General features: G+C 48.7%; 2 protein-coding genes and 1 long non-coding RNA gene across 7 annotated transcripts; 2 read left to right on the top strand and 1 right to left on the bottom strand.

Moving 5' to 3' along the window:
- Positions 1-3,630: 3,630 nt before the first annotated feature.
- On the top strand, positions 3,631-30,565 carry SMAD7 (SMAD family member 7). 2 transcript variants are annotated; one of them, XM_085041786.1, is made up of 4 exons: positions 3,631-4,334; positions 5,087-5,140; positions 10,122-10,193; positions 28,670-30,565. In XM_085041786.1, the coding sequence occupies exons 1-4, from the start codon at positions 3,824-3,826 to the stop codon at positions 29,206-29,208; spliced, it is 1,176 nt and encodes a 391-aa protein (XP_084897912.1). In that variant the 5' UTR covers positions 3,631-3,823; the 3' UTR covers positions 29,209-30,565. The 2 variants fall into 2 exon arrangements, with proteins under 2 accessions (XP_084897912.1, XP_084897911.1); XM_085041785.1 differs by having other exon boundaries at positions 10,119-10,193.
- Positions 30,566-52,528: 21,963 nt separating this feature from the next.
- CTIF (cap binding complex dependent translation initiation factor) lies at positions 52,529-199,978 on the bottom strand. 4 transcript variants are annotated; one of them, XM_085043830.1, is made up of 13 exons: positions 199,862-199,978; positions 171,179-171,391; positions 168,042-168,125; positions 157,322-157,426; positions 153,242-153,315; positions 152,287-152,391; positions 148,414-148,489; positions 120,462-120,538; positions 96,129-96,570; positions 94,081-94,410; positions 73,407-73,562; positions 58,901-58,954; positions 52,529-57,029 (listed from the first exon to the last, which is right to left on the bottom strand). In XM_085043830.1, the coding sequence occupies exons 2-13, from the start codon at positions 171,356-171,358 to the stop codon at positions 56,814-56,816; spliced, it is 1,899 nt and encodes a 632-aa protein (XP_084899956.1). In that variant the 5' UTR covers positions 171,359-171,391; positions 199,862-199,978; the 3' UTR covers positions 52,529-56,813. The 4 variants fall into 4 exon arrangements, with proteins under 4 accessions (XP_084899956.1, XP_084899957.1, XP_084899958.1 ...); XM_085043831.1 differs by having other exon boundaries at positions 94,081-94,380; XM_085043832.1 differs by lacking the exon at positions 157,322-157,426.
- On the top strand, positions 131,982-137,321 carry LOC146425225 (uncharacterized). The gene is made up of 2 exons (XR_014846866.1): positions 131,982-132,062; positions 137,078-137,321. It is a non-coding gene; the product is annotated as an uncharacterized LOC146425225 (long non-coding RNA).
- Positions 199,979-247,211: the final 47,233 nt, after the last annotated feature.

Here is a 247,211-nt window from a genome sequence, read left to right as displayed (position 1 = left end):
TGGAACGAAAGGAGCTTTAAGGTCCTTTCCAGTCTAAACAATTCTTGAATTCTATGACTCAAACATATTTTATTTCTCCTCAGGGATTAACAGTGCCCTTCATGCATTTCAGGACAGGTTTCTGGCCCAGGCTGACACTTGAGCAATACATCCAGAGCAGGGCAGGCTGTGGGCATCACCCCCCCTTTCCAAATGTCCCCTCAGCCCAGGTCCTGTGCCCATACTTATCAGCTTCATTATGCTTATTTCTGTATTTTCCATATGGGCACATACATATGGTCTGCTTAAACAAGTTTGCAGGGTTAATTGGAAAGCAGTTCTTTATCGGATATTTAATATTTAGCACTTCTGGGGCAATTTTCACCAGCAGAGATCACAAAACCAGGCAAGTGCTGTGGCAAGTGCCCAGCTGTGCCGATGGGCAAGCAGAGGTGCCAAAGCCCAGGTCCCTATTCACAGGGAAAGGCAGGTGCCCAAGGACACCTGGAAAACCTACAGCAGGGCCAAAAATTATATTAACTCCTGGACCCTGTTCCTGTTTTCCACCTCTTCACAGCATACACCACACTGTACTTTTTGTCACTTCCTTCATGACAATAAAGTAATCACAGTTGTCAGTGCCGAGGCAAGAGAAGCCACAAAGGGGAAAATAAAAAAAAGGAGATTTTAATTTCATTCGTAACAGACTGGCAAGTTCTGAAAAATTAAAAAGCATAACGTATGGATTAATGGACGTGTCCAACATGTCTTTTACCAGCAAATATTGGAAGGAGAAGGAACTCTTTTTTTTTTTTTTCCCACTCAATTTACCATATGCATCACAGGGAAAAGGGATTGAGGTTCTCTGAGGAAGCGAGGAAATCAGCCTCAGTGTGTGTGAGGTCAGTCTGGAGGCTGTCGGACAAGATGTTGAACTAAAAATATTATCCAAATTCCATTTTTCAGGGTGCAGAAGGGATCATTTTAAAAGCAATGGGATTTTTTTTTGCACGTGCAGAACCAAATGCTGATGCTTTTCTGCTTTGGCCCCTGCTATCACCCCAAGACTGCAGGGCTGTGCCCTGCGCTCCCCTCCTGTCTTTAATTATTTGGAGGTGAAATGAGAAGTCAATTGCCCTCCTCAGACTCCAGTTTTGTAAGGAGCCTTCCTAAGTTATTCTTTCTGATGCCAGCAAATAATGTTCTTCCCCTCCCCAGTGTTTTTCCAACTATTTATCTGGATTTTGAACAGATTTTGTACCTGGGTGGGTATAGTCTGTTTAACATTTAATAAACCTGCCCCCAAATTTAGCCACTTTCTGACTAATTTAGATCGAGTTTCTGCAAATGCCAGGCCTGTTTGTAGCATCCCTGACCTGCTCACATGAATATTTGCACAACTTGGCACCTAAATTACCCCTGCCCTCCTGCCTACACCAAATCCAGGGATCCAGGACAGGCACCCCGGGGATGTCCTGCCTGCACGGGGCGTTAGTTTTATGTGCTCTCTATCTGGTGTCGTGTTTAGCTGGGTGCATTACTTTGGATTTGGATTCGAACTGGACTTGCTAATAGCAGCCATGATTTAAGAGTCCTGGCTCCTACTTCCGACACGATAACTGCCTTAGAGAGTGACCTTAAAGCAACTCATCCGCCCGCAGTTATTCTGTGAAAAAGGAGCTGCTCCTCCGTGGGAGTGCGTGCAGGACAGGGACCCCTGGGGAGTTCTGCTGCCCTGCCAAGCCTGGCGCTAGGAAGTCTGGCCGGACTTCCCAGCTCGGCCGCCGAGCTCACCAAGGCTGGACGAGAGCGCAGCCTCTTGGTGGCTCAGTTTTCCTCACCCTCTGCAGGTCCAGAATTGGAAAGGGGGAATCTGCGGAGTACCCAGGGTGCCAGGGATTGTCACCGTTAGTAGTAGCCGTAACGAGAATATCAGAGCGCTACGCGCTCATCATTTCTGCTTCGTGTTTGGTGATAATCGGAGTGTACCGAGCCTCCGTGGTGTATTTTCCCGTCTTTTGGTGACAGGTGCTGTTAAACCACATAATTATTATTATCATTATTGTTACTGTTACTGCTTTTTGCGATGTGCCCTCACACTTGATAGCCAGAACCATACCGAGTTTTAAAATTTTAACGGTTGATTTGGTTTAATATCCCAATATTCACAGTGAGAAGCGGCACACCCCACCCCGGGAGCACCCCACCCCGTGCCCCGCGGGGTGCGGGAAGGGGGGACACCCCCTTCCCCCCGCACCCCCATCCAGCAGCAGGTAAGCAGGGGGACATCGGGAGGGGGGCGCGGCACTGGGGGGACACACACACACACGCACGGACCCACAACCTCTCCGCAACCCGAGCCGCCTCTTGCGCAAGGCGGTTGGAGATAAATATAATATATAGATATATTTATTTATTTCTTTTCCCCCGGAGCGACACGGTGTCTAGACGCCCACGTGACGGGGCCGGGGCCGGGCCGGGCCGGGCCGCTGCGCACTGCGAGCCGCCGCCGGTGCGGGGGGGCCGGGGGAGGGCTCAGGCACCGCGCCGGCTCCGCTCCAGCCGCGCCCCGCGCCGCCGCCGCCGCTCCCCCCGCACGCACCCGGGGGAAGGCGGAGGTGCGGGGAGGGCGGCTGACTGCGGAGAGCGGGGAGAGGAGGGGGGGAAAAAGGGGGAGGGAGGGGAAAAAAAAAAAAACCACGAAAGGAGGAGGAGAAGTAGGAGGAGGAGGAGGAGGGGAAGGAAGGCAGGAAGGAGGAGTGAAGAGCAAAAAAAAGGCACCGCGGCAGAGGCGCCGGCAGCAGGGAGAGGGGTCGGCGGCCGGCGGGCACCCCCGCACCCATGTAAGCTCCGCCGGGAGCGGCGGGCCCGGCTCGGCCCGGCGCGGCTGCTGGGGAAGGCAGGAAGGAAGGGACACAGCCCCACTTTTCTCCTTTTTTTTATTCTCTTTTTTTTTTTTCTTTTTTTTTTTTTTTTCCTTTCTCTTCGTAGCAGCCGGATCAAGACTCCGTGTGGATTAAACCTTTGGAAAGAAGGAGGGGAAAAAAAAAAAAAAAATAAAAGCCCACCCCGAAACCCCCACAGCAGGACGACCTGGGCTTTTAAAAAGGGATACAACACTGGATGCGCTCGTTCGCCTCTTTTGTGGCAGATGCTTCATCCGACGTCCAAACCTTAGGGTTGGTGTTTTTCGGCTTTTCATTTTTTAATATTTTTCCTTTTTCATAGACACCTTTTTGGGTCTCTCTTTTTGGTTTTGCCTGCCGGCTCTGCCCTGCGCCGCATCCCTACCGCCGCGCCCGCCGCCCGGCGCGGCGGGTTGATGGGCGCCGCGGCTCCGGGGCGGCCGAGGCTCCCCCGCGGCTCGGGCCGCGCTCCGCACCCGCGCACGGCGGCGCGGCGCCGGCAGCCCCCGCCCGCTTGCCCTCGCTACGGGCGCCGCGGGCTCTAGACGGGGATTTTTTTCGTTTTTCTTCGCTTTTTTGGGCAAAGCCGGAGCGAGCGGCGGCTCTTTCCCTTCCCTTCCCCCGCCTTTATTTTTTCCTTTTTCCTTTTTCTTTTTTTCCCCCGGTTTTTAATTTTCTTTTCTAATTCGATTTTTCTTTAAATTTTCTCGCAGCGGGCGGAGGCGCGGCCGGCGCGGTCGGCGCGGTCGGCGCATCCCCCGCCGGAGGCGGCGGGACCCGCGGCCCCGGCGCGGAGACTGGCGCATGCCACAGCCCGCCTCGGCTCCGCTGCCCCCCGCCGCTGCCCCCCGCTGCCGCCGCATCCCGCCTGCCGGCCCCTTCATGCTCGGCGGACGACATGCCCGTTTTGTAGCCGGGGGCCCCTCCTCTCGTCCCGCATGTTCAGGACCAAACGCTCGGTGCTCGTCCGGCGGCTCTGGCGGAGCCGCGCGCCCGGCGGCGAGGAGGAGGAGGAGGCGGCGGCGAGCGAGCCCGGCGCGGCGGCGGCGGTGGCCGAGCCCCGGGCGCACTTGGGCGGGGGGCGCGGGTGCTGCCCGGGCAAGGCGGGCCGCGGCGGGCGGGCGGCGGCGGGCGCGGAGGCGGAACTGAAGGCGCTGACCCACGCCGTGCTGAAGCGGCTGAAGGAGCGGCAGCTGGAGTGCCTGCTGCACGCCGTGGAGTCCCGCGGCGGGGCGCGGACCCCCTGCCTGCTGCTGCCCGCCAAGGCCGACTCGCGGCTGGGACAGCACTGGTACCCGCTGCCCGTGCTGTTCTGCAAGGTGTTCCGCTGGCCCGACCTCCGCCACTGCTCCGAATTGAAGCGGTTATGTTGCTGTGAATCCTACGGCAAGGCTCACTCCGAGCTCGTCTGCTGCAACCCGCACCACCTCAGCCGGCTCTGCGAGCTAGGTACGGCGGCGGGGATGGAGGGGTGCGGGAATTCAGGGGACGCGGGGATGGAGGGGACGGACGGGGTTCAGGGGTGCGGGGCTTAGATGTGTGCAGGGGCTGCAGGGAGTACAAGAGATGGAGGCAATAGGGGTGCAGGGGCTAGAGGGGGTCCAGGGGCTAGAGATATGCAGGGCTTGGAGGGGATGCATGTACGGAGGGCACCCAGGGGTACGTGGATGCAGCCCCACTCACCTCCCAGCCCGCAAAACTTTTCTTCCCTTCTGGAGAAGGAAAAAACCAAAACAAAACCAACCCACAACAAGCCACGCAACCCAGAACATGCACGGAACCTTTCCACTGCCGTGGTTTCTGTACTTTTTTTAGTATTTAGGGGAGGGGGCGACCCCCCCACCTGCGGGACCCCCTCCCGCCCCGGCGCTGCCTCCCCGCCGTCCCGCGCGGTGCCGGGGGATTAAGGGCCGGGCAGCCCCGGCGCTGCCGCGGCTCCGCCGAGCCAAGGAGGCCCCGATCAGACAGCCCGAGCGGCAGATAGCAGGGAGACTGGCGCCAGACGGCCCCTTTTGTTTATCTGACAGCTAAATATCAAGGCAATCACCGCCTCGCTGCCCTGCCTCCAACCCCCAGAGCTAAGACAAACAGTTTTGCTAAAAGAATGCCACTGTTATCATAAGTTCCTATCTTTTTTCTTTTTTTTTTTTTTTCTTTCTCATGGCTCTGCCTTTATTTTCTCCGTACTTCTCTAATTCCAGAGTCTCCCCCTCCACCCTACTCCAGATATCCAATGGATTTTCTCAAACCAACTGGTAAGTGGACTTTTTTCAATGCAGGGTAAGAGATAAAAAATGGGGAAACAGCTTCTTTATCAGGGAAAACAGTCCCCTGCCTTTGTCATGCAATTTGCTTTTGGGTTGCTTGGGTGCTTCTGTTCCTCCTGCTACCCTTGTAAGAATTACCATATAATTTATCTAAGCCACCCTGTGCACAAAGTCGGATTTTAAAACTGGCAGGAAACTTCAGAAGGGATTGCAGTGCAGTGCAGGCCTGTGCTGCTTGAGTCAGCCAGGAAAACCATAGGCTCCAGTTGGAAATGGCAGTGCTCCCGCAGCCCTGGGTGAATTTTTAGGGATTTAGGTTGGGATCCAGCACAGCATCTCCCTGATGCCTGGGATTCCCAACGAACCTTGACAGATGGACTTGTTAGAAGTCTCTCTGAGTTTTATAGGAACCTTATCCTGCCTCATCAGGCTGGGGGAAAAGAGGTTGAAAAGTTATTTTTATGTTACTTTTTTTAGATTTAAATTTCTTAGCATCACTATGCATGCCTGTTGCTTGTAATTGAATGTCAGGGTGCCAGGGGAGAAGCCCATTTGAGGCTGGCACCAGCTCTTTTGCGGTTGTCTGCATAAACTCTTGGTTGGCAGCGAGCTCGCCGGGTGTGAGATAAATGAGGCTGGGAGAAGGAGGAGAGGTGGGGGGAATCGGAAACGGGGGGAGCTCGGGAGGAGTAGCTCCTGGCTTCCTGAGGATTAGTGGCTCTGGAGTGCTGGCTGGAGCACGGTGGTCTCTGTGGTTGTGTCCCGCGGTCGTGGCAGACAGGGGAGGCACGGCGCTGCAGGGAGGCAGAGGTAGATATGTATTCCTGAAGACCAATATCGGGTTGTTTGGTTGGGTTTTTTTGGCCAAAGGAACAGTGTCTGTAAAATTACCTCTCTTCAGTGTCACAGGGCAAAAAGAACCCCCAGCCCTGAGGCTGCTCTGGTGCTGTGGTGGGGTCTCATCCTGCCTACTGCTTCCTCAGAGGCTGGAGTGTTGTTTTCCCTTCTCTGAACTTTTTGGGAACATTAATAAGTTTTTTTTGCCTTGCGGAAATAAACAAAGCTGTTTAACAAACAGTTGGGTTGCAAAGTGTGAGCTATCTTGCCTTGGTGTAAAAGAAACAGGAGATAAGGGTTCATGAATGAAAGAGGGACATTGAGAGCAGGTTCAGCATCCTGAGCATGTGCTGGGATGCAGAAGGGTTGTTCTGTAATAGACTCTAGGGGTCTGCTGGGTCATGAAGTTTTGTGGGTTTCACATAATTTTGCCTGCATCCCTGCAGTGCTCCCTCAAAAGTTCCTATTTTTGCCTTTGCGGCTTTTCTTTCCAGGCATTGATGATGATGGCATGGGATGCAAAGGGGTTCAGAGCTGTGGGAGAGAAGGGTTAAAGCTTGGTTTTGGTTTCCTATAAAGATGTTAGGATAAATCTATTAGCAAGATTTAAACATCCAGTCTGCCTCTGTCAGGATCTCATTTTCAGTTAGCCGAATGATATATTTATTCATTAGCAAGTGTTGACATAAGGTAGCAAAATGTGTGTAAACAGAAAAGCCGCAGAACATGAATGTGCCATTTCGAAAGGAAAAGTTATTCCTATCGGCCAATAGGAAGTTATTAACGCTGCCCATCGGAAGCACAGAAACAACTGGGTTACTCACCAAAAAGTCCTCCTTTTTTTTCCTTTTTGAAAGAAAAATCCACTTGGCAGCTGAGCTCTGGCTAGCGGGGCTGTGACAGGCACCGGTGGAGCCTGGAAGTCTGTGGTGGCAGGTGGGTTTTGCAAGCTCAGGGTTTCTCAGCACTTCCTCTGCAGAGGGGACTGAGGGTTTCCCGTCCCAGCCTTGGTGACATCTCCTGTGGCAGTTTCCCAGATGTGTGTTGAGAGCTATGGGAAGGTGTGAAGATTTTCTTACCTGGCTGATGCACATCAGTCGTCTTCTCACCTGGGAGCTTTGGAGGGGACAGTCCCTATGCTTAGACTCTGCCAGTGGAGCTGGAAACGTGCAGGAAACTTGTGTTTTCCCATCAAGCATATTGGTGATAAAAGTTTTTAAGTGTTTAGTGCTATGTCTTGTAAGTGCTTCATATGGACAGAAAGGCAGGTAATAAACCTGGACTGGTGTGGTCTCTGGCAGAGGTCACCAGGTGATAGAATCAAAAAGTGGTTTGTATTGGAAGGGACCCTAAAGGTGTTCTAGTCCAACCCTCCTGCAATGAGCAGGAACATCTTCAACTAGACCAGGTTGCTCTGAGTCCCATCAGCCTGACCCTGAGTGTTTCTGGTGAGAGGGATATATCACCTCTGGGCAGCCTGTGCCAGTGCCTCACCATCCTCATCATTAACAATTTCTCCCCTCAATCTCATCTAAATCTCTCTTTTAGTTTAAAGTCCTTGCCATGGGGATTAAATGTTTTTTTCTGGAGGTGGTGGAGGTTAAGGCAGGCTGGAGGAAAGCAGGGATGGACAGGGAGCTGGGAATCTGCTGCAGGCAGTGAAATGCCATGTAAGGCTGTGTGTTGGATAGATTTGGTATTTGTGTGCTTGTCTTACAACAGAAAGATTTGCCCTTGATGGCTGAGTTACCTGAGGGGAGGCTGTGGGTCAGGCTGGCTTGCTCAGTCATAGAATCCCAGAGCAGTTTGGGTTGGAATGACCTTAAAGCTCATCTCATTCCCTGCCTTGTGCCCCTTCCACTATCCCAGGCTGCTCCAAGCCCCATCCAACCTGCACTTCGACACTTCCAGGGATGGGGAGGACTTTCCTCAAGGAGAGGACATTCCCTTTTCCTCAGGTGGGATGTTGGCAGGAATGGATGTGGTGTGGGCGCCCAGCATTCCTGATGTCCCTGCTGGAGCTGCCACTTGCAGCTGTGCTGAAAATGAGGTGGATGGTAGAGCCCTCCAATAGTTCAGGCAGATTTTTGGCTCAGCTTCAGGTGGGACAAGGGGCTGCAAGTGGCTCCATTGTGCTCCTGCATGACTGGTCTTGGTGGTGCTGGAGTATGAGAGTGCAGGAGACTCACTGAGGTGTTGCTTCAGGGCCAAATGCCCTCCTGTGGCATCAACTTTCAGGGGAGCTGGAGGTCTGGCAGCTTCCAGGAGCTATTTGACACCTTGCAAGGTTGGGCTGGTGGCCACAGGGAATAATTGTGTGTCTCCGCAATGGTTTGATGCTGTGGGGAGGCAGCCTTGGGAGGAGATTGATGTGCACCAGGCTTGGACAAATGTCTAATCCTGCGACCTCTTTGGTGCTGAAGGTAAAATGAGCCCCAGTGCCTGCTACTAACGAGAGCCCTGGGCAGCTCTGTGCATGGTCAGAATAGTGTAAGGCTGAGTCCAGCCACACCCGGGGCAGAGACCCCCTGAGGGCTCTGCCTTGGGGCTCATCCCACACCTGTCTGCCAGGGTTGGTCTAGAGTTGAGCTGCACCAGCTCTGCATTTTGTGAAGGGACTTCAGGGGGTGATGCATGGGTGGGGGGAACTGTCTGTTGGGTGATGTGACACAGGAAAGGAGCTGAGGAAGGAGTTGTGGAAGCACATCCCGCCATTGCTAGGGTTGTACATTTGAAGTTTGGATAGGATTCTGTCCTGCCTGATGTGGTAACAGAGAACCTGGTCACGTAAGATCCCTACAGCAAGACAACATGGAAAGGACCAATTATGTCCCTAACCCGCAGGAACTCCTCAGGGAGCTGTAGCTGCAGGCACAGGGAGCCCAGGGCAGGGCACAGTGGTCCAGGCTGTTTTCAGAAAGCATCTGTAGCTCAAGCAGTTGAAGTGATTACAAGGGAAAGGTGGGGGAATCTTCTGTCTGGACTAGAAGGGGTTAAAAAAAGTAAAAACCCTATTTCTTTAAAGCATAGAAAGCACGACAAGGCATTTAGAGAGCATATCATATACAGTATTTCACAAGTAAGTCTATTTCCTGTCTCCTCTATTGTTTTCAGTTTGATTAAGTATATCCTGTTAAACTGTATATTCCTGTTAGGGCTTTTACTTTACTCTGATAAAATGAGGTTATGCAGACAGGAATTTCTTATTCACTGGTATTTCAGGGGTGGGATCTGGAAGAATTGCTTTATCAGTAGGGAGAAAATCATCTTGTCTGTCCTGGTGGTGGGCTTTGCTTTGAGATACAGGTGTGAGTGAAATAATGTCATAGGGAGCACAAATTTGGTGAAACCCAAAGACCCTGAGGACCAGAAGGTTGTATGAACTTCACAGGTTTTCTCAGGCTTGTCCTGTAACTTACGGTCCCACGTGGTAGTGACCAAAAAGCTGAAGTTGGTCTGTAGGACCAGAGGATCAGTGTTGTCTTCTGACTGTTGTCACCTGGAGGAGCTGGCTTAGGATAGAACGGTCCAAACCTTGAGCTCCAGCACCTCCATGCAGAGGGAGAAACCTCTAGTGGAGCAGCCAGTCTTACCCTGCCCTTCGCTGGTGCACAGAGGGGAAGGTCCAGTTGCCCAGGAGGTGGCAATAAGATCTGCCAGCAGCTGGTGGTGACAAAAATTGAGCGGGGGATCACAAACTGAGCCAGTTTGCTGCAAAAGGGCAACAATGAGACGTTTCCCTTTCAGTTCCCATTTCGGTGAGTTACAGGTGTTGACTAAATCGGGTGTATAAAGCCACGATTTAAGCATTTTTGGAAGCTCGCTTACATCAGAACGGCGACAACCTTGATCTCCTTAGCCAGTGACTTGTCCGGAGAGGTGGCAGCCAGCCTGTAATTTCTGCCGGTCTATAATCAGCGCTGGCTGGCGATGAAGCGCAGCCTTGACTGAGACAACGAGTTAGGGTGGATGCTTCTTGATGAACTACCGTCTCTGCACGGACAATTAGTAATCGCTTCCTGCTAAGCCCTTTGGAATGTGTGTTCTGCTTGGGGCGATGCTGGGAGCCTGCGAAGAACCACCTATATACTGACTTTTTTTTTTTCTTTTTCCTTTTCCTCTGCTCCAGCAGATTGTCCAGACTCTGTGCCTTCCTCCACTGAAACAGGGGGAACTAATTGTCTAGCCCCCGGGGGGCCCTCAGGTAAGCCATCTCTTGTTGCCCTTGGTTTTGGCTGTGGGTGGGTCGCGTTGGCTGAAGGTCCTGGCAAAAAGGCAAAGTTTGGTTTTGGTTTCTGGGGAGTTTTGGGAATGCATATCACTGAGAAAAGTGTGCTTGGAGGGGGAGTTGGGTTTCATTTCAGTAGCAGCTGGGGTACCTCTCGTGCAGAGGATGTGTTGAAATCCCAGACAAGGTTCTCCATCCCCAAACGCCTGTACTTCCTTTGGATTCCGGCCTTATGCTCCATTCATTTTTGGGCTGAGGCAGCAGGACTGAGGCAGGGGAAGGCTAAGCAATGTTGGTTGAACATTCATTCAAATGTGCGGATTTATGGGAGCAGGTGCAGTTGTACCTTAAAGAAGGATTTGGTGCCAAGGTCTCCTTGAGTTGGTGGTGGGAACATCTCTTGTGTCTGGCATGAGAACCCTGCTCAGATTTTGTTCCTGATAAGGTCTAATGCGTCTAATGCACAAGGCTCATGGTGCCCAGGGAGAAAAGGTGGCCTGTTTTTTTGCAGAGGATGTTGCAGAGGGAGTTGATAATCCTTATGTGTCCCTTCCAACCTGAGAATATTCTATGATTTTCTTTGTTTTCCTGTTTGCCATCTCCTTCAGTCTCTAGTTGCTGTTACAGGATGGAGGCTTGGACGGTGGTTTCTCCACCCCTCTTGGGGCTTGCTTAGAGGCATATAGAGTGGTTTGGGTTGGAAAGGACCTTTGAAGGTCATCTAGTGCAACTCCCAACCCCATTTCCAAGGTATGATGTCTCCAGCACCTCATGTCCCACCCCGGACTGGCCACCTCAGTGTCTCTACCAGGATTAAAGTGTCTGAAACCATGTACCTGCAGGTACTGGCTGATGTTTGAAGGTGCTTGCCTTTGTGGGGATGTCTCCTTGATTTATGATTTATTCATCAGCCTGAAACTGGAATTCAGAATTAGGTCAGCGGCGGCTGCATGCATCTGCCCCTGCCTCTCTCCAGGAATTGCGTTTGGTGTGGATGTGATGTCTTTAAGTGAGCCTTGTTTGTTTTTCTTTGGGTGTAATATATACCCTGGCTGTTATTTGAGAGGGGAGCATATTGTTTGTTCAAAGGCCCTAATGAGAATTAATCAAACGAAAAGGGAGAGGGAACAGGGAAACTTGTTGCTGTTTGGGGCTTTTTTTTAAGGCAGAAGGCTTTGGGGTTTTTTTTTGGTTTTTGCTATTGGAGCCTGGTAGCTTCAGGGAGAGAGACTGTGGAAAGGAAAAGACAAGAAGCAAAACAACACAATAAGGATGTTGTTAGATCTTCTTTTTTTTCTTTTTTTCCTTTTTCCTCCTGAAATACACCCGTTGTAGAGGGGAGGAGAGAGTTCAGTTCCACAGGATACCACATGAAATAAGCAGAGGAAGTACTCGCTTTTAAAAGGGGGCTTTCTGTAAGGTTCAGCCTATTGATAACATCTCGTCTGGCAGCTCTGCTCCCGAAGGGAAGGCGGGAGGTGGGGGCTTGGGCTGCAGGAAATAACATGGCTCGTTCCTGGTGCCTCCCAAAGGGCCACGGGAAGGGGACCCCTAGCTCTTTAATTGAGCTTCTTCCCCAAATGAGAGCACATTTCCACCTGAAAATACTTTTTAAACTAACTTTATTCTATTGTTATTTTTTCACTGGATTGGATTTTTTTTTTTTTGCCTCCCTTATCAAAGGTCTCCCCCCTCCCCAAGCCTGGAAACAGAACCTTTTACGATCATTAACCACTCTTTTTTCCTCCCCAAATGTAATTGTAGCCATTTAGTTTAATGAGGAGCTGATAGGAGAGTTGACTCTTGAAGGGATATGGTTAGCTACCCAAGCCCTGAAACAAAGCCGAGTGCCTCCACATGAAAGAGCATTTGTTTTGAATTTGCTCTGATTTACTGGCATCTCCCTTCCGCGCGCAGAAGTGCAGCGCTGAAAATTCCCAACTGGAGAGACCCAGTCAAGAAAGGAAAATAAACGCACTTTGCAGCACTCCTCCAAAGCTCACTTACTCCTCCTTTCTTTTCCTACCCCCTCCTGCATACTTTTGTTAGCAGAAGAGTGTGTTTGAAGAGGGTTTTAGTGAGTTATTGGCAGGGTACATGGCCAGTGCTTTGGCTTGGTCTTATCTGTGTTTGGGCAGATGGGGATGGGTGATGCTGGGTGGAGAACCCAACATCCCTCATCCCCTCCAGACCTGTACGTGTTGGATTTGTGGCTTCTAGATGAAAGGATGGCTTAAGAAAAGGGGAAAAAAAGTAATTATTTTGGTGATTTGGAAACTGGAGTGGGTGTGTGAGGAAAAAGACATCCCAGGTGGATGGTGGTGGTGATGGGTTCCTGCAGCACTGCAGCCTTTGGTCATCGGTGATGCTGGTGGATACTGGTATAGTCACAGGGTCAGTAGACCTGCTCTGATGTCTCAAAGAGCAGGATTTGGCAAGGAAGGTCACTCTCAGCGCTGAGAATCTGGGAATGGGGCCAGCCTGGGGTTCACAGCAGCTCCGGCAGGGGAGTGCATGGAGGGGTTGAGAGGATGGTGGCATGGGGAGCACTGAAGGGGCTCAAAGCTTGCGCCCTTGCAGCTCCTCCCTGAAGAGCCTTTGATGGGGAGGAGTGTCAGATCAGCCACTGCTGGGGCCTGTCTCTTGCTGGGGACTGCAGGCAGTTGTGCTGATGGATACCAGAGGCTCTGGAGGATGTGTGGCAGGGGAAGCAGCACAGCCTGCGGGATGTACGGGGAGTGTTTCCCCCTTACGATAACTAATCTGAGCTGCTCTTGCCCTCCCTCCTTCTTTCTGTTCTCCTTCCTGACCCAGGAATGCAGTACTGAGTAATCCTTCACACTGTGCTGGTGTCCTCTTCTCTGCCATCCAATTCTCTGGCTGATGTACTCCTTGCTTCCCCCAAGTCACTGGCTCTCACTTCTGTGTTCTTGCCTTTATTTATTTTCTTATATCATCTTTATTTTTATCGGTGGTCAGCCTGTGGGTAGGTCAGGACTCCTCACTCACGTTTTCTCCCACTAACATGGTTGTGCTCAGGTATTACTAGCTAGATCCTTTCTGTCCTCAGTGTGGTTAAAGAGCAAAAATATCCCATTGGAGATAAAAATAATTCCCGTAAATAGGAGACAGAGGGTGGTTTTCCTGTATTTTGAGCTGACTTGTTCTCAGCAGATGTGTTTGGTTATGACTTCTTTCAAACAATCAGAGCCACACTTGGAAGAGCCTGGAGGTGGCTGGCCCATGGTCTGGTGGCATCAGATTGGTGGTAGCCAAATTCCTGTATGACCCATGGAGAAGTTCTGCTCCAAGGGTAGAAGTGAGCTGGTGGTGTGTGGTGGTGGTACTGCTGCTGTGTCTCCATAGAATGTGATCCACCAGCCCTGGACATCTCTGTCCTGACCTGTGTGTGGCGTGGGGAAGGTTGTTGTGTCCATGGCAGGTGAGGAGGTGGCTCTCCAGCAGGACAGGTGAATAGTGCTGGATCTGCTGGCAGAGCAAAGCTCTCCAGGAGCCCAGAGGTTGTCATCAGAAAGGAAAGGAAGTTGAGCTGGCTTGTGTCCTCGCCACATCCACTGCTTTTTTTATAGAGGTTGTTCCTAAAATACCAAACCTGAGAGTTTATCCAGATTTTGGCCCAGTCCTGTTGATTTGCCCAAACTCTGGAAGCACCTCATGGTCTCCAAGAGCAAGTGGATGTTGAGTGATGATGCTTGGTGGGTGCTCTATCAAAGTTCTGCAAGCCTTGAGGCTGGGAAAACCACAAGGCTCTTCTGCAGCAGGCACAGACTCAGTTTGTCCCTCCCAGCTCCACACCAAAAACATGGGAAAAGGACTTCCCCAGGCTGGAAGAGCATTAGCATCATTCCCTGCTCTGGCTCTCTGTGCTGTGGGACCTTGTCTGGTTTAAGGGACCTCTTGGCTGATTGACATTTCATTCCAAAATTGCGGACAGGCCGGGAATGTTTCACTATGCCTCTGATCCCTGCTGGTATCTGCTCGATGGGGAAGAAGCACCTTGTCCAAATCCAGAGATATTTGCCCCGCAAAGCGGCTCCCCTTCTCTCTCCCCCCACCCATGTAAACAGGATCCTGTGCTGTTTCTCCGCCAGAGTCCTGCCTGTGTTTTCCCGTTCCCCCTACTTCCACCTCCCTCCCCTGTGGAGTTTATAACCTCCTGTGAAATGCCTTTATTTACAAATTGGCATCCTATTATAATCTGAAATTGAGACATCTTCCTGTGGAACTGGGATTGTATATTTGTCCCAGGGATAAACAATTGCTTGGGAATTTTTTTTTTCTTTAAGTCACTTATTTTTGGTTTATTTTTGAGCTTACGTCGTTTTAATATTTTTTTAATTCTCTGTGAGCATCGCAGGGTGTTGCACCCTTTCCTCCCCAGCCTCGCTGGGAGACATGACCCCCTTGCTCCTTGCTTCCCTAAAAGCCACGGTCCCGTCCTGGAAAGGACAAGGTTATCAGGGGTTAACGCCAGGATGACAGCACTGGAGCCTCTGGAGCAGAGCAGGCTGCCTGCCAGACTAGGAGCCTCCCGGCTTGCCTCGCACATCATCTGACCGTGGCCGACTGGGAGGAGGGAGCTGGTGCTTGGCACCGACCCCGGGCTCTTGGCTTGGCCACCCGCTCCGGTTCCTTCAAGCCCCGTGAGGGCTTTTTTTTGTTTTTTTTAAGGGGGTTCTCACCCTGTGGGGACCCCCCTGGGACACAGCTGGGATCCTCCTCCCAGCCCCGGGCGTTTAGCCGATTAAAATCCTTCCAAAGCAAATAGAATCCATTTAATAATTACTTTTAAGTGCTCTAGAGCCTCTTGAGCCTTTCCTAGATACTCCTCTACAATGTGTTTTAAAAAAGGAATGATAGCAGAGGTGCTGCCCCCATTAGATACGGTTTCAATCCATACTTGTACAGCTTCATTAAACCCATTTTTCCAGACGCCAGTAGATTTTCCCAGCCAAAAGGTGCCTTTGGAGCAGCTGATGATAAAATGCAGAGATCTCAGAACCAGCAGGTCCATCATAGTGGGGATGATGGTGGGAGCAATGTTGGGGGACCATGATGGGGACTATCTGTGTTTTAAACCCACAGCCTGGCACTTTTTAGGGAAGAATGAGGCTAGAAAGGTGAATTTTGGAGTTTGGGTGTCAGTTCAAACCGCACTGTGCTCGCGGTAGCTGTCCCAGTGAGCACCGGCAACTTGATCACTGGGGACATTTAAAACTCGATGGGACAAAAACACTCGTAGAGGAGCAGCCCCGGGCTGGCAGGGATGCAGGCTGCATCGTTTCCATCCCCACTGTCTGCCAGTGGGTATCGCTTACACTAAAGGAACCAGTAACACTAGCCACATGCATTTCCCTGCCACGGGCATGGGGGGATGCCTGTTTCCAGCCACGGTGGCCAACACCGTAAACCTCCCTGCTGGCTTATAGCAGGGGGCAGCCCGTTTGAGGGTGCCCAGGAGAACACGGTGTGCAGGGACCCTGTCCCCAGCGCCAGCTGTGCCCCAGCAGGGTGACAGGCTGGGCAGTGGTGGGTGGGTGCCAAGCCCCACTGCCGTCCCCCGCCGGCGTGAATGACCCACGCCGCAGCCTGGCCGCCTGCCTACTGTCACAAAGGAGCTTCCTTCCCAGTTTATTTTCAGCTCTGGGATATTATTAACCGCTGAGGCACAGTCTCTGTTCTAGCCACCCTCGCTTTTTGCCTAAATCGCTTTGTTTTCTCCCGCCGTCGGCGTGGCTGCGGTGCCGCCGGGGTACCGAGTGCGTCACGCTGCTGTTGAGGAACAGAGGGCACGGAGGAGCTGATCCTGCACGGGGCTGAGGGCGGGCAAGGGAAGGAGCTCAGCGCCTCACAGGATTTCCGCCTGCTGTCTTTGGATTAGCCCCTGGGTTTTCTTTCCTTTTCTTTCTCTCTCTTGGGGTTTTTTTTTTTTTCCCCTATTCTTCAACTTCTTTTAATAAAAGCAGCATCTTGCATGTTGCTGTCTGACTATTTCTCCACAAGTTTCCTTACTTTATTTTCTCTTCTTTTGTATTTTTTTGCTTTTTTCCTTCTATTTTCCTTTTCTGTTTTTCCCTTCTCCTTCTTTTTCTCCTTCTCCTTCTTATACTCCTTCTTATCTATTTTTCTTCTTTCCTCCTTCTTTTTCTCTTTCTACTTGTTTTCTTTCGTCTTCCTGTTTTCCATCTCCTTGTTTTCCTCCTTCTTTTATTTTCCTTCTTAATGCAAGAAAAGAGCTTTTCTGGGCAAGCATTGCAGGGATTTTCCATCCCCATCCAGGGGAGGGTGGGGGCTTGGATCCCCTGTGCACAGACCTGCTGCCACCCTTGGGGGGGTCTTTGCCCATGGGCTCAAGTCATTGGTTCCAAAAAGCTTTTTCCAGGGTGTTCTGTGCTGCTGGGGATGTGATGTGTTTGCTGACAGACAGCCCTTTTCTCTCCTTTCTTTTTTATTTTCTTTTTTATTTTTCAGCTCTGTTTTTCCCCTCCCCTCTTTTGGGTTACCATTTAAATGCATGATGATAACTTTCACCCTGTTAATTAACAGGAAACATTGGGACAAGACAGGAAATTACATCAGTCTTTTATGAGGAAAGAGCCAAGAAAAAAAAATGCAAGAAAACATTAGTGAAAGGAAAGAAAGTGCCAGGGGAGGGAAAAGAAAGAAAAGGAGAAAAAAGGAGGAAAAAACCACCATCTCATGGGCCCTGCTTTTCTGAGGGAGGCTGCTCCAGTACTTGATTTTATTTTTATTATGTTGAAAAATATTTGACTAGCAGGGTCACCTTTGCTTGAGCGCGACGGTCCAGCTTCCCGAGGAATTTTTTTTTTTTTTATTTTCATGCTTTTTCTCAGCTTCCTTCCCCAAACTGTGAGGCCTAGGAAGCTCTTGGCCGGGAGACTAATTTTGGTTTGGCTGCTCAGCCCTTCAAATTGGTCCCCACCCAGTGTCATTATCTTGGTTTTAACTTGCAAGGGGAAAAAAAAAAAACCACCCTGTAAGAGCTGGCTCAGCCCTTCTCTACCCTTTTAACCTCGCTACATAAAAAACCTACTGGCTTCAGCCTCCCTCTTGGGCTGTGCTGGCAGTGCTGAAGCACCGTGGGCTGGTTGCAGGAGGTCCTGGTGATGCTCTTGGTGATGCTTCTCAGTGTGTGATGACCTTTTCCTGGCTCTGTGGTCCTTCCTCATCCTCCTTCAGGGGTGAAGTGGGATCCCTGTTGGGGTGCTGGGGTTTGTCAAGCCAGCTTTGGGGTGAAGTCCTGGCTCCTGTGGCTTTCCTGGCTTTACCTTGAGCATGTGGGAAGGCTAATTTTGCCGTTAAAGGAATAATTCAGAAATGCTGGGGCTCTTAACTCTAGTTGTAAATATGTACTTTATAGATGAATATAGTAAGTGAGACTGTAGATGGTTAAATAGTGAGTAGAATCTATTCAAACTCTATGTATGGAGATGATTTATTCAGTATATTATACATATAATTGTATAGGATATAGTCAATATATAGTGTATATATTCTATATATAAATAGGTTGAATATATTCGGTATGTTCATTGTATATTGAATATGTTCCATATTTGTACAGGATATAGTTGATATATAATGTATATATTCTACAGATATATAGGTTGAATATATTCAGTATATTCATTTTATATTGAATATGTCCAACACTTCTATGTAATTCTATATAATACTTGTATAGATTGAAGAGATTTTGTTCACAGAACCAGAACTGCATCAGTACAAGGTGGCTTTGTGGTGGAGAAACTCAGCATTTAGGAAGGTGGTGGAAATTCAGATATCTGTCACTTTTGCAAGTGGTGAAGTTGGCTGTGGATCCAGGGATTTTTGGTGATAGAAGGCTCTAGGTTAAATTTGTGGATGATAAAAATTGCCAGGTGTCACTGCTGAGGAAGATCCCCCGCCATGGTGGGTAGTGCAAAATAATACCGGAGGAGCTGAGTGTCTGTTTGCACACTGGTGTGCAAGGTGAGGTTTTGAGTAGAAAAGCAGGGAAAATGGCAAAATAGTCAAGAAACTAGACCTTGAGATGAGGTCCTGCTTGCCCACGCCAGGATGGCTGTCAGTGACCCCATGGCTGGGCTCAGGCAGCACCTTCCCAGGCAGAGTGAATGGAGTCAATAACTCCATAAAATCATTCTTCAAGCAGGAATCAAGTAACAGGAGTTTTATTTGGAAAAGGAGCTGGGAGCCTGAAGTTACATCACTGCATTTGAACTGATGAATTCATTTTCTTTGGAAGCCAGTCTGAGACTTTTTAGCTCACGATAAGGAACAAGCCCATAAATCATAGGCAGAGGCCTGTAGTTTTCCTGTTCTTTGTCACAGCCAAGCATGGAAAATGTATCCTGGGTGTCAAGAGCATCAAGCCTTGGCTCACCTGAGAGTTGCACTGCAGTTATTTTCTGGAGAAGCTGGTGTGGTGCTGGGCTTGCCAAGCCCCAGTTCCCCATGGCTTTATCCCTGCGTGAGGATGCTCCTGGGTGTTAGTGATGCCCAAATCCCTTGTGTTTCATCCCCATGGGAGGATGCTGCTGCATCTCAGTGATGCCCAGCTCTCCTGAGCTTTGTCCCCAGGGGAGGATGCTGCTGGGTGTTGGTGACACCTCAAATCCCTGGAGTTTTGTCCCCATGGGAGGATACTGCTGGGTGTTGGTGATGACACCCCAGTACAGGTCCACTCCTGGGACATGGCTCTGCTGTTGCCACCCTAAGTGGGGTGAGATGAGCCACAGGGAGCTTTTTGGTTTTCTGTTTAACCCGGGTGCTGCCGACCTGCCCCTTTTATAGCCTGGGGCAAACCTCTGCTGGCCTCTGTCTGCGAGAAGGGGGTGCCAGCTCCGCCGGAGCGCCAGGAGGGTTAATTACTTAATGAATATAATATTCTCTGTAATTGCTACGCGTTATTAATCCAGAGCAAAGTGAGAGGCGAGGGGAGGGGTGTGTGTGCATGGCCAGGCTTGTGAACTTCCCAACGCCATCCATCCTGTCTGTTCATCCCTTGATTGCCCCCTGCCCTGGCCGGGTGCTGTCCGTGTGTCCATTTGTCCATCCCTGAGCAGTGACCCTGCCCATACGCCAGCGTGCTCTGCCGCCTGCTCTTAGGAATAGGCGTGATTAGATTATGAAGGCAGACAGAAGTAATGATTAACTTTTTCAGTCTGCCTGCTGTCTCCAGTCTGGCGCTGGGTGTTTTTTTTTCCCCCTAAGTAGGCCCTGGCCCCGCGTCGACAGGGTATTAGGTTGTAAAGAAAGCCAGGAGGAATGAAGGCAAGGGAGGGAGGGGAAAAGGGAGGGAGGCAGCCTTTTCCATCGGATCCGGGACTGGAATTTATTGGCAGGAATGTAGTAAATGCTCCAAATGCCAGCCCAGCTAAACAGTTTTCATAATTGTTATGGAGCGGGGCACAACGAACGTGAAAAGGACTTTTGTTCCTACTCTGCTTTTTCCATGCGTTTACATCCCTGTGAGGGAGATGCTGCTCTGGGAAAAACTGCTGGGGAAAGTGGCTTTTTTGTTTTTTTGGTGTGGGGAGAAACATACATTTACTTCTGTTTTCAGGCTTTAGGGGAGAATTCTGGGTCAGTGTGCTGCAGGGAGTGGGTTTTTTTCAGTGCTGGAATGAGAACAGCAGTGATGCCGTGGGGTGTGTGTGTGTAATGCAGTGAGGGGGGAAAAATCCTAACACACATCTGTGTATTGGGTATCCATTTGGAAATCCTAGACTGCTCTACTTCAGCTTTAATTAAGGTCTTAACAAGGTTTTTAATGCATAAGCCACACAGCTCCATGTTGTCAGTGGGGAGCTGTGGCTTTCCTGGGGGCTGCATCCCTGCCCTCCCTAGGGCATCCCTGGGTTCTGGACAACCTTCCCTGCCTTGCAACAGTGAAGCTTTATTTTTTATTGTAAGATTTTTAAGGTCATCCTCTAACAATCCCAGATGGTCACCTGCATTGAAGGGGGCTGTGACCCCACGGCTGGCACGGCCCAGTGGCCTCTGGTGGCCTCAGCATCTGCAGCATGATTTACCCCAGAAAGGTGATGGGCAGGATGCTGCCACAGCAGCCTCCAGCACAGCCCGAGCCAAGGGAGACAGATTTTTGGCAAGCTCATCCTCACGTCTGATTTGCATCGCAGTAAGTCAGGAGCCCTTTGTGTGCTGGTTTCTCTTTCTCAGAAGGTTTCTGGCTGCGATCTGGGTTGGGTATGGGTGGGGAAGAGGTGTGTCCTGCTGAGGCTGGAGCATGGAGGTGGTTGCTGCTCTCTGGAGCTGGTAGCAGCCCTGAGTCACCTGGGGCTCCCAGGGCAGCAGCTCATGAGCTGGCTGTGCTTTCCAGACGAGGCTCTTGGCTGATTGGGTACAGAAGTGGGATTATTCTGGTTGCCCTCAAGGAAGGGGAGAAGGTTGGAGGCTGCACAGGGCAGTGGAGCACCTGCACCACCTCCTCGCCAGCACAGAACAGCAATGGGGACACACGCAGCAAAAATAGGATTTCTAGGGGTTTTCCACAGGGATCTGCGTGCCTTTGTGCCCCTTTGGATGTCCTGGGAGTCTTAAAAACCCCATGGATTTTGGCAGGGCCATTCTGGAAGGGTCTCACCTCTTGCAGCATCCCTTTGTCCCACCCAGCTCTTGAGTTGGAGCTTGGGGAAGGGATTCCCGTCCTACTGCTTTTTTGAAACAAGGGAAAAGTTTTCCCACACCTTTGAGGGGTGCAGAAGGAGAGGCAGATAAAGAAGGTTCTTTAAATTAAAACTTCAAAAATAATTAGGCTGACTGTATACTAAACAACAGCAAAGAGGCCCATTTACTGTAAATATTATGAATGGATTTGGCTGGCTTCTTCATCCCCACCCTTCCTCTAAGGCTTTTCTCTGAGCTGAGTCGAAATTCGGCCTTCAGACAGCACGGTACTCTATAATTTGCATGGCTGATGAGGCCTGAAGCCTGGTACGGAGGAAACTGGAGTCAGCTGGCTCCTCTAACCACTGGAGACAGGCAGACAGGCATTTTTGGTGTGTGCCTGCATATTTTCCCCCCCGCCCCACCGCCTTGTAGCTCCAGCCTTGCTTGGCTTTTAAAGAGAATGGTCACAAGAAAAGGGTTCTTCTCTGCTAGAGTAGTTTTTAGCCGTGGTAATTGATTAATCACCGTAATTAGACAGTAGCAGTGACTAATAGGATGTTTATGAATCAAATTTCTGGTTTGGTGGACTCCATGAACTTGGCAGTTTCACTTGGGCTCTTTCTTTGCTGTCCTGCAATGCAGGGGACATGGATCACCCTATATTTTTTAATGTATTTTTTAGTATTTTTGGATATCCCTCCTGGTCCAGCCGTGGCATCTGCCATAGTGGTGTTTGCTCTTCAGTCTCTGTAGGTCTGCAGCAACATGCTTGGAGGGCATCTTGCTTTCTCACTTTTACCTTCTTGCTGAATTAACCCTCGGAAAGGTCAGTTTGGGTTCCACATTGGGGGAAGGCTGACTCAGGGCACCACCACGCTGGGAGACTGATGGGGTGTCCTCAGGGGTGAATCATCCCTACCCACCATCTCACCTCATCAGGACCTCATTTTTGTCCTGATTCCCAAGGGGGTTTCCCAGCTGTGGTGCAGGAGATGGCAGTTTTTGGTTGGGTCTCCTGGGGACCAGGTAAAACCCTCCCAAACCTGCAGGTCACTGTTAACACAAACCTGAACCAAAGCCCTAGAAAAATGGGGAAACACGTGACTTCTTCCCCTGATGGCTTCTGCCATATTTTATCCTGCTTGACCTCATCAGGCTCAATCTTAGTAAACATCAGCAAATTGAAATCTAGCAGTGAAACTCAACATTTATTTTCGTGCAAGGTTGACTGATTTTGCAAGGAACAAGGAGCCATTTGAGTGATTGATTGGACAACTTGCTAATAAATTAAAAAAGTAATCTTAAGGCTCTTTAGTCTGCATGACTACCATATATGCTGAGTAATAAGAGCCGTCTAATTAGACATAGATAGAAATTTATGGTCTAGCCTGTCAATCCACGGATTAAGGGCTGCATAAGTACCTACTGACACGATGGGCTGTAATGGCTCCTAAAGAGATGTTATGGTCTATCATGTCAATAATCCACAGATTAAAGGCTCCCTAAGTAGGTGTTGACGTGACTGACTGTCTCAGCTCTTGGGGGCTCCTGTTCTGGGGAGCTGCAGAGACCCCATGGGACCCCAGGGCGGTGGCATCCCTGCGGTAGGTGAGGCTTTATTTTCTCTGCAAACAGCAAGGGCTTAAGCCAGGACCATCCTCAAAATTAGGCTTTCAGAAACCATCCCAGCCATCAAAAGCAGGGCCTTGTGGGGAAGCTGAAGCTGTCTAGCTCTTGTGTGCTGGGAGATGTGAAAGGTTTGGGGCAAACATTGCTATGGGTGGAGTCTCTAGGCTGCCCACAAACTTTGGTAAAGGCACAAAGCCCCTTTTTTGCAGCAGGGTATATCCTTTAATGTGGATTTATCCTTTAATTTGGGATTTTTTTCTTTTGCTTTTGCTAAGTGTACCTGGAAATCTGGCTTTTAAGGTATTTTTCTTTGTTTTGTTTTTGGTTTTTTGTTTATTTATTTGGTTGGTTTTTGTTTTGTTCTGTTCTTCCACCCTGTAAGTCACCTGAGAGACTAGAAAGGAAGTAGAATTTCCATTTTGGGGGCCCACTTTTCTTTGTTTTGATGAACACACCATGCTCTGTGTTCTCACCTTGATGTAATGCCTTTCACTTCCCAACTAAGGGTTCAGAGGGGTGTTTTTCCTGAGATCCTACAAAATCAGCACTTGGCAGTAACAGGATAGGCTTGACTGCGACTGGGGAAGTCCTGAGGACCGTCCAGAAGAGCATTTAAAGCCGCATGAAAGCCTCTAGGTTTTGTGTCTCCATCTGTTGGATCTCAAAGAGTAGGAGAAGATGAGGGTCACAGCTCTGTCCTGGACACACAAATGCCACTTAAGGTCAGCCAAGGGAGATTATCGGGCGCGAGACATGCTGAGCTTGGTCTCAGCCCTGGCCCCAGCCAGACACGTTGTGCTGACACCAGTCCAGACAATTTTTTTTTTTTTTTTAAGCACAAATGCCCTCGGTGTGTGCTGATGGATAAAAGGAGGAAGGACTGTAATATGTTCATCTGCTCCCTGGCAGTGCCCATGGGACTTGTTTTCCAGCAGAAAGCTCTGTTCTGGAAAGCCAGGCAGGGTTCTCTCCAGGTCTTTGGGGCCATCAGTAGCAGAAGGATGTGGAGGTGCTGGAGTGAATCCAGTGGAGCCACAGAGGTGCTGCCAGGGCTGGAGCAACTCTGCTCTGGAGCCAGGCTGGGAGAGCTGGGGGTGTTCAGCTGGACAAGAGAAGCTGCAGGGAGAGCTCAGAGCTCCTGCCAGGGCCTAAAGGGGCTCCAGGAGAGCTGCAGAGGGACTGGGGACAAGGCATGGAGGGACAGGACACAGGGAATGGCTTCCCATTGCCAGAGGACAGGGAGAGATGGGATCTTGGGAAGGAATTGCTGGCTGTGAGGGTGGTGAGGCCCTGGCACAAGTTTCCCAGAGAAGCTGTGGCTGTCCCTGGATCCCTGGCAGTGTCCAAGGCCAGGCTGGACAGAGCTTGTAGCAGCCTGGGATAGTGGAAGGTGTCCCTGCCCATGGCATGGGGTTGGACTGGATGAGCTTTAAAGGCCCCCACTCCTAACCCAAATCATTCTGTGATTCTATGAAAATGAGGAGACTTTTGTTAGCAGTTCAGGGTAAATGCTCCCATGGTGAGTGTTGTGTCAGGGGTGATGTTTGGTGGGAAATCCAAACCCAGGAATCACAGAGGAATGAGTGGAGAGGAGGGGCTGAGATGGTGAGAAGCTTAGGAAGAGCATGAGAATGTTCTCTTTGAAAAAATAAATATATATGTTTATTAGAATAATATATTAGAAGCATATATTAGAAAAAGTTCAGAACATGCATAGTTCGAAACACCTCTAATGTTGGATGGTTTAATGTACCTCTAATCCTGATATCCTTGATGAAAGATCCAATTATAGGCATTTAAAGTCTTCATCAGGAAGGCCATTTTATTCCCATTTTCAGCAGTGAGTTGTTGTCACAGATACTGGTGATAATTTTGACAGCTCTTGACATGGTCAGCTGGGAGCACTCCTGGTGGGGTAGATAGCTCAGTGTGTGCTAAACTTGCTCTTTTTTTTCAAGGTTGGTTGGCTACAGGAAAACCTTTAGCTAAAAAAAAACAGAACAAAACCAAAAGATCCCCAGCCTAGCTCCCCTCTACATTCATGAACCTGGCACTGGGACAAGGCTGAGATCTGAAGGACAACAGAGATCTAAAACAACCTCAGGACAGGAGCTGTGTTGTTTTAGTTCATTATTACTATTTTTTAAATTAAATTTTGCTAAAGTGCTTTGGTTCTCAGTGAATTAAAAAAAAAGAGAACTTTTTCTTCCCAAACTCCTAATAAAACTGCTGGAGCTTGGAAAGAAAAAATATGGATGACGTGCTTTCATCAACTTTAAACTCATCATGTGATGGAGAGAAAAGCCACACCAGAAATTTCCTGCCACTTCCAAATAATGGGAGATTTGAGTCCCTCCTGCCATTGGTTGTAAGAACCAAGTGTGGGATTTGATAAATTTGGGTGTTTCTGTGGTGTGCATCTCCCACTGTTGTCTCTTGACCTTTTTGGTTTCAGCAGCTGTCAGGTTTTTGGGGTTACTGCTTTGGTGTCCTCCAGGATTTCTGTATGGACAAAGTTTTTTCAGCAGCATCCCTGCCTGGAGCAGGATCCTACTGAGCCCGCAGACAGCATGTGCAATCCTGGTGTGGAGAAATCCTGACTGTGGTCTTTTATTGAGCCATTTCAGGCAGGACTTGATGTTTCTGAGGGTCGAGGCAAGTGGTGGGGAACCTCACAGCCTCTTGTGCTGATTGGTGTGTTGGGAGTTAGCTGGGATGATGCTTTTATGGAGGACAGTGGATGCATTGACAAAGTCAGTGCAGCCCCTCAGGAAATTCCAGAAAGGTGTAAAGATATGGAAAAAAAAAGAAAAAAATAGTTGTCCAGTGGGAATGAAATATTGTGTAATATGGTTGTGCTGGGGCATCACTGGTGATGAACTATCTGCACCAAAATTACAAAAAACGTTACCACAGGGGCTTTGGGGTATTGCCTTGATTTCTCCCCTCTGTGAGGAGCTGATGTGAGTGGCTGTTCTCTGCAGACCTGACAATGAGTGATCAATACAACTAATTCCCTAAATTCCTGAGGTCAAACTCACTTTATTTTCAGTTATTTCTATACTATTATTTTTTCACAATGAGCTTGCACAACGCACCGGGGGGAGCCTGCGGGAGCCTCAAGGCAGGCTGTAATGGAAACCATGGAAAATCCTAATAACCCAGTGATAGCAGCAAATGGAGGGATCCTTAATAACAAAATAACAGCGCGGATGTTTATAGCATTAAACATCATCATTGTTTGCTGGGATATGGGAGCGCTCCCAGTTTGCTGGGAGTTTTCCAGGCATTTAGAAAGGGATGTGTTTGCTCCGAGGAGGTCGTAAAAAACATGCTTTTAACTCAAAACAGAGATCCCAAAGGGTTTGCAGCAGTCTACGGGCTGTCGCGCACGGGGATGTGTTGGGGAGGATATGGCTGTGAATTTTCCTGGGATCTGGGTTTTTGTGTGAGTTCGCAGCAGGCAGAGATGGGAGCTGGAATTGTGGGTGCCTGCCATGACCCCAGGTTGCACAGGGTGAGCCCAGCGGGGTGTTTTTGAGCATAATACTTCTGTTTGCTTCATTTGCGCAGATCCGTGGTTATTGCTACCAAAAAAAGCCTTTTGGGGGGAAAAAAAAGTCTGTCACTGTAGGAAGCATCTCTTGAGTCACTTTTTCCTTCTCTCCTGCCACCTCCTCTCCTGCCTGAGTGATGCCACTGCCTTTTTTCCCACCCCTTTTCCTGGAGGATGCCAGAGCCAGGGAGGTGTGTGGGAGCAAGGGGGCTCTGCTGGGGTCCCAACAACTGCAAAAAGCATCTTTGGTGGTGGCTGGCCAGGAGACCTGAGCCTTTTTACCTGAGCTCAGCCCTTGTATTCTCATGGCTTTTTGACTAGACATGCAGTCAACAGCCGAAGCCCACAAACGGAAGAGGCTCTGGCACATTTATACTGTGTGCTGGCATCAGCTCCTTAAAAGAAAAACCAAACATCCCGGATTACCTAAGATTCGTCCTTGAGGTCTGGTCACCCCATGTCATTCAAAAACCTAGTGGGATTCATTCATGAACTTCCAGCCCTCCATAAAGGTCTGTTCATTCATCGCCAAGGCAGTTTTCTATTTTTTCTTTTTTTTTTTTTATTATTGGTAGGTGGTTTTTTTTTTCCCCTTAAATGCTCTGGCAATTAAATAGCTCTCTGTAAGCAGCAGCGAGCTTGTTGTTAGATGGACTTCATGGACTTCAGTAATGCAAGCACAAATACCAGGGGAAAAAGTCCTTTTTTCCCCCCTGCCATGTCCTGAAAGGGATGCTTTTATGTTTAAATAGGTAAAAACCTATAGGAATTTCATTAGGAGTCCAGTGGTGTCAAAACTCCCTCAACTGCTGTAAAACAAAATCCAAAAGTTTCTGAACATCATTGGCAGGCCAACAGGGGGGAGGGAGGTGGTGGGGTGGTCAACAGAGATCCATCCCTCTGTGGATCCAGGAGCATCTTTCCCCTGGGTCCAGAAGCATCCCTCCCAAATTACTCTGCTGCCCAGGCAGGTGGTGGAAGCTCCATCCTCAGGGTGTTTCTTGCCCCTCTGGATGCACCTTTGCATGGAGGGTGGGTACCCCACTGGGGTTAGTGGGGAGGTCACCCAAACTGCCCACCCTGTCCCTCCTCAGAACCACATTTCAGCAGGATATAAAGTTATAAATGAGGTTATCCACAACAAAGTCTTGTGGGGCACCAAAAAAGGGAGGTGGAATGACAAACTGGGGTGCACCTTTACAGTTGCTGTCCCAGGGACCACCCCAGTATGACCAGAAACCCAATCCCTGGTTTAACCTGGGAACGAGGGTCCCTATTTTGAGGCATACACAGTCAGGCCCATTTTTAGTAGCTGCCTCCAGCAACTGGAGAAATATTTTCCTCGCTGGCATAGAAATGAGGAAATTAAAAGTGTGTGGCTGGGCTTTTTTTTTTTTTTTTCTACTTTCTTTCTTTTTTTTTTTTTTTTTCTCTCTTAAAAGCACAGTGCAGGGCTTGAATGAGATGGGAAGAAAATGCCTGCACTGGGAAAATGGGTTTATTATTGGCAAAAAGTAGAGCAGGGCAAGCCAGCATGTTGCCCTGGGAAGGGGGAATTGGGAGGCTGCAGGAAGAGCTTTGGGTTGCTGTGTCACCCACCATCACAGCTCCAGTAGTTTCTCCCATAGTTCAGGGGATTATTTTGGTAGTGCTCACTAACTTGCATTCCCAGCTTGACTTTTTTTAATTTTTTTTTTTTTAAATACTATTATAGAGATGAATAGTTCCCAGGTCTTAACATGCCTCCTGAGGCTGGAAGGAATTACCCGCTGAGCAGCGCCAGGCTGCTCGGGATCCTCCGTCAGGAAAAGGGGCTTTCTCACATTTTTTCCCTCCTCCTGCCTTGCTTTTTCCTCCCACATCATACCCATGCCACATGGGGTAACTATGGGAAAGGGAGTGGAGAGAAGGGCTACAGGAATGAATTTCTACAATTTTTTGGAAGGTTTTAGGCCATTTCTGTTAACAAGTGTGAGATTTTTTTGTTCCCTCTGTCTCTTTAGGGTGACATCCGATGTCCCCACACTCCATCACCCAGGCCCTGCAGGCAGGGAGAAGCCCCATGAACCAGAGCAGTCAAGTTCTCATCTCCTCTGGTCCCATGGGGTGACTTTCAATGTGGTTTTCTTAGCAGCCCCTCATTGTTTTTCAGTGTCTGTGCATGGTAGATTGTTATTTATGGAAATTAATCCATCCTTTGGTGGGTGAAAATAAGGAGTCTTGGGGTGTTTGGTTGTGCAGGTGCTGCTGGCTGGAGCATCTCACCTCTCCTGTTGATGCTGGAGGTGGTGCTGGTTTGGGTGAGGGTGACTGTGCCACTGGGGCTGCTGGTGCATCTGGAGCCACTTCCAGAAGTGGACCTGGTGATTCAGGACCCAAAATCTAACTAGGACTAGGCACTGAACATAGGAGTGCCCAAAGCTGGCAGTGTTCTTTTGGATGCAGGGTGCACTGTGGACATTAATGTGTGCGTGGAGATGATCATGAAGACATGGGCAGACAAGGTCCTGCCAGTTCCACCTCGTTTTTGGTTTGTATTGATTCCCCTGATGCTAAACCTCTCCTTTTTTTTCTTCTTCCTGTTGTCTTGCAGATTCTCAAGTTCTTCAGGAGCCAGGGGATAGGTCACACTGGTGTGTGGTGGCATACTGGGAAGAGAAGACACGCGTGGGTCGGCTGTACTCTGTCCAAGAGCCCTCCCTGGATATCTTCTATGATCTACCTCAGGGGAATGGTTTCTGCCTCGGACAGCTCAACTCAGACAACAAAAGCCAACTGGTGCAGAAGGTGCGCAGCAAGATCGGCTACGGCATCCAGCTGACCAAGGAAGTGGACGGCGTGTGGGTGTACAACCGCAGCAGTTACCCCATCTTCATCAAGTCGGCCACACTGGACAACCCCGACTCCAGGACGTTGCTGGTTCACAAAGTGTTCCCAGGGTTTTCCATCAAGGCTTTTGACTACGAGAAGGCATACACCTTGCAGAGACCCAACGACCACGAGTTCACGCAGCAGCCATGGACCGGATTTACCGTGCAGATCAGCTTTGTGAAAGGCTGGGGCCAGTGCTACACCAGACAGTTCATCAGCAGTTGCCCCTGCTGGTTGGAGGTTATTTTCAACAACCGGTGACTCGGGACAGAGTTGAATTTCATGACATCTATACTACTTTGCTGCTATTACTTCCTTCTGAGTGCTTGCTTTTCATGCAGACTTATTGTTTTTTGTTTTGTTTCGTTTGTTCACCCTTCTTCGTTTTTGAGAAATAGCTTATAGAAGATATTTTGTTGTTGGTTTTGTTGTTGTTGTTGTTGTTGTTTTTGCCTTTGGGGTATTTTGATAAATATATCTATTTTTTAAAAGTGTGAATGACCAATAACTCTCACAAGGCGAGAGAAGGGTGCAGTGGGGATAGATCACATGCGATAATTACTTCACGCCTCTCGAAAGGATTATCTTATGGGGATCGATGGATTTGAAAGCCACTTGCTCTGTGTTACAGCTCCTTCTCTTGGACAACACAACGAGATGACTGTATTTTTGTGCGCACCACCTTCCCAGTGACGGTGACACCAAGACCCCTTCCCCAGCAGTGCTAACCCCGCGTTGCCGCCGAAGGATGGTGCAAAACCTTCCCAGACAGGTCTTTTACCAGCCCTTTCTGTTTCTCTTGTTGCTGGGTTCATGTCTTGTCACTGTGTTCATTGTTCCACTGCTTTTTCTGTGTTTTTTATGATTGTGATTGATATAAGGGGAGAAGACAACATTGGGGGATCTTTGGGCATATGGCCCGTGTTCAATAATTTGAGCTGAGAAGTGAGGTGACAGAATTCTAAGCCTAAAAAAAAAATAAATAAACCAAACCCAAAACTAAAGAAAAACAAGTGGGAAAAACAAGAGAAAAAGTGTTCACAATAGTTGGTGTGTTGTAACCTGCTTAGATCAGGTTATCCAGGTACCATCTTATCTGGAAATGCAGTTGTGCTTTCATTTCTTCTTGAATTCATACACAAGTATGATACTTTTACACTGTTCTTAGCTCAATGAGCATGTTTAGACCTTAACATAAGCTATTTTTCTAAATATAAAGGTTTAATTGAACAAGAGAGCATTCTTCTTGGAACTTTAGCATTGTAGTGCTTTGGAAAAACACCCACAAAAAAAGAAAGGACTCCTTAAAAAACCCTGAGATTTATTAAAGAAAAAAAATGTATTTTATGTTATATATAAATATATTATTACTTGTAAATATAAAGACGTTTTATAAGCATCATTATTTATGTATTGTGCAATGTGTATAAACGAGAAAAAAGTAAGAAAGATGCACTTTGCTTTAATATAAATGCAGATAACAAATGCCAAATTTAAAAAAAAAAAAGAGAACACAAGATTGGTGTTTTTCTATGGGTGTTATCATCCAGCTGAATGTTTCTTTTTCTAAAGGAGTCTATGTTCCATTAAAAAATAAAAATGTACACTTGATCCCAAACTGTGCCAAGTGGCTTTTTTTGTGGTATGGATGAGGCAGACTGGAGAGATGCTGCTGTGAGTGAGTGCTGCGTGGGGTCAGTGGTGGGAGCACCCACCCCAGCCCTGTGTGGGGCTTCTCAAGGGTGGGTGACACCTGGGTGGGATTGTCCTGAGCCTTGGGCTCTGCTGGCCTGGTTTGGTCTGGGTGCACCCTGTCAGCTCAAGGCTGGAAGGACTGGCTGCCCAAAATCTGCTGGGTTATTTTTGTTGTTGTTCCTTTTTCTCTTAACTTCAGCCTGAAAGAACCGCAGCTCTGGGGACACACAGCTCACATTTGACCCTGTCCCTGTCAGAAATACTGGGCCAAGCTTGTGCTCTCTGCTGTGCCACCAGGTGAGGGGGAAAATTTGAGGGGTAAGCCAGTTTTTGGGTTTTCCTTGACTATTTCCTGCCCCTTTCATCTCCCACGCCTCTGGAAATAAAGGTGATTGTTCCTTTTGCCCTCCTCACCCTGCCTTCATGCATTCCCTGCTCACATCCTCCTTCCACATGTGCTCTGCCAGGGACAAATCCCCATAGCTTGTTCTGCCTTTGGTGGAGCAGGACCTTGGGGGGAAACCAGCAGAGTTCTGGAGGCAGAAGAATGGGGACAAGAATATTCAGATTGTGATCTCCCACCCTACAAAGTGCTGGGACCCTTCAGCCCCTGCTGTCCTTCAGGGGGTGGGTGGCATATCAGCAGGTCAGACTGTGAACATCAGCTCAGTGCTGTGCCTTCTGCTGAGCACAGCTGTGCCCTTCCCAGGGGCATTTATACTGATGCATTTGGTTGTCTCCAAATGGACTGTGCCTCCAGCTGGATTCATGGTACTGAGCCCAGCAACCAGCTTCAAAATGGCTTTTGATCATGTACTCATTGCAGTTTCCAGGCTCTCCCCTCATACTCCAGGTGGGAATCAGCATGGAAAGCTGAGGTAGGATGGATGCAGCCATCCTGCCTTGCTTGCTGTGCACTGAGAGACACCTGGGAGGACAAGTGTTAAGACAATGTCATCTGTGCATCATTTCCTTTCCATTCTGAGCCACCAGACTTGAAATGCCCAATAATCACGATACCTGTGTGGTCCAGTGGCCAAGCTAGCCATGATGATGTGCACCAGAAGCTAAGGAACATCATCAAAGGCACTCAAGTGAAGGATGAAACTGACAACTTCCTCACAAAACCCACTGCTGACTCCTCTTGAGGTTTGATCAGAATGAACAAGTCTGTGTGGGTAGCAGGGACCTGGGATTAGAAAGATCACCCCAGGTCTAGGTGTATGACCAGGTAGAGGATTGGGCTGGGGTTACAGTTAGCTGAGAACCACAGAAATCAGAAAAATAGAACGAGTTACTTTGGAAGGGACCTTTAATATCAGCTACATCCAACCCCCTGCCCTGGGCAGGGTCACCTTCCAGTATCCCAGATTGTTCCAAGCCCTGTCCAACCTGGCCTTGGACTTTTCCAGCAGTGGGGCAGCCACAGCTGGGTGGGTTTTACTCTGGATTAACCAAAATACAGGGAATATTGGGTTCACTTCTGGTCTTAACCCAGAACATATGGTAATTTTGAACCTGATGTATGGCACCAGTTGAGCCACATGGACACACCAGAGAACCCTGCATTGCAGAGATGTTTTCATGTTTTCACCTTCTTCCATGAGGTACATACTGTTGGTTACATCCCTGAAGCCAAATTGTAGTGTAGATAGCTCCCTTGAATTAAGATCAGGTTCTTGTCCCCATGCATTAGTCCATGAGATGTGACCAAATCATTAAACCTTCCTGTTTTTCAGGATTTCCACTTGTGAGGTACCACAGGTTACAAAATGTTGCTCATCCTGAGGGCTGAAAGCAAAGGATGGAAGTATACTGTATCCCTAAACAAACTCTTCACAGCAGCTTTCCAAAATACATTGTGTCACAAAAATGCTCTGGAGCCAGGCTGGGAGAGCTGGGGATGTTCAGCTGGACAAGAGAAGCTCCAGGGAGAGCTCAGAGCTCCTGCCAGGGCCTAAAGGGGCTCCAGGAGAGCTGCAGAGGGACTGGGGACAAGGCATGGAGGGACAGGACACAGGGAATGGCTTCCCAGTGCCAGAGGGCAGGGAGAGATGGGATCTTGGGAAGGAATTTGTGGCTGTGAGGGTGGTGAGGCCCTGGCACAGGGTGCCCAGAGAAGCTGTGGCTGTTCCTGGATCCCTGGCAGTGTCCAAGGCCAGGCTGGATATTGGGGTTTGGTGTGATATGGGATAGTGGAGGATGTCCCTATGCATGGCAGGAGTTGGAATGGGATGAGCTTTAAACTGTTCTGTTGTTCTGTTACAATGCAAAGAGGAGAAATGATCCAGGGAAGCCCAGTCTGGCTGTGGAGATGTGCCCATGAATGGTGCAGGGCTGGTGGGCTCTTGCATCATTTGCAGGGTGTTGTGAGGGTCTGGGATATCCTCCACAACCCCCACTTTACCCTTTGCCCTCTGTGACTCCACAGCCATGGCTGTGACACACTGAGCTGGCTGGACCTTCAACTAGACATGCCTTTCCAGGTCAAGTGTTAAAGCATCTGGAGAATGACCTGAAAAGCCACTTAGTTCTATCAGATCTTTGCTTGCATTCATCTATCAAAATAAAAAGCCAGGCAATGCTGTTCACAGTAAGAAAGCTGAGAAATAATCAGCAAAACTATAGCTTTTCAATACTATGACAGTTTTAGCTAAAATGTACCAGCCCTCACCTCCTGCTGAGCTAATTTTAGCCCTCATTCAGTGCAACAAAACAACAAAAAAGAACACGACAGAAGGATGCTGATCACCAGTTCATATGTGTCCCCATTTGGGGCTGGTGGATGTGGGGCGAGTGGGAGGTTAAAAGAAAATCTGGAGGTTAAGAAAGGAAGAATTTCCCCTTGTCAAGAGCTTGCCAACACTGTAATTCCATCTTCAGGGCTCAGTAAAGCTGCAGCCACACAAAGCAAAGTGCTGACCTGGGTATCAACCTGGTCTGAGCAGCAGCACAGATGAAGGAGCTGTGGATGAGGACGAAGCCAGCTCCTTCCCAAATGAAAATGCTGATGTCCAGCTGACAGATCATTCCTGGACAGCAACATTATGTCCTTCTTGCTTCAAGCCCACAGCACCTAGATTCAGGCACCTGCCAGCTCCATGGACATCTTCCAGCAGGGCAGTGGTGGCCCTGGGACCTCACCTATCATTGTGCTCTGCACAGCTTATCTGTGGATCCCACTTCCCTCCTTGGAAATCACCTTAGGGAAATCTCATCTGCTTAAGAGGCTCAGACATGAGGTGGTTGAGACAGTCTGAAGCCCAGATTTCCCAGTGGATGGCAAGATGTCTCCCTCTTCTCCTTCTTGGAAAATAATTTTTCTGAAAATTTAGGATGACTGAAATCAGGCTGTTCTGGTTAGCTGTGCTTTTGCTTCGCACCATGGCTCTAGAATCATAAGTGCTAAATCTTCTAATGATACACTGCAACAGGGTAAATTACAGCACAGTGGGGCCTTTTTTTCCCAGAGTTGCTGAGCAGTAATTGAAGAGTGCAATAAAGAAGGGTCAAACGATGCAATTTTTGTTCTAAATCATACGTGAAATATTGTCAAAGTGTCAACTGCTGATGTACTGCAAGGGAAGGTGGTAAAATTCCACTCTTCAGATCATGGTTTTCCACATAGAAAAACCATTTGCAGGCAGTGCAGAGCCATGATCCCAGTCTCAGGTGATTCCCAGCACCTGGCTCACTCTCACCCTCCCCAAGGCATCTGTGGGCTGTCAGCAAGCCTGTGAGGTGAATGGGTCCTTCTGCCCATGCAGCCCTCAGGATGATGTGGTAGCTGTGTGCTGACTTCTCCAGACAGTTCAAATCAGGAATCCTTGGAAAAGTTGATCCTTTATGCTGGTTGTGCTTTTACTGGTGTAAAGTTGCCCTAGTGGGTTTTAAATCAGCTTGCAAATGGTAGCTCAGCTGGGTATATGTGTATATGTATATGTATATGTATATGTATATGTATATGTATATGTATATGTATCTCTATATCATCTATATCTATATCATCATCTATATCTATATCATCATCTATATCTATATAATCTATATCTATATCTATACCTATATCTATCATCTATATCTGTGTATGTGTGCCTTGGTCTGAAAGGCCTTGTGGAGGAAACTTGGCATAAAATTGGCTTAAGAGGAATCGATAAAACACAGCCACACAAGGAAACAGCATTTTCTTTGTGTTGTCTACATTCATTTGAAAATTCAACCTGGTCTACTGGGCACACATTGGAGAGAAGATGTCAGGGTGGGGGCACATCTCTGGTGGTTTAAGGGAGGAGATTAAAATGGGCTGGCACAGCCTGTTGTGAGAAATATTCAGAGCAGGAAGTGAAGATGGAGCTTCTCCCATGTGATTTATCTGTGCTCTATCAAGGACTCACATGGGCATTTTTGGACCAGGCATTTTTATAGACCTTGCGCCAAGCAGCAATGAGAAGTGATGTGCTGGGGGGAAAAGCCAGGATTGGACCTGAACCACCATGGCTCAACACCCAACTTATGGCTGGGGAGGTCTGTCCCCCGTGACCTGACTGTGTCACCAGACTTTGGCAGGAGCCCTGCTCAGCCTTGCACAGAGGAGGCAGAGGAACATTCCCAGCCTCCCCAGCAGCTCATTGTATATATTTTTGTGTGGCTTAAAGATGAAATGACAAAAGCCCTGAAATGCTTGAGAGGCTCTGGTGGCTGTTGTGGTTAACAGGGAAGTGGCTGCTGTGTAATGTTTACCAGCCAAGGTCCCTGTCATCAGCTCCAGTGGAAAAGCCCAGGATGTTTCCTCTTGTCACGCTACTGGATCACCATCATAAACTGCCAAAATGCTCCTGGTGATGAATTTGGCCATCCTCTTGGGGTTTTTATAGGACACTCTGGTTTCTAAGAGCCAAGAAGCTCTAAGCTCACACATTATATCTGGCTGTCAGCTGCACACATGGCTGGACTTGGTGATCTTGGAGGTCTTTTCCAACCTTGACAATTCTATGGTTCTGTGATTCTAAATGTCTCCTGAACCGTGTGACAAGGTTCACCAAGTCTGAAAGTGTGGTGGAAATCTGAGAGTGAATTCAATTCCCACTTCCAAAAATGACTGGGTGGAGGGAGAAGACCTGAATGAGCAGCTGTCCTGCAGCAGAGGCAGCTTGGGCTGTGCTGTGACTCATCCTCCTTGAGGGATCCTGTGGTGGGAGCAAGGGCATGCTTTGTCTGGGCTGTGACACGGTGCTTTGGTGTCTGGGATTTTGGGATGCTCACTGGACTGGGGAGCTGTGGAAAAGCTGTGCTGAATAGGAGCACAAATCTGCTTCAGTGGTGAAGACACCCTGTGCAGAGGGACGTTGGTGCTCCTGTCCCCAGCCTGTGTGTGCCTGGTGCTCTCTGCAGTAGTGACATATTGACATTTGGGATGAAAGAAGAGGTTGAGGATCCCCTTGCACCCTCCACACACAGCTCAGCCTGGAGGCACCACCGGGAGGCTGTGGGGACTCTCAACTCCTTCAGCCAAGAGGTGTTGAGCCCCTTTGAGCTCAGCTGAGCCCGAGGCTGGGACTGCTGCTCAAAGCTCTTGGCTCCATCCCTTGCAACGCAGCAGGGTCAGGACTGAAGGGAGAGAGACTGAGGCCCGCTGGGTTTCAGATCAGCTCTGACAGTCAGATCTGGGTGGTTTCATTAGCTTTCAGTGTGGTGAAGTGTTTGCAGCCTTTTTTCGTACCAGACGGGAACAAAGCAGTGCGAGTCAGACGTCGGTGTGGGTGCTGTCGGTTACCAGGGTTACAACACGCATGGGAAAAAGGGAAAAAAATCCCACATATTGAAAGGAACTAAGTACTAATTTTGCTGTCGAGGCGATACATAGGACTGGCATTACCATGGATGTATTTATATCCTCTGCCCTGTAGCAAATATGTAAGTTATTCTGAGGCATGTCCGTGCTCTGGTTTGGAGCTGGACCACCAAGGACCTCCGGGGAGTTGTTGTGTGGGAGCTGAGGGGGTCTCTTGTCATTCCCTGCAGCTGCCCAGATGAAAATGTCAGCATGAATATGCTTAAAATAGGAAAAAAACACATTCTAACCCCAAAGATATGTGTTTTGCACAAGGCATGTTGCAAAGAAAGGAATAGGACAGCTCAGGCTCCCAACCGTCAGTCAGTGAACAGACATATCTGGGCCCCAGTATCACACCTACCAGAGCTTGTTAGCTCAGTTTAGAGCCAATCTCCAGTGCAAAATGGGTCAGAAAACAAGTTTTTCCTCTCATCAGCAAGGTAAGCCAAGGCTGGGAGGAGGAAACTAGAAAATGATGTAAAAGAAGTCCAGTGAAAGAAAGTGGAAAGCAGATCTGACAAAGGTGAAAGAAGGGAAACCGATGTCCTGAAGGGAGCTGGGTGGTGGGATCCTGCAGAGCAGTGGGTGGGCAGGTTGCTCAGCTGGGGTGGCTGCAGAAGCCATGGGAGAACATTAGCACAAACAAAACCCAACCCCTGGAGATGGTCCAGCACCCCAAAATGATGGAGGTGGTATTCACTCCTTCCCTGGAAGCTCAGGCCCTGTGGTTTGGTTCTTCCAGCCCAGCACGCCATGGGGAAGCTGGGATGAATTTCATGGTTGGAGAATTTTCTGGTTTTAATAATTGATCAAGAGCGAGCAGTGGGATGGAGAGGCCTCGTGCAGCGATGTGCTGCTTGTGGGCTCACCAGCAGAACCACTTCCAGCCAGGAGACAGCGTGGAGTGGGGCTGGAGGCAGGGAATTGCCTCCATCAGAGGGGCTGTTCAGGGCTTACAGCCTCCACAACCGGGCGGAAGGGTTTGCTTTCATCTCCCTGCCTACAACATCTGCAGCCTGGACTCGTAAAACTTTCAGTGCTACTTTAACCCTTCAGGCTCTTTTTCCTTTTAGGGATTTTTCTGGGGACAAAAGGCTGCAGTGGAGGCATTAAAAACCCCATGCTGCAACACCCCTAGTTGGAGGAGCTGCCAGCTCTGTCTGCTGCCCAGGGAGAGAAGGACAGTGGGACCTCAGCCCACAACTGGGATCATTCCCTGCAGGCCTCTAGCTTGAGAGAGACTGCTGGACTGGGACAACACCGGTGTTTCAGTGTGTATACTATAAAAATAACATTTATTGGGACTTTTTTTACAGAGATGCATCACCACTCTTGGCAGCAGTGAGGCTCCAGGGTTGGATTGATTTTCAGCACAGTCAAGCTCAATGCTCCTAATCCAAAGCCTTTCAGCTCTTGGAGGTCACACTGAGTTCAGGAGGCAAATTTCTCACCTGGGGCATATTTTTGTTGCAGGAAAACAGATCCCTAGATAGGGACTGGCTTTGTTAGAGGAAACTGATCTCAGATACAGAGCTGCTCGTAGCTTGGGAAACTCCAGGGAGATGGAGCCAGAGTGATTTTGGTGCTCAGAGCTCGGCAGCTTCAAATACACCCATGTCCTTCCAGGGGAGACTAACAGTCCAGTAAAACAACCTCTGCTGGAACAGTAAGGGGCACCAGATAATGATAAAACAGAATCTGAGGAATGTCTAAAATGGACTTGAATGTGGAGGTGGTCAACATGAGCATCAGGAAACACCAAGGAACCGCAGCAGATCTTGGTTATACATTTCTGTCCCAAATCTCATCTGCTTTTTGAAGCTTCAAGCAAGGTTCCCACTTGTGGACTCTGCTTGGTTCTCCTGAGCATCTGTGAACTCCAGGAGTCCTGTAGGGATAACAAAGTGGAAAACACAACTCTCCTGCCTTCCAAATGCAGGAGGACTTTGACAAGTGCAGGATGAAGACTCAGAGCCTGGATGGGTGAGGGAAAGAAAAAAGGTTATTAGGAGTTATCATGACTTTTAAGTCAGCTGGGAATGTGGGTGGATTGTGTTTTTTTCTTAAATAGTTGGGTTGGCAGGGCTTGGCTGGGCTCTGGGACCCTGGCTGGGGGTAGTTGAGGGACAGCCCCAGGTTTGACATGCCCAGGGGTGTGCAAATCTCCTCCATCAGGCACTGAAACATCCAAACCTGAACGATGTGAGAAATTCAGCTGCTCCAAGTAGGCTGTGTGGGGCTCAGTGTTGAGGGAGGAGGAAAAATGGGGAATCTTGCACAGAGACAAGAAGCTGTGGTGGAAACTGATGTATTTCCTCACATATCCATCATTCCCTGAATTAGCAAATCTCTGCCCCTCTTTGGTTTTGCTTTAAGCAATCTCAGGGTCTGACCCAGAACCCTAAAAGCAGGACTCTAAGCTTGTCTTTTGGGATCTGGCCCAGGGATGTGATTTCTTTCTCATCTCGTGGTTTCACAGTGGTCCACAGCCCATGGTGGCCTCAGACTGCCAGTTTTCCTGCTGCTGGAGCCTTCCAGGTGCATCCCTGAGCTTGACACATCATAGAGCCACTCTTAACCACCTTGGGCAAACGGCTTCTGCCTCAGTTTCCCCTTCCTCCCAGTTATCAGCCCCTGTGCCTTTGGTGGCATCGGGAGTGACTTTCCCCTACCAGCAGAATTTGTTTATTTTGGAGGCTGGGGATGGCTTCTCTATTTACACACCCGAGTGAGTGCTGGAGATGAAAGCTGACGGAGAGCACGGGGAGGGGAGCTGCAGCTGGGACACGAGTGCTGGTGTTTGCAGCACCTCCACGCCAGGAGACATCAAAGAGGGCATGGCACCCTCAGCTCCCAGGCAGCGGGGAGCTGAAATGCCCTTCCAGTTCAGGCATGCCTCACAGTTTGCTAAAAAAACCCCACTTCTTATTAATCTGCGATTGAAACTGTAATTATGTCATCGCTCTGAACAGCCCCATCGACAAGTTGGGGCACGGAGGAGGCTGAGCTGCTGAGGCTGGCGTGCCTCATGCAGCCCTGGCCGCCTCACCAGGCTGGCACATCCAGGGTGTCCTCTGCGCTGGGGACAAAACCTCTGCCACCCTCCTGGGTGGGCAAAGCTGCTCGCGGTGGACGCATGGCGTGTGGTCACTGCCCTCCTGCACTGCTGCTGCAGGTCTGTGGCTGTCCCCAGCCTTGTGTCACAAACCTGGGTGGCTTCGCCAGGGTCAGACTTTTCCATTCCATGCCTGACAGAGCATCCCGTTGGGAATGCAGGGCTCAGCTGCTTCTGTAAGGTGTTTAATCCAGACACAGCCCCTGAATGCACCCGGTGCCTTGGCTGGGGGGTTCCTAGGTCCCCAGAGAGCCTCAGTTTCTGATGCTGCTGGTTTTCCAGCTCCCTAAATGTCACCTGGGATGGCTGGTGCTGCCCCTGCACTGTGCACAGTGCCAGGAGCCTCTCCCACCCCAGGGAGGCTCAGCTCTCCTCCACCCAGGGGCGTTTGACCCTGCAATTTCCCCAAAACCACTTTTCTTTCCCCAGAATCTTCCACCTCTTCAGGTGCCCCTCATCCCCCAGGAAGCCAGCCCTGCTCCCCCAGCCCCACACTCGCCTCTGCTGGCTCAGAAAATGCTGGTTTCAGCTTTCATTGCTCTCAAATGTTTTTTTGGACCCTATTAAATAACATTACAAACGTTGATGTTAATTAAAATTCCTCCTAACCACTCCCTGCTCACCCTCCTCTTGTAACCCCTCCTTAAAACCTCAGTCATTTCTGGGACCTTCCCAAACAGAGGCTCTCCAGACCCAGCTTTTTTTTGGGGTGTTTCTCCGTGCCACATCCCTCCTCTGTAAATAAGCTCTGAGGTGCAAAGCACTGTCTGCTTTTTCTTCATTGCCATCTTCCTGTCGTGTTGTCTGTCCTCGGAGCTGAGGCGTGAGTGACTTCAAAAGGATTTATCATGTTTAGGCTGGTTTTTGTGCCAGGAATGGTATCAGCAGACACACAGCATCTCACAGGAACAAATCTTGTCAAGGTTGGTGCATCTCTTCAAAAGATGATAATTTAGGAAGTGAGCTCCCACCTGTCCAGCGCTGGACCTTGAATATCTGGAACAATGTCTACCACATCCCTGGGGTTTGCTGTCAGTAATCCCTGTTCCTGGTTTATTGCCTCCCTTTGGATATTTTTTGTCCTTGCTGGGGGAGAAGATATCTTCCTTTCAGGAGGACTTGTCTGCAGACAATGAGAAAATGAAAATACCTCCAAAGTGAGGTATTTCTTTGAACTTCAAAACACAACCCAGCCGAGGAAGAAAAATAAACTAAATTTATAGAAAGTGGTGTTGGAAGAGAGCACTTAAAATCAACTAACCCCCTGCGAATCCCAAGGGCAATTCAGACACCCTTAAACTCCCTGCAATTGGTGTTTTTCCAGCCTGTTTTTAAAAATCTTAAGTGAGCGATACCGTGTTTTTTCAGGCAATTTTTTTCCAGCCCTCTATCATCTGTCTGTAACCCAGGCTGTATCTTCCTTCCTGCAGGTTAAGCCCACAACTTCTGAGCCCTTCTTTTGTGATAATGAAGGGTTTATTTCCTTTCTCTCGGAGGCTGTATTTTACTATTTACAATATCCCTTCGTCTTTTTTTTTCTTCTTTAGACTAAACAGCCCCAGGTCCTTCAAGCTTCCTTTTTGGCGATATCTTTTGATTTTCTAAGCAATTTGCACACCATCCTCTAGACTGCCTCTATTGCTAGTTTAACACCTTTATTAGTAAATCATTATCCAGGGTTCACTAGGCATCACTTATTCGGGTAAATGCTGTTTATAATGATATCCTTTTTGTTCTCATTATTGTAGAATGTGAAAGTTGTCACCCAGCCATCTTCATGGCTTTGCAGAGGTGAGGGATGGGTGTGTAAGGTCTGTTCTCAGCACCAGACTGCATGAGGACCACAGGGAGCTTGCAGGGGATTGACAAGGGCAGCTCAGTGGTTCCCAGCTTTCCAACCACGTCTTGGATGGCTGTGAGGACTCTGTTCCCAAAGAGATATAAACACCCACCAGAAATCTGGGGTTCCTCTGAGATCTGCAAGGATTTGAAACCCTGGACTAGTGCAGCTCCAACTCGCAGGATCCTGTGGAAATTCAGGGTGAAGTCCCCAGATTTGTGCTGGGCAGGGAACAGAACTTGCCAGGCATTAAATAAAAATGGGTCAAGTACACCACATTTTTATCCATTCTGAAATGATGGGTTTTTCCACAAAGACATTTTAATAAGGAAAGCGTTTTGTGCTATTTATTGCAACTATCTCTGAGGATACAGTTGACTCTGAAGATAAGAAGGACCTTGGAATTCCAGGAACATCATCACCAGTGGGATAAGCCTCAGCCACAAGTGCAAAGTGAATTTCCCTTTCAGAGAGGACCTCAGACCCCCAGGTAGAGTAAAAACCTCCAGCCCTACACAAGCACAGCTAGGAATGTCTTTTCCAGTTGAAGACCTGATCTGGGATCTGTGTGGCAAAGCAGTGAATGGTCGTGCATGAACTGCATGTCTGCTGAGAGTGTTTTAAATGTTTTAAGGAACAACACAGTGCACTTATCTTCTGCCTGAAAAGTCTGCACATATTGCAGAGGTTTTGGTCAAAGAGCTCCATTTACTCTCCTGCATATTTTAATTCAGGCCATTTGAGAATAAAACACACAGAAATATATTTAACTGCATTTTCAAGAGCATTTAATGATGTCTGCTTCCTCAAGGGTGATGATCAGAGAACAACAGGGTGTTTTGGGTTGGAAGGAACCTTAAAGACCCCCTTGTTCCACCCCATGCCATGGGCAGGGACACCTTCCACTGTCCCAAGCTGCTCCAAAACCCATCCAGCCTGGCCTTGGACTCTGCCAGGGATCCAGGGGCAGCCACAGCTTCTCTGGGCAACCTGGGCATCCCCACCCTCACAGCCACGTATTCCCAGTTTCTGATCTAAATTCTAAATGTTCCTGAATCCAGCTTTCTGAGGCTCAGTTTCAAGCCCACCATTGCTTCAAACGCTGGCAGAAGGGAAGTTGTGCAGGGAATTGATACCATGCTGGAGTCAAAGACAGCTCCACTGATGATGGGCAAGGTAGGGAGTTTCCCACAAAGTCCTGCTCTCTGGAGCAAACATGTTGGCTCTAGGAAGGTTTTGTGGCCCTCAGGGGAGTTTGGATATCTGTGGTGCTTCATTGTGTCCTGTGGCTCCATTCCTTGAGAGGGAGAAGATGCTGTGGCACTAAGGAAATGGAGGGGGAGCATGGGCAGCAGAGGACCCTGAGGGAGGCATGAATTTCCCTGCAGGATCCTGGTGGTGCTGTCACTCCTTGCTTCACCTTCCATCTCTTTTTTTCCCTCTCTTCCTTCCTCCCTCAGGCCAGGACAAGATCTTTTCTTTTATAAGCTGCAGACACCTTTGTGAAGTGACCCTTAGACTAGGTTGTTTGAGGTGAGCAAAGCCCCTGCCAGCCACTGTCGATTAATTATTACTTCCAACCTCCTGCTTCTCAACCTTGGGAAACTGCTCTGTATTGGGTAATTCCTCATTTTTCTCCACCCCCCCTCAAATGGGCAACAGTCAAATTGCAACTTGCCCCAGGTTTTTTAAAAAATATTTCCTGTCAAAACTGCAGGTCAGAGACAAGAGACACTTGGAAAGGGGTCCCTGGGTGGAAGGATGTCCATGGGGATGTTCCCCCTCTGAGGCACAGGTTCAACACAAGTTCAGCACAAGGCCAGCAGCATTTGGGAGAGATTCTGTGGCAATGTCAGTGCCCTGGCACAGAGACAAGGTGGAGTCTGGCTGTTTCGACACCGAGCACTTCAGCCCTCGGCACGATTTCCATTGGCACCTGAGCCAGGAGCCAAGCAAAGGGAGACCTTTGCTCAGCTGCCTATTAATGATTTAGTTTTAATTAAAGGCATTCACCAGTCAGTTGGTGAATTCACTGACCAGCTGGGGGGATAAAGGGGTGGTCCCTAACCATCATGTCTCTCTACTTCTGTCACTAATCTGGCCGGTTTTGGTATTGCAAGGAGGGGAGGAGATGGGTGCAACGGGGGCACTTAGGAGGAGTGAGATTGTGCTTTCAGGGAGCAAAGTGAGGAAACCCCCACCCTGCAGGGTGCACAGGGATGACAACTGAGTGATGCAAAGCCCCCCTTTGTCCTGTGCTTGTCCCCTCTCTCTGTATATTGTGAATGCCCAGTTTTGGCTCTGCACACCCCAGAAGGAGTGAATTCACCACCTCCATCCACCCCAAGTGCTTCATTCCTGGTGCCACCCAGCTGTCCCAGCAGGCTAGGGAGCCCTGGCTGCCCTTGCCATGCCCACCCAGCAGTGTCAGGGCTGCTGTGACAGTGTCCCCGCTGTGCTGACACCATTGCCCTGTGAGTCAGGGTGACCAGCCTGCTGGCTGGCCCTTATCTCCTTTCTCTGTCTTATCTCCCTCCAGTAGAAATTGGATTGGGATCGGGCGCCCGGGGGCAAGGCGGGGAGCTCCAAGGGGATATGATAATGGCATTTCCCGGAGGCAGAGCTCTTGGGCAAGGGCTCCTAGGAACAGCTCACAGGGACGGCAGTGCTGAGGTGGGTGACATTAAAAAACCTCTCTGCAGAGCTGGATTCCTCATCGGCCTGCAAAACAGCTGGCACTGAGGTAATGTTGGACACCTTGGAGGCAAAAAAGAGTGATGAGAGACCCTGGGGGCTCAGAGTGACCCAGCGAGGCTGAGGATGATGGACAATGCTGGTGTCCATCAGCTGCAGCTCATGCAGCAGCTTATGTGAACTGCAGCTTATGTGAACTGGGAGTGAACAGAACATCTCCTGCATCTGGATCAGCACAGGGAAGTGACTCATGGCTGGAGATCCAGACTTGTCCCAGAAAACACCCACCCCAAGGCAGTGAGGCACGGGGTGAGCCTGGTGAACACCCCTGGGAGGCAAGCACAGGGACGATCCCTTGGGATTGGCGATGCAGACCTAGCAGGGATTCATCCTCTGCAGGGCTGCTGGGTTCACAGCCCCCATGGTGGGCTCCACGCACCCCCAGCAAGACTTTGGGGTGATGTGGGGTTGGGGTTTGCACGCACAAGGGTGACAGTAAGGGACAAAGGCCACCAGCTGTCCTCCAGAGACCCTGGCTGGGCGTCCTGGGTGGAAAGCACGGCGGTGCCCTGCCGTCTGGGCTCCTTTCCAGGCTCATCATGGGACTCCCAGCAAATCCCCTGGGGCAATCCGATCTCCTGGACGCCAGGCACCTATCCCTGCCTCTGGCACGTCGGGTTTGCCACGGTTTAAGGTGCCAAAGTTCGTTGACAGTGGTGGCGGCTCAGGCACACCCACAACCCGTGCCACCCTCCGTGGGACAAGGCAGGTCACCCTGCCAGGAGGAAAGAAAACAAGGTGCAATAGGGATAAAGTCACTTTGCACCCAGGTATAAAACCTTGGAGGGGGAAAAAAAATCACCCCATGATACGTCCTACGTAAACCCTGGAAGCTGTAGGGCTGCTGGTAGACATTAGCTGGTTTTATTTCACAGAACATTTGGAACTGATGATGAAACTCTGTCTGAAGCCTCACAGAGACAAATGACACGTTTCCCAGTAGTCCTTGAATGGCTATCAAATGTGTCATAGTTAGGAGCCAGTCTGGAGGGACTTTTCCTCCAGTAGGTCCTCTCCCAGGAAGTTAGTCTGCCCTGTGCATTCCCTAGATTTGTCAGTGATCTAGGAGGCAACCCTGTTAAAAGAATTGGTGAAGTTTCTACAAACCCTTGAGTAATTTAGGAGGCAAAATAACCTTGCAGTAGAAGTCTCCCATCTGTTCTGGGAAGGGATGGTTGTCTCGTTGGGAAACACAACTGGCCCTGGAGGGACGCAATGCCACTTGTCCCTTTGTGGCTCTGGACGGTTCAGTGTGAAACCCCCACGACCACATCCTCGTGCTGCTGCTGCTTTCACCATCTCCCCTGGCCAGGAGGGGACTACAATGTCCCCAGAGAGAGGCACAGAGTGCTGTACGTGCTCCCTGGGCCACCCACACACCTCTGCACGGGGCCAGCAGCTTGCACAACCCGCGGGGTCAGGGACGGCCAGCACAGCTCCGGCTCGTGTGTGTCCAGGTGGGCAAATTCATCTCCATTGTGGGGTGGCCACATGACAAATGAGCATTAGGAGAAGTGTTGGCAATGCTGGAGGGTTGTCTGGAAGCCCAGCTGGTTGGCATGGGACAAAAACCTGCCAAAAATCCCTTGAAGCACCTCCAGTGCAGACTGTGGTCCTTCTGCACTCCAAATCCACTCCCAGTTTTCCCCTTTGTCTTCCCATCCTGGGCTGGGCTGGGGCAGACCAGACCCAGGGCTGGGCTAGGGCAAGGCTTGGTCAGCCATGCTCTATCCCAGCCATGAATACCTGAAAAGGAATAAATCCCATGGCAGCATTTGAGCTACTATCTCAGACTGGGAATGCCATGAGAAGAGCCTGTCCAAGCTGAGGAAGCAGTCAAACTACAGTGAAATCACAGAAAGACCAAGTTAAAATAAAATAATCTGGTGCCCCCCACTCGCCTCCCTCCCTGTGAACTCCACTGAACTTTGAAAAACCAAAACAAAACAGGGCTGAGTTCAGCCTCAGTTCAAGTCGTAGATAAAGTTCAACCTCCTTCTAATTTTATTCTGACAATTCCCACCAGAAAATAGGCTCCAGCAGGGCACCCTGGGGGTAATCCAGCCCTTCCCTCACCCTCACCAGCCCCCCTGGTTGTCCCCAAACCTCCTGCTCACCTGCAGGTGGGACAAGGAGCACGAGGCATGAGGAACATCCCCTTGGGGTGGCCATGGTGCATCACCTTGCCGTGGGGCTGGCTGTCCCCTTCTGGGGAAGGGCCACACCAGGCTGGGATAGATCTCCAAGGGACAACTTGTAGTTGTCCAACAGCCTGTTGGACTGTTTGGGTTTTTTTTTCCCCATTGCTTCCTTTAGAAGCATCACTTTGATCCAGCACCAGCAAATAGAGTTGGAGAAGAGAGTAATTAGGGGAGGAATTGGGATGACAAGGAATTGTGCATGGAGAAGTGGGAAGAACAGGAGATGGTGCTCCCTGCAACCTCCTCCTGGCATTTACAGGGAACATGGTGGGTGGTGGTGATTCCATGGTGGGTTTTTGGGATGCAAATCCAGTGCACACCAGGGAACATGGAGAAACTTTGGACTCCCCGTCCCTGGAAGTGTCCAAGGCCAGGCTGGACATAGCTTGGAGCAACCTGGGATAGTGGAAGGTGTCCCTGCCATGGCAAGGGGTGGCATGGGATGATCTTTAAGGTCTCTTGCAATCCAAATTATATGGGGATTCTATGATTCTAAAGGGCTTCCAGAAAATGTTAACAAAGGGAGAAAACCCTTGTGTGAGGTTCTGGGGACATAAATCTGAGCTGCAGGGACCCAGGATGGTCACCTGTCCCCAAAAAGGTGAGTGAGGGTGGCGACTGGCACAAGGACAATTCATCTTTCCCGAGGAGGAGACACCCTCAGCTGTGAAAAAGGAGCTGAGGTGGCCAATTGTACAGCACAGAGTGCCTGCAAATGCAGAGGGAGCAAAGGGAAATATAAATTACAGGACAGAGAGCAAATGGAGGGAAAAAAAAAAAGTGTAAAATGAGCTGAAAAACAGAACCCAGGCAGCAGCACTGGGTTATTTGCATTTAGCCCCCTTAGGAGAGCAGTGATCCCCTGAAACACCCTCTTGGAGTGCTCAGAAAAGCAATGGAAATGCAATTTTATATAAAGAATATATACAGGAGGATGTGTCCATGCGATGATTGTAAAAACTAATTGCAGTCACTACATGCAACACAATCCCTCTCCCAAACACTTCATTGCCCTCCCCCCCCCAAACAATTCTGCATTTATCTCTAAGAAATCAGCACAAACCCATGGTTTCTAACAAATACCCTGCATTTTTTGTGCTTGAAGAGAGGAGCAGAGCAGCCCTGCTAACTGGGGGTTGGTTTCATATGGGAGTTGTAAAATCCAGCCCTGGGGAGAGAAGTTACCTTCGCTGTAAAACAATCTGCCGACTGGATTTCACAATCTTCGTCATCTTTCTCTCCCCACAGCAATATTTTTACAGTGTTTGCCCTCAAACCAGTTTTTCATCAGCCGACGTGTGTAATTACCACCAGACAGGTTTGGGATAACCCATCCCCTGGTGCAGTGTTTCCTCCCACCCTAATCTACCCAATCTTACAGACTTGCTTTGAAAGCTGACCTCTTTTGGACCTCAAGATTTTACATTATTAAAAAAAAAAAAATCAATTTAAAATTGCTTTCTGAGTTTGAAGGTTGCTAATCCCTGGCAGTGTCCAAGGCCAGGCTGGACAGGGTTTGGAGCAGCCTGGGACAGTGGAAGGTGTCCCTGCCAGGGCAGGGGGTGGCACTGGATGAGCTTTAAGGTCCCTTCCAACCCAAACCACCCTAGGATTCCTTGATTCTATGATTAAGGCAGGGAGTCATAAATGCAGACCAAGACTCATTTTGGATTTTATTCCAGGGAGAAAACAAAGTGCCAATGACAGATAATTGTCTGTGGTTGACAGATAGGACCTGGGGAAGCCCCAGCTCAGCTGATACCTGGCCATGTCCTGCCAGGCTGCTGCTGCTCAGATCCCACCTGTGTGGCCCCCTGGCTCTGGCTCCTGCACAGGGCTGCAAGTCTGATGCCAGAGCACAGGATTCTGTGCCAGGAAAGCCCAGAGCTCCCTGGTGTTAGCTTTAAAGGTAAAAGAGCACTGCCTGTTGCCCACCTCCACCCACAGGACAGCAGCCAGAAGGAACTCCTCCCTGGCGCCTGTGTGAAGCACGAGCAGGTAGGATTTGTCCCTTGGCTTGGGAAACCTGGGTGCTCCGTCTGTACCTTCAAGCACCCCCAAATAAAAACCCGTGGAGGTGTGGAAATGGCCCTCACAACCACCCACTTGGACTTTGCACAGATCCTAGAAGCCAGGGAATCTCATGGGCAACTGTCTTGGCCTGCTCAGGGCAGGGAGATGGAATTAGATGATTTTTAAGGTCCCTTCCAACCCAAACCATGCTGGGATTCTGTGATTCCATGACCTCTCCTGCCCGTGCAGACCCTCACTGCAGTCCAGCTCATCGGACAGCTGCACACACCACACCTCCACCAGCTGCAGGATCAACTCCAAGACCTGGTTTCTGCTCACAGCTCCACCACCAGCGACTGCTGTGGGGTCACCAGCAGCACCAGCAGGGTCTGTGCAGTCCTACCCCATCTTCACAGCATCACTGAGGTTGGAAGAGCCTTCCAGGATTATTGAGTCCAACTTGTGACCAATCCCCACCTTGTCACCTAGCCAAAAGTGCCACATCCTGTCATTCCTTGGACACCTCCAGGGACGGGGACTCCAAACCTCCCTGGGCAGCCCCTGCCAATGCCTGACCATTTCTTCTTTCCATGAAGAAATTCTTCCTGATGTTCAGCTTGAAGTCTTGGCTGCAAAGCCACATGTGTCATGCATTTGGACATCAAGAATGATACACGTGAGGGGCAGAAATGCTGATGCATTTCCCTCTGGCAGGGCTGGGAGAAGAGGAGCAGAGGCTGAAGAAAGCTCAGGACCACGTAGCACACGGCAAAGGTGATTTCTCCCATCAGACCTTTGCCATCTCCTGGCATCACTTCCTCAAAGTGGAAACTTCTGATGGGAAAGCTCTGTGGGAAGTTATTGAAAAGGTCTGAGCTAATAAAACCCAATTTGTTTAAATGTTATTGCTACAGCAACATAAAACACATTGAAACAAAATGCTTTGTTTGATGAAAAACTGGGACAATTTAGGACAGAATGCAATTCTGAAGTCTCGAGAAGGCGTTTCTCTTGAGAGGGACTTTGCATTTTTTCCCATTGACTCTGTGGCATGACCATCCATGACTGGTGGGAAATGGCTTTGATCTGGCACAGGGTGAGGCATCAGCTTAGCATCATATCCACCACGGTTTTGCCCTTTGTGAGGTTGATAGAGCCCCTCAGAGGTTGATAGAGCCTCTCAAAGGCTGATACAGCCCCTCAAAGGATGATACAAACCTTTAAAGGTTGATACAGCCCCTCAAAGGATGATACAGCCCCTCAGAGGCTGATACAGCCCCTCAAAGGATGATACAGCCCCTCAGAAGCTGATACAGCCCCTCAGAGGATGACACACCCTCTTAAAGGCTGATACAGATCTTCAAAGACTGATACAGACCTTCAAAGACTGATACAGCCCCTCAAAGGCTGCAGCTCCGAGGGGATCAATGCCTTGGCACAGGGCAGACAAAGCCACACCTCCGTTTCTGGGACCATCCATCCATCCATCCATCCTTGAGACCCCATGCTCACCTGTATCAGCAAGGATAACTACAGTGACCCTCCAAGAGGCACAGGCAAAGTCTGCATTCCTGAAAATTCTTAATTCAACAAATTACAGCCCAAGGATGAAGTACTTCTTGCAGAAGTCTTTCTCTAGGAGTTCAAAGAAGTCCTGGAGAGCAAGATAGACATCAAGCTAGGCTCAGAAGTCACATTTATGTAGCCACACAAGACTCCAGCTTTATAATTGGGGATTGCAGTGTAGGATACAAAAGGAAGAGGCCACATAGCCTTGTAATGTGCATGTTTGTTTCAATACCACTGCTTTTCTTGCATCCCAAGCAATAATCACATAAGATACAGTTCAGCTGGCAAACAGAGCACCAGTGTTATTACATTAAGGTTACTTGTATTTCTTGCCCATTTTGCCACCAGCAGGAGCATTTAAAAACTCCCCTTAACACCCAACACAGATGTGGAGCTGCTGGAAGAGGAGAACATCTTTTATCCCAGCTCTTTGCAGGTTTGCCATGTTTTAGGGAAGCCAAGCAATCTTACTCTGATCCATGGAGTCTTTATTTGCTGCTGTCTGGGTTTTTGGCAGACATGAGGAATTCACAGAAATATCCCTGCATCTTGAAAGCTTCAGCTCTGTAGCGATGCCCATCCATCTGCTCCAAATCTTGTGTTACTGCAGGTTATTTTCACATTTAATGTATCTTGGTGGTCCCAGGAGTCCAGGGATTGTCTCTGCTCTTGGCTTGTCTGCTACCAGCCCAACTCCAGGGCTGATAAACTCTTCCCAGAGCTGGTCCAGATGCTCAAACCCTTGATTAGGAACAGGCCAAGCTCCAGCTCCAGCACATGCCAGAGCTGTGGGGGCTGGCTGCAGGTTGGAGCTCATGATGGGGATGTTTAGGGGTAGATCCTTGGAAAGGGTGGCACATAGCCATGGATGGATTTCATAGAATCACAGCATAGTCTGGGTTGGAAGGGGCCTTAAAGACCCCCTTGTTCCACCCCATGCCACGGGCAGGGACACCTTCCACTATCCCAGGCTGCTCCAAGCTCTGTCCAGCCTGGCCTTGGACACTGCCAGGGATCCAGGGGCAGCCACAGCTTCTCTGGGCACCCTGTGCCAGGGCCTCACCACCCTCACAGACAGCAATTCCTTCCCAGTTTCTGATCTAAATTCTACATGTTCCTGAATCCAGCTTTCTGAGGCTCAGTTTCAAGCCCACCATTGCTTCAAACACTGGCAGAAGGGAAGTTGTGCAGGGAATTGATACCATGCTGGAGTCAGACAGCTCCACTGATGATGGGCAAGGTAGGGAGTTTCCCACAAAGTCCTGCTCTCTGGAGCAAACATGTTGGCTCTGGGAAGGTTTTGTGGCCCTCAGGGGAGTTTGGATATCTGTGGTGCTTCATTGTGTCCTGTGGCTCCATTCCTTGAGAGGGAGAAGATGCTGTGGCATTAAGGAAATGGAGGGGGAGCATGGGGAGCAGAGGACCCAGAGGGAGGCATGAATTTCCCTGCAGGATCCTGGTGGTGCTGTCACTCCTTGCTTCACCTTCCATCTCCTTTTTCCCTCTCTTCCTTCCTCCCTCAGGCCAGGACAAGATGTATGCATTTCAGTTAGCAAAAAATTAATTGTGTTGGGCTTGTGAAACATTTTCCAGAGGAGACCTCTGAGTAAACCTGTTTTTTCTGAGATTGGTTCGGTTAGTCAGAGCATGGCACTGATAACACCAACGTTGTGGCTTTAATCCCTGTATGGGCCACTCCCCTAAGAGTTGAGCTTGATGATCCTTGTGGGTCCCTTCCAACTCAGAATATTCTGCGATAAACATCTTGAGTATCATTTTCAAAGACTGTTTTTAACAGGCAGCAGTGACTGAAGAGCCCTTGTTGCTGTAGAATTGGGTGGAAAGATGTGATCCATCAGGAGGTCTTCTAACAGACCCCATGGCCCATCCTCCATGAGCTCTGAGCCCTTTGCCTTGATCCCACAGCCTTCATCTCAACCCATCCTCCATGAGCTCTGAGCCTCCAATCCTGCTTCCATGGCCTTCATCCCAACCCATCCTCCATGAGCTCTGAGCCCTTTGCCTTGATCCCACAGCCTTCATCCCAACCCATCCTCCATGAGCTCTGAGCCCTCTGCCTGCTCCCTCAGCCTTCATCCCAACCCATCATCCATGGAGCTCTGAGCTCTCTGCCCTGATCCCATGGCCTTCATCCCAACCCATCATCCATGGAGCTCTGAGCCTCCAACCCTGCTCCCTCAGCCTTCATCCCAACCCATCATCCATGGAGCTCTGAGCTCTCTGCCTGCTCCCTCAGCCTTCATCCCAACCCATCCTCCATGGAGCTCTGAGCCCTCTGCCTGCTCCCATGGCCTTCATCCTCACCCTCATGAGAAGGGATGGGGAGAAGGACCAACTCCATATGGAGGAGGAGCAGGATGTGGCCCAGCACCAGGAGCACAGAGCCATCCACATGGAGTCCTCCTGAGCTGCATTCCCACCATGAGGGACACTCTGCTGCCACCACCCACTTATTCCTTTTCTCCCACCCAGAACAAAAGGATGGTCCTTCCCAGAGCAGGAGAAGCGATACTGTGTAACCACAAAGAGATGGGGAAATGTCAAGCTTTAAACATTTATTACTCAGATGATGCATTTTATAGCATACAGTGGATCTGGATGTTCTATAAACAAAGACTGAATTGCCACAAAGAGTTATGAGCTCCCTTGTTTTAACAGTCTCTGAAATGCTGAAAACGATGACTTTGTGATTTCTCTAAGTATGAATATCTAGTCTTTACTCTCCCCAAAACCTTTTTCCTTTTTTTTTTAATTTTAATTTTTTTTAAAGCGCTTAGTTTAACAAATATGATTAAATTAAAAATGTTGCGTTTTCAAATGCAAATAAATACATTAAAAAAAAAAAAAGAATTGCTAGCATTAACTCAGTGTTCTGAAGGACACCACAGCTCCCTTGGCTATCAACAGTGGACTTTGCAACCCTTAGTATTATTTCTTCTGAAAAAATACTGAAAATATCACCAGGACTGCCTATAGCTATCACCAAGAAGAGCAAAATTAGTGTAAAGCCATAAAATACCCAGCAGGGAAATTAAAAAAAAAAAAAATCATATTTAAGATTTTGAGAGATCTCCAAGTGAGGGGTGTTATAAAAATAAGCATGAAAATAAATCATAAGTTATTCTGACAAGTTTTCTTCCAAAGCCATCAATCATGCCAAGAATAGATACTAATTAATCTCCTTCAGGGGAAGAGGGGAACCAAGCAAATCACTTACTTTTCCTTCTTTTTCCCCCGTTTTTGTTTCACCTCCATATGCACGAGACTTCTCCAAACCACAGTGAAATCCCTCGTGGGGAAACCAAGAAAGTCACTTCCTGTGTAGCAAAACCCATCAGTTTGGAAAGATTTTTACCAGGAATGAGGTGAATTAGACTCTGGGGAGCCTGGCAGGCAGTCAGCAAACCTGCTCTGCATCCAGAGAAATGGGCACAGAGGTGATGCTGCTGCCACTCACCTTCACACCACCCCGAGGTTTGGCCCCACACACATTTGGCCCGAGGGGGTTGTTTTCCCCTTTGCTGATGTAGTTGTATGGGGACAATGCAGTAAAACCCCACACAGGTACTTTTATTGAGCAGCAAAGATGGAATCTGGCTCATTTGGGGAGATGTAGCTGGTGGCTTCGCACCTAAAAACACACGTTGGAGAATTCCGCTCTTTGGCGATCGTCTCTAAAGTAAGCCAAAAGAAAAATAAAACAAAAAAGAGAAGAAAACGCTCCAGGATCCCCAGGTGCTCTCACCCAAAAAAATTCCCCAATGTTGTTCCCCATCCTGCCCATCAAATGTCCTTGTGGTGCCTCTTTTCCCAACACGGTACCCTGGTGAATGATGCCATGTGCCTGCTGGCTTCCTATGAATGGACTTCAGAAAGATACCATTGGCAAGATGTAATTTTTGGGAAAAAACCCCATTTTTGGTCAACATTCTCGGACATCAACAGAGTGACTGATGTATCAAAGCAGTTAATGGCTGGATGAACTTATGTTAATAGCGGAGATAAACAGCAAGACATTAAAAAATTATGGATTTCACATAGAAGTTCTTCATTTCCAGTGCTGGAAGGGAAAGTCATGGGCCAAGCCTGGTCAGTGGGGGTTGCAGGATTGCCCCACAATGAGAAATTGAACAAATCCTCACAGCAGGTAGGGGTAGGGAAATGCTTTAGGACAAATACTGCCCTGTGGCTTACACTTTGACTCCAAGTGCCTCCTGATGCACTGATGGGTGAAAATTCAAGTTTTTAGAAATAAAATCCCCAATTCTTTGTGTTTTTCTTTCTTTTTTTCTTCTTTCACTACGTCCCGAGAAAAATTCTGTGGGAAGTGAGAAGCTGCAGGGGTCAGAGTGGCAGTCTGGATCACTGCTGGCAGGATCCCTGGCACCCCAACCCATCAGGTTGCTGTCCCTGCTATAGGACTTTTCTGTTATTAAAAAAAAGAATAAAAATATCAAGACAAAACTGTTTTTCAGGCCTTCTCCCGAAGACTGACACTGTGCCTGAGAGCACTGTGATGGGTGTTATATCCCCTTCTCCTCCACTCCTTGAGAACTCAGGGAGCAGAAAAAACAAAGAGCAATGGGCACAACCCTGAGCCTTGTAATACTGATGGGCTTTGCCGCCTTAATGAAGTTCATCTGCTCATTAATACTATCAAACCACGTTGCTACTAACGAAGCTGACCCAACGCAAGGCGCCGTGCGAAGTTCCTGGGCTTGAATAAGTGAAGCAAAAGTCAATTTCTCCAGACAATTCCCGTGCACTCAGCAATCATTTAGCTGCTTTCTGGGTAGACAGGAAAAATGAAACTCCTGTTTCCAGCTTGCTCCTCTTGCTCCAGGCACAGAATGAAAACTGGATCAGCAGATAACCAGATGGAAATTCAGGTAATATTGAACTGCAGCATCACGGCTCTCACCCCCTGCAATGCATTTTCTGCAGAAAATTTCTGCCCTTCACATTTTGCAGCAAAAGCTTCCTCCCCATCGCAGACAGACCAACACATTCATAAGGCACCCGAGAACATACTGCACATCCAAGGAGGTCGGGGTGAAATCTCTCTTCTCTACAAGCCACCAGAAATGCAACATTTTGCTTGGAAAAATGGGTTTGAGCTGCTGAGTTCAAGCCCAGCCTGCTTGGTCCAGGGTCCATGTGCGGCGCCATCACCACAGCGTAAATTCTCGTATCACCATAGAGGAAATAAATTGAATAGTGAGAAGAAACCAGGATGGGCTGCTGGCATCATGCCTTCCTTAGCCCCTGCAGGCAGGATGGGGCAGCCTGCATCCTCACTAGGCTTCACTAGAAAAAGTACCTGGAGGGATTTCCTAAGTCAAAGTGTTGCTAGATCAGCAACAAGGAGCCCACCGAGTTTTCTTCACGATTCAGGAGCGATGCAATGGCGTGGTGTTCCCTTGAACCAGCCTCTCCCACGCTGGTGGCACCTCACTGCTGTCCCCCAAGCTGTCCTCTCCTTTGGGAAGCTCCAGCACAGAGGCAGGAGGGGATCCTGGAGCAACCTGGGGATCCCCAAGCACACTCTGCCTCCCTGAAGATGTCCCCCATCCCTCGATGACACTGCCACTTACACCGAGCATGGGACAGAGCTGGTCCTGCACACTGCACACCTAGGAACGCTGGGTAGCATACTCAGCTAGTTAGAAGCCAGGCTCAAAACTTCTATTTTTGGCTTTTTCTATTTTTCCCTCTTCTTTTTTCCTCTTTTTTTGCTATACACTGCTTGTCTTCTCTTTACCAGTCTCCAAAGAACATCAAACCTTCATTTCTCCCTTGCCCTGTACATTATTAGGCCCAACTATAACAGGCCTGGATTTAAATGTATAATTACAACCATGACAGTAATAACAATAAAGCACTCCTTCAATGGAAACAAAAAAATTATTACAAAAAAAATTAAATGGTTATAGTGGCTGAGGAATAACGGCGACTTGAATAGCAAGAGCCACAGAATCCCCTGTTTTTAGAGCCCCCAGCTCAAAGGACACATTTCTCAATCCACTAAGGAGGTTACTGGCAAGATGAAGGTGGCTAGGTAACTTCTGTAGTGGCTTTAGGACTCCTTTAAAACACTCCTTCTGCTTCAGCATCTTCACATAAACCGTAACCCAGCTCGAGGGAAGGCGCTGCTCTCCCCATCCCCGAGCTGCTCACAACTGTCCACCCGACAATACAAGATAAGAAGAAACTACAAATGCTCGAGAAAAAGAAAACCCAGTGCAAATAAGAAATTCATCCCGCTCTCCAATCTGCCTCCTAAGTGGTGGCGGGTAGGTGGGGGAACACACAGAAAGTCGAAAACAAGAGAAGGAGGGGGGGAACCTAACGCAAGCCCCGCTTGACAAAAGCCATCAATTATGAGCGTCTGGTGTAGTGTGTGCCTGGCTTTGTCCTCTCGAGACATCTGCTGCCTGCTGTCTCCTGCCAGTTGGCCAGGGCAAGGCAGGAGGATGGCGTGAAAACAATACTAGCCCCCACTTACATTTTTTTTTTTTTTCCTTTTCCAAATTCTCTGTCTTCTTTCGAAAGCCAAACAATAACCCGGCGGGATGCGCTGCTGCTGCTTGAGCAATGAGTTCAGAAAAAGAAACCCCTAAAACAAAACCACGGCAGGGAGGAGGGGTGGCACTTGGCGACGCGGCCGAAAAAGAAACATGCTGCTCCCTCCCCACCCCACAAACATATTCTCGAGCATGCTGGGACTTGGTCTGCTGGGGGATTTAAATCAGAAAAGCTCTTGCCGGGTCCCTTCAAGGCGCAGGTCTTCTTCTCGTCCCTTACCACCCCACCTTGCCCTGCCCCTCAAGCTGTCAGTTTTTGGATGGTCTTGTTGTAGTACTGCGTGATGGTGGGCGTCAGGGGGTTCCAGTTGTTGGCGTGCAGCTCGATGACCTCCAGCAGCAGGGACCTGGTCAGCATGGACTCGGAAGGACACAGCATCTTGTCGCGCGCTATCGCCAGCAGCTCCGTCATCATCTCGGGCAGCTGCTCCTCCAGCAGCCGGCCAGTGCTCTGCAGCTGTCGGGAGAAGAAAGGGTCAACCATGGATTATTGATCCTTGTGGGTCCCTTGCAGCTTGAGACAGTCTATGGTTCTATCACTCTGTGATATTAAAACATCCCCCTGGCTTTTTACAGACACCTCCCGTCCCTTTGGTTCTCCTCTGCCTGGTGCAGGCAAGGTTAAAGGCGTCGTGGCTTTTGAAAACCAAAACCACCCAGCAGCAGCTCCAAGAGCTGAACACAAAGGGCGAGGTTTTCAAAAGCATCCGCACCAGGCTGCTGGAGGAGTGAATGGTTCAGCTCCCACTGACTTCAAAGGCGGCAGCGACGGATTGCTTTTGAAAAAAAAGAAAAAAATCCCACCTAAAAATCATGCTATTGTCAAAACAAAGTGCAGGCTGTGATGTGGTATTCCTGCCTTCTACCTGGCCCTTCATTTACTCGCTGATTCAGAGCTCCCAGTGACTCCCAGTCATTAGTTGGAATAAGCAGAACGCTCCTGTGTGCATAACAAATCCTGCCCTGCCGAGATCTGCATTTATACCTGTTGTGCTGCTTTGCTGAAGACAGCCAAGGGCTTTTTCTAAAACAATTACTCCTTGAAGAGCCTCCATCAAGCAGCATAAGCCCTAGGTGGTTCCACAGAGAAGGTCCAAGCTTGGGGTGAACAGCAACAAGTCCACCATCACGGGAGGCTCCCCAAAGTAGAGCTCCCCAAAGTCCTCTCCTTAAAAATTGAACCCTCCTGCTCATCTGCTTTGCTCAATTTTAACTATTCAGGCTTCAATTTCAACTGCTCTCTGCAAAGAAAGCATCTATTCCCATGGGTCAATTACTTCCCAAAAAAGTAACCAGTAAAACTCTGCTATATTTCACAGAATCACAGAATCAATCAGGTTGGAAAAGACATCCAAGATCATTGAGTCCAGCATGTGACTGATCACCACCTTGTCAACCAGACCAGAGTACTGGGTCCAGTCATTTATTTCTCTGCAAAACTGCTGTTGAGCACAACAAACCTCTCTGTGTGAGTCACAGGGCAGCTTTTCCTTCAATACAACTGTTTCTGTGCTTAAGAAGTTAATGGAGGGTGAGATTTGAAGGACCCAGGAAGATACAATTTTGGGATAGGACCCCAGCTACCAAACTTCTTGCATGCATTTACATGCATCAGGAGTCCAGTGAGAGTCTCAAGGGCCATCTCTTATCTCACAGTGGTCTTCTACCTACAGTGCTCCTGTGAGACTCCACCTGGAGTCCTGAATCCAGTGCTGGGGCCCTGAGAACAGGAAGGACATTGACCTGCAGGAGTGAGGCTAAAGAAGGCCATGGAGAAGGCTGGAGTCCCTCTGCTCTGGAGCCAGAGTGGGAGAGCTGGGAGTGTTCAGCTGGACAAGAGAAGCTCCAAGGAGAGCTCAGAGCTCCTGCCAGGGCCTAAAGGGGCTCCAGGAGAGCTGCAGAGGGACTGGGGACAAGGCATAGAGGGACAGGACACAGGGAATGGCTTCCCAGTGCCAGAGGGCAGGGAGAGATGGGATACTGGGAAGGAATTGCTGGCTGTGAGGGTGGTGAGGCCCTGGCACAGGGTGCCCAGAGAAGCTGTGGCTGCCCCTGGATCCCTGGCAGAGTCCAAGGCCAGGCTGGACAGGGCTTGGAACAACCTGGGATAGTGGAAGGTGTGCATGATCAATTACTGCAGAGGGGTGTTGGATTAAATGATCTTGAAAGGTCCCTTCCAACCCAAACCGTGTTATCATTCCCTAATGCAAAGAGACAGCAGAGATATTTGGGTCTGGAAACATCTGACAGCTGCTGGGCACATGCATGGCCAAGCACAGAAGGGGAAGAGCAGTGAGGATCAGGGCAGATGTAGAGGTGCTTCCCTACCTCCATGGAGCAGCAAAGCACAGCATCTTCCTTCACATCCTGAGACTGCAACAACTGCAAAAGACAGAAGAGAGAAACAGTGAGAAATGCATGACCTCCTCCTCTTCTTCCTCCTCCTCATGACCTTCCTTCTGTCTCTTTGTCCAGCTTGGCTTTTGACACTTCTATGAGGAAATGACACAAAATCAGAACAAATGGAGAAAAGAGATTATCCACACAAAAACTTAAGGTAAGCAGTGACAAAACAAGGGGTAAATTTCGATTAACAACTTTCATAATAAATTTTGTTTAGGTTACACTGCTTTTTTTGTCCCATGGCAGGCAGTGAGAAAACACACTCATTTCACACACACACAGGGAATAAATGCAGCTGTCAGTTGACAATGGTGAAGCAGCACAGCCCTGGCAGAGGCTGTTTGGAAGGGATGGGCTCTGCCACCCACCCCTGCACCTCTCCATCCCTGTGGGGACACTTCTGACAGCCACAAAACTGCCTGATGGGAAAGGGTTACATCCAATACATTGTAAATAATATGACTCCTTCTAGGCTGATTGTACACTGGTGCAAGGCCAAGGGGTGCCAGCGAAACTGGAGAGTCTTGGGTGCAGCAATTCCAACCCTGCTCTGCTCTACATGAACTCTGTGTTACCAACATAAGCTTGCAAGCAGCAGCAGCTTTCAGGAAAGACCCAAAATGTTGCTGTGCATGGCATGGGATGGTGCAGGAAGATGCTCATCTCTCTTGGTTCAGACTCAGTGAGGGTCAACAGCTCCACCTGACAATGACAAAGTGTAGGAGCTCAGCATGTCTCACCCCACAAACACTGAAACCATGTGCAAGGACCCCTGAAACAGGACCAAAAATACACATTTTTCTTTGTTTTCATCTTTATGACAATTACAGGTATTGGCAACACTTGTAGCTACAGCCACTTCCATCCATCATTTTGGGATGAACAAGTCCTGATGGCCCTGAGCTAAACCCTGTGTGCAGTAATCACTGAGCAAAAGGAGAAAAAATGGGAAAACTGGATTCACTAGTATCTGAAATTCATTAGAGAAAAGCAGACTTTTTAAAAGCTATTAGAACTCATTAAAACTGCCCATATAAAAATTGCACAGCATAACTAAATGTTACTCCGAAGTCAAATCCGTTATTTTAAATCAGAATTTTGACTTTCAGCCTTATCATCTCTCCTTCCCACTCTTGTTTTTCCATGTTTCCTTTCATCTACAAATAAAAGCCTGTTTGTTTACCAGCTCCACAATGGCTGGAAAATAGATAGGGGGAGAAAAGAAGTAACACCAGGAATTATCACTGCTCTCAGAGTTTTGTCTTCACCATTTTCTGTTTTTGGCGGATGGCAGATTGTTCACTTTGAAGATGGTGTTTACAGCACTTTGATGAGCACGTTGTCCATCGGTTTCATCTCTCGTTAGCCAAAGCTTCAGCCAGGGTTTTCAAATCATGCAGGTTTTATTTTCTTCCCCCCTACCCGTTTATCTTTCTGCTGAGTTGTTTGGAAAATGTTAGTTAAGCCCAAGCCGCGTGCTCTGAGATAAGTTCTCACAAACAGTTCACAGATTCTTCACAAGAAAACATGAGATTATTTTAAACCCAACACCACCAACGAAAAGAAAAATATCAGTTAAGGAAAATATAAACAGGCAATAGTCCAGATATTCCCTCCTGGGATATTTAGCTCATGAGCATGGCACGAAGCAGGGCTGCAAATAAAATAACAGATCATACCTTTTAACACCACCTTTCTTAATTTTGCTGTTCTTTAGTAAAGAACATAACATGAAAACTAAAGCATGAAAGTAGAGCTAGGATTGACTAAGAGGAACCTAAGTGGCCCAACTCCAGCCCTTCCTGTGCCGTGGTCTCCTCAGTGATCCTGCTCCCTGCCCAGGATATGTGGTCATAGAAAGGCTGCAACTTCACTAGCCCCATCTTCCCACACACAGGGTTGGGACATGCCTCCCTACCTCAAGAGGTGTTTGTGAGGATGAACATGTCCCTGTCAAGTGCTCAGACACTTGGCTAATGAGGGACAGTCTCACCTACTTATGATGAAACAGAGAACACATCCTACCCCCAGCCTTGGGCAGGCACCCTCCAACTTCACACTGCCCTCATGGACACCATCTGACGTGCCCTGGCTGAACAAGGAGAATGTGTGTGCTCCAATGTGTCCATCACAGTGCCATGTGCTCCACCTTGTCCACAGAGACACCATGTGCACCACCTTGTCCATCCAAGTACCATGCACTGCACCTCATCCATCCAGGATCCACCAGCTCCATTGCTCCAGAAGCACCATGTGCTCCACTTCATCCATCCATCCAGAGGCACCATGTGCCCCACCTTGTCCACCTGAGTACCACATGCTCCACCAGGGCACCAGGAGATACCAGATTGAAACACTACAGGTGAACCTCTGCCTGAGACATGTAGGCTGGGGAGGCCCACAGCCTGCCCACCAAGCCCAGGCACATCCCTGTGCATCAGGGGACATCCCAGCAGGCAGAGCTGATGGTGCTCGGGGAGCCAGAGTCCAAATCCATGGCCACAGAAGACTGCCAGCCACCTGCATCAGTGTAATGGACTGAAGCCTGGAGGATCAGAACATCAGAGTTTCTCTGCATGTTGCTGATCACGTTGGTAGCATGCCAGGTGTAGGCACTATCTGCTTCTGACACCCCCATGATGGGGCAGGAGGAGATCAGGGAGCCTGGCACAGGCCCTGGACCTTGCTGACTGCAAGGACTGTGCTGCCTGGGGTCCCTTACCCATCCATGACAACTGGAATGTATTTCTCAAAGGGTATTTAATCCCCACTGATGGTGTTCCATGTGAGCACCAGGCACTCAAAGCACTGGGGTGGTTCCTTCAGCCAGAGCACAGCGTTTCCCAAAGCTCTGTGACCCCTGAGTCAGACCTGACCAGGGCTGCAAGGAAAAATGGTGAAAATGCTTTGAGAGCTCCAGGGAAATCACAGCCCCAAAGTCGTGGCACTTGTGTGACCACCCAGCCAATTGCATTCACTGTTTGCAATCTAATTCATATTTACTTAAAATATTTTAAGGTAAACACTCTATACCCATTAAATTAGCACTCCCACATTGGAATTATTATTTATTTAACTATTTATAGCTGCTCCTCCCTGCTGCGTGCCTCTGCCCAACTCCCACTGTGGGCACCATCCCATCCCTCTGCACCAGTTTCCCACAGGGCTCAAACCAGCTGGTGGACATGGATGAGGGATCTGAAAAAGGAGCATGAGGCAGACAGCAGGGCAGGTGAGCTGGGACTCACACGCTCCTCAGTTTAACCTGTAATCATCCCCCGGAGGCTGGGGCTGTCTGCGAGAAAAACTTCCCTTTGCTCTCCAGCCGGTTTCCCCCGTATCAGGCGAAGCCGGGCAATGAAAGCAGCAGTTCCTGCTGGAAAGCAGACAAAGAGTCTGCCTGATTTCCTAAGAGACGAGGCTGCATGCCAGAATCTGCCCGGCCAGTCATATAATACCCAGCCTGGGTTGCGAAAGGCTTCTCACTTTTGTTTCTGGTGCTGGACTTGCTGCCTTGCAGACTGGTGGAAGGGATCAGGCACCTTTGCTTTCCAATTTCTATGTCCTGCTAAGAGATGAGCACCAGGCCAGGCCCTCTGCAGGGCCAGTGTGCCCAGGTGAGGTCCAGGTGCTAAATATTTGCACAAGCAACCCCAAGAAAGTTTTAGGGTCTGCTGCTGGAAGTGGTGTGTGTTGTGGGGAGTTGCAGTGCCTTGCAGGGTGGCTCTGGAGCACAACAGGATTCTGTGGCATGCTACTGGGACCCATCTCCCCTGGCCTCCATGGCCCCAGAACCTTCTCCTTACATCTTTAAGGAGATAAGCATCACAAGCCACGTGGGGTGGACATGCAGCCATAGGTGAAGGACCAAAGGAACCCCAAAACTGCAGCTGTGCCTCACCATGGACAGAAGCAGCTTGGTCCTCCTGAACAGCAATGGATGCAGACCACCACAAGCAACGCAAAAAGTGAAGGCAATCGGACTCACCCCAAATATTTGGCTTTATTATCTGCTTTCTGAGATCACCTGGCCTGCTGAGAAGCTGAAGTGCTTACTTGGAATTCTCAGGGGTGCCCACACCACGAGGAGGACAAGAGAACCCGCCCCACTGCCCCTTATCACCAAACCACACAGGTTTAATTGTGTTCTTCAGCAATTTTCTCCAGGAGAAGGGGTGGGAGCAGCCCAACGCACACATCACCCTGTCCAGATGCAATGATACTTCTCCTGCAAAGCACAGTGCTAATTACTGTGTACGATATCGCTTGCAAAACAACACATAAGCAACGCTGGCCACTAACTACTCCTTAGCATGCAGTGTTTTATGATGCTTTGCTCATGACTCCAGCGTGAAAGCGCAAGAAACCTGGAAAATATCCACCTGGGGCCACGGAGAGGCTGGGGTGAGACCCAGGGAAAGCTGGGCTGACCGCAGCCCACGTGCTGCTCGCCCTGGTTCCCGACGGGCACCTCGGGTTCATCCATCCAGCAGCAACACGCATGGACACCCAGCAGCCTCGGGCCTCAGGCTGCCCACAGGTATGCTTTTCATCTGCACCTGGGTCACGAGGAGCTGCCTCCCAGTATTCCCCCGTCCCAGGGACTGTGGAGCAAAGCCATGGGGAAAATGGAGATGTATTTCCAGGAGGAAATGAAAAATCTGTTATTTGTGCCACTTGGAGCTTAAGCAAAATAGGACATACTGTAGTGGAAGTGAGGGAGAGATGGTGCTTCCCAGTCCTGTTTTTAACCAGAAAGGGTCTTGGGAAGGGCCACGATGGACTTTGTCCTCTGACAGATGGATCTGTTCCAGCTCTGTGGTCGGGACCATCAGGGAGACCTCCTTAAGAGGGGGGCTTACAAGAAAGATAAGGACACAGGTTTTAATAGGGCCTGTAGTGAGAGGATAAGGGGTGATAGTTTTTAACTAAAAAAGGGGAGAATAGCATCTATTCATGCTAAATAGATGGAAGAACTTGTTTCTGATGAGGGTGGTGAGGCCCTGGCACAGGTTGCCCAGAGAAGCTGTGGCTGCCCCTGGATCCCTGGAAGTGTTCCAGGACAGGCTGAACAGGGTTTGGAGCAACGTGGGATAGTGGAAGGTATCCCTGCCCATGGCAGGAGGTGGAGTGGGATGAGCATTAAAGGTTCCTTCCACCCCAAACCATTCTATGGTTCTGTGATCATCCCTACAACCAACAGTGCAGTTTAGGAGCTAACACAGCTCTGCAGGCACTCTTAGTGCTCTAATGGACCACAGATGGGGAACTCTTACTCCCAAAACCTCCTGGAATCCCCACAGCCTGCTGGGTGGGTCCTCCTTGGAGCACAGGCCAATTCTGCTTCACGGGCTCTCTGCAGACAGACATCAGTAGCAATTTTGTGCCTTTCCAGCAACCCCTTATTGACCTACTGTCACAAGTCTTTAAGGAAGATGCCTGAGGTAAGATCCATGGGACTGCATGGCTCTGTGTGGTGAGAGTCACGCACTTCTCTGAGACACAGGCAGTGGTACAGCTCCACTTTCCTTCTTGTCACAGGGCACAGACTGGTGAAAACAGCCAGGACTGGGGAAAACGCGAAGTACAAACAAGGGTGTGGGGATGAGTGATTGCAAAACACTCCACCGCAGGGTCAGTTTCAGGATTTCTACAATTTGCTACCATCAGATGTATCAGCTCCTTGACACAGGACATCAGAAGGTCAGCTGAGCTCATCCTGTGCCCACCAACAACCTGTGCCAGTGCCACACTCTCTAAAGGGGTACTAAATCCCTATCTGGGCGCAAGGGAAGTCAGATGAAACTGACTTTCTCCAGAGCAGAAACAAGTGAGCACACAGAAACAGACCTTTAGAAGTTCACAGGCATGTGACATCTTTTCTGCTCACCCATTTGATGCTGAGGTTGCCCAAACACAAAGTTTTGGTGAAAACCTTTCCCTTATGGAGCCACCTGTGCTGCTCTCTGCACAAGGCACAGGCTCTGCCATGCTCCAAAATGTGATTTGTTGGGATTTGAAAACACAGCTGAGCTTGGAGAAGCAGTCTCTGTCAGCTGCTTCCACTAGCAGAGGTGCTTCTATCCCCATTCCCTTCTTCTCACACCTCCCTGGGGATGTGGGAAGTCTTCAAGTTTGCAGAAGATGCCCAAAGTGCCACCAGATCATGTGCCTCATGGAGGGAACCCTCTTCCCAGATGCCTGACTGCTGTGTTGTGGTCTTAGCCTGGTGGAAATGTGCTGACAGCAATTCCTGCTGCTCCATTTGGAAGAGGCCACCAGCACGGGCCACTGCTGATCCCACAAGCAGCTGCCCAGACGAGGGACACAGCGGGGAAGGAGCTCTGTGCTGGAGCTGCCTGTGCTGCATGGCTGCATCAGAGCCACGTCCATAGCAGCCACTTTCTCTGACACATTCTGGACAACCTGAATGAATTTTGGTGGCACCAATTCCTTTCAAACTGATGTGCTCCTCTCAGCTCAGGAGGAGATTTCTCCTGTTACACAACCAGGACTCACTGGGAGGATGGTAAGAAGAGATTAGTTTGTTTATTGTGTGGAGTAAACCAAAATGTTGGTTATCCTCCTCGTCAGGCTCCTGAGGAACTCAGATACTTAAAACCAAACTGAATTAAGGTCAGAGGAACAAAATCCTACACCCAGTCGTGGGGAGCTCCTCCTATTCCTTTCCACTGTAGACAAGAGAAACCATGAAACACGACACTCTCTCTCCCCGGATCTGGAACAGCAGAAGGAATTCCTGCGACGAGGGAAACCATTAAGAGGCAATTACTGGAGACAATAATGAAGAAAATCTGGTCACTCATCAACCCAGACGCTGCAATCCAACAGTAGCCTGGTTGTTACACATGCCCTGGCTGAAGGTGGACCTCCAAGACCCGAAGGTGAGCAGAAGAGACAACCAGAGCCACCCGGTCTGGGTGCACAGGGAGTTCAAGCCACCCAGACGACTGGCTTCATCCTGCCCGTCCAAAGACATAATAACCCTGGGAGAGGAGGATGTGATCTCATCCCAAGGGTCCCGGGGAAACACAAAACATGGAAAGAAACAGTGGCGAGACCATGGTGCTTGATTGCAGCGGGCTCCACCCTGGCTGGCCGGAGGCTCTGCGCTTTCCTGGCTCTGCAGAGGCAGCGAGCACACGGCGGCAGACACAAATAGTTGTGTTTACATCCCATTGAAAGGGTTTTTGGGAACTAACAATGCCTGGTACGGAGGGCGAGGGAGAAAAACAAAGCCACGCGAGGAGGAGGGACCATCCTGTGAGATGGTATCTGGCTTCACTTCTTTATCTGTGCAAATTGCTTCCTCTGCCTTCTCCACGGGTCCCAGGGAAATGAGGGTGGCATTTTCCCCTCTCCTATTTAAGATATGCCATCACGGTTTTAATGCCGGGACTAAACGAGTCCTGTGGCTTTCCAAGAATATGTTCCTGCACACAAAATACTCAACAGGGCAGCTGGGCTTAAAGGCATCAGCTAGCCCTCCTTGGTTTGGCCTGCCCTCATCTGCTCCCAAATAACACCTGACCTCCTCCACCTTATCTGTGCCCTTTGATCAAAATGACCAGGATTAAAGGAAATTAGTTTTTTCCCAAACAAGCTGCATTCAAAGGAGTACTTTTGCCAGCACAGCTATGGGGGTCTGGGGGCTTGGGAGCTTTTTGCATGGTTAATTATTTATTTACATATAAAGGAGGTACAGGAGGTATGTATTTATGGAGGTACAGGGACATCCACCCCTGCCCTGCGTGGTCCTACAGACAGGCACCCACCCCTGCTCTTTGCAGACCCTGCTCCTGCACTCTGCCTCCTGTCATGGCTCTGAAAGTCCACATCCCCTTCATAACCCAATGCCCCACTTGTTCCACATCCCAGACTTTCCTCGCAGCTTTTCCACATCTTCAACCTGCATCTCCCGGACTGCCAAAACAATTCCTCACTTGTTGCTCTCCTCATTTCTTCTTCCTCGCTGTGTCCCTGACCCCCAGTCCCTCTTTTTCACTCCTCTGAAATCCCTTCCCTCCTATGCCTACAGCCCTCATTCCTCCTCCATCCTTTCCCAGACAAAACACTTCTCAGTTTGTCCCAGTCCCACCGGACTGGAGAACAAACCTTTGATTTTTTGCAGAACCAGACAGGGATGACCAGAAGGGGACTTCTGTGAGGATGTAAGTCCCCTTCTTCATAAAGGACATATTTTGTCTGTTCAGATTTGGCCTTATGGAGCTTCCTGAGTGGAAGTGTGGTCTGGGGTCAAGATCCAACCCCCTTGGTGCCTTTGCTCATTTGATAAAGCAAAAACTCTGTTTCATTCTCTGACTCGGAGAATAATATTAAAAATCCTAGCATCTCATTATACTGTCAAAGACCCTTTTTTCGACTCAAAAGGCTGATGCTTTTCAAAAGTGAGAGTGATTAACAAAACCCAACACAACCCACGTTAAAAGATACAATTTTCTTTTCCAAAGAGCACCACCCTCCCCGCTCATCCGACTGCAGCCGGGAAGGCTTTCCTTTTTCTTCCTCTGAAGGAGACAGTGAAAAGGCAGTGCCCTCTTGAAGTTCAGACGTTAATTACCGTGTTAGAATATTTTGCTAAATTACGCAGCATGGCCCCAGGAGATAACAGGCACTAAGAGAAGGGAGGGGAGTGGATACCCGTCTACACGCTGCACCGCAGACTCAGACGTGGGGGGAAGGCAATTAGACGGGGAGTATTTATCCTCCCTGCACCACTACCCCGAGGCTTTCAGTTAGCAGCGTGTACCAAGGCAGGGAAGCGATGGGAGCGTGCCAAGATTTTAAACGATGCTGAAATGGGACTGTCTCTGCCAACCAGACTGGAGGTAGGAGACAACTCCTGCAGAGAAGCAACTGTCCTGCCTGCTGCCAGCCTGCCGGGTCTGATCCCTGCTGACTCACAGCGCCTGGGAGCTGCCCTCGGTCCCCAGGGGTGGTATTAAGACCCTAAAAGCATCTGTCTTGGGTCAGGCCAATGACCACATCCCTCTTATGGGGATACCCCCGGGGTACCCACCCAGCCTCAGCAGCAATAACCTTCCGGAGCTGGAGGGATCTCCGCGAATGGTCCTGCAGCCTCCTGCACGAAGGAGTTTTGCAGTTTAATTAGTCTTTCGGTGATGAGCTGCTTCCTGGGGTTTGCTCTGAACCTTCCCCAACAGCCCTGTCACCCCTGATATCCAGTCCCTTTGTATCCCAGCCAGGACAAACAGATGGGTATAAAAACGAGTTGGATGGTTGGGACCAGAAGGTTGTAGCCATTGGGTTCCAGCCCAACTCTGCCTGAAGGCCAGGGATGAGGACTACCAAGTTGTTATCCCCAGACCTGCCCTATTTAGCATCCTTATCCATGGCCTGGAGGAGGTGAGGAGCACAGTCTTGTGAAGTTTGGAGATGACACCAAGTTTGGGATGTACTGACATGTGTTCAAGGAGCTGTCAATCAGCAGGATCTCAGCGGGGTGAAGGAAAGTGCCAAGAGGAAACCTAAAACTTTCAACAAAAAATCAGCCCTGCTCAGGAGAAGAGCACAGGGACATGGGTGAGGGGTGGGACAGGGTTATTATGGGGTGTGAGAGGGGACAGAGCCCTCCCTGTGTCGCCTGCCTGTGTGGGACACCAGTTGGTGAGGTACCTCGAGGGCCCACAGTGGCATTACTGCCACATGGCATCACCTTGAGCTCGAGTTCCTTGAGCCAGATTTTCCACCTTCCTGCTCTGCTGCCATAGGCAACTGCTCAGGTTACCTGGCTGCTAAATGGCATTGTAAGAACAAACAAATGTATCCAGAGCAGCACTTGGCACCAACCAGCTGTACTGGAAGTGGCTGCTCCTGGCAGGGAGCTGGCAGGATTGTGGCAGCTCCTGTGATGGTGTCCCAACAAAATCTGCGGAGGATGAAACTGAGATACCAGAGGAGGCAAACCTTCCAACAGCACTCATCAAAAGCCACACTGACTATGATCCCTCCTTCCCTGCAGACCTCAGATGTCACCTAGAACTGGGCTGGGCCCCTCAGGATCCAGTCCTAATGCTCCCTGTCCCCAGCAGCACCAGGGGATGAAACAGGGAGGCCACCAAGCTGGGGTGGCCCATGGCCACCCCACAGGCTCACACACAGACGTGGCAGCCCAGAGCTGGATGAGGAACAGCTCCAACCACGCTTAGGAAAGAGCTAGGGAAGGCAAAAGTGGTGACAATCAGTGAACAATAGATGGCAAATAATATTATTTATTATCTCTACATCTTCAGTTGCCACAGGGCACTTCTTGCACATGCACAAGGCTCTGGTGGTTCAACTGACATTTGCTGCTCCCTCGCCTTAACCACCTCTTTTCTACATTTTGTGGACTATGTTGAAGGCCACAGAAAAGAAGAAATATGGCCAGGCTGCAAGAACCAAAGTCCCTTGGTTATTCTCCTGGCTTAAGTTGGTTTTGGGGAACATGAACCATGAAGTATTGTTAGAACACTGCTCAGCATGGTCCTTGGTGTGTGGACATGGGGCAGAGCCTTTGGAGCAGAAAGGATGTCAGCATGTTCACTCCTCACCATCCTGGAAGCGCAGAAGGAGATGTTCAGGGACAAATTTAGAGTGTTTTTGTGAAATAAAGTGAGGCCAGAGTCAAGAAGGCTATAGGGCTGGAAGGAGAAAGTTGGACATCCCTCTTGCTTAAGACCATCATGCATGGGAAACAGGAAAACATCCTAATACTGATAAATGCATTTTCATCAGATAAAAGGCTCATGGAAGAACGTGGTCCTGCAAGATGCCACCACTGGTCCCAAGTCAGAACAGCCAGGTCTGGAAGTAGGCAAGAGTCAAACCCACAGTGCCCTGGCTGCAGCATAACCATCCCTGGGGAAAGCCTTTATCCCAGGAACAATGCCCTCCTCCAGTTCGCCCTCGATTCCCCGAAGCTCTGAGGGAAGAATAGGAGGAAAGCACTTTTATTTCCATTTAACATCTCTGCTTTGTTATTCTTTTCCCAGGCTTCCCAGATCTGATGGCTGCAATAGTCCTCTTGTTCTCATCTGCAAAGGGCTCTCCTCCTTTCCCCAGCTGTCTCCTGGCCTGACCTTTGGGCTGACCTTGGGCATCCATTGCTCTTCTCCAACCTAAAATATGCACTTTTCCAAGCAGAAAAACATCTTCTGCTCCAAACCACCGTCCAAAAGCACTGTGCTCCATTAAACCACTTTAACGAGAGCTGGACCCACCTTTTACTTCCCTTGGCATCTCTTTGCCTAAAATCCCAACGCTGACCTCATCAGACCATGCTGTGAGGACACACTCTCAGCCTGCACAACCCTCAGAATAGTTATGGAAATTAAACTTTTCATTTTCTAGAGATTCTGCTCCTGGGAGATGCCGTCAGTGTTGGATGTGGTGGCAGACCCTTCCTTCCCCCCCCATTCCAAGCTCAGGTGATGGAGGAGGATGCAGCAGAGTCCCCCGGGATGCAGACTTGGTGTGGACTGTGTTTATGCCAAAGGGTTCCCAAAACACCGCCTGGGTGAGGTGGCAGCTCTGAGCCAAACCTCCTTTTCCCTGGTTAAACACCCACTGCAGTGTCTGACACAGAGCTCTGCCTGCTTCCCCGAGGACAGCGATGGGCGCCGGATCGATCAGCCAGCAAACCCCAGCATTTATCATCCAGCCTCGCCTCAAATGAACTTGTCTTTTCTTTTTTTTTCCTCCCAGCCCACAAAAACCAACCCATCCACACCGCTCGATAAATAGCGCTGGCATTGTCACCCAGTGCCCCAGCCATGTCCCCAGCTCCTCCCCAGCCAGCACCGATGTCCTCACGGCCACCCTCACTCCCTCCTCCCCAGCTAATGACGGTGTGAATAAGCTTTTATTTGGGGGGAAAGGAGCTGGAGAGAGGAAGCTTTGCAGGGGGAAGGGAAGAGACATTCCTGCCTCAGTCATCAGGCAATTTTCCCCTTCCTCTTGCTCACTGCCTTGCTGACCTTTGGCTGAGTCTGCCAGAGCTATAAAGGAAAAGGAAAAAAAGAGAAAAAAAAAGAGAAAAAAAAGAGAAACTAAAACGCAAGAGGAGCTGAAAGGACAGGCAGAGGGAGAGATGTTATCTCACCTCTGCTAATGATTTATGGTCAAAGGATGGGTGGATGGAGGCAAAGAGAGCTATGCAGGATTGTGGGCAGCACAGAGGGAGTTTGCTGGGGGATGCCCAGTGGGGAAGGAGTTAGGGGTGAGGGGCTGAGGCTGTACATGGGGATGCATGCTCTGATCAGCAGAAGGGGAAAAAAAACATGGTGAGTGCTGCTACACCTTATGAACCTGTCCTGAGACATGTGGGAGTCCCAAACTGTATAGGCCATGGTGACACCCTCCCCTCAGCTGGAACACCAGCCCATGTGGCTCATGGGGATCACCAAGGGATGAACACTCTGCACAACCAGGGAGTTCCCACAGAGCATCCAGCAGGGCCAGTCTGTGCAGATGTCCTTGTCCTCTCCTGGGTGCAGCTGGAAGAGCCCACCAAGGCCTCTGGCTGTGTCTACAGTCTGGCTTTGGCCCTGCAACCATCTCAGAGCCTGACACTGTTGATAAATAGGTGATCCTGCTCCCCTGGGCTGGTGCCAGGCAGCAGGACTAGCTGAGAGTGGCAAAAAAAGGCAGCGAAACGAAAACCCACTCCAGAGCCATGGAAGGGGGATGGCGTGAGTCAAGGTCAGAGCACTGCAGAGAGAACAGTCAGACCAACCATTCTGGGACAGGGGAGCCAGCAGAGTCAGGCTCACCCAGATCAGCTAAGACAAGAGTCTTCTTAGAATCACAGACTGGCTTGGGTTGGAAGGGACCTAAAGATCATCTCGCTATTAAAGATCACCTAGTAAAGTCATCTGTGACAAACAACACCACAGGGACAGACCTGTCCTGCTAAGGAACAGAGATGTATTTTTAAGAGCAAATTTACGCATGACATCTTGATATAATTAGTAAATCTTTTTATGGAGCTGCCCTGTAGCAAAAAATATCCCTGATATATGAAATTCACGTCCTTCCGCACACCTCTAGATCACCACCATGTCCCCACAGAGCAGAAAGGTGACAAGAGGGACAGTGACAGCACGGTGAGGGCAGACAGGAGTGGGCAGGGAAAAGCTCTGGCAGAATCAGGGCTGTGTTGTGTCACGATTACGATGGGAAGCGGATGGGCACAGGGGCTTTGCTAGACGTCAAGATCTTCCCCAGAAGGTGACACATACCTCTGTGGGCAGAGATTTTGGGGAAGTTCGGCTATTTTTAGCATCCCTCTCCCACCTCCTCCTCTGGATATGTGTGCCTCCTCATGAGGCCTGCACTCCTCACTACTCCAGTCACCATCTGTGAACCCTGCCCACAGTATTACCACCCAGACAAAATGTTTATGGTGTTTGCATTCAGAGGAAACTTCTCATGCACGTAAAAAAAGCCATCACCAGCACTTTCTTTATCCTTCCCTTGCCTGAGGTCTAGCGGAGAACTTATTTTACAGTGAGTTATTTATGGCCTGACAGAAGCACTACTGACAATTTGAGATTCACAGCTCCAACCCTGGGCAACAAGGCGGGTTTTTCTGAGAAAGTCTTCTACAGGCACCAGCAGGAGACAAAACTGTCTTTAAAACAGGATGGAGGGAAGCCCTTTCCTCCTCTTTGAAACATTAACACTTGAGCTGTCTTTTCTGTAGGTACTCATCAAGGCTTCTGCCACCACCCTGAGCCATGGGGAAGTGGACAATGAGCTCATCAGGAAATCAAGTTCTGAAAAATCCCCAACCCTGGTGGCAGGGCTGAGTTTGTGCCGCACTGGGTGGGGTCTGAGGACATTATGAACTCAATTTCTCTCCCTCTTTCCTCCCCTCAGTCTGTCTCATCAATTGAGTTGGCTTCAGCTGCTTTAAGAATCTGTTTAAACTTCTTAGGTGGGGATTTTCGCAACACTGTGATTTGCAAAGTCCAGCGCTGCGTTTGCCATTTCAGCTGCTGGTCCTTGGACAAAGGGAGTGTGTTTCAATTATTGTGCTTTAATGAGCAGAAAGACAATAGGCAGGAATGGCCAAGCATCCCTGCAGATGCAGCCACTTTTGAGGTGAGAACTGTTGCCAGAGCAAACCTCTAGGAATTATAAAGCAAATATGGAATCCTGGAATGGTTTGGGCTGGAAAGGCCTTAAAAATCCTTTATCTCCTTCCACCCCATGCCATGGACAGGGACACCTTCCACTATCCCAGGCTGCTCCAAGCCCCATCCACCCAGGGATCCAGGGGCAGCCACAGCCTTCCAAGTGTCATCCACAGACCATGGGCATCTCCACAGAGCAACGCAACAGCCTGGCCTGCTGGTGGGGAAGGACAAAGTGGGACGGCATTTACCTCCCTGAGGCAGGTGTAGATGGGGCAGACGAGGACTCGGAAAGGCTCCCCAGTGCTGCTCCTCATGGTGCCGAAGACCTCGCAGAGGAAGGTGATGAACCCCAGCCAGCGCTCCACGTCCCGCTGCTGCAGCTCCTCCCGCATGGAGAAATCCTTCTGCAAGAGGCACACAGACAAGAGGAGGCATCAGCAACCCTGCACCACCATGGGAGAGGCAACGGCTGTCTAGAGAGGGAATTAGGAGGAAATTGAAACTCGGGGTGGAGGGAGGACAGACAGACAGACTGACTCTTTAGTAACAGCGTGGAGATTACTCAATGTGCACGGAGTGGCTGGAATTTCAACACAGCAAAGCCACCAAAAGGCAGGTATTGTAGAAATATCACCAACTTCTGCAATAACTGCCACAGCTTGCGCTAGAAACAGTGTCCCCTGCGCGCTACTCTTCCCCCTGTCTTTTCCACATACACCACCAGGACTGAATAAAAGCAGCAATGAAGATGTTAAATAAAATGCAGGGGAAATGCTGGTGGCCATGCTGGGCTTGGTGGTCCAGCTTGACCTGCCCAGCCCATTCATTCCAGTATCTTCAGCAGACCCAGTGTCTGGCCAGGAGCATCCTAATGGTCTGGCTGCTCTCTGGCGTCTCACAAAATAATGGCAGAGACTGGCTCCCTGCCCGACCAGAAGATCAGGGCAGCCTGGGCTTGGCATTAAAAGGTCACCCTGCGCCTGAGCTGATGGTTGTCATGACTAAGGATTATCCCAGTGACGTGATTTATGGATCAACATCAGGAGGAAGCACACAGGGGGGTAGCTGCCTCTCCATCAGACCTCCGGATGGGGAGGAAAAAGGGGCTTGTCCAAAGGCAGGGTATGAAAAGGGATGTATGTGATGGAAGCGTGTGGCAAAGAGCACAAGACAACACAGACAAGCCAATAAAAACCCATCTCAAGGATGGCACAAGGGACTGCATCAGGCTCAGAGTCAAGAAGGCTTCCTTGGGCTCTAAGAGATGCTGCAGAGGTTCTTGCATGACATCCCACACGACTTTGCTTGTCTGTCTCCACAGTGACCTTTCCTTCATACTAAAATTTAGTAGACACTATCAGAGGAATAGTGAAGAAGAGGACAAGTTTGTTCTCCACACCGCGTGCTCCCAGTGTGGGTTGCACAACCTTTGAAATCCAGCAACTAAATAAATTACCTTTTATCTTTTTCATCTCAGTTTATTCCTACTGCCTGAGACAAAGAGCTTTGCTGCTGCAAATGCTCTGACCTGCAGCTGCTCTCTGCAACACCAGGGAGATATAAAAGCCACCACACCAAAGTTTGCTCTCTTGCCCTGGACAACACACAGGAGATCTTCCTTTTAGAACAAAGGTAAGTGAAGCAGCTGATAAAGAGAGCCAGGCAAAAGCATGATGATTATTTTCATGACACAACTGTGTGCACAGAAGATCCAAGGCAGAAGCTATTTATATGTTCCATTACAAAAGGAAAAATAAAATACATATTTGCATATGCAGGAAAAAAGACTTGTAAAATAGCCAAGGCACTTATTAACCAAACAGTGATGACTAATTCCTCTCTACACCCATTTCCATAAGTCAGTTGCCCAACTGTGTCTGCGACTTCGAAGTCAACCTGCAGCCAAATCCTGTTGGGTCTCCCCAGACTCTACGGGGGAGTTTGCAGAGTTCATCCTTTCATTATCCAGCCAGTCCCTGGGCAGTGATGGAGGAGTTATTTGCCAGCTCAGGCTACCACCCCAGGGTTACCAAATTACTCATTCTGGAGTTTTCAATTGAACTTAATGCAAAAAAAAAAGTCAAAGAGAGATGGTATCCTGATCAGTAAGAAATTAAAGACCCAGGCAAGAGCATCCCATGTCCCTCATCTGCCTCATCCACACCCATAGTGCACAAAATGCTCCCTTTGAACCCTGGAGCTTTTCCTTGATTCTTCTCCATCTCATGCAGCATCCCAGCCAGCTCCAGCCCTGAACCCATCCTGCCTCTCCCAGCCTGGATGCCCTCCAGCACCTCCTGCTCTGCCTGGGCCTGGAAGGTCCACACTCATGTACCTGGGCAGCTGTGCTGTATTTTGGGATCCCTGGGGCATGCTGTGAAATTCCTAGCAGTTTGGGATAACTGCATGGACTCTGCAGTCCCAGATTACTGGGAAAGAATAAGAACCACTGCAGGAAACTCTGCTCCTTCCTGTTCCTGCTTCAGGCACACCCTGCTCTGCACCCTTGCAGGAGAGAAAACTGACTCTTCAACATTATATTTTAAAAAAGATATTTTCTGTAAAAAAAACCCCAAACCAACCAACCCCCCAAAATTCTATAAACTGACCAGCAAACCAAACCAAACTCATCAGGCCTGGGACAGGAGCTGGGCAGGAAAGGATTCCACCACACATCACCCTCCTTTTTTCATCCTGTAGCACCTGGTGGGTGATGCAGGGACATCAATGAACACTGAAGCAGATCCTTGTAAAAGAAAAGGGACTATGGTCCCCCCTCCTCCAGTCACAGAAAAGCTTGTGCAGACTTTGAGGGACCCCCACAAGGCATGGGAGAGGGGGATGGAATATAGGATGGATGCAGAAGTCACCGTGAACATTTCCACCCAGAATGTGATGCCGCAGTGGGAATAATTTTGCTCCATTTGCAGACTCAGGTTGGGCTAAACTTCGCAAAAGGAGGTGATTTGCATGTACTCTGCAAAAGGAGGGCAGTGATATTGATTCCTCTGACAAAGTAGGAAGAGCATCTCGCTAGTGGGAAGAATTTTTCAGGACCATGCTTGCCAACAGACCAGAGTTGGGCTTGGCAGGAACCTCCATGGCAGCTGGACAGGCAGTGCCAGGGGTATCCTGAAGCATCCTGAGAAACCCATCTCCCTCAGAGTGGTGCTACACCTGTGTCACAGCATGCACAAGGTAGGTGGCCCAGGGAGTTCTGTGCTTAAATTTGACCTGCACCATGGTGTGCACTGAGTGCCACCCACACAGAGGTGTCCCATCTGCCCTGGGGTGCTTGAGGAGACCACTGCTGTCACCGAGGCTCAGCTGGACTGTTTGGTTAATGGAGTTACACGTGCGACTCACCTGCTGCAGGTCAGCTGTGCCCACAGCAGGCCCTGTGACCCTTGGAGAACACAGAGAGAAGCTCCAAGGGCTGTGCAACCCAAGCGGATGAGCCAGAGGCAGCGTGTGGGAGAGGCGAGGAGCTGGCGGGCAGAGAACAAACCCCACGTCCTGTGTGCCCAGGGCACATCCCAGGGAGCTGTGCCCTGACCCACAGACCTCCACACACCGATGACGAGCCTTGAGGGGGCTGAAAAGCTCTGGAACCAGACAGCCGGGTCACTGCCCTGCCCACTGAACTTTATTTGCTCTGGAAATGCCTCACGGAGTTATATAAAAATAACCTGTGGATTGGCTTGCCCCATGCTTAGGTGGTGATGTCAGGGCAGTAAGCAAATTATCTTTCATCAGTTTGGCTGTATTTTTAAACACGAATTGTATTACTAATTTGGGGGTGCTCTGGCCTGTAGATAATCTGGGTGTGTTTACTGGATGACCTTCCTTCAGTGCCTATAGTTTAAAATAAAATGTATTTATACCAGGTAGCAGGGTTGGCCTCCTTTCTCTGCCTGGTTTGGGAGAAGAATTCATTGGGAAACCATGTGGCAAGTGGGGGGATACCTAAGAGACCTCTAAAAAACTCTCATACAGGACAAGTTTGGGGCATAAATCTGAAGGCCAAGCAGGTTCATCATGTTGGGCCCCACCATGTGTGATGGGTAGGTCAGGGTGTCCTGTGTTCACACACAACAGAGAAGGCCCAGGGCTCAGCAAATTCTCTGACAATCCCTGCTGGACTCTTTGTAAGCTTGGCTGAGGTTCCTGTCAGCAATGGAAATTAAAAATGCCTTTATCCTGGGGGGTTTCCACTCTCACACCCAAGTTAAAGCCCACTCCTCATACCAGAGTAGATGCAAGACCGGCACAGACATGAGACCTCTCCAACACCAGGACCATGCTAGAAGAGCCAAGAGGAAAGGCCACTCCATGGGAGAGGTGGCAAATCCATCCTCTAACATTTTTGGTGGGCAGTAGAGTCAAGTGGGATGAGAAGCAGCATTTTGCCATCAGATCTAAGCCCTCACTGCAGCTCAGACAGCTGCAGCCGAAAATTCTTCCGTTGGGGAGTCCGCCACACTTTTTTTAAGACAAGTTCCAAATAACTTTTCCCCAGATCTGGGCCCACCAACCCATGGCTGACTCTGACAGCAGCAAGTTCGAGGGCAAAAGTTTAGCGAGGGATAAAAATGAGGGTTAATTTAAGCATTGCCACCTTCTGATGGAAAAAAAAAAAGGCACATTTGGGCTTGTTGCTCTGTAAACACAGGGCTCTTCCTCTGGCAGCTCTGCTGTTTACTCAGTCATTGTCAAGGAGGCAGGAAATACTGAGTCAGAAATACTGCACAAAAAAGAAATATATGATGCTTAGATATACGTGCTAAGAGCTATATAAAAAGCTGAGATAGGCTGTGCTAAATAGTCGATCTTACTGGCAATGTTCTGCAAAATTCTGTAGCCCTAAATGGCTCTTTGGAAAGGGCTAAGGCAAATCCAGTGCGTTGGAGAAGGGAGCTGGTCAGTAGAGGTTGGACAGCCTCTGTCCCTTATTGCTGTCCTGGAGAAGTACAGCCTCTGTCTGCTCCCTCCCCAGACCTTCCTAGAAAGAGCTCCATAAACTACATTTTGCACAGTTAACCTCACTGCATTATTCCCTGCTTAGAATTTAAATATTGCTCGTACTTAGGTCCTGGCCTGAAGGAGATCCTGGTATGCAGGTTTGCTTCCTGAGGAGTATGAGATGAGTGGTTTACAGCACTGGCATTTGGAAGGAGCTCAGGAGGTGCTGGAGAAACCTGTGACAGCACCAGGGACAAGTCAAACCCCTCTGCCCATGGATTCTTGGGGTCCCACTGAGATCCTCTGTACCACCCACAGCTCCACTGGGCATGTCTCACTTCACAGACACCACTACAAAAACTCCTTTGCTGGAGGTGGTAGGACATCAAATGGGACCATCAGGTCTTTCATGGGCTCTGCTCTTCCTCCAGCTGCCCACTCTTGGCCTCTCTGCCTGCAGCCAAGGACAGAAGCCCACTGAGATTCCACCACATCCCCGCCCACGCTACTGCCAGCAGAGAGACAAGACAAAGCAGAGTAAGATGACGACAGAAAACTTGCTTTGAGCCTGCAGCTTCCATGCAGAACTTGGAGAACAGCAGCACAGGAGACTGAACCTATTTCCAGCCCTGCGTGGGCTCCCATCACCTCTGCACCCTGATTTCCCATCCGGCAACAAACGGGAATGATTTGCTCATCTCCCTCTGCGAAGCACTCAGGGGTGTGTGACCGAGACATGCGAATCATGGCAATTATTTTGACTCCAACAAAGGAGCTGTTGACATTTAAAGCAGATAAAGCTTTTAAATTACAGATGACACCCTGTGCCCAGCCTCGCAGAGGTCCTGGCTTCACCCAGCCATGAGGCATTTCACTCCCACAGGCTTTCATCACGTCATTTCCTGCAGGCTGGATCTCCACCATTCGAATGCACAGCAGCTTCTTCTCAGGATGTTTTGGCCATTTTGGGAAAAGCTGGAAATCCTACCAGTGGCCTTCAGCGTGGACCTGACTTCATGATGGCCACAGCTCTGTGAATGGTTTTAATCACAGAGGGCTTCAAAATGCACCACGTGGTGGAAGTCCAGGCTACCAGGACTGTGACCACCACCCCACAGACACCTACCACACATCATCCCACCACCAGATGATTTGTAACTTGCATTTGGTCACTGACCACCTCACAGAATCACAGGATGTTTGGATTGCAAGGGGCCTTAAAGCTCATCTTGTTTCATTCCCTGACATGGGCAGGGACACCTTCCACTAGACCAGGTTGCTCCAAGCCCCATCCAACCTGCCTTGAATGATTCCAGGGATATGGAATTCTTCCAGTTCAACAAGAACAACTCCACAAAATTACTGCAACCATCAGGCACACACACACTGCTTATTTCTCTCAAAGGCATTTGGGCATGAAGGGGAAAATAAGGGCAGAAACCTGTTCTTTCTAAAGTAGAGGCTAGGCAAACTCCCAGGACAAGAAACATAATCAGTTTTACATTCCCAGGTTTGGGTAACTGAGGCAGCTGATGAGCAGAGCCAACAGGAGCTGTGGGTACTTCCCGTGTCCAAAAAACACCCTGAGGTGACCAGGTTGGTCACTTGAACCTTCTGCCCTGGTCTCACACCCTGACCTCTCTGTCTGGCTCCAAATCTGCTATCAGCAGCAATTACCCACCCAATGTGGGTGTCTCATGGCCTCATCCAGTGATGCCTGTGAGGTCCTTGAGGGGCTGCAGGAGGTACAAGTAGTTAATTATTGATTCAGCTGAGGTTTGAATCACTCTGGTGGGAGCATACTGATTGATGTGCAAGCAAAAGTTTTGCTGTTAACCTCACAGTTGTTAGAGATCTTGGAGCACTGGTTGGAAGCTCTGAGAGGGTGGATTCAGTAGCCTGGTCTGCACACAATCAACAGCAATCCCCATTTTGTCCTGGATGTTTGCCAGTGCCTCCTTCAGCACTACCCAGGCGACAGAGTTGTCTTCCCCATCACTTAGTTTTTATTGCTGTCCTTCCTATCTCACACCTTTCTGGATTCCCAAACACGTGCCAGGGTGTCAGCTCAGCTGGGTATCAGCAGTTTATCATCACCTTAAAGACCTGTTATCCCACAAACCCAGTCACAGCAAAACACCATTACCAGCCTCAGCCAGACCTTGCAGAGAGCAGAGGGACAGGGACAGACCTGCCATCTGCAGGACACACAGACATGGGGAACTAATCGTATGTCTGAGAATCAGAAGCCAATCTCTCAGTTCCATGGAGAGGGACTGGAGGGGAGACAGGGAATCACAAGGAAATACAAATCAATTTCCTTGTTGGGTTGCCATAAGAGCAGCTGGGGCATCTGTCTGACCCAGCCCTGCAGACACCCCATGTCATGCCCAGAAGAGGTAGTTTCCTCTCAGCAGCCTTGCTCCTCTGCAGCAGTGCAGGAGATCCTTGTTATATTCATTTTATTCCTGTAAGTCCCAGTACTCTGGGAATCTTGGAGCAGTGATGTGCCCTTTGCCTTTATGAATGTGTGCAGGAAACCTTGGGCTATCTCTGGAATTTTGGGGACACTGGAAGTCCTCCTGCTGAAACAAAGAATCCATGCCCTCTAGAGCATCCCATCCCTAGGCCAGCAATCCCCTCCTTGCTACATGGAGCTGGTGGGAAGAGAGAGGATCAAACACAGTGAATCCTTGCTCATCCCAGCATCCACAGCAGTGCTGATACCCCCACTCCATGGAAAAATGTATTAACATAAATATCCCATCTGCTGGGCTGCATTCCCTATAGCACAAGCTCAGTGTAAAAGCATAATAGTTTCAAGAAATCTCACAAAATCCTATTCTGGGGCTCCTTCATATGGGTGGGATGGTTTGGTAGGCAGTTTGTAAACCCTTGTCCATCCGACATTAAAGCTGGGTTTGAACCCCAGCACCATTCCCTCATCTGCTCAGATGTTTTCTGTGCCTGAGAAAATGCTCATCTCACTCCCAGCACCAGGTTGAGGTGATGACTGGGACACCAGTTGTGGCTGATAGATGGATCCTGCTTGCAAATGCCATGTCTGGAGATGTCCAGCCTTCCAGCCCAGGAGGATGCAGCAGGGACCATCTGGGTTTTGCAAGCAGGATGCATTCTTATTTTAAATTCTGCACGTGCAACCTGTCCTCTTTATAAGGTGGAGGTGACGAGGGATCTGTGGGGACAGGCCAAATTTGGAAAGAGGGATATGAGAGCAGGAAAATTGGCTGTGGAGGCAGGTGCCCCTTTGTCCAGGCACCAGGCCTGGAGGAATTCCACTTGCACTGGAAATGAAGCTGTGTCCATTGAAAGGCCAGCTTGCCTGTGAATGAATGAAACTGGGCAGGAAAAGCAGGCAGCTAATCCTGTTTGACATCAGGAGCTTTACTGCACACACACTCCTGGCTCACATCAGTTTGATCCAAGGAGGGATTTTCCTGGGTGCCTGGTAGCTGGCAGCAGGGTGTTTTCCTGTGGGATGCTAAGACCTTCCTAAGAAGTGCCCTCTTAGTGGTCACCATGAGGTGGGACTGGGAGCACCCATCTGCTGAGCTGGGAAGACACTGAGGCTTGGCCTCTGCTTTTCTGCAAGCCAGAACAACGGAAGAATGAAGCCTCAGGGGCTTCTTCCACCCCCAAAACCTGTCCCACAAGTGGAAGTCCCTGAGCTCAGTGCACAGGGAAGTGGACAACCTTTGGATAAATATCAGCGCACAAAAGGGGCTACAAACAGGTCCAACAGGCATGAGGCACTATGGAATTGGGGCTGGAAAGGACTTTCAAAGGTTATCTAGTTCCAACCCCCTGCCACCTTCCACTATCCCAGGTTGCTCCAAGCCTTGTCCAGCCTGGCCTTCGACACAGCCAGGGATCCAGGGGCAGCCACAGCTTCTCTGGGCACCCTGTGCCAGGGCCTCACCACCCTCACAGACAGCAATTCCTTCCCAAGATCCCATCTCTCCCTGCCCTCTGGCACTGGGAAGCCATTCCCTGTGTCCTGTCCCTCTATGCCTTGTCCCCAGTCCCTCTGCAGCTCTCCTGGAGCCTCTTTAGGCCCTGGCAGGAGCTCTGAGCTCTCCCTGGAGCTTCTCTTGTCCAGCTGAACACCTCCAGCTCTCCCAGCCTGGCTTCACAGTAGAGTTGCTCCAGCCCTGGCAGCATCCGTCTCTGGACTGGCTCTAACAGGTCCATGTCTTTCCTGAACTGGAGGACTCCAGAGCTCCATAAGAATCAGAGTTCCTGGCTCTCTCCTTTAAAATAAAGCAAAAAAACCCTGGAAAGATGGATGCACAAAAACTCGGTGGGTGGGAGAGCCCGGGGGGTCCTGCAGGCATCTGGCCAGATCCCTGGTGGGATGGATCTTCCTTTCATCTGCCCTGGGACTGAACTGCACGGATGATCAAGGAACTGGAGGAGTTAACAGACTCCCAGCCAGAGATATTCGTGGCACCCAGAGTTCGTGTAAAGTTTCATACCGGGACCCTTTACTAAATTCTTTCGGTCATGGGAGAGAAAACACTGCAACTGTTTAGTCTGCAGGGAGGTGGTGGCTCTGGCCCAGCACTCAGCATTGCTGAGCAAACACGCTGGAGAGCAAAGGGGCTGTCACCCCTCTTATCTCCTCTGTCTGCTTTTCTCCACGTCTCTCCCACCACCAGGCAGCTGATGGGCATCATGTGCCAGGCTGGATCTCCTTGCTGGAAATGCAGCCCTGGGATGAGAGGACAAGCAACCACTTGAAAATCGAGAAATCTGGAGGTGAAGTGCCAGTCTGCTAAAAAAATGTTATTTACACAAACGAGCTCAGAAAATCTTTCTCAGAGGCTAATATTTACAAATTCTATGTAGCCAGGGAGCTTTTGCTATAAGAAATGTTGCGTTTGGCTGGTTTATATATTTTCTTTCTAATGGAGGTAAAAGATGAGTTAATCTTTTCTGCTCATCCCCTGAAGCATGCAGGTATGGAGCACCCTACAATGCCTCTGAAGCTGCCTATCCATGCTGGGAAAGCTAAGATTACAGAAAAGTAGAACAAAAAAAGTAGAAAAAAGCAGACAATAACATCAACCTGCAAAAGCCCTCAATTCCTCCATCCTTTGTATCTCTAAAGAGATGACCATGATTACCACGGTGTATTTTGCCACATGTTACCAGGCTTTGAGCATCACTGCTTAAAACTACTTCATGGCACAGGCTGGAATATTAATGAGATGCAAGGAAACATACCTTACTTTTCTGAACAAAGCAGAAATAGAAAGTTTTTGTTTTTCCAGCCTGAAACTGTCTCCTTAACTGGTGGACACTTTCAGTGTCCTCACTTTCAATTCCTGTTGCTCCTGGACTGCAAGCGTTATCACAGAATCACAGGATTGTTTGGGTTGGAAAGGGCCTTGAAGACAATCTTGTTCCAACCTTCCTGCCTTTCATCAGAGCAGGTTGCTCCAGGCCCTGTCCAGCCTGGCTTTATCACTGGGTTTGGATTCCCAGCAGTGCCACAGATGCTTCTTTTAGCCTCTCTTTAATAAAAAATTAGTAATTAGAGAAATAGTAATTTTAAAAAAAGCAAGGAAAGTGGAGGAATTTATCACTGGAAGGGGAAAAGAAAGCACTAGTTTGGGATGCTCTTTAAAGGACGAGAGCACAGGGGGGACACCCCATGGTTGGCAGCACTGCTGATGAGACCAGAGGATGTGCCAAGGGCAGCATCCTCCAGCCAAGGATTGTTTACTCCTGGTCCCCAAAACTTGGATGCTGTGTTTTCCATCAGTATTAGTCCTGGCAAACTGCAGGACAAGGACCTGAAATAATTCTGAAGTCGCATTCCTGACCCCACAAGTGTCCTGTGACTCTTCTGCTCCCAGGACCCACCAAAGCCACTTCCCACCACAACTTTGCATTTTCTTGTTTAAAACAGGCACAGCAGGAAAGGATGAGGCTGTGCAAAACGATCCCTTGCAGGGGAGGCAAAGGGGATGTGGAAGCATTGGTTCTCCAAACCCAGATTTTGACAGATAGCTACATACCAAAATACCCACCAATAAAAAACTCTGAGCCTAAGCATGCCCGGGGGATGCTGAGGGTGCCCAAGATGCAGGTCCCACAGGATCATCCCTCTGGGTGCCACCACAGCAGTCAGGCTCACTTGGCTGGAAACTGAATCTGGTACAGAAACTTGTGACTCAGATAGAAAACCTTAAAACAAGAGATTTCTTTCTGGTGAGCACAACAGCATCCTCAGTATGCCATGGGCCTGTGTCCAAGTAAAGCCAGGGATGGGCAAAGCACGTGTAATCTCATTTTCCCCCTTCCCAGGGAAGAAAAAGAGATGCTTCCCTCCTCAACGTCCTTCTACCCAAACCCCTTCTTTGTGCTGATGTTGGCACATGCATCTGCCCTGCCCTTGGCTCAGGAGGTGATGTCCCTGGATCCACAGGGTGCTCCTGTGTCAGCAGGATCCTCCATTCCCTAACAAAGCGACCGGGGGCTGTGCTGTTTGTGGGATGACTCCCAGGCAGGGTGATGCATCACGGGGTCCCAATGAGCCTCCAAAACTCCTGTCCCCAGGTGAGGTGGAGAGAATCAGCTAAGCAGAGCTGGGCACAGCAGGGTGTCTCTGCAGGTACAGGGAGCAGGGATCCTCCAACCCCTCAGTATCCCGAAACCCCCATGTTGGGGTGGCTGCAGCAGCCTGAGCTGGATTTGTGCTGGAGCAGGCAAGAGCAGATGGTCTGTAAGGAGAGTGCCTTGGGCCAGCTGAGCCCCTGGGCTGGCAGGAACATACTCCCACATCCCGTGGATTTGAGCCTTTCGGGAGCAAACAAGACAGTAGGAGCTGATGGCAGCTCAGCCCAGTCTGGAGGGGTCTCACCACTGAAGTGTCCCCCTGCCTTTCCTCACCTCTCATCAATGCATAAATGGATTTTGTCACTTTTTGGGGTTTTTTCTGCTTTTTCTACCAGGACCCCCAGCATCCTCGCCCACCAGCAATGGCTGGGGGCAGCCAGGAGCCCACCCCAGCAGAAGGCTGCTGTCTGGCTCTGTCTCAGGGCTGCAGGCAGGATGCAGGCAGGATGCAGACAGGCTGAGCAGTCTGCAGTCTCCACCTAGAGCCCAGAACAGCCTCTGCTCCACAGCTGAGCCCATGCACGGGGATGTGCACTGGTCCCACCACCCCTGCTCTGAACTCAGCTGTGCTTTTAGCAGGCAGCAGCAGTTCTGCCAGGGGTGCTCCTGACACTCTTCATCACCAACCTGTGTGAGTAAGAGGAGCCTCTGCTGGGTCCCACCATCACTGGGAGATGCCCAGGGCATCCACTGCCCAGCAGAGACAATGAGACACCAAGTACCATCTCTGTGGTCCCACCATGTGCTGGAGCAGGGGCTAGTCCCCTCTGTGGCCTTGAAATCTTGGCCCTTCCAAGGTGAAAAGGAGCCAGGAGAAACCACACACTGATTTATGAAGTAAAGGTGATGGTTATTTTTTCACAACACACCTGAGCATTGCAAAGATATAAGGTATAAAACCTTACCAGCACATTGAATTAAAGTCCAATATGCCAGTCTTAAAGGGATTTTTTTTAGAATCGTAGTTCTGCTTCCCATCAAACTCTCAACTGCATGATGCACTGCTAAATAAAATGGGTTAATAAACTAAAATAGGTTTAGAGCAGAGCTGAGTGTGGCTGCCTTGGGCAGACTGGAGACCCCAGTGACCTGCAGAACAGTGGGGACAATGCCCTTGGCATCCCATGTGATGTGCCCTGTTACATCAGTGGCTCTGCGGCCACCTCCAGCTACAATTCAATGTGATCCCCAAAACCTACCCTGCGCTCAGACCGAGGACAGATGTGCAGTGCAATCCCACAGCTGGTTCAATTTAGGGTCTGGCTCAGCTATTCCCAGCTCAGACAGCTCCTAGTGCTTGTGGGGAACAGCTCCTGAGGGGAATCCCCTCCTTCCTATCAGTGCAAAACTGCCGGTTTTTTGGCACTCCGTTAAAACCTGAGATCTTGGGCTCCATTAACCCGTCCAGCACCTCACCACCACTCTCCAAGGAGGTGCTGCCTGGCTCTCCCTGGCCCCCACTATGCTCCCTTGCCATGCAGCCTAAGATCTCAGGTTTTAACCAGGGGCTGTGTGGTTTGTGAGATGGCTCCCAGGCAGGGTGATGCATCACGGGGTCCCAATGAGCCCCCAAAACTCCTGTCCTCAGGTGAGGTGAAAATCAGCTAACAGCAGAGCTGAGCACTGCGGGTATGGGGAGCAGGGATCCTCCAACCCCACAGCATCCTGAAATCCCCAGTCACAGAGGAGCCGGGTGCTTCCTACAGCCACCATTCCACTCGGGAAAAGCGGCAAGTTCAAAGCACGCAGCCAGACATTTAATCCAGGGCTCTCCAGTAACTCCAGCCCCGCACGAGACCTGAGCGACAGCAGCTCCCGGAGCCTCCCGAGGCCAAGCCCAGCGCTGTCCCTGCGGGAGCAGCTCGGCTTGGCTGGCTCGGGGTAACGGCAGGGCCAGCTGTAATTGATGCCCAGCCCTGCCCTTCACCTGCCGGCGCAGGCAGCCTGCCAGCCTGCTCCCCGGGCTCCCTCTCCTGCCTGCTGCTGACACTTGCACGGGGTGTGTGTGGCCCTGGATGACTATGCAAAAGAAGAAGAGAAAAAATTAAAGAATTTGTAAGAATGTAAAAAAAAATTACTAATTTTTTAAGTTATGTAAGGCTAATATATGTAATAAGCAAATGTAGATATAATTATTATATATGTGTATAATTACTATATATGTGCAATAAGCATATATACTTCTTATTTTGCTCATATATTAATATATGAGCAAAATAAGAAGTAATTGAATACAAGAATAAAGTGATAGAAATGATACAATAGTAAATAATAAAAATAAAATAATAAATAGACTGCAAAGAATTAGAGAATGTTTCCAGAGACGTAAGTGCAGGAATGTGTCTCCCTTCCACTATTTTTCTCCATGCTTGAGAGCAGGAGGATGCAGCTGGGGATGCTCCTCAGAGCCACCCACAGGGCTGCATTCCCCATGTCCCTTCAAGCACTACATAGATATATGTGTGTGCATGAATTTAGAACAGCCTTTGAATTCTCTGGGAGTATAGAAAATAAATCTCTTCAAAGCTGCACAAAGCTTTTGCTGGGGGAGTCCCACAGTGATTTACAAAAGCAAGGACAGCTTGATGTTTATCAATATCAGAAATGTAAGGAAAAAAGGGTTTCCAAGCTCTACAAGTTTCTGCAAACCCCTAAGTGAAGGTGTCTACAGAAGGGCAGCATATTTGCTATTTCTCTGCTTGTGCTGGGTTCCTAAGGAGCTGGCACAGCTCACATCCACTCTGAGGTTCACCACCAAGATGCTCCACATCCCCACAGAAGAGCTATACAGAGCAGCTCGAGCCAAGGAAGAGGCTTTTCCCACTGAATCTCCATCTCACTGTGGGAAGAGCTCATCAAACTCTTCTGGAGGAGAAGCCAAAGGCTGCAATGTTGGCTCAAGCACAGATCTGAGAGATGATGTGGTGCTGTGAGCTCACCACTGTGGCACATGGCACACACACCTGTATGGCTTCAGGCTCTGCTCCAGGGGCCTGGGGATCTTTTTTCCCCTGTCTCTCAGTGAAGCAACCTCTCTGATGTTTGCTGGGTGATGCCATTTCAGAGACAAGTGGTACCGCTCTGTTTTATGTGCACAAATTGGACCACCTGTAATTAAACTACTTTTTTTAAAAAAAACAGCCTCAGAAAGAGGACTGATAGGTTTTTGCAGTCAGTGCTGGATATGGTGTACAGGTCAGATGCTCTCCAGCCACACTTGGATCCTCCTGCCTCCACCTCTGCCAAACCACAAACTGTTCCTCACCAATAATCATGTTGAGAATGGAAAAAAAATCCGCCTTTCAGCATTAACCATTAGTGTATTACTTAGAATAATACAGAACATCACAGAACCATCAGGGTTGGGAAAGGCTTCTAAGATCATGGAATGCAACCAACTTCCATGTCCCAATTGCCACAGTATCCACCCAGTGTCTGTCATTACAACTTAGAGCTCCCACAATGCTGAAAGGGCTGCTATCATTGGGAGGATGTTTGCTCAGATTAAAAATGCTACAGGACAGGAATAATTTCAGCCCATTCCTCCCAAAACCTCATGCTCAGCTTGGCAAACACTTCACATTGCATCCACTTTTACTAAAGGGAATTGATCAATTCTGCAGTACCTTGTGCCAAAATGTCTACATCCCAAGAAAAGCCAAAATGTCTACATCCCAATATTCTCCTCTTCCATCCCCCACCTGGGATGAAAACAATGTTTTTTTGGCCACCTTCCTGGTTGAGCCCCTCCATAAATGGTCACACCAATCATCTCAAACCCAACTAAGGCCACCGAAACCCAAGTGTAACCTCTGCCAAAACCCACATGATTCATTTCAAGGGACTAGAGGGGAAAGGTCTGGAGGGAAAGCCATTCAAGGAGGGGCTAAGGTCACTTGTTCAGCCTGGAGAAGAGACTGAGGGGAGACTCACTGCAGTCACAACTTCCTTGTGAGGTGCAGAGGAAGGGCAGGCACTGATCTCTGCTCCACGTGTCAGGGACAGGACCCGAGGGAAGGGCTGGAGCTGTGTCAGGGGAGGGTCAGGCTGGATATCAGGAAAAGGTTATTCCCTCAGAGGAAGAACCACTGAACAGGCTCCCCAGGGAATGGGCACAGCTCCAAGGATGCCAGAGCTTCAGAAGAGTTTGGACAATGCTCCCAAGGATCATTGGGGTGCTGGTGCAAGGCCAGGGGTTGGACTCTATGATCCTTGTGGGTCCTTTCTGGCTCAGGATCTTCTATGTTTTCATGAAGTTCCTACAACCAGAGCCAAGAACAGCACTGGACCAAGGAATGGTCATTTCTGGGACATCAAGAGGTTGCAGTAAAATGATGAAGAAACCCTGTGTTGGTGGGTTTGCCATTGGGAATGTATCAGGATGTGCAGCAGCATATGCAATTACAGTAGGCTAGGCAATAGGGTAAGCCATAGGGTATGCATTTGGGTGTGCAACAGAGCAGGCATTAGGGTGTGCAACAGGGTATTCATTAGGGTATGCCATAAGCTATCAGGGTATGCCATCAGGATATACAGTAAGGTAAACATAAGGTATCCATTTGGGTGTGCAACAGGATGCACATTACGTTGGATGTGTATTAGGGAGTGCTTTAGGATATCCTATAGGGTACACCACAGGGTATGCCATAGGGAATACATTATGGTATGTAATAGGGTGGCATTAGGTTATACCATAGGATATGCCACAGGAAGTGCATTAGGGTATGTAATAGGGTGTGAATTAAAATGCACCATAGGGTATGTGATAGGAAATGCATTAGGATATGCTACAGGGTATGCACTAGGGTGTACCACAGGGTATGCCATAGGAAGTGCATAAGGGTATGTAATAGGGTGTGGATTAGGATATACCATAGGGTATGTCACAGGGAATGCATTAGGCTGTACCACAAGACATTCACCAGGGAATGTCACAGGGTATCCAGTAGGATATATGCTAGGGTACACCACTGAGTATGCATTAGGGTATAAATTTTGGGATACATTAGGGTGTGCAATAGGGTATGCCACAGAGTACCCTAAGAGCTATCAAATGCAGTGTGCCTTAGGGTATCCACTGGGGTGTGAAATGGGGTATTCATTAGGGTATGCCACAGGGTTTGCCACGGGGTATATCCAACAGGGCATCCAGCAGAACCAGCTCTTCTCCACTGGCACCAAGGCGATTCCAAGTGCAGGGATGCACCAGGCACTGGCTCTGGCTGCACGCCAGCAGGCTCTGCTGCTCTGTGTCGGGATGTTCATTGCGTGATTTTGGCTTTTTTTTATTATTATTATTAAAAGAAGGTATCAGCCTTCTGTTTGATGTGCTGTTGGCCGTGGTTGCCAAGGGGAGCAGTGTACAATTACAGCCCCAGTGATGTCCACTCTAATAATACCCTTGGCTCTGCATAGCTCAGATGCAGACACAGCTCTGCTATAAAGAGCACGGTTGTTCCAGCAGAGGAGTACTCTAACTTATGTTACATGTGAAGGGTTTGTGGCACATTGCTTAACATCCCCACTGAAAAAAATAATAAAAGCCTGGGCATGCCAGTGAGTGAAACTATGACAAGCAAAAACCTCTTGCGGGAGACTTACTTTCAATGTAATTAAGAAGGTATCTCTAGAGACATGAAGAATCTATGTATGGGTCCCCTAAGATGTTCTTTCATGTCCCCAGCTATCCAAGCTCCCTGGGCCCTGCTCACCCAGGTCCATCCCAAAGGCTCACACAACTCAAAATCACTCTTGCTACCAAACAACTAAACCAAACCCAATGAGGAGAAAATCAAACCCAAATCACAGAATCACAGATTTGTTTAGGTTGGAAAGGCTTCTAAGATCATCAAGTCCAACCATTCCTTCAGCACCACCCAGACCACCAGTGACCCATGTCCCCAGGTGACACATCCACACAGTTTTGAAATCCCTGCAGGAATGGTGCCTCCACCACTTCTGTGCCAGGGCTGGACAACCCAGATGCCAAATGATCACCCCAGAGCCAAGCTCCCACATGAAAGCTCTACCAGCTGTCCACTCCATGACTTCCCTTTCCACATCTCTTTTCCTGGAAGGTTGGCAGTCCTGAAATTCAAGATTCAGCCAAGATTTTGGACCAAAACACCAAGTGAGGGATAAATTGAAAGCAGAGTTTTCATGGTGGATCCCCTTAGAACATGAAGTGGACCAAGCTGGCTGCAGGGAAGCTCTTCAGAGGAGCTGCTGGCAGGGAGGGGGATGACGTGACAACACTCCTGTGCTGCAGCACTGGCATTTCTTTTGGGATCAAAACAAGTGCCCTGAGATAAGCTGTGAACATGTGCAACCCTTGAGCATGAGCACCTTGTCAACAGCTGAAATAGAAGAGAAGCCAGCTTAGAAAGACAGTTCACTGCCTCTTCTCCAGGAAAAAAACCCCTTGCAGCTTGTTTTAAGGTCCAGCAGGGTACAGGGACGCCGTCTATAGGTATAGGGTTGCTGTCTACAGGTACCAGCAAGCTGGCAGGGCAGTTCAGCGGGTTCACGCACTAATTCCTGAGGTCCTCTGGTGGGGTGAGCTGTTGCCATCGCAGTCCTGAGGGAAAGGGACAAACAAGCCCCTACAAAACAGGAGCATCTGCTGGGAGCAGATGGGGGGTGAGCAGTGCAGCCCCAGGCGCCAGCAGCACGGGGAGGGATCACACTGATCCCGATTTATCACACCCCGGCACAGTAATTCCCCAGCTCGCCGGTGCCCAGCAAGCCGAGCTCCTTACGTCCGGGGATCAGATTAGTCTGAAAGGTGCTAGAGAGACACAAATCCTGCTCTGCAGCAAGCGTTTTATTAAAGGTTTATTTTTCTCTTTTAATTAATGGTAAATTATCTAGAAATGGCTGATGGAAAATATCTGATGGTGGAGGGGCTGGGACTGGAGCTGGGTAATGTTATATCATCAATCACATAAAAATGTGATTATAAAATGGATTATATGTGTATATATACATATATATGTATATGTATACACACACATGGATATATAATAATTGGTATCAATATTTTAATATCTCATATATCTATAGGATATTTCATATTATTCTGTAACATGATATAATATCCAATATGTCTTATTGAAACTGATAATATCTCATATATCAATTCCAATATACCGTATTGATATTGATAATCAACCTCCTTATTTCACAGCAAAGCAACTTTAATGACTCTTCTGTGCCTCACACCTGGCTTTGTCTCCACCCAGGGCTACCAGGCCTGAATGCCTCAAAAATTCCTGGTTTAGGGTTTGACCGAAGCATTTATAATCTGTGTGAGTGCATTTGATTATTTTTTTTTGAAAAAGAAACAGTTCTTGGAGAAAGTCAAAATCCTTTACTATCAGAAAGGAAATGTTAAATTATTTAATTTCACACAGCACTTTGCTTTTGAACTGTAGTGATCTGTCACCTTTCGCCCCATCAAGACATTTATAAAAGATGTGCAGTTTGAGGCTGAACAAATCCCTTTGGCATATTTCTCTGTGCTTCAGCATATGAACTCGGTCACCCGCACACCCTGCTTGCTCTTTGCACTTCATTCCTCCCCAGCTCTCCACAATGCTTCCATCACACTGTGACTGGCTGCATGTTCCTGAGAAGCACTTTGAGTCTCTCTGGAGATGGAAGATACATTATTTATCCTACATGCATGCTGCAAAGAGCTGAATGTGAAGCCACTTACTCTTGCACAGGATGCTGCAGTATAAATCAGTTTACTGTGTCTGTTTGCATGGGTGGAAATGCTGGGGCAAGAGAAGAAAGCAAACTGGAAGAGTCCTCCCAGACCTGGGACTGCCATCAGCATCAATTGTGGGCTAACACCCTGCTGATCCCTGGCCATCTTTCCTGGACTTTATTTTGGATTCCTCAGATCACTCAGCCTACAACAGGGGAAGATGCAAGAGTGACCTGGTATGGGAAGAATGGGATGCACAGCAGGTTTAGAGCTCCCTCCAGCCCCTTGCTGCTAATTCTGAGACTGATTCTGACTGCAATTTGTCTCATTCTGGTTTATAATCCCTTTGGAAATACTCATCTGGAAAAAACTCACCACCTGGCATGGGCAATGGGCAGATGTGTATGCTGCCTGAGCGCCTTGCAGAGGACACTGGGCACAGGCAGAGATGCTGGGTTTAATATGCACCCAGAACAATGAGAGAAGCAAAGCTGTGTCTGTGCAGAATTATCTGATATTGATTTTCACTACTTTATTTTACTTCTTATTTCCCTGCTTGCTGTGTTGCCCCAAAGGCAACTCAAGGTCCAGGAAGCCAGGCACAGCATCCAAGAGAGGATCTCCAACAACACCAAGAAGAACAAGAAGTTGAGTGATGCTGAGCAACAGGCTTGTGTGGAGAGCAGAGAAGTGAACTGTGAGTTCTGCATGTCTCACAGACGTGTGTGTGTGAGGGAACAGCCAAATGGGAATGCACACGAAATTACAGATGGAAAATCATGGTTTCAACTCTGTCTCCAGAGGCTGAAAATTGGAGGTGCATGTGACACCCTCCCAGAAAGTGACTCCTCTCTGATGGTGGCACTGCAGTAAAACACACTCCTCTCAGCAGACAATTGGGCAGTAGAGGACAGACATTTTTTCTCATCTTCCAACATGATTTAGAATCATCTAGAATGGAAAAGATCTCCAAGACCACCAAGTTCACCCATTAACCCATGGACCAGTTATCACAGCTGTTGCTTTTTTCTCCCCTCTGCAACTTTGCTGTCACTGATGGTTTTGGAGCAGACCAACCAGCCAGTTCTCTGTATATAGATCAATCGGCATAATGAGAAAATACACAATTATTTCAGTTTTGTTTGCAATCAGGAACCAGGAGTGAGTCTTTCAGCCAAGTGATACAGTCAAAAGCCTGCATCTTGGCGTCTAAGACCACCAGGGACTTGTCTTGGTGTCGCTGGTGCTGAGATGGACCCTCCGCTCTAACTGCCTGCACTTGAAGACCCTCCCAGTACACTTCTTTCCATGCCATGGGGATGCTGCCTCAGGCAACTGACTCATTTCACAGACAGACCCTGGTGTGAGATGCCAAAATCCTACATAGAGTTCATGAAATGGGAACGAAGAGTACCTTGATAATGCCCTCAGTGTCACATTATCTGTGGTAACCATTAAAGATGTGCACAGACAAAGCAGCAGGTGCAATTTGAACTCCTCAACTGTGTTCAAAAGGAAGCTGGGAACAGCTCAGTTCCAAACACATGGTAAAACCAGGTGAGGTGATGCTACCAGCATCTGAACAGCTAACTGTATCTCATTACCTGCAACATGTTGAGGAGCAGACTCCGGAATTTGGTTCCTTCCACCATGAAAAGGGCCATTTTATCACACAGCTTGGCTGCTGTGGAAGCAAAGCTGCGGTCTGTCACCGCTTTCTGGTAGATGGTCTTGACTATCTCCCCCAGCATCTCCTCCGAGTTGGTGGAGTTCTGGGCCTCCTCCATGAAGGTGGTGAGCTTGGAATCAACATCACTGCTGTTGTTTCTCATGCTGTTGAGAATTTCAATTAATTTGTCCATTTTATTCTTTTCAGGGTCGGTGGTTTCCACCGTGACTTCGTCCTGGTCCGTGAAAAGGGAAAGACAAGGCGTCTGTTACACAAGGAAAAAACAGATATATCAGCCCATGTCCTTGCACAAACAGCAAAGGGGGAAGGGGATTGGGAAGACATACAGAGAGAGAAAAGACAAAGCATTTTTTAGTGGCACAATGATATAAGCTCAGCATTGGAAAACACAAGCGCATGCATCCTGCCCCAGAAATGTCCCCTTTCCCCACTTCCCACACCACTCAATCCCAAAATCCTACCCCTCAGCTCAGGGAGATGAGTCCTTGTGGTTCCTGAGCAAGGATGCCAAAGTCTGACCACCCCTGACTGCCTCTGGCATCATGGACCAGTTTCTGGTGTGTGCAACATCACGATAATGGACATTTTTTTGCCTCTATTTAGCAAGTGTACTGATGTTTGCAAAATGCTCAGACAGCAATCCCACAAAAATATCTACTTTTTAATATATATTTAATGATATAAATTGAGCTCAAAGAAGTCACATGATCTCAGCATTCAAAAGACTCTCAACTTTTTCATCTCTTGGCTGCTACACTTTTCACTTCATGTCTTCATCACAGAAATAATTGTTCTTTTCAACATTTTATTATGCATTTGCCCCTTCTTCCCCAGTGTCAGGCATGCATCCTGCTTCTTCTAGTCTGCTCTCTTCTACCCCTCTAGCTCAATCTTATAATGTACTATACAATACAAGCCTGTAGCAGTTTTTTGGACAAACTCAACCCCAAACAGCAGTTGGGATTTGTCCAAACCTCCCATCAGGAGGCTGGTTGTGTTGACAACACCCACCCAAAAGTGGGTGCTGATGTGATTTTTTTTCTTATGAGACTCTAAATTCTTGAGAAGAGCATTAAAATGGATACTCTGAAAGTCTCTACTATACTCCCATTGCTTTAAAGAACATAAAAATAACTAACAAAATTTCCTACACCCCCTCGTGCCACCTCCAGAAATAGTAAATGCTCATGCATTCAAAGGTATACATTTCCACCATGCACTCCCATGGAATTGTATATGTTCAGGTTATTTTTGCTCCATATTTTGGAAATCTCATTAGAGATAACCCCATGGATGCTTTTTACAGTCTGACAAAAGAATCTCAAGAGAAAGAATCTGAGTTTCACAGGGGGCAAATGGAGATATCATCTCCAAATTCCTCAGAAATCTGTGGCTGAATATTGTTTCCAGAAAGGATTTCTCCTCCGTCACTTGCATGCAGTACTTTTGTTATTGTTGGGTTGTTGGAAGGAAGGGGGGAGATAAGGGCACTTCAATTCATTGCAGAGATAAATGGATATCAGCTTTAAAGCAGCAGAGTCCAGCTGCTTTATTCAGCACTCAAAAGTCAAAGTTTGGGATTTGGCTCTGTAATTGCAGAGAGACAAATTGCCTTTTTAAGACTTTTTTTGCAAAATGAATGAGCTCTTCAGACCAGGAGGGAGCTCATGTGTGCACTAGCCTTCCCCCATGGATACAGGGAGAGTTCCCAGTCCCTGGAGAACTCAAGCTGATAGCAACCTCAACCAAGAAGTCAAGCTCAAAGCTTTAATTCTGCCAATAAAAGGCCTCCTGAAGAAGCACAATGACACCTCAAGAGAATTGCTGACATTGGGGGATTAAGATAAGTTGGGAACATTGATGGAAAGGTCCCTTGAGCCCACCCCACCCTTTGTATGGAGAATGGCCAACGGCCAGACTCTCAGAAAAAGAAAAACTCAACATTCCCCTAAGAAATAATACCTTTTCTTTTAGTCTCCTCCTCAGCCTGTCTTTCGAAGACTGAAGCAAATTGATCTTGGGTCTGTCCCCAGCGCGCTCGTGGACACTGTCTTTCCGCTTGGTCTCGGGCTCGGGGATGTACTGCTGGGACTGCTTCTCCAGGGCCTCGGGGCCCCGGGGTGCCTCCACGGGGGTGTGCACCGTGCAGGCTGAGCTGTCCTCGATTTTCAAATTCTCAGTCTCTTTGGCGTTTCTGTGCGTTTCTTTGTCGTTGGGTGAGTGCTTCTGGTTGTGGTGCCATCTCCGGTTCTGGCTGTAGCCGTGGTGGCCCGTCCTGCCCGAGGAGTGGGGGGCCTGGCCTCCTTGGTAGAGCTTCTGGTGGTCCCTGTTGTGTTTGGTGCCACCCTGCTGATGATCCGCGTGCTGCTGAGACTTGTTCCCGCTGGGAAGTCTCTGCTGTCGCCTGGAAAGTCAAAGAAAGTCATTGAAAAGCCAGTTGGCCTCAGAAAATAGGTTTTAATTTCTATTAGTTGGAAACCAAATAGATTTTTTGCTTTTATTGTTGATTTTTTTAAAAATTATTTTTTAATTTATTTTGCAAACTGCGTGGCAGGGCATTACAAAAAAGAAGTCAAAGAAAGTAAAGAAATTTCACCCATTGCTTTGTGGTTCTGTTGGGCAAACAGATCTGTCCCACCAAACAGCCTGGCCCCTGGCAGAGGAGCACAAAAGGGGAGGCAATTTCTTCTCACCTAACAACCTAGTACCAAGTCATGCCTCTAAATCTCTTTCCATGACAGTCATATTTCAGATTAAAGCTTTTGTGAAGTTGGATAACACGACTTTGGTTCCCAGGAAAAATTCTCCCAGGTTTCTGTGTTACTTCCACACCAGTCAGGGAGACAGCAGCAGGAAGTCAGGTAGGCAAGCAACACCAGGAGATATTTTTTTCTGAAGGCTTTAGGAGCTTCTGATACACCTGGCTTACAGCATCACCTTCTCCTCTTGCCTGCCGACATGGCACACTGCTGCATGGGTTTGCAATGAGTCGTTTTAAGTGCATCAGGAATTTCTAAGTAGAGAAAAAATTAACTAAAAACCAAGTTACCAAGCACACTGGTAATTTGCCCACACCAAATGATTTTGTTTGGCCTTATTTTATGCACCTCCTTCAGCACTGCTACACCAGGACAGGACACATGCATGGATGAATAGGAGGATCATACTTGGCTCTGGCAGCACGGGAAACCAGGACCACAACCTCCAGAGAGAGGACTATGTGTGGAGAGATCCAAATGGATAACATGGAAATCCAACAGCCACAAAGAGGAGGAATTGCCCCCAAAGGGTTTACTCGAGAGACTACAACATCTCAGAAAGAGCAAGCCCCTGAGTGCTGGCCGTAACCGGTAGCCGAGATGGCAAATCCCCAAAGAAATGACAGTTGAATGGAAGAAATGCTCTGGCAGTCTCAGGCATCTCAGATTTCCAAACAGGCTGCAGTGTGGCTGTCCCCAGCGGAGAAGGATAGTTGGAATGCCATCATCCAGGATGCAAATAAGATGGAGATGGTCCTGGCACTGGCTGCCTTCACCAGAGCTGAGTCTTCACCAGGGTTACCCTAAGCAGCTGCTCCCTGCCTGCCCACTGCCTCTTTAACATTGGTCTTGGCTCCGAGAGCCCACAGGATGTTTTAATGCCTGCTCCTTACAAGACTGCTGTGAGCAGTGGTTGAAGATGACACAGAACACCTCTCCAGTATCAGCCCCAAAAACAGGGAAACAGCTGTGAGCACTGCGGTGACCACAGTGGCTTGCATCCATACTGGTTTTGTAGTCATAATAAAACCCCTGCTCAGCCTCACCCCTTATTCCAAACGCCCACCCCAATTCAGATAAACAGCAGGGTTTACTTTAAACCCATCCCACAGCAATTAGTTTTATTTTCATCATGGGCACTGCTCAGCTAAGGGTGCTTGGACAAAGGAAGCAACCATTCACAAATACATTTCAATGGTCAGCAGTCTCTAACCCTGCCTGCCAAAGCCATCTGCCCATGGAATCTGTATTCCTTGGCATCCCCAGGAGTCAAAACCTATTTTCCAAGGCCAACTGGCTTTTAACCATACAGAGTGAGGGCTCGTGTTTAGCAAATGCAGGATGAAGAGGCTTGTTCGTGGCACTGGAAGGAATTAGTATTTACTCTCAGACCACCAGATCCGGTTTTCTGAGATATTCAGTGTGTGGTTTTTTGGGTTTGGCTTTTTTTTTTTTCTTTTTTCAAACTGAATGGCAGGGAATTAAAAAAAAAGGGGAAAAAAAAAAAAAGGAGATGGGAAAAGCTTTCCTGTTTGCTGGAGCCTACAAGCATTTTATGAGTACAGATTCTCCACATCAAGTTTTCCTGGCATTTCTTTGTTTCCTCTCAGTAACGCAATCACATAAACCACTTTGTAAAGAGCAATGCTTATTAAAAGGGGAATGTCAAAATAAAAGTTAGTTTAAAACTTTATCTGGTACTAAGCCCTCACAAATCTAAGTGTGCAAGAGTTTTGCTTTCTGTGGTTTTGCTCTTCCCTCAGATATCTGAGTTTAACTGTTTGGTTGCTCTTCAAATCTTGCATTATAAACCAGTCAGTCTGCTAATTTATTTGATTTGTAAATATTTAACAAAAATTACAAAAGTTTCACAAAGATATGGCTGTAATTTCAGAAGCAAGAGAAAATGCCTGGAAATGAGCTGGGAACCAAACTTGGCCATAAATTCCTGCAAGAAAGACATGCAAGGACAGTTTTTTTCCTGAAGACATAATGATATTATAAACCAAACTCTTTATGTTTAAGGGCTATGAATGAAAAAAAAAAGTTTAAGATTAAAAACCCAGCCAGTTAAGCCAATGTGGAATGTGCAAGATTGTTCACTTTGGGGCTGTTGCAACAAGGTGGGGGAGAGCAGGCAGCTCTGTCCCTCTACAGGACAGTGAAAAGGTGATGTCCCCATGGCAAGGGGCAGACCAAAGCTCTGCAGTCACTGACCAAAGGGTGGAAAACATCAGAGTTAAAAAAGTTTCTGGGAAAAAACTGCAAGGAATAAAAGAAAAAGGAAGGAGAATGGCAAACAAGGAGCAATGTCTGTGACTTGGCAGCAATCAGGGGTCTAGACAATCATCCAGCATTCAGGCAAAGACTCGTGTGCTTTTATCTTTCCAATACCCCAGCAAAGAAGAAAAGCCATGAAGAAATAGTATCTGCAGGGAGGAAGAGCCAAAGCAGGGAGAATGGAGCTCAGATCTTAAAACTTACTTGGCTGCACAGCATCTCAAAGCCTGGGAGGTTGGGATGACCCACCCATGCTCTCAGGTGTTACCAAGGAGCTGGGGACACAGAGAGCCCCAGGAAGGGACAAGGTGGGGACCTGGGCATTGCCACACTCCCATTGGGGGTTGTTGGTGGAAAAAACCACAAGGTTGTTGTTGTTCAAGGGCAGCACTGCAGGTGCTCAGATGCCAGCTTGGGGTGCTGTCCCAAGATGGTGCCTTGGGGTGATGTGACAAGCCTGGGGAACCAGGCCAGGGGAGGACCCAGAGGCACTTCCCAACCCAGGCTTTTAGGTCTGAGATGCTGAAGGGAGGAACAGCTGAAGCTTGAATCACACAATGACATCTCTAAGAAAAGCAAGAATTCACCCCAGAAAAATGCTGCAGTTACTAGGAAATCATTCCTCTGTCCCCCTCTGCTCATCCTTAGCTGTAAGGATGCAGTGTCTTGCAGGGAACCATAATTCAGCTACAAGAAAAAGTATCTAGACAGCACAATGGTTTCTTATCTCTTGACTCCATTTAACATTAAATAACTATTTTCACTTCAAAGCCAAATTCCAATTCAGTTCAAAACTCCCCCTGACTTCAGTGGGATTTGGCCACTGGACACCATGGAAACTAAAGAGACATTGAGAGTCACAAAGAAATTGCAAAAGTACTAAAAACCAAAGGGAGACAAGTCAAGGCTGCCAAGCTGGAAATAGGATGGTATTGCTTCTGCTATTGTTTCTCCACCCATTTTTTTATTTAATTAACTAAATGAGGTACCTTTCAACAGAATTTAGATCTGACAAATGTCTGTTCTGTCAGAGAAGCCTACGCAAACAAATCTAAGGCTTCAGCTGTCTCGGTGATTAGCAGCCTACGTGCTCAGAAATACGTGATTCCTGCAAGTTTTTACTACATCGTTTGCTCCCAGGGAAAGGAGCTGCAAGGCACAAGGCTGGGGAAAATAACTCTAGACACGTGGACAGCTGTGGTCTAAAACACAGTTGCTCTGTCCTGTCAGCCTTGCCCATATCCCCACGAGATGGGTCCTCTCAGAGCCCCCACCATTTGTCTGGCATGTGGGAAGCTGGAGGACAACGTGGGGCTGCATTCTCCCAGTGGCTACGTGGAGATTTGGGTAAGCAATTCCTACAAATTCCTACTGAGAGTCACATTAGAGCACTGGTCCCATGAGGGGCAGCTGAGGGAGCTCAGGTGGCTCAGCCTGGAGAAAAGGAGGCTCAGGAGGCACCTTCTGGCTCTGACAGGAGGATGTAGCCACGTGGGAGTTGGGCTCCTTTTTAAGGGAACAGTGACAGGACAAGAGGAAATGGTCTTGAGCTGTGCCAGGTGAGGTTTAGATTGAATATTGGGAAAATTCCTTAATTGAAAGAGATGTCACGCCCTGGAGGGGTGTGGAGTCCCCACCCATGGAGAGATTTAACAGTCCCGTGGATAAGGCATGTGGGGACATGGGCTAGTGGTAGCCTTGGCAGTGCTGGAGAATGGTTGGACTTGGTGGTATAGGAGGCCTTTTCCCACCTAAACAATTCTGAGATTCTGTGCATCCCCAGTGGCACTTGAGACATTTCCCCCACGATGCAGAGCACCCTGTATGGGCAAACAGATGGAAATACCATCCTGGCACTTGGGGACTGGGTCTCTGCATGTGTGGGTTCCTGCCTGAAGAACCTGCCTGGATGCTTGCCCTCAGTGCCAGCCAATTTCCCCACAGCATGAACCCTCCAGGACATGCTGAGCTCCTTGCAGAGCAGAAATTCTGATTTAGTCCTGCTTTTGTGCAGAGCAGAATACCTGGTGGGCATAGCCAGGGCCACCCAGTAATTAACAACTAGTATGGACATGCAGACACTCAGGCAAGAGGTTGAAAATGAAGAGTGGTACCAAGGTCAAACCTTCTCCATCCCCTGCATCCTTCTGGTGCTTGAATGAAAACCTTTCTCACGGCATTTGACAGACATTAAGTTTCTCTGCACCCTTTTGTCTGCTTGGGCAGGGTCTCATCTCTGTGTGAGGATCAGGAATATGATGCTAAGTCTTGGAAGTATCTCATTATCAGCTTTGCTATTAACATTCCTGCAATTGATCAGCAACTGTTGTTGCAAGGAATGGATTAAGAGCACCGAACCACAGAACGGTTTGGTTTGGAAGAGACTTTAAAGATCATTCAATTCCACCTCCCTGGAGTGGCAGAGACATCTTCCACTCCAACAAAGTGCTCCAAGCCCCATCCAACCTGGCCTGAAACACTTGCAGGATCTGCTGCAGAAATGGACTCTGTGAGACCTTCCATTCCCATGCAGACCCCAGATCCCTATAATGTGTAACACCCCTCAAACCTGGGGAACAGAGCATCCCCAAGGAACTCAGCAGCTGCTCCTGCAAATGGAGGACTGGTGGGGCTGGCTCTACGGGATGACAGGCCACCTCTCACCCTCTTTCTGAGAATCCCAACACAATTTTCCATTGACAAAGAAGGGAAATTAAAAAGAAACACTCTTAAGAGTCACCACCAAAAGAGTGAAATTCACAATTTAGCATGTGGGTTTTCCTGGCTGTACTAGCTAGCTGCCCAGGAAACTCAGTTGAAGAGGGAAAGGGCAGGAAGAAGCAAAGTCCTCTGAAACAACCCCTGAACAAACCCATTTTTCCAGGCCAGTCTTTCTGAGCCAAGCATACTCCAGCCAGACCACAAACAACTGGACTGGTACCCCAAAGCAGGCACTGCTGAAGGGATTTGGGTATGGCAGTACTGCTGTGGTCAGAAACAACAATCATGACTGGCTTTGAGGATTTAAGAGGTATTGTGATTCAAACTGCAGGGACTGAAGGATCCCAGTTAGGACCTGGTGGAATTTTAAAACATCTAAAACCAGTCCTAAGAGGTCTGGAGAATATTGTTATTAAATGAGGGAAAAGGTCTGAATTTCTGTTCTAGAGGTCTGACTTCTCCCAGAAGTATTCTTCAGCAAGCGTACTTCCATCAAAGGCACTCTGATGTTTCACGTGCATGGATAATGGTAACTCAGTGTTGCTTTGATGCAGGGAGCATCACAGACCAGTCCCTGGCTAATTTCTATCCTTGCTATGGCTGATAGTGAGAAACACTCAAATAAGCCTAACAGTTCCACACAATTTAATCAAGAACCTCAAAAACCCACAGAAAGCAACAACCACCAGCTCCAAGGACGAAGAACACAGGATTTGTGTTGTGTTTTCCCTTTGGCTTTCTCTCTCAAACTGGTTTCACTTGGCTCCAGTTTCATTTTTGTTTGCATTTTTCTCAGATGAGAAGGGAACAAGATGTCATGTTCACTCTTGAAAACAAAAATGAAATTATTCACACTTCTTTCATGCCTTTCTGTCACTACGGGTAAAGACCACCCCAACTGCTAGACTGAGCCCACGTCATCTGGACAGACACTGCATTTTGCATGTGCAGGAAGTCCACCTGTCAAAATGGGGGTGATCAAGATTTAAAACCATCTTTGAACAGCTGACATGAAGTGCTTGCTTTATGTCTTACATGTATGCATCTTTGCAAACATACAATGAACGCCAGAAGACAAGCACAGCCAACCAAAACAACACTAGGAGGGGAGAGATGTTTGTGATGAGGCTCAGAGCCTCTGGCTGCTGGGAAAAGCATTATGAAACCTTCAAGTGAGCTGCCTATATGGGCACAACTCTCTTTGTCACCACCTTGGTCCTGAGGTAAATCCACTGCTGACAATGCTTCCTTTGGGCCTGGACACCACATCTACATTTGTTTGTTAGAGATGATTTCGTTTGGTCCTCTAGGGCACGATTAGACTCACTATAAACCAAGATGGTAGCACTGATTTTCACAGTGAGGGTTATAAAACACTGGCACACGTTGCTCAGAGAGGTGGTAGATGCCCTACCCTGAGAAATATTCAAAGCCAGGCTGGACAGGGCTCTGAACAACACTGGTCTAGTGGAAGCTGTCCCTGCCCATGGCAGGGGATGGGACTGGATGAGCTTTAAAGGTCCCTTTGAACCCCAACTATTCTATTAGTGTGACTCTCAGTCTTCACATCCAAAATTCCCACTGAATCACAAGCCAATGGATGAATGATGAATTTCTCCCACCCCATTCACAGACCACCAGATGAGTGCCCAGCCTCCAGAGACACTGCTGCTGGGGTGAAAGAACATGGCACAACACCCCTGAGGATGGAATAAAAGCACTGAAAAGCAAACCTGACTCCTGCTGAAGCCCAGAGACAGCCCTCACACTCTGCAATGCTTGGCCGCACAGGCTGCCTGAGTCAGCTATTTCCTTCTAAGCTTCATGGAAATGAATCTTCAGGAGGAATTTAAGGAGCTGTTTTGCAACACCAGCTTGGGAAAGACATCCCAAGTGCAGATGGCATGTGAGATAGCTCCGAAAGAGCTCTTTTAATGCTTTGCTGGATCTCCCACAAATCATGAGGGATGTCGAGATAGAGGCCCTTGTTATACAGAGCGGGCAACCAGCGAGGAAGGCACCCCCTGGACTTCAAGGCTGACTGCCCAGACTGGTGTAGAAATCACTGCTGTGATTTCATGTAGAAATTGCTTGGAAATGGTCCTCTTCGTAAACTACATTACTTGGAATTATGTTGCTGGATTCTCAGCATACTGTAAACAAGATTGCAAAAATTACATTAAAAGCATCGGAAAACACAATGACACGGAACTGAATCCAGTTTAGATGAAATAGTTTAAATTAAAGACATGACCACAGTATACAATGTTTCCCAAACACAAACGGATCCTGGACTACCGGTAAGAATGTGGTTTGAATGAATTTGGAATCATCTTTTACTACTTTGCAATAAAAGAGCTTATACTTCAGACTCCAGGCTGCCTCCTTTAAAAATACACCCAGGCTGATCAGTTAACCCGAGATCTGATAATCCTCTAAGAGATATAAACTTTAAACCCATGCCAAGATGCACAGACACAGCCCACCACCATCCCTCCATGGTCCTGTCCCCCAAGACACATCCTAAATAGTACAATGAGCCCCCACCTGCTGCCTTTGTGTTCAGCTGTCTTCCTTTAGACCCCTGTGCCTCTTTGACCTGCAGCAAGGAGACATCCTAGGGCTTTTTTTTTCCATATCCTATTTATACCAGTGCTTTCTAGTGAAGAAATAAATGTCTTTCCTGTAGGAGCTAAGGCAAGATTTGACAGGATCTCCTGACAGCTGTCCAGACATATGAGATGACCCAAAGTCAATGGCAAGCAATAACTTCCGACACAGGGATCCAGTAAAACCCCAACCCAAGCTGCAGAGATACTTTGGACTTAGGTGTGCCAGTAGCCTGAATCAAACACATAAAATACAATTCTTAGAAAAGGTGCAGTAGGCTATTGCACTTAGTGTAGAGGATTGGGAGCCAGGATTGATCTGGAAATCAATTTATTTTGACCCAGTGACAATCCTAAGCTGTTTCCTGAATGTTTACTTAACTCTGTCCCACTGTCAAAAGAACAGTTCATAGAATTATAGATCGTTTGAGTTGGAAGGGGCCTTTTACAGGTCATTTAGCCAACCCCTCTGCAATGAGCAGGGTCATCTTCAATAAGAGGAGCTGTCTGCTCCTGACCCCGCTGCTGCCTCCCCTCTCATGCTACCCCTAACACTCCCACAGAATTGCTGAGCCGTGCCAGGGTCTGATTCACTCCCAAAATTTAATTTCTCTTGGATGAGCTTTCACTTGTCAGTTTGGATGGGAACACACTGCCTGGGGGGAGGCACAGAGCTGGGCCACCTTCTGCAGCTCCACTGTCACGTAGCTGCTGGCCCTTGCTGCTTGGGGACTCACACCCCCAGCTCTAATCAGGAAATTAGGAGGATCCATAGCATCTGCACAATGCTGGGAATGGCTGCAGCAATGTTAGTTTAAACGAAAGAAAGAAGCCTGTTGTCCACTCGTGCCCTGGAGGCTGTCACGCTAAATAAAGACATTATCAGAGAAAGAGCAGAGACTCAGCGTCTTCATGCCTGTTAATGACCCTGACACCTTCTGAATCAATCTAGGGACTCTCTTTCCCACAGATGGTCCCTTGGAGACAGACTGCTGTGGCTGTAGTAGAAATAAATGGAAACAAAACAGTTAACAAATACCCCAAAATAGAGCACAGTTAACTTTTTTTTTTTAATATGGAGATGAAAAATCCCGTGGTGATTTATGTGCCAGCAGAGATATTAGCTGCATATAATAGATGCAATATTTTTAATACTAATATTTTGGGCTGAGACAAGAGCCGGAATGGAAAGTATTTCCAGTGCCTTGACTTCTTTATTTTGCAAACATCAGTTGCTAACTGGGGTCAGACAGAAATATTGTTTCTGCAATAAGAGACCAAACAAGTTAAGCTGGCAACTTGTTCACACACTAACCATGCCAGAAGGCCCTGCAGAGCTTCAGCTTGTTGCTCCCTCCCAGGTCTCCAGGGCCAATGTCCCCAACTTGGGCTTGCAGGGAGGAGTGGGTGGAAGACACTCTTTTGCTGAGAGGATGGCTATTTGTTGCGGCCAAAAACTGAAAGTCACCACCCAAACCGAGCAATCACATCACTGAAATGCTGTTGGGCTTCTTCAAATGGGCCAGGTCTCATGGAATGACATCGTGTGAGACAGCAGGTTCCATAAAGCCTTTTATTTGTACCCATTGAAAGCACCAACCTGTGCTTGTCTTCATCTCTGAGTCTAACTGCCAGACACTTTGGGGAACAATTTGGCAGCAGGAAGCCCTGGGTGCTCACTCCAAGGCAGTGGCACATTTATATTTCAGGATGAAAAGCACGAGAAAGAAACAAGTTATTTCACTTCATATTCACCCCAGCAACCAACTGCTGACAACACCTCCATGAATTCATGCTGGAAAACAAGGTGTAGATGGATAAAGCCATTTCCAGTGCCGAGGAGCCGTGCCGGAAACACTCCACCAAAGAGAAAGCCATTTCAATAACAGATCGGTTTCCTAGTGCAGAGGAACCTGCTGCTATATTTCCTTCCCTCAATTCTGGCTGGCTGAAATAGCATCACGTAGTCAGCCGTGTTTTGCACTGTGTGACACTGAGAGAGCAGCCCTGAAGGGTGGCAGGGCTCACACACAGGAGGATCTGGTGGCTACAGATTCACTGCAAGGTCTGTGGTGGGGGAAGGTCCAACCACAGACTCTCTCCACCTTTCTGCCTCAGTTTCCTCACAGCCAAAGGAGAGATGCTGAGAGCAGTCCTCTGCCAAAAAGCACTTTGAGGTTGGTGAAACACTGCTGGGGTGTTTTGTTGTCCATCTCTCTGGCTGTCTGCCCTGGGGAAGGCTCTTGCATTCTCTCCCTGTGACCCATCCTACACCTGACTGACCCAACAGCACTGCATGCTTGCACACACTGTGAAGACTTTCCTCACATGGTTGGTAAAAATAAATAAATCACACCATCAGCTACCAAAGCAATGCCAATACAAGCAACACCAAAGACACGGACCTGCTGGAGCAAGGCCAGAAGAGGCCATGAAGATGCTCCAAGGACTGGAGCCTCTCTGCTCTGGAGCCAGGCTGGGAGAGCTGGGGGTGTTTGCCTGAAGAAGAGAAAGCTCCATGGATACCTTACCGCGGCCTCCCAGTTAATGAGGGCTTATAGAAACTAGAGAAAGTGCCTTTTTACACAGCCAGATAGTGATAGGACAAGAGGGAATGGTTTTAAATTTAAAAAGGGGAGATTTAGATTAGATATTAGGAAGAAAGTCTTCCTGTGAGGGTGGTGAGGCCCTGGCACAGGGTGCCCAGAGAAGCTGTGGCTGCCCCTGGATCCCTGGCAGTGTCCCAGGCCAGGCTGGACAGGGCTTGGAGCAACCTGGGGTAATGGAGGGTGTCCCTGTCTATGGCAGGGGGTGGAACAGGATGATCTTTAAGGTCCCTCCCAACCCAAACCATTCTGTGACTCCGTGAAGATGACCACGGTGTCCCAGGTGGAGGGCAAAAAATTGCTCAGAGAAGCAAAAAATTGCTCTGGAGCATCTCTACCACGAGCAAAGGCTGAGAGAGTTGAGGTTGTTCAGTCTAGGGAAGGCTCTGTAAATACTGCAGCCATTCAGTACTTACAGTGGAAAGAAAGGTCACATGTCCAACCATTAAGAAGGGGACAGCACTGCTGGGAAGCAGCACTGCATCCATACTGCATTCCTCTCACCCTCTTCCTGCTGTCCACTGCTGGTCGCCAAGCTAGGTAGCCTTGTGTGACACATCACACCTCTCTTTTCTCTTGCTCTTATGGCCCTTCTGTCCAGCTCAGCCACCAACAGCATATCTAACTGCAAGTTAAAAACTGCTGATGCAGGAGGCATGGCAACCACAAGATAAGGGGAATGATGACCCAGCTGGGAAGGGTGGCAGGCACAGCCAGAGGCACACATGGGCAATTACATCCTCCCTGCTCACGCCGTAATTCATTAGGCTGTGCTAACGCAATCACCCAGCTGAGCCCTGCTAGGAACAAACAGCCAGGTTGGAATTGTCCTCTGGGGACCTGCAGCCTGGAGAATTAATTTAGTGTAATAACTCCCAGTGACACTGCAGAGAATCAAACCAAAATGATGATCTGTCTCTAAAGTGTCTGCTACCAACCCCTTGGCTGGAGCCCAGTGACAGCCAGCTCTGCTTGGGCAGGCAGAGCAAGCAGCCACTGCTGGGATTGTCATGCCTATGAACACTTGGTCCTTGTGAAGGTGCATCATGAAGGACCAGCACTGCAATAAGGAGCTCTTCATCTTGTTCTCAAGGAGGCTCAGCTTCACCTGGTGCAGCTTTCATAGTCATTTGGTATAGTTTTTTTAGGTAGTCCTGCGAGAAGCAGGGAGTTGGACTTGATGATCCTTATTGGTCCTTCCATTTTGACATATTCTATGATTAGGACAAGAGGAATAATTTTAAACTAAAGGAGAAAACATTTAAATTAGGTATTACGATGAAATCATTGACTGTGAGGGTGGGGAGGCCCTGGCACAGGGTGCCCAGAGAAGCTGTGGCTGCTCCTGCCCAAGGCAGGGGGTTGGAATGAGGCGATTTTCAAGTTTCCTTCCAGCCCAAACCCTTTTGTGATTCCTGTGTGAGATGCATCCTTAGAGCAGTTATTCCTGAAAACATGACCTACCCTTCATCACTGGTCCAACGTTTCTCAATATGAGGCAGAACTGCACCTCTTATTTTAACATGTCTGCTTAGGTGCTTTCAGCTGCTTAGAAGAATTTCTTTCATTGTAACATTCTAAACACTATGATTTATCTAGATGCTAGTATTGCTGTTTGCCTCTACAGGCAAGTACACCACCAGACTTACTTTTGTCCTTAAAAAGAAAAAAAATTATCAGTCCTGCATTTGCTCCTCTTGGAGAAGAGGCAGTTTTTCACAGACACACTATGCTGGCTCACCTCCTCCACACCCAGCTCAGCATGGATGGCTGTGATTTCCCTGTTGGGTTTGGGGTGCTCCCTCTGCACCCTCAAAGACAGCCCCACCAGTAAGCCTCATCAGCTCCTGGGAGGGCATGGAGAAGACAGCAGCATAAGGATGAGGATAAACCCCTGACTTCCAGATGCTGCTTCAAGGGTTCAGACCCATGTGCTGTTAAACCCAATTAATTTGATTTGGAAATCCTACTGAGAAGGGGTGTTTCAACTTCTTCAATTCCTTCCCTTCCTCTCTCTTTCTTCTGCTCCAACAGAAGTTCAGCAGTATGCTGCAAATTATTTAGCTCAGTGCTAATTTTCAGTGAGTATACAGTCCATCTCAAACATCCCATTTTGTTCCAGCTAGGAATGGCCCTTTGGCCCTAAAATAACGTCTTGATATTGTTGCATTTTTTAATAAACATCCTCTCCTCTCACTGCAAAGCCCTCAGCAAATGGCCCTGGAAGAACAAAAGACATTTCTGTATTGTTTTAAGTTCCCTTCCTTTCTGAAAAATCTCAATTAAAATGGTGAAAAAGCTACTATAGTCTGTAATTATGAACTCATTTCTATTCACTCGCTCAGCAGGAGAGCTTTGTCCTGTTGACCTCTGGGAATGGATTTCTAAGGCTTTTCCAAAATTTCACAGCCTTAAAACTGACACATTCATGACAGCCATAAAACACGTTCACCTTCGCCTTCACCCAAAATAACTTGCAATCCTCAAATCCAGGGTGAGGGCTGCTCCTGTGACTATTTTTATTTGTGAGAGGAGCCTTAGTGCTGGCCATGAATGGACTGGCTCCGGAAATAGTGCAACCTCTTCAAGAAAGCATGAAAACTGCATGAATACAGGCTGTCAGCTGATTGTAAAGGGTTTTCAAATAAATACCTGCCATGTCAGGCACCTGAGTGATGGCTGGGATTCTCTTAATCTTTCCAGTACAAGGACTACCTGGCCAGAAGAGGAGGCATCCCGATATCTTAGCTTGCCAACGGGATGTTTGTGGGGAAAAAGTGTGGAGATTTCTTTTGGTAAAGTTTCATTGAGAAAAAAAATCTTGTGAGACAAAATGCTGTGACAGCTTTGTTATGTGTGTCTTTAAGTACTCAGTGCAAAGTTAAGGAAGGTAAACAAGAAGAAAAGCAATTTTTTGCTTTTCTTAAGAAATTAAACAGTGGAGAAGATGATGCCTAAAGACACAGAATTAGGTAATAATGAATGCAGAGAAGCAGATTTTCACATAAAATAAATAAAAAATGTCATTCAAACACAAGCTAGAAAAGTAGCTTTAAAATTCACACATAGGACAACAAATCACACTGCTGTAGGGCCACTTACTGATCCTCCCATGATTTCATGTAACCATAACACACCTCAGCACATATATTTATTTCCTCTTTACACTTAGGACCAAATCTAAGGGCACACATGAACATCCACAACACAGTTTAGACACAGCTGAGGACTCTACAGCTCATCAACCAATTTCCCAAAATCCCACTCAACTCCAAGGGCATTGGTCAGCTCATGTTTTACCTGAAATGTGCAAAAGGCACCACAGCCATGCATGTCCTGATACCATTTTGTCCTCAGACCCCTCCAGTTAAGCCAGCTTCTATCTTAGGACGTATCAGACTGGCCATCAACTGGACATCCACCCACCAACCTTCTACCAGAAGAAAAGTTCTGGAAGGAGATGAAAACTGGTAATTGACGTGACAATGAGCTAGGGCTCATTGCCTTTATAGGGCTCAGGGCTAAACCCTTCCACCTGCGATGACAACAGTTCTGCTGACACCTGGTTATGTAAAAAAACAAGGGTAAAAAAAGGCTACTACACACCTCCTGCAGGCTGCTGAGTTAACTCCTGTTCTTCAGCAGTGGATAAACCCTGGAAGGGTCACCACTGCCTCTCTCTCCTATCTCACCTTTCTCTTTTTAATTAACTGTATTACTTTGTGATTCATGTGTTGAGTTATATTTGGTTTCAAAAAAAGGAAAGAAAAAGAACAAGGGTGCAGGTACTTCACCATATGCCTTAGGGCTTAGGTTGTGAGGGACCTTACAGATCATCCCATTGCACCCCTCTGCCATGGGCAGGGACATCTTCCACTGTCCCAGGCTGCTCCAAGCCCTGTCCAGCCTGGCCTTGGACACTGCCAGGGATCCAGGGGCAGCCACAGCTTCTCTGGGCACCCTGTGCCAGAGCCTCACCACCCTCACAGCCAGGAATTCCTTCCCAATATCCCATCTATCCCTAACCTCTGCCAGTGTAAACTCATTCCTCTTTGTCCTGTCCAATGAAAGTCTCAATCCCAGCTGAGACTGGGATGCCCAGTCTCAAGTGTCTGTTCTTGCTGAAGAGAGCCCAGAAACAAATCCTTGTTCCAGCACTCCTTCCAGTGTGAGATGTTTTGGCTCAACTCCTCCCACAGCTCTTTGTTTTTCAGACTTCCTTGGTTCTGGTCAACATGGGAAGGCAAAATAAAGCAAGGAAATCTGTTCTCTACAAGATGAACAGGCTAGTTTTTCTTATGTGGGGTGAAGCATCCTCCAAACTTCATTGAACACATCCCCTCTGAGCATAATGGGAAGTTGGGCCTCCAGTCCATAACTGGTCAATGTTGTTACAGACATATGCAGTGGGATTCAGATGGTAGTGACACTGGAGATGCCTTAGAGCTTCTTGTTTGTGTTAAAGCCATTTTGGTGGTGGTGTCATAAGGACTGGTGTCTGACAGCTCCTTGCATGGAGTTCAAGACACCTGAAATAGCACCTGTGATCATGGAAGTGAAGCCCAGCAGTCCCTGATAAAGGGCAGCACTGAAATGAGGTCTCCCATGCTCCTCCCTAAAGCCTGGGACTTAAGAGTGGCTGCCCTCCTAACCTTCTCCACCATGAGCTCCTGTTCCCCACTACAAGATGCTCACAAAAATTACAGAATCACACAGAGGTTTGGGTTGGAAAAGACTTTCAGGATTACCTTGTTCCACCTCTTCCGTGGGCAGAGACACTTTCCACCAGACCAGGCTGCTCCAAGCCCTGTTCAAGGTGGCCTGGAACACTTATGAAGAGCCATCTCACTGACCCCTAGAACAGCCCCTGAGGCCACACAGGACAAAGATACCTAAAAAATACTGAGTTTTGATGAAATCAGGTATCTCTCCTTCACAGCCAGATGCTGAAGTTCTGGCTTTTTTTTGCTGCAGCAATTATTTTGCTTTCTGTGAAGCAACATCATAAGGCCCTGAGCCTATCCAGCAGGCCACTATATTTCTATGGAGGTTTTGTAACAGTGACATGTTTTGCCCATGGTACATAAAGTCTTTCAGTCTGTGGCAGAGACGGAGAAAAACAACCTGCAAAAGTCTCCTGATGCCATAAAGTCTACTGGTGGCTTGGCAATTTGGGTTAAATTTAGTCTGCAGGACAGGAGTCACTTCAGTCACCAAGACTATGAAATAAAAAAGGAATAAAAAGTCTTGTGTTGTAGAGTTTTTATGTAAGGACAAAGCCTCCCTCAACAGAGAGGTGGCAACCCTGCAGCTGGGAAATGCACCCAGCTTGCTCCTGCCACTGCCTCCTGGCATTAGGAAAAAAGGAACAATGAAAGGAAAGGATTAAATTTGCTTAGATGAGTATCTTTTAACCCTTCTGCACCATGTCTTTAGCTAGACACACAAGGAGCATGGAGCAGATATGGAGAACAGTGAGGTTAATGCATCTCCTGACACCCTGCTCATGAGGACCATCGAACTCCCAAAGGTTTATCTTTCCCTTTGCATTAGTCTTGAGCCCACAGAGCTCTCCAGCATTTCCACAAGTGGTTTTTCCTTGCACATACATAAAATGGAGAATCCTTTTGGCTGTTGCCAGCATCAGGGAAGAAGCTGTGAGCACAGCACCCCTGTCACCATGTGCTCTGCCGGCGGGATCGTGGCTGCACCACCTGCCCTGGGGGTGATGTGTGGCTGGGCACTATTTTCACTGACACCCTCAAGTACTGCAAGGCCTCAGTGCTGCTCACAAGGGCAGAAATGAGAGCAGCTGGGTGGAAAACCTCTACTCACCCCACCACAGCTTGAGACATGGGAGACGAGCAAAACAAACTCAATGGTGGGTGCTAAATACCAACTGCTCCACCTCACTGCTCCTGGTGTTTCACATGGACCACTCGGATGATGGGAAGACCCTACGTGTGCAGCCCTGGGAATGGGGCAGGAGACTCTCCCTTAGATAAGCTGGTGCAGGACTGATGCTAGATATAAATATGGCTGCACTTCAGATGGCTTCTGCAGAGCTATTGAATCATCTGAGCCCTGTAGGTACCAGGGCTTGGATTACTGCACAGGAATATCACAGAATCCTAGAGCGGTTTGGGTTGGAAGGGACCTTAGAGATCATCCTGTTCCACCCCCTGCTGTGGGCAGGGACACCTTCCACTATCCCAGGTTGCTCCAAGCTCCATTTAACCTGGCCTTGGACACTGCCAGGGATCGAGGGGCAGCCACAGCTTCTCTGGGCACCCTGTGCCAGGGCCTCAGCACCTTCACAGGCAAGAATTCCTTCCCAATACCTAATCTAATCCTGTCCTCTGGCCCTTTAAAGCCATTGTCCCTTGCCATGCTGTGTCCTGTTCACTGAGCCATGGTACAAAGGCAGCAAAAGGTGTTGATGGAGCCAAAGAACCTCCAGACCTCACCTCCAAGAGTTCCCTCCTGACCAGAAGCTGCAGTGCTGCCCAGCAGCTCCACCCATGGCTGAGTCACACCAGCTGCATATCCATAGTGTTTCAGGAGGTAGCTTTTGGATCATTTGAGGACTGCTCCTTCACTGGGGAGCCCAGTGCCGGCTTTGTTCTCAACAACCACCTCCCAGGAGTGGAGTCCCCATGGTGTGACCCCTGGCAGAGCCTTCTGCTCGACGCCTGGAAGGAAGGGCAGTGGGGCAGGGCGATGCCAGCACGTCTGGCCAGCGTGGCTCTGCAGGTCAAAAGGGCTCCTTCTTGATCCTTCCTGATACCATCTCTCCCCTGCTCCATCATCACCTTACCCAGAGAGCAGCTGATGGACCAAACTGACAACAGGTCCTACCCAATAACCTCATGGGTAGGCACGGCAGTAACGACAAACACAGGGAGGAACAACTTTGTGCCGCTGCAACTCCCTCCAATTCCCTCTCTCAGTTACTCGCTTGGTGTCAAACAGACATTCCTCTGACTTCCAGTCTCAATTAAACAGCCAGTTTTATCCACTTGCTGCTCACAGCACTGCTTCTTCAGCAGGAACTGCCCTTCTGCCCCTGCACCTATTAACCCCAGGTACCTTGAGAGCATCTGCCCCCAGCCTCTGCCAGGCAAGGCTGAACCAGCTGACATGTGTGAAGCAGCATTTCCTTCTCTGTGCTCTCAAGTTTATTTATGCTTCACTTCCCTGGGTGACCCTGGATCCTCTCACTAACTAACAGAAAAAAAAAAAGAAAAAAAAAAGAAAGAAAAAAATAAGAAAACCTTTTCTTTTGTTCTTATCTCTTCTCAAATCCCCCTTGGTCATGGCTCCATCTCACTCCAGCACCACATGGTCCAGCAACTCCCACCCAACTCTGTATCTTGTCCCTGAATGTGGAGATCTTGCCCTTGAAGGAGCAAGCTGGGTCAAGCTGATTCCTGTGGTGTTTTACGACAGAGTGAAGCGGTAGAGTGCCCTTTATGGTGTTTTGAAAGGAAATTGTACAGGAACAATGTCCCGAGCAGTGTGGCTATTGAAAACCCTTCACAAAAGGAGTTTGTCACAAGAGGAAAAGCAGCTTAATCAGTCGAACTAATCACTGTAGGTGGTTGAGTGTCCCCGAGGGTCTGTGAAATTAAATATAATGGGAAAAGAAATATATCACAGCTTGCCTACGCTCCTCAGTGGAGCCGCCAGCGGATATGGACGTTCCCTGCCTGGCCCTGAGCCCATCGTGACTGTCCTTTGGGCTGTCCCTTAGGCAGAACCACCTCCTTGAAAGACCCAGGCCAGGGCCACATGGCTGGGCTGGGATGAGCCCCAGGAGGTTTCTCAGCAGCGTAGGCTCTGACTGGGGAGCCAGGACAGGGATGCCCACTCCGTGCGCTCACCCCAGATAACCCAGAGAGCGGCGTGGGCGTCAGCAGGAGGGTCAGTGGTGCTTACACAACCCTCCTGCTTCAGGAAGAGGAAACCGTCCCTGACAGCCACCCGGGGCTCTCCGGGGAAGGAGGATATTTCTGCCTCCCCCAGCTCTGAATCTAATTAAGTCCAGAAAACAACATACACACACACACAAACACACAAAAAAAAATCCAGACTGTTTTTTCCTGATCATTTAAGTGCAAAGCCAAGTTAACACTAGGAACTAAATAAATTCAGACAATGCAAGAAAAAACTTGTGGACATTTCTGTAATTCTGTTCTTGAAAGCTGTAAGTATTTGGGGCATGCTGGAAGGAGATGGGGTGAGCTCCAGAGCCTCTTTGCTCCTAACCCTTCCCTCCATGTATGAGCCTGGAGGACCCATGCAGCCTTCTGCTGCAGCTCCCCATGCAAGGGCTTTACACAGGATTTCCCAAGTGCACAAGCATCCTTGTTAAAATCTCATCCAACAGGAGAAGGAGGAGATGACATGAAGCTCAGCCACAGCTAAAGGTGATGGTCCTTCAGCTGAGGCTGCCTGTGATCCCCAACAATCCTGACCCAGTCCCAGACAGGCAGGGCAGCCCCTCACAGCTCTGGCCACCCCAAAGCCTGAAGACACACCAGATGCACAGAGGAAGCACAGGAGATTCTCACTTTTTCTCCTGAAAAGAGGCATTCAGACACCTTTGGCAAAGAGGGGACTGATTAACTGTTAGGCTTTTATTCCATCCTTTGTTCTTTCTGCCATTTTCTCCTGTTCTTGTCCACTGACAAGGACCACCAAAAGCCCTGTGAGGTACCAGCCAGCATCTGTGCACACCCAAGGATTTGAGTTTGGTAAGGTATTCAGCCTGATTAGCCTTTTGAATCCAGCAAGATGTTGGATCAACATGTTTTCAATGGTGAAAAACTTTTAAGACTTTCCCCACAACCTTCTCTTGATCCTCAGAACTGTCCCCTTCCTCAGAACTATTTCAGTACTGTCAACTAGAAGACCAAGAAGTAGGTAAAAACCCACCCATCTTAACCCATTGCAACTCCATATATACCCTGTAAAGCCTCTCGGAACTGGCAATATTTTTTATTATTCCTACAAGACTGGGGCAAGCCTCTGTGCATGCATTTCCATGCATTTCCAGGCCAAAGGACTTGGCCAGCTGGTCCCTCCGTCCCAAATACATCACACCAGCAGGCCATGGGACCTGGAAGAACCCTGTGCAACACCAAGTCAACTTGCGATGCTTAAAAAAATGGGGGTTTTTGGAACTTTTTGAAAAAATAAGAAGCCAAACTCAGAGCCCACCTGCCCAAGCACAGCTTGTGCTCTGCCAGCAGAGAGGTACTGGGTTGGGAAAGGCTGGAGAAGAGGACTTGAGAAATGGGTCTGCTGTGCCCCATATCCCACAGTATTTTTCTTCTTGCAGGAGAGGTCCTGCCATCAGCCAGGAAATCTCTCTCCTTGCCTAGATGTGGCTGCCTTTGGGAGGTCAAACTAAGTGGCCTTGGACACGGTATGACAACACCTGTCTGTGCTGCTCTCCTTGCATGATTCCAGCAAGCAGTGATGCCCTCCAGCATCCCCATCAGGAGGTGGCAGTCACACTTCCTGACTCTCAGCCAACAGGGAAAACACTGTCTGCAGGATTTCTGCCAGGAGAGGTGCGGAGGGCAATACCTTTCCTGCTCTGGATGTAAGCTCTTTGCAGGAAGGACCTCACCACCTCCTGTAGGCTTTTACAACACCCTGTGCAACCAAACCCTCCAGCAGATGTGGCTCTGATGTTGGTTGCTGTTATGGACAATGTGTCCAGTATTTTTAATGACATCGAATTCGCTCTTCATACCTATCTTATGCAACAAATGAAGCATGCATCTATGGAAAAATCATAGGATCCCTGAATGATCTGGCTTGGAAGGGACCTTGAAGAACATTCAGCTTTAGAAGCAGGGACAACTTCCACTAGGCCAGGTTACTCAGAGCCCCACTTAATCTGGCTTTGAACATTTCCAAGGATGAAGCATCCACAGCTCCTCTGGGAAAAAAAAATTACTTGGGGAACATAAAAACATAGCACATATGCAAGGAGAGAGTTATGGGGCACTCCCATGGGGTTGCTTCTCCCTAAGGGAGTGAAAGGTGTGTGGCAGAGACCTCAGGGTAGGTGAGCTGTGCTCCTCCACGACACAGGGATGGCATTTCCCGAGGAAAGGTGACGTGAAGGAAGCAGGGACAGCCCTATTTATAGCAGGGCCGGACATCAGCATGTGAAACAAAAGGTGCTTCGCTAGCCCAAGACATGTCCCCATCTGAATGTCACTGTCAGGGAGGCCACAGAAGCCCACATATGCTCTGGAAGGGAATTAGTATAATTTTTAAGACCAGCTGGAAAAAACAAGGCAGATTTCTGGGCACCAATGTGCTTTATCAGCTTTTTTTCTGGTAGTAACTGTGTTACATAAAGCTCCAGCCAACTCGAAGGTCAGTGGCCAGGCAAGGCCAGCTGGACCTGTGCACCAAGCAGAGGTCAAATGGGACTGACACCTTGACCCAAGCTGGATGACCACGCGTGAGAGTGACTCCTGCACCTGGCAGGAGGATGCCCATGATGGCCACTGGGAATTTGTCAGCCTTGGATGAGGCAAGTCCTGGGCAGTAAGTGCTCCTCACTTACAGACATTGCCTGTGGGGCCAGGGTGCTGCTCAGGGCCAAGTGCTCACCAGCTTCGGGAAAAGAGGAAAAGTTGCCCCATGAAAACCAGACCCAGGTGTACCCAGGACTTTGGGGCCACACCTGCTTCTAACCAACTTAGCAGAACAACCTCTTCTCTTCCTACAAATCCACTCTGTGCCAAACTTACTCCCATCCTTGGCTGATACCAATACCCTTCTAGGACCCCTCTTCCCTTGGGTCCACACAGCCAGAGCTGCTTCCCATCCTCTTCCCCATCCCTGCACCACCAAATGGCCCTGCTAGGCTTCTCCCAAGCCTCTCTGCCTCTGATGCCCCATCCACATTCTTGCAATTTTGAATTTCTCTGTATCCATATGAGGTTTTAAACAAAAACCCTGTAACTCATGACTGTTTTGCCTGACACAAAATCTCACCCTGAGGAATTTTTATATTACCTGTGTGGCTCCACCAACTCTGAAATGGAGCTTTTCTCCCCCAAGGATGATGCCTGGGACATTAAGATAATAGCACTGCAATAAAGTGTGAACAGCTTTGTAGTCTGTTTGTGCTCTGATACAATCTGGGTTTTTTCTTATTCCCTTTTCCCTCTATTTGTGCCCTCCCCCCCCCACCCCCCCGCTACTTCTAGCATGTTTTCCACATAAAATAAACATTCTGAGAGCTAACTCACTGCTAGAAATCAATTTTAAGGAGCAAGTGCTCTCTTGAAGCAACTCAAGTGACACTAAAAGGACTAAACCTCCCCTCCTATGCACCACAAAGGGACCCTGAAAACCCTCAGCATCAAAACATGTGGCATGGGGAGAGAGAGCCCGCTGAGGTTTCGAGCTGAAGGAAGGGGATGGGAGCCATGCCTTGTCCTTTTAAATAATTACTTAAAAGACTGCTTTTTCACTCCGGCTCCCTCTACTCAGGATTCTTAGCTTTTTGAAATTGAAATAAATGTGTTTTTCTGGCTAAGCTTTGACAGAACTGTGGAGGACTTCGGCAGGAGTGCATACCCTCTGCTCTTTCCATTTTATTTCATTTGTGACTGCTGAGGGCTGAAATGACCCCATGCTTCCTCCAGAATGATGCCAGATCAGTTGGATTTTAAGGCTTTTTTCTCTTCTCCTGGGACATTATCCCAGTGCTACTTGGTCAGGGCTGTGATCTTCCAACCCCAGCCTAAGGCAGTTTCTTTTGCTATCTCTCCTTGCCATCTGTGCAGGAGGCAGGGATGCCTTGGGGGGCTGAATGCTTCTGTCTACTGATGGCTTATCTGAAGGGACCAGAAAGAAAAAGAAACAGAAATGCACATCTGGCATGTTCCCTCCCACCCCTCCAGCTGGCAGGTTTTTTGGATGTGAGGGAAGAACCAACACACAGCTCCACGGTTCATCAGATCCTTGGGCATGGGGCTTCAGGCAGAAGACCCCTTGGCTCTGAAGGTCTCCTCTCCCAAAGCATCAAACACTTTTATGGCAGAGGAAGACCTGAGATGGGAACAGGATGCTCCAATCTCCACTGTCATTCCTTTGAGGAGCCCAGCCCAGCACTCCAGTTGAGCCCACCCACCTCAGTCTTGCACCACAAGAGAGTTCATCTTGGGTTTAACCATGTTTTGGGGATCACAGGGCTGAAATGAGACCTTCCCCCCTTCCCCCCACCCCAAATCATAAGGCTAGATTAGCTTCTGAATTGCATATAGCTAAAAAGGAGGGAGCCCCAAAAAGGAGAGGAAACAGAATTTGCTGCTGACAAACTGCCCTGCACACAGAAGAATGTCTCCAGGTTGCCTAAGAAAACTCTTTTTTAGCTGTGTTTTGGTAAATCAGTGAAGCTTAGGAAAATCAAACCACGCAGAGTGAACTATATCATAGCTGTTCCTGAGAAGTGATGGGGAGATTTGAGGTGTCTGTAGGACTTCACCAAAATCCCCTCCTGTGACAGCTCAGGCACAGACTTCAGTTCACTCTAGCAGAAAGCATTGGCCATTTTTTCTCCTGTTCAGTTGCCTTGCAAAGTTGTGGGTTTAGAACTGTTTTATTGCCCTGGGTGTGTTTCTCAGCCACAGCAGAACAAGTCATCAGAAATAAAGCTGCATGTACAGCTAACTCCATTATTCCTCGCTTCTTTTCACATTTAACCACAGTCACGATTCCTATCAAGGACTTTAGATGTCCTCATATAATTGAATATGCATTTTACACAATTAAATATCCAATCAACCCAATTAAATTAACTCAGTGGATTGAAATCACCGATGCCACAGGAATTCAGCTGCCTATACAGCACATCTCCTTCCCACAGACAGACATCTAAGGCTGCCTGTGACCCTCTCTTAACCAAACCATGCCCACTTTCCAGTTTCCATGAAACTCACCAAATTTTGCTTTTCAACAGAAAAAGAGGAAGCAAATCCCAAGGACTCAAGCTTTTACAGACAGTAGCTTGCCAACTGTCTCTTCAAGTACAAGTGGGGAGATCAGGCTATGCTGGAATAAGTGCAAGGGGAACAGAAGGTCCTTAAGGTACTCCTGGAGCAATACAGGACCCATCCCAAAATATTTTCAGGATGTTAGCCTCAGATAAGGGTTTATGCACTAACCCAACGCTGGCAGCTACTGAACAGCAGTAATGTCCAAAGACTCACCACGAGCCAGTGAGGACGATGTGCAACGAAGAACAGAAGATTAGACAAACAGCACTAAAGAGGTTTCACCTACCTCCGGTCGTTTCTCCTCCTTCTGAACAGTTTTTTGGTGTGTGCGATTTCAGCTTCATGAGGCAACGGATGGTAACCCTGTAAAACAGAGGGAAAAGCAGACATCAGCTCCAGGAGGTGTCAGCATGGAACAGGTCAGAGTGGGACAGAGCTGTACACCCAGCACGTGAGTGTGGTAAAAGGAACATCCTTGCAACATCCCAGACCCTACAAAAGCAGGTCTGAAAATCCACAGAAGTGTTGTGCCCTCTCAGGGCTGTTGCAAGGAGTAGGAAATGAAGTTATCTGCGATTTCGGTATGGGAGAAACCACACAGGGCAAATAACTGGATCACGTAAATATAAATCCCATATACATCACAGGCAGGGCATTCACCCACTTCACACATGACACTGGTGCACCCAAGCCATCCACCTTCCTTGGGCTTCTTCTTTTGTATATTTATCCAAAATCCAGCTGAAAAAATGTCTGGAAAGGAGAATGCTCGGCATCATTTTGAGGGTACTGGGGGAAGCCAACAGGAGCCACAGCTGGCAGGTCTTTGGGGCTGTGCCTTCACACCAGTGAGACAGGAACCACCACACCAGGAGCACCTCACTGAGGCTGCCCACCACGAACCAGTCAGCCCATGCAACCCCTGAGAGAAGGACAGGTGGGATGCACCTTACAGGAAACAACCGAGAGGACAAGGATGGTAAATCCTGTGCCCAAGCCCAAGATGAACGAGGGTAGATTTAACTGTGATACTAAGAAGAAATTTTCTACTAGTAGTTAGGAAGAAAGTCTTTACTATAATGGTGGTGAGGCCCTGGCTCAGGGTGCCCAGAGAAGCTGTGGCTGCCCCTGGATCCCTGGCAGTGTCCAAGGGCAGGCTGGACAGGGTTTGGAGCAACCTGGGATAGTGGAAGATGTCCCTGCCATGGCAGGGGGTGGAACTGGATGAGCTTTAAGTCCCTTCCAACCCAAACCATTCTAGGACTCTATGATTCTAAGCCAAGGCAGTAGAAGAGCTGTGTGTAACTCCAGCTGCTGCCTTCCCAGTGCCCTCTTTCCAGTGAAGGTGCTGGCTCTGACGTAGTCTGCTCATCTGATAGGGGGGATGCTGTGTTTACCATCCTACTATGGGCATGATGAGGCTTCATTAATGCTCACACAGAACTCTGAGGTTCCTGGATGAAAGGCCCTACGTAAGTGCAAAGTATTATTTATTTTCCAGGGACCACAGAGCTGTCATAACTATAATGAATTTTATTTATGCAGTATTGTCCTTCCCAGGCTGGCAATAAAAGCCCTGTAAAAGCTGCTCCTTTTATTTCCATCACAATCTATCTCAGCCTGGAGTTCCAGCCACTGCTGGGAATCACCCCATGTGAGGGGCCATGAGGGAGCAGCCTGGGCAAGGGCAAGGGCTGGGTGGGAATGTGCCTCATCCAGCAGTAGCTTTGTGACACTGGCATGACAACGTAACACACTGACTTCAGAAAAAAGTCCCTTTCTCTTTGTGTGAAGAGCCTTTGGGAATGACAGTTGATTTTGGTAGCAGTTACTGAGTTAATAGTATTTTGAGTTTCTTCGGTGGAAGATGTAATGGAGGAGGAAGGTTGCTGGTGATGATCAATTTAGGCCAGAGAAGGCACACCAAGATGAAGATAGACAGGGTTTACTGCTACCATCCATCCTGACCATTGTGAAGAACCTGGAGAAATTCCTGCTGCAGCAACCCTACAGTTTCCATGGCAGGTGGAGCCTTCCTCTTCGGAAAGCTTAGCTCCTCCAGACTTCAAGGCATAGGAACTCACTGAGCCAAAATATAAAGCTATTAGAAAATGCCCAAAGGACAGCTACAACGATGGTGAAAGGTCTGGAGGGGCCACACGAGAAAGTGTCTGAGGTCACTGGGCTTGTTCAGCTTCAAGGAGATTGAGGTCAGACCTCACTGGGGGCTGCAGCTCTTCCCAAGCTCTGACCTCTGCTCCCTGTGACAGGGACAGGACCCAAGAAGAGGCTGAAGCTGTGCCAGAGAGGGTTAGGTTGGATATCAGAAAGGTTCTTCCCCCAGAGGGTGCTGGGCACTGCCCAGGCTCCCCAGGGAATGGGCACAGCCTGAGGCTGCCAGAGCTCCAGGAGAGTTTGGACAATGCTCTCAGGGATGCAGCACAGGGTGGGATTGTTGGGGTGTCTGTGCAGGGCCAGGACTGGATGATCCTTGTGGGTCCTTTCCAACTCAGGGTATTCTAGAATTTCATGATTCTATAATAGCTTAAAATTACATAATGCCAGAATGGTTTGGGTTGGAAGGAACCTTAAAGATTATCCAGTTCCAACTCACCTGCTAGCTGACACCTACTACACCAGAGTGCTCATACAAACCTTCTTCATTACTGAGGCCTGTGGTTTCAGTGCTCCTCATCACTCACTTTCCCAATCATTTATTTTCACTGAATGCACAGGAGGAGCTGAATATCTCTGAGATCTCTGCTTCTCTGAAAAATTACTTGAAATTGGCCAACAGATACCAAACTGAATGAGAAAAGGAAGGGAAGGAGGAGACACACACACAGCCCAATCCCATCAGCACTGCTAGTTTAGGAAATGAGGCTAAAAATAGTACAATAATCAGTGAGGCTGTTTCTAAATGTTACACTTCCACAGCAGGCTAACGCTTGGGGTGTTTTTAAGAGTTCAAGCTGCAATGCAGACACATGTGCAAATACAATTACCTAGGAAAAATGAAACTATCTCCACTCTGCACAAGGACCAATTTCCTCTAGTGAAGCCCTCATTAAAGCCTCAGGAGCTCCTTCCAACTAGAAACCATACGTACAATGGTGCATTCCTGCATGTCCTCCCTGCAGAGAATCCCTGTGCTTCCTCAGACCTCTACCCACCAGGAGCTGATGTCAACGGGATAAGAGATGAATTAATTACATGGGAATAAATTCCTAATCCAAGGAGAACTCCTGGACACCGCCTGTGCCTGAACAGAGGAGAACGTCATGTCCCCATTTATAAAAATCAAACATCTCCCTTCTCCAGCCGAGCAGTTCCCTTCCTCAGTCCTCGTCATGAGACAATGTTTTGGAAAAAAACAGTCACCGATCCCTACTCTTGTCTATTTTGGTGCCTAAACAAGCTAAATTTGGAAGGGAGAAAAGTTGACTTTTTTTTTTTTTTTTTTTTTTTTTTTTTTTTTGTGCAGCAAGTTGATGTAAAAGGAAATATCAGCAACTTGCAAGTAGGGCGGAGTGGCTGGAGAAGACCAAAGGTGATGGGTGGGTGGGGACAGAATCCCAAGGGCATGGTGAGAGCTTTGATAACACAGCTCTTGTCTCGAGGCTGCTGCCCACCACAGGCATGCAGGACAGCAGTGAAAGCACCTTCAGTAGAGCCAGCTTGCTGGGGACACTGTGGATCTGAAATGCAGCTCTTCCATCTTTCAGCAAACATGCTCCTTATGAAGCCAAAACCCCTGAGCAAGAGCCAAAGGGAAACTTCTCTCAAGGCAGAATACCACCCTCTGCTTGGCAGTGGGTCTACAAGAGGGATGGAATTTTCTCCTGCTTTGGCCAGAAACACCATCCAACTCAGGTGCTCATGGTTTTCTTAAGCAGGTTTGCAACTCTTCAGTGGGCAGCAAAATCACATTTGGTCTCTTTCCCACACAGGTTTTATTTTGATATTTATTCACAAGTGGCTGGAGAAGGTAACAAACCAGTATTTCAGTGCTGCCAGTTCTGAAAGAGACGGGTGTGGGAAAAGCAAAGCACAAGGAGCCCATGGTCACAGGAAGGATTGCTAATAGGGCTAATTTTCAGTTTTGGAGCTAAACACTCTGTGGTTTGCATGGTGGGAAGCTTGGAGCAGAACCTGAGACACCCATGGGACTTCTAATGCACATACATTCCAATTTAAATCATAAACATACATGCTCTAACAAGAAGGGCCAAAAGCTCTGGAAAAGTTGCTCAGGAATGGTCTGCTCTCTGGGCCAGTCCCCAGGAGATCAGCTGTGTTGTGACGTGCATACACAGTTTTAGATTTTTTAAGGAAAACAACTCTTGGAGAAGGTGATGTCTGGCAAGCTCAGGTGACTGTCATATGGCCAGCCAGGGAAATCTGTCATCCACTGGAATTGCTGCAAGCAGAGGTCACAGGGAGCAGATTTGAAGGCCATGTGCTCTCTTTTTGTGCTTCACCTTCCTAATGAAGGTGTCTGTCCAACCTTCAGCCCTGTCCATCCGCCTGTGGGAATCCAAAAAACTGCCCCCCAGACACATTTACCTAAGAGTTTAATTACAGAACAGATAAAAAGCTTTCAGATCTCACTGGAAGTCTGCAGTAACCCCAGAGCCTCCACCTCTGCCCCTACTGATAGCTGCTCCCACCCTACACCCCAGCCCAGTAACCTGTGGGATACTGGTGTGGGAGGCACACAAGAAAGAGGGGCAGAAACAGAGGAGGGAAATGGTTAGGTTTAGTGCTACCCTGCTACAAGGAAGGCTTTGCTATCCTTGTTCTCATGCCTCCTTTGCAGCAGGGCCATCTGAAGAAGTTGGAGGAATGTACCAGCTTTGCCTTACTGGAGATGGTAAATTGGTAGAACCTTAGAATGATTTGGCTTGGAAGGGACCTTAAAGACCATCTAGTTCCACCCCTCTGCCATGAATGGGGCAGACACAGCTGCTCTGGGCACCCTGTGCCAGGGCCTCACCACCCTCACAGACAGCAATTCCTGCCCAAGATCCTATCTCTCCCTGCCCTCTGGCACTGGGAAGCCATTCCCTGTGTCCTGTCCCTCCATGCCTTGTCCCCAGTCCCTCTGCAGCTCTCCTGGAGCCCCTTTAGGCCCTGGCAGGAGCTCTGAGCTCTCCCTGGAGCTTCTCTTGTCCAGCTGAACACCTCCAGCTCTGCCAGCCTGGCTCCAGAGCAGAGTTGCTCCAGCCCTGGCAGCATCTCCGTGCCTCCTCTGGCCTGGCTGCAGCAGCTCCAGCTCCTTGTGCTGTTGTTCCCAGGGCTGGGGCAGCTCTGCAGCTGAGCTCTCACCTGAGCATAGGGCAGAGGGGCAGAATCCTCCCCTCCCTGCTGCCCACACTGGGGGCTCAGCCCAGGGCACAGGGGGTTCAGGGCCAGGGCAGGTCCAGCCTCTCTTCCATGAACACTCCCATATCACAATTTGATAAGCAGGAATGAGGAATTTTGCTGCCACTGGTTCTTCTGTGACGACCCTGAGGCAGCAAATCACAGCAACTCCTTTGGCATCTGACAACTACAGCCTTACAAAAGAGATAGTCCTATCAGGTACCAACCTGCACCCTCCCTCCTCCTCCACCACTGCTGCACTTCCCAAGTGCAGCTGTTGCCTGAGGTGGCTGAACTCGTGGGTGTTTCACAAAGACTCTAGAGGCTTCTAGGGTTTTGGGTTCATTGCTTCACCCCGGTGGTTTTACAGCCTGACTGTCAGATGTGAAACCTCACCCCACAAAGCAACTGTCTTCACTCATAACAACTTATTCAGCCTCTTTCACAGACATTCCCCATGCAACAACACCCCTGGCCTGTGATCACCAAGCAGGTGAAGACATCTGAATAGGAAACAGCAACACTGAAACCCTGAGTGTGAACAGAAGGCTGAGAAAAACACTGGACTGATGGAAAAAAGCAACGCTCAGGTGATGAGAGAAGGAAATGATCCAGCCACAGTGCAGGATCAGTCCCACAGGAGCTTTATCTCAAGAGCCTTTTGTGCCCTCAAGAAACATCCGCCCTTGCTTATCTTAAACAAATGGTTGCAGAAGGCCTGAACTGAACAAACAGGTTATTAGGCCTGAGGTAGGAACTGGGAGTTTCACTCGCTTTTATTGCACACAAAGTTCAGGGTGGGATTTATTTTCTGGGGGAGTGGGAAGGGTGAGGAGGGGCTGGAAGCACTAAGAACACCCCACCTGCCTGTGCAAAGGGAACAACAGAAACACCGAGGCTGGAGGGAGTGTAAAAAGATAAACGTTGTGGTTCCAGAAATGATCAGCAGAAACCCACCCAGTGAATTGTAACACCCTGCAATAAGGCTTTCATCTGCCTATAGAATGGATTGTCCAAGGCAGGGGAGTCCAGGACAGCACACAGCTGCAGTTATATTTAACTTTTATTGTGCCAGTTTCATAATCATGGTGCCTATGGGGTTGAATGTGCTATTATATTCAGTACAACAACCCCAAGCAGCCCCTTGCACATGAAAAGCATGGCAAAGGTGCCACCGGCAGCACCCCCATCACCTTTATCCATCCAAGGTCAGCATTTCTGCTGGAGGTGATTGTTAAAGGTGTCCAAGCCTATGGCAGGGGTTGCAACGAGAGGAGCTTTACAGCCCCTTCCAACCCAAACCATTCTGGGATTCCATGATTCAGTGATACATGAACACCTCTAAGTCCTGTGAGCATTTCCAGCAGAAATTTTCCCTCTCCTCAGAGGCCACTTGCCTCTTCCCCTTCCAGGAATTCCCACAGCTCTGGTCTGTCACCCACAAGGGGAATTTTTTACATCTTGAAAGGAGAGAGCTGAGGCACAAACCAAAGCCTTGACCTGGTCTGGAGGCCATGGAAGGACACCAAACACTGTCAGGAAGCCTCACGGAAATTATTTCCTCTCTGTTAAAATGTAACTGATAAATCTGTTCCTTTAAATTGCAAGCTATTCATATTTTCCTGTAAGGTGCTTACAATAAGAGTTGCTTCTGAATAAGCAACCAGTTGGTGCTCAACATCTGAGGAATAGAAAGAGCAACAATTTTACAAAATATTCCCCACACAAGATAAAAGGCAGGTAAAGCATTTGATGGCTGTGGCTCTACCATCCTTCCTCACCCACAACACAGCACACGTGGGTCCTGGCAACCTCTGAGGACACCTTCTGCAACCTCAACCATTGGAGTCAGGGCTAAATTAAACTATAGGCCTGACAAATTAATTTCTAGCGATCTAGGAGCTGGGAAAGGAGCAAAACTCTTGGTTTTGCCACACTGATCCAACAATCTGTTGTGGAGAGGAGATGCTCTGTGTGACCTTGGCAGTAGGACACACTGGCTGAATCATGGCACAGTGCAACATGCCCAGAGAGGAGCTCCAGGAGTGTTTGGACAATACTCTCAGGCCCAGAGTCGGATTCTTAGACTTGTCCTTTGCAGGGCCAGGAGTTGGACTTTGATGATCCTTGTGGGTCCCTTCCAGCTCAGGTCATTCTGTGATTCTAAGTAATTCCATGGGAGATGTCCCAGTTTGGAGGATTTCCTGGTTAACAGCAACTTTGGGGCGAACACCATAATCACAGATTGCCTGCAAAGGTTGAACATGTAGCTGCAGCATGCATGCTTCAGTGATGAGCACCTTGGAGGAGACTTCTTCAGAAAAAGGGTGGGATAGCTGTGACTGTGATCAGGACTGTCACAGCTCAACCTGATTCTTTAGCAATCATTAAAAACACCAGCACTAACACCTCGAGGGCTCTGCCCTCCCCTGTTGCCCCAAGGGCACAACACTTGCTGAGTGTGAATGCTCAGAATAACTTCTCACAGAATAATGGGTGTTTTCACCAACCACAGACTCTACACATGCAATCCCAGACCCAAAGAAGCATCATTCAGACACCTATTTTCCCATCACCTCTCCTTGGTGTTTGTTACTGGCTCCTGACAGAGAGCAGACACACAGCTAGGAGCAAGACAACATTGAAAATTGCATTAAATACTTGGTGGCAGCTAAGCTGTCCCACCTCATCCCTCTGCAGCCAGCCCAGGGATGACACAGAACATACAGAGAACAGCAGAACAACCCGGCATGAAACTCCCTGTGTGGGGTGAAGGATGCAAATGCAATTAAAGCATTAGAATAATTAGGCAAAGCATCCCAATTAAAACATGGCCTGAACCTTCCTTGACGCCTTCTGCTGATTACTGACAGCGCGTTTTCCGGGGTCTATTTTTAACTCCTGGCCCCTGAGCTCCTGAATTATACATAATTCAGAGATAATAAAACTTTAAAAACCAGGACAAAGTCTCCTAGGAGGAACTGCCTCTGCAAACACACACGTTCAGAGCAGCAGAACCAGGATGGGGAGGAGGAGAAGCCCAGCCAAGGCATGGAGATGGGGACAGGCTGGAGACACTGCTGCACTGAGACAGGGTGCTCCAGACAAGCCAGCACGGACACACGGTGCCATAGGAAGAGTATAAATAACAGACAAAAGAAATCCCCTTTTGTTACCAGAATCCGCAAATCCCAAATCAGTTACAAGCTGACTTAGGAAATGGAGCTTTTTCCCATGTTATAGCAAAATGGGAACAATACTTTGCGAGTGGAAGTAACTCTAATTGTTTTAACTGATGTTATTTTAGTGTTGTTTAGGTTTATTGTTTATTTGTATGTATTTCCTCTACCCTGGTGAGGCTTAAAAACAAACTGTACTGTCAGCAGTAAAGCATCCCATCCATAAATAAATATATTTATCCAGTAAGTATGGATATAACCACACCATTGCTTGGAGTCCTTAAATGCAGAATATTTAAAGAATCACCAAAATAAATCACATTGATGACCTGGGTTTGCTTCTCCCTGGAAAAAGAAGTCTTTTTCAGCTACTTTTGGGAATAAAGACAGCCCAGATCACTTGCGACCAGGAGGCACCACACACTGTTTGGTTTGCAGTCTGTCCAGGTAGCCCAAGCTCATCCTGAGAAAGAGCTGCACTACTCTGAAAAGCTTTTCCCACATTTCCCTTGGCTTACACCAGCTAAGGAGTGAGGGAGAAACTGCTTTAGCTGGGACTTAAGAGTGTTATGAGGTTGCTATTGGAATATTTATAATTCGAGCTATTTCAGTCCCTCTGGGACCTCACTTTTCTTCAAAATATATATTTCCTCTATATTTGTCATGTTCCCCAGTCTGGCTTTTCCCATCCCTTGTGCTCTTCAGAGCCTACCACCCCCATTTGTGCACTTTGGCGTGCTGTATGACATGGTCTCTCCAGCTGGGATGAAGTGAGGTCAAATGGCAGGAGCTCCTCAACACCTCCCACCGTTCCATTGTGGTGGGTGGTGTCACAACGAGGAGACTTACAGGCAGAACTGGGATAAATTTTTAAGGTGATCCATAAACAGACCTGATAGGACTTCAAGGAGTTTAGGAACCTCTAAGCTGGAACCTTTCTCTGCTATCCCCAGTGCTGGTACAGCCTACTCTGGCCAGGTATGCTTGAACCTCAGCATTGCTCCCAGGTGATAAGGGCTGCACCAAGAATATTCTTGTTTCATTGCTACTATTAAAAAAATATGTGCTTTCCATGCCCATCTGTGCAATCTCTCAGAACCAAGCCTCCAGTCACCTTTTGGGCAAACCAGCCTGAAGAAACTTAACATCATGCAGGCTCCTGGGATTTGGGACAGCCCAACAGTAATGACACCCCTTATTTACAGAGTGACAATTTCACAGCCTTACACACAACAGGTGACTTCTCTTTTTTTTTGCCACAGGTAGATCCAGAGTCACTAGGAGAACCTCCTCAGTGCTCAGTCCTTGGCACTTCCCACTGGACACCTTCCAAGTGTATGAAGTTTTTCCACACCGTAAGATTGCAAGCAATAGTTTATAATTAAACAAGTTCTTTTTTTGTTTGTTTGTTTGTTTTTTGTTTGTTTGTTTTTTTCCCCCATGATCCATCCACTGCACTATCAAAGCAAAAGGGAATTTTGGCATCAACTTGAATATGGTCATGGTGGTGGCAGCCCCTCTTGGCTCACCAGCAGATGTTTCTCACAGACCTTCATGGCTAAAGCATGGTCCTTTCCTTTTCCAAGTCCCTTGTTTTGTGCTGGAAACATTCTCACACAACAAATATTCCTGTCTGCAGCTGGCTGAAGACAGAGCCAATGCACTTTCCTCAATGCACTGTGCCAAAAAGAGATGTCTTTTCTCCTCTCTGAAGTTGCTGCTTAGTCTAGATCAGCCCAGAGAGATCAAGTGAGGATCCCATGTCTCAGTCACCCTAGTTTGGAAAACGTTCCAAGGTGCACATACCAATTTAACCCTGTAAAAGCCTTACTCTTCCCTTTGAAAAGTCCCAGTCCTTCATGGGAGTGTGAGTTGTGCAACACAAGTGTTTGACCTGCTCCTTGCCATTTTACTGGAAGTTTGTACCTAGGTAGAAGAAACTGCACCTTGAGCATCTGTCTGATCCCTCCCAGGATTTTCCCTTTATGCATTGAGGATCTAAGATTCCTCCTGCTGTAATAGGCTTTAATGCAGGGAAAAGCTCAGAAAACATGATGCACTTGCCACAGAGTATCAATCACATCACAGCATGTATTAATTACGCTGATGGTTTCTCACTGATGTTCTGCAGACCTCAGGGAGCCACACACTACTTTGAACAGTAAAACAGGGATGAGTAAGAAAGGCATATTTGTACCTGCTTTACAGCAGTGTCCAAATGTGACACTGGAAATGGATCTGGCATCTCCACCAGAAAAATAAACCTGGAAAACTGTTTTTTATCTGAAGCTGCTAGAGGACAGGCAGCAGGATGGCCATATCCATTACATCCACTCTCCTATGTCTTGCAAAGTCTGAACCTCAACCATGACAACTCCAAATACCATGGCAAAACACCAGCTTTTCTGCCAGAGAAAGTACAAGTTACAGGTGCTTTTGTAATGACTACCAGGTGCTGGGTGAAGCCTCTTCAATTAATGTCATGTTGGTCACAAGGACACACCTTCAGGTGTTTCATCAGATCCAAAGTGGGGACAAAAAAGATTAGATGGAGATAGGGTATTAGGAAAAATTTCTCCATGGAGAGGGTTGCCCAGCCCTGGCACAGCTGCCTCAGGCAGTGCTGGTGTCCCCATCCCTGGTGGGATTTAAAAGCCATGTGGATGTAGCATTTGGAGACATGGGTCAGTGGTCACTTTGTCTATGCTGGGGTTGGACTCGATGATCTTAGAAATCTTTTCCAACCTAAACAATTCTATGATTCCATAAGAATCTGCACCAAAGCTCAAGAAACCATTCGACTCCTGGATACATTTTCATGTGTCAAGAGGCCAACAACAAAGACTTTGCTTCCTGGGATGTCTTGGGTCACACTGCCCCTCCTCACCACAGCTTTTTCAGTTGCTTTCTAATCTCCTTGACACCCTTGAAGTTGGTAGAATTTGGCCTGTGATGGGCTCAGCTCCAGAAGCTGGAAAGGGTCTGAGATAGTGACCACCAAGACTGGAATGGGCAATGAGCTGAACAGGGCACAACAGGAAAACTGCAGATGCACTCTCTTACTAGCAGCTTGGAAAGAGACATAACACTGCTTGCTACCAGAAATAAGGCAATTTTGGCAACCAGCACATCCCCCATGTCCATTCAGTCAGCTCTCTTCTCTGCCCAGGACTTCCTGCCCACCACCATCAGCACCACAGCTACAGGCACCCTACAGATGCTCTGCCTCCAAAGTGGCTCTGAAGTCACAGAGGGACCCTGTAAGAACCGTAGGACGCAAAATGAGCTAACCCAAGCTACACCTCCATGCTCACCTTGGTAGATCTCCTGTGGCCTTAAATTAGGTAGACAAGTATTTCACGGAAAGTAGTTTTAGACATCCTCACTGGCATTCTCACATAGCTGAAGGAGGGTGGATTTAGATAGGATATCAGGAAGGAATTCCTGGCTGTGAGGGTGGTGAGGCCCTGGCACAGGTTGTCCAGAGCAGCTGTGGCTGCCCTGGATCCCTGGCAGTGTCCCAGGCCAGGTTGGACAGGGCTTGGAGCAGCCCGGGATAGTGGGAGGTGTCCCTGCTCACAGCAGGGGGTTGGAATGAGATGGTCTCTGAAGTCCCTTCCACCCCAAGCTATTCTATGACTCTGTGATGTTGCTGTTTAACCACTTCATTTACATCCATGTGGCAAGATGCTAAAAGCACATGAGGTCCTTCCTCCTGCCTGCATCTCTGCTGCGATTGCAGACAACCCAGAGAGCCAGGATCTCTCAAGCCTGCCCTCCCCAAAACCAAGTCATCAGACATCTGTGACTCTGTGCTTGGCAGCCTCAACCTTTCTCTCCTTATCACTGCCAGAAATTATTCATTTAACATCCCTGGCCTTCCGCCAGCAAAAGAGCAGCACGAGGAGCAGAACCATCCCCTCCGCTCCTCCTGTGAACCAAAGCAACAAAAGTGAGGCTCTTACTCAATCAAATTAAAAAAAAAAACAACTCCCACCAGCTACGAAAAGCTGGAGGTTAATATAAATTCCATGGGTTTGAGGGGGAAACGGAGCTGCATTCAAAGACTCGATGGCTAACCACGCTTCCTCAGTCTGGCAACTGCCCGCTCCCCCGGCAGAGTTATTGAGGAAGTTAGACGAGTGCTGTATTTGTTCCAGCTGCAGATTTCCCTTAACCCCTGGTAGTGGTGTTTTCAAAAAACACAGATCTTGTTTTCTTGACAGCGGTTTTTCATTTTTGTGCGTGCCATGGCTACAGTTATTAGCTTTAAGTGCTGTCATTTGTAGATTAAAACTGAAGGAAAAAAACCCTGTTGCCATTCTAAGAAGCCCAGGCTGGATGAGCAAAACGAGGGATTAGAAAAAGGCTTTCAGGAATTAGCTTGGAACAGGAATGAAGAAGATAAAGCCATTATAAAAGCTTGTGCTAATACAGGAGTACTTTTTGTTGTGCTAATGCAGCCACACAAATTCCTATGAAGATTTATTAGTCAGGTCATAGAATCTACTCTCCTTCCTTCTTTGATGATAAAATCAAGAATATTTTCCTCCACTAACATGGCTCGTTTCTCTCAACTGAGAGGAAAAAAATTATATACTTTTCCAAGACTGTGTTTGTGATATACAGAAGGCTACAGGTGAGGCTGATGCCTTTAGAACAGAGAAACACAAATGCTGAAATTCAGGTACCTGTTTAGAGGCTGCACTCTTCGGATGCTCCCTGCAAGGTGAGCACAGCCCCAGGTCTCTGGTGCCCAATATGGAATAACTTGATGGAGCTGGGATATGCAGCACTGTCCCCTGCCAGCATCCCAGACCTGCCACAGCACCCGCTGTCCCACGGAACTTCAGTCCAGTAAAGCACTTACTTTATGTGATTCTGCTCCTAAGTCTACTATTTGCCTTGGCCTGCAGCCAGCCAAGCACTTAGGCACATGCTTAAACTTAAGCACAAGAGTAAACAGATTGAAGTCAGGGGGACTTAAAATTAAGCACATATTTCAAGGATTTGCTGGATAAGGGCCTTAACCCCAGTGTGCAGCATTTAACTGGGATGATTCCCAGCTGATTAGCTCCCCCTTTTCCCCAGCCTCCCCTCCACTGGACCAGGAAACAAACGGTTTCTGTTTTGCCACCACACTGAAGGCCTGGCTTTAAAGAAACCTTGTCAAGCCTCCAGGCAAAGCATGTCTTTCTTTAATTATACCTGCCTGTGAAATACCTTCCAGAAATCCCCACCCAAACAAAGCCTCAGGAAAGGAAATAACGGAAATTCTTGATGGTTTCCACGGGGGAAGCGATCCTAACCAGTGAGACGAGGCGCACGTAAGATCAGGCTGATGACTGTTCCTACTGTACGCAGCTCACAACACGGGGACACTCCTTAAAACTCCAGCAGAAACTCCCAGCTACCTCAGCCCTCACCTCCCAGGGCAGGATACTCCCTGAATGCAGCCCCTGGACGTGTCTTCCTGCATGTGTTGAGATCTGAAGAGACACTTGGTGGGCACACAGGGGAAGAAGAGAGATGTGGCAACACAAAATCCATGAAACCACCTCATAGCAAACTGCAGCACCCAATGGGGAATCTTTCAAGATGCCAAATAGCTTCCAAAGGGCTGGAGATCACTTGCAGGACTGGGGTATTTTTTGTCATTCAGTGCCTTTTCATATAAGCTTTTAAACTTTATTTCACTTGCATCCACCCACGCTAGGACCTTGGTGGCTCTGGGTAGGTGGCCAGGTCTGGCAGAGTGAAAGCCCTCTTGGCAAAGAGGCAGCCACTCCAATCAGGGATCCCAGGCAAGTCTTATTCAAAACAGACAAGAAGAAGGTCAGAAACCTGGACACAGAAGATGGAGATTACTGCGGATTTCTGCAGGAACAGGACAGTGCTCAACAAGGAACAGCAACTTGCCTGGACTTGACAGTGGACTAAGGGACCACCACACCAAATCCACTCCCATTTCTTACCTATCCCCATATCACTCACATCTAACCACCCTCTGCTGCATCACCCTCTGCTCCGGAACAGTCAGTCCTTCCAACCAGGGCTTTAACTTCTGATTTACCTGTGCTTAACATAGCAAAGGCACCAAATAACCAAGTGTCTTTGGAAAAGCACCTGAGAAAGATGCCTGGATTCCTCCATCCAAACTGCAAATCACTCCAGGTGACCACTAAATCATCAGTTTTCACATGCAGAAAGATGTTTGTGCTGTCAAAACACCTTGTCTTTTAATCCAACCTCATGTCAGGAAAATTGCCTTAGATCTGCCAGAAGAGCACAGCTACCAGGTGCTTCACTACAGCCTTGCCCTTCCTGAACCAACAACTCTCAGAAGTTGAAGACTGGCAGAATAAATTCAAGTCCTGCCTCATAAGCAAATCATGCCATGAAAAGATGCAGCAAGCAGAAGCCAAACAAGGCAGTTTTTTTCTCCTTCAGACAGGAATGTCAGGATGCTCAAGTAGTCACAGTGCTCCACCTCTAACTCAGCAGGTTCCCAGCCTCAGGTACTCCTGCAACCCTTGAAGCTACTTTAACTATTTTTGTGGCCTCACTGCCCACGGGCAGCTGGGCACTGGAATACCACTGGTTCTCTGGAATACCAGCAAAATGTACCTTGGAATTGTGTCACACTTCATCTGTCCTCCACCAAGGTGAGCACAGGCAATGTAACCATCATTTATACTTGGAAACACCACCAAAATCCTGGAGCTAGACATGTGTGCAGGGATCAGAGAACTGCTCCAGCACCAGGAGGAAACACTGAAAGAAGTACCTGCAACTTGCCTTTTACCTTCAAACATAGGCATTTGTAAAAAAAGAAAAGAGTTTTAAATAACAAATCTGTTTACCTAAGCACTTAAAAAATTGAACTAAAAATAGCTTTCCTTCCAACTAAAAGAAAGTGTGCAGCACATGTAGTCCCAACACTGTGGCACTGGAAGAGGGGTGGAGGGGAGACCCTGAATTCCACCCTGGCCGTAAGTTCTCAATGTTCCCTCATGATTCCGGGCATGACATGGGACAACTCTCCCCCACCTCTGACAGGTTTTCATAACCATGTTTGGTCTCGCTTCAGCTCCCGGAGCACTTGCAGGAGAAGAGGAGTTTCCACCCTCCCTGATGAGGGGAAAGAGGAGCCGGCGCGGTGCTCCTCGGATCATGTCGGGTCGCACGTACGTTTGAAGTCAGCCACCTCATTCTCAGCAGCCAGGAGCAATCTCTCAGTGGCTGCTTCCTCTGCTGCTCGCAGAGCTGATCCTCAGGAAAGCTCTGTAGTGCGAGGAAATCCTGGCTATCGCCAGCGAAGCGTTATCGACACGGCGAGGAGATAATAACGGCAGGAACTGCCTTACGGCGAGATCGCCACCGTGATGATCCACGTGGCCGAGCAGTGCCAAGGGCCAGTGAGCCGGGATGTGGCCAGGCTAGGTCACACATGCTGTTAGATGGTTAATTGTGTCCAAAAAAAAAAAAAAGGGTGGGTTCCTACAACTTGATGAGCATCATACGCTCTTCCTCTGGCAAATACATCAGGTTTTCAGTGTACAATGTGGCTTCTTGCCTGGAACTCCGCTACTCTTAGAAGGCCACAGGTCCCACCTTCTCCTCTGGGAGGAGATACCATCTAGCCTGGCAGAAACCACCTGGAAAGAGAATCACCATTCATCATGCCAGAACCTGGCATAGGCTGCAGGTTTTGTGACTGCTCTGGATTCACCAGAAATATCACAAACCACAGCAGCCCTCTGACCTATGTACAACTTCCTTCCCAGAGAGATGCAGATGGCCTTAATGACAGATAGGACTGGTGGGCACATTGTTGTGGCCTCATAGCACTTCTCAAAGGCCTTGAACCCCAGGGCCTGCTGGCCCAGACCTTCTTGGTCTGTGACACACATATGAGGAGTAGCAGGCATGTCATTAGAAGTGCTGCCAGGTGGTGGTGAATCCCTAGAAGCACAACATGTCAAGCAGCTGTGCCTCCTTCAACCTTCCTCCATCCTTGCTGGAGACTGCACACCTACAGCACAGACTTTGCATCTGCACTATGGGAGCAGCAGAAATTCCCCCCTTGGACAAGCCAAGAAAGAGAGGAGGTTCAGGGCTGGTGAGACATGAGGGTTCGCCTTCCCTGGGTGTGGATTTGGCCAGTCGTTGAGCAGGGCTGGGGAAGATGCTCTGGTGGCCTTGTGAAGGAGCACCTAGGCAGGCCAAGGGGACGGATTTCCCCCCACCATGAGAAACACCCATTGGTACCTTCTCCAGGCGTAACACTACACCAGAAATAGAGCTCCGCTGAGACTTCGTTTTGTTTTTTCTTTCTTCTTTTTTTTCTTTTTCGCAGGATTACTGAGTTCGCAGAGTCTCTCTTTAATGTCACATGTGCAGCTCAGGTCCCTCAGGCCCCAGCAGAAGCAGCCTGGGATATTTGCACAGACCCCTCACAATGGAAGGAAGAGGGTGTAGGAGGGAGGATCAGGCTGCTGACCCCTTTATTGTTCTTGGGCCAGAAGAAAGCTTCCTCCTGGCTTAAGAACCACGGCGCTGAAAAAGTTTTCCAGCCAAAAAGAGTCAGATGGAGTCACTGGGTGGTGGTTTTTATTATTTTTTTTTTTCTTTCTCCTTCCCCTGCCTCCCCCTTCGGTCAAGCGACGGGGAGTCACAGGGTTGTGCTCCATTCACAAAATACCTGCTGCACATCACGTAGTCCTTCCCCCCGACGGCGGGGAAAGGCGCTGTAACCCAAGCAAACGAAAATAAACCTTTTTTTTCCTTTCTCTGCAGATTTCAAAAAAAAAAAAAAAAAGAAAAAGGAAAAAAAAAAGAAGGGAAGAAAGGACCCTGCTCCCAGACTGACGCCTCCAGTGCGCGCCCGCCGGGGAAGGGGTAGGCGGAGGGGGGAAACAAGACTACGATATGAAAGAAAACAAAAACAGCAAATTCTGCTCCGAAAGGATTAAATGGAGGTTTTCCAAAAAAACACCCCGCCATTATATAACGAGGCTTAGCTCGGAGTCACTGGGGTCACACGATGCAGCAGACTGGAAAAACCAAAGTGCAGTGTAGCCTTTTAATTGTTAAGCCAACCATAAAAAAAAAAAAAATAGAAAACCGATATTGTGATCGCACGACACAAAGGTGGCCACTCACATACTGATGGTCAGGGTATTTTTTTACCCCCTTGGCTCTTTCTGGCTGAAATACCATTTCAGTGTGAGGCTGACTCCTTGCCTTTGTGTTTATGGGGTGGTGACCTGTTGTGCTGGGACACTGCTGGCTCAGGGAGTGCAGGGACTGCACCGCCTCCCAAAGCCTTGAGGCACACGGGGCTGGCTTCATTCTGACAGCAAAATAGAGCACAAGTGGAAATCTCACCACAGCAATCCAGGTATCAAAACACACCACCGGGCTTCCAGATCAAAATTTGCATGCAAGGAGATGATCTTTTAGCACATTGGTTGCACCTTGGAGTCCAGCCATCATCCATAGTCATGTGCCTGGTCTCCAGGTTCTCCAAAACCTTCAGGCTGAGTTGGCTGTACAACCACAGGCAAACCTGATGCTCCTTCATCCCTGATGTTTCCCAGCACTGTCTACACCAGAGACAGACTCATACAATTATAGAATCACTTCAGTTGGAAAAGTCCTCAATGATCCTCAAGTCCAATCATTCCCCCAGCACTGCCAAGCCCACCACTGACCCATGTCCCCAAGTGCCACATACACATGGCTTTTAAACCTCTCCAGGGATGACTACTCCACCACTGCCCTGGGCAGCCCATTTCCATGTTTGACAACCCTTTCCATAAAGACATTTTCCCCTAATATCCAATTTAAACCTTCCTTGGTACAACTTGAGGCTGTTTCCTCCTGTCCTGTTGCTCATAACCTGGGAGAACAGACTTGACTCTTCCCAGCAACACCCTCCTGTCAGGCAGTTGTAAGATCCTAGATGCAGGGCTGAACAAGCTCCATGGGCAAGAGGGATGAGAACAGCCCAAACAAGAAAAAAATTTTGGAAAACTAAGCTTTCACTGGCCACAGGCCCAAAGGCTGGAGCAGAGCAGCCACTGTGGTCATTCTGTGGTATGCCCAGGGTGTCCAGCAGCAGCAGTGGGATGGTACCATCAGGCTGGAAACCTGGAGATCATCCTGACCCATGCTTTATTTTGAATTACAACAGAGGCAAATCTGTGCTTCACACTTGAGTCTTAAAAACTGCCTTTAGTCTGGACTACTGTTGTGGAATAATCATGAAACAAGACACGGTGTTTCATCTCTCCTGCTGATCTTTCAAACTATGTGCATGCAACTACTGACCCCAAATCTTCCCAGTCTTATCTAGAAAATGTGCAGCAACCTAAACTTAAGGAATATATATTTTTATATTTTATTTGTGCAGAGCACCAAGAGGAAGGCTGGCAGGTGAAGGCGCACACAGCCCACCAGCTTTAGGAAATAGTGCTGCTCACAGACTCATGATGGAGCAAGTGTCAGCAGTTCCTTCTCCAGAACTAACAAGCAGAAACAATCCATATCTTCTTCTGATACCTGCTTATTTTGCCCAGCCAAGGGGTCTTATTTTTCCCAGCCAAAGGGAAACAAACAGCTCCTATAAGCACACATATTTTCTTTCCGTTTGCACAGGGCGCCTCAGAAGAATACACAATGAGAAATGAAATAATGAAACGGGTCACAAAAGCAGGAAGAAATGAAGCTTTATCATTCTCCAGTGGTTTCTCTGCTCATACATTACGAGAATTATTTTAAAAGGGAAAAAATAATGAAAAAGAAAGCAAGCCAACAATGAGGAGTTTCTCCACAGTGTATGAACAGGAGAAGGATAAAGAGGAATAACCCTGGGAAACATGGACACAGGGGCAGTATCGTGTGGCTAAAGGTGTAGAGACTGCATTCTGCTCACTATTCCTATTTAGCCCCAACGAAATCATTCAAGCACACCATCCAGCAAAGGCATTTTGGGGATGCCACAGTTTTCTTTCACTGACCACGCCAGCACGTGTACATCTCCAGAGCCAGCAGAGAAGTGAATGGAGTATCCCTGCAAGTGTCCCAAGGCTACACTAGATGGGCCTCTGGGCAATCTGGTCTAGGGGAAGTTGTCCCTGCCCATGCCAGAGGAGCTGCAACAACACAATCTTTAGAGTCCCTTCCAACCCAAACCATTTTATGATTCCATAAGCTTCGAAAAACCAACCACCCAAAGTACTTTTAAAATGGTAAAATGAGGGACAATACAAACATAGGACTAAAAGGACCTCCAGGTTACAGAGTCTGGTCTGCTACCACAGTGAGGACATCATTTAATCCCTTCATAAACAGTCTTTATTCTCCCCGTGGAAGAGACATCCAGGCGTCGTGTGCAGCAATAAATTTCCCACTTAAATGACAATCTTTGACCAAACCACCCTGCATTGCAATAAACACTTACCCTGCCACTAAATACCTATATTTACACCCATAGCTATATATACATCTCTCCAAGCTGAACGGGATTCACTTACCTGCTGCCTCCGGGCAGGAAATTCTCATTTTAAGAACTTCTGGTCTCATTTATTGTATTGCTTTCTATTCCCACAACATCAGAGGAAAGGCAGCAGAAAAGGGTGGGGGAACATCTTCTGGTTAAGAAGAAATTTATAAATGTGACAGGAAACATTAACCTCCTATTTTGTCAGGCCAGGGACAAGGACATCCCCCATTAGCAGGATTTTTAGAGAGCGAGGTGTTTCTAGGCTCTCCAGGTCCCTCCAACAACGGGGATGTATGCACGTCTCCCTTCTCTGGTCCTGTGGTATGCCTGCTTTTTTTTGCAAGAAAATTTCTTCCTTCCCTTTATTTTATTAAAAATTCATCTCTTTCACAGAGAGCAGGGAAGGGGATTAGGATGTGGAAATAGCCAAGCCAGCAGAAATGCTTGACCAAAGAGACACTGAGTTTCTATTTGGGATCTTTAGAAATCTGGAAATTTTTTTTGGACTACTTTTAATAACATTTTTTTAAATTTAATCATTCCTCCATATTACTTCCACGTTGCAGGAAAATATTCAGCAAATTCAAGGGAGTGCAGCAAAAACCCTCTCAGTTTTCTAATGAATCCCCTGAGAAAACAAGGGAGAAGAAAATGTAACATTATTCAGAAGTTAAAACTCAGGCGGGATTTGAGGGGTGTGTTTTGGAGTCTATAGAAAGGACTGGGAAAAACCAAAACAGGTTTGCTTTGGATATTATATAGCTGCATAAAAGCAAACATTGCTGAAAGGGAAGTCAGCTGTAAAGCTGGGAAAAATCCAAGTAGCTCCCTGGTGTGTTTAAGCCAGAGCATAATGTGGTGACATTTTGCAGCCTGAAATGCCTATTGAGCTGTTATTTATACCCCAGTACAACTCCCCTTGCCCAAACCACTTAATTCCCCAGAAAACTGCAGTTCATGGGTCTAAAACTACTTGTGGCCTCCTTAAAAATAAAACAGAGGATCTTTCTTCATCATCCTCCCAGAAACAGCTCTCTCATCCTCCTATTTTTGTGGTCCCTGGTCATGAACCCAAACCCCACCACTTCCTATTGCTAAGCCCAGCCTAGTCCTGACATCTCTGTGTCCACTGCTCCACCATCCCAGCCTGAAGAAAAGCTGCAATGCAGCCCACATCCCATTATTAACCTTATTTTGTGGTACAATGCCTGGCAAACTGGGGTCTAAGGAACAGAGATGATAAAGCAGTGGGCAACCCATGGTGCCCACATCCCTCCTCCTAAGGGTGGCATTTCCTTAACGTGGGGTGGAGGGGGACAGAACAAATGAAATGTAGGTATTCAGGGGAACATCCTACCCCTGATGGGCAGCAGCACTTTCCAGAGAAAGGGAGAACCCCTCAGCACATCTGGAACCACTCCTTGGTGCAAGGAGCATTGCTTCAGACTGAGCCTTACCAAGGCATCCCACAGGAAATACATGGAGTTGAGGATTATGTTTCCAAAGGTGGGATTTTCATGAGATGGGACATCTAACCCCTAAGCACCAGCTCCTCTCAGGGCTGTGGTGCCTGTTAAAACCTTCAGTTTTAACCCTATTCTGCTCAGGCCCAACATGCAGCTCACACCCAAATGCAGCCCCAGGTACAGAGAAACACCTTCAGGTTTCCCCACGATGGACACACACTCAGAGCCTCAGGTGTACACAGCAGGATGGCCAGCAGCATGACTTGGCACTGGAGGGTGAGAGACACTGCAGAGTGGAGTTTGTGCTTGGAGAAAGCCTTTGGAAATGCCTCGTTTCCCCTGCCCAAGCTGTGCTGCAGAGCCATGCAGCGAGGCCGCAGTGCCCTCTAGTGCTGCAGGGCTCCTCTCTGTCACCAGCCCTGTCCCCTCCGCCACCAAACACTCTGCCAGACTTCAGAGCTGCAGCATGAACTGCCCTTGTCCCTTCTACCTTCCCTCCCTGCTCATCCCAAACCCAAATCCCTGACCAGTCAATCCAGCTGGGGTGTGAGTGCATCCCAGTGCCTCCTATCCTGGCAGCAGGGCAGCCTGGCCCTAATTCTGACCAGCTGACCAGCGCCAGCTCCAGAAGCCACTACAAAACAGCTCTGTGCCCACCAGGTTGGGAAGACACCCCCAGGAATCATGAGTCAACATTGCTACATCTGCCTGATGGCCAGAAGAGTAACACCAGCCCTGAGAAGGGAGAGCCTATCTCATTTTCCACAATCAGGAACCCACTTGGAACCATAATAATAACAATGATAATAATAACAACAACAACAGCATCAACAAGAACCATAATAAAGATGATAACAACAACAATAAAAATTCTAATAATGATAATGATAATAATAATAATGATAATGAGAAAAATAATAATGATAATAACAAAAATAATAATGGAAACACCAATGTTCCTGATCATTCCTCTAGTGTTTCATTCATACACTGAATAAGACTATCATACAACATTAGGAAATCAGATATTAGGGAAAAATTTCTTTGTGGAAAGGGCTCTCAGACCCTGGCACAGCTGTCCTGGGCAGTAGTGGAATCCCCATCCCTGGAGGGGTTTAAAAACCATGTGGATATGGCACTTGGGGACATGTGTTAGTGGTGGCCTTGGCAGTTCTGGGGGCATGGCTGCACTCAGTCACCTTTGGGGTCTTTTCTAACCTTAATGTTTCTCTGATTCTGTGGTATGAAAGACCATCATAATCTGAAAAAGCCACTGTAAGATCTTCCCTTTCCTGCAGCTCTAGTAAAACCCTCTGGGTTTGTAAGGTGTTTCGGGGCTCACAGGGACTGTGTTCTACGACCAGAGCCCAGGCTATAGGAGGAATCTGTGAGGTGCATAGGACATTAGACAGTCTTGGTCTAGGTCCAGACCTCACCTCTCCAGTGCTCTGGAGATGTCAATGGCCTCGTTTGCCTTCCTTGGCAATGGTGGCCTTAACTCTGACATGGGAGTGATGCTGGAGGGGTTACAGGTGACCACATCAGTTTGCCCTCTCTGCTCCAGGTGATGGGCACTGTCAGTTGAGTTAAATGCAATGAAAAATAGGCCACAGAAAGACTGTGTCTCACTGGAAGTCATGGCAAACGAACAGCTTTTTACTCAGGAGCAGAGCTCTGACTCCCAATATATTGTGACCTATACTCAAGTAAGCCTTGGCTCTTTGACAGGGACTTTCCACAGTGGTTTTAGCTGTTACGGTATTGGAAAGACCCTTGGGATATGGGCTTGTCAGACAAGAAACCTTCTCTGAAGGCAGTGCCGTGCCTACACACTCTGGACAGACTCCAGCAGGAACTGGGGGCAGGGAGAAGTAATCCCCCCGTTTTGGGGCTCCTAGGGAGGCACCCCAACCTTTTCATAGGTGTTTGGTGGACACATAAAGGACCTCAGGGCCAGACATGGTGAGTGACAGCAGGGACAGCAAGGGGCACATGCCACACTGACCAGGGCACTCCCAGTGGGAGGGCATGCCAGGCAGAAGGGTAAGCCCAACCCAGGTCCACCAGTACAGAACTGCCTGCTAGGAGAGGCACATTGCTATGGCCAAGGCTGTGAAAGAGGAGGAATTTGGGCTGCCTAATGAGCTGGGTAAAATGAGAACTGCCCAGCCTTGCAGTGCAGAAAGAGCAGGCAAAAGAGGAGGTGGGGAGGATAACTCCATATGATGATAGTAAATAACACTACCCCACCAAAGACCTGTCTGTGAGCTCCAAAGAGACCTGTTCTTCTGCTACCACCTCCCTGGAAGGATCAGTGATCTGCAGGGTCCAGGAGCTAGCCCTCACACCAGTGCAAGACACCAATCTTCCCCCCTCACACAGAGTGACTGCAGAGGGTATGCTCACCCATCTCCCCCTGGACAGCTGGGCTGACTTCATCTCTCTTCAGGAACCTTCCATATCTGACCAAATCCTCATGTGAGCTGGTCAATCTCTGCACCCTACAGAGCTGACAAGGCAAGGGCACGGGTATCCTCCGATGGCAATCATCCAGCCCTTCCCAGACCTCTACACTGAGGTACAACAAACCACATCCCAGTGTGTCCATTCCCCGCCTGCAGCAGGAACCCCAAGTGACCAGCCCATGCACAGGTCCAACCTTTACTCACAGGATTTCCTTACTGAACTGTAAGGTCTGACCTGAAAATACTTGTCAGTGAGGAGGGGTCCCAAGGAAAATGGGCAGAGATGCCTGTGGGTGCCTCAATTCAGGTGGCTTTCCAGCACCAGGAGAAAAGCAGCTTAACAACCAGGCTGAAAGAAGAACCTGCAGCTTGCTTACTTTTGCTTTCAGACATGGGCATGTGTAAAAAAGAAAATAGTTTAAATAACAAATTGTTTCCCTAGGCACCTATAAACTCAACTACAAACCAAATCAGGAATCCCGGTGATTCTGGGACTCTCTTTGGACAAAATCATGAATACAGTGGTGCTAAGAGGAACACAACAACTTACAGAGCCTGCCTTTCTCCTAAGGAGCTTCTCCCTTGTTTCTCTTCCAACAAGGAAGCTGGATGACGACCGCAGCCAGAAGAGAAACAAGCAGTTTATTGTAACTGCGAGCATATGACAAAAAGGGTCAAAAATCAGTAAGGAAACGGAAGGAGATGAGCTGAAGGCAGCAAGATGCCAAACCAAATTATATCAATGCCATCTTCCAAGTTTATCCCATTACAACAATAATACCCAATATGGCTTTCTGAAGTGCCACATTTCTACCTCCTAAACACAGGACAAGGAGCAACTGGGCAGTGAAAGCACATTCCCAGCGAAGGAGGGCAAGCCCATCCCAAAGGCATGAGTCCAGCAAACTGAAAGCCAAACACTACAATACAGGAGTCCAGAAACCACCTGGGACATGCTCCAAAATTCTCTGCTTGTGACCAGCAGTGCTCACACCACGCCCCTGTGACATGCAGATGCCTGTGTCCTTTGTGAGCTACAGCAGTTCCACAGGAAGGAGGGGGGTGGATCTTGCCCAGAGAAGCTGTGGCTGCCTCATCCCTGGAAGTGTTCCAGGCCAGGTTGGAGGGGGCTTGGAGCAACCTGAGATAGTAGAAGGTGTCCCTGCCCATGGCAGAGGGGTTGGCAGGGAATGAGACTTAAGGTCCCCTCTAACCCAAGCCATTCCATGATCCTGTGATCTTGCAGAACATGATCCCTTGGGTTTTTTTCTCTGGTAAGTGCAGAGTTTGCCAAGGGCTTGCTTGCCAAGGGCTCTGAAGACTAAATCTGGGACTGGGGCACTCGGATGTGACACATTCAAGCCTGAAAGACTTCCCAAGCCTTTGCCAAAGGGAGCAAAAGCAAAAGGCACTGACTCAGCCCTCCCTGTGACATCTTCATGACGTCAAGGTGGTTATGTGCTCTCCTTCAACAGAACAGCTGAGGTGAAAATGGAGAGGATACGAGGACTCTCTCGACACCTGAGTTGTGCCTCCTTATGCAGCAGATGCTCCCTGGTGTGCAGTAAAAATCAGATCTCATGAATGGAGAATACTTATCTTCAAAAGAGTCATTTTTGGCAGCACTTTAGTGAATTAGTGCCCAAATTGTACTGCAGATTCTTATGAATAAGGAGAGATGAAGAGGTTATGGCTCAGGAGCTGAGCCAAGGCAATGACCTCATGAGCTCCTAGCCATGAAGCTTTCAGAAATAAAACCTACTCACCAGTAAAAACAAGCACCTCAGATGGATTTTGAAAGGATGGGGCACGAGAAAGCTTCAAATTACAAGTTGTGGTGAAAGAACTGTGGAGCCTGTGCATGTCCACGAGATGGCAGAGCACGCCGTGCTGTGGGAGCATCCCCAAGGACTGGGATGCATGAACTCCAAACAAAAGAAGAGGATCTGAGGGAGGTCATTTGGGCTTGTTTTGTTTTGCTTTCTTTATTTTTCCACCTTTTAATTGCCAAATAGTCATAGGCTTTCCTTGCAATATTTTGTTAAAATACTATTGATAGATTCCAGCACAAAAGCTCATGTATAGGGATATTAACATCCAGATATCCAGAACAGTCTGGTTAACCCCCATATAACCAGAATATTCTGCTTAATCAGGGACATCACTGCATCCCTCTGCAGACACATGCATCCACACCTGGATGTACACTGGAGATCCATTCTGGATTCATGTGCTATGCATACCACACCTTAACACCAAAGGCACACAAATCTCCAAGCAGCCTGCAAGCAAGAATCCCTACCTCTCTCAAATGTGGTGCTTTTAACCTTTCCATAGCTGCAGAAGCACACCCAGCAGCAAAACACTTGCATTTGAGCCATGCTGGAGGACGCTGGACCACCCCAGTTGTGCTGGAGGATGCTTGGACTGGTTCAGTGTCACTGGAGGATGCTCAGACCACCCCAGTTGTGCTGGAGGATGCTCAGATTGGCTCCTCCACCTGTGCACGCCTGCTGTAAGCATCCCATGAGCTCTCAAACACAAACAGAACAGGAGTTTATACACCTCCAACGTGAAAACTCTCTTCTTCAGCATGTGACAGAAATGTAACAGTGTGGGACAGCCCTACAGGGTGAAGGATTTTCCTCTCCTAAGCTCTCAGGAGTATCTTCCCTTCTGCCCCACCACACTGCTCCACAGAGCCCTTTAAAACAAGGGATAAAGAGCAGTAAAATCACTGTCAGCATTGCACGGTTGCATGCAAATCCTGTTAACAATGATATGTCAGGATTAAACCAGCTGTCTGCAAGTATTTCACTTGTCCATGTTGAAAAAGATAAACCCTCACCCACAGCCACCTGGGTCCTAGCTCCCACAGACACACATGACTGACTGTACATGCCAAGGTAAGCACGTCTCCTAATTAATGCAGTGTTGCATGAGTCTGCCCCAAGGCACAAACAAAACATCAAATCCAGCATTCCCACTAGTCTTCCATCTCAGAGATGTCACACTACCAATTAATGGTAGATATTAATGTATATATTGGTGTTAATTTGTTGTGGTCAATGGGCTCTTAGGACATGATGAAATGACAACCAGACCAGGAGGACCTGGCTTATTTAACAGCTGTTGATTAAAACCTTCTTGAAGGAAATCAGCTCCTTGCACCAAAGATGGTTTGATTCTTCATTTCCAATTATTCCCCAGGGAAAATAACCTTATTTTGCAGAGTTAATGGGGTTTGTATCAGCTGAACCTGCTGTTTTCTCCCAGTGACCTAAAGTCCAGACATACCAAACATGGAAGAGACTGAGCAGGAAGCAGCTGCAGGCAGCGCTCCTCCCTGCCAAAGTCAGCTGCCCTTCTCCACTCCTTCATGGATTCAGTGCCAAATAGCTCACCCAAAAGAAACAGTAAGGCAGATTGTCACATGGTCTGCAGGATGAGAAAAGCTCTTCCTCACATGATCTGTGAGCAAGAAGCCCAGTGAGCTCTTGGCTCAGCACTGAGTAGGGTAAAACTACCATAGCACACGAGATGTTTTCATCCTCGCCTCTGGAGGCAAAGAGACTTCGGCAAAAACACATTGAGCATCCTCAAAAACTCGCCTAGCTCAGGGTACTCAGCTTCTTTGAGGACTAGGACTCAGTGAAATGGAAAATTACATGATGCTGACAAATGGACTTATTCAACCTGACTTCTGAACTGTGGGGTCTCATCCTGCCATTCCCCAACACCCAGCCATCAGAGGGCATTTAACAAGAACTGCCAAAACTGGGTTGTGAAGCGAGATTTGGGGAAGGAATAAGCTGGAGAAAACACACACACGGATTATAACTGTATATAAACATGGGCATGTCCCAAAGGGGAAATACCTGGGTCAGCACACAGGCACTGCTAGCTTCCTGACAACAATTTAATTTGGAGCTGTCAGGAGGGGTCGATGCTTTTCAGAATCTCCTTTTCTCAAACATATGAGCCCTGTGTATATGTACATATGTCCATACATACACACATACATATATAGGTATACACTGCCCTCAGAGTATCACCTCCCCAAGTCTCTGTGCTAAGTGCCCTTGCCCAGCACTAACACCCAAAACCACGGGCACAAATCTCCCTCCCAACCCCAAAAGGAGCATAGCCCAGCAGCTCTCCCACTCCTGAGGAGGGTTTCCTAGGGGAACACGAGGCAGGGAAGGTGCTGCTGCTGGTCTCCACCGTGGCAGGGGCAGATGTCCTCATCACCTACCTGCCACACTGGAAGGACTTTCTCTATGTCATTCAAGTTGATGCTGTCACCATCCTCGTACTTCCCTTTTCCAAGCCTGTGGCAAGAGGAAAACAAAATAAAACCATGTGAAAACTCACTGGAGACACAGTTTATTTTCTATTACGGCACAAGGGGAAGATCAGTTCTTACTGCAAAGGCCCCTCATGGAAACAAAGAGGCTCTCTCTGGAGCAAGTGTGCTGTGCCTCCAAAACACTCCCACACAGGCGTAAAGCTGTTAATACAAAATTAAATGCTTTGCTCAGTCCTCTCCACCTGCACCATCTGCCACAGCATGCAAACACTTCGGGTAGTAGCAGCAGTGACAAAACCAAAGGCAGTCCTGAGCATAGGGTGACTCGGTTTCCAGACAAAGTAAAACTGAAAGCACAGCCCACCTGGACAGCAGAAATGACAGCACAAAAAAAGCAATGAAAAACATTTTTTTTTAAGCACTGCTCGTTTGTTGGCCTCCACAGGAGCTCCAGCTCCCCTGCTGAGAAAGGTGTGGAAAATCAGTACAAACACACATCTCAGACAGGAAGCAGCAATCGATATAAATATAAACAGACAATTTGAAAGACAAAGAAACTGGGGTGAGAAGTCAAGCATTCACACACCATACATAGAACTGGCAGCTGAAGGACTTTCTTGGATCCAGAAAGGAAAAAACCAATCCAAAGATAATTACTAGCTAGATGCAGAGAGTTTGTGATGATACAGAAGAAGAAAAAGTGGTCAGTAAGTATCATCCTTCTATGTTTATAAACATCAGAGATGACCTTTTTTTATTATGCAAGAATTATAAAGTATTTTTCTGTCAGTTAGAAGCAAGAAATAAGACACCGTGGAGACTTTGGTAGCAGTACACCCAGATAACCAGTGCCTAGAAGTCAGAGAAAAACATATATTGGAATTAGAGAAAATGGGAGGAAAAAACCAGAAAAACTGCACATGCTGAAGTAGCAGGCTCAAAAACAGCGAGGTGAAGGGAAGCAATTTAATTAAGCTTAATCAACTTGAGCACCCTGGTTTAGTAAAAGGTGTCTCTGCCCATGGCAGGTGGGTTGGATTAGGTGATCTTGAAGGTCCCTTCCAACCCAAACCATTCTGTGATTCCGTATTTGCAGGAAATCAGAGGAGTTTAACAATTGACTTGGCATCACAGATAAAATCCTGACTTTGATTTACAAAGGGAAAAATATAGTATGCGTACACATACAAAAAAATATTGATATATATGAATTTATATAGATGAGAAAAATCACGTCAAACATCGGAGGCAAATGATGCCAGCTGCAGGTGCAGAACACAAGTGTATTGTAGGAAAAGCTCATCTGAAAAGGTTGGGGACTGTCCCAGGCTAAATTTCTGACGCTGAACTGTGCAGGGGATGAGGAGGAGGCAGGGATTAGGGGGATGAAGGCAGCTTTCCTCTAGAGACAGCATGGCTGAGCCCCAGCTGCAGGACCACAGGCAGTCCCGGCAGTCCTATTTCAAAGAGGAGGTAGAGAAATTTCTTAGAGTACCTGAAAAACCAAAGTGATACATGTGCTTGGGAGATACCTAGAATGAAGAGAAAATACCAACTACAAAAGGTTGTTTGATCTGGAAGAGTAGAAGCAGAGCAAGAGCTAGCCCTGGAAATTAAAGCCAGACAAATTCAGGTCAGAAACGTGGTACAGTTCCCTGTTTTTTTTTAACTGCTCCACTTTTGATTATTCAGCACACCACCAAACAACATCTTCCAATAAAATCAGATGTCTTCCTGGAGGAAAACACTTCACCCAAGCAAAAGTCACTTGAGGTTACACAACTGGATGCAACTACATGGCCAGCCTTGGGCAAGTGATCAGACTAAGGAATAAAATGGCTCTTTTAGTGCTGAAAACACACACTGAACAGCATATTCTTTTCTTTTTCCCCCTGTTTTTTTCACTGCACAGCTAGATTGTTAAAAAAAGCCTCCCATTGAAGCAAGAGGGAAAATGCCTAGCTAGCAGGTGGAGATTCATGGAGGCTCAGCAAACTGAATCTTGGCACAGATTCACCACGGAGAGCTGATGAATGCACAGCAGTCAGATTTAAAAGTTAAAAGGTAAGAAGAATTTTGTCTTTCTTTGTGCTTCCTCTGTTCTAGCCAGGTTACTTACATGGCATGCATTTTGGGAGATGCATTGCTTGTGCTGATAGCATCTGCCTAACTTTTCTGCAGATACACTAATTCTTACTCCCCTTTTACAGCTGTAATATTTAGGAGTGATTAAATATCACACCTCCACAGTCCTTCTCTACCTGTTTGCAATGTGGCACTCACAATACAGCAGGAACTGGAGGAAAACCACAACACCAACCCTGTTCCATCCTCCCTGCACACAGAGGTGTCAGGACCACCTGGGAAGTGCCATCAACCATGGAGAACATTATATCTTATTTCACAGAGGAAACACATTATGTCTTATTTTACAAAGGGCCCCTTCATCTCATTCCAAACCCATCTGAAAAAACGGGAGTCAATTTGCATAAGGGACATTGTGACTTAGAAATTTAGTGTAATGTTGCTCCAAATGTTCTCAAAATTGCTCTTTATAAACCTGCAGTACCTGTTATTTATAGTGCAGGAAAAAAGGGTTATGTGAGTATTCCTATCATTGTACAGTACAGGAGCCTCCTGCAGATGCTGAGCCTGGGCTGGTGTGGGACTGCTGGTCTGGTTGGATGTTTCTAATTTTTTCCAATCAACTGTTCTAATAACAATTCTAATCTTGTCTTCTAAACAACATGTGCAGACCAGGCATATGGCACTGTCCAGTAGTTTGGCAAAACCCACTTATCAGCAGAAGAAATGTCTCCAAGAAAAGATTTCCATCCCTGCACACAATGTGGCTGTGAGACATCAGCTGCAATCTTCTAAACCCCATCTTTTATACCTGTTCTGATTTTTTCCTTCCTCCATGCTGTGAATGATAGGGAGAGGAGAACCCAACCTATAGAGTCATAGAACTATTATGGCTGGAAAAGACTGCTAAGATCACCAAATCCAACATTCCCCTGGCATTGCCAAAGCCATCACTAATCCATGTCCCCAAGTACCACATCCACATGGCTTCTAAATCCCTCCACCACTACTCTGGGCAGCTGGACAGCCCCCCTGTGACAGAAACTGTTCCTAATACCCAATCTAAACCTCCCCTCGTGCAACTCTAGGCTTTACCTCTTGTCCTGTCATTAGTTACATGGGAGAAGAGCCCAACTCCCACCTAGCTGCATGCTCCTGTAAGGGAGCGATTGCTTTTCCATCTGCAGACAATCTGCAGAAAAATGGTGACATCCATCTAAGCAGCACTGCTGAGCCACTTAATGCCAGCACACATTTATTTGGTTTGACCAACCAACAACCACTGAGGAATCCAGAAATAACAGGAAAGCCCGTGGAGGCTGTCACCACCAAAAGGACTTCACACTGGTGCTCTCTCCTTCCCTGAAATATTGCTGGGGAGAACAATGGAAGCCCTGTCACCCCCAGGAACTTTAACCAGGTCAGCACTACACCACGATCTTTCCTCCACCATCTAGACATGTTTAAATCTAGGACAGCTGGATCTAGGAGACTTGGATCCAGAGTGATTTAAACACAGAAATATATCAAGCAATGCAAAAATACAGCTGCAGCCCAGAACTGGATGACAGAGGAGCCAGTCAGACTGATCGTGGCACCCTCAAAACCTGTAAATGGTCCAGTGCCTCTTTCCATGTCCTCCATGTGAGGTGTGTCACCAAGCCAGAGTTCCTAGAGCAAGGGACAAGTTAGAGACTTTCCTGGAGACCACAGTATTGCAGACACAGCACTCACCCTTCTCTGTCTATGTGAGGCAATGGGTGTTTGGAGGTGTTTCGCAGCTTTCTGTGAAATTGGGTGAAATCTAGTTTTTCAGGCTGCAAGTCCCACGTTGCACCACTAGGAGAGAAAAACAGGAAAAAACAGAGGAAGAAAGTCCACTACTAATTAAACACCACCAAGCTGAAGAACAAAGGACACATTGGAGCCTGCAGACAAGGAAAGCTGGCATTTATGGGAGGACCCCTCCCTGCTGCAGAGCACGTGGATGTGAGCCTCCTATCTGCACGCTGATGCACCTCTTTTAATTTCATTTTTTCTTGTTTTTTAGGTATGCTGAGCTCTTGTGGCTTCATCTAAGCCTCTAATTTTGATACAGCACACACCCTGCAAGATATATTTGCTCTCTGTATCAAGGGGGTACCACAACAGGTACTGGCCTGGTCAATGCAAGGACGTTCTCTCTGGTCCTGCACAACCTCTCTGCTCCAGTGACTCAATCCCTGCAGATCATGCATCAAACTGGGCAGAAAGCATATTTCACTGCTTTTCCCACACTGAGGCAGCAGCTGAAGAGCTCTTCCCAGCAGCTAAGAAGCCAACACATGATGGTACCTCAAATTAATGGGAGAGTAAAATCTGGGAGCAGCAGCTTAGAGCTGACTCAAGCCTTGCCTGTGCAGCTCTGGGGTGACTACAAGTAATTGTATTGCTACCAGTTCCAGGTGTTTGGACTGCAAACCCACCCTGGAGTGGCGTCTCCAAAGCAAACAGGATGCTTTCAATAGGTTGTGCTTGGTGCCACAGGCTAAATGGGAATGGGGAGATGGAGGAGCAGCAATATCAGTACCACCAGGGTACTCTCTGGTGCCTGGGTACCAGCAGGATGGACACACTGGTGGAGGCTAAGAAAAGGCAGAGTCCATCTAAGAGTCCATCTTTCTCTTAAAGCATTTTAACACCAGCTTACCTGAAGGAGTCAAAGGTGTTGGCAGCCCAGATGTCTGTGCCCAGCATGTCAAGGTTGCTCTCCTTGTTGCCATTCTAGGAGAGAGGGAAAGGTGGTTACTTGCCAGGAGGCACATGGAGCTATCCCGAGCAGGGCACAGCCTCTCTCACCACCAGACATGGAGGTGTCTTGGCGCTGCACAAGGGACCCTGTGCTGCTGTGTGAATCCATGCTCAGTGCCATGTAGAGAGCCTTCATCTGCTGCAAAAGTGCACTGTGAAGGCAAGGAGTGGCAGTTTCAGCCCTAGGGACACAGAGCTGGGCACAACACAGAGCAGACAATGCACAAGCTCAGCTCTGACTCCAGCCCTCTCCTCCTGCCCCACTGTCCACAACCACCACAACCCACCAAGGTCCAGTGGGCAGGCTGAGATTCACAAAATGACAGATCATTTAGGTTGGAAAAGACCTACAAGATCATCGAGTCCAACCTGTGCCTGATGCCCACTTTGTCACCCAGCCCACAGCACTGAGTGCCACATCCTGGTGTTCCATGGACACCTCCAGGGATGGGGACTCCAGCATCTCCCTGGACAGCCTGTTCCAATGCTTAACAATCCTTTCTGTGACAAAATTCCTCCTGATGTCCGCCCTGCCCCTCCCCTGGCCCAGCCTGAGGCTGTTCCCTCTCCTCCTGTCCCTGTTCTCTGGGAACACAGCCTGACCCCCTGGCTGTCCCCTCCTGTCAGCAGTTGTGCAGAGCCACAAGGTCTCCCTGAGCCTCCTTTGCTCCAGGCTGAGCTCCTTTCCCAGCTCCCTCAGCCTCTCCTGGTGCTCCAGACCCTTCCCAGCTCCATTCCCTTCCCTGGACACTCTGCAGCCCCTCAGTGTCTCTCTTGTCCTGAGGGGCTCAGAGCTGTCCCCAGGGCTGGAGGTGCCTCAGCAGAGCCAGCACAGGGGACAGGCACTGCCCTGGGGCTGTGGTCACACCACAGCTGGGACAGCCTACGGGCCATTGGCCTCTTGCCCACCTGGGCACCCCTGGGCTCATGTGCAGCCACTAACACCCGCACCTGCAGGACCTTTCCCCACAGCTATTATGAGAAACCTCCAGCCAACTGCAGAACACCTTGCATTTTCCTGTGCAGCTGCATTTGGACAACTCAGACCATGAGCATCTAAAGCAAAGACCTCATATATGTTATTCAAAGCCCCTTTAGATTCATCATCCCTCACACATCCTCCCTGCACAGAGGGCTGCCCTCTCCATCTTTACAGGTGAAGTAAAGCAGGTTGTATTTTGTCATTCAAGACCATTCAAGAAATCAGACTTGTCTCAGTCTGGATGGATTCAATGCACAGCAAATAGGAAATCCCATATTATTACAATTTTCCCCATCAGCATTTCTTATTCAGATTACTCATAATCTTGCACATATTCATATTATTTAAGCATTTCAGCCCAAATGGTCCCACTCTGGCAAAACACATGCTAGAGAAGGTGGATAACAGCCATTCCCTATCATACAATGTCTGTAATTTTCAAATATTATGAATATTAACCAAGGCACTAAAAACTCATAAAAAATGTGACCATTTCTTAATGAAGTCCCAGAGCTCACAATCTGTTCACAAAGTGAGCAACACTTTCCCAACCCATGTCAGGACACATGTCCTCAGTGAACAGATGGTTACACTTTGCAGTCATTCCCAGCACAACAACCAATTTAGACACCAGAAACTCCAAACACAAACACATTGCTCCCTTTTTCATCTCCTCCAAGGGGTTTATGGACTATGATTTTAACCCCTGAAATCTGCAAGTTGACATGTCTCTGCTCAGAAACAAACTACCAGAAATACATAACTCCTGTGATCAATTATAGAAGCTGAGCTTTTTATTTTAGGCAAACGTAAGCATGATTTTCTCCCAGCAAGGAAAGGAATTAGCTTTTTAAACCCTTACAAGCAATCAAATGCAGTATTATGGAAGTGCCCATGTGCAGGTTATCATAGCTGTCACACACAGAAGAGGGACCTCTTCTTGCAGACAAATCCATTCCAGGTGGTGAGGAGGTCAGGCAGGTCCGAGGCAGGAGTTGGATGCTCTCACCCAAACCTGGTCCTCCTAGAAGACATCCCCATAAGGTCTTGGAGACACTCCAAGCATCAGCCAGACTCCACAGAGATGGCGCCAGGGCCCAACGATAACACACCTTGTCATTAAGTCATGAGTCACTGTGGCCATTTCAAGACACCTTTTTGGTCTTCCGTGACCTGTCTTTAGAACCAGTTTCTGTCTCAGGTCACAGGACAGGGAGCAGACTTGCAGCCCTGTGCTGCAGGGCACTTACTAAAATGCTCACAGCACAGTGCCAAGACTTAATAATAAGACTTCAAAAAGCCAATTCTCAAATCCAGGTACAAAAAAAAAGATTAAAAATTGCATGTATTTAAGAAAAGCAGTGACTTGCTGTCAGTCCCCCCAGGACTGCAATTATAACCATCAGCAATTTTAACATGAAGCTCCCAGTGACCCAACCCTCAGCTTTAGATAATCTCTTTCACTGAGAAGGAGTTAGTACTGCTGAAAATTAATTAATTAACTAGGAATAATGATTGAGAGACACGCTTTCAAGAGTAACACCAATACTCTGAGAGATGAGAGACTCAGTAAAGCAGATGCTACACACAGAGTGGCTTAAATGCACGTCCACAACCTCTGTCCTCCAGCCCTGGGGAGCACAAATGACCTCCTCCACTGCTGCCCAGCGCCTGTAGCTGCCCACACAAACAGGGATGGACCCACGTGGGCTCTGGCTGTTCACCATGCATGCAGCTTCAGCAAATTCCCCACAAAGTCAGCATTTGCATGCATGCAGCAGCTTTCCAAAGCCCAGCTCAGCATCCCACCTCTTGCCGCTCCTCATTATCATCCTCCAGAAAACAAATACAAAATCATACCCTTTGTTGCACAACTGCAACCCTGTTAGATCATAACTCCACACAGAACAACACCAAGTGGCCACCTTGGTCCCTGCTATAAATTCAGGGGTTGTCCTGTGCCATGTGATACTTAAGCATTTTTCAGTTCTGAGCTTGAGGAGCTTCCCCCACTTTTCCTCCTTCTCAGCTGCCTACAACCCCTGGCTGCACTTTGGTAGAAAATAAAAAAAGATGAGATAGATACTGAATGGTGTGAAAAGGCTCCAATTAAGGGCTTCCTTGTTGAAAACGGCAAGTTTTCATAAGAAAAATACAGATAAAAATATAGACATTTTGAGGAAGACAGTATTACCCCTGCTCAAAGAAGGAAGGATATGTTGAGTCTCATTCTCACCAGAAAGGACCATCACTTTCTAGACACAACCTGGTTCTGAGGGTCCTCTCCCACCACAGCACAGGTCAGCAGGAAAAGCTATTTCCTCAAACTATTCAGGAGGATGAAATGGATGAATGGACCAGGACTTTGACCACTGGTACTGAACCTTAGAGCTGCCCTCTGCTTCTGGCACAACCCATGCTCATGTGTGCACAAGGAGAGCAACTCCAAGAGAAGAGAGGACAGAGGCTGAAATTAACAAGAATGACCTAGTCTGAGTTCATGGAGGGACCTAAAACCATATAAAAAGTGAATTCTTACAATCTCTTGCAAGGTAGGAAGGTAACTCCCCATCTAGCCCTGCAGACAGCTCACACAGAAAGCAGCTGGACTCAAGGTCACCATTTAACACCATTTATGTGCTATCCCCTCATTTTTAACTTCTAATGAAGACCTGCCAGAAAATAATTACAGCCATCTCCTGACTTTCCAAAAATTGAAATACTCCAAGACTTAAAATACAGAAAAACCCCCTGATTTCCTTTGCACTCAACCAGCTGACTAGGGGCTTCTTTCCCAATATTAAGGCACAGCACACCTCAGCGGGTCACACATCATGAGTGAATTAAATAGGTCCTTGAACCTATTTAAAGTGTCCTTCACAGCTGACATGCACCCACACCTCTGTGTGACACACACCACAAACATGTCGTGAGGAGGATGCCTCCAGTAAGCAGCAAGCACAGGACACAGCTCCAGCAAATCACTACCAGATATACCTTGGTCAATTGCCTGAACTGGCTGCTTCTCCTGTGGCTGCCAGACCTGGATCCAGAGCCCTGCCTGGATCCTGTGCTCCCACTGCTGCTGTGATCCCACTCTTCCTGAAAACAACAGACAAGTCGCTTTAGTCAAGGGCAACCCCGTCCCACACGCTCCAAAACCACTGACCTGGTGGAACAGGAAAGCTCCAGCTCCCAGGCCACACGTGCAGCACCTACAAAACCACACCTGTGACCAGCATCCTGACTGTGGGGCTTCCTCTGAGTCCTTTAATAGGTTCTATTTACACATTGCAAAGGGATGACACTGTGGGAGGCTCTGAGGAAGATAAGATTTGGCCCTAGTGCTCTAGTGTACGCGTGGGGAAAAATAATACTTACCTTCTCTATTTTCATGAGGATTAATTATGTATATTCATCAACCCCACATCCTCTAAAGCTGCTCAAGGGTATTCAGACAATGTCCTTAATAACATGCTTTAACTTTTGGTCAGCCTTGAACTGAGCAGGCAGTTGGACAGGATGATTGTTGTAGGTACCTTCCAACTGAAACATTCTGTTCCATTCCACTCCATTCCATTCCATTCCATTCCATTCCATTCCAGACATCTCAGAGAATCACAGAATATTCTGAGTTGGAAGAGATCCACAAGGACCATCAAGTCCAACTCTTATGTGGATGGCCCATACAGAGACCAAACCCATGATCTTGGTGATCTTGGTATTTTTAGCACTGTGCTCTGACCAACTGAGCTAATCTCAGGGTCAATTCCATTCCATGCCATTCCATTTCCTTAATTCCCCTGCCAGGCCCAAATCAACTTCTCAGACAGCTTTTCCCGCTCCTCAGCCCTCTGCTGAAGTCCAGTTACTCATACAGCTGAGAACTCTTGTAGAGAACCAGGAGACACATTACACAAATAACTATTTGTGTCTCTTAAGGAGTTGTGCCTAATGTTCTCCTTTATTCTCTGACTTGTTGTGCTGTCAAGAAACCTGCACGTTTCTTGTTCAGCCCTCAGGGTATAATGACTCATGTGAAAACCAGAATAACTCACCTGACCAGCTCTATCCAAACACCCCACAAGGTGCTTGGGGAGAAAGGTGGATATTGTCAAGGTAATTGTTCCAAAAGCTTTGCTCAGAGGCTTGGGAAAGGCTTTTGAAGTGACCTAAAATGATTAAACCCCTGTGATTTCACAGAGTGCAGAATATTCAACTTTTTCAAGTACTCTGAAAATCTGGAAAATACAAATGCAAACCTGTGTTTCAGGAGTGATGTGAGAGCTGACATTTCTAGAGGGTTTCTCACGTCCCAGACATCTTCATGGGGCTACATGAGGTCCTGCAGACACTGCCATGGGCTAACCTTGGCTTTCACATGCCAGTAGGATTCACCACTCAAACCGCTTTTGAACACAACAGCCAAGTCCAGACCACCAATTTGAGGGCATAGACCAGGGCCCAGCTCCACCACTGCCACCTGACTTGGATGAGGCAGGAAGACAACTGCCCAGCAGAACCCAAACTACCTAAGGCGATGCTACCCAGTGGTCCTTGATGCACGTGAAATATACAAGTATTCACCCAACACAAGGGATTGGAAGCAAAACATTCCAGTGCTGGTCCATCCTCCAATGCAGTACGTTTCAAGCAAGTTCAAATACACTGCGGTGTTGACTTCAAAAGAGGATAACATCTGGTTTTCAGGTTGTATATAAATGAAATCTGAAAGGTTGTGGTTATTCCCACTGACAGTTAAAGCATGTTCTTCCCTTCTCATCACATCCTGATGCTCCCAATGGCTGAGAAATACCGAAAGGTACAAAGTTAAGGGAGTTGTTCAACTGGCATGGAGGGAAAAAAAACTTGGTGGATGTCAGGCAGGCCACTTTAAGAAACCTTGGGGAAGAGCTAACCTTGCAGGCATCCTGCGAAGTGAGAAATACCTCCTTTGACATGGGAAAGATGTGCACTGGCTGAAAAGGTGGCTGGGGGAAATACACCTTCACTGCTTGATATTTGAAGGATTAGTTGTATCCTACACACTGAACATCTTGTTCACCCACATGTACAAGGACCAGGGCAGCACACGCACCCTTTGCTTTGAAAGACACACTGAGAATAAACACTATTCACTCATATTCAGTTGACCCAACTTTTGGTGTGGCTGTCTGCAGACAACCCAAGGTGTTGCAAAGTCCAGAAATGCAGCTCACAATAAAACCCTTGTGAGAAATGAGGATATTGGTAACACTACACATCATGTCCACTGAGAAAAGCCACTAGATACAGGACAAACCAGTTAGAACCCAATAATGGGTGATTATACTAAATCAGCTTGTCTCAGCTCTAACTCATGGCCTGGGGCTTTTGCCCCATTTACCTTCCTTATCTTTAACAAGCACTGGTATTAATACTGAAAACTGAATAGTTTTTAAAATAGAATTGCTAAACTAAAAACTGTTGAAACTCCTGTTGAAGCCAACACAGTCCAAACGAGTATGGCCTGAATACACTCAGGTTCAAACTCACCAGTACAGCCAAAGTCAGTATTTCCCCCAAATTTCTGACTAATTGCTGTAGATGAACAACTTTTGACTGGTACCTTACTGACAAGGATTCAAACCTCCAGAATGAAAATAGACCTCTCAGAAACAATCCCAGACATTTCTGGTGGCTTTGTGTCCAGTAATAAAGCCGCTCCATGCTAAAATGGGATGCTCACAACAACCTCCTGGGTGATGCTCAAGGAGCAGGTGGGAGCATGCAGGTAAAGACTGTTCCTTAAAAAACCAACCAAGTAACAAAACCCCTTCAACAGCATCTTGGCAAATCCACAAATCCATTCCCAAGCCCACAGAGGCAGCTGGAGTCCAGCAGCAAGCCACGGCTTGGCACTGCTCCCTCCTGCACCATCACCTGTGTGTTCCACACAGGGCTCCTGCTCAACAAACCCAGCGTGCTGCAGAACAGAATTGTCTGCCACAGCTGACAAATACTGAACAAACAGCAGTAATGGCACAAAGCTCTCCATCCCTGGCCTCCTGCTGGCCCAAGCCCACATCACCTGGCCCTGTTACTCCGACGTGCCCTCAAAAGACCAAGACTCTCCAAAACTCTTCCCAAACAGTCCTTGAACTCTTGCTCCTGGCTCTTATTTGGGCTCCTCCACCTACCATTCGTGGTCTACACTCACCAGCAGGATATGGGACCTCTGAGCCACACTTTGGGACTGGGAGGGAAAACGCCATGCCTCCAGAGACTGATTCCCAGCAGCTGCTCAAATCTATGCCAATCCTTCTGGCCAGGCTCTGCACCTTCTCAGGAACATCCAGGCTCATGCACATTACCACTGCCAGCAGCCCTCCTTTGGAAACTAGCTGTCAAATCTAACATTTGCATTTTAATTAGCAATAATCATATGTTTCACTTACACTGCAATTTTCACCTTTGTAGCGAGCTCTTTGAGGCATGAACTAATTAATTCTGCTGCCTTTGCCACCTCAAGAGTTAATACTTTCTGCTGCTTCAGTGAAAGTTTGAAAATCCTATTTGCAGAAAAAGGAGGTAAGTTTCCCCAGAGCAGAAACCATAAATGGAAACACAGTGATCACCTACGTGGTTGCTCTCAGTGATGATAACTATGGGTGAAGTGGGCTGTGCTGGTAGAGATATAGATCAACCCTGGCAACCGCACAAGTGTGTCCTGGAGATATCAGTGGATTCTTGATGGGATTCATGCTCAATTGTATGTAAAAATTTCAATATTCAATGTACAGCATTCACAGGTGGGCCAGAGGATAAACAACATCTCAGGCCCCAAAAGCCTCTGAGATATTCCCCAGCATAACAATAATCTCACCTCTGCACCTAGGAGATCCCTAGATCAAGTTGTGGGGTGGCCTCCAAATGACTTCTCAACTTGGATCTTAACCCTGGTCAGAACAGAAAACAGCTGTGGTAAAAGGTCCTTTTTGAGGTTTTTCTGCAATGGAGCTTTTCACACACCCCATTTGTGCTGCTGCTAAATCTTCCTGTTATGCAGAATTTTTTAACTGCACTCCAAGTATCTCCCCAGACCTATTCCAGAACAACCACTCCAATTTTTCTATGGAAAACCAAAGACTTAATTAGTTTAGAAATTTAAAATGCAACTTAAAAAAAAAAAAACCAACCCAAAACAACAAACCAACCATAAGATTACTCTAAATATTTTAGTAGAGAAAACTTCCAAGCTTCTTTCTCCTCGAAGTATTACATAAACCTGTAAGAACTTCAGAAACTGTTATAAAAGTGTCATGCAGAAACCCCAACCACTTTGGCTCTGTTCATTCCCACCCCAGGTTTATATTCACCTTCCCCAGCCCTGTACAATCTGCAGAAGGGACACCAAACATCACTTTGGGCTCTTCTTCCACCAGGAAAAATAAGGTTCTATCTATACCTGTGTCACAATACAGGGCCAGAGGACCTGATGGACTTGGAAGTAGAAGGCTGAGCTTACAAGATCTTTCTGGGCTACCTGGGAAAGGACCAAGCCTATGTGGTAATGTCTTTTGGACAACATTGGAAGAGCCATGCTAGCCAAGGACCTGCCACATAGCTCATTTACACACAAGGATGAAGGGGAGGAGCACTGAGGGCTCTCAGAATGGCACTGAGAACTCCAGATGTGCTATGGAAACCATCAGCAAGGTCCTGTCCCAGACTCAGAGGAAATAGCTCAGGTCATCCCTTCCCTGCCAAGAGCTTCAGCAACGACTGACCTGTTCATCCAAACCTGGAAAAATGAAGACCTCAAAACGTAAATCAGCTACCACAAGTTTCACAAAAATGGAGCATGGGAAGCTCTGCAATGGGCAGACAGGCATCACCCTGTCTGCTCTACCCAAATGGAAACTGGGGGTGACAAGATGTCCTCTCATGTGTGTCACTGGTGACACTAGGCCCAGAAGACACCTCCCTCCATCCTCAGTAAGCAGCAACAGTCCCACAAAGCAGGTAGCAAAGCAGTGAAGCATCTCCCTCCCAGACCTCCTGGCACCTGAGCAAGTGTCTGCTTCACAAGAGGCACTGCTGCTTTGTGAGGCCAATCCTCAAAAGAAGTCCCAGAGAAAGTTACACCCATACATTAGCTAAAGAACTTGATTTCTTTCTCAGCAGCTCTCTCCAGCCATAATTGAATATGACTGCATTCATTAAACGAGGAAGTGTTGCCCAGCAATTACAGGCAGAAGAGTGACTGGTTTTCTCAGAGCTGCTCTTTGATCACAGGCAGGTCACCCCACTAAAAGTTCTAATTTCTTCCTAAAAGTTCTAATTTCTTCCTCCACGGGACAAACCAACCTTTATTCATTGGCAAAGCCAGTGTCTCTCTTTCACTTTCTCTGTTTCATTCAGAAACCAGAAAACAGTGTCTACAGCATCAGCCAGCACCCACCTGTCCCAACAGGTCTCCACTGTGGTGGCCAACTGCAGCCAAATTCAGTGTACAAACTGGCCCTGGGCTATGACACAAGCAGGGCAATGAAATGGAGAATCCCAAACATGTTCCCCAAACATGCTGGAGCAAGTCCAGAGGAGGCCATGAGGCTGATAAGAGGACGGAGCACCTCCCCTATGAAGACAGGCTGAGAAAGTTGGGGCTGTCCAGCCTGGAGAACAAACAGAAGGTTGTGTGGAGACCTCACAACACCTTCCAGTGTCTGAAGGAGCTACAGGAAAGCTGGAGAGGGACTCTGCATCAAGAACTGTAGTGACAGGACAGGGAGTAATAGGTAGAAATTGAAAGAGGGGAAATTCAGGCTGGATATTAGGAAGAAATTTTTTACTGTGAAGGTGGTGAGAGGTTGCCAGGCGAGTGGTCCAGGTTGCCCAGGAAGGTGTGGATACCCCAGCTTCGGCAGTGTTTAAAGCCAGGTTGGTTAAGGCCCTGAACAGCCTATTCTGGTGGGAGGTGTCCCTGCCCATGGCCAGGGCTTGATCTTCAAGGCTCATTCCAATCCCTTAACGTTCTGTAATTCCATAAAAGTCCTTCCAGAGTCATCTCTCCTGTTTTGTTTCAGATCTGGACCCAAGGATGGACAACTCAAGTGAAACACAGGCTGTCCACCAGCACAGGGAAAATGAATCACAAATTTGGTTAAGAGATCCTGCCAGTCCACTGTCTCCCCAGCCCTGATCTGGTTAGCCAAGGATGCTGTCTGCTAATGTCACTGGACTTAACCCAGCAAGACAATTTCACTGCTAACTTCAGTTATTTGGAACCAGTGACATGGCCCCTGTCCAAGACCATGATCCCTTCCCACCTGCCTCTGCAGCATCCACCAGGGAGGATCTCCTGATGTTTCATCACAGGAAGTCAAGCAGCTCTGATGCCTGCAAAAAAAAATTCTCTGGAATTGCAAAAGAAATCTGCACAGCTAATTTGATTTTTCCATTAAAACTGAGTTCCACTGTGCATTGAAATCTGCTGTTTCCCAAGAGATAGCCTTCACACATCCCCCCACTCCTCCTATTCCCTTTGCTTTGGCAACATGGCAGCTTTTCCAGCCAGGACTAAAAGCCACAGGCATGGAATGATAGGACCTTACAGCTCATCTCTTTCCACCCCCTGCCATGGGCAGGGACACCTTCCACTGTCCCAGGCTGCTCCAAGCCCTGTCCAGCCTGGCCTTGGACACTGCCAGGGATCCAGGGGCAGCCACAGCTTCTCTGGGCACCCTGTGCCAGGGCCTCACCACCCTCACAGCCAGGAATTCCTTCCCAAGATGCCATCTCTCCCTGCCCTCTGGCACTGGGAAGCCATTCCCTGTGTCCTGTCCCTCCATGCATTGACAGAACTCTTACATTAGTGCAGTTTGGGATGCTCTTCACTCCTGGCAGTATCATCTCCAGCCAAGGCCCAAGGTGGAAACCCACCACCCCACCCTGCTGCTGTTTCTGCTGGTTTAACAGGAGGGCAAACCAAGTCATCCCCTCAGGGAGGACAGGAGAAGGGTGCTACAAGCCAGGTGTAGGATCACCCAGGTGTGATCCACATACCCTGCCTGCTCCTTCACTGCTCAGTAGATTGGCAACAACTACTGTCAACTGGAGAAGTCTCTGAAGGCCCAAATCCTGTACCAAGTTCCTGCTGCACCTGGTGGGACATGGACACAAGCAATAGAATAAAAGTAAATCCCATTTACTGCCAACAACACAGGTTTTGCTTGGTGATGATGGGTGACAGGCAGTCACCATGGGGGAAGGGAGTGACTTGGCCAAGAAGGAGGATTTTCAGCTTTCCCTCTCCCACTGCCTGGAGAAATGGCACAAACCCGCAGAGTTGTTCTGTTTTCTGTTAATGTCCTTTACATAAGGGGAGCCTGGGATGGAGCTCCTGCCAGGCCTTTCATGTACGAAGAGCTCTGCTGGCTCCCTAAATATGCACCATACCAGAAGTCTTTTACTTAATGAATTGCTCTCAGAAATATATCAAAGAGCTTCCTACTCGCCAGAGCCTCACAAGGGGAATGCAAATAAAGTATTATATAAAAACTTCCCACTGGCTCTTTTTGGAGAAAAAAAATCCAAACATAAAAGGGTTTAAAATTATTCCATTATCTAAAGCTTCCTCATTTATAGAGGCAGTAAGGTGCTCAAATAATATTTTGAGTACCTGGTCTTCACTCCAGAAACTCACATAGGGTGAGACCTAGCAAACCTTCTGGGGGTTTAGTGGAGCATGGCCATGCCATGCAGCAAATAGAGAGTTCCCAGCAGGAAACAAGAATTACAGATGAGCTGAATGTAATTGTGAGACCAGGATTTTCTCAGCACATGAGTTCACAAAATGTATGTCAGGAGATTCCCCATGAGCAGACCATCTTCTCACAGCCACCTGCCCAGAGTACTGGAGAGACCAGGAGTTTCCAGGCAGAATTTTCTCCATTTTAAAGTCACTGCTTTGTATTGGATGCCTATCTGCCAGCCTATGGGAACTTACATCCATCTAGTCTCACACAGCTGCTAATGCATGCCTCATTAAGTAGTGCAAGAGCAGGACAAGTCTGGGGTGCTCTATCCCAGAGATCACCAACAACATCAGAAACCAGCAATTTAGGAATATCTCAGACTGCAGGTTGCATCAAGACACCTCTTTTTTACCCTTATTTTATTCAGAAATTGCTCTCAGCCCCACACTTACACAAAAACCACTAGCTGCTTATATACACAAATACTATAAATAAATACATAACATAGTTACATATACAAAACAAAAATCCTTCTTTTATTTTTCTTAACCTGGCTGGATCGTACAGCCCTGAATTTCCAAGGCATCAGGTACTTAGGGATGCATAGGGGGATTTTCAGGCATGAGAAAGTCAGCTTCTCTATAGGCTTCCCAATGACCTTTAGGAAGCCAATTACTTCTGAAAATGCAAGTCTGGACTACTCTCTTCACAGAAAATAAACCACATGCTGAATATATTTCCAGGACTAACCTAGATTTCCATATAAATGCCCTTTCTGATGGCCAGGTTAGAACCACGTGAGGCATACCATGGGCTCTGACACATAACCCACATTTTCACACTAGCTGAAGCCAGCAGAAATCTCACATCCAAGTATTTTTCAACTAAGACTGGCAATGCAGAGATCTCAGCTGCAAACACAATAGAAAAACTAGGAGTTCAATTTTCCGTCCAAACCCATCAAATACATAAATAACTGCAAAAAAAAACCAACCTGCCACTAAAACAAAACAAAACCCAAAGAACCAAAACCAAACCAAACCAAACCAAACAAATCCTAAACAAAACAAACAAAAAAACCCCAACAAAACAAAACCCCAACCCCTACATCCATAGGGAAATAATTAGCTGGCTTCTTCCTTAGCAGGTTTGAAAAGTGATTGGTAATTTTAACTCAAGACAAACATCTTACTAATGATTTTTTTTTAATGTTGAAATATACTAGTGAAAACTCAACAGCCAGAAATCAACTGCACCTGGTCCTCACCAGCAGCATTTCACTCATACATCAGTGACAGTGAGAGAAATGCTTGCCTGGATGGAGGAACAATAGCTTGCAGCTCCTCTTTGGTGCCAAGGAAAATTTGTTACTCACAGTTAAAGGAAGCCAAACATGGAGAGAGATAATTGCTAGCTGTGCTGCAGGCTGGGAAGGAGCCCAAACACAGGGTAAGCAGCTTGGGCATCAGCAAATGGTGTTTGTGTGTAGGAAAGGAGCTCCCTGTAGGAGGAGATCAAATATGTTTAGTTCCCAGGGGGGAAAAAAAACCAGCAGAAAACCAAAAAACCCCATGTAAGCTGAAATAAAAGAGTGCATGGCATCAGGCAGATGGAGGATGTCAGAAAAGTAACACCTATGCATGACTCCTGCATCTTCCTGTGGTCCCCACCAGCCACTGGCACATCAGCAGAGCCCTTGGGTGAGGAACCAGGGACTTTCTTCCCCAGGGAAAGCCCCTGATCCACCCAAGAAAGCTCGATGGAAATGGCCACCCTCCCAGCTGAACATCCAGCAGCTGTCTGCAGTGCTGCGAGAAAACCTGCATGAGGTTTTCCTGCTGAATATTTCGGAGCAGATGAAAGCTGTAATAAATTAAATGTACAATTCCGTCTGGCACCTTCAGGAGCTCACCCAAAGCAGCACCTCTGTTCAGCACACACCTTCCTTCCCACACAGCAGCACCTTGCCTCTGTTGGGTGCAGGTGTTGGTAGAGGTGCTCCCAGCATCCCTGCATCCAGGGCCACGGCAGGGAGAGGATGACTGAGCCAAGAAGCTCCAGCATGGCTCCATGTGGGAGCAAGCTGTGCCCAAAACAGGCACTGCAACACCCTGCTCAGACTGCCATGGCCTCTTGGACACCCTGCAAGGCTCCCATGGACCTCCTCATGGACCCCACACACAGGACTGAATCTGGAGGACATCAAGCAGGGCAAGAGCACGAAAGCCACCAGCTTGAACCTGGGACATCCATCAGCTACAGCAACTGGAAATGCTGTTTCCCCCTCCCTCAGAGTCTTAGTCTCAAATCTCCTCAGGCAAGTGCTGGTCTCACCATGATGGTCTCATGGTGACACAGCAGCTCTTCAACCAGATGACAGCATTCAAACACCAGCCCCCTCCCTACCCAGTCTTCTTCCATGGGGTACCTCCAGTAGTGCTTGGTAAATACTCCTTACTTGTGTTCACACCACATCTAAGCACCAAAAACAACTCACACCTGGCTTCTGTCACTGCACAACCAACACTGGCTCTCAGCACATGCAACTTTGCTTCTTCTGCCAGCACACCTTCTCAGCTTTTAATGCTCTTCCCTGTAACACCATCCTCAGGCTGCAGCACGTAACAGAGAAGCCCAGCTACACAAAGATCCCTCATCCCAGCCACATCTTATACTTCCAAGACAGCTCTGATGCTGCACACAGGTCGCTCACATAGGTGGCAATAAGAAAATCTTCAGGAATAAATGGGACATTCCATACTTTTGCCCCTTTAAGCTCCTGATCAAAGCATCCAACCACACATCAGGATGTTGCCCACCTCCCGTGGTTTCGGCAGGAATGAGCTTTCAGATGCTGAGCAGAGGGACAGGTCTCTCCTTCCACAGGAGAGGGAAGGCTGGCAGCACCTCCCAGGTGAGGCAGTGCACAAGAAATAAAGGCAAAAGTCTGAAGAGGAGGAACTAAACACAAAGCCTACCTGGTTATGTTCGTGAGACGACGAGCCCTTCCCTCGGGATGGGGAACAGCTGCCATCAAGCTGCTCGCTGCAATCTGCCGTCCACTGCAAAAGGGATAAAAAAAGGGATTGTGTAAAATAATAGCTGGGCTGGGCAAATCTGCTGTGTCAGTCCACAGCGCATAGAAAACACCATCCAGCCGCGGGCATCGCTGTACACGTGTGGCACCCCCTCCTTTTTGAGGATGATCCCAAAGGCTTTGGCTTGGAAATGCTCCACCCGCTGACAGTGGGTAGAGGGAAGATGCAGGAACAACTGCAGGAAAGCACTTGCTATGGTGCTCTGCAATAAAATCCAGCCCCAATACTTCTTTGCAGACTCTGACAGTGTTTGGAATTTCAGGTGTGTGGTATGCACCAGGGTGGCTTGACTTTGTCACTATTCTCCATTGAATTCTTCCATGGAAAGTTGGGAAATTTCTGCTTTTCCCAAGTCTGTTTGCTTCAGGAGCTGCCAACACCCTGTGTTTTCATTTTAAACAAAACATAAAATGGGGAGGGAAGCTGTATGTTTGGCCATTGCCATATGTGGCCATAGGGGATCAGCAGATGCTTAAGCCAGCTAGTCCCAAGGTTTGGCAGCAAGGTGCCTCCACCTAAATAATTGAATTTGGGGTCATCTGTTGCCTTTTTTTTTTCCCTAAAGAAATGAAAAGCTGCATCATGCTGGCGAAAAAAACCCCAAACTATTTTCACTAGACAAATATGAAAGATGCTGCTTAATCCTAATGTCATTTTGTCGCTCCTTCAACAAAGTGGAGACTAACCAGACCTGCTTCTGACATCTTTCATGCTGGAAGCACTTGGCTGCTCCAGAGACACTCACCACTTGGTGCCATCACCAAGGACAATGTGACAAGAAAATGGAAAGTCAATTCCATACAAACAACCACCCAAGAGCTCCCTGACAGGGATGGATAAGACCACAAAGTAAGTCTTCACTACAGCTGCCCACGATCCCTGCCCTCATCACAGAGCCCATTCTAGCTCACAGACAGGGGGAATCTCAGTCTCCCCTCGATTAGGAGCTGCCTATCACTCTCCTGCCACCTCTAACCCACCCAGACAAGATCATGATGCCATCACTCTTGAGAGCCTTTTGCCAGGCCTATTCAAACCCCCTTCAACAATTTTGAGTGCAACCACATGCCTAGAAAGCTCTCTCAAGGTACAAACTCATTCATTACTGTGTTCACAGCAAAATAAAATTGCATTTTCTCTCTGACTTGCCTCTTTTTTTTCTGCTGGGATCAAGGTTGAGGACATCCCCATCATGGGAACATCCACATTTTGGGTTTCTCTGAAGTGGTGATGATTCAGCTCCCCTGGGAGAGGGGTGGAGGATGTGCCTTTCCTTCCCTCCCCCAGCAAGGAGAGCAGCTGTCTGGGATGTGGTACCACCCAAGCAACTCACACACTTGTGAGTGAATGGATTTATCCACTCTCAGGCAGGGAAAACATTATCCCAGCCATAAAGAAACAAACTGCAGAGAGATTAAGTAACTTGCCCGGCATTAAAGATTTAGTTGCCAGCAGAACCTCACAGTTAAAAACAATTTCCTTGGTCTCAGCCGAGTGCCTTTCCCCTAAATCCATCCTTCTCCCTCTAGCTCTCATTAAGAGGGAACGTGACACCTTCCATCAGGCTGGCTTCCACCAGGGTTACTCCAGACAGCTGCAGGATATGTGCTTGTTTATTCCTTGCTTTGCTAAGAAGCAATCAGGAAGAGAAAACAAGAAATAAAAGTTCCTGATAATTTCTTATAGACGGAAGAACAAAAAGCTTTGAGAAACAAGATGTAATTCCTTCTCAGTGCATCCATTAAGACATGACTTGATAAATGCAGGTGACCTATGTAAAAGCCCATCCTCACTTTTTGTCCAATACACAGCCCTAGAAATACAAAAGGCTACATTTTGATGGAGTTTCACAATAAATCCTAATTAAACTACTGCATCAATGGTCTGGGGTACAACCATGTTTAGCTGCTTCATTTGAGGTGCCTCTAACACTGGTTTAATTAAAAGGTTCAATGTTTAGATCTTTCTTTATTATGGATTTTTCTTTTAAAATAAAACCCAGCACTCTTGAAAGAGAACACTCTCAGAACTGACATTAAAAACCCAGCAGCTCCTTTTTCCCAGGGCAGGCCAGGATGAAAAGCTAAAACCATCTTCCACAACTGGAAGATGGATTTGGTTGTTGCAATCAAGGATCTTGATGCATAAATTGTACATGGGCTGCTATGAGAATTAGGAATTTTTGTCCTTAAGATGCAGAGAAAGCCCGGGCTTTTTGGCAGAGTAGTGAACAGGCTGGAAGAGGTTGTAAAACTTTGTCTGTTAATTTATTTCTAATTCAATGCTACTTCTGAACTTAACACATTAATAAGCAGAACTTGTCTGACCTGAAGCCCCTCCAAAGCATCACTTCAAACAGACATTTTCTAGCCTTAGGTTAAAAAAATACACTTTGGACCACTAGATTTTAAAATATATTTTCTCCCACTGCTAAAGGCTTTGATGCTTAAATTGTAAAAGACCTCTTCACCAAAATCTGTTCTTGAAAAGGTTCCTTTGTTTGGTAATTTCTTTACATTGAAATGATATAAAACAAGTCCAGAGTGCTGGGTCAAATCCTCGGCTCCAACAAACCTGCAGAGCTCAGACAGATCAGATCAAACACTGCTGATATCAGATAAAGATGGGATCCCTCATGTATAGAAACAAGGAATGGTTTAGGTTAGAAAGGGCCTTAAAGTCCATCTCATTCCAGTCCCTGCCTTCAGCAGGGCACCTTCCACCATCCCATGCTGTTCCAAGCCCTGTCCAGCCTGGCCTGGAACACTTTCAGTGATGCACCTTGAGACCATAAAAAACCAAACCCAGCATGAGCAGACTGCTACCAGCAGCTTGGAGACCTCAAATATATCCCCAAACAAGCCAGCTGCCCCAAACCCAGGATTTTAAAACATCCTGCTTCATATCCAAACCCTGGAAAAGCTCCTTCACCTGGGCACATGCACCCCCAGCGCAGCCTACAAGCCACCAGCATGCCCCCAGCCCCTCTCCCACCCTACAGCAAGCCTTTCACCCACCTGTGAGATGTGGGACTGAGTCTTCTCGCTCTCACCATCCCCCTCAGTTTTGTCTGTGAGCAGCCCCTGGACCTGGTACTCCAGGACATAGCTGTCGATGAAGCGCTCCAGCTCCTCGATCTCCTGGGAGCGGCTGCTCCCTGCCTCCGAGGAGGCTGATGCCACCGAGGAGCTCTCCATCCCTTCAGGGAACACACCAGCAACACAGGGGGCCTGGGAAAGCAGGACAAAAAGGCAGCAAGGAATTATTTCACAGTGATTACAAAAAAGGTTAAAAACCCAGCAGACAAAGCCTATTGGTTACCACAGGCAGGGTATTTTTTGCTGTATGTCTGCATTTCCAATAATATTTATAATAATCCTAGGTGGTTGCATTTAGGGTTTCCAGGCGTGGAAAAGTTGTTCCATTTCTGTAATATTCCTGCATTTAAGGACTACAGACATATTTCCTGTCCTCATGCTTAAAACCCGAGCTACTGAAAACCTCCAGATATATGCACAAGTGAAAAAAACCCCACTAAAATGCTAAATTTAATAAATCCACAGCACTAGTTGGCTGGATATGGGTGAGAAGCTGGGGATGATGGACAAGGGTGAAAAAGATGATGATAACTGAAAAGCTCTTCTAGGGCAGTGGTAATAAATAATGCTGAGCCTATGGTCCAACTGTAAATGGTCCAGTGCAGAAGTGAAACAGAGATCATAACAGAATTCACTTTTAAAACCTCTTGCTGTAGAAAATTGGCTCTATAGAAGATGTAGGGGATTTATAATGCTCTCCTCCTTCCTATTTCTCCAGGCCTTAGTGCCAGAAACACTGTAAAGAAAAGAAACCCCCAGCTCCTGGACCTGGGCTGGGCATGGCACTGAACTCTGCTCCCTGTGACCAGGACAGGACCCAAGGAAATAACTTGGATTATATTGGTTGGATATCAGGAGAAGGTTTTTCCCCCAGAGGGTGCTGGCACTGCCCAGGCTCCCCAGGGAATGGGCACAGCTGAGGCTGCCAGAGCTCCAGGAGAGTTTGGACAGCACTGCCAGGGATGCACAGGGTGGGATTGTTGGGGTGTCTGTGCAGAGCCAGGAGCTGCACTCCATGATTCTAGGGTGTCCCTTCCAACTCAAAATATTTTATAAAGCTATGTTTGGAAAGAACTATGCCTTGGCCCAGTGTGTTGTGGTAAAACTCATATTCCTCCTTCCCTGCAGCTGGGACTGAGAAGACACAGGAGCTCCCAGCACACTGCAGGACACAACAACTTCATCCCTCACCCTCTCCTTCACCAGAACAGGTATTTACAGCCTGCTTTGAGACAAATATAAAATTGCTAAGCAAACTCTGAGTTGCATGCCATCCGGAAGGGAAAGGGGGGAAAAGAAATATCTGTTCCCAGCTCATGTAATTTCCAGCTCCTGTACTATTTTCTCCTCTGTCACTTCTGAACAATTGTGGCTTCATTTGGAAACTGCCAAGAATGAGGAGTTCTGGCCTAAGGATTTCATCTGCTCAAGGAATTATTCCCCAATGTGCCCAGACTGTCAAAAAGGCTCATTATGTAGATCAATATCACACATTAGCTCCTGAACAAAAATCATGTGGCATATTAAAAAGGACAAAGAAAAAAGAAAAACTTCAAGGAAGGAAAAAGGAGGAGCCCCAGAGAGTTTGGAGCCCTGGAGGAGGGCATGCTTCTTCCCTTTTCACTAATTAGTGCCAATTACCAAATGGAAAGCACCAATTATTAAACAGAAAGTGCTAAAGAAAGAGCTGGGAGAATAGGAGGCTCCCATGAGTCCTGGAGGGGTGTGATGGCATGGGGAGATGGCATGAGGTAAGGGACAGCTTGCAGATACAGGTGGCATCACTCAGGATGGAGCAAGCAGGGTCAGAGGTTATCCTCCATCCCCTTGGGCCACACATTAGAAAGCCCAAAGTTTTTTTGTCTGCTTTAGGTTTTTTGAGGGTGGCACTGGAGGAAATCAAGCCCAGGGCACTGCCCTGGGGATGATCCCCCTTGAACATCCATGATAAAACATGAAGTAGAGGAAGGACTAATACGTGCTTTTGGTGCTCTCACCACTGTGCCCAACCAGCATTTTGTCAAATAGCAACAGAAGGATGGAAAACTGAAAGGAAACAGGTTTGTCAGAAGTCACCAGGTCCAGCAAACAAACACAAACGACATACTTGAGGTATTTGTGGATCTCTAGAGGGAAACTCTAAAGCCAAGTTATCTTGTGGTACCTTCACCTCTCTTGGAAGGAAACCATCACTCAACAGCAAGAAAACTCCTGCTTTTCCTGGAGTTTTTCCAGGATCTGTGCCTGGAGCTGGTTTCCCACCTCACCTCACCCTCAAAACACGTACAAAAAAGATGTTTTCAAAGAAAAACCCAAACCCATACTTGAGCATCAAAGCAGTTGGTATCTTCCCACACTGAGCAAACAAATGTTCATGAGAACTCTTCATGAAGTGGTGACCCCCTTGGCTCTGTGTTGGCTCAGCACCCACCACAAAGGATTCCCAGACCCCAAGTACATTCCTTAATCGTAATTAATAGAGATCAACCTCAAATTTGCAATTTTTTTCCTAGTTCCCCCTTCCCTCCCCTCTACTTTGTTCAAGCACAAAGTCAGTAGGTTTTGAGAGTCTGAAAATTACCTTCCAAATCTTTCCTATCCCTGACAGTGTTAAAGGCCAGGTTGGATAGCACTTGGAGCAACCTGATGCAGTGGAAGGTGCCTCTGCCTATGGCAAGAGATTAGAACTAGAGGACCTTGAAGGTCTCTTCCAACTTAAATCACTGTAGAATTCTATGATTTTACAGAGCCCATGTTGTGCTCATTACTATGACCATTAAAGAAGAAATCATCAGCAGAAAAAGTCAATAGATGTGCAAACTGCTTATTATAACTTAGTAATTATCAGCATTATTGTAATGTATAATTATTATTAATAGCTGTTATTAAGAGTGATGTAAATGGCGTTCTTGCTCCAGCAAGATTATACAGTTTTTATGACAATTATATAGTTTTACCCGTCACCAGAAAATAACAGGAACAAGCATTTTTTTATGACACTTTTAAATTCATTCCCTTTCTCCCAAAGGTGCTCCAGGCTTGTTGAACTTGTGGAAACAAGTGGTGCTTTTGATAGGTGAGTATCAGCAATAGAGAAGGAACCCACTTTGGGTTGGAAGGCAACAAGAAGAGTGGAACTTGCAACCAAAATGATGTAAGAACCTGTGAGACCATGATGAGAAGACCACAGACATGCAGGACAGTGATGTGTTTCCATCAGCATCAGGCCTGGTGAGAGGATCCCAAATGTACACCCTGCCCCAGGGAGGAAGCTCCAGCCATTCCCCTCCCCACCAAAAGCTCTCCAAAACCTGGAGTGCAGCAGCCTGGCAGTGCCAAGGCAGCACTGCAGGGCAGCCTCTCACAGCTCCTCCCCTCGGGTCAGACCCACCCGTGTCCCAGCCATCCCAAAGGACTTCAGCTTCCCCAAACAAACACAGCTCCCTGAAGAGTTGGGGCTTCTGGGCAAAATCATGCTGACTTCAGCAACATTACAGCAAAACTGCTACCCATGAAGAGATCTTCCTGAAATTCTTACAGAATCACTGAATCACAGAATTGTTTTGGTTAGAAAAGCCCTCCAAGACCATCAAGGCCAACCATTCCCCAGCAGTGTCAAGGCCACCACTGACTCATGTCTCCCTTGTGCCACATCCACCCAGCTTTTAAATCCCTCCAGGGACTGGGACTCCATCAGTGCCCTGGGTAGCTCTGCCAGGGCTGGACAACACTTTCCAGAATATCCAACCTGAACCTGCCCTGGCACAACTCAAGGCCATTTCCTCTCCTCCTGTCCCTGTTCCCTGGAGCACAGCCTGACCCCCTGGCTGTCCCCTCCTGTCAGCAGTTGTGCAGAGCCACAAGGTCCCCCTGAGCCTCCTTTGCTCCAGGCTGAGCTCCTTTCCCAGCTCCCTCAGCCTCTCCTGATGCTCCAGACCCTTCCCAGCTCCGTTCCCTTCCCTGGACACTTCGCAGCCCCTCAGTGTCTCTCTTGTCCTGAGGGGCCCAGAGCTGTCCCCAGGGCTGGAGGTGCCTCAGCAGACCAGTACCCCAGGGCCTTTCCCAGCTTTCCAGTCCCTCTGCCCCAGCCTAGAGTTGCAGGGGGTTGGGGTAACCCAACTGCAACTGCTCCAGTTCATCCAGACAAACTTGCATCCTGACCTGACACTAAGACAACAATAGCACATCTTACTCCTATGCAAGGTCCAACATGGTTGAGCATCAGGAAAGAAAACAAAAAAAAGGGATTTCTTTTCCCAGTGTTTTGCTTCCATTAGACAGATGCTGAAAAATACAGTGCTTCTGGATACGACAAGTTTCTTTGAAGGCTGTGGCTTCCAAAGGCAAGAGATACAGGAACACCACACTGTCACACACACCCAAACGGTGAAAACTGAAAGTGGATTTACCTGACAACCATACAGCCAAGAGTTACTACCTGATGCCAACACATAGGTAAAGATCATTGGGAAAGAACTCTAAAATACAGAGTTCAGGCAGAACTACTTCATGCATCAGGCTTCTTCACACCTGAATTGAACTTCAATTATTGAAAGCTCTAACCTCCACCAAATCCCAATAAAGGCCAAGTGCCCAGCCCATCTTTTCAACAACATGCGCTCAGCTGTTTAGGCTTCAATAACTGACTCAGGGCATTTAATTGGAAAACCCATGGCTCTTCCTTACTTATTGTCCAGTTAAACACTGAAAAAATCTCACGCAAATCCTCCGTTCCTCTGTGACTCCAAAGTGAACCAGGAGGAATGCAGAGCATCCTTTATATACAGCAGATTTATTCCTCAGAAATGCCATCACAGGCCAGCTGCTGCAGAGACAGGCTGTGATGGGCTACAGAGCTATCCTGACATATCTCTGAAAGCCTTTGTCTTGCCACATGGGATTTATCATCCCAGGGTTTTCTAGGAACAAGAGATGCTTCCTATAAAAGGCAGCTGCAGTGCAAATTCTTCACGTACCAATGCAGCCACCTGCTTTCAGAATGTTCTATTGACAAGACATCCAGCAGACAACCCTTTTCTGTTAGTACTCACTTGGGAGTCAATAACAGGGTGTGATCCAGCAGGTCCCTTCTGCTCTGAGACATCTGGGACACGAACTGAGGAACAGCTCAGCAGCCCAGTCCATGCCTGAATAGGATGATGGTAAAACCAAACCAAACTGATCCCAGGGAGACACAAGGAGATGCTCCAGCCCAGTCCCAGACATCCCATCCTCTCTCACGAGCAACCAACACCAATCTTCAGGCCTCTCGTTCAGGCTCCAAAACCCACCCCATTGTTCTCTGCTCCCTACAGTGATGCTGGACATCATCACCTTGAACACGTGGAGATGGACATCCAGGGTGAGGTGACACCCTCCTCTGCTCAGTGACTCTCTGGGGATGGGCAGGGAGGAACAGCACATGGTCAAACCCTCCATCATCACCTCCCTCACATTTCCTGCCCACCAAGATTCCAAGACAGGCTTCCCTAAGCTGCTGCTGAAGCACTCACACAAGGAGGAAGTCCCTGCAGCTCCAGACACGAGAGATGCTTTTACCACACAGACCAGGGCAGAATAGACAGTGCAGGACAACCCTCTTACTTCTTATGGGCTTCTTATCAGCACCTGCAGGTCAGGTGAAACCCTCTGTGTGCCTCGACTCTGCAAATAATCCTCCATTGGCTCACACTGACAGCAGCACGGGCACAGGGACCTTTGACTGTCTGCGTTTGGGGCTGGAACTCCTGGCCATCAGCACGGCTCAATTCCCAGCATCTCCTTTTAATGAGCCTCTTCTGCAGCAATATTTTCCCTCTCTCCTCATCCAGCCCATTTCCAACAACAAGTAATTAGGAATGTGTCTTTCTCAAGCAGTGAGAGTGTCTCAGGGAACGAGACGAGCAGTTCATCTTTATTGCTGGCAGGCAGCTCTCGTACCCAGCTGCCCGCAGGAACAGTTACTATGGAAAATAAAAGCAATAGAGATGAACCATGACTCCGGGTACCCAGGTACTGCTGCATCTCCATGAAGAGACGTGTCATTTTTGGATTTGCTGCTCCAAAACTGCTACTTCTCCAGACGTCAAAACATCAAGCACAGAAATGTAAATTATTACACCCTGGATCTGACCCTTTTCTAATTAAAATGTAAACACCTTTGAAAACCGTATCGAGTGTTTATTGCTGGAGCCAGCCTTGGGCTTTTCAGATACTGATGCATCCACAGCTGGCTGAGCATTTGATTTATTTCACCATCCCTCAAGTTTAAGGTCTGGTTTCTGGTACCTGGTGATGCAGAAAAGCCCCAGTGACAGGACAGGAGCACACCAGCTGCCACGTTGCAGTGTCACTCACAAGCCTGGCACAGAACACCACAGGCAAACACCATGGTGCATTGAAACAGAGACATTAAAACAAACACAGAAATAAATGGGGGGGAAAAAGAGAGGGACACACGAGTGCCATAGAATCCAGCTGAAAACAGCCAGACTGATTCAGTAAGGAAGGGAGACGGGTTATCTGAAAGCCAGAAATTCCTCATTCTCACCCAGACAACAATTTATTACGTAGCTTGCTTCCCTGCAATAAGCAATTCTTTGTGGTTGGAAAGTGGATCTTTCTTCTTCTCTTCTTTTTAAGCAAAACCAAAGCCACATCACCTTTAGAAACATAAAGTCTTTTAGTGTGTCAAATCTATGCATGAGGTTGGAGTCGTTTTTCACCAGATGGGCTTCCCTGCCTGGGGGAACACATTACCTTTGGCTTGTGATGGGTACTATCACAAAAACAGAAAGGAAAAAACAGCGTACAACTAAGAAAACTACTGTCTGAACATCAGGTGAGTGGAGGTGGGTTTATGGGCTCACCCTGTGGCGGGATGCTCTACAGCAGGGGATGTCAGAGCAAGGAGACTGCTGGAGTATCACTCTGGCTGCAGCAACAACAGCAAGGAATGCTCACAGATTTTTATACAAATTCAATACATGCAAATGCACCAGCATTTCTAGATATAAAATCTGAAACAGGTCATAAAAAGCCTCCAACCACCAATCCCTGAATTGTGAACAGCCTGAGTTTTATAACCTATTTTACACTGGTTCATGCTACAAACCATGACTTCAGGCAGACACAATCGATTTCCACATTCCCCTGCTTCTACTATAAGCCAATGGAACAAGAGTCTATATTACATCTTATCCTTGTTATTTTCCACCTTTACAAGAAAAATGTTTTCAGGTAAAGATATTGAACAATTATTATGAATATCTGAAGAAACGGCGTTTCACACATGCTCTCCTCTTCGGAGCTGTACTGTTTCTCCTTGGAGCACAGCATCGTTCAAGCATCTGGGCAGGACTTGATGGCTGCAGTGATTGTGCTGGAAGACAAGAACCAAGGATGTTCTCCTGCCAGATGAGCTTGCACACATGCACTGTGGTGTCTCTCTGCAATGCACATGGCAGGCTGCAATCCTCAGGCCACCAACATCTGTTTTTTGCCCTGCTCTTCCAGCACCCCAAGGCATGAGCCATGATCCCATGGAAGCAGCAGCCAGGGTGCAAAACTCCATGTGCAGGCAGCAGTCTGCAGGCAGAGAGCAGAGCCCACATCCTACATAAAAGCATCACAACCCTGAGCTGATCCATACACAGTCGTTCATGTGGCTGTGCTGGCTGCCGCGCATCGTCCTTTGTAAAGAACTGAAGGGAAACCATTATCAGGAAGGAAACCTTTTCTTTCCAGGCATCCAGGCAATAACATGGGCACTTGGGCTGAGAAAAGCTCTGTAATCCTAAAAGACACATCCAACTCTAAGTTGAGATGTCAGCCTGCTGAAGTAATCCATCCCACCAGTGGTGGCTTCTGATGGGAGGGACTGGGCGGGAGCAGCGCAGCCTGGTCAGCAACAGGGCAGGCATGGAGGCTGCTTAATCCCTATTAAATCATACCCGTGGTTCATTGGCAAAAAGCGTTTTTGTGCCTGTACACCAGCTTGTAGCAGCATTCAGAGGACGCACCTTGGCCATCAGCCAAAACACTGGAGCTGCCACTCCGGATGGGCTTTATGCTGGGAGGAGCCAAATGGTCCTCTCCTCTTGGGAATCACAGAATCACAGAACTGTCTGCATTGGAACGAACCTTTAAATGTCATCTAGTGCCACCCCCTGCCATGAGCAGGGACACCTCCCACTAGAAGAGGTTGCTCCAAGTCCCATGCAACCTGGCCTGGAACATTTCCAGGGATCCAGGGGCAGCCACAGCTTCTCTGGGCACCCTGTACCGGTGGCCTGACCACCCTCACAGCCAGCAATTCCTTCCCAAGATCCCATCTCTCCCTGCCCTCTGGCACTGGGAAGCCATTCCCTGTGTCCTGTCCCTCCATGCCTTGTCCCCAGTCCCTCTGCAGCTCTCCTGGAGCCCCTTTAGGCCCTGGCAGGAGCTCTGAGCTCTCTCTGGAGCTTCTCTTGTCCAGCTGAACACCCCCAGCTCTCCCTGCCTGGCTCCAGAGCAGAGTTGCTCCAGCCCTGGCAGCATCTCTGTGGCTCCTCTGGCCTGGCTGCAGCAGCTCCAGCTCCTTGTGCTGTTGTTCCCAGGGCTGGGGCAGCTCTGCAGGTGAGCTCTCACCTGAGCATAGGGCAGAGGGGCAGAATCTTCCCCTCCCTGCTGCCCACGCTGGGCTCAGCCCAGGGCACAGGGGGTTCAGGGCAGGTGCAGCTCTCACCCACAGCACCTTCTCCCTTCTCGCAGGGCTGCTCCATCTGTTCATCCCAGCCTGGATTGATCCTGGGGGTTGCCCTGACCCAGGTGCAGCTCCAGCACTTGGCCTTGTTAAACCTCACGAGGTTCCCATCCTCACGGATTCTCGCCTCCGCCCTCACCAACTGCTTCCCTTCATCAAGGCTTTCCCCTTTTTTGGAAATGAAGCTTTTCTGTGCAACAAGGAGAGGGATATGAGAGCCTCTGATGCATCCCAAATCCAATTTCGGAAAGATGAAACACGAATGAGGAAGCAAGATGCTTTTTGCAACATCAGCTGCCTTCTGTACCATGAAAAGCAAATCTTCCCCGGATTCCTGCTGCTACAACCAAAGAGAACAATCCTTCCCAGCCTTGGATATGGTGCTGGTGGGGATGGAAGATGATTTGAAGGAGAGACAAATTCCTCTGACCCAAGGCTCATTCACTCACAGGGATCCCTGTGCCTAACATGAGCTGCTCAACTGGAACTGGAAAGTGAAGTTATCCAGTAAACCTGAGCCACATTGCAGAGGAAAGTGGAAAATAATTTACCATGTCCTCTCTGAGTTAGTCAAGCTCAACTGAAAAACTCCTTACACAAAGGAGTATATTCAGAGATTTTCTGAATATCTAATTACCTTCAGTTCTTAAAAAACACCAAAAACCCAAACCCCTAAAAAATCCCACTCAACAACACCCACAAACAAAATTTCCAAAACCTGCCTCTGGATCCCGGATCTACACTGCTCTACTGCATCCTAATGTTTAAGTTATAAAAGCAGCAGCAGATTGGCTTTTACATCACAGCCACCCTGGGACCACCAGTCATTGACCTTATCAGTTTCCACACTGGCAGCAGCCACAGGATGAGATACTCTAAATATTGCAGTGGAAAAGAACAAGATTTGGGGAAAGTGACAATTCTGTACATGCAGAAGGAAAAGCAGATGTTTCCTCATACTGCTTCTGGTTATAATAATAATAAATTAAGAGTCAGGGAAACAAACAAAAGGCATGGAGAAGCACATGGGGAAAAGGAATCCTGTGGGGTCAGTGTCCAACACCCCATGAACAGCTTCACCATGACAGAGGTGGCCACAGCCAGCAACCTCTATGTTCTACCCAACTTCTGGGACCTTTTGCTTGGGAGAGAAGGACACAGCCTGACACACACCCTCGGGAGGGCATCTGACTCTCTCGTATTTTTGACCCCAGACTGAGTCAGTCACCAAAGCTTTCCCTTCAACTGGGCCTGGACACAGTGTCCTCCTTAGCTCCTGCTCCTGGTGACATGGGCTGGATGTGGTCAGGACAGTCAGCTTCCATCCAGCAAAGTGACTGCATTATGGAAAAGTGATTCCCACTTCCCACTTCAACCAGAAGGACCATCCAAAATAAACTGCGATCCCTGTGACTGCCATGGGCAAAGAGCACCACCCAAGGGAGCTCTCACAGCTTGAGAAGAACACAGAATGGTTTGGGTTGCAAGGGACCTTAAAGCTCATCCAGTCCCACCCCCTGCCATGGGCAGGGACACCTTCCACTGTCCCAGGTTGCTCCAAGCCCCATCCAGCCTGGCCTGAGACACTGCCAGGGATCCAGGGGCAGCCACAGCTTCTCTGGGCAGCCTGTGCCAGGGCCTCACCACCCTCACAGCCAGGAATTTCTCTATAAAATAATTTCTTCCTAGACGCCATTGCAGACCCTAAATCCTTTACAGCCTACAAGGATCTCATGTCACATTCTCCCACTAAATTTCTCATTGCAATTAGGAGAACAAATGTGATACCCAGATAGCCTTGGGTTTTGCACTAGGCTCCCAGCAGCTGCCCCAGGAGGGGACATGATGCAGCACAGGCACCACAGCACCCACCAAGGGTCTCACTGAGCCCAGGGATGCTGCTGTGAGGCAGGGATGGGCTCAGCTCCCTGTGAACCCACCACACTTGACCAAAGTCCCAGCAGCAGGAATGCCCAGCCTTGGACAGGGGAGGGATCAGACCATCCCCAAGCTTTGCTTTGTACAAGCAGCATGTACAAGCAGCAAGTTCACGAGCTTCACCCTCCTTTTAAATCCATCCCCAGATTTTAGCTCCTTCCAGCAGCTCATGAGACAGCTTGAACCAATTCACCAGGAAAACGCCTGCCTTAGGGAACCAGCCCAAAAATACCAAGCACCTCCCCAGACAGGAATTTTTGGGAGCTACTGGCCAGCCACCAACCTCCTTTTTGAGGCTTGAAGTACATTTTTTTGCAATCACTCCCAGCCTATCACTCCGTTGGGTACTCTGCGTCAGCAATGCTGCTGCAGATCTCAAAAAAATCCCTTCCCAGCTGGCCCCATTCCACCTGTGGTTATTCCCCCCCAAATTTCAGTGAGTGAGGAGTGACAAGAAGCTAGCAATGGGGGTGGGAAGAGCAGCCTGCTGACCCCTGGGGTGTAAAGATGCTGCAAGTGCTTGCACAGCTACATTTATCACCCAGGGGACTCCTGGGTTTGATTAATAACAGGAAAATGAAGCAGCTTGACTCGGCTGAGCCCTGGCAAGCAGGAGCAGGACAGGGAGGTGTTTGCTATTACAAAGCAAACAGAGAGACAGGTACTTCCAGGACATGACAAGCAATCTGTTTTGAAATGAACATGAGCTTTGGGAGTGTCTATTTACCTCCACCAGCAGCAAGGACAGTTGGGACTGGCCCTGATCAAGACATCTTTGGGATTCACCAACCCTGTGTTCTGATCTTCTCTGCTGTCAGTGTCCTTGCCACCAGTCCCTTCTGCTAACCTCAGGTCTCGGATCACAGAATCACAGAATGGTTGTGGTTGGAAGGAATCTTCCAGTCCAATCCCCTCCATGGGCAGGGTCACCTTCCACTATTCCCCAAGCCTCATCCAACCTGGCCTTGAACACTGCCAGGGATGGTGCAGACACAAATTCTCTGGGCAACCTGTGCTAGGGCCTTACCACCCAATTTTTTCCTAATATCTAATCTAAATCTACTCTCTGTCAGTCTGAAGCCATCCCTCTGTGTTCTGTCACTCCAATAGCCTCTCTCCATCTTTCCTGTAGGCTCCCTTCAGGCTCTGCAAGAAAGCCCTGTTGAGTCCCAGTGCTGATGCTGGTGTACTGGGGACAAGAACCTCCAATTTGTCCCAAAACACCCTGGAGCTGCTCTTTGTGTCCAGCTGTTGCATCCACCATGGACCCAAATGTGCTATGCACTACATGTGTGACTGGAATGTCACTAGCTCCTGCATCCCACCTTGTTTCCCTCTCTTGTAAAACACAAACCCTCTTATTTCATGGTGATGGTACACTAAATTTCCACAGCTCTCCATTACAGTGTAAATTACTTTAAGACAGATTTCATTTTGGATTGAAACAGGACTTGACATTATTTTGTTTCCTGTTTCAACAAAAAAAAATATCTATTCTTATTGAACCCAGCTAAAAACATTCTTATCCCCCACAACTATCCTTAGCACCATGACTTTTCTATAGGCTAATTAAGCCAAAAAATAGAGTTAGCATTAATTATTTCTTGAGCAGTATTCACTCCCCTGGTGCTGATGAGTATTTATAGTATCTGAGGATAACTTGGGCTACCTATCCAAAGGATACAGCAGTGCAATGGGATCGTGGAGGGAGGGCAGTAGGTGCAGCACAGGTGAGCAGCATCAGCAGCTTCAGCAGAAACATCACAGCAGGACACCTGCTATTCATGTCCCTTTGACTTCAGAGATCAAAAACCATATTGCTTTGCAGAAAAAAGGAGGAAAAAGGAAAGAAAAGAGGTAAGAGAGAATTTGATTAATCAAGAGACTGTTTAGTGCTGTACACCCAGATGGTGTCTTACATCAAAGGGTCTTGAAGCTGGAGGCCCACCATTCCCAACTCTGGGGTGCCTGCACAGGGCAGGGATGGCCATCTGAGGGCCCTTTATGTCCCACCAATTCAGCAGAACAGTTTAACAAGGGACTGGAAAAGGCACTTCTGCAATAAATTATACAGTATGAATGATAAAGAAAATAAACCTCATTCCTAGTGCTGAGGTAGTGCAGGACTTGGAGGTTTCAGAGGAAGATGCAAAGAATGCCAAGATAAACACAGAACTCTGGGGCTTGGGACATGTTCTTCCCACTCCTGCTACAGCTTTCATAGAACCATGGAATGGTTTGGGTTGGAAGCGACTTCCAAAATCCTGGGCAGGGACACCTTCCACTATCCCAGGTTGCTCCAAGCCGTGTCCAGCCTGGCCTTGGACACTGGCAGGGATGGAACAGCCAACAACTTTCTGGGGAACCTGTGCCAGTGCTGCCTGAGAACCCTGGTCCATGGGAACACCCTGCTCCTGGTGAGCATTCCCACATATCCATGATATCCAAAGGTCTTCCAGCACCAGAAACCAGAGGTGACATGTGGCACTCAAGCCCCACATCCCTGCCTCCAGTGTGGGACAAGCATCACGTTTCTCCTCTGTCACAGTCTCCGGTGGAACAGAATTCACCCTTGAAGAAGCTAAAGGCTGAACCTATCACATAATAACAATAATAATTTAAAAAACCACTTGTCTGCCAACAGCCTAGATTTGGCTTGATGAATTTCAAATAGTTTTGGTCAAGTCACTGCCACCAAACCACTGGAAAGAAAACACTGCAAAAATTGTTTCACTTTTTTTTAGGGTTTGGTATTTTTAAACAAAGGATTTTTTTCTTTCATTTCACTGTGACATATGCCAATTTTCCACAGCTTTCCATTATAGTGTAAAATAATTTAAGTCAGATTTCATTTGAGATTGAAATGGGATTTGACATAATTTTGTTTCCTGTTTCAACAAAATAAAAGTATCTATTCTCACTAAACCCAGCAAAAAACACTCTTATCCCCCACAACTATCCTTAGCACCATGATTTTTCTAGAGGTTAATTAAGAAAAAAAATAGAGCTAGCATTAACTATTTTTTTTAATGGCCTGGTGTTGAAGAATATTCACAGAATCCGAGGATAACTTGGGGTACCCACCCAAAGGATGCAGCAGTGCTTCAGGAAAGAAGATGCAATTTAAAGTGTTACTGTAATTCACTTTTAAGTTAGAAAGTCAGGAACCTCAGGAAAGTCCACACATATCTTTTTTCAAAATTAGAGGGAAATAAGGAATATGGGAACCCTTATTCCTTATTACACTCTCCCAAAAAGAAGGGGCACTGCTGCAGCCTCAATTCTGCAGGCAAGGTGCAACACCAGGCATAACCTCAGTGCCAGCCCTTTCAGTCTTTAACCTCCCAGCAATGCTTCTGCTTTGGCTTGTTCCCAGCTTCTCCACAGGCTGCGCTGCCCCAGGAGAAAATATTTACTCTCCAGAGACTATCAGCCACTGCACAAGATAACACCCAGGGCAGCAGAAACCCCAACACAGGTAAAGCCTCACTCCATCCTCTCCCACTCCCTTTCAGGTCCAACCGGATCTCGCGTGGGGTTCTGGGATAAAAAACCCCAAAACAAAACAGGTTTTCAGGGCAGTGCTGCTGACTTCTTGTTTTCCAAACCCTCTGCCACTGAGCCCCCGCGGTGCTGCTAACCTCTGCTGATCCCATCAGGTGGTTTAAACTGGGAAGCTTAGCAGTAAGCTCTGCTCCTGCAAGGAAGCACCATGTTACGTGGGTTATTCTCTGCCCGATGGGGACCGTGGAGCTTTCAGAGAGCACAAGGATAAATCCCAGCTACAGCTTTCAGGAAGAAAATTAAGTGTATGAATGGAAGATACTCATCCCAGGTTGCAGTGTTTTGCTGTTGAGCTGGATTTTTCTTTCTCTCCTAGGCTTTACTTTTTAATGTTGAAGTACATGTTAAATCCTGCTAACATGGTGCAAATCCATGTCTTGCTGGAAAAAAAAAAAGAATTTTGCACCTCTAAAAGGCATCTGGCCAACACCTGTAGCCAAATAATCATATAAAGAGGAAGAGGGGCAGGTAGAGAAGGGAGAAACCACAGAGAGAAGGGCAAAGGGAATTAAAAATAGATAGGGGATAAAAAATCATGACAGGGAACAAAAGAAAGAAAAAATGAGATTGGGAAGAACAACAGAAATGAGATGGAGAACAATAACAAAATGGAATAACGGACATAAAAATGGGATAGGCAACATAAAAGAAGGGATAGAAAAGAAAAAAATGGGATAAGCAACAAAAGATTGGGATAAATAAAATGGGATGGGCAACTAAAGAAAAAAGGGGACAGGCAACAACTCTGCATCCAAGAGCTGGGCAGAAAATGGCACGGCAGAGTTTTCGCTGGTTAACTTTGGCAGCCAGAGGATTTCTGCAGAAAGAGGATGCACGTGCTCAATCAGGGCAGGGGGGAAGAGGAGGGAGTTGTGATGAAGACTGGGGCTGCAAGGAAATCCCTGCAGGGGGGCTGCCTGGAAAGTCTGGCAGGCTGAGACCACCAAACCCAGCAGGATGGCCATTGCAGCAGGAAAGGCAGTTCACAAGTATTACACTCTCTCTGGCTACAACCCTTATTTTCAAGCTTCACCTAGCCTGAGCGAAAGAATAACATCATTAAGAGACAGACAATAAATCAAGGAACAGCTTGGAAAAACCCGTGAAGCCTCCCGAGAGCCAAGGAAACCTGCACTATCTAGGGAAGAGCGAGATTACAATAATTAGGTCAGTTGGCGATAAGCCTCCCCAGCACACACGCGCTGCCGTCCGGCCGGGGAGTGATGACATCTCCCAGGAGCTGAGAAACCCAGCAGCAAAACACCAGGGGCATGGAAAACACCATGAGCAGAAAGCCTTCTCCAGCAGCAAACCGCTGCAGCTGCTCAGCTCTGGGTCTGAGGATTGGTAGGGGAAGATTGGGAAACTGAAGGGATATTGGAAAATTCCTTCACTTTGGGCCATGGTTCAGCAGCCAACACGTGACTCGAGTGCGAGATCTGGGTGTGCAGCTTGGAAACAGCAGCAGGACTCAGCTGGAGGAGGCCCTGAGCAGGTTGGATGTAGAAGTTGGCTCTGCACTGAGCACCTCCAGTGCTTACTTCAATCCAGAGTAACCAGGATCTTACCTCGGGAGACTCTCCCTGAGCCCAGACTTCCAGGACAAAGCTAGAAAGTCTTACTTCCAGCTTAATCAAAACCAAAAGAAACTTCTCCACACAGTCAGCAGTCAGAATGACCTTTATGAGAGGAAACAGGCTGACACGAAATTCAAGTACACAACAATCACAGTGAGCAAAGCTGCCTGCTCCAGCAGGCAGAGGATGGTCCCATGCAGAGTGCTGAACGGGGTATGCATGCACTTTTCCATGTATAAAGGGAGATGGAAGCTTTTTATTACCCATCTCCTCCTTTCTGGATGGTTTGCCATCAGCTCTGCCCATCCTGGCAGCCTCAGGACTCAAGGACTTCAAAGAGCCACAGCTGCAGGCCCAGAGTAGGGGCTGGACTGAGATCACATCCAGATGTTTGACCCCAAAACAAGCAAACAGGAAGGGCAGACCAAAGAGGAGGATGTGCTCACTGCCCTGACCAGCTCTTGGCTCTTCCTCCCCATCTGCTCCATCACTTGCTGTCTCTGATTTGGCCATCCAATACTGGGGCCCAACCTCCAGCCCAGAACACAGAAACCAGTCACCTACTGACTGAGCTTTAGGGTCTCCCTCCTGGCACTGATTTGAACCAAACCCTCACCTTCCAAAAGACATTTGTTTTTCTTAGCAGAGGAAGGCTTCCTCACTGGAGCCTCCACATCATTTTCTAAGCTGCTTCTTTCTGACTCCCACCTGCCCCTACAACCCACAACAGATCCTCAGAACAACCCAAACAACAACAAACAGCACAAGATGTTTGTGTGAAGCCTCCACTTGCAGTCCACACAGCTGTGTTGATACCAGCAGGCTTCTCCCACCTGCCAAATGCGGAGTACTCCAACCTCTGCCCTGCTCAGGTGAGCCCTTACTGGCAGAGTTGCCTCCAGATCTGGAGTCCCTTACACAAGAAGGACCTGGAGCTGCTGCAGCCAGGTCAGAGGAGCCACAGAGATGCTCCCAGGAGCAACTCTGCTCTGGAGCCAGGCTGGGAGAGCTGGGGGTGTTCAGCTGGACAAGAGAAGCTCCAGGGAGAGCTCAGAGCTCCTGCCAGGGCCTAAAGGGGCTCCAGGAGAGCTGCAGAGGGACTGGGGACAAGGCATGGAGGGACAGGACACAGGGAATGGCTTCCCAGTGCCAGAGGGCAGGGAGAGATGGGATATTGGGAAGGAATTCTTGTTTGTGAGGGTAGTGAGGCCCTGGCACATGTTTCCCAAAGCAGCTGTGTCTGCTGGAAGTGCTGTAGGCCTGGTTGGACACTCAGTATAGTGGAAGGTGTCCCTCCCCATGACAGGGGGTGGAACTGGATCATCTTAAGGTCCTTTTCCCCTAAACTATTCCACGATTCTATGACTCTGTGATTCTATGAATTCACGAAGTCCCTCAGGATGTAATACTCCATTGATTGATCCAAGTTAAATCCAATCCTCACACAAGAGCATCCTACAGGCTCAACTGCCCTCTGTGTGCATCATGCAACCATGAAGTTCCTACACTCACGACAGTTCACTAGCCAAACACCAGCAGCCCCCATTAACACACACAAATATTCTTCCATGTTCCTAGGTCATGCAGAAGACATCATGCACAATGCTGACCTTCAGCCTCCCAACTCTCCTCATTAGCATCCTGACCGATGCTCTCACTTCGTCATGTGCTCTGACCTCCCTTCCAGCACATTAAAAAACAGTGACTACAGTTCCCTCTATACTTTTAATCAAAGTCCATTGTTTTTTTTGTTAAAATAATTGGCTAATCAAATCCATTGCTTCCAAGCTGACATTCCTCCTAATGCTTTAATCAATAGAGAAAGATGTTCAGAAGGGAGCTAATATAGCCTGAGCAAAGCACAGAATGCTGTGAGGACAGATTCATTATGTGGTTGGATTTCTTAGAAGAAAGATGATGAACACAAGCAAGTCTAAACCCAAGCTGGGTTACTGAAGTATTTCTAGGTGATAACCAACTTTGTTTTTCCCAGAATGCCCTTCATCTCCATGCAAATATTCATCTTGGCTGCCAAACTTCCACAACTCTTCAATCACACATTTTTTCACATCAGCCACTGCCTTATTAGGACCCCAGTTTAAAGCATAAAACTTGATTTTAATGCCTGTATCACCGCACAACAGTCAGAACCGGACAGAAGAGACAAAGTGATGTTCCCAGGCACCTACACCTGCCTCCTGCAACACTACTGAACCTTCTCCAGAAATATCTGGCTGAGAATCCAGCCCTAGACAGGGCTGGATCAAAAGAGATCCCAACTGAGATCAGACACAACTTCTGGATCCTGGGCTCTGTACTATGTACCTCGAGATTTTGGGCTTGTCAAGACCCTGTCCTGGGGCACTCAGTGAAATACCTTTGCTGCCAGCTTTAAGCTGTTCTACATGAGGAGTCCCAGGTGGCCCCTAAGCACTTGGAGGTACCTTAGAGGGGCTTCAGACAAACAGAAGCTTGGTTTAGTCCTAGCAAACTACTAAAAGCTCTGCTGGCACCGTGTGGCATGAGAACACCACCCCCCATGCCAAAATGTCTTGCTTTCTTTCCAGTTCTTCTGACAACAGGGTCATGGTGAAAGTTCGTATCAACAGCTCCAATCTTTGGTGCTTTTGGATTCCATCCACCCTCAGCAAGGATCCAAACACATACAAGTACTCCTGAAAGTGAAAATTTGAAAGCAGATGACATTTGAGAGAGGAATAATTTAATTTGAGACAAAGGTAATTCCTTCTCCAACAACTTTATAAAGCAAAGGAGTAAGCAAGGCATGTTGTAATTCCCTCAGTAGAGCAAAATTGCTTTCAGGGTTTGAGTATCTAGATTTTGGAGAGGTGAGGAAAGATTCTGAGGAGCTTGGGAGGTTAATCTTCTTTTTATTTACCCTTCTCCCCTTTAGAGAGAAGCAGAACTGTGCTGGCTTCCAGGGCAGAAGAATAATTAACCCAAAATTAACACACTTGTTTTTTATACAGAACATGGGACACCAAATGCTTGGTATCACTTAAAGTGGCAGATGATTTACTAACTTCCTTGCCCAGCAGCAGTGTCTGAAAGCCCTGTGGAGAGCAGAGCAGGCAGTGTGTCCTCCCTGGTATTTAGCAGCCGTTTCAGCCCTGCCATGAAAGGCAAGCTGGCAGCAGTCCTGCACAGAGCCAGCGTCACCATCCATCCATCACCCACACTCACCTCTCCCACCATCACCCGCGTGAGCAGGGCATCCTCCAGCAATGCCAGCAGCAAAACCCGAGCCACCTCCTCTCCTGGGAGAGCCCATGACATCATATTCCATTATTTTTTTATAGTATGAGCAGGCCAACCCTCGAAATTTCATTTGGCTGGCCCTTCCTCCACAGATGTCCATACGGGTGAGGAGCAGACAGGAGACCTGGAGCTGCCACAGGTTTGGCAGCTCGTCCTGCTTGCTGCTTCACTCTCCTCCTGGCACAGGGAAAGATCCTGCTGAGGGCTCATCCTTCCCCACTGTGCCCTTCCCTGCCGGAACGTGCGGCGAGGAGGTGGGAATGTTCCTGCTGAATGAAGTGAGCGTAACTGGAGGTGCTCAAGGAAAACCTCGGCAAAGCCAGCAAGGGATGACTGTGCAAATCAGAGCGGGGTGGGGGGGAAAGGCTGAGTCACTTCCTCCCCCACAGCCCTAAATAGAGAAGAACGTAAGGAAAATCATTCTCCGAGATGACAAAAAAGGAAGAGAATCCCCGGTTTAAAAAAAAAAAAAAATCAAAGTGCACATAGTGATAGCAGAAGCGAAAGGGACAGAAAAGGCAGCCTCCTGCTCCAGCTGCAACGGGAACAAGAGCAGAGAGAGGCTAAGCATCATCTCCAGCTCCTTTGGGAACTGGAGGCTCACTAATCACTTTTAACACCAGCTCCAGCTCCAAGGCAAGTTCACGGACCATGGCTGATGCTGAAAAGCCACTGCAATGCTGCCTCATCTCCAGGTGATGCTGCCAGCCATGACCTCAGTCTTGACAGGAAACTGCACCAAGCCTGGGAAGTCTGGGCCAGCTTTTGGGGACAGATTTTACCCATACCTCAGTGTGCAGAGACACCCAGACCTTTGCGCAAGCTTGTAGGTGATAACACATGGAACATCACTACCAGGAGCAGTCACAGTGTAATATCTGATTACCCATCCCAGCAGGCATGTGGCAAGAACCCTTCTGAACTGCAGGATATTAGAATAGGCAGGAGACTCTAGAGAGAAATCAGCCAACAGCTTTTCAGTGCAAGCGCAGTGATCATGCACAACCACAAAGTCTAGGGACAACAGTATGGGAGAGGCAAAGAGGAGAGGAGAGGAGAGGAGAGGAGAGGAGAGAGGAGAGGGAGAGGAGGAGAGGAGAGGAGAGGGAGAGGGAGAGGAGAGGAGAGAGGAGAGGAGAGGAGAGGAGAGGAGAGGAGGGAGAGGAGAGGAGAGGAGAGGAGAGGAGAGGAGAGGAGAGGAGAGGAGAGGAGAGGAGAGGAGAGGAGAGGAGAGGAGAGGGTTTGAGCAGGGAGTGATCTTTAAAAGTTATCTAGCATCATCCCAACACGCCCTCCTTGGCAGCATCCCTACAGCCAGCTCCTCCTTCCCCATGTTCAAAATTATTTCGGCTATTTCCGTAAATGAAATGTAGCAAATAACTAAGGTAATTTACTTAAGAATTAGCTGACCTGCTTGCACCCAGACAGATATTATCTAAGCTCACAATTGATGCAGCCCCTCCTTGCAGACAAGAAGGAATTTGCATTTCCCTTTTCCACCCTCTTTTTTATAAACTGTAAGTTCCAATCTCTAAGATGTGCCCTCCTATGTCAAATTTGGCTGAAATTAGTCCCTGGGTTAAAAAAGGTTCTGGAGGAATAGCGAGTGACAGCCAGTCTGAGTGCATAAGCCTCATTTCTGTTCAATGAAAAAAAACCCCCAGAAAACCAGCAAGCACAAAAACAGGGGAGAAGCATCAAAGTGACTGCAGTCAATAAATGAATCTTTCACCCTATGTGGCAAAAATACATTTATTAAAAAAAAGCAAAGCAAGTAGTTTTTCTCTGAATCAATTTTGAGAAAAACTTGTGTGCTCTGCAGATGCTCCAAAATGCAGGAGCAGGGGGAGGATCAGTGCCCTGAGGTGAATCTTGGCACTAAAAGCATCCTGGCAGAGAGGGATGCTGCAGCTCTGCTGTCAACCAAGCACTTCATAGGGCTATGATGTCCTGTCCATGACTGATGCTGCTTTGAGCACCTGCAAAGGCAGGAAAAACACTCCTCTGCCTGTGCCAGGCCAGCATAGGGATGGACAGAGCAGGGACACAGGGAGAGATGGAAAACTCAGTATCCAGCACAAGAGCTTTCCAGAAGTGTGTGTTTCATTGCAGAGCTGCTGTCAGGGTATGAGAAACTGCTGATCTCAAAAGAAGGGAGAAAAAGCAGTGAGAGAAAACCATCCACTGCCTCATCACAGCCCTTCATCCAAATCCATGGTCTCATTTTCTTTTAGAGACCTCTGCAGACATCACAGCCAGGACCCTGAAAACTTCACCTGATTCATCTACTCACTCGCAAGGGTGAAACATGCATGTGGCAAGAAAAACACAGAAATCATTTCCCAAAGCAGCCACCAAGCCTCCACATCCTGCTGTAAAACCTCCTGCTGCAAAAATTACTGCTGCAAGTTTCAGGATCACTGGCCCAGCTTCCACAGCCAAAGAAAAATATAATCAAAGACGCCTCCAAGGTGATCGTCTGGCTGGGAAGAGACATTCCTTGATCAACGATATGCCCTGATTTAAGAGAATAAATTCCCATGGGTTCAGGCATACACTCCTCACTCCTCTCACTGTGCAAAGCAAACACCTTCTTAAACATAAAACATTGTTATTAACCTCCAGCTGACAATCACAGCAGAACCACAACCCTTCCTGCTTCCTTTTCTTCTCTTGCCCAAACACACAACATGGTATTTTTGATGACATGTTATTAAAATGCTCTCTGGCATCACTGCAGTTGGACACGGCGCCCAGGAGTCCTCCCGCCCCAGGGGTTTGCTCCTGGATGAGTGATACAGGGAAATGCAGCACCCGAAAGCAAACCAGCATTTTAGCCTGGAGAAAAGAAGGCTCACAAGGGAAATTCTCACTCTCTACAGCTCCCTGAGAGGAGGGTGCAGACAGGTGCAGACTCTTTCAGGTACCAAGTGACATGACGAGAGGAAATGGGCTCAAGCTGCACCAGGGGAAGTTTAGATGGGCTATTAGGAAAAAGGTCTCCACTGAAAGGGCGGTCAGGCATTGGAATGGGCTGGTCAGGGCAGCAGCTGAGTCCCCATCCCTGGAAGTGTTCAAAAGGCATGTGGATGTGGCACTTCAGGACATGGTTTAGTAATGAACCTGATGGTGGTGCTGGACTGATGGTTGCATTTGGTAATCTTGGAGGTATTTTCCAATCTTATGATTTTCTAATTCCATGATTTGCAGACTGCTGGCTTTGGCTGGTTCGGTGGAGCTAGACCACACCATAATCCTGCCAGTGCTGGAGCACACAGTTCTCTGCATGATGAAAAAATCCTTTAGAATTCACTCTTGGATTATTCCTGCAAGACCTCCCACTAACAAAACTAAGACAATGACATCCTTCAAGGCCACCTGCTGAAGCTCGTGGCCCCAAAATGACATGCCCATGGACTACATAGAGGAAGGAGCAACTCGCAGCCACAGCCACAGGTGAGCCCAGCTCTGCAAAGCTGCCCCAGATGCAATCTCACCCAAGGCTGCTCTACCCAAAAACAGCTCCATGGTTGCTTGTGAGGCTTTGGCTTCACAAGAGAGGAGTTCAAGGCTGGTGACAGCCAAGACTCCTGAAACATCTGCAGTGCATTTCTGTTGTAACTGAAAAGCGTTGAGGTAGCACATACAGTCTTGTGAGATTTAATCAAATCATGTAAAACACTTGGAGTTGCAACTGCTTATTTCACTCTCAAATCCCAGAATGGTTTGGGTTGCAAGGGACCTTAAAGCTTATCTCATTCCACCCCCTGCCATGGGCAGGTACACCTTCCACTATCCCAGGCTGCTCCAAGCCCTGTCCAGCCTGGCCTTGGACACTGCCAGGGATCCAGGGGCAGCCACAGCTTCTCTGGGCACCCTGTGCCAGAGCCTCAACACCCTCACAGGGAAGAACTTCCTCCTAACATCCATCCCAAATCTATGGTCTTCCAGCTTAAAACCTTGCAGCAGACCCCCTCAACACTAATTTGGAGGGGAATGGGGTGTGATCCCCAACATGTGGCACAGCACATCTGAAGGCTGGGACCCTGACTGCTGCAGTGTGACACCCTCTTGTGCCCCAGACTCCCTAGCCACCCTCCCATGCCAACACAACCCCTCATGTCCCATGCCAGCTGCCACCCAATGCAACCAGCAGCAGCTTGGATGTGAGAGCTTCTCCCAAACTTCTCTCCTGGTGTCAGTGAATGCCAGCCAAGCAACACAGCTCCTCCAGGATTTCACGAGTTCAAAAGCATTTTTCAGAATTAATTATGAACCCTGTTAATAGCTCCCCATCGCAGGTGCCTGGGGAAGCTCGTGGCAGCTGTGTGTCTCCCTGTAGCTCCTGCTCTGGTGCAGGGCAGGTTCCAGTGGTGGTGAAGCCTCTGTGGGGTAGAACAGGCTGTACAAACCAGTTCCAGAGAGCTGAGTCTGCTCCAGAGGGAGGGAGAAGTTGGTTGTTTTTAGGGTTTTTTTTTTTTTTCTACTATGGCCAATTGCAGTGGGTTGACCCTGGCTGGATTCCTGGTACACACCAAAGCAGCTCTCTCATTCCCCTCCACAGCTGGACAGGGGAGAGAAAATATAGCAAGAGGGTCATGAGTTAAGATTAGGACTGTGAGAGATCCCTCACCAAATACCATCATGGTCAAAACAGGCTTGAACTGGAGATATTAACTGAATGTATCAACAACACAATCAGACCAGGATAATGAGAAGTAAAATAAATCTTAAAATCACCTTCCCCTCACCCCTCCTTCCTTCCCAGCTCTACCTCCTCCTCCAGTGGTGCACAGAGATGGGAATGAGGGTAAATGGTCAGCCGAGAACAAGATGTTCTGCCACTGCTCAGGGAGAGGAGTTGGAGTCCTTCCCCTGCCCCAGTGTGAAGTCTCTGCCATGGGAGACAGTTTTACATGAGCTTCTCCAGTGTGAGTTCATCCCATGGGCAACAACTCTCCATGAGCTGCTGCAATGTGGATCTCTCTTCCATGGGGTGCAGTTCTTCAAGCACAGGCTGCTCCAGCCTGGGTCCCCATGGGGTCACAAGTCCTAGCAGGACACCTGCCCCAGCATGGGCTCCTCTTTTCACAGACCAGCATATCCCTGCCAGGACCCCGCTCCAGCATGGGCTTTCCATGGGCTCACAGCCTCTCTCAGGCATCCCCCTGCTGCAGCCTGGGCTCCTGCAGGGGCTGCAGGTGGATCTCTGCACCCCTGTGCCTCCATGGGCTGCAGGAGCACAGCCTGTTCACCATGGCCATCACCATGGGCTGCAGGGCAATCTCAGCTCCTGCCCTGACCTTGGTGTCTGCAGAGGTCTCTGCAGACACCAAGACATGTTCTCACCCTGCTCTTCTCTGGCCAAAATTACAACTGGGCAACCACTTCATTTTCTTCCTAGATCTGTTATCCCAGAGACATTATCATCATTCCTGATGGGCTCAGCCTTGGAGTCTGTCCTGGAGCTGGCTGGCGTTGGCTCTGCCGGACATGGGGGAAGCTTCTGGCAGTTTCTCACAAAAGTCATCCCTGCAGCCCCTGCAACTACCAAAACCTGGCCACACAAATGCAGTGCACCCATTTAAACCACTGGTGAGAAATAAGAAGCTTGTGGGTAGCCACATGCATCCTCAGGTCACCCAGGCATGATGTGACACCAGGAGGTGGGGAACACCACACAGCCACCCACCCCTGCTCCAGATCCCAGGGACAGCCCCACCACATCCATGTCACCCCACCCATAACCCTCCCCATGCTGGTGGAAATGCAGATGATTTCCATCACCCCTCTGCATGGATGCAATCATGCTGGGGAAGGAGATGAAGCTGAGCCAGCTGCCACAGAGGAGACGCCCTTGGTAAGTGTCTGCACGTTATGAAATACACCTGCAGCAGGTTCCTGGCTGACAGGTGTGGCAGGATTTGGTCCTGCAGAGATAGCAGAGGCAGAAGTTTGATTCTGTCAGCACAGGCTCTCCCACCACTTCAGAAACCAGGTTCTTCTTCTCCTAGACCACAACTTCTACATGCCTGGGGGACAGGGAGGCCAAAGGTTGTCTCTGTAGGACAGGAGCAGTGGCCTTTCTGGAGTGAGCATACAACTACTCCCAGCCAGCCTGTGGTGCCTAAAATCTCAGTGGTCCATAGATTGCCTGAAAGGAATCTCCAGGAGCTAACTCAAAGCAGCAGCAAAATCTCAAATCCCTTAAGTTTCCATACTAGACTTTCCACAATAATTCCATGATAGAGACACCATCTCCTACTCCTGGCCACTGCTGAGGCACCTCTACGTTTCAGAAGACCAACAATGACAATGCAGAATCCACCAAGCCAAGAGTGACCATGGCACAGACCAAGACAGATGAGAAAGAAACAAAACCTCTCACTTTAGCAGGGAAGCTTAAATGCAATTGAATGTTTTAAGAACATTCAATATTGTTCCCATTTAAATCTGAACTGAGCAGGAGACACAATTCTCTTAAGATCACCAGCAAGGCACCTATGTTGTAAGTGAATAAATCTACAAATATATGCACAAAAATGTACATAAATAAATAAAAATAAAATAGCCAGAGTCTCAAACAAACAGAAAATTACTGGTTAGCTACCGTAGCCCTTCATTTCAGATGACACAGTAATCTGCTAATTATCCTCAGGTGGCAGAACTGCCCCTTCTCCAAAGAGTTTCACAACAACATCCCAAGGCATTTATGGAGATTACTCATCCAGAAGCCTCAATGCTTCCAGTCTTCTGTTGTCCTTTCCCCAACTTGATGCTACCCCAAACAGAGCAGCAAACTGTTAACTCTGAAACTTAACAACAAATGTCTTAGCATTTCTGCCAAACTGAAGAACAGTGAGATCATTAACAACTTTTAATTACTCCATCGAAGCAGACAGGCAGAATGTTAAATGTGTCCCAAACAGCTCCTGAAAAAGCTGTCCCCAGCTTCCATAGAAACCACAGGGTCTTGCTGTACTTTTAGCTACAGCTTCTCACAAATACACAAGATCCCAAAGACTCAACTGAACAGCAAGAACATGAAATTAAATTAGGTCCAGGAGGGTTTTCTTGCTGCTTTGCAGAGAACTGTGGGCAAAATCTCAACCAGTGATAACTACCACAATTTCATACCCTTCCTGCTGGGAACAGACCAAGCAGCAGCAAGGATGACTGCAAGGAGAAACAGGAGAGAGAGACACAAAACGAGAAAGAAGAATCAACACGGCAAATTTGTCCTCATCAGGAGACCACAGTAGAGTGAACTCAACTGTGCAGTTCACCCCAAAGTGAGGGTGCTTGAGAGAAAAAAAATAGAGTATTAGCCTTGTCCAATATTAAGTGCTGAAGGAGAGACTTCTGGAGATAAAGCCCAGCACCCCACTATCTTCCCTTCCACAGTTTGGATCCAGGGCTAACAACCATCAGGTAGGTTTCCATGCTTTGCATTCTATTTTTCATGGCTCTCAGGAACCCTCCATAGATTATTCCTACCCATTTGTGGATCACGTTGACACAACTGTGGGAACAAATGTCCCAAAAACCCAGCCAAGCTCCTCAAGTACCTCAGTACTCTCCCAAATCACATCACAAAGACAGAGCTGGTGTTCAGCTCATCTCCACAAATAGTCTCTCCAGTCTCCCATCAGCTGGAGAGCTCCTGGGTGCTGGACTTTATCCCCCAGCTCACCTGAGACAAGTGGCTTCCTTGCATCACCTTCACCTGCAGCAGCATTCAACTGCTGCTCCTCTGCTTTAAAAGCAACCTGAGATCTCATACATGATAAAAAAAAAAAGCACAGCCTGAGCTTCCCAAAACAGCCACTGCTTGTCTGTGCCAAAGATAACATACTTAGCGCAGGGAAACCACAGCCTACAAATCTTACCCAAGGCTTGAGGGGATAAAATGCAGCACAAGGTTTTGCTCTTGGACCTTGGGTTCAGCAATGGTAGAGCAAAGCCTTTATGATCCTCACAGGGAAAAATAATGCGGGTGGGCACAACAAAATGGCTTTTCCTATGCACTGGAGACACAAAGTGAATATTTGATTGTCAGGATCACAGAAATCATGAGCAGACTGGGATGTTTCCATCTCCATCCCGTGTAGCATCCCCTGTCAAAATCTGGATGCTCAGAGGACATTCCACCATCAAAAAGCCTTCCTAGGTTTTGTAGAGAAGGGACTATTAAATGACCTGCTCCTGTTTGGGCATCTTTGCATTGAAAGACACAACCTGGAGGCTCAGGGTATCTTCTGCTCCCCACCATCTATCCCTTCAATTTCTGTTAATAAGGCTGTGATTTCAAGCTTCATCTCACACCTTCCTCAGTGGTGGAGAAAAAGCAGTGTGGATTACTGGAGAAGAAATGAACATGGCACCGATGGACAGGTGGAAATGGCCCATTTGAGAGAAGCAACCAGGTTCTAGGGCACTGGGAAACAGCACCTTTCCCTTTGCAGTCTAATGGCACTGCTGCCTCTTGCAGTGTGGGATCTCACTGGTGGGAATCTCACCCTTTCCAGAGAAGCCTGGCCCAGGGAACAACCCCAGGAGGTGAACCTTGGTCTCATTCCATGGAAAAACAGCTTCAAGGACTGAGTTCTGAGGCACGGGGAGGCCAGTGACACCCGACAACTGTCCCTCCAGCGTTCAGCACCGCCGGGGGCAGCTGCGGCAAAAAACATCCCACGACCGCCGGCTGCTCCGCTGCCACAGCATCTGTTGTCCCCTACTGTCACCCACCACGGCCCCCGAGACCACGTGCAGCCGGAGTGACTCTGCAGGAAAGCGATAACCATGAAATGACAACAAAATCGGGTCTCTGGCCAGCCCTCGCTCGCTACGCGCAAACCCATCGCGGGGACCGCACCTCCTGCGAGGTGGGAGCTGCTCCCAGCCCCGGACACCCTCACCGCGGGCATTCCACCGGGGCCGTGTCCCCGCGGAGACGCTCCGGTGGCACCTTTGTGCCGGCGATGCCGCTGTGCGGGCTCTGCCTCCGGCTCTGCCATGGCCCCTGGCACGGCGATGGCCACGGGCACGGCGATGGCCACGGGCACGGCGATGGCCGCGGCTCCTGCGGTGAGGACGCGATGGGGTCCCTCTGTCTGAGCCCACCGGGGTCTCGCCGCGGGAGGGGTGGGGGGCCGCCCTGCCCTTCTCCAGCCGAACGCAGCGGCCGGGAAGCTTCCAGAGGCCGGGAGCACAGCCGAACCCAGCCCCGGAGCGCTCCGCGGGGAGCGCCACGTCCCGGGGGGCCCACGGCCACGAACGGGCTGTCACCGAGCGGGGGCAACCCCCCGGGGCGAGGCCGCCGAGACACGGCCGGCACCGAGACCTGCCCAGAAACCGGCTCCATCCGCGGCACGACCCCCGCCCCGCCGCGGGGTTCGCGTCTTTCCAAGGCAGACAAAAGCCGGGATGCGCTCCCCCCGCTCCCCCCCTTCTCTCCCCCCCTGCCGGTGCTGTGTCACGTCCTCCCCGGGCCGCGCTTACCGTGCGGGGCCGGGCGCGGTCAGTGCCCCGCCGGGGCGGTCATGGGCGCGGCGCGGGGCGCGGGGGGCGCGGGGGGCTCCGGGGGCGCCGCCCGGGAGGACGCTCCGGCTCCGGCTCGGCGGAGGGACGGGCCGGGGCGGCGGGCAGTGACGCGCCAGCCCCGCCCGCGGGCCGCGCCGGCCCTGACGGGAGATGTAGTCTGGGCCTGCCCGCCGCGGGGGGCCGCGCCGCCGGGGAGCTGGCAGGGACACCCCGAACCCGGCAGCCCTGGGCCTCGGACAGGAGCCTCCCGCACCCTACAGCCCCGGGATCTGACAGGGACCCCCTGTGACCCTCACAGCCCCGGGGGTCTGACGGGGACCTCCTTTATCCCACACCGCTGGGGCTCTGAGGGAGACACCGCCCGCCCTCATCCTGCAACCTGGGCTCTGACAGGGACTCCTCGGATCCGGCATTCCGGATTCCCACAGACACCCATTGGATCCGGCATTCCGGATTCCCACAGACACCCATTGGATCCGGCATTCCGGATTCCCACAGGGACCCCCTGCATCCCGCACCCCGGGTATCTGGTAGGGATCCCCTGGTCCCGCACCCCGGGGCCTCACGGAGATCCCCCGGATCCCATCCCTCCGGGGAGCTGGCAGGGAGCCTCCGGATCCCACAATCCCGGTATGAGACAGTGACCCCCGTGTCCTGCACTTCTGACACGGCCCCCGCAGATGCCCGCGCCCTGGGATCCCCAGCCACCGAGTCCCTGAGCCTTCAGGGCAGGTGAGAGGCCACCTGGGGCTCAGAGCAGCCTTTGGGGTGCAGTTAACCCATCCAACACACAGGGCAAATACTGTGATTCTCATATCCTCACCTGCATCCATCGGGATTCAGTTCAGAGCTGTAGCCTCTCCCATGGCCCCTCTACACGACAAAGCAGCCTTAAAGCCCCCTGGGCTTTAAGGAGCAGGAGGGTTAAACTGGGCTGGAGAGAAGGTGACTATAAGTGTTGCACAGAATCACAGGCTGCTTGGGGTGGGAAGGACTTTAAGATGATCCAGTTCCACCCCCTGCCATGGGCAGGGACAACTTCCACTGTCCCAGGTTGCTCCAAGCCTTGTCCAGCCTGGCCTTGGACACTCCAGGGATCCAGGGGCAGCCACAGCTTCTCTGGGCACCCTGTGCCAGGGCCTCACCACCCTCACAGCCAGCAATTCCTTCCCAAGATCCCATCTCTCCCTGCCCTCTGGCACTGGGAAGCCATTCCCTGTGTCCTGTCCCTCCATGCCTTGTCCCCAGTCCCTCTGCAGCTCTCCTGGAGCCCCTTTAGGCCCTGGCAGGAGCTCTGAGCTCTCCCCGGAGCTTCTCTTGTCCAGCTGAACACCCCCAGCTCTCCCAGCCTGGCTCCAGAGCAGAGTTGCTCCAGCCCTGGCAGCATCTCCGTGGCTCCTCTGGCCTGGCTGCAGCAGCTCCAGCTCCTTGTGCTGTTGTTCCCAGGGCTGGGGCAGCTCTGCAGGTGAGCTCTCACCTGAGCATAGGGCAGAAGGGCAGAATCCTCCCCTCCCTGCTGCCCACGCTGGGCTCAGCCCAGGGCACAGGGGGTTCAGAGCAGGTGCAGCTCTCACCCACAGCACCTTCTCTCAGGGCTGCTCTCCAGCCATTCTCCATCCAGCCTGTGTTTGTGCCTGGGATTACTATAACCCACATGCAGGACCTTACATTTGGCCTTGTTGCATTTCATGTGGTTTGCACAGGCACAGTTCTCCAGAGCTTGCCAAGGTCCCTGTGTGTGGCAGATAAACCAAGTGTTTCCATATAAACACACAAAACTCTGAGACAAGAAATACAAAAACCAGAATTTAAGCACATTTTAAACATCCCTCTAGCCTGCTGGATCCCTTTAGCCCCAATGCTCAAAGCCACCCAGAAATGTTCCTACAAGCAATTTAAACCACTTTCTACTTGCCACATCAGGGTCTCAAAACCACCCACCCAACAATCATTTCTTGTGGTTTGGGTTGTATTCAAGAGGTTAAGTTTATTTCTAACCACAGGTTCTTTGTTGCTCCCTGACGGGTTCTGCCGTCACACTCATCCGGATAAATGGATCACGTTAATGAACATCAACGGAAGGACTGCAGCCATAAATTCACCAGAATTGCAGGCTTCTGAAGAAACCTTAATTCTACTTTGACAGCAAAATCGGATTCCAAAGATCTCTCTCCCTGCTGTGCTTTATTTTGGGCCTTATCGTTTGCTGGGCAGGTTGTCATGACAACCTGATATTCACCGGAGGGTGGCTGTAATTGGGAGAGCACATTGTTAATTTGGCTCCAGATTCTTTTTATTTTGTTGTATTTTAAGCAAAGGGGGACTGCCTAGATTTTCATATTTTTATCTATGATCATACTATGGTTTAATTATTAATCCGAGTGCCAATGGCATCTCTTCAGTGACGGTTGAGCTGCAGAGCTCACCAGGGCAGAAAACGGCTCTGCCCACAGTCCTTGTTCCCAGCTCACCTCCTCATGCAGCCTCCCCAGATCCCCTCCAGCCCCCAAGCCCCTCAACCAAGGAGCCCCCAGGGCCAGGATTTCACAGGGATGCTCCTGTTGTTTGGGAGCAGGTTGGGGGAAAATAAAGGCAGGCTCCACTCTTGCATTAATGATTATTTTTTGGAATTCCAGTGTCAGCTTTAACCTGAAAACAATTCCTCTCAGACAGTTATTCAGAGCAACTTGCTGTCTGTGGAGAACACCAGCCCATGATATTTATGTGTGAACATGCTAGCGTGTGTAAATCATGAGTGGGCAGAGGAGGTCCTGGCCCCACATGGTGGGTCCTCTCCATGCATTCCTGCCCCAGCCTGCTTACGGGATCCTGGGCCTGTAGACATCACAAAATGTCACAAAATGCCAGCAGGCACTCGCCTGAATCCTTGCTGGAAGCGGAAGGGAGGCGGGGCTGGGGGCTCTGGTTCAGGAACTCGGATGAATGATGGATCAGGGCACACAACTTCCAGCCTCAGATTTTTGGGAAGTGACCCATCCTGCAGAGCACGGTGTCTGTGGGGGTGTGAGAGGGAGCTGGGTTCATTCCTAGAGTAGGTGAGGGATAAATGTGGACAGGGTGACATCAGGGTGACAGCAGGGTGACTAAAGGTAAGCCCACAGATGGGTGCCAGACTCAGGAGAAAGTGCCATGTCTGTCACCTCACCGCAGCACTCCCACCCTCATGAGGGTTTGAAGCTCCATGCTGGTCATGGTGTTTATTATTCACGTGTCCTAGCAGGAAGAAAAGGCAGTTTCCCGGGAACTGGGGACTTTTCTCCAGGAGCTGGCGCAGCTCCAGGTCCAAAGGGCAAGGTGCAGCTGCCTATCCCATCCCCATGCAGGAGCAACCCTGCTCTCCTCAGCCCCTCTGAGCTGCACATCCCTACATCCTCCTTTCATCCCTGCTTCTGGCTTAAACCCGTCATAGCTTACAAAGTAGGTAAGCTGGGAAAGGAGGGGATTTCTGCTTAAAAGGGAAAAAAGGAGAGGAGTTGTAAAAGCTGGGGATGGAGGAGGGAACAGAAACATCCTTCTTTCAAGGAAAAGATGCTGTGGCTGCTGTTCTGGGTACCATATGCCAGGTAATAACACAAGATGACTCAGTGTTTGGGAAATTAAATTGGCTCTTTATTAAAAGCATGTATTTAGGGAGGTAGTGAGGTGTCAGGGGAGTCCTTGCATTGCCTTAGCAGAGGGAATTCAGGCAGGCTGTCTGGCTCCTTATGCTGCCAAGCATGGAGTTCACAAGGTGCTGAGACACATATCCGGCCTCAGCATCCTCCCAGGGCTGCTCCTGCTCCTGGGGAAGCACTGAGCATCTCTGGGAAGATCTTAGGAGCTCTTCCTAAGCTCTCTCCTACCTAATTCAGTGGAAACTGTTGGGTCTCTGCCAGTGGGAAGCTCTCCAGCCTCAAGACTTTTGTCCCAGGAAAATAGCAAGAGGCGGAAAGAGCAGCCGGGGACACGAAGATATTTGAGAGCACAAGCTGCAACTCAAAAAATGCTGTGCCAAACTCTTGTCTTGTCCTGGCAATAGCTGTTAAAATGCCTTAGCAGTAGTGGAAATCTGCTGATTCAAAGGGGAAATACAGAATATTTTAAAAGTACCTTGCTTGTAGCTGCAGTGTGCTGGTGGCTTGGTGCTCCCTCTCTAGCTTGGAGCAAATCTTGGCCTGAGAGAGAGTAGCTGAAGGCAAAATCCAATGTACTGTGTTCTGCTCAAATCATACATCCCCTCCATGGTATTCTCAGTTATACATACAGACAGGTATTGAAAAGTTAAACTAAAGGTGAGAATTCCTTTCTTCCTCCCCAAGTCCTTCTAGCACAGGTGGGATCATGGAAGTGTCTGCCAGAATGGAGGCACAGTGATGACTTTTCTAAGAAGTGGCTGTGGCCATGAAGTGCTCAGATGCTCCCTCAGAGACTTCTTCAGGAAAACAAACACTTAAAATAGTCGGTCAACAATCTTCCTGCCAGAATCAGACTGATCATTATGATGGTCGGGCTGCAATTGAAAGCAAATAGACCTCCTTTAAAAGCAAAATAATAGACCCACTGTAGGAGCACGGGACTGGAGACAGACAAGGTCTTTATTCCCATCCTGATAGAGCTGGAGTGAGTGGCTCTGCCCTCCTTCCCAAGCATCTGTCCCCCTTCCCAAGGGAGATGTCTGTCTGTGCCTGGGGGTGTCAGATGTGAGGTTCAATCAAAACTTATGGTGAGAGACAGCCTGGCTGAAAACCTAGAGAGAAACAGAGGTGATGGGGTGTGAATGTGCCCAGGGTGTTCATGGCAAAAGAGGTAGCACTAAGATGTCAATACTGTCTCCTGTATGTGTACATAAAAATCAGATTTCAGAGCAGGGTACCCATGGGTGAAGCAATGCTTGGCTGTGGTAGGAGGGGAAACTGGTGTTGAAATGCTGAGTGTGGGGACAGGCTCCTTCCCCCACTTCTCAGTTATTTTTAGAAGGGCATTTTGTATTCAGCACATGGGTGCCAAGGCTGTTTGCAAGTCAAGGGTAAATTCTCTGGTATTTGGAGGAGCTCTGAAATGGGAACGGCCTGGGCTCCTGGAGAGCTGGGTTTGTGAGCACTGATATACTCCAGAAGGGTTGAAATCCTGCTCTGATGCTTCTTTCCACACTACAGGTGAGAAGATGCGACTCTGAACAGCTGGATTTTCTCCTTGACCTCCCATGTAGCTTAAAATAATAGCCTTAATTTCCCACATTTCACATAATTCTGTTGAATAATGAGACTACCTGGACATAATTAATTACTTTCCTCCACCAATTTAATTCACAGCTACATCTTTGGATTAAAAGGCCTTAGAAATACAAAGTATGATTATCCAGGTAAGAACAAATTACCAATTTAAAGGATCACCACGATTCTAGCCCCGAGGATTTGCAAAGGTCAAACTGCTGAGGAGGCTGAGCCGGGAGCTGGCAGAGGCAGTGCAGGGACTTGGGATGGTGATAAAGGATGTCCTTCCACACCAGGCAAGATGGATCCTGTCAGATGCCTCTGCAGGGTGACAGAAAACATCTCTGACAGGGACATCAATAACTCCAGTTTTGCCCGAGTTCAGATAAAACATTGACAAGCGTGTTTTGCAGAGGCATGGCTGGCCAGGAAATATTACAGAAAACCCAGAAATCTCTCTCTTCCTCTGGCTGCAAATGGGATTTTTTTTTCCTAATCCCTTACTGTGGATATTAATTGCATCAAAGGATTGTGATGCTGCTTAGAGGGGTGAAGTGGGAAGGAATTGTTAACAGTCGGGGTGGGAGAACAGGCAGAGGAATTTCATTGGGTGAGGGATGTGGAAAATCCAGAACACTGGATGGAGCATGACAGCAAAATATTTTTCTAATTTGATTTTTCAGGGAGAAATTCTTGCAATATTTCAGTAAAAGGTGGTTACAAGAAAGATGAGGGCAGACTTTTTAGTAAGATCTGTAATGACAGGACAAGGAGTGAATGTCTTAAACTGAAAGTGTGTGGATTTAGGTTATATATAAAGAAGAAGTTTTTTACAATGAGGGTAGTGAGGCGCTGGCACAGAGCAGCTGTGGCTGTCCCTGGATCTCAGGCCAGGTTGGACAGGGCTTGGAGCAGCCTGGGATAGTGGAAGGTGTCCCCATGGCAGGGGATGGAATGAGATGAGCTTTAAGGTCTCTCCCAGTGCAAACCACTCCATGATTCTGTGAGTCTCTGTCTCTGCCTTTTCATTGCTCAGTATCATACTGTGGACAGGCAGCTTTATTAACACTGTTGACTTTTAAGCAAACTGCAGCCTCAGAAGTCTGCCTGGAACGATGCAGTAGCAAGAAAGCTAAGCTTTGGGCAAGCACTCTGGTCCTGGGTATACTTTTAATCATGGACAAGGCTGAGGAGAGCAGGCTGAGCACCACAGTGGGCTGGGATGGCTGCACCATCTGAGCTGGGTTGGTACTACCATGGGGCTGGTAGCCCAACCCTTGGCTGGAGAGGAGCAGAAGGCAGCATGACTCAGTGAGGTTGTGTTTGGATGACTTGGGCTACTGGTGATGAGAGATGAAAGCCTTCAGTTCTCCTCTTCAGCTTTCCTGCTCTGAAATGGGTACAGGTCTGCTTACCCTGCTGGTAAAGCACCTTGTGAGTCAGCTTTCACCAGGTGTGAATCAACACTGGGTTTTTAAGGATAACAGCAGCCCTTGGTCAGCAAGGACTGTTTGAACACCTTCTGGTCTTTAGGACATGTCCTAGGAGAAAAACTTTGGGAAAACAAGAAGAGTCTCAGACTGTAACACTGCAGCCTTGTGCCTCATCTCCTTAGGGCTGTGGCAACTCCCTTGCCTGGTCTTGGGTTAATCCAGAATCTGGTGGGGAAGAGTTCATCAAGGAGGCCTTCACCACACACCTGCTGATGGCAGCAGCCCAGGTTCTAGCTTCTCCTGCTCCTGGGAGCCCACATCCTCTGCAGTCACCTGCCTGCACCCACTGTTATCTCTCATGCATCTTCTAATGATGCCTTCTCTGGCCCTGACTCACCTGCTGATATGGAGATCCTCCCTTTCCGGCCAAATCCTCTCCCCCCTGCCAGCAGAGCCACCCCAAAAAGGAAGGAGGATTGGCAGCAAACAGCACTCCAGCACCCATCAGCCATGGGGAGCTTGGAAAAAGTGTATTTTTATCAGCTAACCACAGTGTCTATATTATGTGCAGTGGAGAAATCATCAGGGTTGCTCAGGCTCTGCTTCTCCAAATAGGAGGACTTACACTCCTCCTTCCACCAGCAAGGTGTAATGCCTCAGAGAACCCAAGTCACTCATCCTCTTTTTCCCACTGGGCATTTCCACACTGTGAAATTACAGTCCTTAACCACATAAACTTGTGGTTTCCACATGCCAGCAGCTCAGGCTGAGCAATGACAAGAGCCCAGGATTTATTTTTTGTCTGCTAATAAAATAAGTGAGCTTATCTTCACACGGGCTTTGCCTCTTATCACATTGCTTTGGTAAAAATACACCTTGCTGGAGTCTTGCCCTCCCTTCCTCAGCAGCTGCTGAGGGCTGGCACCCCAGTTTCAACCCAATTGCCTTCCCAGTAAGGTGACTGGGGAGAAAAGGGAAATATTTTCATTCCCTTCTTGCTGCGAAAGCTGTTAGAAAAAAAAGGGTTTGACATGCTTTCGCTTTTGATAGGAGAAAAAAAGAGATAACAATATCAAACCACAGGCAGGTCGGACGCATGGCAGGTATTTTATCATGCTCTGGCCTCTGGGAATCAGAGCAGGGCAGGTTTATATTAACCATGCTGGGACAAAATAGAGACATGCTGATACCCTCATATCTGTACAGAGGGTAGCAGACACACATCAGATGGAAATTTGCAGCTGCCCAAATAAACAAAAATGTGAAGGTAGAGTTACAACATGAGTTATCCCCTCTAGCACAGGCATTGCTTAAAGATTTGGCTGCTTGAAAGCAAAACTTCAATTAGTTTGCCCCAAAATACTTCAGTGCATGATGCCAGAAATGACAGAAATAATGAAAGAACCTTTTCACCTTGCTCTGACACTTTTCACCACCCTGAGCTGGAGTGTGGAGCTCAGGGCACTGAAGAACCAGAGGAGCTGAGGGAGCCTGGCGTTGAAGGTTTCCAGAGATGGGGCATCTGCCCCCTCTCTGGGCCTCACCACCCTCACTGCAGAAAACATCTTTATATCTATCTAAATCCATCCTCCTTTCATTTAAAACCTTTACCCCTCATCCTGTTGCAACAGGCCCTGTGAAAAGGTTTGTTCCCAGCACACAGGTTTGCCAATGGCTCTCAGATTTTCCATGATTTTTTCCTAAAGAATCCTTCAAATGCTATAAAAAAAAAAGAGGCAGGCTTTTTTTCCCAGAGCTTTCTCTGTAGAATAAACTTGCTTTTCTAATATGTCACTACAGCACGACTGTGTTCTACCACAGCTAGGGACCCCCAGGCAGGGGTGATTCCACACCACCCTGGCTGTCCTGTGTAGCAGGACTCAACTGTTTTTCCCCAGGGATAGAACACAGGGAGATGGTTTCCTCCCTGCATTGAGTGAGAAAATTTTCCTTGTTTCAGAAGTGACAGTAAAACCTGGGAAGATGCTGAGTTCATCTCTGCTTAGCTTTGCTCCTATGAATAATTATTAGCAGGTCTTTGGAGCAAGACCAAGAGTAAACAGGCACAGCCCTTCAGTCAGCAGATATTCCAGTGTCCCTTCTTCTACTACTGAAATAAAATGTCTAATTTAACTCCATTTCTAAATTATACTAATTAAAAAGTACTAGCAGCACAATTAAGTGCACTCCGCAGAGAGAAACTGCTTTTCATGAAAGGCCTGCTTTTGGATTCCGGATAATATAGTTTCCAGCAGATAATGTTTAATTTCTGTGTAATAATCCCATATTCCCCAGATGGGCTTCTTTCACAGGGGCTGAAGTGCAGACAGTCATTGCAGACAGTTAGAGCAATAGTAGACTCAAATCTTTTTTCCATCATCCATCCTGGTCTGGAACTGAGAAAATCCATGCTATTTGCAAGGCATGGTGATGGAAAATTATTATCCACAGTTTAAAAAAAAAAGCCTGGTCTCCTCTCCCAAGTATGGTGTGCTCTCCTAAGAGGGATTTAACTTCAGAAAGGAATGAACTTTGTTACAAAACCAGCCCTGAATAAATCTTCTTCTGTTTGTTCTCTCCAGGACACAGCAATTTTATTTGAATAAGAAATTATCAAGAAATACAGGTATGCATGGCAGGACATGAAAGATGGACAAATTTAGTTGTAAGCATTTAAAAGCAAAGGAAATTAAGGGTGTGGGACTTGGGGCTGCGGTGGATTCCTCATCATCTGGAGTCTTTAATTAAGTTGTTTCTGTCTTTTTTTTGGTGGATTTAATAGAGGCTTCTAGAACAGTGTGCTGGGGCTTTAGCAAATCGGTGGGCATTGTATGGGGATTACAGGGTGGGGCTCTGTGGGCTGTGAGAGAGACATCAGAGGACACCGTCCCTCCTGGCCTTGGCTCAGCAAGTCTGTTCCTGCTCACCTTGGGAAAGATCCACCTGCAATCATGGCCCTGGAGATCCAGGATAAATTATTAGTGTGTGCTCGGATGCAAAGGGAAAAACCAAACCTCGTGCCACCCCAGGCTGTGGCAGGGCTTTGACCACCCTGTGAGGCATTGTCCCGCTGAGAGGACTGGGAGAAAGCACACAAGGAAAATGAAAAAAAATTAAATTAAAAAAAATAATAGAATCCTAGAATGGTTAGGGTTAGAAAGGACCTTAAAGGTCCTCTAGTCCAATCCTCTGCCATGGACAGCGACAGTTTCCACTAGATCAGGCTGCCCCAAGCCCTGTCCAACCTGGCCTTGGACACTTCCAGGGATTCTCTCCGGAAAGACAAGAGTTTTGGGTTTTAATAGATCTGGATTTGTATGAAGGAATGTTTCTTTTGCCAGAAAAGTTTGGACCACATGATCCTTGGGGTCTCTTCCAGACTGGAATTCTGTGATCTCTCACAGTGCTGCAAACCCAAAGACCAGATGACACAAATAATTGCCACAAGCAGCTAAGATACTTTCAACATATATAAGAAGGTTTCTGTTTCCCATTTTCAGCATTAAATTATAGTTTCTCTGTGTTTTTACCTTCTTCTGCCACTTCTCCTGTGGGGTCAAAGGGCTTGGCAGAGGAGCTGGTACACCACATCCACATAATATATGGGAATATACTAGGAAGAAATATAGGAAGGATCCACATAATATATGGGAAAATATATAGGAAGGAATTGCTGGCTGTGAGGGTGGGGAGGCCCTGGCACAGGGTGCCCAGAGAAGCTGTGGCTGCCCCTGGATCCCTGGCAGTGTCCAAGGCCAGGCTGGACAGGGCTTGGAGCAACCTGGGATAGTGGAAGGTGTCCCTGCCATGGCAGGGTCTGGAACAGGATGAGCTTTGTGGTCCCTTGCAACCCAAACCATTTTGAGATTCTCTGATTCTCTGGTGTTGCTCCCCATAATAATGGGAATATAAAGTTCCCCAGAGCAGCAGAAGCCCCTTCTGTCACTGGGAGAACAATAACTCCACCAAGCACCAGGCTGAGGAGCTCCTCCTGCTCCCATTGGACTCACTAACTCCATGTGGAGCAAACATCCTTGAGACCCACAGCCCCACCTTCCCCATCCCCTTGCCTCCTCTTACCACCAGAACCAGCTTGAGACAAGAGGAGGGAGCTGGCTGCTCCCCTGCCCCAGCAGCACCACATCCCACACCCCATCCAAGGGCAGCTCCAGCTCTGAACAAAGCAGGCATCACCCTTTGAAACTGCCCTGGGCTCCTGCTGCAGTTCATGGCAGGTGAAACGTGGCAGCAAAGTTTACATAAAGCATAGTTAAACAGAGATGCATTTCTGCCTCTGAGCCATCAGCTGTAGCAGCTGATACTTTCTCAGTTTTCTACAGCTTTTGTGCCATGGTTTGTCACACACAAAATAAATTCTAGGAATCCTTGTGATCATGGTGGGAATGGGTTCTCAGTACCGTGACCCTGATAGATTGGTAGCCTCCTCTTCCAGCCCTTTTCCCACGTCTGAGCCTTTGCTGTCAGCAGCCAAACCTCAGAGACCTGAGTCAGGTCCTGAATAAGCACTCAGAGGAGCTGGTCTTGTTCCCCTCTCTTGCAGCACTCAGCTTGTTCCAGCCTTGGATGTGTTTACTCACACAGGTTACTCCCGTTCAATGTCTGACCCGAGGACACCCAGCAGAAACACAATTCCTGGTATGTTCACCTGGGTGTTCAGAAAACTAACCTGGGGCCACATTTCTCCACAAATGCTGCTGAAAACTACAGTTTATTAGACCATTTTTCTTAGACCGTTGGACCATATCTCTTCAAGGCCAGGTTGGATGGGGCTTGGAGCAACCTGGTCTATGTGTCCCTGTGGAAGGTGTCCCTGCCCATGGCAGGGGGTGGAACAAAGTCAACTTTAGGGTCCCTTCCAACCCAAACCATTGTGGAATTCTCTGATTCTTACAGACCATAAACCTCAGCAACCCCAGTCATGCAGTAGCCATATTCTTGCCATATTCCAGTACTGTATTCCTGCCTGGAGCACTTTTCCCATTCAGATATCATCCCCATCCCCTGTCTGGCAGCAGTTACATGCCGAATGGACATCAGGATGTTTTTCCTATGGATGTGGAAGAGCAGGGAGAAAAATTTCATTTTGTGAAAAAAACCAAACCAACCAAACAACAAAAAAACCCCCACCCCAAAACAAACAAAAAAAACCCAAACAAAAAAAAGTTTTTGATTTGTTTTGTGCATAAACTTTTTTCCTCCTGGTGTAATCAGTGTAATCCTCGTGGAATCCCCCTTTACTGCCTCGCCCTTTGGATAAGCACAAACACAAACATTCCTATACTGCAGAATGGCATTTGCTATTCCAATGTGAGTCCTGGGGATGCTGGCTTGTATGCAAAATGGCACCAACATCACAAGAAGAAAGGGCTCTGCTTAGTTGCCCCAACACTGATGTTTTATGCCATCTGAGACACTCTGAGGCCTCTGCCTGGGCACATGGATGACACAGGACCCCCAGGATATCCACTGGGGCGGCAGTTCTTAGAGAGATCTCTAAAATACCTGAGTTTCTAAACCAAAATCAAACTGTACAAGCCCAAACTAGATGTCTGGGCACAGCATAAGCCACGGAAATATGGAAAGTCACACTCAGTCCACACTGAGGTTCATTTTCCTTCTGTACTCTCACCCATTGCAGCCCCCCTGGTTTTCCCCCATCTCCACCTTTCTGTAAATAGGGAGGGAAGAGCTCTCTGCTGTACATCCCAACTCCAACCTGCACAACACAGACTTGGGTGGGGCAGGAACCCTCCTTAGGAGATGACCAACCTCTACTTTGAGCACAAGGGTTGGAGAGGGGCAAACTTCTCCTCTGGCAGGGAGGATTCTCTCCCTGTGGAGACCTGGGAGGTGACTGGATGCCCGTGAATCTCTTCTGTTGTTTGCCTGCCAGGGAGCTCCCTGCCCCTTTGACCTCATCAAGCTTTAGGATTTGAGATACTCCTAGTCAGCTGAATCCTTTCACATCCCAAAAGCCCCGACCCCCTGGCTGTGTTAACAAAAGCACTGTTGCACAGTTGGTTCCAAACACTTTACAGTTACATCGAGCCCGGAGCCCAAGGTTTAAAGTTTACCCTACCTAAGAGTTAAGTGGACAGAAAAACAGGAAGGAGAGAAATAGAAACAAACAAGGTTCAGTATTCAGGTGCTTAACCCTGAGTAGTGAACAGACTGGGAAAAAGCATATTTTCTTGTAAGTGAAAAGTCCTACCTCTCCACAAGTCTGTCCATGAGAAGATGGGATTGAAAATGCCATTCAATGTAGAATTGCCTATCTGTGAGATCATATTTGACGCACGTTCTAGAGACAAGAAGAAGAAACTGCAAGCAAACCAACAACATCAAGAGTGGTTGCCATTAACTACAGCATTGAACTGAATGGTCTTTGAATGATCTTGAATGAGTGTGTCCCTCAGGAATTCTGAACAGGCAGATCTCAGACTCACACCACTCAGCCTCGAGGCTGGAGCAACTCTGCTCTGGAGCCAGGCTGGGAGAGCTGGGGGTGTTCAGCTGGACAAGAGAAGCTCCAGGGAGAGCTCAGAGCTCCTGCCAGGGCCTAAAGGGGCTCCAGGAGAGCTGCAGAGGGACTGGGGACAAGGCATGGAGGGACAGGACACAGGGAATGGCTTCCCAGTGCCAGAGGGCAGGGAGAGATGGGATCTTGGGAAGGAATTGCTGTCTGTGAGGGTGGTGAGGCCCTGGCACAGGGTGCCCAGAGAAGCTGTGGCTGCCCCTGGATCCCTGGAGTGTCCAAGGCCAGGTTGAACATAGTTTTGGGTAATCTGGTCTAGTGGGAGGTGTCATTGTCCATGGCTGGCGTTTGAACTAGGTGGTCTTCTAGACTCTCTTCCAACCCAAACCATTCTGTGATTTTGTGAGTTCCTGCTCTAACAGTGGCTCAACAGCTCTGAGGGAGGGTTTTCCCTATTACCTATTAATCAACAGAGCTAGAAGCAAACAACTTGTTCCCCAAAGGCCTGTGGTTCTGTAATTCCGTGGAGGGGCCAAAACAGATTATTGCTCCCTAAAAATTACACTTTAATCTTAGATACCCCCTAGAAACACCTCATCTAGGACAGCCTTCATCCTCCAGGTTCTTCTGGACAAACCCAGTCCAGCTGTGGCAAGTGGTTTGTGCATAGGTGGGCAGAGAACTGCCTCCCTCATGAGTGGAGAGAGAGGACAAGAGGGACAAGAAAAAGCTGTTAAATCAGTGTATTTGTTATTTGCTGCCCTCTGAGCAGAGCCTTTGGTACCTCACAGAGGCAGTTGGGCACCACATGGTCGTCACCAGATCTCTGACAGCACAGATACCCCACAAAGCCCATCCCTGTGTCCTGCACCAGTTAGTTCATCTGCAGCCTTTGCAACTGATGGGTTGGAAGTGGGCTTGTGCCTGGTGCTTCTGCAGCTTAGTGCTCCCCATCCACATTTCCCTGCACCCCAGCAGCCTCCTTATCCTGATGCTCCACATCCTGGTGCCCTGTAATCCCCCCCATCCAAGAGTTCCTGCATCCCAGTGCATTAGCATACCAATACCTTCCTCCATCTCAGTGCTCCTTCATCCTGGTACTCACCCCATTCCAGAACTCCCATCTCAGTATATCCAACCCAGCACCTCCATTCCAGACCACATCCCACTCTTCCTGCATCCCAGTGAGCTTGCATCCCAATATCTTCTTTCATCCTGGTTCTCCTTCATCCCGGTACTCACCTCAGACCGGTCCACCCAATACAGTACCACCATCCCAGTTCCCCCATCCCAGTTCTCCCATCCCTTCCAATACACCTATCCCAGTATGCCCATCCCACTTTCCCATACCTGTTCCCCCATCCCAGTATCCTCATCCCAGTATCCTCATCCCAATACTTCCATCATGGTTCCCCATTCCAGTATCCCCATCCCTGTTCCCCTATTCAGGTTCCCCATCCCAGTATCTCCATCCCTGTTCCCCTATCCCAGCACTCCCATCCCAGTTCCCTCATCCCAGTTCCCCCATCCCTGTACCCCCATCCCTGTACCCCATCCCCATTTCAATACACCCATTCTAGTATTCCCATCCCATCCCATCCCATCCCATCCCATCCCATCCCATCCCATCCCATCCCATCCCATCCCATCCCATCCCATCCCATCCCATCCCATCCCATCCCATCCCATCCCATCCCATCCCGGTTCCTCATCCCTGTTTCCCCATTCCGGTAGCGCCGGGCGGTGACGCTGTGGCTCCCTCTGGTGGCGTCTGCCGGAGCCTGCAGGCAGCGCCTCTGCCCCATCCCGCAATCCCTGTCTGCACCTCCCAAACCCCTGTCTGCACCTCCCAAACCCCTGTCTGCACCCCTGAAACCTTGGCCGGCCCCAAAAACCCCTACTTCACCTCCCAAACCCCTGCCTGCACCCCTGAAACCTTGGCCGACCCCAAAAACCCCTGCTTCACCCCTGAACCCCTGCCTGCACCCCTGAAACCCTGCCTGCACCCCTGAAACCCTGTCCACACCTCCCAAATCCCTGTCCGCACCTCACAAATCCATCTGGACCCTGGAGCCTCTGTCTGCACCCCTAAACCCCTGCCTGCACCTCCCTAACCCTTGTCTGCACCCCTGAACCCCTGCCTGCACCTCCCTAACCCTTGTCTGCACCCCTGAACCCTTGCCTGCACTCCTGAAACCTTGACTGCCCCCACAAACCCCTACTGCACTCCTGACCCCCTTCTTACACCCCTGAATCCCTGCCTGTACACCAAACTCCAAACTGTCCCCATCACAAACCCCTGCCTGCACCCCCAATGCCTTCTTGTACCCCACAACCCCAGCCTGCACCCCCACAGCTCCCAGTTCCAGCCAGATGGCACAGGGGATCCTTTCCATGTCAACCCGTGGGGGCATCTCCCAAACCTTCCCAACAGCACCACGGGGATCACACGCATGGGACCTCCCAGTGTTATGGGATGTCCCATGGAAAGATTGTAGAATCATGGAATCATTGGGGTTGGAAAAGCCCTCCAAGACCATGGAGTCTGACCATTCCCCCAAGCACAGCTGAGGCTACCTACTGACCCATGTCCCCAAAGGCCACATCCACACAGCTCCAGGGCTGGGGACTCCACAACTGCCCTGGGCAGCTGTGCTGGGGCTGGACAGCCCTTTCCATGGACGAATTTTCCCCAGTATAGAACCTGAACCTCCCCTGGCCCAGCCTGAGGCTGTTTTGTCCTGTCCCTTGTTCCCTGGAGCACAGCCTGACCCCCCGGCTGTCCCCTCCTGTCAGCAGCTGTGCAGAGCTCCTTTGCTCCAGCCTGAGCTCCTTTCCCAGCTCCCTCAGCCTCTCCTGGTGCTCCAGACCCTTCCCAGCTCCATTCCCTTCCCTGGACACTCTGCAGCCCCTCAGTGTCTCTCTTGTCCTGAGGGGCCCAGAGCTGTCCCCAGGGCTGGAGGTGCCTCAGCAGAGCAAGCACAGGGGACAGGCACTGCCCTGGGGCTGTGGTCACCCCACAGCTGGGACAACCCAAGGCTGATTGGCCTCCTGCTCAGCTGGGCACCCCTGGGCTCATGTCCAGCTGCTGGCACCAGCACTCCCAGGCTCTTCCCTGACAGCCTGGAGCTGCAGGGCTTGGTGTGACCCAAGAGCAGGACCCAGCACTTGGCCTTGTTGACCCTCATCCCACTGGCCTCATCCCCTGGGTCCAACCTGTCCAGGTACCTCTGCAGAGCATTCCTGCCCTCCAGCAGATCAACACTCCCACCCAACTTGGTGTCACCTGCAAACTGACTGAGGGTGCCCTTGATGTCCTCATCCAGATTGCTGATAATGGGATGAGAGTGGGATGTTGAGAGTGGTGGGGATGGGAATACAGCAGGTGTGCTCCCACCCATCCCTTGGGATGTTCCTTCCCCCAGTGACCCACAGCTGTGATAAGCAAGTTGGTCCCTTTGCCACCTCAGTGCCAGACCATCCTGGCAAGGTCATTAGAGGAAGGTTTAAAGATTTCTTGCTTGGAGATTTAACAGGTAGCAATGCTTTGGGGAAGAACTTGGGACAGGGAATGGTCAGCAGGCAAAATGCACTGACGATGATGGAGATCACCAGAAAACCCCACTGCACCTGCTCCACTCCCAGCTGCCCCATATGGCATTCAGGATGTATCTGTGCATTCCAGATATTGAGTCTGCTCCCATCACTGCAGAGTTGTTCACCACTGAGATTTCAGTGCCCAGCAGGGTCCTGAGCTCCTGAGAGCAGTTCAGGGGTGTTTTCCCCTGCCCAAGGCACCCTGAGGCTGAAGACATCCCTATGAGGTCCCTCCAGGGCTCACTGGGGTCAGACCCATTGCAGACCAGGTGTCAGCATGGCTGCAAGAGGCTGCACAGCTCAGGGTGGTACAGCAGGCTCTGCCCCCCACCACAGGGACAGGTGTTACCTCCTAATCCTTTAGGGGTGGGGGCTGCTTGGGGAAATCCTAGAAACAGCACATGAAAAAGTGACCAAGCTTCCAGCAGCCATAAGTGTGCATTGGATGCAGCCCCCAGCTCATTTTCCTCTAACCATGCCCTCCTCCAGGAATACAGCTCAGGGCCTTCCTGAAACCAGGGCTGGAAATGAGAAGGCAGAGACAAACTGCAGCAGCAAGTCCCATAGCTGCATCTTTGCAAGAAGATACTTCAAAATTGTTTTTAATTTGCTCCTTAACATCCTGTGGATTCTGTTTTATTCTTCCCCTGGAAGCAATGAGTATTTTGTTCTCCAGGGGCTGTCTCCATACCCATATGTCACTGGATCTTCTCTGCTCTCAGACTTTGTGGGCATAGCTCAAAACCTGTTCCACTTCCCTGAACACCATTTTCCTGGAGAAAGTGCTGTGAGACTTAACTGGGGCTGCAGCTTATTTCAAATAATGACAAACAATTTTCAAGTGCGAGACTCTGCCAGCAAGCCAAGGTCTGGTGGGACCCTAGGAAGTTCTTCCACACACAGGAAATACTCCAGGGCCTTGTCTAGATGAAGCTGGCCTCCCTGCTGGAGCAGCTGGCCAGGTCCCAGCCCTGCTCTGTGCCAGGGCTCTCTCCTGGGCAACCAGGAACCCAAAGCATGGGAGCCTTGGATTTTAAGATGAGGACCTTGCATCTGCCCATGACTGACAAAGCTGAAGGTCTGACGGGTGCTGATGGGGTGGGTGGTGCACAAGCTGCTCTGCTTGGCCCAGATGCCCCCTCAATAGCCACAGTGCTCCCTTGATGGCCACAGTAACCTGTCAGTGGCCACAGCACCCTCTCAGTGGCTGCGGTGCCACACAGAGCACAGCATTTGGTGGAACTGGAGTGACACTGAGCCTACAGAGATATCTTTTTCTCCAAATGCATCTGAGCCAAGGCCCTGGGTTCTGCTCTGTGCTCAGGGGCTCTAATCTACACTCTCCACCATTTGGAGAAGAGCTTGTCCAGGCTCTTCTTGCTCTTGCTCATCACATCCCTGAGCGTGGCTGCTCAAGGGATCCCTCACCTGCACAGAGGGACCTGCTGCCCACATGGCACAGCTGGACATGCCACATGCTCACCGTGTCCCGGAGAGTGGCCAATGTTCTCAGGGTTTTCCTTTGGCTCTGGCCAGCACTATGTCCTGCTCCCAACCCTGACACTTTTGCAACCCTTCCAAGTGCTTCCCTGCCTCCCCCAAGAGGCTTAAAAAGGAGTAGGAAATAGGGCTGGGGAGCATCCACCCTTCATGTGTTTCTTGGAATGGAAATTAAGTTAGGAAGTAGCTTGGTCAGCAGATATGACAAGAGGGCTGTGTTAAAGAGCAGGTTGAGGAGCAGGCTGGATGAATGAGGGAGGGAGGAAAGAGAGCCCCATTGCTCAGGGCATGGGGTTGGGGTACTAGCCCATGTGTGCCTCCAAGCCAGGCGCTGTGAGAGCAGGCCCTGCTTGCCTGTGGGGATCTGGGGATGGGGAGGACTTGGAAGGGACTGGAAGGCCTCAGGGACCCTCTGATTTTGGATATCTGTGGGGTCTCAGTACTGGCTGTGTTCCCTGGTGCTGGCCTAGCTGTGGGCAGCCAGCTTGCAGCACTGCAGCTGTATTTTTTATTATTTTTGGTTTCTCAGCCATTTTACCGAGGAAGTAATGTGGGAGGATGGACAAGAGAGTTAAACCCAGCTAACAACATCGGTGCTGTACCATCCACAGCCTTAGACACCAGCTTTCTGCTATTTTAGTCCAGTTACAGCTATCACTGTAAACTCTCTGTGTAGATACAGTTTATAACTCCACTGATGGCAGTCAATCAAAGAAGCAAAATGCTTATTTTCCTGCTCCCTGCTCCAGCTGTATGAACACAGCAGCCAGGGGAACACTGAAACCTTGAAGCGTGGTCCCTTCCTTAGGGGGAAATGAATCTTCTAAGATTCTTTTCTTCTTTGGGTAGAAATTCTTCTCTGTGAGGGTGGTGAGGCCCTGCACAGGGTGCCCAGAGAAGCTGTGGCTGCCCCTGGATCCCTGGCAGTGTCCAAGGCCAGGCTGGACAGGGCTTGGAGCAACCTGGGATAGTGGAAGGTGTCCCTGCCCATGGCAGGGGGTGGAACAGGATGAGCTTTGAGGTCCCTTGCAACCCAAATCATTCTGTGATTCTCTTGTCTCCTGGTGTCTGGGTCCATAAGGAATTTCTGGCACTCCACAGAGGATAACAGGGCTCCCATTCTTCACAGGGATTGCTTCCTTGACAGTCACGATTTAATTTCCCCTCCACACCTTTCGAGGTGCTCCCCGGAGTTTCCTCAGCAGGAAACTCTGGGACGCTGCGGTGGCTGCCTGGGCTGTGCTTGTGCAGGTGACCACACAGGGGTGCCAGAGACTGCGTACAGCATCCATCCATCCATCCATCCATCCATCCATCCATCCATCCATCCCTGCGCCCGTCACCCTGCCTGGTGCCGAACCGCTTCAGCCCACGCCCTCCTGCTGCCCAGCAAGCTGTCCCTTCAGGAGTGTGGTGCTGCAGCATCCCGGGCTGTGCACAGCCTGCAGGTCTGGAAGCTCTGACAGCCAGGATTGCAGCACTGCTGAACTGTCAGTGATGTGCTGCTGCAGGACTCAGCAACTGCTCTCAGTGCAGAGCAGGACACAGAGTGACAAAGAATGTCAGAATGATTTGGGTTGGAAGGGGCCTTCAAAGCTCATCCTGTTCCACCCCCTGCCATGGGCAGGGACACCTTCCACTATCCCAGACTGTTCCAAGCCCTGTCTAGCCTGGCCTTGGACACTTCCATGGATCCAGGGGCAGCCACAGGTTCTCTGGGCACCCTGTGCCAGGGCCTCACCACCTTCACAGCCAAGAATTTCCTCCTAGTATCTAATCTAAACATTACATCTTTCAGTTTAAAACTTTTCCCACTTGCCTATCACTAGCTTCCCATATAAAACCTCTCTCTCCCTACTTTTTAATCAACCTCTCTTTAAGTACTAGGATACCCTACAATAGTCCACACAAGTTAGTCCTTCAATAATCTGGGAATAAAAAAAGAATTATGCTGGATGCTGCTTACCCAAGTTCTGTCTCTGTGGAATAACATCCTCCCGTTGTGTTATCAGAAGGTAGTAAGTATTTGTGGACAATAGGAGTCATACAGGGCTTAGAGCAATTCATAATGAGCAACTCCTGGTTTTGAGGAAATCCTCAGCCTCCTCAAACCCTGACCCTCAGGAAGAACTGACAAAGAACAGACAAGTGTGGGGACATGGTTTAGTGGTGGTCTTGGCTATGGGGGAATGGTTGAACCCGATGCTTTTAAAGGTCTTTTCCAACCTAAATATTTATGTCATTCAGTAGACTCGTTTGCTGCTTGCTGCATGTGTGCTGCATCCTGGTAGATGCTCCTTCTTTATTCGAAGATCTTGCTGGATGCTCCTTGGGCTCTGCTCACTTGCTATCCTCTCTGCTTCATTTCCTCAGAGGAAGAAAACCTTTCCTGGACCACAATAATTAAAATATACCAAGTTTAATGCGCATTTTGGATGCCCAGCTGCTGCTGCAGTGGGTGTGTAGCTGGCCAAAAGTGTGCTTGAGCAAAGGCATTGCATAAGGCACCTCACAAAGGCAAGGAAGAGTCTGCTGAAGGAGCTCAGGAGAGGGGGAGAACAACAGTAACAGCTGGATGAACAAGGAGGGCTCGCTGGGAGGCAAAGACAGAGGTGTTTTTATAAGCTAAATATGCCTCCACAAATCACAGAACTCCTGCCAGCACCTTGACCTCTTGTGTTAATGACAAGGCAGGATCTGCAGGCAATTAAACAAGGAGCCAGACTGAAGCACTGCCAAATCTCCCAAATTTATTATAAAGCCACATAACAACATTACTTAGGGCCCTGCTCCAGGGGCTTAGAGCACTGCATTTCCTCTTCCTTATAGAAACAACCTCCTCACCCCCAAAACAGTTACATTTCTAGCCTCCCCAATATGTGGGGGAAAAGAGGAGCAGAGAAACCTGGAAAATAGGAACCAAGTTTAACCTTACTGTTAAGAAAACACCCTGAAAGGAAAGGAGACTTGGAAGAGCCAAGGAGGAGGGGGGACTGACTCATGGTATTTGAATGCTCAGGGTTGGCAGCGCTGCCTGTGGCATTTCTGTTCCAGTCCAGCTCACGAAATCCTGGAAGTTTTGCAAGACACTGTTAGATGATTTCTAGACCAAAACTATGCTTCAGTTCAGAGAGTCCACACAACCCTGCTCTGACTGCGCCTTGTGACATTGATTTTTCAACTTCTGTTCAGGGATGGAATGGAAGGATAACTGCAGACCAGCATCCCTGATGCTGCCCTTGCCCTCCAGCCAGCACTGCAAACCCAGAGCAGTACTGGGGCAGGGTTTTGGCATCAATCCTGAACAGCCAGCTGCTCTGAAGGCCATGCCATCATTTCAGGTACAATCTGAGTTGGGGACAAATTCACAGGAAGCTTCTGCAGCCCCTCTCAGCACTTGTGGCATGTTAATAACAATTCAATTATTCATGTGATGGAGGAAAGCCTGTGGGTTTCACAGAGCAGGTGTGCCCCTCTGTCTGGATGTTGCAATGCAGGGGAACAGTAGCAAGATGCAGACAGCCCATCAGGGGGGTGCCACTCCATCCTGACACTCAGGCACTCAGCTCTTACCCAAAACCTCAGAACAAGGCTGCCAGTGTGCCAAGAGCAGACCTGGAGCTGGAGATCTCTACACCATCAGGCTGGGACAATCAGGAGAAGATGGAGGCACTGGCCAGTGGGAGCAGGATGAGCTGGGAAGAAGGCAGGAATTGCGGATTTTAGGCTGCTATCTGTGTAGGGTATGGCTCAGAGCTGGACAATTTGATCTGGAAATGCAGGTCCCTCAGCGCTGCTGTCTGAGTCGTTTTGCTGACCCAAGGCAGCTAAAAATAGAGGCAAGTAGATAAAGCATCTCCCTCTCTCCTGACAAACCACATTAGTAACTAAGGGTGGCCTCAGAGAACCAGATTAGCATGGCACAGCTGGATCCTCCACAGCCTGCCTGATGCTCGTCCTGCAGCCAAGGGACTCCATGACACTGCTCTGTCTAATCCATGTTTCAGGAACCTCCCCTGAGAGCCTTCCCCTCGCTGGGACACTGAAAAGGTCTTTCTTTTCTACCTAGTGCTTTATATGCAAATAAGGCATAAAGGTATATTTGGGATTCCTAACCCTTTACCATCATGAAATATATCTAAAGCTTTAGAGGGTGAGTTAAGCAGGAGATGGAATTTCTTTAAGAAAATAAATTTAACCCCAGCCCCATTTTCTGCCTCACCATGGATGAATAATCATAGGAAAACCCACCATCAGGATGTTTTCAGTATCCTTCCCAACTCCCTATTTATCAGGGTTAAGCAAGACCACAGCGCAGCTCTTGGTCACTGAGCCTAGAAAAGATGGACAGGTAATTTATGGCAATGTGTCCCTTTTTACCCCAGACTTTGCCCTTCATTCTCAGGGGAGCACAGGGTTCTTCACTGCCCTGCTCCAGGAATGGAGAAGCTGCCCCAGCCTTAAAGAGCTCCTGAACCTCACCAAAAGCCAACGAGAGAAAACCTCCTTGTGCTTTATCTTTGCCAGGCTCATAAACTGGCTTCTGCAGAGCAGCATCCTCAGCCAGAGCTTCCTGTCTCATTCCTTGCTCTCCCAAATTATGCACCTCTTCTTTATTCTTCACTCTTTCTGCTCCTCCAGTCCAGGGCTGCAATTAAAAGTCCAGGTCTCTTCCGTTTCCCATGGAAAGAGTCGCAGAGGCACCGCTGCCAGAGGGGGGATTTCAAACCTTCTTCTGTGATGTGTCTCACCTCCAGTCCTTGGCCTTGCCTAAACTTTCCCAGCCCTTTCTTGTGGCTAGGAAGAGAGCTCTTCTTAGGATGCATCATCAAGAGACTTGAGTAAATCTGGAATGCAGGTGCTGTTTCCAGCAATGTATGTTTCCCTGGAGCATTTGGCTGTCTCCTAATGGGAAAATTGTCTGCTAGGATGAATCCAAGGGCCCAAAGCTCTAAGCTCTTTGAAAAACATTACGCCTGAGTCTACCGTTTGAGGCAGGTAAGCAACAAGGCTGGCGTTTGGGGCTTTTTGGTAGAAAAATAACCAGAGGTACAAAGATCCTGAGGTACACAACACTCCCACAGCAAAATTTTAGTTATCTCCGAGGCTTCTTGCTCCTGCCAAGCTTTCCCATTTCCTTCTGTTGCAGCACAGGAATACTGCACACAGCTGGAATACAGCTTGATGAAAGACGCCGTGGATAATATTCTCGCGCTGCACACCAGCACTCGCCAATGTGACCTTGGTTAAAATTGGAAGCCATCCCAGATCTTTCCCCTTCACTAATATATTTAGAAGCCTGTGCTGAGCCTGGCAGAGCAGCACTAACCTGCGCACTCGCAGGGTGTCAGAATAAATGTGCCGTGATAGATAGCTTAGGAATTGCAAGGCTACAGCAGAGCAGCAGGCGTGGGATTGGGCTGGGCGTGGGGATCCAAGAGTCATCGTCTGGACCTTGGGTAAAGGCTCACAGAGGGACAAATGATAAACTGCCCATCCCAGAGGCTGCTCAGGGATGTGTGTGCTGCCTTTGAGGGAGTCTAATGTGCCACACTGGTGGGAATGGCTCAAAGACACCTTTCAGAGGCTTGAGATTTTGAAGCCTTGTGGAAATGAATGCCAGGATTAGCCTCTCCTGTGCACTTCCCAAATCTTTTTGCCACTAGAGTGAAATACCTTAGCAGGAGATTATTTCTCTTTCAGGAGCATGAGAGCTGGGAGCAGCAAGGAGGGAGCCTGATGGGGGAGGTCTTCCAACCTTGGCTATTCTGGAAGTGCTTGATAATAGTTATGAGTTATAACACTTCAGATTATCAGGGCTCAAGAGAAACCTTCAGGTGACAGACACAAGGACTGTCACCACCTCCTAGGCAGAACAGATAAATCTGTGCATCACCTTCCTAACTCTTGTCCAGTAAAATGCTATCAGAAGAGAGAATAGCTCCTCTCACCCAGTTCTGCAGCCCTTTCTAGTGCAATCACCATGTAAACAGGAACACACACAATGATAGACAGATATACTCTGAGCAGCCTGGTCTAGTGGAAGGTGTCCCTGCTCATGGCAGGTGGGTTGGACTAGATGACCTCTAAAGGTCCCTTCCAACCTAAACCATTCCAGGATTCTACAACTCTAGGAAAATAAGGAAGCTGAAACCACCAGCATAGCTAATTAGAGAAGCTTAATGACATCCTACCACAGCTGAATAGCTGTAACTCTCCTCATATGTGACCTAAGCCCACAGGAAGCACTAGGTATTTCTACCTATTAACTAGGGATCCCTAGCAAAAGGATTACAGATGTACAGCATAGATGTAGAAACCACAGGTCTGCCGGTGATTGTGAACTCAGTATTCAATAATTTTCCCTATTAAAGCTCATGGAATTACCAAATGGTTAGAGTAGGGAGGGACCTTTAAAGGTCAACTGGTCCAACACTCCTGCAATGAGCAGAAACCTCTTCCACTAGACCAGGTTGCTCCAAGACCTATTCAACCTCGCCTTGATGTGCAAGGTTGAAATCACTCGGGGTGCTGTCTCCTTGCAGAGTTTCACTGATGCCTGCAAAGAACTCTACCCGTAGGCATGATTACTAACAGATAAGCTTGGAGGACTCCTCCATGAATAAGGTCTAGCTGAGTGATTGGGTATGACTGAGACAAACTAATTTCTAGGCTGTATGAAGTAGGTTCACAAACATCTTTTTGTACATGGTTATTTACTGGGGATTACTGGACCAGGCTGGTTTGGAGCTGTGTCTGCTGTGTTCACTCCTGCTGTGTGTAACAGCATGGAGTATGTCCTTGGTGCTGGTCACTAAGTGATTGAATTCAGGGGCAAGGCAGATTTTACAGCCTTGAGGAACCACCTCAAAGCTCAAGGTGTTCAGTGTCCATGCTGGTTTTGTCCTTTGTTCCTCTTCCCAGCAATATAATCTCCAAACCCAGACTATGTCACATGTTATTAGCCTGTTCCTGGCTGTTTTGGATCAGTCACCAAGCCTTCTCAGGCACCTGGAAGTTGGAACCCATGCTCACCTGGTTGCTGCTATGCAGTGGCTGGTTTTATTTGGTCTTCTTGCATCTTATCATCAACATCTAACAAAGAACTTGCAGAGCTTTTTCCCCACACAGGGCAAATCTGTGGCTGAGGTCTGCTTACACTGAGGTAATGCTACATCTAGCTGCAATGAAGCAGCACTGAGACAGTGACAGCAGTGATAATTTGCTTTGCAGTGACTCATTAGTAAAGAGGAAAGTGCTCAGAGGCGAGAGAGTTCCTACTAAGCAGCATTAGGCCTGTTTAGTTAGGTTTAAGAGATAATTGCTACAGTGACACATTCACATTTCTAAAGTGCAAAAACAATAGTTACTTTTTGCAAATGTTAAGACATTTCTCTTGGAAAAGACAAGGGAGGAAGGAATGAATATCAGCTCGAGGAAATGCAGGCACATGCATCACTGAAGAGAAAAATGAAGATTTTAGCTTGGAGCACATTTAAAAATAGAAAGAGGGAAATAGAGAAAAATAGAAAGAGGTTGTGTTCCTCTTTCTTGTTCCAGCAAGAAAGGGCTGTCAGCTGTAGTCAGCCCTGCTTAGGAGTGGTTTGGTACCTCTGCTGCAGAGATAACTCTCCTGAGCATGTTGGAAACTCCAAGGTCACAGCTTCCAGGCCAGACACCCTGTTAATGCCTAGTACTGACCTTGAGGAACCTTTCCATGGCAGGTTAAACTGATGGGAAGGTTTGTTGCTGCAGTCCCACCCTTGGCTGCATGCCAGTCAGAGATGAGATGTCATGTAGTGAGTCAGAAGCTAAATTGGTACCCCTCAGAAAAAAATCACTTAAACATCACAGAATCACAGAATCACAGAATCACAGAATCACAGAATCACAGAATCACAGAATCACAGAATGGTTTGGGTTGGAAGGGCCTTAAAGATCATCTATCTCCTTCTGACCCCCCTGCCATGGCAGGGACATCTTCCACTATCCCAGCCTGCTCCAAGCCTCATCCAGCCTGGCCTTGGACACTGGCAGGGATCCAGGGACAGCCACAGCTTCTCTGGGAAACCTGTGCCAGGGCCTCCCCACCCTCACGGTCAGGAATATCTTCCCAATATCTCATCCAACCCTGCCCTCTCACAGTGGGAAGCCATTTCCCCTTGTCCTGTCTCTTCAGGCCCTTGTCCCAAGTCCTCTACAGCTCTCTCTGAGTCCCGTTAGGCACTGGAAGGTCATTATAAAGTCTCCCATCATGCCAAGCCAATCCACCAGGCACTAAAAGTACTGACAGTGCTATCTACCCACCTTCTACCCTCCAACATCTCATGCACCTCCTGGCTTCAGGCGACCCAGATACTTCCCTGGTCTGAAGAAGGTTTTGGGCCCCGAGAGCTTGTCTAGTTTTTCTGACTCTACCAGTTGGCCTAATAAAAGATATCATCTCTCGACACACACCACTGACTTCAAGGACACCTCGCATGTAGCTGGGTCTGCCCAAGATAACCTGTCACTCCTCCAGCTTTGTGCTTATCTATGGGAACAGGGTGTGTGCAGCAGGAGCCTCGCCTGGGTCCCTGGGTTTCCCTCCCTCTTCTGCACCTGAATGAGCTTATTGTTTGTGTGTCTTTGTCTGTTGGAGGGGAGGAAGGAGGCCTGAAATGAATTGGGTCAAACAAGTTTTTCAGCTGTGTGCAGGTTAGGAGAGGCCACAAGAAAAGAACCACAGCCCTTTGAAGTCAGGCTGCTCCTTTTCTTTTTCACGGGCTGTTTTTTAATTCTGACAGTGAGTGATACTTTCTCAGATGGAGATCAATTCACTGAACACAAGAACAAAGGCTCTATAAACACACCACTATCTAAGGGCTCGCATTGCAGTGACACATCGTTGATGGAAGGCAGGAGGCAGCTCCAGCTAAATCATGCCTACAATAAGGGCAAACCTTTCCTCCAGGGCCTTTCACTTTAAAAAATGCAGGGACTGGGCAGGAATGAGGGTATCCCCTCTCCATTCCTATCTGCCATCAACAGATGTTCGTAACCAGGAAGAAAACTAATTTAGTGTTCCAGCCAAGCTGGGCTGTTGACATGCCTTCTACAGCCTGGATATCAGTTCTGCTATTCAGAAACAGAGCAGAAGCCCCTGAGCTCCTGCAGGACAGAGCTGCAGCCACAGTTCACCTCCTCACCACCAGCTGGACGTCTGGACCTGAGGCTGCTGCTCAAGAGGACAGAGACCACGCCAACCCTGCTGGAGACAATGCAGTCAAAGAGTGACAGGGGAAGGCAGCCATCACCACTGAAGACTCTGTGCCTGAACCCATGTGGTTGTGAAGGTGTTGTCCCAGGAAACTCCCTGCTTCCTTGCTTTTCTGCCTTGTGGGGATAATCTGCTGGGAACTTACTAAGGGAAATGAGTATTTTCCTTTTAGCTTTATCACTTGTATTTAGATGTCAAGGTAGCAAGTACTTTCAAAATGCTTGGCCAAGTTGCTGGCATTCAATCCATGAAAAGACTTAAGGGCCTGAGGTCCACAATTGAGATATGTGTTCTTCAGGCTTCGCTGCTCCCCGGGCAGTGACATGAAGGAGGCCACTGTTGATCCAGAAATTCCACAGTCATCTCTCCTCATTAGTCTTGGTTTAACTTCTGGTTTCCTTTGTGTACAAAGAAGGTCCTTGGGCAGAGTCTGTGGAGCTGTGGCAGTTTTCTGTTTAACTTAAACAGTCCTAAGAGCTGGGACTGGGTCTTCTCCTTCAAGATTAATGCCTAGGCAATGAGCTGCAAACTCACATGCTCTTTCTGTCTCTCTCTCCCTGCCAGTTAATTATTTTATACAAAACAGAGAAAGAAGCTGAGCAAGCCCCACTCCAGAATAACTTGCCAGGAGGCTCATCTCCTCAAAGCTGGGAAGGGGTCTTCAGGGTCTCCTCAAGCACTTCCAATGGGTGTGCTGACCCATGGGTTAATGACTAAAAAGGCACAGCTTGCTCATGGAACTGTTTTGCAAGAAAGAGTGAGCTTGTGCATTAATCTGCAGGAGATGGTGCAGTAGAGTCCTCGGAGGACAAGTACTCCTTGTTACTCCCCATGGTCTCATCATCCTGAAGGACTCATCATCCCCATGGTCTCCTCATCTCTTCCCAGACAGCTAAGGGTGTCCCACCACTCAGGCAATGATGATTTGATCAGCTAAGCATACACCCAGACCTGCACTCAGGATTAGATTTACCCACTGTCTTTGCCATTAAATTGCAAGTGCAGCTGAAGATGGCATTAGGCTGATCTCTGAAGCTCTTCCCTCTGTGGTTCAGTCCAGCTTTGACCACAAAGATCACCTCACTTGGGACTGAGGCTCTCTTACAAACGTGGAGCAGCAATGCTGAGCTCTCCTCTAAGGCACTTGCATCTATGCAAATAAGGCTCTGCACTCATATCTTGACACAGGCTGGAGAGTTGGCATCACAAAACTGAGATTTCTTCCAAACTGCCGCTGGGCCTCCCCATGGACATGTTGGAAATGCCAGGACACTTCCTTGGGGTTTTTTAAGAGCCTTTCTGGGATGAAAAACAGAACCTGCAGAAAGGTTAGCATTAAAATAGCTGTGGAGCAAGAGCATCTGTGGGGGACGCACAGCCAGAGGTTCAGTGTCACCGATCCTGCACAGCTGTCCTACGGCTAATGCAAAACTCTGTATTCTGAAAAGGTCAAAAAGGCAATTAAAGATACAAAAGACCAGCCCTTCCCAGCGTTGAAGCAGATGCTCAGCCAAAACATTTGCCTGTAAGATTGTATTTCCTTAAGGTTTATTAACTATTAAGTGTTTTTAGGGACTGGATTATAAAGATAATGAACTGAACGACAAGTAGAGTCAGGATTCCTTCGCAAATTATTCCTGTTGGGTTAGACAAGCGTTTGAAAAGCAAAATGCTTTGCTGTGATTTTTCAAGAACAGGAGACCCTGAGCTCATCCCTGGCAGCTCTTCTCTGCTTTAACTTGCTGGTGAAGACAAGCAACCTGCTGGGTTAAGGGGAAGGTGAGCAAAGCAGGCGTGTTGAACCAGCAGCAGGATGGCTCAAAGCAAGGATTGCCTCCCTTTCAGCAATGCCAACTTAAAGGATTGCTTCTCTCCCCATCCTGACTGCTCACTACATCACCCTGTACTTTTCAATTGTCCTAGAGCAGATCACTGAACTGATCCAGGTGAAAAATAAAGAGAAAAGGGGCTTGCGGAGGGAGGTCTGGTGCCAAGAACAGTTTCAATCAAATTAAGTAAATTTGCAATGTACTTAATTCTGCAGTCATGTTTGAAAACATTATTTTTAATCTTGTTTTGCTATGAGAATTATTTTTTGTAGGATATTTACTAGTAACTATTAAAACATGCTGATTTCCACCTAATTATAATATTTTAGTACATTTTGGCTAGTAGGTGGTACGCCATCAAAGTAGAGACCATGGAGTATCCACCACCAGAGATGAGTAACAAACAAGAAGAATGGGCAAAAATCACAGCAAAGCTGCTCTGGGGTGTAGGGAATGAGCTGAACAGCTGAGGTCCCTCCCAGCTCTGTTTTGCAAAATTACTCTGGGAGAGAAACACATACTTAGGTCACCATATAAATGAATACCCATTTTTCAGGATTTTAAAACATTGATGTTTTGCATTATGGAACAATGGAAGTTGCACATGTATTTACCCATTAGTCCCAAATCACAGAATTTAATGGAATTTAATACAGTGGACAAATGGGTTATTAAGGAGCTTATTCAAACTTATCCTCCATGCCCCAGCAAGCAGTTTGCAGGGGACCATCCTGTTTTGAAGGATGAGAGAGTTAGACAGCACAGACAGCCAGAGTTTTCAGGGATGAAGCCTAAATGTGTCAGATAAATAGAAGAGGAAACACCAGTTTGTTTTTAAATCAACTTAAATGAAGAAAGTCCTGTTGTCCGTGACCCGACTTGACAGATGTATGTAGCAACCACAAACAAGATTTTTAGAACTAGTGGATTTTCACACCTCATTTTTTTATCCCTGGAGGATTAATACATACTATGTTTCTTATTTAAAGTACACTTTGTTGTTTATTTCAGTGGCCAATTCTCTTCAGAGCCCTGGATGAAGAAGCCATTGAGTTGAGCAAGGCAAGCAAATGGAAATGAAATAAATAGTCTTCCTACATCTGTGGAAAAGTCAGCTTGTGTGAAAAGATGCATTAGTTCCTCAAGAAACCAGGGCTTCACCTTGACTGTGACTGCTCCACTGCTCTGGTAACATTTGCAAATTTGGCAATTAAGGAAATTTAGTAGAGCGTAATAAGCCTAGGACTTTCAAGAAGCTGTTACCCTTTATTTTTAAAGGTGTATGTAATTTAAATACAAAAGTCTGCTCTAGGTAAAAACCATTAAAAGAAATTATCTTTGGTCTCCATCCTACTGCATCTCAAGTAGGAAATGGTGATTTCTGATTCATATGCAGGGAAGGCTGAAGTCCAGGGTGGGGAAATTAAGCCAGTTCTGCTCCCTGACATGGATTTTGGGGACATCATCTCTCCTGGAGACTCGTGGACTCCTCTGGGAAGGGGTGGTTGGACATCCCCACCACCTTACCATGGTCCATTCATCCAGACAACCTGGCTGAACAGAACACCTGAGAAAGTCACAGTTGAGCTGAGCACCAGAAATGGCCCATTCCAGCTCAACCAGAGCTGCATGAACAGCAAGGGCTCACTTCAGGTACCTAAACGTTGCTCTCCAGTGCCACATGAGATGCTTTAGGTATTGAGACAGAGTCTGATGGGCATGACACAGGGCTCACAGGAGACATGCCATGGAATGGTGGCTGAAGGCAAGGCCAGAGATGGCCTCAAACATCTCAGTTAACAGAAAAGACCCTTGTTTAGGCAACACAGAGATCTGAGCTACAGCCATGCTCCTCTCCAGTAAGAATGGGAACCATATGGGTCATAAGATTCCAGTTGTTGTGGCTGTTCAAATTCACCCTTCCCTTAGAGGGCAAACAATCCTGAAATCTGAAGGTTTTCAGGGAAAATCAGTTGGCTGGAGCCCATGGAGAAGCCCCCAGGACCTCTCCGCCAGATCAGACCTTCCCTGGCTCCTGCCTCATCCACCACCCAGACCCAGGGGCAGGGATGCATCCAGGGCAGCAGGGGTTGGGCAGGGAGTAGGGCTGGTGCTCTTTGTTCTTTGATTGTTCCCAGATACCGCGTGATGCATTAAAATACTTGGCACAGTGGGGAACATGCGCTCATGTACGCAAAGCTCGGAGCACGGAGACAGGAGTCATCCTAATCTCTGCCTTCCTCTCCTTCCCATCATGGAGAGGCCATTCCATCCACTCAGGCTAATTCCTAAAAGGAAATTAAACCTGTGGGCCCCTCTTGCCTCTCAATCCCCTTCTCATTGTACCTGTTAATGGCAGCTTTTGCTACACCCAGGGAAGGCCAGTGACAAGCCCATCCGAGGAACTGGCACCCAACCCTTTGTGTGGATGAGCTTAAGAGGGACTCTCGGCAGAGCTGTGCTAAGCTCTTTTTCTCCTGGAGGCAAAACCATCCTTCCCAAAGTACACTGCAGCCAATTTATCCTGGCCCAGAGCCTGGGAACAAGAGACTATTGCTAAACTCAGACAGCCTCTTGAACTAGGGATGCTGCTCCGTGCCATTTCCCCCAAAGGCAGGTTGTGTCAACGCCTTCATTCTTAACAACCTTCCCTCCACTGGATGGCAAAAGCGCGTTTTTGGCATCTGGATGGCAGCATTATAAAACAAGACAATCTTCTTGCCAGGACAAGGGAGTCAGATGCTATCTGCACTTGAGTCCATGGGGCATGCTGTAGGGCTGTGTCCAGACACCTAGAGCAAGCTTTAGATGTCAGAGGCAGGGTGCCGGGAGGAGCAGCCCAGAGCTCCAGTCACCTTGCCCCAAGTCTCTGCAATGCCGTGCTGCTGGATGGAAAATGCTGCCATGGACACCCTGGATCAGCCAGTGCATCTCCGTCACATACCAGCTGAAAGTACCCTAGACATGCTCCTGAGGCAGTCCTGCTTTCCCTCAGAAATTGCCTCTGGGATGACGGCGCGGCAACCAAACTCTGAGAAAAAACTCTCCTGGCATGGGAAGGTTGCTCAGCTCAGGAGGTGACCCAATGTTGGGGGCATAGGATCTTAAAATCATGAAATGTTTTGGGGCAGAATCACCTTCCTTGAACTTCTGGGAAGGATTAAAGCTCATCTCATTCCACCCCCTGCAAAGAGCAGGGACACCTTCCACTCTTCCAGGCTGCTCCAAGCCTCATCCAACCTGGCTTTGGACACTGCCAGGGATCCAGGAGCAGCCACAGCTTCTCTGGGAAACCTGTGCTGGGGACTCACCACCCTCACAGCCAGCAATTCCTTCCCAATATCCCATCTCTCCCTGCCCTCTGGCACTGGGAAGCCATTGCCTGTGTCCTGTCCCTCCATGCCTTGTCCCCAGTCCCTCTGCAGCTCTCCTGGAGCCCCTTTAGGCCCTGGCAGGAGCTCTGAGCTCTCCCTGGAGCTTCTCTTGTCCAGCTGAACACCCCCAGCTCTCCCAGCCTGGCTCCAGAGCAGAGTTGCTCCAGCCCTGGCAGCATCTCTGTGGCTCCTCTGGACTTGCTCACCACATCCTTCTGATGTTGGAGACTCCACTGCTGGAGGTAACTCTGCAGGTGAGGTTTTACCTGGGAGAGGCAGAGGGGCAGAATCACCTTCCTTGACCTGCTGGAATCTCTCCATCCTTTCTCTGCCACCAAGGCAAACATTTCTGGAGGATCAGAGAGTGGGGTGCCTGGTCTAATTCTCACAGGGCCTTATTTGTCATTATTTTTTTTCAGGCCAGCTTGTCTTATCCCTCTCATAAAGAGCCCTCCAATAGCACCTATGCATTTCTGACCCCACCAAAACACTCACTTCTAAACCTTCTGTTCTTCCCAGCTTTCCTGACCTCCCTGGCTCTTATTTCCACTGCTGGAAGGAGCCATTCCATACTCAAGCCTTTTCAGGCCTGAGTTGGAGCATGCCTGCTGCAGACAGTCCTCAGAGAACAGAGTTGTTAATCTGTGACTGGATCTGTTGAGCACATGCAAACCATGATTTTCAGAGCTTATAACTAATTCAAAATTAAACAAACTTTCCTGGAAGTAGCAAATGGCACTTTTTTTGACAGTGGGGCCAAATTTAATGCTTTTTCTTCAATAGATTGAGGCTTTTCTCTGTTATTACAATTTCATAGAATTATTCCTTTTCAAAACTGGGCAAAGCACTGTGCTTTCCCCTCATTCTTAGAAATGGACAAAATACTTTGGCTGAAACTTTCCAGAGAACTTCAGCCTAAGGCAGACATCTGGCATGGAATATTTTTTTCCCAAACAATTAACAGTTTGACAAAACTTTTAGCTGAATTACCAGTGCCTTTAGTGCTGGGCTGTGTTGTGCTGCTAGCTCTGGATATGCTGGGGATATTGCACTGGCTCTGTAAGTGAAGTTTTAGGGTCTTCTGCTCCAGGATAAGGTAGGGGAGAGCACAGCCACGAGAGGGAGTGCAGTTCCTTATTCTCTCCAGGCAGCACAGCCCCACTGCTCCTAATCACAGCAGCCCTCTGGCTATGAGCTGTTTTTCAGCTGTGTGTGGGTCTGGTGCAGGCCTGGGGCTGTGGAGAGTCTCACACGGTGAGAATGATGGAGAAAATGACAAAGAATCATGATACTCTTGTGTAACATCTCACAAAGGGCCCACACAAAATGTCAGGCTATTTCAACACTGGGCATCTTACTTCTGAAACCAAAAAAAGACCCCAGTAGATGGAAAGTTATGAGGAGATTCGAAGAGGTCTTGTTGCTGGATGTCTGTAGATTGGATCTGAACACAAGGATGGATCTTAAAGAGGACACAGAGCACGGTGTATCTGTCCTGGTTACTTGCAACACCAAATAAAAGGGGAAGAACAGGCAGGCCCTGACCTTATAAAGCCACTTGACAGCCAGCAGTAGAATTCAATCCACAAAGATCCTGGCCTCCCTGAAGACACATGAGAGATGATGGGCTAACTCTGGGGAATCAGAACCCTGTGCCACAGCTCCCAACCCAAGTACCTCTACAGGAACACTGGGGTCAGTCTCATTCTCAAACTGAACAACTCCATGGGGTCAGAACAGAAATGGAGTTTTTCACAGAATCACATAATCATTTAGAGTGGAAAAGACCTTTTGTCAACTCCAACTCCCCAGCGCTGTCAAGTGCCACAGCTAAAGGGCTTTCAAATCCCTGCAGGGATGAGGACTCCACTACTGCCCTGGACAGCCTGTTTCAATGCCTGACCATCCTCCAGTGAAGAAATTTTTCCCATTATCCAATCTAAAATCCAATCCATGCTTCACATGGGATGTAGAGGAGATGATACAGGAGACTTATTTGCATCCAAGCAACACTGCAACCACTGTGTGCTCCAGGCAAGTTTTATGCACTGAGGGCTCAGGCCAAATGTGAAACACACCATCAGATATGGCCAAGTTATTGTAATACAACATGTTATGGACCATGAATTGGGCTGTGAAATCCTTCCTGTGTGTGCTCATGGCCTGTCCATGTGGCAGAGGAAAATGTTTCAGCTGGAGTTGCACGTATGTGGTTTAAAACATGTTTTACTTCCCAACAGGAGCATCTCAAGAACTTTCACCAGGCTAGCAGCTCCACAACAGGTTGGTAACTGAGGTTTCTAGGGCAACAGACAACAGGAGAGGTTTGGCACAATGGTCTTTGTCTCACAGTTGTTGTTGTCTTCTAGTACACATCAGGACAGTCACAGCAGCTCAGCTGAGGGGCAGCTGACCACAAAGCCACCACATTTCAGTTGCAGTGGCTGGGGAACCCCATGCCACTGAGCCCTGCCAGGCACAGGCAGGGAAATTTTGCAGGCACTGGACTAACCACAAGAGGGGGATCACAGTGAATGCAAGAGATGCTGAAAACAGTCTGGAAAACATACTGTAGCCCCAGAATTCAAGGGCATGGGTCTCACTGCTCTGCCTGCTTTATCTCCTATCCATAAAAACACAACTTGATACTTTGCTTAAAATTACAGGTGAAGAAGAACTGCACTTTGCCCGCTGGAAAACAAAGACCATCTCTTTGTACTAAGTATTTCAAATACAGACTTTGAAAAATGTGTGTTTTCATTAGTCAAAGCATACACATCCTTACCCAGGCTAACTCTCACGTCTTTAAAATCAGGCCAGAAAATGAGCTTTATTCTCTTATCCTGCAACTTTTGTTACTGACCTACAGTCAAACCCATGAATATCACATATACAACCACACAGGATTTCTGGGGACAGCAGGCACAGGTGTTAGAGCAAGGAGGACACGCTGCTGGGACTCCAGCTATCAAATAATCACCATTAGCTGTCATGGGCATTGGAAGATGTATAGAGATGCTGCACAGCCAAGCAGGATGTGTTTTTTCCCTCTCAAAGGGGTGGCACGCAGACACACCAGTCATGGCAACTGTCATCTGGGGTGCGATCAGCCAGGTTTTTAATTGGCTTGCAGATGTTGTGCCCTGGCTATATATATTATTTTCACTTAAGTTTATGTCAGCAGGAACAAGACTCTACTAAATTTATCCCCTGTGCTCAAGACTAACTGCACAGGCCATGAAGGGTATTTTTAATAGGAGGTAAACCTCATCCACAAACAGTCTCTCATTTCAGGCCTACAAATGAGATATTTTCCAGTCCAGTTTAACTCCAACCCTGCCCCTTCCTTCCACAAGCCCCAAATGACTGTTTTCTCCTGATTCTTTGGTCACTGTGTAAGTGTGATATCCCTTGGCAGAGCCTACAAAAGAGCTGGGGAGGAATATGATTCCTGCCTATTTGGCTCCTTTTAGGGTTAAAGCCAGGATGGGTTTTGTGCCTAAAGCAACATCCTTCACGCAAATGCCAGTATAACATAAATTGTGCCGGGCTCGGAGGAGAAGCAAATGTCAAAAATTAAGTTATTCTTCTGTTTGACTCACAAATCCAAGTAGCATGCAAATAAAGAGGAGCCATCTGTTCAGTCCCTGGGCCATTTGAAGTTAAGCATCCAGCGCCAGCTCCCAGTTACATCAGGTCAGCCCTGCTGGCTGGCCTCCACAGGACGTGCTCAGCCTTGCCCAGGACTGCCTGTCACCACACAGCTCTTTGTAACCCTTCATGCTCCTCTGCAGCTCAGCTGGCATTCTGTTGCTGCTTTCAGTTTAGGAGTCCAGAGAAAATGGGGAGCATCCTCAGGAGGATTAACGGCCTTAAAGAGGGCAGATTTAGATTAGATATCAGGAAGAAATTCCTGACTGTGAGAGAGGTGAGGCCCTGGCACAGGTTTCCCAGAGAAGCTGTGGCTGCCCCATCTCTGGCAGTGTCCAAGGCTGGGTTGGATGGGGCTTGGAGCAACCTGGGATAGTGGAAGGTGTCCCTGCTCATGGCAGGGGCTGGAATGAGATAAGCTTCAACGTCCCTCCTAGCCAAATTTATCACATGTGATTTTGTGATATGGTCAACACACAGGCACTCCTGTCCCGCTGCAAACCCAGACAAGACAGCTTAGGCTATTGTTGGTGGGACATCTTGTAAGCCCCAAGTAGGTTGCTGCCCTTCCTCTGTGCTGTCCTCTCAGTCAAAGCTGAACTCCTGGTTCCAGGGTCTCCCAGCTCCCACCTCTTCTCCGAGGACCCACCCAAACTTACAAAAGTCCCAGCATAGCTCCAGAGAATGAAAGCAGAGTCAGCTTGCTGTTAATGCAAGGGGAGAACAAGAAGCAAGTGAAGCAACAGTGAAGGTACACTCCCTGCATACTCAGTGCAGATTCATAAAGAATCCTACCAAGCTTTGCCACTTACTGAAGAGGCAGCTCCAGACCAAAATCAATGACAAGGTTATTGGAGTAAACAACTTGCAATGGTAAGAGAAGGATCATTGGATTCCTTGGCTGAATCCCTCACTGGAGCAGGAGCACCGGGATGTGCAGCTTATGTTTAAGAAGGCTAACACTTCAGAAGCACCAAGGTGTATCTGCAGTGGGTGTGACAATACCAATACAGACAACTGTACTAGTATTGACACACTGTCACTATGCCACCTCCTTTATATGGGAATGGCCTGACCCTCACACAGTCGTGGTGGAAGTCAGGGGCAAGGTTCCTTTCTCCTGCAAAATGGAGTAGGGTGCCACAGCTTGCGCTCCCCAAGCCATGGGTTTCCTGTCAGAGAATTACAGAATCATTCAGGTTGGAAACAACCTCTGAGACCATTGAGTCCAGCCATTCCCCCAGCACTGCCAAGGCTACCACTGAGCCATGATCCCAAGTGCCACATCCACATGGCTTTTAAATCTCTAGAGGGATGGAGATGCCACCACTGCCCTGGGCAGCTGTGCCAGGCCTGGACAATTCTTTCAGTAAAGAAATTTTCCCTCATATTCAATCTAAAATTCCCCTAGCATAGCTTGAGGTCATTCCCCCTCCTCCTGTCCCTGTTCCCTGGGAGCAGAGCTCGACCTCCCCTGGCTGTCCCCTCCTGTCAGCAGCTGTGCAGAGCCACAAGGTCCCCCTGAGCCTCCTTTTCTCCAGACTGAGCTCCTCCAGCTTCCTCAGCCATCCAAGTGTCTGCAGGTGGACTGAGCTGTATCATACTCTGCTTCATGCAGGCTGGACCTAATCCAGAGTAAGAGCACCTTGATCCTGGCAAGAACCCCATGCATGCTTTGGTGCAACCCCTCCAGCATCTGGACTTAAGGAAATCCCTAAAGGGCCTTCAAGGCTTTGGGAGCTGGGATGGAGAACAGTCTCAGACATGCTGAAGCAACCATGACACACTTGCTGAGAGGGAGCACCAGGAGCGAACTGGAGAGCTTTTACAATGTGAGTCACTTGCTGAGCCCCATCTCATGGCATGCTAAGCAGTATGAATCAAAGACTGAAAATGCAGGGCATGTCTTGCCCTACAGAAACACCATCAACCACTTTACTTTTTAAGTAATGATTTGCTATTGATTATGTGCATGAAGATGAGGTAGCTCCCTACCTCTCCTGCCAATTTCCACACTCAATTACATTACAAGCGGGTGCCGGAGTTGAGCCATTTCTAACAGAGCTGAGTTACTGCTCTCAGGAGGGGATAAACTTGATGCATCAGAAATCTCTTGGGAAATTCCTGAGAGTACTTGGGACCACAGACTTCCATAAGTACAAGTGGAACAAAGATGGCAGTAAGAGACGGGTGCCCACATCTTCCTGACCCTACAAGCCAAGTCCAACAGACACAAACCAGCCAAGTGTGCCGTGGAGAGCTAGATAGGGAATGTAGTCTTGGAACAGTGTGCTTATGCAACATGATTCCCAGGTGCTGTGGGGCATTCAGGTCCAGTGATCCTTCCTGCCATGCTGAGGTGAGCCAAGAGCTGAGGATGACCAACAGCACAGGCAGGGATGTAGTCCCACTGGATCTGAACAGGATTGTTGGGACCAGGTGCTCGTAAAAAGGAACTACCAAGCATCCCAGGCAAGGTGAGGGCATGAACTGGGTCCAGGATCCACTTGGAAACAGCACGAAAAGGACTGCAAACATGGTTACAACATGGGTATGACGCTCATCCAGGACACAGGACCCCAGGCAGGACTACAACCAAGTACCCCAACAACACAGCCCAGAGCTTAATTAGAGCCTCTGCACTAGTGAGTGGAGGGTGCATGGCTGGAGGTGAAGCTGGTCAGAGTAATTAATACAGACTAATGTACTCAGGACCCTGGAAAACAACTGAATGCAAAGTAGAGCAGGAAAAGTTATATTTCTGTTTCATCCATTTACCGTCTTGGGCTGAGGTCTTCCCTGGTTTCATCTCATCTCAAGTTTGTCTGTGGTTGGGCAGAAGGAGAAAAGAACCACAAGCAGATACAAACATCACCTTCTGCCTCATGACACCTCCATCCAAAGCTCCAAGCCCTCCCAGCCTCTTGCCTGCTGTGCTGGTGAGTGTTTGCTAGACAAAGGCATGAGGGAATCCTTAGCACACGTCAGTCTTGTGTCACTCACTCTCTCCAAGATGCATTTGGCTGCAGTGGGTTCGGATGCTTGATTCCACCTCGGTGGGTTTTTGAAGGCAGGAGACGTAGAGGGGAGATCAGGAGGCAGCATCACGTTGTTTCTGTCAGTGTGCTTTAAGCCAGCTTGTTGTTTTTAAAATAATCAGGTGCTAAGTCTGGATCTAGAGAATGAGATAAAGCTCAGGAGTATTTTCTAGGAGGCAGAGAGGGGGCATAAAATCCCCTCTGTCCCTTATTGGAGAACTTTGTAGCTGGATGACATCCTTCCTCTGGATGAAAAGGAACCCAAATCCTGCCTCTGCTTTCTGTTAGGAACACACATTCCTCCACCAGCAAACTCACAGCAGCTGCTCCTACCGTTCCTAATTTAAACCTTCCCTTCAAATCTAAAAACACATTACTAGTAAAGGATTTTGACTGAAATCAGGAAGTTTTGACTAATTAAGGCACTCAGAGTCAGATCCCAGGCTGGACCAGCTGTTAGCAATAGTTTTACTGGATGTTAGAGCAGAGATCCCAAGCTGGATTGCTGTGCCAGGCTCCTCCACCTGAAACAGATGGATTGCAGAACAACAAACGCTAAAGGAACATCTTGAAATGGCATTTCACTGAAAACATTTTATGAGAATCCTAAAAAATAGAGTGCAAATATGCTGGAAATGTTCTAAATGTGCACAGGGAGGCTCTCCCTGAGTAGCTGATATTGAGGGTGAAGCCTCAACTGCTCAGAGTTTAAGCTGACAATGTTCTTCCGTGACTCAGCATCGGGCTGACTGCACTCAGGGACTCAGAGAGAAAGCACGGAAGCCTGATGACAGGGTAGGATAGCAGATGAAATAAAAACAAATTGTAATTGTTGGCTAGGTCTGACTTAAATAAAAAGGAAGTCCAAAATCCCAAATTCCCAAAACACCCTGCCAAAGAAAACTATTAAAAAGAAAAAAATAGCGTCCTTTAGAATACCAGTTTTGGGACCAATATGATTAAACATAAAAAGGGGGGCTTCATGCTATCCAGATCTCATGGATTTCCTGTATTTAGGTGTGTTCTTTGTCTCTTTTCTCTGCAAATCATATTTTCTTCCCTCACAGCCCAACCCTCAAAAGGCTGAGGAGTGATAAAGGATCATCTGTAGGTTTTGTCAGGTTGGCTTGAGATGGTATTTGTGTAACAGCACACAGGGCAGGTGGCACCTGAAGCTTGTGATCCACATTAACGTGGAAACCGAACATCTCAAGAAGCATTCTTTCCCACTGGAGAAGGCAGAGTGAGGCAATTAGGAAGGGATGCAGAGAATCCAGAGGCGCTGGATCCCTGCAGGAACAGGGCAATGCCATCAGCTGTGCCCTGCTCCACCACCGCGTTTGGGAGAGGGGCTGGGGGTCTCGCAGCAGGATGATGCTGCTGAAGTACCGCTGTGATCCATTCGCTGGCTTTTTTCATCCCCATGTAAGGGTTTGTTTGTCTGGAATCATCAAACAGTGCAGGACATGAGAGGTGGAGCTGTGGGAACCTCTGACGTTTGACAAGACCAAGAGCTGAGGCTGCACCTGAGGTGGGGTGACCCCCGGGACCAGTCCAGGCTGGGGACAACAGATGGAGCGGCCCTGGGAGGAAGGACTTGGGGGTGCTGCTGGTGAGGCCCTGGCACAGGGTGCCCAGAGAAGCTGTGGCTGCCCCTGAATCCCTGGCAGTGTCCAAGGCCAGGCTGGACAAGGCTTGGAGCAACCTGGGATAGCGGAAGGTGTCCCTGCCCATGGCAGAGGGGTTGGACTGGATGGTCTCTCGGTCCCTGCCCACCCAGACCATTACATACCTGTCCGGTCTCACCCCTCACGCTGCCCCTGTCCGCACCCCGAGGGCAGCGGGCTGCGCTCACACCCCGGGGCGGTGCCTCCGCCGCGCTCCCCTCAGGCGGTCCCGCCCCCCGCGCGCTCCCATTGGCTGATCCTCCCGGCCGCGCGCTCCCATTGGCCGCGCCGCCCGCCCGTCCGCCGCGGTTTGTTTGGTCGCGTGGACCTGTCAAGCCCGGCGGGGGGGGGGGGCTGGGATGGGGGGGGAGAGAGTGAGAAGGGTGGGGCGCCCCCCCCCCGGCGATCCCACGTGGCAGCGCCCGGCGCCCCGACGGGGCGGGCAGCACCCCCGGCCCCCTCCCCCCCCGCCCCGTGTGCCCCCCCGGCGCGGCAGGGAGCGGGGCCAGCGACATCCGGGCCCTTCGCTCGCCACCGCCGCCGAGCCGCCCGCAGCCGCGGGCCAGCGCCGCCGGACGGGGCGGGCGGTGCCGCGGTCCCCGTCGCGGTGCTGTGTCCGTCGCCATCCCCCGCCGCCGCTCCCTCGAGGTGCGCCGAGCTGCCCCGCCCCTCCCCGTCCCGTCCCATCCCGTCCCGTCCCACGGCGGGGGCGATGCTCCCCCCGCTGCGCTGCCCGCGGATCCCTCCCTTCTGATTCGCTTTAGACGGTAAGTTCCGATTTTATTTATTTATTCCTATTTTATTTGCTGTGTTTCCTCCCTACCGGAATCCCCGGGTGGGAACTCCTGCCTTCACCGACGGGGTTGGACCGCGGGGTCTCTCCATCCCCAGCCCCGCCAGGACCCTGCTGCGGGGAGGGGGCGGCGGCAGCCCCCCTCCTTCCCCTCCTCTCCTCCCCTCCCTCCCGTCCCTCCCTCCGTCCCTCCCGGTGCCCAGGGACGGTGCCCGGTTCTCCGGTGGGTCCCCGAGCTGCGGCAGCATCTCGCAGAGGCAGCACCGTGTCACCGGCGCTCTTGGCTCCCAGGTCGGATATTCCCCCGCTCGTCTTCTCGAGCGGTCGTTAATTTTTATTGATTAATTGCTATTAATCGTTATTTATTTTTTTTTGTTGATTGATTGCTATTAGTAATTTTTATTATTTTCCCCCCGTGTCGTGGCAAAACTTTCGCCCGAGTTGCTGCTGCCTGCGGTGGCTGGCGGTGCAGCCGATGCGGTCCCGCTCCGCCGAGCGCTCCCTGACGTTAGGATCAACTTACAGGATCGGCTTTTCCTTGCGGTGAAGGACGGGATGCGCGGGGTGATCCCGTCCTGTCCCGTCCCGTCCCGTCCCGTCCCCCCCCATGTCATCCCGCCCTTTCTCCCTGCACCTCTCAGCACGGAAGGGACCCGACCGCCCGGCATCCCCCCGTTGCTGAAGAGCGCTCGGTGCGTTTTTATCCCGGTTTTTACCCAGCTGCTGCCCGTGCCTGTGAGAACTGGGAGGCGGCTGTGGCTCCTGCCCAGAGTGGCACCTCGGGCGAGGCGCTGTCCCCGCTGATGCTGGAGAGCCTCACGCTGTGTCACCGTGTCTCTTAGGTTTGCCTGGCGCAGGATCATCGCCCCGGACAGCCCTGCATCCCGGCGGCAGCACCGAGCCTCGGCGATGCGGTACGTCTGCCGCTGCGGGCTGGAGTGGGGCTGCCCGGAGCACGGGGTGTGGGGGGAGGCTGTCCGTGTGCCCCGGGCTGTAGGACTTAGGGACAAATGGGCCTGGAGGAGAATGTCCCTGGGATGGGCACAGCCCGGGTGTGGAGAGTGTGGGGTGAGCATCCCTGGGATGAGCACAGTGTGGGGCGAGCATCTCTGGGATGTGCTCAGCGAGGGGTAAGCATCTCTGGGATGTGCTAAGCCCAGATTCAGGGAGTGTGGGATGATAATTTCTGGGATATGCTCGGTGTGGGGTGATCATCCCTGGGATGTGCTAAACCCAGATTTGGGGAGTGTGGGGTGATCATCCTGGGGATATGCTCAGTATGGGGTGATCAGATCATCCCTAGGATATGCCCAGTGTGGGGTGATCATTTCTGGGATGTGCTCAGTCCTGTTGTGGGGAGTGTAGGATGATCATCCTTGGGGTATTTTCAGTATGGGGTGATCATCCCTGGGATATGCCCAATGTGGGGTGATTATTCCTGGGATGTGCTCAGTCCTGGGGTGGGGAGTGTAGGGTGATAATTTCTGGGATATACTCAGTGTGGGGTGACCATCCTTGGGATGTGCTCAGTCCTGCTGTGGGGAGTGTGGGGTGATTGTTTCTGCGATGTGCTCAGATCACCCCTGGGCTGTCCCTGGTGTGCTGTGAGTGTCCCTGGGTTGTGCTTGGTCCCATCAGGCGTGGGGTGAGCATCCCAGCTGGCGTGGATGCTTTTCCACCTCCCTCGCCGCGGCAGCAGCCGTGGTATCCCCAAATGTCCCCTCTGTCCCCTGGCTGTACATGCTGTGTGGCAGGAGAGGGAGCTCACACCGAACGTGCTAAGCAGGAGGGGAATCTGTGTGGGGGTCCTAGGAGCCCCCCTGCCCCCCCAGAGAGGGGAACCCCCTTCCTCTGAGCCCCCCTTTCCGCCAGCCCTCGCCGCAGCTCCGGCGCTGAATTTCCTCCGAGCCCTCCTGCCCATATTGTGCTATTGATTGCTGAGCTGAACTTCCTCCCGAAATCATTAAAGCTTAAAAAATTGATGGCACAATAGAGCCCTTTATTAGCCACATAACTTTTCTTGCTTTCTTCCTTTCTTCTTAGGTTTTTTTTTTTTTAATCAACACAAAAGGGCAGAGCCTGAGCTCAGATTTGTGTCCCGTGTCCCTGTGAGAGCTGGGCAGCGTGCCCTCCTCCTCCACCCCAGCTACCCATCAGCACAGCTGTGCCAGGCTATTTATTAGGAAAAATGGTAAAGATGGAATCGATGTGTGCAGGTCTTCTTTTTTTTCCTTTTCCCTTTTATCCCAGTCTCCTCTCTTTGCAGCCTGCAGATAGGTCTATTTATTCCTGCTCTTGTAAATAAAAATATTTGAATGGGGATTGTAATATATTATTCCCTGTCATGCCTATCCTTCGGTCTAGTGACAGCTGAGTTCTTGCTTGGTATTAACTTACCATTTTAGTAACAGTTGAGTTTTCCTGAAGGAAATCCCTCTGGGCTGGCCATTACTGTGTCATTGTATAACACAGCAGAAAGATGGATTACCTGGATGGATCTCCTCCAGCGTGACTTCAACCAAGTGACAGGCTTCAGCTAATTTATCCCCTCTCCCGTTGCAATGGTTGGGATGGGGTTTATAGCTTCTAGGAAATATTTGCAGAGTCTCCGGGCGTGCAATTGTAAATACAGCCACTGATTTGCCAGGTGGGACTGTTGGCAGCATCCTGCTTCATTGTGAAGCCCCAGCTCCTGGAGTCAAGTTAACCCCTATGAGTTCTCCTCTAGCAGGGAAATCAAAGTTTTTACTTTTTCTGGTTATTCAGGGAGGTTTTGAGATGTGCTTCTGAGTAGAGGCAAGAGAAAGAGGCAGGAAAAAAGTACATTTATATGTGTGAGCGTGTTCAGGTGTAAAATAAATCTCGTGATTTCGAAGCCAGTATAACATTTTGTTGAAGGATCCCTCAGCAGCCCTGTGCTGGAGCAGGGATTGAAAGTCATGTAGAGGGGACACTGCCTCGCTGCGTGGCCTTGGGCCAGTCATTTATCTTCTCTGCTGCAGTGTCAGTATCTCAGGATCGTGGCTGCCTGTGCTGGCCCCTTTTCTGCTAGCCCTGACTCAATGCTGCTGTCCCTCTCCTCCTCACCACAGCTTTCATGTGGCACCCTGTTACTTTTAAAGCACTGCATCAGGGTGGAGACCCTTGAGTGCAAAACATCCCCCCCTGCCCCAAAATGCTTCTCTGCCAGGACAGGAGCAATCGGTGCATCCCTCTGTGCTCTCTGTTTTTCAGAAAGAAATCAGATTTGTTCTGGGTAATGCCATCCACCCTGTGTGCCCCCAGTTTGTCATCCCTGCAGAATATGGCATGCTGCTGCTGAAAATGATGAAGCTGTAGAACAAGAATAGCTCAGAGGGGTTTGTATTTGCAGATGACACTGAGCTGAGTGCAGTTGACATGCCTGAGTGATGGGATGCCATCCAGAGGGACCTGGACAAGCTCGAGAAGTGGGCCCAAGGGAACCTCATGAGCAGGGACATCTTCAGCTCGACCAGGTTGCTCCAAGCCCTGTCTAACCTGGCCTTGGACACTGCAGGGGCAGCCACAGCTTCTCTGGGCACCCTGTGCCAGGGCCTCCCCACCCTCACAGCCAGGAATTCCTTCCCAATATCCCATCTCTCCCTGCCCTCTGGCACTGGGAAGCCATTCCCTGTGTCCTGTCCCTCCATGCCTTGTCCCCAGTCCCTCTGCAGCTCTCCTGGAGCCCCTTTAGGCCCTGGCAGGAGCTCTGAGCTCTCCCTGGAGCTTCTCTTGTCCAGCTGAACACCCCCAGCTCTCCCAGCCTGGCTCCAGAGCAGAGTTGCTCCAGCCCTGGCAGCATCTCTGTGGCTCCTCTGGCCTGGCTCCAGCAGCTCCATATCTTTTTTCTGAGGATTCTCGAGCTTGACTCCAGGTAGGGCCTCACTAGAGAAGAGCAGATGCAATCACACCGTACTGGTAAGTCTGAGAGTGCCTAGACCAAAGCTTTGCTGTTTCCAGAATCAGGTGCCTGCAGCCAAATTTGGGCATCTAAGTCTATGTGAAGCCCTCTTCCTTCCTGGCTTGCCCAGGGCATCCCTGTAGTCCCAGCCCCTGTCCCATTGCAGTGGCACATTCTCCTCAGCAGTGAGGACTTTCTGTTCTCTTCTCTTGCCACGCTCCAGAAGCTTATACAATTTTTTTGGCTCTTTTCCCCGAAGTCATTATTCTGGGTAACATGGTTTGTTTGTTTATGCTTTTTGGTTTTAATCATACTTCTTTTTTTTTTTTTATAATTTATTTATTGTGTCTGAAAAGCTCCAGGGCTTCCTTTCTACTCCTCCACTCCCAGATGGTCGCCTGTTAAAAAAAAAAAAAAAGGAAATATTAGAATAAAAAGGGAAATAGTTTGGTTCTGTAATGAATGAAGTTTGGCTTTTCCAGAGGGGATGTGGAAGAGAAAAAGAAGGGCGGAGAAAGAAGTTTCAGGTGTGTTTGGAGGGAAAAGTCTGTCCTGCCCTGTATTTTCAGCTCTGCTGAGTCTGTTCCACTCATTTTACAGCACTCCTATGAAAAGGGATAAAGGGATCCGGGTCTTGCTTTGCCTTTTATCTGGCCATGACCAGCTCAAAGAAACAACAGTCACTCTTCTCACTAATCTGTTTCATTTATTTGATGATACCTTAGTTCTCCATTATTGTCGTTGGGAAGAGGTGCTTTGGCTTGTTTAGCTAAGCTGGTTGATCCTAAAAATGTTTCATGGGGTTTTTTTGAGGAGCAAAGGAGCAAGTGGGTGGTGAGTGGTGGTGCTTGTCAGGCTGCTGGCTCCCTCTCCAGCAGTTCTGCAGGACCAAAGGGAGTTGCTGCAAGAGCAGGGCTCAGAAGGAAGAATTAAAAGGGTGTGGTGGCACTGTCTGTCCAGGTGACAAGGACAACCGGGTGACAGTTCTGCCACTGTTGCAGACCGTGGTACAGTTCCCAGGGAGTCGGTCTGGGATGTTGGCAGACCTTCATGGCTAGGAGGTTCTGCCCACCCTGGTGACATTTTTTCAGATGTGGCTCGGGGTGGCAGCAGCTTGGTGATGTCCACATGCAGGTGCTTCATGGGATGAACATCTGGCACGGGCAGCAGAGGTGACACAGTGCCTGGCGTGAGTTAGCTCCATCCCCAGAGGTGCTGGTGGACCACGTTAGCCCACTTATGGACATCTTGTTGGCTTCATCAGGGAGAGTGCAGGGCCACACCTTGCCAGACCAGAGCTGGGATTTTGCCAATCCAGCTGCTGCATTGCTCCCCAGCAGCAGGGTTTGGATGCTGCCTCAGGGCACTTCTGGAGCAGAGGAGAGGTGCAGGCTGATAGCATCTCATCCTGCTGGTCCATACAAACCAGCACTAGGGCATGTGCTTATTGTTTCTGCAGGGAAGCAGGTCTCCACGGCAGCTAGGGAGGCTGTCACAGCTAGGACAAATCACAGAGACAAAATGAAATGGCCTCAA

This window comes from Lichenostomus cassidix, chromosome Z (assembly GCF_008360975.1).
Source record: "Lichenostomus cassidix isolate B80296 chromosome Z, HeHo_3.0, whole genome shotgun sequence".
Lineage (NCBI taxonomy): Eukaryota > Metazoa > Chordata > Aves > Passeriformes > Meliphagidae > Lichenostomus > Lichenostomus cassidix.
The sequence above is the reverse complement of the archived record's forward strand: the minus strand, read 5'-3'. Positions and strand labels throughout refer to the sequence as shown.

What these genes read in the sequence shown, in the direction of transcription:
- SMAD7 (XM_085041785.1), top strand. Translation starts at nt 3,824, where the DNA reads ATGTTCAGGACCAAACGCTCGGTGCTCGTCCGGCGGCTCTGGCGGAGC. An exon ending in GGATTTTCTCAAACCAACTG is followed by an intron (nt 5,141 to 10,118) that starts GTAAGTGGACTT and finishes CCTCTGCTCCAG; the next exon opens with CAGATTGTCCAGACTCTGTG. An exon ending in AGCCCCCGGGGGGCCCTCAG is followed by an intron (nt 10,194 to 28,669) that starts GTAAGCCATCTC and finishes GTTGTCTTGCAG; the next exon opens with ATTCTCAAGTTCTTCAGGAG.
- CTIF (XM_085043830.1), bottom strand. Translation starts at nt 171,358, where the DNA reads ATGGAGAGCTCCTCGGTGGCATCAGCCTCCTCGGAGGCAGGGAGCAGC. An exon ending in GGAGGAGACTAAAAGAAAAG is followed by an intron (nt 94,411 to 96,128) that starts GTATTATTTCTT and finishes CTTGTGTAACAG; the next exon opens with ACGCCTTGTCTTTCCCTTTT. An exon ending in TGCTCCTCAACATGTTGCAG is followed by an intron (nt 73,563 to 94,080) that starts GTAATGAGATAC and finishes TGCCTCTTGCAG; the next exon opens with AAGGATTTCTCCATGCGGGA.